The sequence below is a fragment of the Balaenoptera acutorostrata genome, chromosome 20, assembly GCF_949987535.1.
Source record: "Balaenoptera acutorostrata chromosome 20, mBalAcu1.1, whole genome shotgun sequence".
Classification (NCBI taxonomy): Eukaryota; Metazoa; Chordata; class Mammalia; order Artiodactyla; family Balaenopteridae; genus Balaenoptera; species Balaenoptera acutorostrata.
Window position 1 is genome coordinate 536,903 of NC_080083.1, and position 216,925 is coordinate 753,827.

The 216,925-nt window shown below is 54.9% G+C and overlaps 3 protein-coding genes and 1 non-coding gene across 21 annotated transcripts; 2 read left to right on the forward strand and 2 right to left on the reverse strand.

Annotated features, from left to right (window-relative positions):
* The first annotated feature begins 41,202 nt into the window (after positions 1-41,202).
* On the forward strand, positions 41,203-169,152 carry MPRIP (myosin phosphatase Rho interacting protein). Of its 10 annotated transcripts, none has more exons than XM_057535299.1 (25): positions 41,205-41,619; positions 74,786-74,863; positions 76,794-76,859; positions 120,201-120,352; positions 125,005-125,089; positions 130,184-130,397; positions 131,497-131,653; positions 135,517-135,658; positions 136,487-136,591; positions 138,101-138,157; positions 139,199-139,267; positions 141,432-141,521; positions 145,543-145,652; positions 147,980-148,538; positions 150,097-150,213; positions 152,809-156,558; positions 159,303-159,450; positions 160,119-160,236; positions 161,306-161,465; positions 162,330-162,449; positions 163,108-163,194; positions 163,702-163,864; positions 164,854-164,939; positions 165,404-165,468; positions 168,485-169,152. In XM_057535299.1, the coding sequence occupies exons 1-24, from the start codon at positions 41,497-41,499 to the stop codon at positions 165,434-165,436; spliced, it is 6,789 nt and encodes a 2,262-aa protein (XP_057391282.1). In that variant the 5' UTR covers positions 41,205-41,496; the 3' UTR covers positions 165,437-165,468; positions 168,485-169,152. The 10 variants fall into 10 exon arrangements, with proteins under 10 accessions (XP_057391279.1, XP_057391284.1, XP_057391285.1 ...); XM_057535298.1 differs by having other exon boundaries at positions 165,404-165,464; XM_057535296.1 differs by lacking the exon at positions 165,404-165,468 and having other exon boundaries at positions 41,203-41,619; positions 131,497-132,007.
* TRNAG-UCC (transfer RNA glycine (anticodon UCC)) lies at positions 50,414-50,486 on the forward strand. Its single transcript has one exon. It is a non-coding gene; the product is annotated as a tRNA-Gly (tRNA).
* FLCN (folliculin) lies at positions 157,005-216,570 on the reverse strand. Of its 9 annotated transcripts, none has more exons than XM_057535308.1 (13): positions 216,318-216,567; positions 212,310-212,517; positions 211,577-211,852; positions 210,174-210,320; positions 208,976-209,197; positions 207,968-208,128; positions 206,504-206,595; positions 204,834-205,024; positions 203,304-203,417; positions 202,389-202,512; positions 201,268-201,399; positions 201,048-201,153; positions 157,005-158,071 (listed from the first exon to the last, which is right to left on the reverse strand). In XM_057535308.1, the coding sequence occupies exons 3-13, from the start codon at positions 211,823-211,825 to the stop codon at positions 158,005-158,007; spliced, it is 1,605 nt and encodes a 534-aa protein (XP_057391291.1). In that variant the 5' UTR covers positions 211,826-211,852; positions 212,310-212,517; positions 216,318-216,567; the 3' UTR covers positions 157,005-158,004. The 9 variants fall into 9 exon arrangements, 8 of the variants coding, with proteins under 8 accessions (XP_057391291.1, XP_057391290.1, XP_057391289.1 ...); XM_057535307.1 differs by lacking the exon at positions 157,005-158,071 and adding an exon at positions 199,097-200,386 and having other exon boundaries at positions 211,577-211,849; positions 216,318-216,566; XM_057535306.1 differs by lacking the exon at positions 157,005-158,071 and adding an exon at positions 199,097-200,386 and having other exon boundaries at positions 216,318-216,566.
* Positions 179,628-184,119, reverse strand: PLD6 (phospholipase D family member 6). Its single transcript, XM_007174204.2, has 2 exons — positions 183,702-184,119; positions 179,628-180,988 (listed from the first exon to the last, which is right to left on the reverse strand). The coding sequence occupies exons 1-2, from the start codon at positions 184,117-184,119 to the stop codon at positions 180,741-180,743; spliced, it is 666 nt and encodes a 221-aa protein (XP_007174266.2). The 3' UTR covers positions 179,628-180,740.
* Positions 216,571-216,925: the final 355 nt, after the last annotated feature.

Here is a 216,925-nt window from a genome sequence, read left to right on the forward strand (position 1 = left end):
TTTGTGGGCACCTCACCCTGTCCGTGAGGACAGCCCTGGCCGCGTCTGGCTTGTGGCACAAGCTCAACAAGCGCGGGGGTGCGGGGCCAGCACACAGCCACTTTGAGTGCAGTGAAGTCGGGTCACGGGGAACGCCAGAGGGCAACGCAGGTGGCGCACAAGGAGAGACTGCTGAAGGCCACCGTGAATGGGTGTCCGAGGGACGGAGGTGGCTCTCCCCGTCTGCCCCGGCGCGGACTTTGGGACCCCAGACAGCACACGCTCTCATGGCTCTGCCTCCCCCCGAGGCTCAGCCCTGCCCACCCACCAGAAGGCCCAGGACCCTGGGAACAACGGGGTGGGCGGAGGAGAAGATGCCCAGGGTCCTCAAAGCTCCAAACAGGCAGGCCTGCCACCCCTTGGAGGGGTCCAGACGCTGGACTCTGGTCCTGTTGGCATCCCAAGCCCCGTGTGTGACCTCAGACCAGGCGCTGGACGTGCTGGGCCCCGGTTTCCCTTCTGTCAAAACCAGAGGAGCAGACGGCAGCCCCTCTGTGTTCTGAGCGTCTATAAATACCGCACACGGTGCTTATCTGCTAGGAAACCCGCCCGCAGAACCAGCCTGACCAGTGTGGGTTTCACTCTGAGGCAGTAACCGCTGCACCTGGGCCGGCTGCGCCCCAGACCAAGGGCAAGGTCACCTGGTGCCCCCCCTTCCTCTCTGGGGGGACCGGGGTTTCACACGGAGCAGCCGAGGCCCAAAAATAGCAGCTGGCCACTCACAGGCCAACCCGCCCAGGCCCCAGAAAGGAAGTGAGAGAAAGGCGGGCACTTTCGTTCTTTCTACAGAAAAGAACTGTTTCTAAGTATCTGCCAGGCACAGGCCTGGCCCCTCCCCCCCCCCCCCCCGGTTCTCTGGGGGGGTGGGGGTGGCCCCAGCTGTGATGTCCCCGAGTGGACGGGTGAAGAGACGGAAGTGCAGTCACACTCACAAGGGATGGGGCTGAGACTGGACCCAGGACTCTGTCCTGCATCGTTCTGTGGCTCGCAGGAGTTCAAGGGGGTCGTGCTGACAAAACTGTGTAAAGAAAGCCCCATGGGTAAAGAAAGCCCCATGGGGGTCCTCCTGGTGACCCTCCAGGAGCAGGTGACTCAGGGTAGATTCCTTTGTGAGGTACCTTCACTTGTAGGTCGAAATAGTCACCCTGCCTTTCTTAGGTTAAACTAGCTGGGGTAGTGCAGAGTCACCTGGCCAGCCAGGCCTCTCGTGGGGACTTTGGAGGAGCTTCTACACACGGGCCCCCGGACACAAGGACAACGACGGTCCTTGCAGAGCCAATCGGAGCAGAGACGACGGGGAGGGTGTGAGTGTGTGGCTCTCGCGGGCCCCGCCCACCTTCGTCCAGCCCCTCCTTGTTCTGGGCGCTCCCCCGTTCTCTTGCCCAGACTCCGCCCGGTGCAGCAGCAGGGTGCAGGATGAATAAGATGTCCTGCATGTCCTGACAACGGAACATTGCACAGCAGGAGAAAGAAGGGGAGCCTTGTGTGTCACCTGCGGGCTGAAGAAGAGTCGCTCCATTTGTGTGAACTTTAAACACAGGCCCCAAGTAGCACCTGCTGTAATCCATGCACACTTACATACAGGTGTAAAATGTAAAAAGTGGGCCAGAAGCGCACAAACCAAACTACAAGCATGGTTACCTCTGGGAGGCGAAATGGCACTGGTGGGCTTGGTCAGAGGGAGTGGGTCAGGAAAACACGGAGCAAACACAACCAGTTGTAAACAAGGCCCGTCTGGGAATTTGATAAATTATGTCTTGCAGTACAATGAATATTAAAAGTCTTCTGGGCTTTTGTTCAACTGTTGAATTCCAGCACAGAGTTTGCTGAGCCCGACTATATACTGGGGTGCAGGGCAGAGAGTGTGGGTAAAGCAGAGCAAGTCTCCCGCCCCCCTCCAAGTTCATGGTCCCCTTAGAGAGACACACGGTAAACGAGACGAACAAGGAACATGGGAAGCGTGTCGGGTGCTGAGAAGGGCAGGAGTGGGGCCCTGGGGGCTGCAGCAAGACGGGGAGAGCGTCCGTCCCTGTGGCTGCCGTGGGGAGGTCCACGAACTTGGCAACTCAGACGACGCGCACTTATCCCCTCGCCGTTCTGAAGTCCAGAAGCCCCGGCTCCGCACCACTGGGCCCGGGAGAAGGCGTGGGCAGGGCTGGCTCCTCCTGGAGCCCCGGGGCAGAGACCCTTCCCTGCCTTTTCAGCCTCCTGAGCTGCACTCCTTGCAGCCCTCGGCTCCCGGCCCGTCCTGCGTCTCCCAGCCAGCAGCCGGGCATCCTGCTTCGGCCACGGAACCTGCTGCTTCTGCCTGCCTCTCACGGGACACTTGAGATCACATTTGGGGCCCACCTGGGTAACCCGGGCCCGCCTCCCCATCTCGAGATCCTCAACGTAATCGCGTCTGCGAAGTGCCTTTGTCATCCGCGGGAACGCTCGCAGGCCCAGGGGTCCGGCCCTGCGGGTCTTTGGGGTCAGCATGTTTGTCTGGGAGACCTCGCGGCGATGTGGTGTTTGGATGAAGGCCTGAGGGGCAGGAAAGGGAGGTGCACGTTTCTCTTTGGAGGCATATCCCAGGCAGAGGGAGCGGCCTGGCAAGTCCGCGGCACCTCGGCTATTTCCAGGTTTGGGAGGTTACCAACAGAGCTGCGTATTTGCCTGGCGTTCGCGTTTGCATGGACGTGTTCTTTCGTTTCCCCTGGGTGCACGTCTAGGAGCGCAATCGCTGGATCACACGCTGTAGGCGCATGTTTACAGTTTCCAGAATCTGCCATATTATTTACCAAGATGGTCACACAGTCTGTGTTCTGAGTCCCGCTCCTCCACGTCCTCAGCGGCACTCAGTGTGGCAGCCATTGTAATAGGGGGGCAGACGTGTCTCCTTATGGGTCTAAGTCGCGTTTCCCTAACGACGGATGATGTTGAGCAGGTTCTCCCGTGCTTACTGGCCGTTGTAGATCTTCTTTGATCAAGTGTCTGTTCAAAGCTTTTGCCCACTTTAAAAAATTGGGTTGCTTATTTATTTTTTTTAATTAATTAATTAATTAATTTATGGCTGTGTTGGGTCTTCGTTTCTGTGCGAGGGCTTTCTCTAGTTGCGGCAAGCGGGGACGACTCTTCATCGCGGTGCGCGGGCCTCTCACTATCGCGGCCCCTCCCGCTGCAGGGCACAGGCTCCAGACGCGCAGGCTCAGTAATTGTGGCGCACGGGCCCAGCTGCTCCGCGGCGTGTGGGATCTTCCCAGACCAGGGTCCGAACCCGTGTCCCCTGCATTGGCAGGCAGATTCTCAACCACTGCGCCACCAGGGAAGCCCCTTATTTTCTTATTATTGGATATGAGTTCTTTATGTATTCTGCATAAAAGTCTTTCATCAGAGATTTGATTTGCAAGTATTTTCTCCTGCCTGTGGCTTGTCTTCTCATTCTCTTGAACAGCATCTACCAAAGAGCAGAAGTGTTTTGTTTGAATGAAATCGATTTACCATTTTTTTTCTTTTATGGTTCGTGCTTTTGGTGTCGTATCTGAGAAATCTTTGCCTAACCAAGGTTTTCTCATATATTTTTCTAGAAGTTTATACTTTTAGGCTTTACATCTAGGTCCATGACCCCTTTTGTGTTGATTTTTGTGTATTATGTTGATTTTTGTGTGATGGTGTATTAACAATATTTTGTGTTAATATTTATTTATTTACAGTAGGTCCTTGTTGGCTGTCTGTTTTAAATATAGCAGTGTGTACATGTCAATCCCAAACTCCCAATCTATCCCTCCCCCCTATTAACTTTTATATATGGATCCAAGTTTGTTTGGTTTTGGGTTTTTTTTGCATACAGACTTCAATTGTTCCAGCACCATTTGTTGAAAGGCTAGCGTTTCTTCGCTGAATTTCCTTTGCACCTTTGTTGAAATTCACTTGTCCATATCTGTGGGTCTATTTCTAGACTCTCTGTTCTGTTCCACTGACCTAGTTGTCTGCTCTACACCAATACCACACTCTCTTGATTACCGTAGCTTTAAGCAAGCTGGTGTCAGTTCTCCAACTTTGCTCTTTTTTCAGAGTTGTTTTGAATATTCTAGCTTCTTTGCATTTCCGTATGAGTAGGATACATGTGTGTGTACATATATATCAGTTCTATTGTTTCTGTTTCTCTGGAGAACTTTGACTAATACAACCAGTGTTTAGAACAGTGCCTGGCACATAGTAGGCAATAAATACTTGTTGAATGAAATAATAAGCTTATCTGTTTATTCACCCCCACACTGCCAGCACCTGACAGGCAGAACAATGCATGACAAATGTCGGCGTGAGTCTCTCCTGTTTAAGGCCAGGAACCCACACGCAACACTGTCTAGGGGTTCAGCTTGCTCACTAGGGTCCAGAGGCTTTGCACTTTTCCTCCCCAAGAGGGGTGACTGCGGAGTCTTACTCGGCCCGCTCCTCTTTCCCCAGGTTTTGTCTACAACCCACGCAGTTCTGCCCCCCCGCCAGGGGATGTGTGACAATGTCTGGAGACATTTTTGCTTGTCTCAAGGGTGGTGTGGGGGTTGGAGGCCAGGGACGCTAGCAGACATCCGACAGTGCATGGGACGGCCTCACAGCAAAGAATGATCCTGCCCAAATGTGAATCGTGCTGATGTTGAGACACCCTGGTCTATACTCGCTGCCGGTCTAAACTCTCCGCATTCGCGCCCCTTCACCCGCGGCTCTGTGCCAGCCTTCCGTCGGAACTGTGCCACTGCTACGTGGGATGATTATGAAACTGTAAAACCACAGGCAAGACGCATTTGTTTTACGAGGAACATCCTGGAGACCACAGCCATCTACGAACTTTGCATACGGGAGGGTTTTGTTTTTGAAAACTGAAATTGCGGAATAAGTGCCCAAAGAGGCGAGAGAGAGAACTTCACTATTTGCGTTCAAATTAGCAGCCTGAGTATTCTTGGCTCCTGATAGGAAAGGCGGGCGGGTGCCCATGTCAGAGGAGCACATCTGCAGAGGCTGCGGGTTTCGTTCTGACCGGCTTCCCATGCTCCGGCCACGAGAGCGGCAGATGTGTAGGAGGCCAGATGCCTAGCCGGCCGCAGAGAGCGAGACTCGGGGGCAAACAGTGATGATTTAGTAGGAAGGGAAGATCTGCTGGCTGCCCACTCAGGGCGGGGCGTGGTGGTGTGCTGACCCCGAGGATCTCGGACCGCAGGGCTGGGCGGGGCACCGGCCGGGCTGGCTCCCGCCGGGGCTGGGCCGAGGCCGGGGAAGGGGAGCCACCAGGTGGAACAGCACACGGAACCTACCGAGCTGGCGCTCTCCAGGACCGGGCTGCTGGAGTCTTGTGAGATTTACATTTAAATTCAAATTAAGTGGGGCTTCCCTGGTGGTGCAGTGGTTGAGAATCTGCCTGCCAATGCAGGGGACACGGGTTCGAGCCCTGGTCTGGGAAGATCCCACATGCCACGGAGCAGCTGGGCCCGTGAGCCACAATTGCTGAGCCTGCGCGTCTGGAGCCTGTGCCCCGCGACGGGAGGGGCCGCGATAGAGAAAGGCCCGCGCACCGCGATGAAGAGCGGTCCCCGCACCGCGATGAAGAGTGGCCCCCGCTTGCCGCAACTGGAGAAAGCCCTCGCACGAACCGAAGACCCAACACACCCAAAAATAAATAAATAAATAAATAAATAAATAAGAAAATCCTTTAAAAAAAAAAAAAAAAAAAAAAATTCAAATTAAGTGGGACTTCCCTGGCAGTCCACTGGTTGAGACTCCACACTCCCAATGCAGGGGGCCCAGGTTCGATCCCTGGTCAGGGAACTGGATCCCGCATGCCGCAACTAAGACCCGGTGCAACCAAATAAATAAATATTTGTTTAAAAAGTGTGCATTTCTCAATAATTGCACTTGACTTTAGGATCCAAAAAAAAAAAAAAATTTTAAATTAAGTAAAGTTAAAAATTCGGTGTCTCAGTCCCATGAGGCCCTGGACACCACGTGGCCAGTGGCCTTGCCCAGACCAGCACAGACAGACCATCTCCAACCACTGTAGTCCCTACGGACAGACGGTGCCCAGGGCCGCCCACGCCTCCTCCCAGCTCTTCTCACATCCTCGGCTCCCCTGCGGCCCCCCCAAAGGGCTGGGGGCTCCCCAGTTGGGTGAGAATGTCTCTCTCCCCTGTCCTCGGTGGTGATGGAAGGAAGGGCGGGGTCTCAAACTGCAGGGGGCCCAGAGGCCAGGTCGATAATGTAACAGAGCTAGCCATTGATACAAGGGCAGCTCTGATCTTTTAAAATTTTGTATTAAGGTAGAATCCACCATTTTAACCATTTTCAAGTGTGCGATGCAGTGGCGTTTAGCACACTCCCTGTGTTGTGCTACTGTCCCCTCAGTCTAGTTCCAGAACATTCCGTCAGCTCAGGAGGGGACCCTGTACCCACAGGCTGTCTTCCCTGTCCCCTCTTCCCTAAGCCCCCAGCAACCACGAATCTCTGTTAGCTATTCTGGATATTTCATATAAATGGAACCTACAACACATGATTATTGAATCTGGCTTCTTTCCTTAGCATAATGTTTTTAAGGTTCATTCATGTTGAAGCAGGAATCAGCACTTCATTCCTTTTTATGGCTGAGTAATATTCCAGTGTGTGGATGGACCACGTTTGTGCACCCATTCATCAGTCTGTGGGCACTGAGGATGTTTCCACCTTTGGGCCACTGTGAACAATGCTGCGATGAACGCTTGTGTACGAGTGTTTGTTTTCAGTCCTTTTGGGTGTTTACCTAGGAGTGGAAATGGGAGTCATATGGTAATTCTGTGTGTCACTTTTTGGAGAATTGTCAGACTGTTTTCCACAGTGGCTGCACCATTTTACATTCCTAGCGATGGAAGAGTTCTGATTTCTCCACATTCTTGCCAACACTTACTGTTTTCCTTTAAAAAAAACAAAACTATAGCCATCCTAGTGGATGTGAAGTGGTATTTCACTATGGTTTTTTAAATATTTATTTATTTTATTTATTTATGATTTTTGGCTGCGTTGGGTCTTTGTTGCGGCACGTGGGATCTTCGTTACGTGCAGGCTTCTTTCTAGTTGCGGCGTGTGGGCTCCAGAGTGCGTGGGCTCTGTAGTTTGCGGCACGTGTGCTCTCTAGTTGAGGCGCACAGGCTCAGTAGCTGCAGCCCGCAGGCTTAGTTGCCCCGTGGCATGTGGGACCTTAGTTCCCCGACCAGGGATTGAACCCGCGTCCCCTGCATTGGAAGGCGGATTCTTAACCTCTGGACCACCAGGGAAGTCCCTCACTATGGTTTTGATTTGCATTTCCTTAATGACATTACACTTTTTCATGTGCTTGCTGGCCATTTGTATATTTTTGGAGAAATAGCCATTCGGGTCCTTTGCCCATTTTTAAATTGGGTTATTTGCCTTTTTGTTGTTGAGTTGTAGGAGTTCTTTTTGTATTCTGATATTAGACCTTTGCAAGTATTTTTTCCCACCCTGGATTGTTTGGGCTGTTTAGGGTCCCTTGCAATTCCATACAAATTTTAGGATCAGCTTTTCCATTTCTAAAAAAAAGGCCATTGGGATTTTGATGGAGATTGCATTGAATCTGTTTATTGCTCTGGGCAGTATTGCATCTTAACAATATTAAATCTTCTAGTCTATAAACACAAGATGTCTTTCCATGTATTTAGGTCTTCTTTAATATCTTTCAGCAGTGTTTTGTAGGTTTCAGTGTACAAGTCTTTCACCTACTTGGTTAAATTTATTCCAAAGTATGTTATTCTTTTTGATGCCATTGTAAGTGGAATTATTTTCTTAATTTCCTTTTTGGATTGTTCACTGCTTTTTGGACTGTTCATAGTGTATAGAAATACAACTGATTTTTGTGTGTTGATCCTGTACCTGGCAACTTTGCTAAATTTGTTTACTAGCACTAATAGTTACTCAGTGGATTTTTTGAATTCTCTATATGTAAGATCATGTTATCTATGAACAGAGATAGTTTTACTTCTTCCTTTCCAGTTTGGATATCTTTTGTTTCTTTCTTTCTTTTCTTTTCTTTTCTTTTTTTTTCTTTTTTCTTTTTTTTGCCTAATTGTTCTGGCAAGGATTCCACCGCTATGTTGAATAGCAGTGGTAAAAGCAGGCATACTTGTCTTGTTTCTGTCTTAGGGGGAAAGCTTTCAGTCTTTCACCATTGAGTATGATGTCAGCTCTGGGCTCTTCAAAAACATCCTTTATCACACTTAGGAATTTTCCTCTATTCCCAATTTGGTGAATGTTTTATCATAAGGGGTGTTGGCTTTTGTGAAATGCATTTTCTGTGGCAGTTGAGATGATCGCGTGGCTTTTTTCCTTCATTCTATTAATGTGGTATATTACACTGATGGATTGGGTAGCACTGATTTTACAAGATAAGCTGGAAATCTGAATTCCAATGGGAAATCTTCTTTCTTTGAAACGTTGACATGCGTAAAAAAATTGCATGGGCCAAATCAAACTCAGCTGAGAGCCAAATTGGCTCTGGGGCCACCAGTTTGAAATCCCTGATCAAGAAACTTAAACGTTATTCTTCCCTTTGACTTAGGAATTCCACTTCCAGGGATCCATCCCGAAGAAGTAATCCAAAATACAGGCAAAGTTTTAAACCTACACTTGAGTGTCATTTTTAAAGCCTGAAGTTGGAAAGTTCCTGAACACCCAGCAGTGGAGGTCTAAGGGTGCCGTGTTTGCCAGGGAACCCGGGTTTTACCGCCATTTAGGGAGGTTTTTATGAAGATGGAGGGCCAGGAACAGACCCAGGCGAATGATATTAATGACTGTTGTTCCCTGGGACCACAGTTGCTGTCTGCTTTGAATAAATGCTTTTTTTCTTATGACAAGAGGCAGAAGGATTGCCCAAGGCCTCCCTGTTGGCTGGGTTGGTTGGTCAACAATTTCCCAAATGTGGCACAATGTGCTGATGTAACCTTTCTATTTGGCACTTTCTGCATTTGATTCACATTTGAAAACATTTTAATCTCAGGAGCACATTTCCATATACCAATTTCCATTTTGCTGCTTACGTGGTCCACGCCCGTCTGCCGGTTGGTCATTATACATTAACTGCTTTGGGCAGAAATTCGTCCCTCTGCCCCAAACATCCCTATCCTTTATAAGCACTTGAAGCAAAAACCATCTTGAATGTAGTTTCTGGCATGACTGGCTGCCAGGGACCCACACCTGTTTAAGAATTAAACACCAAGTACAACAGCGTCCCCTCTGTGCTGCTTTTGACCATTTAAACTGTAGCCTCACACTAAGCGACTTGGATAGAGGCTGGCCTTGAGATTTACTTTATGAAACGTGCCACACCACAGAGATCTGATAGTTCTTTCCGTGGGTTCATCCTGTGAATCCTGAATTCCATTTTGAGTGTTCCAGCTCTAGGCATCCCTGATGGTGCCTTAATAAGAAAAAAAAAAAAAATCCTGCTGCAGTTTTCTGGGGTTTTTAAAATTTATTTATTTGTTTTTGGCTGCGTTGGGTCTTCATAGTGGTGCACGGGCTTCTCACTGCGGTGGCTTCTCTTGTTGCGGAGCACGGGCTCTGGGTGTGCGGGCTTCAGTAGTTGTGGTTTGTGGGCTTCAGTAGTTGTGGCACTTGGGCTCAGTAGTTGTGGCACACAGGCTTAGTTGCTCTGGGGCATGTGGGATCTTCCCGGACCAGGGCTTGAACCCGTGTCTCCTGCAATGGCAGGCAGATTCTTAACCACTGTACCACCAGGGAAGTCCCCCTGCTGCAGTTTTAATACCAAAGTGGGGATGGCCCATTCCTGCTGCATAAGGATGAGGCAGGACGGGGCAGGGGCTCTGAGTACCCAGAGTCGTGCTGGGACATCCTTGTAGAGGTGAGTGTAGGCGGGAACATGCTTCCCAGCCAGCAGGTCCAGTGCAGTGCGGCGCAGACCCCACCCAGCGGCCCACGTGCCCTGCTGGGCGCAGAGGACAGGGGCTGGTCCCGGTGGTGGTCAGGGAAGGCTGTGTCAGGGGCCTCTGATGAGTTCAGTAGAATGCACCCAAATTCACGTCCTCCTGGCCTGCGATGTGATCTCATTTGGAAATGGTGTCTTCGTAGATGTGATCGAGTTAAGATGAGGCGTACTGGATCCGATGACTTGTGTCCTCACGGGAAGAGGGGAGCGTGGACGCAGATGCACGGGGAGGCGTCGTCCTGTGAGGAGTGAGCAGAGGTGGGGCAGGGGGCCGCCACCCCCGGGAACTGGGGAGCTTCCTGGCCCCGGCTTTCGGGGAGGGGGGGCCTCTGGGCTCGGAGAGGGGGCCTCCCTCGGGGAGAGGGGGGCTCTGGGCTTTATCCCTCCCCCTGGGAGGGATAAAGTTCTGTAGCTGTCACCCCCGTGTTGGGCTGCGGAACCGCACAGACCCCGCCCGCACCCGCAGGAAGCCCGGCCCCGAACGCACCCGCGCGCCCCCCGCCTCCGCCAGCAGGTGGCGCCCCGCCCGTTCGGCGGCCGCGCAGCCCGGGTGTGGCCGGTGTGGCCGGAGAGTGGCGTCCGCGGGGCCGGGGTGCGCGGTGCCGGCTCCGCCCGGGCCACCCTGATGCTGAGGCCCGTGTCAGGGCCCCCCCTCCCCCAGCTGATCCACCTGCGTGAGGAGAGGGGTCGCCCCTGCGGGGGGAACCAGTCCGCCGTCCTCCCTCCGGGCCGGCCGCCAAAGGACACCGGGGCTCGGGAAGGAGCGCGCGGAGTCTAAAGTCGGCCGAGCCAGGCCCAGCCCCACCCCCCAGCCTCAGTTTCCCTGGTGACACTGGCCCGGGCTGCGCTCCACGGAGCTTGTACACGTGTGCGGCTCTGCCCACAGACCCGGGCCGACAGCAGAGGAACCTCTCCAGGTGGTCTTGGTTTTTATTTTGAGGGTTTGTTGTTTTAGTATTCTTATTGTGGTAAAGTACACGTAACGTAACATTTACTATTTTAAAGTGTACAGTTCGGTGGCATTAATGTTCACGTTGTTGTACAAGCATCACCACCATCATCTCCAGAAATTATTCATCTTCCCAAACTGAAACTCTGTCCCCATTAAACCCTCACTCCCCACCCCTCCCCCAGCCCCTGAGAGCCACCCTTCCACTTCCTGCCTCTGTGGATTGGGACTCTAGGTGTCTTACATAAGTGGGATCATGCAGTGCTTGTCCTTTTGTGCCTGGCTTGTTTCACTCAGCAAAATGTCTTCAGCTTCATCCGTGTTGGAGCCCGTGTCTGAATCTCCTTTCTTTCCAAGCTGAATAATATTATTCCGTTGCATGTGTAGACCACACTTTGTTCATCTGTGGACAGACGTTTGCTTGCTTCCACCTTTTGGCTACTGTGAATTGTGCTGCTCTGAGCATCTGTGGGCAGGTACATGTGGGAGGCACCTGTCTTCCCAGGGCCTGTCTCTGAAGGGCCCCCAGAAGTGTGGGTGCCCCCGTCGTAGAACGAGCACACGCTCTGGCATCAGGTGTGGCCTGTGTCTGCAACGTGCGTTCCACACCCGAGCTGGGAGAGCATACCCGGATTTGCAGCTGATTCATCCTGCAGGCGCCCGGCTGAGCTGAGGTTTCTGAGACAGAGCCGCCTCCGCCTGCCACTCTTCTTCCTAAAAAGGCACCGCGTTCAAATAGCTTCTCCAGAAAAAAGACAAAGAATCTTCTCACCTTGAAACCTCATCGCGTATGATCCTTAAAATCGCGCACACGTAACATTTATGTAACGGTGTTCACGTGACACATAAAGGCTTCCAAGCTGCCTGGTGCGTTCAGGGGCAGAGAATGAGGGAGAAGACGTGAAGATCTGCTGTGCCTGGTCTGTCCACAGCCCAGCAGTCCGAGACCAGCTGGGGGACAGGCACTGACCACTTAGCGGTCGCACTGCCTGGGCCTCCGCTCTCGCACGCCAGCAGGATTTTCACTGCCTCCTGGAAAGCAAAGCCAGCCCAGTGGAGAGGCAGATGTTGGCTCAGGACAGAGACAAGCTTTCAAATGACTAGGGAAATGACCTTGAGAGGTGGTGAGCCCCGTGTCCCCAGAGGTATGCAAGTAGAGACTAAAAGACCATTGGTGAGGGATACTATGACAGGCAGAGGATGGGGGGTGGTTCTTGGAGGACCTTGGTGGCCCAGCAGTGTTGATGCTCCTGAAGGAATGGTGTTCGCCAGGCTGCCTTGACTCTACAGAGCCTTGCATCCACCCAGACAACAACAGAGCAAATAACAGCACTAGCTGCTGCATGAGGGCCCTGTAGGGAGGGCCGTCAAGGCATGTGCTCCTGGCAGGAGGGCTGTGTTAAGAACGTGGATTCTGGAGACCAGGAATCTGGGTTCAACCCCTTCGTGAGGCAGGACAGGACCCAGGTGGAGGACATTTTGATGGAGGCGACAGTGAGCCTTTCCCACAGCCAGGAAGGAAGGGCCTCCACTCCAGACAGTCCTGTCCTACTTGAACCATCACCACCACTGTCGTCATCCCTGTAGGAGTCTGCTGTGTGCCAAGTAGCATTTCAGTAACTCACTGAATCCTCCCCAGCCCTCCATTCTAAGGAAATGGAGGCCCAGAGAGGTTCATTAACTTGCCTAAGGTCACACAGCCGATCAGTGGTAAAGTCCAGTAAAGCTGGGATTTGTGGGGGCTCCAGCTCTGCGTGCCTATGCTCAAGCCGGCTGCCTGCAGCCCCCATCTCTGCTGTGATGGGACCCACAGCCCTTCGAGCCCTCTGCCAGCGACATCTTCTTGACCACAGGCTGCGTCAGTGATGAGTCACCTCCTTCATTCCAAGGAGGAGCTGGTTCCGGCCTGTTTACCGCCGGGGTCCACCCGCAGACCTCTCCAGCCCGTCTCCTCCCGGAGCCCCTCGGCAGCCCTCGTCACGCGCCTTTCCGCAAACCCTCTCTTCGGGAGGCCCCGAGTTTACACACACAGACGCTATGGTTACTTCTTAGATTGCCTGCTTCCTGGCGACATCGTGGGGGACAGTGACCAGGTGAGTCTGAGGCTCATCCTGGGAGGAGCACCTGGGGCAGACACCCCCATCTGGAGGGCCAGCTCGGGCTTTGCATACATCAGGCATAAGCAAGCGAGGGATGTACACTCTGGCAGTAGCCTGGGTCTTCGGTGACATTCAGGTCAGGGGCAGCCTCCCAGCTCTGACTCTTGAACAGGCCACGTTCCTTCCTTGGGCCTCAGTTTCCCCACCGGCCCTCTCAGGGGAGCCGTGGATGTTGTTAACGCTCGCCCACACCCGCCAGGTCCCTTTCGTCAGACCCATGCACCGCCCGAGCTGCCGTGTGTGCTCACCTGCAGGGCTCACTCCTGCACCCTGGCCTGGGCTCCTGGGGCGGAGCCGCTGAACTGTGGGTGACCCCTCATCCACCCCTGTTCCGGGGCCCTCAGCTAGTGACTGACGAGGGCTGGAGTTGAAAGCCCAGGTCCCACCTACTTCCCCGAGATGGAATTTGTGCCCTGAGCCACCTGCAGCATCCAGCTGGGGTGGGGCTTCTCCTGAATAAACCACTCACACCAATACCTGTCGGTGGGCTCCTTCCAGAATCAGCTGAAGATGAGGGCATAAATCTCCCCCCACAGAGCTTGAGCCCACCTGATGTGACCCTGTAATAGAACCTTCCTTATTGCTTATCTCGGAAAGCACCTGTGGTTAATAGGCTCTGATGTTTACCTACCGTTCTCGAGGAGAGGCCACGCCCCTTCCCGAGGGAGCACCGCGTGGCTCTAATGAAGGAGGAGAACCTTCATAGGCAAAGCCCGTTTAAAGCACTTTGTTTTAGGAATCAAACTCACTTGCTTCTAGCAATGGCTGGCATTGGAAAGTCCCTTGTCTCTCAATATCCCAAATAAGGCAGAAGGAAACTGGGCTTGGCTGTTGAGCAAGAACCTGCTCATTGCCTGCCCAATATCTAATCTCCCCTTCTCTCAAGGTGACCAGGTGAGCAGCTAAGACTGCCTTTCCCACTTCCCTAAAACACAGGTTGGCTAATGACATACAAGCAGAAGTTGTTGGGCAAGACTTCCAATAAAGCTCCTAAAGAGCTCGTGTGTGCTCCTCTTATTTTCTTCCTTTTTCTGCCTGCCTGGAACATATACATGATGGCTGGCACTCCAGAGGCCATTTTGTGACCTTGAGGATGGAGCCAAACTCTAAATATGGCAGAACAGAAAGAGGATTGGGGGTTCCCGATGATGCTCTAGAGTTATCATACCTGTCCTGGGAGTCCCTGACTTCTTTGACCTGTGAGAATAAACCTCTATTTTATCTAAGCCACTATTTCCCAGGTCTCTGCTGCTTCTAACTAGTATAGATGTTACCACACGTCTACAGTTTTGATCCAAAGTGAAACAGGGTTCTCTCTTCCCAGTCTCTCCTTCACCAGGGCCACCTGGTCCTGCTCACAGAGACTTGACCAGAAGGAGCAGGTGACCGTTTATATCACTGAGAAAACTACACCAACCCTGCAGCCCAGGCCTGCTTAAGACAATCAGAGAATTCCACCTTCTAACCTAGGGCCAGAGAGGGGACAGGTAACGCCCAGGGACTTCCTGATTCTGCACAGAAAAGGGGGAAACGAAAGTGGACACAATCCAGTCTTTCCCTCTGTGGGCTTTACCATCTCCATCTAATGAATGACAGTGACAGAGAATCAAAGTGCCAGAGCAGCACTGTTCATAATAGTGGGAAAAACCCTGGAAACAGCCAAATGTCCACGAGCAGTAAAATGGAGTTGTGTGTCTTCACCCGGCGGGCACGACGTCACTGAACGTCTGCTGCTCACGGAAACACACCTCTTGCAGGCATGATGTCCAAGAGAAGACACTGGATACGGACGACTGTCGGCTGTATGATTTCATTCTGAACATAAAGTTCAAAATCAGGCAAAACCGATCTGCGGGTGGGAAATCAGGACGGCCGTGACCCTTGGGAAAGGCAGTAGGTGGGGCGGAGGGGGCTCTGGGCTGTAGTCCCACAAGTGTGGTCACTTTTCAGATTCAGTGAGCTGTATAATTACGATTTGTGCAAATGTCTGCGTGTGGGTTGAACTTACAGAGAATTGGTTGAACTTACAGAGAACTTACAGAGAATTCCTCCAGAGGAGGGAGGTGACCTAGTTTGGCAGATGTAACACAAAGCAGGCTCAGCACGTGGTGGGGTCTCGATAAGTGGCATTACGACCCGTGTGGAACTTTCGGTGGAAAGGGCTGGGTGCTCCCTAGCGTGTGGGTCACCTTTTTTTTTTTTTTGCTGCACTGCATGGCATGCAGATCTTAGTTCCCTGACCAGGGATCGAACCCACGCCACCTGCAGTGGAAGCTCAGAGTCTTAACCACTGGACCGCCAGGGAAGTCCCAACGTGGGTCAGCTTTGAAAAGGAGCTTCGCTCAAGAGAGTGGACGTCGCTGTGGCACTTGGGGTGCCGTGGCCAGTGCAAGGTGGCGGGGGTGGATGGTGTGTGTCTGGGCAGGCAGCCTAGACCCCCCCCCCCCAAACAACACCTGCGGTCCTTCCCAGCCCCCGACCTGAGAGGCCTAGCTTGCCTCTGGGTCATGGGGCCGGGGCAGTGGCAGGAAACCCCGTGTAGTACGCAGCCTATGCACGGCTCTACTCTACACGTTAGGTCTCTTTATAATAATTGCCTAAGGTAGTTATTACCATTGCAATCTGAGTGGTAATCAGGGTTCTTTTGGTTGCAAGTGAAGAAAATCAACTCAAACTGGCTTGACAGGAGAGTAAGAGAGAGAAGGAAGCGGGGGAGGGGAAGGGGGAAGAGGAGGGGGAGGGGAGAAGGGGGGAAAGGAGGAGTCCACATAGATCCACCCCATAGTTCGTAGCTGCTATGCGGTTTCTCATATTGTGAACATACTATCATTTATTCTCCTTTTGTTAGAAGTCTGAATTGTTACCAACTTGACCGAAGGCCGCGTGTGTGGACCTTTGCACAGCAGGGCGGATACTCCTCCCGGGCTGTTTCTCACAGTGGGCATCTTGGACAAAGGGGAGCACGCGTGCGGATCCTGTAGCTTGGTGGGTGTGCCAGTGCCCACCGAGAGCTCTGCACCGTGATGCTTTCACCCCCCAGGGCTCTCTCCCCACGTCCCTGGTGATGTCCGAGTTTGCTTTTCCGTCTGTGCCAACCTGGTGGGCCCGTGGCATCTTGTCCTTTTGTTTCCTGCTTCTTTGCTCCCGGGTCATGTGTGCTCTCGTGTGTGTCTGACAGCTGGCGGCACTTGTGCACGTCACCTCTTGGTGTCCTTTTCCAAATTGCTATTTGTTTGCCTTTTTCTTGCTGATTTGTACAGCCTTTTTACATAGTTGATGTTAACCTTCTGTCCTGGTTGACTGGTTACTGACATTTTCTCAGTTGATCATCTCACTTCCAGCCCTGTTGACGGGGGTTTGTGCGTTTGTTTTGTCCTGTGTTTGGCCTTTGGAAGCGTTTCATGCTCGTGTAATCACATTGGTCATTCTTTCCCTCTGTCATTTCTGGTTTCTGTATTAGGAATCCCCACTCTTAGGCTGTGTTCTCGGCCTCCCTCCTCAGACTGGCCTGCCATTCTCTCTGGGTTGACTCCCCCACATCCCATTCTCTCTGGCCCTTCGTGGAAAGCCAGGTGGCCGTCCTCCTCCCCCTGCTCCGCAAGAGCAAACTCCACGCACCCCGCCCAGGACCCCCCACCCTCCCGTCCACTTCTCTGACCCACCTTGGGGTCCACCTCTCACTTTCCTCCTCTCTGGAGTCTCGGAGCCCCGCCTGGTCACCCCTCCCTGACCTGACAGCAACGCTCAACACACCTGCTCACCAGCACCGCCCAGCCCGGGCCAGGGGTCAGCATGCAAGGTCATTGTTTCTCCAGAAGGGAGTCATCTGGTCGTCCAGATGATTCGGGAGTGATCTAGAATCACCTGGGGCTTTGCCCCAGGTCTGCCCTGCTGGTGCCTCCTTCTCGCCTTCTCAGCCCGAACTCCCCCGTGTCTGTCCCGCTACCCGTGATGGAGCACCTCACCTACAGACCAGGCTTGTCACAAGCTTGCAGACAGGAGTCCAGAGAAGCACGCCGTGCGAGCTCCTGCAGCGGGCTCTGTGGTCCTCTCCTCGCCTGCTGGCCAGCGGCAGGGGGCGTAGGGAGCATGGTCGGCCTTGAAAATATCTCCACGGATGGAGCAGCTGTAGGAAAAAGGTCGCTGTCAATCAACCACATCCCGCCGGGACCTGGCAGCCTCCTCGATGCTCCTGGCTCCCGGGACCACGACTCCCGGTGCCCATGCCCGGAACTCCTGGTGCCCGTGCCAGGGTGGCCTGCGTGGCCAGGAGCAGCTGTTTCCCTCCATGCCCTCTGTGGGCTTCGGAAGATCCCGCCCTGCAGATGGCAGGAAGCCATAGCCAGTCTGGTCCTCACCTTCCCCTCCTGTGTTCATTGGCCAAGGGCCCCGGCCGATGTTGGGGGGAGCCCACTCTCAGGTGCGCCGGCGACGCCTGGTTCCCAGCTGCCTGGCTGTCTGCTGAGGTCAGCGCACATTTCTGCAGCATCCACTGTATCTTCTTGGTTCACTTGGGAGATTTTGCGGAGTGCCTGCTTTTATCTCTTCTATGACCCCTGAGCCTTGCTTCTGTTTTGCCGAGTGCCTGCTATATGCTAGGCTCTCTTCTGCGGGCTGGGGTTGCAGCCTTGAGCAAAGATGTCACTTTGTGTCCTCCCGGAAGCCGGCAACAAGACGAGCTAGAAATGCAAGGAACATTGGGGGACCGCCCTGCAGTAAGTGGGAAGGGGGCCTGAGCAAGCAGGGGGAGGCTCCAGCCCACAGAGGAGTCTGTGGGAGGGCCAGCAGGGGCCTCGGCCAGGCCAGCGGTGCAGCTGGAGGCCGTCGGCTGACGGCACTTCTTGTGGCAGCGTCTCTGGAAGGGACATTGAGCAGCACTGCCCCCCCCCCCCCAGGCTGCCACGGCGAGATGGCATGCGGCTGACATCCTCCCAGGATGCAGGGGGCAGACAGCGTACCAGCTGCATTCTCCTTCTGGTATAGAGGCCGGTGCCAGTGCCTGGAAGGAAGAAGGCACCCCTCCTCCCTCCTTTGCTCCCTGCTGCTAAGGACAGGGACGTGGTGGTGAACCATCTCGAGCCTCGTGGCAAGACAAACGCCCTAGGGGTGGCCGGAGAGGAGCCGGGGCCCAGTGACTGCCGAGCAGAGTCTCCACGCCAGCCCAGCACAGCCTCCCTCCAGACCACGTGCAGGAGAGGTGGATCCTGTCTGCTTAAGCCACTGGTGTTACAGGTGACAGACCCTATATCCTAAATACAGGGATCCCATTCTTTTTGTCCACAACAGGACTATGTCCAACAAACAGTGGCTGGAAAGGATCTCATCAGCTCCCAAGCCCCAGCCCTTAGCACGGAAGCTTAGTTGGGGGGAGGGAGGATGAGGGTGGAACTCCTTTGGGGCACACGATGACGTTTTCTATTGGTAAAATATACATAATGTAAAATTGGCCACTTTAACCGTTGTTAAGTGTTCAGTTCAGTGGCATTAAGTACATTCATGTTGTCGTGCAGCCATCACCACCATCATCTCCAGAACTTTCTCATCTTCCCAAGCTGAAACTCTGCCCCCGTTAAGCCCTCACTCCCACCCCTCCCCCAGCCCCTGTGACCCACCCTTCTACTTCCTGTCTCTGGATTGGGACTCTAGGGACCTCCTATGAGTGGAATCATACTGTGTTTGTCCTTCCATGTCTTGCTTATTTCACTAACATCCTCAAGGTTCATCCATGTCCTAGCAGGTGTCAGTTTCCTTCCTTGTTAAGGCTGAGTAACATTCCATTGTGTGGATGGACCACATTTTGTCGTCCATTCATTTGTCAGTGACACTTGGGTGGTCCCTATCTTCGGCTGACTGGTGCTGCTGTGAACACGGGTGTACAAGCATCTCTTTGAGTCCCTGCGCTCATTTCTTGTGGGTATATTTATACCTGTAAGTGGAATCACTATATAACAGGTTAGTTCTCCACATGACCTTTTAACTCGTTTTTCACTTACTTGGAGCCTGAGTCCTAACAGAGCCGGGTCCCTCCCAGACCAGCTGGGAGGTGGTCAGTCCTGTCCTCCGGGGCCGAGCCGGGCCAGAGCCCTGGGCGCCGTGGCCCAGGAGGCCTGAGGCGTGTGGCTTTCTCGGGCTGGGGTCCGAGGCTGATGGCATTCTTTCGGCCCCGTCTCCAGGGCTGGGGGGGCTTGGCATGGGGACCTCTAAGAAACGCTTTTCCCCATGACGGTGCAGCTGCCATCAGGAGGGCCACCCGGGAGGGTCGGTGACCCGGGGCCAAGATGCAGCTCCAGCCGCTAGCTCTCCAGGGGCCGGGCAGTCAGGGCCAGTGTGGCCGCCGCAAACCACCCCAAGCTGGACGCCCTTCAGGCGGACCGGGGGACTCCTCGGGAACGAGGGCGCCAGGCCTCCCCTCCTGAGTCACGGGAAGGGCGCAGGCTGAGCCCAGAGGCCCCGGTCTCCCTCCTGGGGCCTCACCTGGCTCCCAGGTGAGGCCCACCTGCCAGACCCTGGGCGGGGGCTCTCTTTGGGGGTAAAGCCCCTGCCGCGTCCCCCAGAGGAGGGGGAGACATGCGGGTGGGCAGGGAGGGGCTGGGAGCCCTCAGGCAGGACCCCCGACTGACTGCTGGGAGGCTGCTCTCAGAGGAAGTTGTGAAATCTTCCTTGGGACTAATTTGGGTTTTGGTTCCGGGCCAGCCAGGCCTCTCTCTATGGCTCTGAGAACGTTCCCGGCGGTAGACATTCCTTCCGTGACGTGACGTGGCTTCATGAGCGCTAGACTGCCGGGTTCCTCACCCCTCCCGGGGGCCGCCCGCTCAGCCTCTCCGAAAGCCTTCGCACTGGGGAGGGAGCGATTGCCAACACGCGGGACAAAGGGCTGATTCCCCTCCTGTACCCGTAAGGGTCTCGCCGCGGGGCGCTCGGTCAGGGGGCCCTGCTTCCAAGCCCTCTTCGCGGTGGCTCCCCGGGCACTCGTGGAGGAGGAGGCCTGGGGGGCCGAGTGGGCAGCAGAGCCAGAGCTGGACCCCGAGGGAAGCAGCGCCCCGGCCTCCCCGTGCTGGTCTGCTCCTCCCGGGCCTGCCCGCATGACCGACAGACGGTGATGAGAAAAACACCGTGACAGATGGCGGAAAACAGACCAAGGACACAGACGATGCACAGAAGGAAAGAACCCCAAGTGGGCACCCCTGCATTCAAGGGAAACGGCGAGGCCCACTTGGGACGTGCCGGACGGGCTCGTGTCTTAATGGTTTCCAGGGAGTCCTCGGCCAGGGAGCCTGGGGCAGGTGCCCCGGGTGGCGGGCGTGGCGGGCGTGGTGGGTGTGGCGATGGTATAACCTTTCTGGAATGCCGAGAGACGCCTGCCACCAGGCAGGACCTGCCAAATGCCTTTAAAGGCCAGCAGTGTCCCCCGCAGTCCTCCCAGCTTAGAATCTCCCGGAAGAGCCTGCTCAGAGGCGCGCGCGGCAGAGGCGGACGGATAGAGCGTTGCTTACGCAGGTGAAAAATACACAAATTCCAACAAAAGGAAATCGTGGGCAGGCTGCTGGGGAGCCCTTCAAAGTGATGTTCTGGAGGGAATTTTCGTTACACAGGAAAATGCTCGTGATATAATGTTGCACGAAAAGGCCAGGATACACAACTGTGTGTGTTGAGGGAAAGAGGGTACGTGATTGCTTGCGAGCCAGGCGTTGAGCGGGTGAACGGGGCGCCTCCCTGAGGACTAAGGGACCAGGTCCCAGGGCCGGGAGACCCGCTTCCCTGCCTTGTGAACGGCTGAGATCTCTGTCGTGTACATGTATTATTATTATTGTTGTTGTTATTTTGCGCGGCACGCGCGACCTTAGTTCCCCAGCCAGGGCTGGAACCCGTGCCCCTGCAGTGGAAGCGCGGAGTCTTAACCACTGGACCGCCAGGGAAGTCCCTACATGAATTATTTTAAAAGTTTCTGTTCTGAAATAATTCCAAACCTACAGAAAATTATGAAGAGCAAAAAAAGAACTTCCGTGACACCCTTCACCTTGGGTCACCGTGGTCAGCGTTTGATCACATTTGTTTTCTCACTCACACTGTGTGGTGATGTGGAGTTATACGACGCTGCACGTTGTGCTTTACGTTATATGCGTCACACGTGATGATGACACGCGGTGATGTATCACGTGTGCGTGTTTAGCGAGGTGTCTTTGTGAGCCACTCACTGGTAAACTGCAGACCGCACGTCCTTCACCCTGATGACTTCAGGGCGATCCCCTAGGGTCCTGAGATCAAGGGCGTTCTCTTCCCCACAGCGCAGTGATGGAATTCACAAAGTTAGCGCAAATAGGCCTGGTATACAGTCCATATTCAAACTTTGTCACCGGCCCAATAACGGCCTTTAAAGCCCTTCCCCCCACTCCCATCTCCCACCCAAACCAGGGTCACATCTATTACTTCCTTTAATCCTGCAAACGGTCCTCAGCCTTTCTTCGTTTTCCACGACTATAGACAGTTGCTTTGTATAAAGTCTGTCTTTGGGTCTGTCTCGTGTTTTCTGGTGATTAGATTCACACCGTGTGTCTTGGGGACATCGCCGCAGCGACCCCGCAGGGGAGTGAGCCTGAGCTAGGAGGCTGAGCGTCCTTGCCTGCAATAAAAATCCTTGTACTAGTGTCGTTTGTACACGTGCAAATGTCCCTGCAGGATAAATTCCTAGGAGGGAGTTTTTAGGTCAAAAGGCACGTGCATGAAAAAAATGGGACTTCCCTGGCGGTCCAGTGGTTAGGATTTGGTGCTTCCCCTGCAGGGGGCACGTGTTTGATCCCTGGTGGGGGAACTAAGATTCCACATGCACCTGGAGCGGCCAAAAAAAAAAAAGTGCGCTCCCACCAGCGATGTGTGAGGGCTTGTGCCTCGCACCAACACCAGCACAGTGTCAGCATTGCCAACCCGTAGGTGAGAAATGGAATTGCACTGTACTTTCAATTTGCACTTGTATTTTGAAAAAGACTGAACATCTTTTCAAAAGTTTAAGACTCAGTTGTATTTCCTGTTCTGTGGGCTGTCTGGTCATATTCGTGCTCCCTTTTCTGTTGCAATTTTGTTTGTCTTATTGGCTTGTGGAAACTCTTTACTATTACGGAAAGGTGAGTCTCGAACAGAAGGACACAAGGATGGCAGCAGAGGGGGAACGTTCTTCCCTGAGGCTGCCCATGAGTTGTTTCCTAAATCTCTGGCCAGACAGGTTCTTGCCACTTACTCTTTTGCTTCGGTGAGCCAAGCTACATGCTCCCAGTACATCCCCTGCTTGTTTTGTTTTGGCTTAATTCACCAGAGTGGAGTTCAGTGATTTAATGAACTGTGATATGTCTGCCTTCTCCCCCCCCAACAAGGTAGAGGTCCCAGGAAGGGTCTGAGGGGGTCTTCTTCCTCCTGGACTCCCTGCTTCCTCTGCTGCCCCCTGATTCCCAGGTCCCAGGTGCCTGGAGACCCTGCCAGGCGTCTGCAGCTTCCTGTGCCCCATCCCCTCGTCCTGGCCGGGGCTGCTGCTCTCTTTACTTAGGAGGTGGTGGCAGGGCCTGGGCTCAGAGCTTGTTTGTGCTTCCGGCTCTGGGAATGTGGGCGGCGGGTGCCCCTTGATGATGGTACCCCAGGGTCAGAGCCCAGGGGCCTCAGGGATCCTGGGGCTGGCTGCCTCTGTGGGTGGAGGAGATGCAGTGGCCAGAGGCTGCCTTTCGCGGGGAAGGACTGGCCGCCCCTTAAAGGCTTCGTGGGAGTGCTTGGTGCTGGCTGGGAGGAGGCGTGACTCTTCGTGGGAACCACCCCGCCTTACGTGGCCTCGGAAGGCCCTAAGGATTGCCACTGCGTAGCCCACCCAGGCCTCCCCTGAGCGCTTTCTCTGTGACACCCCTCCCCTGGGGAAGTGCGGAACTCACCCATCAGCCCCAGCGTGGGGCGGCCAGCAGCCAAGGCCTGGTGGGAGTTGGCGGGTCAGTATCCTGATGGCCGGTGAGCTGGTGACTGGGGGCTCCTGCAGGCGGGGGAGCCCAGGTGCCCATGGCCGTGGCCTGCCCACCAGCACAGCCCACCGGGGCTCCTTCCCTTCCCTTCCACTCATCTACAGTTTTCCGGATCCCCTCCACCCAAGCCACCTGCCCTCAGAACCTGTCTCAGGCTAGGGGACCCCAGAGCCAAAGGAGCTCGCGCAAGAGCCCTGGTGCTCCCCCTACCCGCCCAAGCCACGAGGTGTAATCCGATACTCCTGACCTGTAAATTCCACAGAATCGGAACCAGCCCCTTCTTGCTCATTGCTGGCCCCCAGCCCTGGTGGGAGGCGCCTGGTGGGTGGTGTTGGGCTGGGGCTCCTGCAGAGAAGGCGGCGGGGCGGGGGGTGGGGGGGGGCCCTGGGGGACTGAGGCCTTTCCCCAGGTGAGCTGGCCACAGGAGTCGGGGCGGCCGTTCTGCAGGGCTGAGTTCTGTCTGCAGCAATCCTGCCAAACCGGCTGGAACCTGTCTGGCTGGGTGCAAGGCCCCTGGAACCTCGGTCCTCCCACTCAGGGGCAGTGGCGTCAGACAAGGCCCACAGAGGCATTTCCACTGCTGGGCCCCCTCCCTGGACAGAGTCCCCTCCAGATCTGCCTGGGGGCCATACCCTGGGACGGTCTAGTTCTTCTACAAACCCAGAATGGACTCTAGAATTTGTTGGTCGTCACTGAACACATCCAGTGCGCTGGACACCAGGCTGGGGATGAGGACACAATGATGGGTAGCAGGATCTCATGGGATTTCTGGCCTCCTAGGGGAGCCCAGCCTGGATCGTGTGTCCCGTTCTCAAAGCCTCAAGTGCTGGGCAGGGAATGAGTGGGCAGCTCCGAGGGCCGAGGACAGAGGGGCAGGTGTGCAGGCAGATGGGAAGGTGGTTCAAAGAGGGCGGCCTGCAAAGACTAGTTGGGCCCGGCGGAGGCAAGTGCAAAGGCCCTGAGGCAGGAAAGAGCGGGCACTTTGAGACCCCAAGGGGAGGCCGGAGGGGAGAGAAGTGGGGCAGGAGGGAAGCGGGGAGCGGGGCTGGGGGGTGGAGCCTGGGGGCCCACCAGGAGTGCTTCCGGGTGTGCTGTGCGCGGACGGTGATGGGGAGCCGGGCTGTGACCGTTCTTGAGACGCAGGCCCTGGGAGGGGTGTGGCCACGAGCAGGCGTCACACAGCTGCCCTCTGCCCACTTCACACTCGAGGAAACTGACGCTCGGAGACGGGAGGGAATTTCCCCGGTTCCCCCAGCAGCCCCCTGCAGCCCCCTGATGCCAGGCTGTTCTCTGCCTCCCCCCAACGCCTTGATGTGGGCCTCATGTGGCCGGGGCAACTGTGTCCCCAAGGGGGGGACGAAGGAGGGGGGGTTTACCCACACGAGCCCCGGCCTGCGGCCCTGCCCCACGGTGTTCAGTGTTCTCATGGCTTGGTTCGTTCAGCGTGCTCCCCGTGCTGGCCAGGGAGCAAGAACACGCAAGGACGGGGGACCGGCCGGGCCGTGGAGCCAACCAGCAGATAAAGGACTGCACTCGGAGGCGCCCTCCTCTGCTGATCAAGGCCCAACCCCGCTCACCAGGCCAGGTGACGTGACCTTGGGTCTGACCTCACCTCCTCCTGCTGCTGTCTTGTATGGGACTTCCTGACCCCTCCGGCCTCCAGGCTCCCAACTGGAACGAAAGGATCCTTAGAGATCCTTCCAGCAAGCAGGGGCTGAAGCCCGGCCAGTGGCTCCTGGCCCCTCGCCCGTCAGCTCCACAGGGTGCCTCCCGCCGAGGCCCCATCTGCACTGGCCTCTGCCCCAGCAGCTGGGCTTCCATGGGGCTGGGACCCCTGTCGTGGCCCCTGGGGCTGGTACGCCGGGGTACCGGGGAGAAGGCCGAGAGCAAGGGTCTCTCTCACTAAGGAAGCTCCTGTCCCCTCCAGGCCTCAGTTTCCCCTGCAGTGTGGGGTGGATGAGGGGTCTGGGAGGCTGGGATGCATTCCCAGAATCCCTTGGAGTCCCGGGGCCGCCCACGCCCTTTGTCCCGCGATCCTGAGAAAGGCCAGGCTGATGAGGCTGTGGGTGGGAGGAGGGGCCTGGCCGCTCAGCTGCGCTGTCGGGGCCCGGAGGTGGGGGGCAGCGGCCTGGGCCCCGGGCTGCCAGGGCACCACCCTCCCGGCATTTCAGCGAGGCCACGACGTACCAGCCACAGAGGGCGGCCACAGTCTTATTTTGCAAGGTTTCCAGGAAAGAATGCCAAGTGGTGTAGGAGGGGAGGCGTGGCAGCCCTGGGCCCGCCCCCAGCCGGGTCCCTCTGAAGCTCCCTCCTGAGCAGCGCTAGTGGACCTTCTCCCTGGAGGATGGGACCCGCTGGCATCGCTTCTGGGCTCATCCCGTCTGGCGGGTGGGGGCCACGGTGCAGGACCACTCCCCCCCCCCCCCACCACCTCCAGCCCAGCCGCTCCCCTAGGCCTAGGGATGCAGTTCAGCCTCCGTGCCTAAAATTCCACCCTCGAGGCACAGTTCTTGCCAGGTAAGGCATCACCTTGGGTGAAAAATGTAGGTTTCCCTACTGTGAAATGCAAGCAGGATGGAATCCAAATGGGCTCAAGGAAACCGGCCGCTCTGCTCCGACCCCTGTCTGCGAACACCCAGAAAAAGCTGCTGCAGTCAAGCAAGCCTGACAGATGGAGCTGGTCCAGGCCCAGGGCTGCCTTGCCCACGGAGGGCCCTGAGGGGTGCTCCCGTGGCTTAGGGGAGCGGGGACCCCAGATCAGTTCGGGGGTGTCCCAGGGCCTTCCGTCGGCTGCTGGTGCCGTGAGGTACGGGTGTGGGGGAGACGGAAGCCCTGAGTGCCCCCGCCCGCTGTGGGACCTCAGCCATCTTCGCCCCACTGAGCACCGCCTGTCAAAGGGGGTCATTGTGGTCCTCCTCTCAGAGCTGCTGGGAGGAGGGAGGCGAAGCCGGAGCCAGGGCCGGGCACACGCTTGGTGCTCAGTAAACGCGGGTGATGCCATAAGTTGCACGTGGTCCCCAAACCCATTAGACCTCCGAGCCCTTTTCCACGGGGCACGCCCAGTGGTGCTTGGCAGTGGGATGACCCCCTTGCAGGAGGGTGAACTCCCCGTCGGTGGGTGAGGCAGGTCACCAGGGTCTGGCTGGAATGGCCTCCAGTGGCGGAGGGGGAGGCCGCAGTGGCCGGGGACCCAGGCGGGGCCACGGGAGCCTGGTGGGCCCCTTCCCACAGGGTCCAAGCCCACCACGCTCAGAAAATATCCACACTTCCTCTGAGGGCTGCCCCTGGTCTGGGCCTGTGGGAAGGCAGCCGAGGACCTGGCAGGCGGGGCTCACAGCGGGGCTGTTAAGTAGCGTCCCTGTTGCTGTGACACTGGGGTCAGGAGGAAAGCAGGACGTTGGGAGAGAGGTTCAGGAATCCTTTTTCTTTTTCCTTAGTGTTAGACCCATCTGTTCTTTAGTATGTCAGCAACCATTATCTCCCTTCAATGCCCAGAGACTCATTCTCTGCCTCTTCCTATATATGTATATATATTTTATTTATTTATTTAATTGGTCGCACTGGGTCTTAGTTGTGGCAGGCGAACTCTTAGTTGCGGCACGCCTGTGGGATCTAGTTCCCTGACCAGGGATCGAACCCGGGCCCCCTGCATTGGGAGCGCGGAGTCTTACCCACTGAGCCACCAGGGAAGTCCCCAGTATACATACATACATATATATATATGTGTATTTTTTAATAGTTTTTATTTTTTTTAATTTTAAAAAAAAATTAAAAATTTTTTATTTTATTTATTTATTTTTGGCTGTGTTGGGTCTTCGTTGCTGCGCGCGGGCTTTCTCTAGTTGCGGAGAGTGGGGGCTACTCTTCGTTGCGGTGTGCAGGCTTCTCATTGCAGTGGCTTCTCTTGTTGCGGAGCACGGGCTCTAGGCGCGCGGGCTTCAGTAGTTGTGGCTCGCGGGCTCTAGAGCGCAGGCTCAGTAGTTGTGGCTCACGGGCTTGGTTGCTCCGAGGCATGTGGGATCTTCCCGGACCAGGGGTCGACCCTGTGTCCCCTGAATTGGCAGGCAGATTCTTATCCACTGCAGCACCAGGGAAGTCCTATATATATATATATATATATATATATATATCTTTTCCCATTTTTTTTTATTGTGGTGAAATATACACAATATAAAATTTACCATCTTAGCCATTTTTAACTGTACAGTTCAGTGGCCTTAATAAACACGTCCGCATCATTGTGCAACCATCAGCCCCGTCCACCTCCAGAACTTTTTCATCCTCTGAAACTGGAACTCTGCACCCGTTAAACAACTCCCCCATCACCCCTCCTCCCCAGCCCCTGACACCCACCATTCTGCTTTCTGTCTCTCTGGGTTTGGCTCCTCTAGGAACTGCATGTGAGTGGGATCATACAGTATGTGTCTTTATGTGATGGGGGAAGCCCTATAGTTTTAAAATATATTGATTAGCACTAAAAAATTATGAAACCTTTCAGACATCCATAACAAATATCCATGTTCTCACCCCTTGGACTTAACAAATGTGAGCATTTTGCCTTGTTTCAGGTCTTCTTTCCAAAACCAAATTAGACTACACATCAGAGATGAGTTGATAAATAAAAGGTATTCCATCCATATAACAGAAAATCATTCAGCCTTAAAAAGCAAGGAAGCACTGACACATGCTACCACATGGATGAACGTTGAACACATTATACTAAGTGAAAGAAGCCAGTCACAGAAGGCCACACAGCACATGATTCCACATGTGCGAAGTGTCTGCAGTAGGCAAATCCATAGAGACAGAAAGCAGATGAGTAGTGTCCGGGCGTGGGGGGTGGTGTGGAGAGGATGAGGAATGACCGCTTAATGGGTCCAGGGTTTCCTTTTGGGGTGAAGAAAATGCTGTAAATTTCGATCAGGGTGAGAGGTGCACAAATCTGTGAACAGAGTGAAGAGCCCTGAATTGTACGTTTTAGATGAGTGAACTCTGTGACGTGTGACTTATACCTCAGTGAAGACACGTGTTAGTTTGCTGGGACTGCTGTAACAAAGTCCGACACGCTGCGCGGCTTCAACACCAGAACCTCCTGTCCCCCGTCTGGAGGCCGGAGCCCATCCAGGTGTCGCAGGGCTGGTCCTGCTGCAGCCGTGATGGGAGGAGCCGCCCCGGCCTCGCCCCCCGGAACTGCAGACGGCCATCTTCTCTGACGCGTGTCTGTCTCTGTGTCCAAATTTCCCCTTTTTAAAACGACACCTGTTATGTTGGATTAGGGCGCCACCTCAATGACCTCGTTTTAACCTCATGATCCCTGTAAAGACCCCATCTCCAAGTAAGGAGACGTTATCATCCTTCCTGGCACGTGGTTATTGACACAGAGTCCAGGAGGATTGAGGGCTGGGGCACCCGGAGGAGCCGGCCCAGGGTCCTGGTCGAGGCCCTCACGAGCTGTGCAACTTGGGGAGGTCACGTCCTGACAGAGGAAGGAGCTGGCCTGTCGGGCCCTGGCAAGAGGCCAAGTTGGCAACATCTGCTCCGGCCAGCCGGCCTGCCCAGCCCAGCCCAGCCCAGCCCAGCCCAGCGTCCGCCCGCGGATTGCCGAGTGAACACGTGTGGAATAAGCGTCTCATGGCTCGTGGTATAAATCTTCCCTCATTGATGACAGCCAGTCACTGGACCGTTCTCCAGGCCAGGCCCCCTGCTCAGTGCTTTTCTCCCGGCCCGCCCTGCGGGCCCCTATTGTCCAGGAGTGGGCTGCCCCCTCCTCCCAGAGGTGGGGGCCCAGCCTGGCAGGGATGGTGCCTCCCCCAGGCCGCTGCTCCAAGGAGCAGCAAGATTCAAGCCAGGCTCCAGAGCCTATGCTTCTTTTTTCAGAGTTACTCAGTTTTAAAACTCGTAACTTCCACACCGTAAAGCACATAGATCTGGCGTGTAGCTCACATGCGCGTGGCACCCAGATGGGGACCCAGCGTCTTCCAGCTCTGTCCTTGCTGTTGGTTCATCAGCATTTATCCTGACCCCTCCCTTTGCAGGTGAGGAAGTGAGACCTACGGGGACGTCACTTGCCTGAGGTCACAGCAAGAGCAGGACGGTGCTGGGACGCAAGCCCCATGTTCTCTGGGCCCACCATGCGCTCCGTCTGGGCGGGATCTGGGGTCACCGTGATGCCGAGAGCTGTCTGCTAGGGGCTGTGCGGGCTGTGAGTCCCGGCTCCCTGTACACTAGCTCTGCGAAAGGGCGCAGGTGTCTCAGGCCTCCACTTCCCCGTCTGCAGAAGGGGCATGATGATAGCACGTCCTCCTCAGGGGTGTCGGAAGGGCTAGAACACGCCTGCGTTGGGGAAGCGTTAACACACATGATTTTACAACACGGGTTTTTAAAATATATTTATTAATTTTTAAAAATAAATTTATTTATTTTATTTAGTATTTTATTTTTGGCTGCGTTGGGTCTTTGTTGCTGGGTCTTCGCTGCTGCGCGTGGGCTTTCTCTTGTTGCGGCGAGCGGGGGCTACTCTCCGTTGTGGTGCGCGGGCTTCTCATGGCGGTGGCCTCTCTTGTTGCAGAGCACGGGCTCTAGGCACGCGGGCTTCAGCTAGTTGTGGCTCGCGGGCTCAGTAGTTGTGGCTTGCGGGCTCTAGAGCACAGGCTCAGTAGCTGTGGCACATGGGCTTAGTTGCTCCGCGGCATGTGGGATCTTCCCGGACCAGGGCTCGAACCTGTGTCCCCTGCATTGGCAGGCGGATTCTCAACCACTGTGCCACCAGGGAAGCCCCGCGGATTGTTTTCTACTCTCATTATAAAGTCTCAGTGTGTGGCGGAAAGATCAGATAGTGCTGGTCGTCATTCCTGGAGCCGCTCAGGCCGTCTTGGTTGGTGGGGGGGGCCTTCCCCCAGCACCTCCCCGGCTGCCCTCTCGGCCTGGGTGGTCCGACGGCCTCCACCTTCACCTCCGGGTGGGGTCGGGAAGGAATCCTGGGAGATGGCTCACAATGAGCCGCATTCTCCGGAGAGGCTGCCCCGTCCACAGTCCAGCCCGCTGATGTAAGCCTGGGGTGCGGCCAAGCGCATGCAGGGGGCAGGTCTGCAGCCCCGTGACCCGACCATGACCCAGGGAGCCACACGCGTGCCCAGGGCTCGGGCTGCCAGGCGGCCCAGCTGAGGCCACCGCGGGTACGACTCTCAGCTGTGCCTCTTTCCTTGGCTGCGTAACTCTGAGCTGCAGGGTCCCATCCTGAACCGCAGGCCAGTCCCCTGGAGAGGCCACACCTCAGGTCAGCCCCGAGGTTGGGCAGGGCAGGAAGCGGAGGCCTGAGGCTGAGGGGAGAGCTGTCACGCGGGAGGTGTGCCCGCAGCCTCGCCAGCTGCTGGCTCTGGGACCAGCCGGGCCCCTCCAGGCCAGGCCCGCTGCACACCCTAGGCACCTGGGCCAGTGACCTCCCACCCCTCCCGCTCCCTGGGATCCAGGACCCCTCCCCCCAGGCCGTGGCGGGTGGTGGCAGCGGGCCCTGCTCCCCTGGGCCATCCGGTCACTCCAGGAGCCTCCGGAGCCTCTCCCACGGCCCAGGCAGTTTTAGAAGGAAACTTGGGGAGGGGGTGTTGCACAGAAGGAAGCAAGACGCACAACAGCTCCGTCTGCACAGAGCAGACCGTCCGGTACGGGAGGCATGAGATTTCAGAGTGAGGTGCCGACCCATGAGGGTGAGAAGGGCCCCGGGAGCACGTTCCAGGCAGAGAGGGGTGGGGCAGAGGTCCTGGGGGAGGGAGTGTCGGGCGTTTGGGGAGCAGACAGCAGGCCTCTGCTCACCGCTGAGGACGGGGCTTACCTGTCCCGATCTTAGGGCCTTGGGGGCCCCTCCACGAGTGATGCACGGCTATGCCGTCTGCTGTTTTTAGAGAGGACATTCTTCCTAAGATGGAACCAAAGCCTCTCCTCTCGACGTGAACCCTCAGCTTCTCTTCTAGGCCCCCTGGACCCAGAGCAAGCGGGTTCCTGCGGCTGCCTCCTCACCGGCTCCAAGGTTACCATCGTGGTGGGGAAGTGAACGAAACACCCGGTGACCTAAAGCATCTTCCCATGAACCCAAGACAACCAGATGGGCCTGTTTTATCAGCCTCGGACGCAGTGAGAAGAGCCGAACTCTGGAAGAGCAGCTGGACCCAGGGCAGCGAGGGAGGCTGGGGACGCGGTCTGAGTGCTCCGCACAGGGACTGCAGGGCTTTCAGTCAGCCTGTGGGGGAGGGGAAACAGTGGACGGTACTAGTGAGGGTGTTCAAGTGAGTGCCCAGTAACCGAGAGGAGAGAGGGGAGCTTGGGGATCAAGGGAACCTTCGCTATGTTTATGGTCTGTCTCTGTGACTAGAGTATAAGCTCCATGAGGGCAAGGGTTGTGTCTGTCTGGTCCATGCCTGTATCCCCAGGGCCTGGCTACAGTAGGTGCTCAGAACATGTTTGTTGAATGAATGAATGACTCCTGTGGGCTGTGAACCCTGGTGCTACCCAGCTCTCTGAAGGGAATGCCACTTCTGCTGGGGACTTGCTGTGTGACCTCAGGTCAGGATCTTGTCCTCTCTGGGCTCAGTGTCCTAATCTGTAAAACAGGGGACTGGACCAGAGGGTCTCCAAGGGTCCCTCTGGCCTAAGGCTCTGAGGCTTCCTGCATCTGTTAGTCACCCCAGCTCACCCCCCCATTCACCCATCGCCTCAATCCCCCACCCCTCCCCCAGCCCCCCCAGCCCACCTGTAAACAAATGGCCTTCAGGCAGTACCTTGGTGGGCTGTGGGGGCTGTGTCTTGGATCAAAGACTCTTCGAAGGCCAAAGGCAGGGGGCCCCCAGGAGCCATGCCAAGGCAGGCTGGTGGCTGCAGTGTGTGGAGTGGACGCAAAGGAGTGGACTCTGGGGCCTCCAGGCCTGGACTCTGCAGCTGGCCCACCCTTGGCCTTCTCACCCTATGCCTGGGGCTCGGGGGCTGGTGGGGGTGCTTGGACCTACGTGCTTCTTACAGTGACTTGCAGGAACCAGGGAATTGAGAAGCTGGTGCTGATTGTGACCCCTAACCCCCAAACCCTGACCCCTGACCTCCAGTATCCAGCACTCCCACGTACATGCACACATACGTACACTCAGTGGACACACACACAGTTACAGACACTAACATACACTCACACAGAGGCACGGACACACCCGAGACGCCCACACATACAAGAGACATACGAGCAAACACAACTGAACAGAGCAGACACACACGCACGCACGTGTGCACACGTGGTATAAACGCACAGGCAGTCCCACAGAAACACAGACATGTAGGCACTGGGGCCAGCCAGCCAGGGCACCTGCCCACAGACACGTAAACGCAGAGGATCATCTCACACACACACACAACAGAGAGACAGATGTGCGCATCTGCACGACGCACACTCACACTCACGGTTGTGGACCCACGGACGAACATGCCAATACTCATGTAGGTACATAGCATGGCCACGCCTGTGTACACTCTCAAAGACGGCCAGACCCACCCAGACGTGCACAGGCGCGGACACCTGAGGGGATGCCGGATCCATCACTCACACGCACACGCGCACACACAGGCACAGTGACCTGCCCAACAGAGGGGCCGCACTGGCCACGTGGGCCCCGAGCACACCTCCGTCCCAGCCTGGCCGCGTGCAGGGCCGAGGCCGGGAAAGTGGCAGCCCACCCCAGCCCCGACCCCGGGGAGCTGGCGGTCCTCCAGGCCCAGGAGCAGAGGGGCGCCAAGGCGGGGCGGCCCCGCTAGCGCCCGGGTTGCCTGCCTCTTGGCGCCCAAGCCCTCTTCTCGTTGGCTGTGTGACCCTGGAGGCCTTCTCCCCACGGCCGAGTGGGTCCTAGAGATTTGGGTAGCAGCCTGGATTTCGATTTCTTTTGGAGAATGAGAAGATCCGTCGAGACTGGTTCCAGGTCCTGTAGGACAACCGGCTGGAGCTGCGAGGCTGCTGCCCATTTCAGGACGGTGGGCACCAGCCCTCCTCTCCCCCTGGCCCCGGGGCTGCAGCCCTGGGAGTCTGTGCACCCAGACCTCGTTCTCCTGCGTGTGTGTGCGTGTACATCCGTTCATGTATATGCACACACCTTGTCAGTGATTTTTTTACAGAAAAGGGCTCATTCAGCAAAAACTGTATGAGACCAGACACAGATTTCCCCTTTAATATATCATGTATACATTCTTATGCTAAGAAATATCTACCTTCAGGAATTCCCCGGCTGTCCAATGGTTAGGACTCCGAGCTTTCACTGCCTGGGCCTGGGTTTGATCCCTGGTTGGGAAACTATCCTGGAAGCCGAGGGGTGGGGCCATAAAAAAAAAAAAAAGAAATATCTACCTTCTGGCTCTTTAAAATACTACTACATTTTGGAACAATTTAGATTTGCAGCAAAGAGAGCACAAAGGGCTCCCGTCCACGCTTTACCCAGCTTCCCTGAACGTGAATGTCTTACTTAACCATGGCACATTCGCCGAAACTAAAAAATTAACATCAGTGAATTATTATTATTAAAAAAAAATTTATTTACTTATTTATCTGGCTGTGTTGGGTCTTAGTTGCGGCACATGGGCTCTTCGTTGTGGCACGCGGGCTCTCTAGTTGTGGCATGCTGGCTCTAGAGCGCACGGGCTTAGTTGCCCTGCGGCATGTGGGATCTTAGTTCCCCAACCAGGGATCGAACCCGTGTCCCTGGCAGTGGAAGGTAGATTCTTAACCACTGGACCACCAGGGAAGTCTCAACATTAGTAAATTATTATTAACTAAACTAGGGGCTTTATTAGGATTTTGCAAGTTTTTCCACGACTGTCCTTTTCCTGTTCCAAGACCCTGTCCAGGACCCCATATGGCATTCAGGCCAAGCTGTTTCCTTTCCTCCTGTTTTGTGACCTTGACAACTTTGAAGGGCATCGCTCAGGCATCTTGTAGAATGTGGGTCCGTTGGGTTTGTCTGATGTTTTTCTCATGAAGAGACTGCGGTAACGGTTTTGTGGGGAGACCCTTCTCACTGCATCCCATCTGGGTACCTGATGTCCACATGATTTATCACTGCTGGTGTCCAGGGGCGGAGCATCTGCTGGGCTTCTCCACTGTAAACTACTGTTGTCTGCTTTCCTGCTCCATGCTCTGGATGCCAGTCATGAAGTCAAGCCACACGCGAGGGAAGGGGGAGTATTGTGCGTTACCACAACCTGGTTTCAAATGACAGGGACAGCATTCCATTTTACGGATCTGCTGTCGTTCATTGAGCTGGGACCCTAATGCCTTACACTTCTGTTGCTTTCGGTTTTTCCTTTTACAAACAAAGCAGCAAAGAACAACGCTGGAGCTCAACCTCACATTCAACAAATATTTTCCAAGCAGCCTCTCTGTGGCAGGCAAGGCACACCCGGCAACAGTGTCCGCCTCTCTCTTTCATCTTGTTTTCCTAGAACAAATTCATGGGTTGGGATTGCTGGGTCAAAGATAAGCATATTTTTAAGGCTTTTGATAAGTGTCACTAAACAAACCTGCAGGAGAGTTGTACCAGTCTGTCTGTCCTCTGGGTTGGCTTTCTTTTCTTTTTCAACCTTTATTATTATTATTATTATGAAAATAACTCACGTTTTTGTGAGATAACTGGAAATTACCGAACATAAGATATTAAAGAATTATTATTTTTTTAGGTGTGATCATGGTTTGTGGCTGCTCTAAAAAAATAGTCCTTGGGACTTGCCTGGTGGTGCAGTGGTTAAGGCTCCGTGCTCCCAATGCAGGGGGCCCAGGTTTGATCCCTGGCCGGGGAACTAGATCCCACATGGCATGCCGCAGCTGGGAGTTCGCATGCCTCAACTGAGGAGCCTGCGTGCTGCAACTAAGACCCAGCGCAACCAAATAAATAAATAAATGTTAAAAAAAAAATTCTTAAATAAAAATAGTCCTTATCTTTTAGAGACACACGTTCAAGTTTTTTTTTTTTTTTTTTGTGCAACTTGCTTTATTGCAATATTCATTTTATTGCAGTGGTCTGGAACCAAACCCACAATATCTCCAAGGTACGCCTGTGTATGATCTTTGCACACGTTGAAGTACTTACGGAAGAATGGTATGAGTTTGGGGTCTGCTCTAATATAATATGGGAGGGGAGGCGGGGAGGGGAGCAGGGTGCCTGAAACGAGGCTCTTCCTGAGCTGGATTGTCGAAGCTGGGGGTGGGGACACCAACCTTCATCACATGACTCTCTATAAAAACCAAAAGTTTGTTTTAAAAAATTTACACACATGATATAAATCAATAGCTTAGCTGAGAGTCCACGTTCTTGTTCCTCCCAGGGTTAATTTCAACAGTTTGGTGTCTGCGCCTCTAGACCTTCTCTGTGCAAATACTATGTATATCGGCTCTGTATCTACTTAAGAGAGGAAGGAACTACCAAGACACACACCATTTTCCTACCAGCTTTTAAACTTCACCTTACGTTGCGGACGGCTGGCCACTTCAACCCTCTCATTCCTTACTAGCTTCACGGTGCTCCCCTGTATCAAAGAACCATCATTTATTTATGGGATCCTCCGGTGGTGGCCAGCTGGCCTGTCTCCATGGTTCTGCTCTTGAGAACAGTCACGCCTTGAGCATCCTTGTGTGTAACATACCTTTGTGCACGTGAGCAACTCCACACCTATCTTTCTAGAGGGAATCACTAGGTCAAAGGGTGCGCATGCTTAAAATTTTAATAGAATGGCTAAATTGCCCTCCTGCTGGACTTTGTATGTCCAGTGCCTGTCATTCTCTCCAAGTGCATTTCTGAGGACTGTCGTCATTCGGTGTCTGCAGGAGTCAGAGCTGGAAGCGGCTTCCATGATCCTCTGATCTCCTTCCAGGGCAGCCGCACCTGAGCCCCGGGGAAGGGCGGGGCCCACCTGCCCACAGCGCCCTTGTCCGGGGTTGGGTAGAGCAGTGGTTATGGATATGCTGCCCATGTCTGAATTAGGCCTCACCATTTACTGGTTGTATGACCTTGAATGATGTCCTCGACCTTCCTGGGCCTCAAGTTTCCTCACCTGTAAGCTGGGAGTAATACTAACCCCAGGCGGCAATCAGGGAGGGGCTAGTAAGCTGCATTTGGATCATTTGGGTCCAAAATGGGTCCATTTGGGTCCATTTGGGGGACTGCTGGAGGATGGGAGGTTAATAAGGACCCCCATCAGGCACCACTTGGCACTGCCAGAACTGCCTTCGAATGATGGTAGTTGGGTTTAGTGAGATTATATGTGATGGAACCTAGTACCCAGCATAGAGCACACTGACAGTGCTCCATGACCACGGAACCCCGAGAGCCAACGTGATGGCGGACAGGGGCTAGACCAGGACCAGGGAGACCCACCTTCCTGAGAGACTGGCCAGGACAGTGAGGCCTGACCGACAGGAAAAGAGGGGAGCCAAGGAGGAGGGCTGACCTGGCCCCCCGCTTGTTATTGTAAATAAAGTTTTATTGGAACACAGCCTCACCCACGTACTTATGTATTGTCTATGAAGCCTCCACGGGACAACAACAGAGGGGGGTACTTGCGACGGAGACCACGTAGCCTGCAAAGCCTAAAATACAAGCTCACCAACCCCGACATAGAGGTTCTAGGCATAATAATAAAAGCTGAAAGTTTTGGAGCAGTTACTGTTTCAGATATCAAACTAGACACGTCACGTGTATTAATATATTTTGTCCTCACACAATAACCTATGAGTAGACACTTTTTGTGGCAGCCAGTCTCAAGGGGCCCTGGTGAAGCTCACGGAAACTCACGGGGACTCAGGCCCTGGGGCAGTGCCCGGGGCTGGGGCAGCCGTGCAGACTCACAGAAGGCGGAGGGACTTTGAGACGCCTGCTGGCTTCCGCCTCCCCCTCCTGGAGCACTTTGGGGATCCCTGAGCTGCAGGGAGAGCCTGGGCACCGTCCCACTGTGCTCACACTAGACCCCCAGGCCAGGCCAGCAGAACCGCTCCGGGGCCCAGTCAGCCCACACAACCGAGAGAGGCAATAAAGCAGCGGCCGGTCACGAGCTGGGTCGGTGGGTGGCTTTGTGCAGCCATGTGACCTCCTGGGCCCTCCCAGGCTGGAGACCTCGCGGCCTGTCCCTCCCACTCTCCCTGAACCAGTGGGCCGCGCCCCTGCCCCTACAGTAACCCCCTCGAGGAGTTTTTCCAGATGCCGATTAAATCCGAATATCTGGGAATCGGGGCCCAGAGTAGGTATTTTTTAAATCGCTCAAGACTGGAGAACCACAGCTCCGTCACTGTTTCCAAAACTCACTTAAAGATCAGGCAGGCCTGGCAACCCATGGCTTCTGGAGCGCCGACAGGCCCTGGTTCAGCATTTCCGGGGGAGGCCCAGGGAGCTGGAGAAGCAACACATCCCCCAGGTGAATCTTATTACCAAGTTAGGAAGCAAAGGGGGAGAGGAGGGCCAGCCCCCAGATTGGAGGACTGTCCGGGAGTTTCCTGTTCTGTGAAACACGCTCACCAAATGCCCAGCTGTGCCCTCTTGGGTGATCCCAACAGAAGCAAGTGCTTATGTGGGGCAGAGTCAGGCCAAAGGGTGCCCCTCCGAGCCTTACTCACCACAGCCCAGACATTTGTGGGGCCGCCCAGCCAGCGGACTCTGAGGCAGCGGTGAGAAAGCATGAGGCACTGACACACATGACGGCACGGGGTCCACAGACCCACAGTCGAGTGAGAAAGCCAGACACAGTGCACATTCCACTCACATGCGGTTCAAGGGCAGAGTAGACTGACCCACGGTGACCGAGGTCAGAGCAGTTACCTCTGTGAGTGTGTCCACATGGGGATTCCATAGCTGGGTCTAAGAGTGGATACGCACACGTGTGCACGCACGTGTCCCACTCCTTACAGGATGCTGTCAGGTGCGCAGAGCAGGACTTGCCTGCATTTGGAGCCCAGGTGAGAGAGCTTTGCTTGCTTGCCTGTTTACTGCCTATTTGAGCTTTACATTATCCACAGAGATGTCTGCAGTGAACAGATCATAAGTGTACAGCCCAATGAATGTTTCTGTGTTCATGTGCAGTATTTGACCTTGTCCCAAGTGCTGTTCTAGGATCCCGGAGACAGAAACCAAGGCTCTAAGACGCCCTGTTCGCGTGGGTTTTATACTCTGGTGGGGGAGAGACAACAATACGAGACAGAACGGTCAGTTTTCGTTGGTTCACACTTTGTGAGTGCCTACCACATGCCAGGCGGTGAAGCAGGCGTGGAAATGCAGCCGGAACCACGACCCAGCCCTGCTCGGACGGGGTCACAGTCTGGTCATGTCTGGAGAGCAGCACTGGAAGGGTTAAGTCCACCTGTCCCTCCTGAATATTTCCCGAAGTCTCCCACTGACTCTGTCCTAACTCAAGCCTCTACCTTCGCTGCTCCGCGGCCTGTCGGAGTAGTTTCCCAATCAGTCATGTTTCCAGTCTCCACCTCTGCTTCGTTCTCCAGGCCAACAGCCCTTCTTCAGTGTTCAATCTAAAGACTTCACTTGATGGTTCCCTACTGCCCAGGCAGCTCTGGGGTCTGTCTGTGGGGGCTTGAATCCTCACTTGGGGAGTGCATGTTGTGACCACAGGCAGCTTCTTTAAACGCCCTGAGCCTCGTGTGTTTTCTGTAAAATGGAGACAAAACAACAATAATAATGATAAACACCAACACCTCTCCCTGAAGAGGTTGACCTTTAATCTACCGTAATAGGTATTCATTCAGCGAGGGCTAAACCTGGGCGAGTACCATCTGTTTACTCTTCCCCATCACTCTCACCTCTCTGTGCTACTTCTGTCTGGAGTGCCTTCCCTCTGCCTTCTCCTGGCTGGTTCTTATTCAGCTCAGGTCTCAGCCCGGCACTGCCTCCACCAAGGAGCCCTCCCTGAAGCCGCAGACAGAGCTGGGTGCCCTTGCCTGGACCCTCACAACACCCCAGATTGAATTTGTCCGTCTGCCCTCTGTTCTTATTTATCTCCACTTGCTCAAGTGTGAGCTCCTCCCAGGCAGGCCCAATTCAAATGCCTCTTTATGCCCCCAGCTGCAGACCCTTGCCATTCAAGGCAGGCACTGGATGTGTCCGCTGACTTGAGCGGAATATGCCAAGCATTTTTTTTTTCTTTTTATTATTTATTTATTTGGCCGCCCCATGTGGCATGCGGGATCTTAGTTCCCCGACTAGGGATTGAACCCATGGCCCCTGCAGTGGAAGCGCGGAGTCTTAACCACTGGACCTGCAGGGAAGTCCCCCAAGGATTTTCTTAAGGGAAGGGGCCTTTGAGTTGGCCTTGAGGCATGGGTAGGACTTTAAAAAGTTATTTTAAAACAAGTTATACATGCACACAATATCAAATCCAAAGAAACAAAAGGGCTCACAGTGAAAATTAAAAGTAGGTCACCTCTCACCACCCAGCTCCCTCCCCAGAGGCCACCATTGGTGTCAGTTTCTGAGTATTCTGTGCAATTGTCTGTGTTCCCCACCACACACACACTTTTTTATTTTGTAAAAATTTAAACCAACAGAAAAGTTGCAAGGATAGGACAATAAACACCTTTTGCTTGGATTGACCAATTAACATTTTGGCACATTATGCTAAATATTTGATAGGCATTATATCATGTAATGCTAACAACAAGCACATAATCATGCCAATTTTGTAGATGAGGTAACTGAGGCAGCAGGCAGGTGAAGGCACTCGCCCCAGGTCAAGAGCTGGCCTTCCCCCTTAGGTGGCCACAGGATTTTGATCCACCTTTCTTCAGCTGTCTTGGGAGGAAAGTATTTTCTTACACTGACTTGAAATTCACCTCCCCGGGCCGTTCACCGGATGCTCAATGGAAAAGTACACAGCCCTGGAAGCAGTTGCTGCTTCTCCTAAAACCTTCCATTCCCTTAGCAACAGCTGCTGTCGCTGCCACTGACACATGCTTCAGTGTCACCTCCTCTGTGAGGGCTGAGTTGGCTCACCCCCCGTTTGGAAACTCCCATGGTAGACTCCTGGCTGCCAGCAGGTTGACCTTTACGCGCGCCCGAGCTTGGAACCCGAGGCGTGGGGTGCCCTGGCCCTCGGGAACCCCTCAGCCTCATCCGTCCTGCTCCTTCCTCTGCTACCTCCACCCCAGCCCCTCTCGACCTCTCACCTTCTGCTTGAATTTCCCCTCCTCCCTGAGGCCGCCCTTAATTTCCCCAAGGAGCCCCCTCTCTTGGCTGCTGAGCCTTCTGCCTGCGCCCCCTTTACAGTCTTCTCCAAGTGGTCTTCTGGCCAGGAGACTGGGCAGTGGACGATTGGAGTGACAGTTGGCCCTCCTAGTAGACCCCGCACACGCACACATCGGAGCCTTATTTTCCTCAAGCACGTAGTGGGGACCGGAATGCCTGGCTCAGTACCTGGCACTGCGTCAGCGCTTACTAATCTCCTGCAATAGAACTGACAGCTCTTCCGGGCTGACTTCTCCAAGTCACCCCCCACCCCCGCCGCCTCCCAAACCCTACGTCCCTCTCCTTAACTTCTCTGCGCCTCAGTGTCCGCCCTCATAAGATGGGGATGGGGATGGGGAGGCTGTGAGCTTTCACTGAGCTCATGCATATCAAGTACTTGGAACAGTATATAGCCTTGCTGACCGCCACGCGGGGCCGGCGCATAGTGGGTGTCAAACTAATCGTCTCCGCGTGGGCGCGGGACCGCGAGGTTGCAGGAGCTGTTTGCAGAGCCAGCCCGCCGTCCCCGTCCCCGCCCCCGCCCCCGCCCCCGCCCCCGCCTGCAGGGCCCGCCCCGCCTTCATGCCCCGCCCCTCTCGCAGGCCGCGCCCCCGCCCGCAGGCCCCGCCCACGCAGCTGTCAGGACAGCGGCCGCGCGCCCGTCCACCAAGCCTGAACGCCCCACCACGCCCCGCCTTACTTCGCCTACACAAGTTACCTTGCGCCTGGCCGCCTTTTGTCCCACCCCCGGCTCCCATTGGCCAGGGGGTTTCTTTGTTAGCCGGGACGCGTCGCTGCCATTGGCCCGCCGGGCCGCCGATCGCGCCGGGAAGCGGCCCCGCCCCGCTCCCCGCCACGCCCCGCGCGCTGGCCTGTCGCTCTCTCGCTCGCGCCTGTCGTCCTGGAGTGCGCCCGGCGTTCCGCTCCCCTTCGCTGCGGCTGAGGGCGGCGCGGGCACCGAGCGCGGGGATCGGCGGGGCGGCGGCGGGAGCGGGAGTGGGCGCACGAGGCCGCGTCCATGGGCCCGGGACCGGCGGGCGGCGGCGGCGGCGGCGGCGCGGGCGGGCGGCGGGGGCCGCGCGCTCTGTGAGGCGCCGGCCTGCGTGCGCGGCTGGAGGTGGCGGCCGGGGATGCGGCGGCGCCCGGCCTGAGCCCGTTCCCGGCCATGTCGGCGGCCAAGGAGAACCCGTGCAGGAAATTCCAGGCCAACATCTTCAACAAGAGCAAGTGTCAGAACTGCTTCAAGCCCCGCGAGTCGCATCTGCTCAACGACGAGGACCTGACGCAGGTGAGCGGGCGGCGCGGGCGGGGCGGACAAAGCGGCGCCCGCGGGACGGAGCGGCGCCCTCCGCTCGCCGCCCGGTGACTCATGCGTTTCGGCGGCTCGAGGCGCCCGGCCGAGCGCGGGAACAAAGCGCGGGGCCACACTCGGCCGCCCGGCTCCGCGCCCTCTCCCACCGGCGGCCACCGGGCGGGGGCGGCCTGGGTCCGGGTCTCGCTCTGGGCCGCGACCCGGGGCTGCCGGCGGGGGAGAGGCTAGCACGGCCTCCCCGCCCCCAGGGTCGCCGCTCCCGGCCGCGTCTCCGTCCCTCGTCCCTGGGGGGCTTCGCACGCTTTGGCGGCGGAAACCCGCCCACGGCGCGGCGCCGGACCGTCCCGCGTGCCCCCGGCGCGGGTCCTGGGCCCGGCCGGCCCTTCCGGAGCTGGGCTCTGCGGCTCCGCGCGGCCACTCCCGCTTTCCCGGCCGGGCCCCCCCCCCCCCACCGGCCTCTCCCCAGCCTCTCCCCAGCCTCCGTCTCCCCAACCGCCACGAGCTTTCCCTGGTCCCCCTGCGCGAGGCCGGGAGCCCTTTCCCGTTCCAGCCCAGCTGACTTCGTCGTGGGCGCTCCTTCCACCGACACGCTGCTTTGGAGCGGACCGGCCTGGCCGTTTCTCTTGCTGCGAAGTGTTTACACGGCCGGCCGAGTCGGTGGCGGGGCAGGGGTGACGGCCTGGGACCGGCTGCCTTCCCCAGGGGCCAGAAAGAAACTTCTGGTACCCGAGACCCAGAGCTTCACCCCGCACCCAGGGCTGCGGAGTCAGAGCGTTAGGACGGCAGGGCCCGTGTCCTGGTGGTGTGTCGGGCTGTGGTGGGCTTCTGAGGGAGATGCCCTCCTCTCCCCTGGACGCCTTGCCCTGGGAAGCAGTTCATGTGGCCGTGAGGGTCCTGGACCGGGAGTCAGGGGACCGAACTTCTAGGCTTGGCTGTCACTTGCAGCTGCGTGACCTTGAACGAGTCCCATTTCCTCGTTACAGTTAATTTTCCTTCTCTGTAAATTGGGAGCAGGGATCCCTGGCTCTCCTGCCTCACTAGGCTGTTGTGAAAAGCAAGGCATGACATCGTATGAAACTTTTTCTTCTTGCAGTTTAAAAAACAAATGAACAAGAAGCACCTACAGAATAGTAAACTTGGATTTAGGAAGTTTCTGGCTTGGCAAGGGTTATTCTGAGAGAGTTGTCTGGCTGTTCCAGGCAGCTGCCTAAATTGGGTGTTTACACCTCATAGGGCTTGTTTTCCGATTCTTAAACTTAGGTGAATTGGAATGGAATCTGCATATTTGAATTGAATCTTTTTAAAATGCTGATTATTAATTGGATTTGGTGGGGAGGGGGACGTCACAAATTTAAAAGTACCTTAATCTTGCACTGTATTCACAGTTGAATTGTGGGTTTTGAAATAGGCCTGGGCCCTCCAGGGCACAAGGGGAATTGGTCGTTTCTGAAATGAGTGGGGTTATTTGTGCTGGGAGAGATTAGGCCAGCCTTCTACCTCCTGGGATCTTTCAGGAAGAAACTGTTCTTGAAGAGAGAAGGAGACTCAGGGCTGTTGCCAGCAGCCTTAGCTGCTGCTGCCTGCATCCGGCCCTCCCCCAGCCTCTTACTCTCATCCTCACGGCTCCATTAGAAAACCTCAGCCAATCGGTTCCCATCAGTCTCCTTCAAGCCCCTGCTTCCTGTTGCCCCTCCCGCCCTGAGCTTATTTTAGACCATCAAGGCTGGAAGATAGATCAGTGATCATTGAGGCCACCTCCTCTTTAAGGCATTTATCCTTTAGTCTTTCTCCTATGCATTTCTCTGCATACATGCAGACTCAAGTACAGTTAAAAAACCTATTTAAACCTAAACTGTATGTGCGTTTTTGCTCTGAAGTATATTGTTTTTTCTGCTTAATGATGTTGTATAGCTGTTTTCATGGTAATACATATCAATATACCAAACTTGTTTTTTGCCTATTGTACCATCAGGGATGTTTTGCATATTGTACCATCAGGGATGTACCATAGTTTAACCATTCCCTTATTGGTGGGCAGCAAGGGTACTTCCAGCTTTTGTCATTATAGACAGTGAATGCCTCAACGAACAGCTTTCTAACTGCTTTTGGGTGTGTGTGTGTGTGTGTGTGTGTGTGAGAGTGTGTGTGTGTGTGAGAGAGAGAGCGAGAATGCATGTGCGTGCGCGCACGAATGCAAGTATTTCTCTGGGGGCAGATACCTAAAAATAGAATGGCTAGGTTGACATCAAGTGCATTAAATTTTTTTTTTTTCCTACAGATAATCACCAAATTGTCTTCCACAAAAGGCTGTATCATATCATTGCCAGGATTGGGTATTATAAAATGATTTAATTCTTCAATAATTTCCCTAGTTTCCAGTGAGGTTAAGCCTCTTTTAGTAATATTTATTGAATATATTTTGTTCTTTCGTGGATTTTCATATTATTTGCCCATTTTTCTATAGGGTTAGGGCCCCCCCCCCCCACTGATTTGTAGGAGCTTTCTGTATATACTCTAGATCAGCGGTCCACAAACTTCCTGTAAAAGGTCAGATAGTAAATATTTCAGCCTTGTGGGCCATAAGATCTTAGTGGCTACTATGTAGCTTTGCCATTGTAGCACAAAAGCCGATGTGTGAAGTTGCTGTATACAAAACATACACTAAGGGGTATGGCTCTTTCCAGTGAAACTTTATTTACAAAAATAGGTAGCTGGCAGGATTGGCCTGTGAGCCATGGTTTGCCGACTCCTGCTCTAGATGTTAATCTGGCACCTGTCATACATTGTCTTTAATTGTATGGTCATTTCTCTTTTTCATGTGGTAGTTTTAAATATGAAAGTTTAATTTCCACGTTTTCCTTTATAGTTTGTAGTTTTAATCTCATTCTTATGAAGGTTTTCTTTCCAACGTTATAAAATAGTCTCTGATGTTTTTCTTAGTTCTTTTATAGTTATTTTTATGCTTAGCTTTGCTTGTTCGTTTGTTTTTTGGCTGCACCGCATGGCTTGTGGGACCTTAGTTCCCCGACCAGGGATCGAACCCAGGCCCTTGGCAGTGAAAGCGTGGAGTCCTAACCACTGGACCTCCAGGGAATTTCCTGTGCTTAGCTTTTTAATCCATTGGATTTGTGTTTTAGGAAGATAATTCTGGCTAAAGGCAGAAGTTCTAATAGGTGCTCTTGAAGAAGTCCAGTTAAATGTCAGTAAAGGTCTTCTCCAGGTCAGTGCTGGCCAGGAGGGAAAGGAGTCGTCAGACACTAGGGACAGGATATTGGCAGTTGATCGGAGTGGGGATTGAGGAAACCTGGGTGGATAAAAGTACCTTTAACGGCAGTTGAGAATAGCAGATTTGGAGTAGATTTGAGGGAGCGTGGAGGAGTAAAAATAGTGTGGTAAATTTGACTTCGAGGAGGTGGAGGTCCAATTTGGTCCTAAGGCAGTAGGCGGTTAGAGCTGGAGGAGGGGTGGGGGCCAGGTGGGAATTCTGATGTCATGGGAGTGAATGGAGTCACTCAGGAGGCTGTGTGGAGTGAAATGAGAAGCGAGGGAGCAGAGCAGCAGGTCTGGAACTAGGGTTCTTGGCTTCCAGGTCCTCGTCCCAGCCTGGGTTCCTGGTGGGTATTGACCTGACATGATGTCTTATTCTCCTGCTGACTCGTGCACCATTAGGAACCACTTTTTGTGGAAGGAGTCGCCAAACTTCAGTTCTAGTCCCTGGTCTAGCACTGTTTTGTTGTGGGGCCTTGGCTGGGTTGTTTCTCCCTCCTGGAGAATGAGCAGGTTGCTCATGATCTTTCCCAGCTCTTCCAATCCTTCTTTGTCCCCCCTCAGCCCTCCTGGTCTAATTCTGCCCCTTGCTGTGTCCATACTCCACTGCTGGGACTGCGGGAGCCTTGGGGTAGGAATCCCAGACATAGAGGTGGGTGGGCCAGGAGTTGGTCTCTGTGAATCATTTCATCAGTCATTTCAGTCAATCATTTCATCATTTCCCTTTGTTCCTGTGGCTTTCTTAGAAGTTCCATGGTATGGAACTTCTTTATTTGACTTAACGTTTATCTCAGAAACAATGGGAAAATTCCATGCCCACCCTTTTTAGAAGATTTGTGATTATTCACAGATTTGTAGATAGTTTGGCAAGGGGTGTGTCAGAAGTTCCAGACCTTACAAATGGCCAACAAGCACATGAAAAGATGGTCAGCGTCATTAGTCATTAGGGAAATGCAAATTGAAACCATAATGAGGTACCACTTCACACCCACTAGGATGGCTTTAGTAGAAAAGGGGAAGTAGTAAGTGTGGTGAAGATGTGGAGAAATTGGAGCCCTTGTGCATTGCTCATGGGAATGTAAAATGGTACAGCCGCTGTGGAAGTCAGTTTGGCAGTTCATCAGAACAATTAGCGTATGACTCAGTGATTCCATTGCTAGCATATACCCAAAAGAATTGAAAACAGGTATTCAAACAAATAGTTTTATGCATACGTTTGTAACAGCGCTATTCACAATAGCTAAAAAGTAGCAGCAACCCAAATATTGATCAGTGGATGAATAGATAAACAAATTGTGGTCTATCCATACAATGGAATATCATTCAGTCATAAAAAGGAATGAAGTACTGAGACATGCTACAACATGATTGACCCTCAAAAACATGATATTAAGTGAAAAGAATCAGACTCAAAAGGTCACATACTGTATGATTCCATTTATATGAACTGTCTACAACAGGTAAATCTGTAAAAACAGAAAGCAAGTTAGTGGTTGCCAAGGTTCTGGTAAGGGGGGAATGGGGAGTGCCTGCTGATGGCGTTGGGGTTCTGTTTTGGGGTGATGAAATGTTTTAGAATTAGATAGAGATGCTGCTTGTATAACATGAGGAAATTACTAAATGCCACTGAATTATGCATTTTAAAGTGGTTAATTTTATGTGGTGTGAATTTTACCTCAGTTAAAAAAATAAACGTGCAAGAATCACACACACACACAAATCCCAAACCTGCCCCCTGCTCCTTGTGTCATTGGAGTGAATATCTGATTGTTTCTAGAGTCTAGACAAGGGATTGGCAAATTTTTTCTTAAAGGGCCAGATAGTAAATATTTTAGGCTTTGCAGGCCCACAGGAAAAATCGAGGAATTTAAGTAGGTACTTATATAACTCTTAGAAAATGTAAAAACCGTTCTTGGTTTTGAGACCTTAAAAAAATAGCCAATGGGCTAGATTTGGCCAATGGAGCAGCATACATAGCTTGCCAACCCCCCTGGGTTAGACCAGCCCTGTCCAATAGAAGTATAATGCGAGCCACATACGTAATTTAAAATTTTCTAGTTGCCACATTTAAAAAGTAAAAAGAAACAGGTGAAGTTAACTTTATGTTTTATTTAACGTATCCAAAATATTATCATTTCAACATGTAACGAAGCTGTTACATGCCCTTTTACCTTTACACACCTTTGGTCCAGACTAGCCACTTTCCCAGTGCTCAGTAGCCACGTGTGGCTGGCGCCTACAGTGGTGGATGGGGTGGCTCTGGCTGCAGTGGTCTGGCCTGAGACCCTTGGGGGAAGTCCAGGGTGGGAAGGCTGTGCTTGTGGGTTTTTCTCTTTGGCCTGCATTCGGATTCCTGGAATGCTGGCTCTCTCGTGCTGTTACTCCTGTTTGCAACCCCCTCATGATGTCTGTTTGCCAACTTCAGGGGGTTCTTTCTTTGAATGTCACTTCTTTTTTGGTGACTCCTTTTACTGTGTTTTAGAGCTCTGGGGCTCTGATCCCTGCTCCCTGCAGGGCAGAAGACAGGAGGGTGCTTGCTGGTCAGGGCTTAGTGGACCTATGCTGTGGGGAGTGAGTGAGAGCCCGGGGTGGGGGGGGTGGGGACAGGCTTACATGTCCCTCCAGGCACATGGCAGGACGTGGTGACTGCATTCTGCACAACTCTTTGTATTTGCTGAGTGTTTTGCAGCTGTATCCTAGCTGCTTTTTTCCCTGCGTTCTAGCCTGCTACTTGACCTTTCTTTCTTTGAGTTCCTGTGCCCTTGCCATGCAGAAGGACTACAGTCGACGACCTGTGTTCTGTTCTTGGCACACACGTGGCAGGGCGACCCAGAAAGGTTACTTACGTTCTCCCGGCCTCGGTTTCCCACCTGTAAAGCAGGTGCCCGCATTCTGTTCACAGGGAGTGGTCCACTAATGGAATGGATGGAGACTACTGAACCCCCTTTGTGGTAATTAATATTCCAAGAAGCATGCTGACGGTCTCTCCTGTGGGGAACAGACTTTGTTTGGGCTCTCGCCTGATCACTAGGACCCTGATGTGTAGCTGAAATAAATTTGACTTGGAATATTTATCTTTAAATTGTTCCCAAGCTGCCAGCTAGACTTGGAGGAGAGGAGAGAGCATTGCAATCAGGGAAAAGAGACAAGAGGGAAGTAATATCCTACTGCCCACATCCTTGTACTGTGGGGGAGCGAGGCACACGGGGAGGCGTGGTGAGCACTGCGTGCTAATTTCGAAGCATTTAATCTGAGAAAACAGGCTTTTCGTTTATCCTTGGAAACTCACTCTCCAAGCATCACCTTCTCATCTGAAACGACATGGTTGGACCAGGTCAGTGGTTTTCAAACTTTAAATTGCGGAGCCTTTTACTCAAAGGAACCTCGTACACAAATATTGTGTATGAAACAGAAAAAGTGACACTGTTCTGGGCGACAGGGGTCAGAGCTTGGCCTCTCAGCCATCTGTTTCCCACCCATGGGACCTCCAGTCATTTCTGAGGTCTGCGAGGGGCAGGTTTGAACACTCTGCCCTAGATTTCGTGGTCCCTCCAGTTTGAGCAGCTGAGGGCTCTTTGAAATTGTCTGCGGCTCTTTCACAGCTGCCCTGGGATGGCACCCCTGAATGCCCATCCCCACCACTCCCATTATACTGTCACTTCCTTTGGGGGCGAGAGAGCCAGGGGAGTGATTCGCTGGCATTTTGTTTCTGGAGCCTGGAACTAGAATCTTCCAAACCACTTGCTGGTTTTCTCAGTCAGGGTCATCCTAGTTCACATGAAACCACAGCCTGGTTCTTGCCTGGAGTCTGTAACCCTTCCAGCTCCTTCCGCCCCTCGCTCAGCTTGGTGTGTGTGCTGCACTGGACAGTGTCCTGCCCGGTCTTTGGGGCAGCTCGCGGTGAGAGTGAGTGGACAGGCCTGTGGAGTCCTCCTGAGCCTGCTTCGCACTGGATCAGGTGTTTTGTGTACCGTGGCTTCCTTCCACCGCCGGCAGCTGGGGAGGCGAGCAGGGCTGCTGGCAACATGGCCACCTGTGGAGTGTAGGGGACGTTGAGTTTCAGAGAGGTTGGGTGCCTGCCCTAGGTCACGGAGCTGCCTAGGGATGGGGCTGTGTGCCACATGGTTCACACACCAGCCTTCGCGCGGCCAGGAACCTGTCCTTCCTCCTCCTGGCAAGGCCGCTTTGACTTGTTAACATGGTACTGTTTCAGTAGGAGGCTGGGGTATTGCAAACTAAATTAAAGCTGTTTAATGGAGTTCTAATTCCTACCCCTGGGAGGAGGGGCCTGAGGGGCTGGGTGATCCCCCCACCCGTAAGCAGGTGAAGGATTGTCCCCCTTAGCAGGTGGAGCCACTGAGACCAGGGAAGTTCAGCCTAGGTCACAGGAAGACCAGTGTGGACTTTTTCAAAGTTCTTTGTGGCCCTCCCTGTGTCTGCTAACTCGCGTTAACCTTTGCTGTCAGAAACAGGGCCTTACCCTGACTTGGATTCCTTAGTTGCCGGGGGCGCATGGAGCAGGCAGAGCATTTTACAGGTCTTCCCGCAGGTCCTAACATCTCTGCCTTGGGGTGTCTCACGTCCCCTGGACAGGCTGCTGGCCTGTTGCAGTGACCGCACCTTTGGTGCAGCCCTGAACAGGAAGCACTGTTTTCCCCTGAGGGATTCAGAATCAGGAAGTAGTTGTGTCCTTGCTCCCTAGGTTCCAAAACACTGGTTGGAACAGGCAGACCGGGGTGGGGGAGACTCCATGTGCACCTGCAGTCCCATCTCTCCCCTCCTAGTATCCTGGCCCACAGCTAAAGGGGCTGGGCGGGGGAGCGGCTGCTGGGAGTCCCAGCTGAACCAGAGAAAGAGTCCAGGTCTCCCGGGTGCCATGCTCAGAGCCTGTCTACCTGGGGCTGGCGGGTCTTCCGCTTAGGGACCGCTCTGACCTAGAAATCTGACACAGTCCCACTTTTAGTTTACACGTGCTCAGGTAGGGGACTGGGAGGGTTGAGGGAGGGGGCCTTCAGCTCAGATTTGGGTCTTATGCTGCTTGAGCAACTTACTCAGAATTTAAGAGTCTGCATCCTTCCTCTGAAAACGGGGGCTGCAACAAGACCCATGTCTGTGGGCGCCTGTGAGGATGGTGGAAGTTGCAAGAAATAGCAAGAGTGCCAAATCTGTGAATGCTTGGGTGTGTAGTGGGCGCTCAGTATACGGGGTTCGTTTCGTCAGCACTGACCCAGAGAGGGGAGCCGCCTCTGTGGCGAGGTGCTGTGGGATGGCTGGCTCTCAGACTCTCCTTCTGTCTGCCCTGTGCCCACAGAGCAGGGGCCCAGGCCGCCTCCTCTCCTATGAGCTGCTTGGCATCACCCTAGCAGCTTCCCAGCATCAGCCCCAAGGGATTGGAAGGGCCTTGTGGGTTTGCTTATGTGGGTTTGATTTTCAGAACGTTTAAGTGTAAAGAGTGAACTGATTTTAAGAATTTTTAGAATATAAGAAGCGAAGAGGCGGGACTTCCCTGATGGTCCAGTGGTTAAGACTCTGCACTTCCATTGCAGGGGGCACGGGTTCGATCCCTGGTCAGGGAACTAAGATCCCATATGCCGTGCAGCGCAGCCAAAAAAAACCGAAGAGGCCAGGTACCATCAGGCTGAGACTTACCGTTAGAGGGTGTGGGCTGCTCCAGAGGCCAGCAGCCAGCATGACAGCCACCCTTGGGCACCTGCCAAGCCCAGGGAAATGCACAGTGCAAGTCCCGTGAATGGCAGTGGCACATGCCGATTTCAGAAGTCACTTTGCATGGAAGTGTCTGAGTGGCCATCAGCAAGGTGGGAGAGGGTTTAAGAGAAGCTGCTTATCCTGCTGGTGTCCCTGGGAGCAGTTGTCTGGGAGTCCAAGTGTTCTTGCCTGTGAGCCTGGGGGAAATGGGCAGAGGAGGGTAGAGAGCAGCCTGGGCCTAGTCCTGAATCGCTGGGCAGTGAGCAGGAGGTCTGGCCAGGCCCTTTGGTCGCCAGCATTGATTAACTCACATCAGCTGGCAGGTGGGTTCTCTGGCTTCCTCCCCTGCAGCCCCACATCCTTTACAGATCACACACTCTTCCAAGGGGTGGAGCGTTCCGTGGGGTCTAAACAAGCAGATGTGGCCCCTTGCGAGAGCCTGTGAGCAAGCTCTTCTAACAGGCAGATGCCAGCTTGGCAGACAGCCCGTTGACTCTCATCCCCACGTCTCCCTTCCCTCCTAGAAACCCTGTGAGCTTAGAGGATCTTCCTGGGAACTGGGCCAGCGAGCTGGCCATGCAGCCTGGTCTGGTGTGGCTTTCTATACTTAAATCGAAGGAGCAGTTGATGTGCTCCGAGATTATTTATTGTGGCAGTGGTCAGTGGTGGCGTTCATAGCTAACAATTACTGCTGTGTGCCAGGCCACTGTTAACTCATTTATATGCATAACAGCCTTATGAAGGAGAGAGATAAGAAAACTGAGATGGAAAGAGGTCCTAGAACTTGCCTGGGGGTGACACAGCAAGTGGCAGAGGTGGGACACAAACCCAGATAGTCTGACTCGGCCTCCTCCTCCCACTGTTCCCTGTGTGGACCTTGGTGGGCTCAGGTAGGCTTTCTGGACCTTAGGTCTCTAGCTGTGTGTGTCCCTTGGCCCCTCGTGTCCAGGAGCCAGGGGCTGCCCTGCCGGGGGTGTATGTGCTGGGAAGGGTGGGGCTGGAGGATGAGGCTTGGGCTGAACTTGTTAAATTTCTTGTCTCTCTTTTTTTTTCCTTCCATTGGACTCTCCTGTCCTACCTGTTACTTTATAGGAAGCACTGCTTTTTGAGGGACAGGGTGTGACTTTTTCCTGCAAAGCCGTTGACTCAGAAATTTGTCCCCACACACTCTCTAGCATTCCTTCCTTTGCCACGAATGGCGTCATGTTCCAAAAATCCCGCGGCCACCGGCTCCTTGTCAAGCCCAAACAGGGAAGGGGCTTTTTAAAGTGTCCCTTTCCCCTCTTCCTGCAGCTGCTGCTGTCCAGGGAGGAGCCCTGGGCATGGGCTGGGCTTGCAGGGCATGTGTGTGGGCAGAGGGGTGAGTGGGCAGCTGAGCTGGGGCGTGGGAGAGAGGATGGCCAGCAGGCCAGCGGCCTCCTGCCCTCCCGTCGCCGGGCCTGGGATCTAGTGAGGTCTGTGTGTGGGTTTTTGTTTTTGTTTTTGTTTTTTTGAGGTAAAATTCATGGAACGTAAAGTTAATCACTTTAAAGCATACGGTTCAGGACTTCCCTGGTGGCGCAGTGGTTAAGAATCCGCCTGCCTAATGCAGGGGACACAGGTTTGAGCCCTGGTTCGGGAAGATCCCACATGCCACGGAGCAACTAAGCCCGTGCGCCACAACTACTGAAGCCCGCGTGCCTAGAGCCTGTGCTCCACAACAAGAGAAGCCACCGCAGTGAGAAACCGCACACCACAAGAGCAGCCCCGCTTGTTGCAACTAGAGAAAGCCGGCGTGCAGCAACGAAGACCCAACGCAACCATAAATAAATAAATAAATAAATAAATAAAGTGTACTGTTCAGTTGCGTTTAGCACGTTCACAATATGCTAAATTCACCAGCACTCTGTAATTTAAAACATTTCATTACCCCAAAAGAACACGCCATTACTATTGAGGAGTTAGGCTCCACTCCCTAACCCCCATCCTCAGCAACCACCAATCTGCTTTTCATCCCTATGGATTTACCTCTTTTGGAAATTTCACCAAAATGGAATTGTAGAAATTGTGACCTTTTGTCTGGCTTTTTGCACCGAGCATGTTTTCAGAGTTCATGTGGTAGCATGAACCTGTGTTCACTGCTTGTTTCTGGCCAAGTATTGCATTATGTGGCATAGTGCATCTTGTTTATCTCTTTGTCTGTAGATGGATCCTTGGGCTGTCCTGCCTTCTGGCTGTTGTGATTAGTGCTGCTTTGAACACCCGCGTGCACACTTCTGTCTAACCCTCCTTTCAGCTCTTCTGGGTGGAAACCAGGGGAGGAATTGTTGGGTCCCGTGGAATTCTGTTGTGAGCCGCGTTGGGAAGCGGCACATCAAGCCAGACCTCAGCAGTGCAGACTGTGGGGTGGGCGGGCAGATACGGCGCTGGGCGGGTGGAGGAGCCTGGGATGGGGACCTGGGGTCTGTGGCAGAGGCGCTGAGCCCATGTACAGGGCTGGCCGAGCCACCTGGAGCTCCGCTCCCTTCTGAGGATCAGCCTAGCTGCCGAGAAGGAGCTAAGCTGGGGCTTCAGAGTTGTGGGGAAGGGGGCCGAGGGGGCGTGGGAGCTGAAGGCCAGGCCATGTAGGGAGACACGGTGTACCCCAGGGTGGTGAGGTGCGGGGGAGCTGCTGAGAGCCAGTCTCCGACCGGATCTGGCCTGTTTACTGCTCTTATTACCAGTTTTCAAACTTGATTTCTTTAGCCATGGAGCACGGAGCCCCTTGAAATGGAACGCGGAACTCGCCTATGTGAAGTCCCCGGAGCGGGGGAGGGATGGTTCCCCAGCCGCCTGCACCACCCCATGGTCTGCAGTGGCCCTGAAGCACTGTTTGAAAACCACTGATTGACTCTAACCCTTGCATTAAAATTTGTTAATAGAATGAAATATTTGACACATACGGAAGAACTTCAGTGGCGTGTGTGTACAGCATAGGTGCAGCCTTCCTGCTGAACGTTCGAGGTGCTGGTGTTTCTGCTGTGTCAGCCTCCCAGCTGCTGGGATCCACGGGAGGGGACCACAAGTAGGTGTTGACCCGTTGTTGAGCCCAGCCCCCTCTGCAGACTTCCTCTCCATGCAGAGGCTCACCTCTCGAGAGGAAGGTCTCCCTGCCCAGATGTGTGCAGGAGTCTTCCAGTTCCAGATGGACCTTAGGGCAGCTGCTGCGGGCAAGTCTGGTATGAGATGCGACCCGTTAAGGTAGTGCTGTTGAGGAGAAAGGACTCCGCGTGGAGACCTGGAGACAGACCTGAAGGCTCGTGTGTTTGGGCTGACAGAGCCAGCGTGTGAACAGGGCCCCGAGAACCAGGAGGGCTGATCTGAGGATGGGCTGGGCTGGGGATGGGGCGGCTGGCTAGGTCAGTGGTTCTCAGACTTTTTGTTTTTGGGCCCCTTTATAAAGCTTTTGATTACTGAGGTCTTCAAAGGGCTTTTGTTTATGTCGGTTACATCCAATGGTATTTACTGTATGAGAAATTAAAATGAGACATTTAAAAAATTTTATTAATTCATTTAAAAATAAAATAAACCTGTTACATGTTCACATAAATAACAGGTGTATTCTGAAAAATAACTTTTCCAAAACAAAAAAAGTTTTGCTTAGAAGAGTCGCATCATTTTACCTTTGCAGATCTCCGTACCATCTATCTTAATGGAAGACAGCTGGATTCTCATATCTTTTGCACATGATCTGTTGTGATATCCTGTCATGTAGCCTCTGGAAAAGCGTATATGCTAGTGAAAGAATGAGTGGAAAAAGGGCAAATGATGACTTAGTATTTTTGTAAAAATAAGTTTTGGCTCATTGACCCCTTAAAAGGGTCTCAGGGCCCCCTTAAAAGGGCCATCCCTTTGAGGACCACTGGTCTGGCTCAAGCTGGGCCATTTGCTTGAAGGCCCCGAATGCCTCATGGGAGCGGCAGTGAGGACGTCTGTCAGGATGGGCAGAGCCCCAGGCGGTGCTCAGAGTGCTGGGGTGGCAGAGGATGGAGCGGGGGGCATAAGAGGCCGCCCTTGCCTCCTGCTGCCAAGGGCTCTCCGTGGAATAAGTAAAGTGTGGGTAAGGCACCCGGCATGTGGTGGGGACTCGACGTGACACACAGGGAATGTTTATTCTGAGGCTTGGAGAAGTTGTTTCGCTGTCACATCTCCCCACTAGGCTCTGCAGCTCTCAGGAGGGAGGGGTGGAGATGACCGGAGGTTTTAGGCTGGAGCCTGCAGTGCTGGGGCTGGTGCCACCGTGATGTGCGGTGTGAGAGGTGGCTGAGGACTGTGGAGCGGGGCAGGCAGTCCTCCTCGGGCTCTGCCGCTGGTTTGCTCGGCGGCCAGAAGGCACGATGACCTCACTCTTTTCCCCTAGTGCTGCTTGACACATTCCAAGACCCTGGAGACACAGGGCTGGGGCTTGGGTGGGAAGTCAGGGTGGAGAGGGAGATTCGGATTCCTCGCTCTCGGAGTGACGGTCAGTCGAGTCCTGCGCCCTTGAAGCATGTTGGTGGGAAGGGGATTCAAGAGAGTCTCGGAGGCCCCCAGAGGTCTCAGGTGACACAGTAGGGATTTTTTAATTCTATTTTTGGGGAAGAAGCTTGGATCAACCCTCAGAATTTTCCTTGGAGGAGGAAAATTACCTCTTCTCTTTGGGATTAAAGTGCTCCTTAGCCAGGTCCTGCCCCTTGGATTTGGTAGCTGGCAGGAATTTAGATGTCTTTCTTTAAAAAAAATTTTTGGCCGCACCTCGTGACATGTGGGATCTTAGTTCCCCAACCAGGGATCGAACCCGCACCCCCTGCAGTGGAAGCACTGGAAGCGTGGAGTCGTAACCACTGGACACTCAGGGAAGTCCCGGAATTTCAGTGTCTTTAATGTTAGATGAGAAGATATCCCCATAGACTTAGACCGTTTAGTTATACCACAGTTTCTGCTGTAACTATATTGTGTGACCTCTGTTCCAGAAAATATTTCTTTGCCCCTTCTTGTCCACTGGTTGCCCCTCCCTGTCCAGCCCGTGTGTGGCCTGCATGTGGAGGTTTCCTTTGTGAGGTTTACAGCTTGAGCTTGATCTGAGCAGTTGGGGCTGCTGCCCCCCAGTCTGCTTTCAGGGAGCCTCTCAGGACCCCCTTCCAGCACCCCGTTCAACCCTTTTCCCTTTGCAGCTTCTGAGGAGCTAATTGTTCAGACTTCACATGACATGTGGTGTTTACCTCTTTGGTCTCCTAAAGGAGTTTTAACAACAGTCACCAAACTTGGACATGAATGTTCACAGCCACCAAAGGGGGGAAACAACTCCAGTGTCATCAATAAACAGATGTGGTCCTTCCACACAATGGAATATTATTTGGCCATGAAAAGGAGTGCGGTACAACCGACCACTACAGCATGGATGGCCCTCGAAAACATCTGCTCAGTGGGAGAAGCCAGACGCAAAAGACCATGTGTTATCTGATTCCATTCATGTGAAGCGTCCAGACTAGGCAAATCTGTAGAGACATAAAGCAGATTAGTGGTTGCTGGGGACTGGAGGGGGGAGTGTGTGGGGAATGATAGCTAAAGTATACAGGGCTTCTTTTTGGGATAAATTTGATTATGGTGGTGGATGCACTACACACCATTGACTTGTACACTTTTAAATGGGTGAGTTGTATGGTATGTGAATTATATCTCAAAAAAAGTAAGTTATTACAAAAACCCACCAAAACAGTTATTACCCGCACCCTCCCCCCCCCCCGTTTTTGGTTTGTGCTTGTAATTCACATTTTTTAAAAAAATTAATTTATTTATTTTTGGTTGCGTTGGGTTTTCGTTGCTGCCTGTGGGCTTTCTCTAGCTGTGGTGAGCAGGGGCTACTCTTTGTTGCAGTGCGCAGGCTTCTAATTGCAGCGGCTTCTCTTGCTGTGGAGCACGGGCTCTAGGTGCGCGGGCTTCAGTAGTTGAGGCACGCGGGCTCAGTAGGTGTGGCTCACAGGCTGTAGAGTGCAGGCTCAGTAGTTGTGGTGCACGGGCTTCGTTGCTCTGTGGCATGTGGGATCTTCCCGGACCAGGGCTCGAACCCGTGTCCCCTGCATTGGCAGGTAGATTCTTTTTTTTTTTTTTTTTTTTAATATTTTATTTATTTATTTGGTTGCTCCGGGTCTTAGTTGCAGCAGGCAGGCTCCTTAGTTGTGGCATGCAAACTCTTAGTTGCAGCATGCATGTGGGATCTAGTTCCCTGACCAGGGATCAAACCCTGGGCCCCCTGCACTGGGAGTGTGGAGTCTTACACACTGCGCCACCAGGGAAGTCCCGGCAGGTGGATTCTTAACCACTGCACCACCAGGGAAGTCCCTATAATTCACATTTTGCCAAACCTTTATTTGACATCTTTGTTTCCTGTCTTTTTGTCATTTTTGGTCTGACATCTGCTACCCATGAGTAGCTAACACCTCAGATTCTACCTCCGTCCTGCGCTCTGTCCCGGTTACCCCAGGCCCCCAGGAGCATGCTGGACGGGCATGGTGTTGGCCTCGCCCTCTCACACCCACGTGTGCGTGTCTGTGCACGCACAGCTTGGGACTCAGCCGTGGTCAAGTGCGTGGCAGCAGCATGGACGTGTTCTGTGCTGAGAGCAACTGGCGGTCAGATAATCTGGAGCTCGGTTCATTGTTCACCAAGTATTTATTGTCTTTGTCTCCACCCATTGCTGCTTCTGATTTGGCTGAAGGGTGGGACTTTATCTCGACGTTTAGAGCTCTGGAGGAGGGGGCCCCGAAGACACCGGGCCTTGTGGTATTTTGGGGGTGTGCCCTCTCCCCTTGGAACCCCGCGCCATAACATGCTGCCCGGTGGGCGGCGTGAGGCTCTGTGTGAGGCTTGGCGGCCTCTGGAGGGAAGTGTGGGCCTCCGCACATGCCAGCCGGCCTCCCTGTCTCATGTCCCCCGACCTCCATCTCTGAGGTTGCCTTTGCTCGCTCCTCACGGAGGTCTCTCCCAGATCCCTCCTCTGTGCTCCCTGGTGCTGAGTTCCTTACCCTTAGCTCCACCTTTTGTGTCTTTGTCTCGTTGTGGGTATTCTCAGTGGCTCTCTTGTCTTTGCATCCTGACATTTGGCAGCAAAGATGGGTAAACTGCATTTCTTGTAAGTTTCTTTCTTCTGGGCCACGTGTCCTTGTGTAATTAGTAGGCTCCCTGCTCATTCCCCAAAGTGTCCCAGTTTGGATGATAAATGTACAGGGTTACTCTACATTTGAGGCTCTACTTTCACAGCCCGTAGTGCCTGGCCAAGCTGGGTAGGCGGCTCCAGGAAGGGTGGTTTGTGGAGGTTCATCCTCTAGTGAGCTCCTTACGGGGACCGTGCATCGGCGCTACACGCAGGCCCCAGGCCTCAGCTGCAGGGATGTCTGGGGGAGGCCCGGAGTGATGTGCTGGTCAGGACTAGACCCCCACGGAGAGCAGCCCACTGGGGACGTGCATCCGGCTGGGATGGCACCCGCCTTTACTTTTGGGGGTGGCTCACTGATGGGCGGCGGCGAGTGGTTAAAGGCAAGATACGGGGCCAGGTGGCCTTGACTCACACCTGCTTAGACACTGTGGTTTCCTTGTACGTGAAATGGAAGAGTGGCACAGGGTACGTGACGTGAAGTGCCTGGAGCAGTGACCCGCCTCGTAAGCCATGAGTGTTGGGTGTGGTGACAGTGGGGACAGCTGTGACTAACAGAGCAAACTGATGGGCGTTTCACGCAGACTTCCCACGTGCCCACTCAGAGGGAGTGTGTGTCTTCAGGGCCACATACCTGATGCTTTCCTTTCTCGGAAGCTGGGCTTTCGCCCTAGGTCCTGATCGCATTGGGTTGCATACAGTGGCTGCCCCACGATTGTGCATATCTTCACAGTGGCTGATGGTCCTCTCCTGACTTTCAGAGGCAGATGACAGGCCCTGGACGCTCGTGCTGGCAGGTGGTGCCCATATGCAGGAATGTAGTTTGGGTCTAGAACTGAATGTCTGTAAAGCAATAGGACAGTATTCTCCAGGGCTTGATTGAGACACCTTGGACGAGGCTTAGAGACGAGTTCCCACACAGTTTGATCCACGTGGCCTTGGAAGGAGAAGCCTGGTGTGGCCTCTTGAGGGAGCTGCAGTGATGGCTGACGCTGGTTGGCCCTGACAGGTTTGTTCTAAAAGAGAAGCCCCACGTTCCTGGGGTCTTGGCCCTACTGGCATGTAGAGGTGTGTGCTAACCCAGGTGTGGGTCAGGCAGGTGGGCACAAGCTCCACTGACAGGCCTCCCTCTGCGGTGTGCTTGGATGAAGTGCTCTTTGGATGGCCAGGACACAGCGAGGTTTTGGCGGGGGCGAGGCCTCAGACTGACTTGGACATTTGCTCACATTTCCTTTTACTGACTTAACATCTACACATCCCAGAAGAGACAGGCAACCTTGGAATCTCCCATGATTTACAAGCTTGTAAAGATGGCCAGACGGCTGCTACCCAGGCATCGTTTCTCCTTTTGGAATCGAAATGCAGAAAATATTATACATCCTGTTTGCTATGAGTGTGGAAGCGTTTCCACAGAAACTCTTTTGTGGAAAAGAAGGGCAAGGAACCAACCTCAAAACCACAGAAGATATATTAGCTGCAATTTACACACCTTCTGCCCATAGATCTTTCAGTGGATCCTCTACCAAAGGGCCATTTGCCCTCACCTCATGCTTGAGTGCAGCTCCTCAACCCCCCACATCAGGCCCAGAGAAATCTTTGCCCCAGGAATCTCCCCGAAGCTGGGATACTGGCCCCCATAGGTATGGATCCTTCTTCAAGGCTGCTTGGGGATTGTTCTTCTTGAAGAACTTTCATGGGGATGGTCATTGTGCTTGGAGGTTATATGTTCAGCCTTGTGTGCGGGAGCCTGTGTGGGGTTTGCATACTTTGCCCCTCCCCTCAGAGTCAGGAGTCCTGGGATCCATCGGGACTGGCCTTGACTACTCTGCAGTCCTTCCCTTCACACTTGGGGTTCATTCTCCTGAGCACTGCTGGCCTCTACACACCAGCTGTGTGCATGGGCCTGAGTAGATGCTGGGATTTATGTCCCTGACTCTCAGGCATTGATTGTTCAGTGACTCAGTGTGTGTTTGTGTCTGATGTCATTTAAAAATTTTTTAATGGCAAGGATATATGCATTTTCCTTTTATTGTAGATGATGAAACTGAGATTCACAGCCATAGCGTCTTGTTCTGGGCTACACAATGATGAAATCAAGGAACCAGGACTTGAACTTGGGCCTCCTGGCTCCCAGACCAGGGTCTTTACACTGACTACCCAGAACTGTTAGGTCATGTTGGTGGAGAGTGCAGTACAGGGGTTCCCTAACCTCATCTTCTGCCGGGAATGATCAAGGCTGTATCAGAAGACGTGCATGCATGGGCAGTCAAACATCTTCCCTTCCTTTTAAAAAATAATATCTAGGGGCTTCCCTGGTGGCGCAGTGGTTAAGAATCTGCCTACCAATGCAGGAGACACGGGTTTGAGCCCTGGTCCAGGAAGATCCCACATGCCGCAGAGCAACTAAGCCTGTGCACCACAACTACTGAGCCTGTGCTCTAGAGCCCGCGAGCCCTAGAACCGGTGCTCCGCAACAAGAGATGCTACCACTGTGAGAAGCCCGCACACCACAACAAAGAGTAGCCCCCGCTCACTGCAACTAGAGAAAGCCCGCGCGCAGCAACGAAGACCCAACGCAACCAAAAATAACTAAAATAAATAAATTAGTTAATTAAAACAAAAAATCTGGTAAGTGCTATATAGTAGCATTACTTTACAAAAAATGATGTTAAGTAAACAAACAAAAACCCCCAAGAGTTGTTCATGATCCCAGCAGTGAACACAATAGCTGTTTTCATGTTGACTCCCAATCTTACTCAGTCCTGCTGCATTTTTAAATCATAGGCCACATTTTCACATCCTGCCTTGGTTGCCTGAAGGAGACATCCCTGGTCCCCTTCACTTGACTGAGTGCCCCTTGGGGACTATATGTGTTTCATGTTTGTATCTCTGATACCTTGAGTGATTGCAGCTTCAGAGCAGCTTGTGGGGAAATTCTGCTGAATACTTCCAGAGGGCTCTGGTCACCCAGGAGGCAGAGTGAAGCCCCCGGCTCTGGGCGGGGAGCACTGACTTGATGGCGTCCTGTGGGTTCATACTCTAGAGGGTTTCTTGACTTCCTCATAGTTATCTATAATTAATTAATTATAACTGATTGCTGTGTAATATTTTAGAGAGTTGATAGATCAGCATTCATTTAGCCATTGACTTGTTGGACAGCAAGTTGCTCCCAAGTGGTGAGTGGAGCTTTTTGTTGCTCTGTGTTATTTCTTTAGGCTCCGTTTCTGGCTGGTGGGATTCCTGGGGCTGGAGCATGGAAATACCATGGTTCTTGCCACGTGTGGCCATGTGGCTGCTCCCCGAGAGTGCTGGCTTCCCCGCGGTGTTTCTGCCTTTTGTCGAGGCCAGTGTGGCGCACACTGTGTTGCTTGGGGATTGGATTCAGGAGAGGGAGAAAGATGGTTGGAGGTCAGCCTGTCTGTGTGCTCCTCGGCGTGCTGGTTGTCCCTCAGTATCGGAGGCGGACCGGTTCCTCCTGGTGACCGGGCTCTGAGTGTGGAAGGCAGAGGTGTGGCCCGGGCTCACCCAGCCTTGGCCGGGAGGCCTCACAGCAGCACCCGGAGAACAAGTAGGGAGCAGCTGGGTGACGCCTCAGTGTGTCCACTGACTCATCCCAATCACTCGGCCCTGCTTTGCACTGGGCGCCTCGCTGGGCGAAGGTGTGGAAACGGGAGGGACGGAGATGGCACGGGGCTGGGAGATGGGTCTTGGGGGCGAGCAGACCGTTGCCAGCAGGATGTGGTGAAGAGCCCTCCACGCAGAGAACTGCTGTGCAAAGCCCAGAGGCCTGAGGTGGTTTTCTTTCCACGGGGAGGTGTAAGTGTAAGAGCAGCTCAGAGCAGGAGGAGCCCCAGGAAGTTCTCAGTAAGCATCTGGCTTTGGGTTGGTTACTGTACTTGAAGGGGGCGTGGGTTTTAAAAATATATGTATTTATTTATTTATTAATTATTTGGCTGCATCGAGTCTTAGTTGTGGCAGGCAGGATCTTCATTGCAGCATGCGAGGATTCTCTTTAGTTGTGCTGTGTGGGCTCAGTAGTTGCATTGTGCAAGCCCAGTAGTTGCAGCGCTGAGGCTCTCTAGTTGTGGCATGTGGGCTCTAGAGCGCACGGGCTTAGCTGTCTCGCGGCATGTGGGATCTTAGTTCCCTGACCAGGGGTCGGACCCGTGTCCCCTGCATTGGAAGGCGGATTCTTAACCACTGGACCACCAGGGAAGATCCAGGCGTGGGATTTTTTTTTTTTTAATTATTTAGGTTGCACTGGGTCTTAGTTGCGGCAGGCGGGCTCCTTAGTTGCGGTTCGCTGGCTCCTTAGTTGCGGCAGGCGGGCTCCTTAGTTGCGGCTCGCTGGCTCCTTAGTTGCGGCACATGGGCTCCTTAGTTGCGGCTCAGCAGCTCCTTAGTTGTGGCATGCGAACTCTTAGTTGTGGCATGCATGTGAGATCTAGTTCCCTGACCAGGGACTGAACCCATGCCCCCTGCATTGGAAGCATGGAGTCTTATCCACTGGACTACCAGGAAAATCCCCTGGGCATGGGATTTTGAGGGGACCTGCACAGGGGACAGGGGATTACCCTAGTCCGTGGAGTAGAGGTGTTTGTGCCGGGGGGTCAACTTTGGAAGTGAGGGCCCCCAGACCGTAGAGCGCCTTTAGGATGATGGGGCGTTAGCAGGGGGCCGGAAGGTGGTGCCCGCATGTCTGCAGGGGTAGCTTTGGGCGCTCCCTCTATGGTGCCGTGCTGTGTGATGTGTCTGACTGCCTTCCTCAATGCCCTCTGCGCTCTGAGGGCGGGTGCATCTGAGGGGACAGAAAAGTGAGCTTCACCACCTGGCAGAAATCTGTCACTGACGTCTGCTCTCTTCGAGCCTCAGATGGGCACGGTGAAACTGAGAGCCGAGCATGTAACGTTCTGGACGCCTTGGAGCTGGTTCTGATTGGGCAGCTGTGTCCAGAGGCCTGGATGTGTCTGGGAGGCATCCGTGTGGCAGCTTGACCACGCTGTGTAAAGCCAGCCAGGGTGTTTGCTCCTTCCCCTGCCTGCAGCCCGCCCACTTGGCCTGAGTCGAGACATCAGGCTGTCCTTGATGCAACGCAGATCTGCCTGAGGAGGGTGGCGAGGGGGAAAGGGGCTGAAGAACCTCGCCATGGTCAAGTCCACAGGCCTCAGAGAAGGTGTATGCATGTGTGCCTGTGGCCTCAGGAGAAGCTGGTGGAAAGGCCAGTGGAGCTCATGCAGCACAGCTGAGGGCCATGCAGGGCCGCCTTGCCTGGGCATGACCCCTCTGGACTGCAGAGGCTTTTGTGGCTGGAGCCTCTGTGCTCTGGGGCTGCGATGGGTCCCCTTCCAGGGGTAAACGCTCGTATGTGGGTGCAGGGAGTATTCTGAAGTAACAGGTTTTTTTTTTTTGTTTGAATTTTATTGTATTTTTTATACAGTAGGTTCTTATTAGTTATCTGTTTTATACATATTAGCATACATATGTCAATCCCAGTCTCCCAATTCATCCCCCCAACACTTTCCTTCCTTGGTGTCCATACGTTTGTTCTCTACATCTGTGTCACAATTTCTGCCTTGCAGACTGGTTCATCTGTACCATTTTTCTAGATTCCCCATATATGTGTTAATATACGATATTTGTTTCTCTCTTTCAGACTTACTTCACTCTGTATGACAGTCTCTAGGTCCATCCACGTCTTTATGAATGACCCAATTTCGTTCCTTTTTATGGCTGAGTAATATTCCATTGTATATATGTACCACATCTTCTTTATCCATTCGTCTGTCAGTGGGCATTTAGGTTGCTTCCATGACCTGGCTACTGTAAATAGTGCTGCAGTGAACATTGGGGTGCATGTGTCTTTTTGAATTACAATTTTCTCTGGATATATGCCCAGTAGTGGGATTGCTGGGTCATGTGGTAATTCTATTTTTAGTTTTTTAAGGAACCTCCATACTCTTCTCCGTAGTGGCTGTATCAATTTACATTCCCACCAACAATGCAAGAGGGTTCCCTTTTCTCCACACCCTCTCCAGCATTTGTTGTTTGTAGATTTTTAAAAAAAATATATATATATTTTTTTGTTTTATTTATTTATTTTTGGCTGCATTGGATCTTCATTGCGGTACATGGGCTTCTCAGTGCAGTGGCTTCTCTTGTTGCAGAGCACGGGCTGTAGGCACACGGGCTTCAGTAGTTGTGGCGCATGGACTTCAGTAGTTGTGGCTCGCGGGCTCTAGAGCACAGGCTCAGTAGTTGTGGCGCATGGGCTTAGTTGCTCCGCAGCATGTGGGATCTTCCCGGACCAGGGCTCGAACCCGTGTCCCCTGCATTGGCAGGAGGATTCTTAACCACTGCGCCACCAGGGAAGCCCTGTAGATTTTTTTTTAATTAAACTTTTTATTTTGAGATAATTGTAGTTTTGTGTGCAGTTTTAAGATAAAATCCAGAGAGATCCTGTGTACTCTTTCCCCAGTTTTCCCCCAGTGGTAACATCTTGTAAAATTATAGCACAATGTCACGGTCAGCAGGATCTCGACATCCCTGCAGTCAAGATGCAGGGCGCTTGCATCCCCGCAGGGTCCCTCACAACCACACGTCCTGCACCTCCCACCCCTGTTGCCTCCTTAACTCCTGGCAGCCGCAGATCTGTTCTCCATTTCTAGAAATTCCACATTTCAAGAATGTCATGTCCGTGGAATCATACATCATGTAACCTTTCAGGATTGACTTTTTTCACTCATCCTAATTCTCTGGAGATTCATCCAGGTTGTATCACCAGTTGTTTCCTTTTTATTGCTTACTAGTATTCTATGGTGTACCCGGCTTAACCACTCATTCGCTGAAGGACATCTGCATTGCTTCCAGGGTTTTTTTTGGCCTTTACAGATAAAGCTGCAGTAGCCACTCATGTACAGTTTTTGTGTGAGTGTAAGCTTTTATTTCTCTGGAATAAATGCCCAGGAATGAGGTTCCTGGATTATGTTGTAGTTGCATGTTTAGTTTTTAAAGAACCTGCTAAACTGTTTTTCAGAGTGGCTGTACCATTTTATATTCCCTCCAACAACATATGAGTTTCTCCACATCCTTGTCAGCATTTGGTGTTGTCACCATTTTTAATTTTAGTCATTCTGATAGGTGTGTAGTAGTATCTCATGTGTGTTTTTTTAAAAATAAATTTATTTATTTATTTTTGACTGCGTTGGGTCTTTGTTGCTGCGCGCAGGCCTTCTCTAGTTGTGGCGAGCGGGGGCTACTCTTCGTTGAGGTACGCAGGCAGAGCACGGGCTCTAGGCGTGCGGGCTTCAGTAGTTGTGGCATGCGGGCTCAGTAGTTGTAGCTCGTGAGCTCTAGAGTGCAGGCTCAGTAGTTGAGGTGCACGGGCTTAGTTGCTCCTCGGCATGTGGGATCTTTCCAGACCAGGGCTCGAACCCGTGTCCCCTGCATTGGCAGGCGGATTCTTAACCACTGCACCACCAGGGAAGTCCCTCTCATGTGGTTTTAATTTGCATTTCCCTAATAGCTAATGATGTTGAACATCTTTTCATGTATTTATTTGCCATATGTGTATCTTCTGTGAAATATCTTTTCATGTCTTTTGCCCATGTTCTAATTGGGTTGTTTGGTTTTTTTTATTATTGAGTTTTGAGAGGTCTTTATATATTCTAGATACTAATCCTTTGTTAGATATGTGGTTTGCAAATATTTTATCCCACTCTTATTTTTTCACCCTCCTAGTAGGGCCTTTTGTAAAACAAATATTTTAAATTTTAATGTGGTCCAATTTGCCAATTTAAGTGTGTGTTCCATTTTGAGTTAATTTTTGTGTAAGATTGAGCTTTATTTCTTTTTTGCCTATGGATGTCCAGTTGCTACAGTACCGTTTGTTGAAAGACTGTCACTCCTCCCCTGAATTTTTTAGCACCTTCGTTTTTGTTTTTGGTGGGGGTGCCTCGCTGTGCAGCACGTGGGATCTCAGTTCCTCAACCAGGGATCAAACCTGTGCCCCTGCAGTGGACGCATGGAGTCTCTTTTTTTAAAAAAAATATTTATTTTTTTATTTGGTTGCACCAGGTCTTAGTTGTGGCATGCGGGATCTAGTTCTCTGACCAGGGATCGAACCTGGGCCCCCTGCATTGGGAGTGCGGAGTCTTAACCACTGGACCACCAGGGAAGTCCCTTTTAGCACCTTTGCTCAAAGTTAAATTGGACACATTTGTGTGGGTCTATTTCTGGGTTTTCCACTCTGTTCCATTAATCTGTGTGTCTAACTTTCCATTAATACCACAGCCTTGATTGCTGTGGATATATAATAAATCTTATAATCAGGTAGATGGATTCCTCCCTCTTTCTTCTTCTTTTTAATTAAAAATAGTTCCTTTGCCTTTCCATATAAATTTTAGAATAATCTTGTCTATATCTGCAAAAAAGTCTTCGTGAGCTTTTGTTAGTAATTGAATTAAGCTTATGTATCAATTTGGGGAGAATTGACAGTTTAGAATCTTCCAGTCTGTGAACACAGTATGTCTCTCCCATTTATTTAGGTCTTCTTTGATTTTTCATCAGCATTGTGTAGTTTTCAGCATGCAAGTCCCGTACATGCTTTGTTAGATTTACACCTAAGTATTTCATTTTTTTTAACAATTGCAAGTGGTATTTAATTTTTAATTTTGGCGTCCACATATTCATTGCTAATACATAGAAATACAGTTGATTTTCATATACCGATCTTATATACTATAACCTGTTGAACTCACTAGTTCTAAGAGTTCTTTTTTTAAAATAGATTCCTTGTGATTTTCTACATAGACAGTTGTGTCATCTGTAAATACTTTATTACTTCTTCCCAATCTGTGTATCTTTTATTTCCTTTCCTTGCCTCATTGCACTGGCTAGATATTCTAGCACTGTGTGGAATAAGAGTTCTGAGAATGGACAACATTGCCTAGTTTCTGATCTTAGAGGGGAAGCATTTAGTCTTTCACCATTAGGTATAATGTCAGCCCTAGGTTTTTTGTAGATGCTCTCTGTCAGTTGAGGAAGTTCCCTTCTATTTCTACTTTTCTGAGAGGTTTTGTTGTTCTTGTTTTTTAAATGAATGGGTGTTGAATTTTGTCAAATGCTTTTTCTTTTTTTTTTTTTTTCTTCAAATGCTTTTTCTGCATTAATTGATGTGACCACAGAGTTTTTCTTCTTCAGCCTGTTATTATGGTGGATAACACTGATTGATTTTTGAATAGTAAACCAGCCTTGCATCCCTGGAATAAACCCCACTTGGTCATGGTATATAATTCTTTAAATATATTGCGGACTTCTGTTTGCTAATTCTTTGTTGATTTTTGCATCTATACTCATGAGGGATATTGGTCCATAGTTGTTCTTTTTTGTCCTCTTTTTTGGTACCGTGTCTGATTGTGATATCTAGTTAATACTGTCTTCATAAAATGAATTGGGAAGTGTTTCTTACTTTTTCTTTTTCTGGAAAAGACTGTGTAGAATTGGTGTTAATTCTTTAGACATTTGGTAGAATTCTCCAATAAAACCCTCTGAGCCTGGAGATTTCTTTTTTGGGGAATTTTAAAATTACATACTTAGTTTCTTTAATAGTTATAGGGTCATTCAAATTGTCTATGTTTTTTGAGAAGTTGGTCCGTTTCATCTAAGTTATCAAGTTAAAGTTTGTGGAATTGTTTGTAATAATCCTTCGTTATCTTTTTTTTTTAAATAAATTTACTTATTTATTTTTGGCTGCATTGGGTCTTCATTGCTACACGAGGGCTTTCTCTAGTTGGGGCAAGTGGGTGCTACTCTTCGTTGCAGTGCGCAGGCTTCTTACTGTGGTGGCTTCTCTCGTTGCAGAGCACGGGCTCTAGGCACGTGGACTTCAGTAGTTGTGGCACATGGGCTCAGTAGTTGTGGCTCACGGGTTCTCGAGCGCAGGCTCAGTAGTTGTGGCGCACAGGCTTAGTTGCTCTGTGGTATGTGGGATCTTCCCGGACCAGGGCTCGAACCCGTGTCCCCTGCATTGGCAGGCGGGTTCTTAACCACTGTGCCACCAGGGAAACCCCTCTTTGATTTTTATTTCTCTTCCTGCTTGATCTTTTTGGGTTTTTTTAGAATTTCATTTTTTTTTTACGATAAATTTCAAGATTTATCTACGGTGATTTTTTCAGTATAGATTTTTTTTTTAGTGGCTGTTCTAGGAGTTTCATTATATATACATAACTTACCACCGTCTGTTGGTGGTATCATTTTACCAGTGCAAGTAAAGGGAGTACCTCCCTTTATCTCCTTTTACCATTCCCTATGTGAGTGTCTTAAATATTTCCTCTACATGATTCAGAACTATATTAGATAGTGTTATAATTTTTGCTTTGTTCATCAAGCATAATCTAGAAAACTCAAGGAAAGCCTGGTTACAGGTAGTTTTGCTTACTGTGTTTCCTGCTTCCTTTATGATGATCCAGGTTTCCTTCTTTTATCATTTCCTTTCTGTTTAAAGAACTTCCTGTAACCGTTTTTTAAGTGTAGGTCTGCTAACTATTTCTCTTAGTTTTCCTTCATCTGAGAATGTCTTGATTTCCCTTTTGTTCCTGAAAAGATATTTTTATTGGTTACAGGATTCTGGGTTGACAGTTGTTTTCTTTTTAGCACCTCGAAGGTATTGTGCTACTTCCCTCTGGCCTTCATGGTTTAGTCCAGATCATTATATTTGGTTTCTCCTATCCAAACCCTGTTGTTTTTCTCTGGCTACTTTCAAGATTTTTTCTTGGGCTTTAGTTTTCAGAAATTTAATTTTAATGTGTCTTGGTGTGGATTTTTTTGGATTTACCCTTTGGAGTTCACTCAGCTTCTTGAATTTATAGGTTACCATTCTTGCCAAGTTTGGGAAGTTTTCAGTATTCTGTCTCTCAGTGTATTTCTACCCTACCCTTCTCTCCTTCCAGGACTCTGATGACACAAATGTTAGATCTTTTGTTATAGTCCCACAGGTCCCTGAGACTCTGTTCTTCTCTTATTTATTTTTTTCAGTCTGTTTTCTCTCTGTTATTTGATTGGATAATTTCTGTGCTTTTGTCTTCCAGCTCACTGATTCATTCCATGGTTCCCGTCATTCTGCTGTTGAGCCCATCCATTGAACTTTTAATTTCAGTTATTGTATTTTTCAGTTTCAGAATTTCCATCTGGCTCTTATAGCTTCTGTTTCTTTGCTCAGGCTATCTGTGTTTTTTGTTTATTCCAAGCATGTTCATAATTTCTTGTTGAACCATTTAGCATGGCTGTTTTAAATCTTCATCGGATAATTGTGACATTACTGTCACCTCGGTGTTGGCATCTGTCTTCGTTCATTCAGTTTGCAACCTTCCTGGTTCTTGGTATCGTGGTGATTTTTCAGTTGAAACCTGGACATTTTTGTGTCACGTTAGCTGACTCTGGGTTGTGTTTGACCCTTCCTTCTCTTTCGGTCGGCTTTTCCTAACACTGCTGCAGCAGGGGAAGCGGGGCTGCTGCCTTTTACTTGTAGGTGGAGGTAGAAGTCTGGCTCCTCACTTGGGCTCCATCGATACTTGAGGCCGGAGACCCCTTGTTACTGCCGCAGGGTGTGGGGTTCAGCTCCCCAGGTGTCCTCCTCTGACATTGCCCCAGGAGGGAGAGGGAGGAGACCTGTTACTGCTGGGTGGGGCTGAAAGTCCCAGCTCCCTGCCTGACTGCCTGACACCTCCCTGCTAGGGGTGCTGGGGCGCCTCTTAGCCAGCAAGGGGAAGTCTGGCTTCTGCTGGTGGGGGTGAGGGTGTGGCTCTGTCTGTTCTTTGGTGTCCGGCTGGAGTAGGACGGTTATTGTCTAAGAGTTCTCTGTTTTGCCAAGTTGTTCTTCCCCGGTTCTTTGGCCAGATAGGGACTTTACTTGGGCTTCTGATTTTTGGTCTGCGCCCTTTGGCACTTCCAGGTTGCCCCTCCTCCAGACTCCAGTCTGGGACAGTGAGGCAAAAAGAAACCCGGGGCGCACACCTCTGTGTGGTTCCCCGGGTCCAGAGGTTCCCGGCCCCTCTGCCTTCTACTCTCCACCTTTTCGAGTCTTCTTAGGTTTGTCTTATATACAGCGTCCAGGGTTTTATTTGTACTTAGTGGGAGGCATAGGGAACATTACATCTACCCCATCTTGAAGCAGAAATTTCCAGTGACCATTTTCAGAAGGGCTTTGGGCTGAGGAGAATGCCCAGGCCACCAGCAGTCTCTTCCCAGAGATCAGCCGGAAGCGTAGCCTCTGGTTTATTGGGTTTGCGGGGCACGGCTGAGTTTAATCGGAAGGGAAGAGGCTCAGCGGGTGCTCTCAGCTGGTGACTTCTGCACAGGTCTGGTGCTTCTTCCCAGGTGGCCTGCCTGAAACAGGACTCAGTCCCATCTTCTGGGTCCTCAGTGTTGACAAGAGTTACCTGCTTCTCCTTTCCCCGCCGCCCCCTTAAAGTAAAACCCCAGCTACCCAGCCAGAAAGCAGCAGCAGAACTGCGTACCATTAAGAGTTCCTAGAGCCCACTTCCTGTGCCAGCCGCCTTTGGGGTTGCCACAGTTCGTACGTCAGGTTATTGGGGGGCTCCCAGGAAGAGGGTGCCTTCGGGCCTGTCGGAGGCCCCGCCCCGCCCCAGAAGAGATGAGGCAAGAGAGGGAGGAATGCTGCCCTCCAAAACCTCTGTCTGCTTGTGAGCCTGTCCCATGGGGACAGAGGCTGTGGTGGGTGTTTCTGGACTCACTGGCATGGCTGGGTCTGCTCTTGCCATTTTTAGACAGTCTGAGAAATAGTGGGAGCAGCAGCACCTCTGGGGCGCCCTTCCATGCCTGTGGGGTTACCTGAGAGAGCGGGGTGTCCTGGTGTGTGGCTCTCCAGGCCTGTGGACGGGGTTCCAGGCGCTGATGAGTTGAAGGAGGGCGGCAGCCGAGCCGCTCTGCACTGGTGGACGGGCTCCTGCCTCTGTCTTCACTTTAGCTGTGCCCGTGCCAGCGAGTCCTCTCCGCCCCAGGCCGCCCTCCTTCTCACAGGCTGTTTGTTCCCCGTTTGTTTGCTTGCTTGGATGGCAGTGCAGGGTGGCAGGTACCTTCCTGTCCCCTGACGACCCTAGCGTTGCGCACGGGACATCTGGAGGTTCTCGTTGTCACCCAGCTGTGGACGCCAAGTCTGCCCTGTTAGCCCTTTGCCCCACTCCCGGCCCCAGCAGACCTGAGCTGCTGCCTTGTGCTTCCCTCTGGACGCTGTCTAGCTTGTTCTAGCTCGCTTCCTACAAACCAGGGGACCACCTCATTGTCCTTGGAAACTTTTGTCCCTGTCTCTTTGACTGAAGTTTCCCCAGTCTGGCTGGGCGGCGGGGGGGTGGGGGTGGGCGCAGAGCACAGAGTCACTTGAAAACTTACGTAGTGAATCCCTGCCCCCCGCCCCAACCCTCCCCCTCCCCCCGCCCCCCTTCCCTAGACTTGGCTTTCTTAGCTTAGACTTGACTTTTCTTGGCTTTGGGAGAAGGACTCATTAGTTTACATTTCCTGTGGACTGTGAACCCATGAAGGTAGGAGCAGTTTCTTATTTATCTCTGCTTCCCCACTGCCTTACATAGGCCTTTGTAAGTGTTTTTTTTTAAACAGCTTTATTGAGATAATTCTTCACATACCATATACAATTGACCTATTTAAAGTGTACAATTTGATGGTTTTAGTATACTCCCAGAGATGTGCAACTATCATCACAATCAATTTTAGAATGCTTTCATCATCCCCAAAAGAAACCCTGTAGCTGTCACTCCCCACAATCCTTCCATCCCCTCTGCCCTGGGCACCCCCCGTCTGCCTTCTGTCACTATGGATTTGCCTTGGTAAATGCTCTTGTGGAACGTTACCCACTTCCCAGGCTGCTAGAGCACTTGTTTCTTGCCCTGTGCCCTCTACTGGCCCAGCCTTCCCACCTTTTAGGACGACCTGCCCACCTGAGATGGGTCCCCTTTGGGGTGATCCGTATATGGAAGTCATGGCCAAGTGAGGTGGATGCTGGCAGGCTCCCCGAGTAGATGTTGGTTGAGTGAATAACGGTGCTGATTTCGGGCCAGGTTCTGAGGGACTTGTGCCAGTCGCAGGTCTCCCACTGCCCCTTTTGAGGAAAGGACAGGTAGGTGTAGCTGATAACGTGAAGTCGCCCCAAAGCCCTGCAGCCAGAAACGAGGAGGGTGATGTGCGATCAAAGCCAGACAGAAACGGAGGAGACACGGCCTTGGGGTCTAGCCTCTTGATTTTACAGGTCAGGGAACTGCAGGCCCAGCGGCCATGTGGGGGAGTCACCTGGCCGGGGTACACACGGGGTCGTCCCCCAGCACTGACCTCTCCATCCTGTGTGCAGAGAGAGGCCAGGTGTGCTCACATGCCTGGGGAATGGCTGGGTGCCGCTGGTGTTTGCTGAGAAAACAGACCTCTGTTCTCTTTGCTTCTGCTTTCCCAGGCAGCATGTCATTCCACACACCCCATGGTCCTCCTGAGCCGTGTCCCTCTAACTCTTGGTCCCCTGCCAGCACCCACTCCCCGGTTGCTTTCTTCCTTTTTTTTTTTAATGTTTTTTCCTGCCTATAGACATTAATATATCTTTTAAAAAAAATAAATTTGTTTATTTATTTATTTATTTATGGCTGTGTTGGGTCTTCATTGCTGCGTGTGGGCTTTCTCTAGTCGCAGCGTGCGGGGGCTACTCTTTGCAGTGCGCAGGCTTCTCACTGCTGTGGCTTTTCTTTGTTGTGGAGCACGGGCTCTAGGCGTGTGGGCTTCAGTAGCTGTGGCATGTGGGCTCAGTAGTTGTGGCGCACGGGCTTAGCTGCTCCGCGGCATGTGGGATCTTCCCGGACCAGGGCTCGAACCCGTGTCCCCTGTGCTGGCAGGCGGATTCTTAACCGCTGCGCCACCAGGGAAGTCCCCCCATGTTTCATCAATGCCAGTCTCGCTTCTTTCCTTCAGCCCACTCCATACCCCTTGCCCGAAGCCCTTCTTTCTGTTCACAGGGAAAAGCCAGTGCTTCCCCTGGGGGCCTGAGGACCCTGCAGAAGCCAAGAAAAGAGGCTCACCCCCCCCCCCCCACCGCCATGCTCTGTGACCTCTGGCAAGTGACCTTCCCTCTGTGAGTCACAGACTACACAGCTTTTCAAAATGAGGTGGTGTGACAGGGCCTCCCAATTTGGAAATGTTGAATAAAAAGCATGCTAAGAGGACCCCTAGGGCTTACCCGGAAATAGTGTGTGTGTGTAAATAGCAGGCAGAGGGTTTGGGCTTTAATTTGTGTTGCTGCCCTCCAAAGGACAGTGGACACACTGGTCTGGTTGTGCCTTTCCCAGCCCTTTCTCAGGAGCTGGGTATGGCTAAAAAAAGGGAGGTGGAGTCTGAGTGTCTGTCTTTATCTTTTAGCTCCTGTTGAACTCCTACTGCCAGTGTCGGGGGGGGGGGCGGGGGGACGCTTTGGATATAAAAAATATAAAAATAGCCAGCATTTCTTAAGTACTTTTAGGCCACACGCTGTGTTCAGGTTTTTTTTTTTTTTTTCTCATGCAATTTTTGAGATAATTCATATACCATAAAATTCACTCTTTTAAAAAATATATTTCTTTATTTCTTTACTTACTTGCTTATTTTGGCTGCTCCGGGTCTTAGTTGCAGCACGTGGACTCCTAGTTGTGGCATGCATGCGAGATCTAGTTCCCTGACCAGGGATGGAACCTGGCCCCCCTGCATTGGGAGTGCGGAGTCTTACCCACTGGACCACCAGGGAAGTCCCAAAATTCACTCGTTTAAAGCATACGATTTAGTAATTTTTAGCATACTCACAAGTTCATGCAACTGACTCCACTGTCTAATTCCAGAACATTTTCATCACCCCCAAAGAAACCCCATACCTGTTAGCAGCCACTCCCCATTTCCTGCTCCCTCCATACCCTGGCTACCACTCATCTGCTTTCTGCTTCTATGGATTTCCTTATTTTGGACCTTTCATATAACTGGAATCATGCAGTTTGTGGTCTTTTGTGTCTGTCTTCTTTCACTTAAAGCATAACGTCTTTAAGTGAAAGGTTCAACAATGTTGTAGCGTGTCAGTACTTCATGCCTTTTTATTTCTGAATGACATTACATTGTTTGGATGGACCACATTTTCTTTTTCCATTCATCTGCTATGGACATTGGGGTTGTTTCTACCTTCCGGCTATTGTGTATAGTGCTGCTGTGAACGGCACATGTCCAAGTTTTTGCTTGAGCACCTGCTTCCAGTTTTCTCGGGGTTGTATATACCTAGGAGTGGAATTCTGGGTCATAGGGATATCTAAGTTTAACCTTTTGAGGAACTGCCAGACTCTTTTCCCCAGTGGCCGTACTGTTTTGCATTCCTGTGCTGGGCTGTGTTTTACTTGGATTGTCTCTTCAGTCCTCACATAAGATTCATGAGGTGTAGATATAATTATCATCACTCTCACCTTTCAAACGGGAAGATAGAAACTCGAAGGGTTTTCAGCCCAAGGTCATACAACCAGCGAGTTGATGATTCTTTGGCCAGTGCTAATGATGATCGCTAAAGCAGTGTCTCTGCTCCCAGGCCCTGTTCTGTACCATCAGGATGAGGGGCTTTGACTGTGCTGGTCACATGATATCCCTAGTGCCTGCACATATTGGCACTCGCATGGTTATGAAGAAAATGCCATTTTCCCCTGATCCTGGTGGCTTGATCAGAAACTTGAGGGGAGGTATCTGTTTCTTAGGAGTTCCTGTATTCTCTGGTGTTTCAGACTCCTGCTGGGTTTGCATTCTCCTCCCCACACCAGATGCTGCAGACCTGCCAGGAGGCTCTCCAACATCTCTCTTGGCAGCTTGGCCTGGGGCTGGGGAATGGGATGCACGGAGTGTGTGGAGCAGAGGTGGATTCTTTTTCCAGCGAGCGCTTGTCAGCTTGTCATTCACTTGACCGTTGAAACTGTCCAAGGCCACTGATGACCTGCTCTCCTTTTTCTCCTCCAGGCAAAACCCATTTATGGTGGCTGGCTGCTCCTGGCTCCAGATGGGACTGACTTTGATAACCCAGTGCACCGGTCTCGGGTAAGGGCATCAGAGTGAATTCTTGGGGTGGAGAATTCACCAAGAGAGGGGCCCACCTAAGGCAGACTGACCGAGTGGAGGACGGAGGTGGGGGGTTGAATGGTGGATCCTGGGATGGCGGATCAGCAGGGAACCCCTACCTATTTGGTGAACTTTGCAGGTCCCAGTAGTTATGCCTGGCCCTCCATTCAAAAGCGATGCACTCGCATGGTGCTACCTGTTTTGTGGGTCAGCTTGACTCTAGAAACAGTTAAATGGAGAAGACCGAAGGGCAGTTCAGCACACATTTGCATTATGCTAATTAGGCTCCGAGTTCTTTCAGGGCCAAAGTTCTGCTTCCTGTAGCCCCCTCTTTCCCCTTCCTTCCTCCCCAGCTGGGAGCTCAGCAGATGAGCAGGAGTTGGCCTTAAGGGCCAACTTTGCTTGCGTCCCATCTCTCCTGGGCACCCAGCCCCAGGTGGGTCCTGCTGGACACAGGCTACTGCTCGGCCAGGTCTGAGCTGGAGCAGCGAGATGGTCAGACCAGCATCGTCCCGGGTCAGTGGCTTGTTCCTCTGTCAGGGAGCCCCTTTGGATTTGACTCCAATTAAAACATGCTTTGTTTTTCCACACACTTTCCTCCAGGTACTGCCGCCTGCCCCCTTCCCATCCCCTGCTCCCTTCCCATCCCCTGCTCCCCTGAGGGCCTCTGCCCTGCCTCTGGGTCTCTGCTGCCCCCAGCCTGAATGTTACACTCTGGGGTGGGGCCTTGGTACCCCACAGAACTTGCTTTGTATCTGGGGTCTTTGGGCTTCCTTCCAGAATGGGTTTTAATTTTAAAAACAACAAATAGGAGCCTTGGAAATATTTCTCGGGAAGAGTCCAGGTGGCCCAGCCTCTACAGGTCCTCTTTGCAAGGCCATGTGAGTGCCCTGTTCCTGCCACCCAGGCGTGAGGACAGCCAGGGCGACTGTGTTCCAGTGGCCGCAGTAACCAGGGAGCAGCCCTCTTTCCTCTTTTGTATTTAGGTCATACAGAATTGCCATTTCCAGCTTCTGATGGGAAAATCATTATTATAAATGATATAATTCTGGCCCAAAGCAAAGAGACATGATATTTTAGTTAGTTCTTGTGGCCTTATTGCCAGTAAAAGTATGAATTTTGTTGGGCTTTTGGAAATGTTGAAAATAGGTCATGGATCTTCATGATTATTTTTGGGATTTGGGGACCAGCAGTCTCACGTTCTAGACATTTTCCCCCCCACAAAAAGGAAGGGCCTTTCTATTCCACTGTCAGTGCCATTGGACCTCCATCAGCCCCTGGTAGCCTGGCCTTTGGGTGAAGGGCAGCGAGGGGGCAGGGGCACCCTTTGCCAGTCACTCCCTCCCTGGACGTCAGAGTTGTTCCCACTGGCCTCCCTCCTCAGTTTTGATTTTTGTTACTTCTTTCCTCCTCTGTGAATACTGGCGCCCGGCTGGCTTTTTCCCTTTTTCAACCTCCCTGTGGGTCATTGGAACAACGCTTTTATACCATTTTTCCAGATTTTTTCAGAAGTGGGGAATCAGTGCTTGGCATTCTCAGGTTATCCCATATCATGTCAGGTAATTCATCAAATTAATATTGACACTTTATTAGTAATAAGCTCTGTGCTGGGTACATAAAGAATACAAAAAGGTGACCCAGACGTTGCCTCTGCTCCTTTTTCTGAGGAGCTTGCAGAGTAAAATAGATCAGGCATCTTTTAAAATCTCAGTGATTGGGAACACACTGGGTGGTTTGGGCCTCTCCACTGGCCCAGTCCTGGCTGACGAGGCCCTGTTCTTCTACCCCTGGGCCCCAGAAATGGAAGCTGTGCAGCCAGCGTGCCTCAGAGGCAGGCTTGTCAGGCGCAGGGGCTCGGCAAGTGGAGACGGGCCAGAACCCTCCCGACACCCTCTGTGTTCCGTTGCAGAAATGGCAGCGCCGGTTCTTCATCCTCTACGAGCACGGCCTCTTGCGCTACGCCCTGGATGAGATGGTGAGTGTCCTCCTCCGCCCTGCCCCTCTCCGGCCCCGGCCTTCGCCAGGCCCCTTCGTCGCGGTGGCGTCGGCCTTGTCGTGGCGGCTGTGTGCTCTTGCTTCGGCTTCTGCTCAGGAGGCTGGAGGTGTTGAAGCCCGTGTGGCAGCTGGTTGCAGCGGCCCTCACAGCCCCAACCTTTGCCTCGAGGCACCTTCAGTGGCCACGGGTGAGAGTCACGGTGAGGGAGGAAGTCACTTCTGTTCAGGGTGGTAGGAGCGCCTGGTTAGAGAGAAGCGGAGGAGGTTGCGGGCCCGCGGGAGCAGGTGCGGCCGCCCTGGGTGGGCGGGTGCCGGCTGAGCCCCGCGGATCCGTGCGTAGTGCAGGGCTCCTCTCAGGTCCATTGCTGGAATTGGTGTTGCTCATTGTATTTGATGTTCAGAGGTCTCCTGGCCACAGGGTTAGTGTTCTGGTCACTAAGCCAGGGTGCACGGGCTCCGTCCTGCCCTGTCACCCACCTGGTTTGTTTCCTGGGCTGGATGAGTATTTACCAACCAGGTAGAATATTCTGGCTTTTCTTTTTCCACCCATTTTGTCTCCTGACTTTTTTCTAAAGGAGATCCGTCTCTCCTAGCTAATCTAAAGTATGACTGAATTCCAAGCTTTATAAAGGATTGAAGGTGGAAGCTTTGAGTGCCTTTTCCTGTTCCATTGGCGTGTGTGTGTGCGTGCGTGCCTTTGTGTGGCCAGCATTGTTAAACTGGGACTGTCCAAGAACATCTGTTCACACCGTGTAAGACAGGTTGACCCCACCCCTTTCAGAGTTCATTTCCTTGCTTCAGGGGTGAGAGCAGGGTTCTGGAAGTGTGAGCAGAGCACCTTGTAGTCTGTTGGGACACTTGGAGGTTCGGTGGTTATCACAGCTGATACGTGACCAGGCCATCGGTGTTTCCGTTTCCATGTGGGGTCTTAATCTTTGTGATGTGATGCGTTTTCCATTTTGTTTGTGGGACAAGTTAATGGGTATGATATCTAGGAATGGAATTAATAGGTATGATACCTAGTTCTGTGTTGACTATTCCCTCATTGGTTCCTTCAAAAAAAGAATTTTCTTCTTTTTCATTCTTTCTGTTGAGCATATTTGTACAACGCGGATGGTCCACAGAGGGTTTTTGCCATGGAAACATCTGTGGTCCAGAGTAGTTTGAGGCGACTGGGTTGGTACCACCGGTGGTGGTAGAATTTGCTAGAGTCAGGAGCAGGGGGGCAGATTCACCTGGACACTCATTTCCTTTGGTGACTCAGCACTGCCCTCTGTGTTCTCCTGACTTGGCCGTCATGCCGGCAGGCGCCCTGAGGCGGGAGCTGGGCTCCGACCCGCCTGGAGGTTTACTTTGTCCTCCCTGTGCCTGTCTGACTGCTGTTAAGTCCCGCAAAGACTAACCATGGAGAACGGGCCTTGGAGGTCACTGGATGACATCCAGGCTGGGCCGGGCCATGAACCAGCCCGAAAAACAGAATTCCCTGGACTCGGCTTGGAGACTGATTCTTCTGGTCAGGAAATCTTTCTGTAGGTCCAGCTGGGGTCCGGTATAGTCCATGGTTCTCTTCAGCTGCACGAGCATGAGGGCGGCTGCTGGGCACCAACACACAGCACACGCTAGTCCGAGAGCTGCTCCTGCATGGCTGGGACCGTGAACTGTGGGCGACACCCGGCCGTGCCTTCCAGTCTCCCCACGACCTGCCCGTCCTGTGCTGCTCGGGCAGAGGTGGGACGTGCCAGCCATGGAGAAGAAGGAAGCCAGGGAAAACCGGGGCTGCGGAGAGGGTGTTCGGGGTGCCCAGAGTGGAGGGGTGGGCCCAGGTCACGCTGGCAGATCCCCGTGGGGATGAAGAGACTGACCGGTGCTGCTCTGTGGCCCGGACTGCAGTGCAGGAGCACGGCCCTCCCGGGGTGAAGGGGCATCATCTCTGTGCGTGACGGGAAACAGTAGCAGTTGTGTTGAAATACCTTTAGAGCGACGTGTTTTTCCCTGTTGCGTTAGGAAGGCCCTGTGTGGGCAGCTCTGAGGAAGCCTCCGGGCCGTTTGTGCCAGGAGGCTGCTGAGGGGGCGGTCAGGTGCCGGCCGCCCAGTGGTCGGCGTTGGCGGCCGTTGCCGTGGGCGCTTGCGGGCGGGCTCCTTCTTGTGGGGCTGGAGCGGCCTCTCCCACCCCGTGGTCTGCGTCAGGCCTTGTTCTTCGTGGCCGCTCCCCAACCCAGAGGCCAGTTTTCCTGAAGCCTAGACTCCCTCCTCCACCTGGAGCAGAACACTGTGCGTGCAGACTTGTGTGCGAACGAAGTTCCAGCCGTGCCAGAATTTTCCTCTTTGAGTACCTAGAAGTGGAGCCGTGGTCCTCAGCTGGGCACCTTGTGCCTCCCAGGGCTGCCCGGCAATGTCTGGAGTCATCTTTGAGTCTCACAGATGCACGAGGGTGCAGAGGTGCTGTTGGCACCTAGTGGGTGGAGGCCAGGGTGCTGCGAAACAGAGTGTGATGCCCAGGATGGCCCCACAGCAGAAGGTGATCCGGCCCCAAGTCCACAGTGCTGGGCTGAGAGACCCTGTGTGACCTGGTCCGTGGCTTACTGTTTTTTTTTGTTTTTTTTTTTAAATTAAAATGTTCGACTTGCTATCATCCCTGTTCTTAAAAGGTTCAGAAGGCCCTACCCCTCAGATTTCCTGGGAGTGAGGGAGGTGATGGGCAGGGTTAGCCTGCTGGCTGGGACGGTGCATGCTGGGCCTGGAGTAGGAATGGGCCCGTTCCTGGTGGGGAGGGGTTTCTGTGGGGTGTTCTTGCACATCCAGCGACCACAGGGCCAGCAGAACTGCTCGTGTGGCTCTCTGCCGGGGAGTGGGTAGGCACCGCTTCCTGTGGCAGCTCAGGGCAGTTCAGACCTCTGTGCCTGTAGAATAGGCCCATCTCGGTGTTGGTCTCCAAGAGCAGCAGCTCTGAGCAGCCCGTAGCCACTGCTGATCATGCCACTGCTGCCAAGTTCAGCTTCAGCTCTCCCCCTTCCCCCGCCCACCCCATCCCTTCCCAGTGAATCTATTGCATGTAATAAATTAGCGTTTTATGGCTGGGACCTTAACACTTAGTCACAATCTGTTTCAAATTGTTATTTGGACTTTTATACAGTATTACTATTTGTTTTCATTTGCTTAAATGTTATCTTACCTACTGGATGGTACCTTTTTCCTTCAGTGCTGGGCCCCCTATAGTTTTTGGTACCTTCCTGTTGTCTGACCTGGGGTTTGGATAGCACAGACCTCGTAAATATTTGTTGAGTTGAAATAATCAACTTTGTAAATGCGTTGCTGCAGGATTTCTGTTTCAGCGTGGGGAGGAGGTGGGACCTGCGCGCTCCTGGGAGAGCGATTAGGTGCGTTTTGCATCCAAGCTCTTAGCGGTTCCTCAGCAGAAAGGAGAATGCGCTCCAGAGCATAGGGTGGGGACCCAGAGGGGCATGGTGGTGGCCAGGAAGCCCGGAGGAGGAGGGCTGCAGTCCCTGGGTCAGCGCCTGCCTGGAGGGCTGCTTCGAGAGGCCCTCCTGGTGGGCTCTTCTGCTGGATCTGGGGCCTCAGGCTAGTCTGGCTCCAGGGGTGACTGTTGCCTTTCTCTTCCGGGCGGCTCTGAGATGGGACTAACCTTCGGGAGTCACTTTTCCTTTTTTGGGAAATTTCTTTCTCGATACACCCACATACCCTGTAACTGTTGGGTGTGGAGGAGAGGCAAATTGCCCAAAAAAGGAAAAAAAAATTCCCAAACGCAAGCCGAGGTGAGGTGGGCTCAGGGCAGCCTCACAGACAAGTGGGAGCCTGAGCAGTTTGGCTGCGCCTCTGTTTCTTCAGGAGTGGACAGAGGGAAGAATCTAGAAACCCAGGCTGCTGCCTCTCTCTCTCCTCTGCTTTTGTTTCTCCCCCTGTGCTCTGCCTGTTCGTGTACCAAATTCTGCCACTTTCCTTGAGCTTTTGGGGACTGATGTAAAGCTAAGGTGCTGGGGTCACTAGGAAGCTTTCCTAAAGAAGCTCCCCATCCAGAGGGGGATCCAGGGCCCCGAGTTTCAGGTGGAGCCGCTGGGCTGTGAGGCTCTGGGGCTCCGGCGGGGACCGTGCCCGATGAGCTCTGGCAGCCTTGTCTCTTGATTTCGTCTTCTCTTCCTTTTTCCTCCTGGAAGCCAGGCAAAAACATGTTCTGTTGTTGTTGCTGTTTGCTTTTAAACTGTGGTAAAGTATGTGCAACAAAATTTACCATTTTAGCCATTTTTAAGATTATATAGTTCAGTGGCATTAAGCACGTTCACGTTGTTGTGCAGCCATCACCACCATCCCTCTCTAGAGCCCCTTCCATCTTCTAGGCTGAAACTCTGTCCCCATTAAACCCTCACTCCCCACCCCTCCCCCAGCCCCCACCACACACCCTTCTGCTTCCTGCTTCTACGGGTTTGAGGACTATAGGGACCTCCTGCAAGTGGGGTCATATGGTATTTGTCCTTCTGTGTCTGGCTTATTTCACTTAGCATAATGTCCTCAAGATTCATTCATGTCAGAGCATATGTCAGAATCTCTTTACTTTATTTTATTTTAAAAAAATTATCTGGGCTTCCCTGGTGGCGCAGTGGTTGAGAATCTGCCTGCTAATGCAGGGGACGCGGGTTCGAGCCCTGGTCTGGGAAGATCCCACATGCCGCGGAGCAGCTGGGCCCGTGAGCCACAATTGCTGAGCCTGCGCGTCTGGAGCCTGTGCCCCGCGACGGGAGGGGCCGCGATAGAGAAAGGCCCGCGCACCGCGATGAAGAGCGGTCCCCGCACCGCGATGAAGAGTGGCCCCCGCTTGCCGCAACTGGAGAAAGCCCTCGCACGAACCGAAGACCCAACACAGCCAAAAAAATAAATAAATAAATAAATAAATAAATAAGGAAAAAAAAAAAATTATCTATCTATCTATTTATTTAATTTGGCTGTGCTGGGTCTTAGCTGCGGCATGTAGGATCTAGTTCCCTGACCAGGGATTGAACCCGGGCCCCCTGCATTGGGAGCGCGAAGTCTTAACCACTGGACCACCAGGGAAGTCCCAGAATCTCCTTATTTAAAAAAAAAACAAAATTCTGGAAGGTCTAATGCTGTTGAACTCTTTCTGCTCTGAAACAAACTGACCCTGGGTCTCTCCTTTGTGGGAACCGTGCAGAGGTTGTACCCATGCTTCCCCGGCAGGTGTGTGGGGTGTCTTCCCCCCTCCTCTGCCCTGAGATTCCTAGAAAGTCTGGACAGACCAGAGCTTTGCGCCTTCACAGGGGCCATGCTGCAAGGGCTTCAGTGTGCTTCACATCCCTACACATAGTAGGGAGAACACTTTTAGCCCTTGGGTAGTGCCTTGTTCGAGGGCAGCTGTGGGTTTGTCAGCCCCCTAGGAGGAGACGCTCCAGCCTGAGAAGTCGCTCTTGGGGTCTGTGCTTTCATGTGAAGTGGTGGGCTTGGTCTGAACGCTCTTCAGAGGATGCTGAGTGCTAACAGGTTAGGGTTCTGGCTCCTTTACATTTTTCTTCCTGTAGGACCAAGTCCTGGAGGTTGCTTTGATCCCAGGACCTTTGCCCACTTCATTCTCCATGCATTTGGGCCCCAGGGGAGCATGGGGAGGGACTCACCTTGGCCCTGCTGCCAGTGGGGACTGTCTTTGAGGTTCTCTCGCTCCTCTGCAGCTGAGTCCCCATCGCATCTCCTGCTTAGAACCTCCTGAGGGCAAGGCCCAGGTAGCCACAGTTTAAATAACCACTCCCTGCGATTTTAAGAAGCATAGACATTGGAGAACCCCTGCTTTAAGCGCTGGCTCTCCTCCCCCTTGCTTGGAGCTTTCCTAGGCAGGCCGACACATCTGAGTCATTGGTAACCACGGTGGCTGTTGTGTCCGTAGCAAAGGGCCGTGGGGGAGGACACACGGCCAAAAGAAGGTTCCTCTCACGGTGACGCTCACAGCCTGTTGGGACCCACGTGGACACGTGAGAGTTAAATACCAAGTGGACCGCAGTGCGCACGCTCTTCAGGGCAGTGGATGGACTGGGGAGTCAGAGGAGTCTTCTGGGAGGAGAGAGGGGGCATTGGCCACCATCCTGCTGGTCACAGGGTTGGGGAGGGGCCGCACGCTCAGCCCGGTGCTCTGTGTTTGCTCTTCAGGCACGACCTCTAACGTGATGGTCACAGCAGTATTGGTTGACAGATACTGTTACTCTGTTTCACGGAAGAAACTGAGGCCCCGAGAGATGGTGGCATCACTCAACTTACGAGTGACAGAACTGGGATTTGTGAACTGGTGAGACGCCTCCTGGGAGAATGACGGGGTCCTTCCCCCGCTGTGTCTAGTGATGGGCGGCTCTGCGTGCGGTGTGGGAGGTGGCGCTGGCCGAGGGCCAGGCTGGCTCTTGGCCTCCTGCCCACCCCTCGGGTCTGTCTGTAGCCACAGACTGGCAGCTCTAGGAGGTTCTCATGTGCCTTCCAGCTCGCTGAACTAAACTAACTTCAGGCCTGCAGTCCGGGTGTGTGGACGTACATTCAGAGATGTGTAGAAATCAGAACAGTACTCAGCCCCGTGCCTGTCCGAGCTGCGGAGAAGCTTCCCCACGTCTGATGTTTTACGGATTAGTCTCATGTCTTTAGATTTATTTTTAAACCCGTCATGTGTTTGGCCTGGCTTCGGCCTTCGTACTTTTCCACGCAGTTTCAGCCTCCAGGGCACAGAGGCAGGCCTGCTGTGTCAGGGCGCCGGGAACCTGAAGGGTGTAGGGAGAGAGCTTTGGTTTGGGGTCCAGTAACTAAGGGTTTTGCTCTGGTTCCGCTCTTTCTGACTGAGCGTCCTTGAGCAGGGCCTCCTGCCTGCCTGATTTCCCTCCACAGAAGCCTCGTGGTGGTGTTGGGCCCACCGTGAGCCTGGGCGTCCTTCCTTCCTTCCCCTCCTCTGCTCAGCTGCTCCTCTGCAGTCCTGTGCTTGCCGTGGTAAAACTGGTAGTTTTGAAAAATAGCTTTGAACTGGGAAGTTTTCTCATCCTTACGCTAGCCTGTGAGCAAGATGCGGGCTGTTACAGAGTGGAAGCCATTCCCGGGCCCTGCAGATGCACCACGTTCCACTGGGCCCTCCCGGTGCTGTCACAGACAGGTTGGGAGACCTCTGTCTTTCAGTGGAATTCTGCACAGAAACTTAATACAAGTTTTAAAACTGATACAGTCTGGCGCTACCTTAGTTGAAATTGTGGGATAATCCCACCCCTCCTTCACCCCCGCCCCCACCCCACCCCCCAGCTGCAGAGAAGAATATGTCCTGACTGGACAGACCTGCTTCTGAGGTAGAATCATCTGGGTGTCTGAAGGCCCAGTCCACTAGCCTGCACGAGCAAGGCACCTCTTCTGTGTCGACCATTTAATTAACTTAGTTTTCCAAAATAATGAACTTTAAAAAAAACATTTGCAGAAGTGGTAAGTGCTTTGCCAGTGTTGCCTGATGTGTGAACAACACCCATCTTTCAAGGTAAACTCTGAGGCTTCTGCAGGGGCTATTGTTCATGAGGAAAAGTGGAGAGTGGCTCTCCGCTCACAGTGGCTCAGCCTGGGAGAGCTCAGGAGTCATGCACCCGCCGGGCTGTCTAGAAGGTGATTCCAGGGTGTTGAGGTGTTTTACCCCCTGCATGCTTTAATTTTCTAGACTTGGGGGCTGTAGATGAATTCCTTACCCTATCTTTACTTAATCATGACAAACTACACATCATTTTCACCTCTTTGGGAGGGATGTTGTAGCATTTAATTCCTTAATGACTCTTATGTATGTTGCGGATAAAATAGAGTCTGTGAATGTGTATTATGTATGCAAGGGCTTCCTTGGCTGGAGGTGTATGTAGTCTCTTGGGGCGGATGTGGATGACAGCATGAGGGGTGGGTGCAGAGAGGACCCTGAGCTCTGCCTCTGGGCTTCCTGCAGGCCGCTTTGCCCTAGAGCATCTTTGGGTCAACTTCAAGTTACTTGGAAATGTTACAGTGAGTGAGCAAGGAAGGGCAAGATGAACCCAGTTGGGACTGGGAACTCCTCCCAACTGACAGCAGAGCCTTGTTGTCAAAAGGTCAGGGGTCAGCGGTGAAACTCACAAGTGTCACATGCCTTCTTTCCCCAAGTTTGACTCACTGGGACGCAGGAGACTTCACCCGTTAGAATGAGGCATCCCTGTGTACAGATGTTGTTCCCTGGAAACTGGTGGCCGAACTTTTAAGTCCTTCCCTGCGCTCCCCTCCTTTTAACTGAGTTGAGGAGGAGCTTGGAGACATAGGCTTGTTAAGATGTCTGAGCCTGGTGTCTATTGGAAGGTGCAGCATTCTGCCTCTGGTAGCTTTTTTTTTTTTTTTTTTTTTTTTTTAAGATTTCTTTAGTGATTGATTGATTGATTGATTGCTATGTTGGGTCTTCGTTTCTGTGCTAGGGCTTTCTCCAGTTGTGGCAAGTGGGGGCCACTCTTCATCGCGGTGCACGGGCCTCTCACTATTGTGGCCTCTCTTGTTGCGGAGCACAGGCTCCAGACGCGCAGGCTCAGTAGTTGTGGCTCACGGGACTAGTTGCTCCACGGCATGTGGGATCTTCCCAGACCAGGGCTCGAACCCGTGTTTCCTACATTAGCAGGCAGATTCTCAACCACTGCGCCACCAGGGAAGCCCCGCCTCTGGTAGCTTTTTGTTGTCGTTTACCACTCTGCATGCTGGCTTGGGTGACGTTTCTCAGTATGGAACAGCTGGGGGATGGGGCCACCAGCAGTTAATGATGGGGCTGTTTGGGATGAAGAACAGAGGTTTCTAGAGATGACCTGGTCCAGATGTCCATTTGTGGCTGGGGAAACCCAGTGCAGGAGGGGCTCAATCAGTAGGTGTGGGGCAAGCCGTCAGGTTCTTGGTTGCCTAGTCCCAAAGGGAAGGGCTAACTGTTAACATGGGGGGCCTGAGTCTGGGGCAGGGCAGATGTTCTGTGCTTTCAGTGTTAGGATCTGTCACCTGGTGGCCTGAGCCTCATAGAGGAAAGAAGTTAGAGAAGAACACATGGGAATGAGTGGCTACAGAGGGTCAGGTAGAAGGGAGCAAATACATACCTGCCAGGTGGGCTAGGAAGGCTCTACAGGTAACCTGAATCATTCACAAGAACCAAGAGAAGACACAGGCACCACTCCCAGGTGGGTCCAGGTCAGACCGATCTCCTTCCTCTGTCCCTTGTCCCCAGGACGCATATTTCCACGTGGGTCTCCCTGTACAGGGCAGTGAGCACCTCGAGGCAGAGCCTGCTATTTGCCTGCATAGATGGGACCTTAAATAATACACGCGGGTGTGGGAGAAGCTCGGCACCTGTTGGCTGACCAAGTGGGGAATCGGTCTGCTGTCCTCCTTGACTCTGGCGCTTGAGTCTCTGTCATAAACGTTTAAGAAGGCCGCCCCCCCGGGAATCCTCCTCCTTTGACTTTCAGACCAGAGTGAGAGGACTTGGTGACCGGGTTGCCCCATGAGTGCCTTTCTGTGTTACTGGGACCGTCCTGTGTACTTTCCTTCCTTCCCAGTTACCTGAGTGCTGAGTCAAGGACAGCAGAATAGGGATCAGCTACCTGCCTGTGTCTGGTGCCCGTGAGCCTAGTGAGAACCCACGGTCTTCCCTCTGCTTCTCCCAGGGTGCCCGCAGCTGCTGAGGGGCACACACGACTCGTGCACAGAGGAGGCTGCAGGAGCTTCTCCGTCCTCTCGTCCACTTGTTCCCCTGTCCAGCCCACTGCACGCACACAGCTCCTTCAGTGATGGGAGGAGGTGATGGGGGTGGTCGGAGCAGCAGTTCTCTTGAGCTGGGGGAGGGAGTTCTGTGGCCCTCACTCTGTGCTGGCATAGCAGCTGAGGCCGGGCAGTGGTGGGTGTCCTTGTTGGAGGTCTTCAGAGCTGTGGGGGGACTTCTCTGGCAGCTGCGACTGTGGCCTGGAGGGTGAGCGTCTGTGGTAATGGGCTGGGCAGCTCTGGCTCTCATGCAGAGACGGGAGTGACTTTGGGTTTTAGGAAAGTGAGCAGCTGGGAATAATTGGTTAGGAAGCTAATTAAGTGGCAGCAAGGAGAGAACTGTCAAAAAATGGGTCATTTTATGCGAGTCAGCAACAGAAAACATTTGGGGTCCAAGAAACAAAGCCAAGTGAGTGGTACTGGTGTGTCCACGTGTGTGCCCACAGTGCCCACACGCGCCTCTGCAGGGCTGGACGGCATGAAGCCAGGCTGCAGAGGCCTCCAGGGCATAGCCCCTGCACCCCGACTTTGCGGGCTCCTCACTCTGCCCCCACTCAGGACCCTGTCATGCACCCAGCCCTCCCCACGTGACCATCTCCTTCCTTTGGACTTTCCTGGGAAATGGGCAACACACACAGTCTGATAAGCCAGTCCACTTAAGGCATTAATTGTGAGTAGGCAGCTTAATATGTTAGTGTCTTAATCTCTCCTGCCCTCCTTCCCTCCACAACACTCTTTCGGAAGAATCTTTTCTGGGACAGGGAAGGGAAGGGGATGTTCTTTTTGGCGGAAAAGCCCTCTGAACCCAGGGCATGATTCCACTGGTAGAATCTCACAGATGGCAGGCGGGGTTTCTTAAGGAAGGTACCTCACTTGGTACCATGTGATGACTTATTCTGAAGGGCTGATCCAGCCCACGTGCACGTGCACGTTGATGAACTGATCATTCACGGATGTCTCTCGAGTGTCAGAAGTGAGCTCAAGGTGGCTTCATTCTGGGCAGAGAATTCTGATGATGATACACAATGTGTAAGTGTATTAGTCTCCCGTGGCTGCCGTGACCACTGCCGCTGACCTACCGTCTTAAGACAGCACTGACTTGCTCCCACAGTCCTGGAGGTCAGGCGTGCAGCTCGGCATCCCTGCGGCTCCAGGCGACAGTGGTGTCTCGCCCTTTTCAGATTCCAGGGACCGCCTGCGCCCCTCGGCTCGTGGCCCCGTCCTTGCCTCTCTGCTTGCATCGTCACCTCTCCTCGCCTGTGTCGGTTCTCCCCCGCTTCTCTCCTGAAAGGACACTTGTGATGACATGTAAAGCCCACCCGCATAAGGCGGGGTCATCCCTGCATCTCAGGATCTTTAATCACACCTGCAGAGTCCCTTCTGCCACCTGAGGTCATACTCACAGGTTCTGGGGACTGGGGTGTGGGTATCTCTGGGGCCATTATTCAGCGGCCACAAAGGGTGTGATTGGAGGGAGCTCATGCAGAGTGCTCTGGACACAGAGCAGGGCAAGCTGGCTCTGCCTGGAAGCTTTCACAGCGGAGAGGAGCTGGGCCAGGTCTTAGGGCTGGAGGGCTTTGCCTGGGATGGGGCCAGGAGACAGTGGGCATGGCTGGCTCTTCACTTCGTCTTCCTCCCTCCTCCTGTCCTCAACTCCGGTTCTGGGCAGGGTTAGGTGGTGCTTATGGATGCCCCTGGCGGGCTTGAGACGGGCACCGGAGATGGGAACAGAGAAAGGCAGTACATGGAAGACGGGAAGGAGAACGATGGGCCCACCCACGGTTGTCCCCAACGGCACAGATCCGCTGTGTTTCCAGAGTGAGCCGGGCACAGGTGCAGCGTGGGGAAGGACCGGCCCTGTACCCATTAGGGGACGGAGAGGTGATGTTGCCCAGGTTATGGGGTCAGCTCCTCCTCACAGCCCTCCCAGCCGAAGGTTCCGCAGACAGCACGGCTGGCATCCCTCCCATCAAGCTGGCCCGCAGGGCGAGGTGAGGGAAGCGGGAATCCCACGTCGTCCTGTTGGCGAGGCTGGTTCTGTGTGACTTCTAACGAGGGTGGAATTGCTGACCCAGCCAGTGGGACCGTGGGGTGTGGGAATGGGGCAGCGCAGGTGGAGGGGAAAGAAACTCCCCAAACCGCGGAGGGAGGCGCTGAAGGACTTTGTACCGCGGCAGTTGTGGCCCACCTCCAGCCGCCCGGGAGCACGCTCGTCCTCGAGCAGCGGAGAAGGGTCCTTGCGGCCTCATCGCAAGGCCGGGATTCCAGCCAGCTTCTGCTGCACCTGCTCTCTGACCCTCCTCAGGTCACCTTCCTTTTGGGCTTCTGTCTGTACCTCTGCCTGGTGGATGCGCTGGGCTGTTCTTCCCAGTCCACTGTCAGTGATTCACTTTTCCCTCTGAACCCACTGGTGGGGCTTGTACCTGTCTCCCCGCTGACCAGTGAGGGTCTGGGGGCCCGACAGTGCTTTGCGGTGCCCAGGCCCCAGCTGAAAGGCCGTGTGCACGGATGCTTGTCAGTGGCATCAGACTGTGTGTCTAAGGGCGTGGTGGCTGTCACCGGGGCAGAAGCCCGAGGCTCACTTCCTCCAGGTAGCCATGGACATTTTTTGGAACCAGCTAGCCTCTGATAAATGCAGAGCTAAAAAAAAAAAACCACGCCCAATCACTGTGCTAGCTGCTGCTCTCACTGGGTTCCCATTTAATCCTGAAAATGGTTCTGTGGGGAGAGCCCAAGGTGAACCTTGCCCAAGGCAGAGCTGGGCTTCTGGCCTTGAGCCGTGGGTGGGAGGCCTGGCGGGCGGAGCTGCTCTGGCTCCTGTGCTGTGAGCGGATCCCCCTCCCAGCACCCGGTGCCGGAGCTCTGCCTGGTTAACGTGGTGTGATGGGTGCTGACGCCTGCTGAGCGCACAGGGCTGTGACGGGCAGAAAAGGGCCAGGCAGCCTCTTTTCCTCCGTCCCTCCCGTAAGGCAGCCAGTGTCTGAAGAATCCCCTGCTGGGTGGAGGCCAGACTTGTGCCTGGTGTGGAGGACACGCCTGGCCCTACCTTCCAGCGCTTTCTCAGGAGGAGACCTACCAGCACCGCCACATATTCGGGTGCCGGTGGTTGAGGGGCCAGGCAGTGGTGGATGTGGGTCCTCGAAGGCGTCCTCTCCTTCAGCCCTCACCTTTGACAGATGAGGAAAGGGAGGTACGGGGGGAGGAGGGGTCTCCGCTGTCACCCTCCAGCAGGTTCAGAGGCACGGCTGCGCCTCCACGCGGGGCTCTCACTGCCTGGAGTCAGGGTTGTGTGTGAACAGGAGCCGTGAGCTCCCCATTCCCGCACCAGCAGACCCTCGCGTCTGTAATTGGCGCTCAGTCAGTCCTCCCTGCCCATCCGCTGGAGGAAGGTGGGGAGCAGGCCCGAGACAGGCTGGGGTACCGACCCCAGCTTGAGGTAGGAGGTGCGGCGTGAGTGTCGAGAGGACGCTTCAGGCTTCTGATCTTTTGGGGGCTTCCTTCCGAGACAGAGAAGAGCACACGATTCCTGCTCTGTGAGAAGAGGTTAGGAAAACAGCCTGACCCCACATTGTTGGTGGGAATTCTTGAATGTTCCCTGATGCTCCTTCCTTTCTCTTCATGGGCTTCCCTTGGCCACTGGACCAGGTCATCGTGCCCAGCTTCTTATCTGCCCTTCTATTGCTGAAATAAACACAAGCCCTGCCTTTCCAAACCAGGAAAAGCAGGGTGAAAGTGTCCTCTTAGGGTGCCAAGCCATTTTATCTTCTTTGTCTAAGTAGGCCCACGTAGGGGACATTGACAGACATTGGGATGTCTTCTTAGATGGGACCCCTTGTCCTGCTGGTGTGGGCCAGGCGAGGGCGGCCACCACTGCCCGGAGGGCAGGGCAGGGCCAGTTCTCTGCAGACGGAGTGGGTGTGGAAGCACTCCTGTTCTGTTTGTTCACTTATCCACTCACTAACGATTTGCCAGGTCACGGGCCTTGGTTCCTAAAGGATGCTTGAGAGGATGGAGAGGGGAGAGTCGCCGTATGGAGCGTCAGCCTGTTGGTTTAACAGTGTGAACATCCGCTAGCTTGGTAGCACTTTCATCCATACTGGCTTCTCCCACGGATTGTTAGCCTCTTCCCATCAGGGAGAAAAGCATTTGCCGAATTTTAGAACACACCTGGTTATTTAGTTTAAACTTTACATTAAACCCCCAAATCCAGTGTTCAAAACCGTCCCAACCTTAGAAATGATCTTTCCGTAATTACTTTGGGAAACACATGAACTCTCCTCCAGTGAAGGCCGTGTTTGAGGTTTTTGACTTAGGGAAAACAGTCCTTTATTTCTAACAGCCTTGCCCAGGGAGGAAATAATATACGCACACACCCTAAAGAGAAGTTGCATCCAGAGCTAACTGACTTGTCTGAAGACCCTGGAGGTCAGCCTCCTGGACCTGTGGGGGCGATGGCGAGCAGTCTTTTGAAAGGCGTGTGTCCGTTTCCGGCCAGTAGCTCAGTATTTACCCTGGGATCTCTGTGCTCCCTGACGTACGTGAAGCCTGAAAATGGGCCAGATGGGAATTTTAAACCATCGTGGGGGCTTTAATTTTTTTTTTTTAATAATATACATACATAGATTAAAAAGCCAAGTCTGTAGCCACAAGGCTTGTTATACAGAAGCGTGCACCAGCCTGCGCCACTCCTTCCTCCTGTGCCTGTTCCCGCAGGAGGCCGCTGCCAGTTCTTGTAGCTGGAGGGTTTCAGTACCTACCTCTGTGTTTGTAAATAACACATGTATCCTGTCATTTCTTGAGTTTCGGAAGGCGCTGTCTGTGGATTTCACTCCCCACACGTAGGGTTCGGTTCTTGCGCCTGCTGGCTTTGCCACCCTCACCTCCCCACACGTCCGTGTGTGCGGGCACGGGCCTGCCTCACACCCTCTCTCGTCCTCCCCCATCCTGCTAACACAGGCGCAGGGCAGTAAACAGTAGGGTTAAGTCAGTAGTGTTTACGTTATTATGACACTGTAAGAAATGTGCATGTCCAAGCCATGTAGTACCCCATGACTATGTTTCCTTTCACGTTTGATTTCTCTTGCAGTTGATAATTGCCCTCCCCCCTTCGTTTGTTTGATTTATATTTAACTAAGCTTGATTGAACTTTAAACTTTCTGACAGAACTACAAAACTCCTCTTAGTGTGGGCAAGTCCCTAGGACAGTGGCTCTTCTTTTTCCATGGTCGGATCCTTCATGGAGCCTTGTCTCCTCTTGTTGCCGTTTGGCTCTTCTCCAGGCCCGCTGCTTAGCTCTTGACTTGGGAGTTCCCTTCCTCCTCCTCCTGAGTTTCTTAGATGGATCTCTTCTTTTTTGGTTTGCTTCTCCATTTGATAAAGCCTCTTGAGAAGGGCACAGGGAAGAAAAGTTTTGAGACCTTGCATGTCTAAAAATGCCTTTCCTACCCACACTCTCGATTTGGTAGCTGGACTGGTTATAGGATGTCAGGCTGGAAATAATTTTCCCTTGGAATTTTGAAGGCTTTGTTCTTTGTTTTTAATTTCTGCCATTGCTATTGAGAAGTTCATGTACAAAGGATCTGATTCCTGATCCTTTGTAAATGAATGGAATTTTCTCTCTGAAAACTTTTAGGAGCTTCTCGTTATCCCTTGAGTTCTAAAATTTCATGAAGGTATGCTTCGGTGTGGATCTGTTTTCTTTCATTGAGTCAGAAGCCTGTGTACCTTTCAATGAGGAAAGTTCTGTCCTTCTGGTCCAGAAAGTTTTCTTGTATTTTTTTTTTTCCTCTGGTAATTTCTTTTGCCTTGTTTTCCCTGGTCTTTACTCTCGGAGCTCCTGTTATTTGGCTGTTGGTCCTTTTGGACAGGCTCTGATTTTATTGTCTTTTTGCATGGCTTTGTCGTGTCGGAGATTTCATTAACCTTGCCGTAAACCCTTCTATTTCTGATCCCAGCTATCCTGTTTTCTTATTTTTATTCTGGTTCTTAGGTCAGCTATCGTATTTTTAGTTTCTTAGGGCTCATTTTTTGTTCTCTGTGTGTCCCTTTTTATAGCATCTTATTCATGTTTCATGGATGCAATACTTTCTCTTATAATTTCAGTTATTTTGAAATTCTGTTCTGTCTGTGGTCTGACTTGCTTTCTTCTTAGGTCCCTTTCTGCCTGTTTTGGTCTTGGGCTTCCTCATCCAAGTTGTGACCCTTGGCTGTACGTTTGTATTTAAGAACGAGACTGTGTGTGTGCGGGGTATACGTGGGTGACTGGTTGGCCTCGTCTTAGAAGGACAGTCAGGCAGGGAACTGGCAAGTCCCCAGATCCAAATCCTCTGCTCTCCAGTCTGGGAGACCTGTGGGCAGCAGAAGAACGTGGTGTTAGGGAGACCTCAACTTTCAGGATGCAGACTTTCATGGAATCTTCAAACCCCCCCACCCCCCAGCCCGTGGTGCCTGCTGCCCAACGCCCAGAGCCTTTTCAGAGAGTACCTTCCGGGCGCTGCTGGCGAGAGCTGGGCCAGGGTCTGACTGCTCCTTGAACAGGGGCTGACCAGGCCTCCTGCTCTCGGCCTTGCCTCCTCAGTCAGAGGTGCCTGGGGCCTCTAGGCCCTGAGCTTGCTGCTGTTCTGGGACAGCGTCAGCCTCCTCCTCCTGGTTTCCCTCCAGAAGCTTCCTCTGCTTCACCTGGCCACTCTCCGTGTATGCACACCCACTTCCGAGGTTTCAAAATTTATTTAATATCCCACATCTGCTGCTATCACCTCTCCAGTTTTTTGTCTTCGAGAGTTTATACCTTTTAAAGATTCCCTGTGGTCATTTTTATTAGGGTTTTATCAGCAACTCAAACATGTCACTGTGTGATTTTGGCAGTGTTTGACTGGAGACCCCCCTCACGCATTTCAGGAATCGGTTTGCACAGAGGGCATGTGCGTGGGCACCCTCTCCTGCCTGCCCTACTCCTCTGTTTCTAGGCTGCTGTTCCCTTCTGTTCTCTCCTTGATTTGTCCTGTGTGGGTCAGTTCTTGCCCTGGGTCAACATAGCTCTTCATGTGTGCCTAGTGGGGTGTGTGTGGCGTGCTTGAGAATGAATGTATACCTGCCTGCTACGGGTGTATGTGTGTTCGCCTCCTGAATTGTGTTCAATCTATAATTTGCTTCAGCACCTTTTATGAGGAAGAGGTACTTTCATAGATAGTTGAAATTCTTGATTCTCTGGTTGGAAACCCAGGGGTTAATGATGACTGCTGTTCCAGAAAAGTTAGAGGGAGATAGTCTGTCTAATCTCCCTCTGGTGAATAAGGCCCTTGACTGACTGGGCCCAGTCACCTACTTGTACCAACAATAAGACCCTTGTTGTCATGGGCTGGGCAGGTTCTGTAACTGATACTCTGGCTGCCTTGAGAAAGACCGTCAGGGGATCTGGGGCTTGGGCCTGTCCTTATTCCAGGGCCGCATACACTATCGTGTTTTCCTTCTCCCCACATCGCATGTTTTCCTGATGACTCTTCCTGGAATCTTAGGAAACCAGGAGAGAGGTTGAATTCATTCATTCACTCATTGCTTGCTTGTTGTACGCCATGGATGGGCTGGGAGTTGGAAGAATAAAGATGAGAAAGGGTCCTGCCCTCCAGGATCTCAGAGTCCGTAGTCAGGAAGGAGTGGTTAGCCAGCACGGGGGCATAGTGCTGAGAGAGACAGACGCACACACCCTGCACGGCCCCAGGAGTGCTCCTGCCAAGCTCTGGGTCTCTCCGGGAAAGAACAAATTAGGAGTAATCTGGAGGTGGAGGTGCAGGATTGGTCAAAGCACAGAGATGGTGGTAGAAGATGGGGCTAAAGAAATAGTGATTTTTGCTCCCCAATGCCAGAAATAAAATATGTTCATGATGAAAATTTTGGGAAACACACAAAAAGCATGCAAAAAACAAAGTTGCCCTATACCAAGAGATAAAAATCTGTCAATTTCATGGTTTATGTGTCCTCTTATGATGTGTAGTTGTATACTTATATGAGGCCTAAAAGTAAGATTGTTATATTTAATAAAACTCTTCTAACAGTTCCTTATGTCACCCTTTGAAGTGCAGTCTTTAATGGCTATGTACTATGCCATCAGGTAGCCGTGTTTACTCAGTTCCATACTGTGGGCCTTCAAGTTGCTCTTAAGTGCTTTCTTTTTCTTTCTTTCTTCTTTTTTTTCTTAATATAATGCTTCAGCAGACGTTCCCAGAAGCAGAATTGCTGGGTCCCGGGTGTGAATGTTTTTGAGGTAGTCGATAGTTAGTTATTGCTGGATTGCACTCCGGAAACGCCGCACCGCATCAGTGGGAGGAGGGCGTCCAAGGTCGCCCACTTTGTTCTCCATTTTCCTCTCTCCACGTCCTGTACCCAGATTTGTGTGGCTATTCCGGAGGCTGTAGAGAGATGCTTGCTGAGTGAGGCACCCCACAGACGGTTCAGACCATATTTGTGGTCTCAACTGAGATAGCCTGACTCATCGGAAGCCTGGAGATAATTGAAAAGCCTTATTTTAGCTTCCATTTCATTTCTCCACAGTCAAACCAGAACCAGCAGCAAAGGAAGTTGGGGTGATTGGCATCTCACCCTGGCCCCTCGCACCTCCCCGCACCTCTGCGAGCTGGGGGCTGAGAGCAGGCAGCCGAGGGGTGGCCCTGCGGGGGGCCGGGTGCCAGCACTCTGTGCCGCCCCTCGCTGCTGTGTAGTCGTGACATTTGCTCAACTTGTGTAAGTGCAGAAACAGCCTGGATGGTAGCAGCAAAGTGGCCCTCAGAGACCTCGGCTCCCCGCTTGTTTCTCCTTCCCTTGGAGTCTGATGCTCCCTCCCTGCCACGCTCTGCCTCCTGGGCCCTCACTCTCATTCACCCACTGGCCTTTCAGAGTTGGGATGGAAACAGAAACGTTTCCGGCCCCAGAAGGTCCCTGCTTGCTTAATTCCCATGTCTCTAAAAATATCTGTGAACTTCTTCCTGCCCAGTCTCCTCCCTACAGAATCCGCCTCTCTCCCTGCACCCCACCACTCAGGGGAAGAAACAAGATCTCCGTTTCATTGCTCTTTCCAGGCTCAGAATGGAATAAATAAGAAACGCTGAGTTTCCACAGTTAAAAGGGGAAAACTGCCTTTGTTCGGCCTGGAGGGCTGCCAGCGCGCCTGGGTCTGGGTCCGCACTCTTAGGTTCCTGCCTCTCCTGCACTGGGAAGGGCACCAGGGAGGAAGAAGGAGGGGGCAGGAGTCCTCCCTTCCCTCTGTGCGTGGGGTGGCGGAGGGGGGCCAGCCCTCCTGCAGCCGGCAGGCCTCCTGAAGTGAGTTGCTGTGGGAATGAAGCCGGGCTCCCGGGCCTCTGGCCGCCTGATCAGTGCGGACCGAAAAGGAGTCTGTGGGAAGCCTCCACTCTCGGAGGCTGCTGGAGGCTCCTGGAGCTTTCTCAGGCATTCCTGGGTTGGGACGGAGCCTCGGTCCCCTCCCCCGCCCCATCCCCAAACCTTGGATGCCTGCCTAATTGAGGCTTCATTTATTTCCACATTTCCCCAGCGCTGTATAAAGAGACAAGCAAGTGGGTGACGCCTCCCAATACTCCTAAGAGCACGAGGGGTGGTTGGTGGCTGGGGGGAGAGCAATACTCCAGGGTGGGCTTCCTTCATCCCTGAGGGGCTGTGGAGCGGGGAGGGGCAGGGAGGGGGAGCCTGGGCAAAGGGGCTGCCAAGCTAGGCGGCGGTGGGAAGAATTTCTTTTTTTCTCCCCACTCAGAAACCCAAAAATAGCCATGTCAAAGACACAAGCCTTGTGAGCTTGGAGCCAGCTGAAAGTCATTTGCTTCTCAGCCCCTCCCTCTTCCTCTCCTCTTCCTCGCAGGCCCCTTCTTTCCAAGCTCCTGCCCAGTCACAGCAGGACTGAGCCACCCAGTACTGTGTCCTTGCTGGTGCCCGCAGGGAAGTCTAAATGTACTGCTGTGCAGCCGTGTCCTAGTGTAAAAAGTCGCCCCTGCATTTACTGTCCTTCTAACTTTGAATTTGCCTATTAAGATTTCTTACAGTGAAGCTAATCTGTAGCTAAAATGTAGACACTAAAAAATATGTAAAGACTGGATTGGATCTTGAAACCAAGGGGAGTGGTCACATGCAAGAGAGCAAATGCCATGAAAACCGTTTGCTATTACAAATGTTTTTCCCAGTTATAAATTTATTTATTTATTTTTAACTGCATTGGGTCTTCGTTGCTGCGCGCAGGCTTTCTCTGGTTGCGGCGAGCGGGGGCTACTCTTCGTTGCGGTGCGCGGGCTTCTCATCGCGGTGGCTTCTCTTGTTGCGGAGCACGGGCTCTAGGCCCGCGGGCTTCAGTAGTTGTGGCTCTTGGGCTTAGTTGCTCCACGGCATGTGGGATCTTCCTGGACCAGGGCTTGAACCCGTGTCCCCTGTATTGGCAGGTAGATTGTTAACCACTGCACCACCAGGGAAGTCCCTTTTTCCCAATTATAAAAGTAACATACTCATTGTACAAATCTTGTGAAAACAGGAAAGCACAAAGATGAAAATACACTGACCATTCAGAAAAATTCTCTGATGTGAACTTTTGGGGTTTAAATGATGAGAGGCCCTTTTTGGTTTCCTTGCTCAGAGTTATTCCCACAGGAGAAATCCTTCCAGGCATCACATCTCTGTTGCCAGCCTGTCACTCGGGCAGTCAGCAAAGGGTGAAGTGGATGTCCTGCAGGGGTGTCCCTCCTCGGGGGTGCTGGAAGGTGGGCTGACCTGCAGAGGCTGTCGTACTCCGTTTGGGCTGCTGTGACAAGTACCATCGACTGAGTGGCTTTTAAACAATGTAGTTTGTTTCTCAAAGTTCTGGAGGCTGGAGGGGTGCAGCATGGTCAGGTCCTGGTGAGGGCCGTCTTCTGTGTTCCAGATTGCTCCCTGTGTCCTCACGTGGCAGAGAGGAGCACGCAGGCCACTAATGCCGTTCATACGTGCTCTGCCCTCATGACCTCATCCAATGCTACCACCTCCCAGAGGCCCCACCTCCCAATACCATCTCACTGGGGGGTAGGGTTTCAATGTAGAAATTTTGAGGGGGTCACTAACATTCGGTTCATAAAGAGGCCCTTCGGTGACTGGCCAGGCTCCACCTCTGTGCTGCAGCTGTCCTGGGTGTGGGGTGGTGGCAAGTTAGCCTGGAAACCTGTGTCCCTGCATACCAAAGGGCTTCTACCTCGAGGTCCGGCTTGTCCGGGGCGCCTTGCCCCCGACCCCCGCAAATGCCCCAGTCAGTCTTGCCCCGGGGAGCAAGGCTGGGCTTGTTTCGGGCTGGGCTTTTCCCCCTTGTGGAACCTGTCAAAATGAAACGAAACTGAATTGGTCGGTCCTCAAGGAGTTTGTCAGAAAATACCGGGACGGATGTGTGTGGGTTGGATTCCAGCTCCGTCTGCTAGCTGACTGTGGTCACTTGCGGTAGCCTCGTACGTCTCAGTGTTCTCGTCTGTGGTGTGGGGAGAGGAGCAGTGCTTTTCAGGATGAGTGTGGCCACTGGACAAGAGCTCCGTGGAGCTGAGTGTCCTGTCTCACTGGGGGTTCATCTCAGGCGCTGGGGGGAGCGGAGGGGGGTCCAGCTCCACTGTTAGAGCAAAGGCATGTTTCCCCTGAAGGAGCCCCTCCCTCTCAGATCTAGGGACACCTGTCACCTGGTTAAGAAGAGAGTTGAACGTTTTGAAATAGTACATCCAGATTTTTAAAAATATGTATTTTCTATGTTTTTTAAAAGAAAAAATTTTCAGAAACATTTTGACAGTCGCGTTGACAACAGCAAGGACTCCAATCGTGTATACGTTTTCCTCGTTTTTGAGATTACTTTCTGCAGTGGTGACAGTCTCCGCCTCAGGGTCCTGAGGGGTTCAGGAGACGGGGCCGCGTGCCCGGCGTGAGGTGTGCGCACGTCTGTGGCACGACGGCATCTGCCGGTGGCACGTCTCCCTCCCCGTCTTCTGCGTCCCCAAGCCAGCTAACGGGCGCCCGTCCTGGAGAATGCTGGTGCGCCCAGGCCTCAAGAAGCTTCCCTGAGGCCGTTTGGACCCGCCGGGCAGCGTAGTGGCCCGTGCCCTCTGCTCTGGGCTCACCTCTGGAAAAAGAGTCAGACGTGATTCTTTTTCCTGCCCTTACCCAACTGACCGAACCCAGTGCCCTTCCGTGGCTTGACCTCCTTTATTTATCCCTCGTGTGACCACTCTGTCTAGCATGTGCCCCTGGAGTTGGCACTGGCGTCCGCAGCTTGGAAGGCCCGCGTGTGCCCGAGTCCAGGTGCAGCTGTGCCGGGGTCCTCCCGCGAGCCAGTCCCTCTCCCCTTACCCACAGGTGTTTCATCGTCCCTGCCCCCCGTCCCCGGGGGGTCTTATCTCCCTTGAGGCAGGGCGGTGCGGTAGAGCGAACACCAGACTGAGAGTCCGAAGGCCTGGTCACTCTGGGCAGCCGTGGACAAAGTCACTTCCACGCCCCGGCCTGGGTCAGATGCGCTTTGGTGAAAGTCAAGAGTAAAAGTACTGGCCAAGCGTAGAGCTAAGGAGGCCTCATTCGCTTCCTTCTGCGGTCCAGCCAGCTTCCTGTGCAGAGGAACCTGTCACCGTGGCCCTGACCTGTCCTCGGCCCCGCTGGCTCTGGGGCCCTGTGCTCGCCAGCCACCCTGCTGGAGGGAAGCACAGACCACATCTTCTGATCCCAGGGCAGCCTCAGCACCGTTGGTATCCAGCTGCTCTGGTTGTTTTGGAGGCGGTGGCCTTTATTTTTAGTAAAAGCTGCCTGATTGGAGGCCCAGGTGGAGCTTCTCCAGCTCACCTGTGCTGTGATCCTTGTGTCTGGCCTCCTCTGTTTACGTGAAGAGGGTTGAAGTTCGTGCCCCAACCGAAGCAAAGCTGCGTTCGCTGAAGACAAAGGCTGTCACTGCTGAAGCCTGGCCTCCCACGGCCCCTGCTCTGTCTCCTACAGGGTCCCCAGTGGGCTGTCGGCACTGACGCTGCTGCCTTCCTGATAGGCTCCCTCTCTTATCTGCTGCGTCAGGACGTCACAGGAATGAAAAGACTATTGAAAAAGATGGAAGCATAACTCTCTGCAGGAAAACAGATTGGTTTCAGATATGCTCTCCTTACATCCTGCCTCAGACAATGGTGCTTTGCACACGATTTCCCTGACTTCTGATGCCCTCGTTTTATTTTAAGCTGGAATAATCAAATCCTTGAGTAAAGCTGCTTTGTTTCTTGTTAACAACAGGACATCTCATAGGACGTGAGGCAGGGTGTTTTCTTGGGAACAATCATCATTTAACTTTTCCTTAAAGGGGAGGAACATTTTATGGCTCCAGCAGCTGTGGGGTTAGTGTGGAGAATACGCTCACAACCTGAGTGAGGGCTCTTACCCTGTGACCCCCCACACCAAGTGGAGTTGGGGGCCGATGCTCCGGAGACAGTCCAGGTCATCCAGGAAGTTCCCCTGGCCTCTTGGCTCATCCCAAGTACAGAAATCCTGGAACTAAAATTAACTCAAGGCATTTCAGTAGCTTCCGAGGGGAGGTGGGTAGAACGTGAGTGTTGGACTGGGAGGGATCCTGACGTGTAGGGTTGGGAGGGTCGTTAGAAGGCAAGAGGGACCTCCGTGGCAGCAGCAGGGAGAGGACTCCCCCGGACGCTTCTGGGGGTGCAGCCTATTCCAGCGGCTTGTCGGGCAGCCGGCGCTCTCTGGGCCTGGGGCTTTCGAGGAGACTGGGGCCCTGAGCCCAGTTCCACTGCTTCCTGGCTTGCACGGCCCTCCCAGCTTCCCAGCAGGCCTGAGCCTTACCTGTTCACGCTGATGAGGGGTAAATCTGAAAAGTGTTCCACGGCCCAGGTGACGCCTCCTGGCCGGGGCAGGCTGGGGACATGCTCTGTCACGAGGCGAGGACCTGTCCTCTCTTGTGCCAGGGCGCGCGAGGGCGAGGATACAGAGGTCACGCCAGCTGATGCCTCCTGGTGGGCCTCAGGTCCAGGGGCATTTGTGGCAGGTGATGCTCTCCGGCCCTTCCAGGTGGAGCCTCGTTGTTCCGTGACTGCCCTGACCAGGACTCCGCGGTAGTCACAGGAGCTGAGCACTAAGGCCTTACCTTCTCTGTTGGAAAGGAAGTGCCGTGCTGTTTGCTCGCTTGTATGTTTGGCGATCTCTGAGCGTCAACTGCGTTTCTGCTGTTGAGCTAGGAAATGGGGTGGGGCGCTTCCTCCCGAGTCAGGGAGCTTGAGGCTTCGCTGGGAGGCAGACACACACTCCCAGGTGCCAGGTGTGGGTGGGAGGAGAGCCAGCGGCAGCGACGGGGCTCCTGGGGTGGGGGTGGCAGTGGGGGGGCGCTGCTGAATTGGACCTGGAGGAGGTGAGGCAGGAGTTTGCAGATCCCCGAGCAGAGGGGACGGAGGGGATAGACCAGCCTGCCTGGAGGAGCCTTGGGGGCCTGCGGTCCGTGCCGAAGGCAAGGGGGAGACTCCTTCCCGTGCACATGGTTCAGCCAGGTGGGCAGTGCGTGAGAGCCTGTGTGCGTGCGCATGAGTCTTACTTACCTCTTCCCTCCTCCAACTGCCGTGTCCTGGCTGAGAACCTGGTTTCACTTGTACAGAGAGGACATGGTCCAGGGCTGCTCATGGGAGCGATCTACTGAAGCCTCCAGGGACAGAACCGAGGTTGGACGGATGAGTTGAGGGCAGGGTGGCAGGTTTGCTTGTTAATGTAAAGTCTCCCCATGGCAAACGTAACATTTTCTAACTTTCTCTTTGGTGTGGGCTGCATGTGTTCTCCTAAATTCTGATACATGGAGGTATTGGAGAGGTGGCCATCATGCCCAAAAAACCCCGGAACGAGGCCTGTGAGGGGCCACAGAGGGTGGCCCAGGCCCTGGCCTGCCAACTTGCTAATTGTGTAACCTCAAGTAAAAAAAATATTTTTTGTTAACAGTTTTATTGAGATATATAGTTCATACACCATCCAATTCATGCCTTAATGTAAACAATTCAGTGGTTCTTAGTATATTGACAGAGTTATACAAGCATTAACACAGTCAACTTTAGAACATTTTCATCCCCCCAAAGAGAAAACCCTGTGCCCTTCAGCAGTCGTTGCCCATGTCCTTCGAGCTCCCCCCGGCCGCTCTGTGGATCTGCCTGTTCTGGACAGTTTATGTAAGTGGAATCCTACAACAGGTGGCCTTCGTGTCTGCTTCGCTCACTCAGCATCACGTCTTCAAGGTTACCCTGTGTTGTCAGGGTTTCGTTCCTTTTTAAAGCTGTAAAATCTTCCGTTGTTTGGCTGAACCACATTTTGTGTATCTGTTCATCTGCTGGTGGACATCGTGCTGTTTCTGCTTTGGCTGTTGTGCTGTTGTGGATGCCCATGGACAGGTTTGCACCTGTGTTGCAGTTTCTTGGATGTCTGTCAGGGAGTGGAATCGCTGGATCACGTGGTAACCCTATCCGACCTTTTGAGGGCTCTCCACACTGTTCTCGCAGCGACTGCCCCATCTTATATCCTGACCAGCGAGGGAAGCTTCCAGGTTCTCCACACCCTCCCCAGCACGCCCCTGTCCATCTTCCACACTGTGCTCATGATGCTCGTCCTCGTGGGTGTGAAGTGGTCTCGACTCACGGGTCTGAATGTGTGTTCTCATGAGCAAAACTGGGATGGTAATGAAGAATGTGTGTTTTATTTATTTATCAAATATTCGTATGGCATTTCCTGTGTGCGGGACGCCGCTCTGAAGTGCTCCGTGCCCTGTGGCTCATTTATGAAGCCATTTTGTAGATGGAAAAACTGAGGCTTGGAGAGCTTAGGTCTCTTGCCCAAGGCCACGCTGCTCTGCAGCTGTGTGACTAACTAACACGGTGCCTGGCACTTCCTGGGTGCACTTGGTGAAATGCGCCAGGCGTGCCTGCTCGGGCCATACATTCACGGGTTTGCGGCCCTTGCGTCTTTGGCCTTGTGAATTACCAGAATTTGTTTTTCTTTTTCCGATAGAGAATGACTTCTGTGTCCTGGTGGAGGGGACGTACCATGAAGGACACACAAGTTGTCCCTGTCGCTGGGTGGCCCTTTCATCCTGCCTGCCTGCTAAGCACTTCCAGCAATCAGGTCTGGGTGGGAGATCACTAAGGCAGAACTATTCATCCTTTCTTTGTCCCTGTCACCTTCCTCCCCTGCCTACTGGCAGAGTACCTGTCCTGCGTCACAGGGACAGAGACCCGATTGTTTTCCTTCAGCCGCGTCTTCCTGGAGCCTCTCTCCTCAGGCCTCCCGTAGTGGTCTGGTGGGCAAGCCGGTGCGGGGCCAGCCAGCTGCTCCAGAGAGCGCCGGCCCTCCAGTCTTAGCCGCCCCCGACTTGCCCACCCTCCTCCACTCTGCTTCCCCTGAGATGCCCGGGGGCCCCGCTGAGGGCCACTTGGCAAGGCTTTCCGTCTCAAGAGAAGCTTACTGTGTTGAGGTTCTTCCTGTTCGGGGAGTGGCTGACATCGGTGGGGCTGCAAGGCGCCTTGTTGCTTTCAAGTACATCTGTGGAACAGTCCCAGACTTCTACCACGTGTGTTCTGGTGCTTTCTCCTGTATGTCCTCTCGTATCATGCTTTCCCTGCGTCAGGGTTCCAGAAGCCTCACACAAAGCCTAGACACAGACTTGCTGTTCATCCTCGAGCGGACACTCCTCTCGCTCAGCGTTACCTGAGACGGGCATGGTTTCCGGTCCGCGTGCAGGTTTCACCGCCCTGCAGCGCTGCTGCCGGCGGGAGCTCCCTGGGGCTGTGCCGCCGCCTCCTGTGGCCCCGCCTGTGGCAGAGGTAGGTGGGCGGGTGCTCTTGAAACGGAGTGGGGACCCCTTCCTCCCTGTGCTGCCCTTCCTGGGGCAGGACTGCTCTGGCCTCTGAGAATGGGGTGCGGGAGGGCCCCATCCGAGACAGGCTTAGGCAGGGGGCTGGTCAGTTACTTGGAGGTGGTGGTTCTTTGGAGACCCTGGCACAGGAGAGGCCGTTTCTGACCATCTGAAATGCTGTCAGGAGGAGGTGCTTTCAAGCCGGGGCTGTTCCTCTGGGAACCGAGTCTCCTTGAAGAAGGGGGTGGTCTGTGACCCAGCAGGCCTCTCTACACTTCAGTGCTTGGGTTTTTAAAATGATAATTCCAGCCCTGTATGGGGCATCTCCTACCCAAAGGGAGGTTTCTAAGTATTGGAGTACAGTGTACGTATAGAAAAGCGTGCCCATTACAAGGTCCGGCTGGGTGAACTTTCGCATGCCTGGGATACCCGTGCCGCCAGCACCTAGCTCGTTGAGGTAAACATCTGTGGGGTGCCGTCCCGGGTGCCCTGCCCTCTTGTTCTCCAGCCCTGCTGGTGCTCAGTACTGTACATCCAGTGGCCAGAGGACTGAAAGCAGCCTTGGTCCCCCTGCTGAGAGTCTTTGCCAGCGAGCCTGAGCTTGTTCGGGGCCAGGGACACTCTGGAGACCACTCTCCCCACACCCTCCCTTGCCAACCCCGTGCCAAGCTGGGCGCCGGGGCCCGGATAAGGCCTGCCACAGGACTCAGGAGGCCCGCTCCTCCTGAACGCCTCTGTGCTCTGAGCAGCTGCGGAGATTCAGGGTGGAGCGCTGTGCACGGGGCCCAGGCAGCCTCTGTTTCCCTCGGAGGCTGGGGCTTCCCTGGGGTTAAGGAGCATCATGAAGGACCTCGTGCGGGCACACAAATGGCTGCTAGGTCTCCATAACCGATCTGTAAGTTTTCTCAGTCTCGAAAGGATATGTTGGGAACGGGAAATTATAAAGATGGACCTTAAAACATTGCCAGGTCAATGCAGAGCCCCAGGAAGTGCAAATTTCTGAGAAACTGATTGGGAATTTCCAGTAGGAAAGAGACAAGTGAGAGAGCATCCTTTCTCAGATGCAGGCGCTGCCATACACGCAGGGGCCTCAGCTCTTCGCAAGCCCTTTTATTGGGGTGGGGAAGTCTTTGGAAGCAGAGACTGAGGCGAAGAGAACCTTGCGGTCGAGCCCCCTCCTCTCTGGAGGTTTTCCTCCTCCTCACTCCTGCTCCCACTGTACGGAAGTTTAACCAGGAGGGTGTCCGGCTTTGATGAGCTCCAGGCTCCCTACCCTGAGAGGGAGGGAGTTGGTGCTTGTGGGTTCTCTCTGTGGATCGTGGAGAAGCACTTCAGTCTGGGAAAAACAGGGTGCTTGTTCCAGGGCCCTGGTCTCGCACCAGGAGGCTCCAGCTCCTCCTGCTGACAAGCCCCAAGGATCCTTGGGAAGGAGCCTAGGAGCCTGCACGGGGCGGGGGGGCTTCGGTCCCGTGGCCAGGTTTGGACAGAGTGGGGAGGAACCAAGGTGGTCTGGGCCCCCGTTCACATTGCTCCAGCCCCGTGGCATTCGGGCATAGGGCCTGTCCTGAGAGGGGTTGGGGCTCTCAGCCCCAGGCCGGTTTCCCTTCTCCAGGCCTGCAGCAGGTGCGCCCTGGACCTGGCTCCATTGCTGCAGGTGGATGCCTGCGTCTGACCTCAGAGCAGGCTTCCTCTGCCCTCGATCCTGGATGCCCGAGTTTCCCTGGAGTCTGGGGCCCCTGGGGGCCAGGGGAAGGGCTGGAGGGCTGTGGCTGTGCCTGGCCTGTATCCAGGCCGAGGGTCCCTTGCCGGAAGCTCTCGTTACCCGCTCTGCTCCCTTGCGTTCCAAAACCTGGACGGCAGGGGAGGCTCAGTGATTCCTGATGTGGTGTGAGCTCAGATCAGAGCCTCTCTCTCTCTAGGTTGTGTGGATTCTTGGAATAAATCAGAGAATTTCTCCCTGAAGTGCTATTTGAAGTCCTTTGGGCTTCCAGCTCGTGTGGGTCCTGCTCAGCCAAGCCCTGTGGTAGGGCCAGGCCTGCTTGGTTTCAAGGTGTGTGTGTGTGTGTGTGTGTGTGTGTGTGTGTGTGTGTGTGTGTGTGTGTGTGTGTGTGTGTGTGTGTGTGTGTGTGTTTGCACGCGCGTGCACCGCCTGCATGCTCTGTGGCTCAGCGCATCCCCTGTGCTGCCTGCGAGCTCCCCCCGTGGTCTGTTCCAGCCAGAGGAGCCAGACCCAGTGCTCATGGCAGGGGCGGTGGAGGCAGGAGCCTGTGCCCGTGTTGCTGGTCACCTGGGCCCCTCCCCCTCTCGTTACACGGAGCGTGGTAGCCCTGGCCACGGGCCTCACCTCCCACCTGGCTCCTGTGGGTGGTGGGGTTGCCTGGCATGGTCTCTACTTTCTCAGTCTGCCAAGGGCCTCACAGTGTCACCAGGGAGGAGAGGACCGCCATCCCTCCCCCCGTCCCCTCCGGCTGCTCGAGGTTTCGTTTTCTTCCTAGTCATGGCTGGCGGGGCCTTTTGGGGGTGCTAACACGAGCCCTGGGTGCTGGGGCCCCTTACGATACCGCATCTCCAGTAGCGCCCACTCTCCTGTGCACCCCATCGGCCCCCACACCCAGCAGGCTTGTGACAGCTGTGTTTTGTCTGTCCTCTCCTCTCTGTCACTGCTTTCATTAGGTCCTCTTTGGCCCGGCCAAAAGCTGCCAGTGACCTAGTACAGCTGGCCGGGGCCTGGGCCAGCCAGCCAGCCGGCAGGGCCAGGCCTGCTGTGGCAGCAAACAAATAGGTCTCCCCTCTAGGCAGTTGTTCCCAACCTCAGCTGGACATTAGAAGCATGAGGGGACTTTTTAGTAATTCTGATGTCCAAGCCCCACCCCAGAAAATTTAAATCTGAGTCTCTGGGTATGGAACCTCCATTTAAGGATCTTGCCAGGTGATTCCTTTATTCAGCAAAAGTTGAAAACCATTGCTTTAAGCTCTAATTGCTTTTAAGCTCTAAGACCTTAAAGTTTAAGACCGCTCGCCTTCTTTCCAGCTTCTCCGGTGGGGTCTGGTCCCCGAGAGCCTCTTCTAGCTGCTTCAGACCCCAGTAGTGGGGGTGAGCAGAAGGCAGCTGCAGGTGGGGCTTGGTGAATGTTATGGCCCCAACAGCTGCGTGGCTTTTAGTCCATCTGTAGCAGCCAGCAGCTTGTTTTCTCTGGATCTACCTGGCAGGCCTTTGGGCAGGAGAGCAGTCAAACCCCGCAGCACCGCAGCCCTCCCTGCTTCCCTGGCTGAGGCAGCCTTGCAGGGGCGGCAGCAGCTGAGGACAGAGCTGGGATGTGGGAATCTCCATATAAGGCACCGTTGCTCCAGCCGCCCTGCTGCCTGCGTGCCAGCCCTTGCCTCCTCTCCGGAGCAGCTCCCTCCCACCTGCCCTGGTCTCTGGCGAGGCTGGAAGGGCAGCTTCTGCCAGGAGGTGCCTTTCGCCCTCTGTGCCCCCCTCCTTAGCGTGCCCTGGCAGAGGGGCTCAGGTGCCACGCTGGAGGCAGAAAGTGTGCGATAACGTCTGCTCCCTCACCGGGCTCTTAGGTTCTTCTCCCTGCAGAGGGTCCAGGCGGTGCGTGAAAGGAAGTGCGTGCCCTCGGACACCAGTGGAGTCTGCACAGCCGAAGGCAAAAGGGACGTGCCCGTGGTGCCTGGTGCGTGGGCGCCACGCGCTGGCTGGTGACGTGGCCCCGTGGAGCACTGATGTACAGTTCCGAGCCTCCGGGCGTGTGCTGGGGCTGGACAGCGAAGTAAAGGGATGGGGGTGAGGGGTACGGGCAAGCGAGGGGAGAGGCTAGAGTGGTCCGTGTGGTCTTGGGTTGAAGTTGGGGACACCAGTATGTTTAGCTTAAGAGAGACATGTGAGGAGGGAGAGAGAGATAGATGGAGAGGGACAGATAGATAGATAGGTGGGGGGGTGGATGTAGATATGTGACTGTACACAGGTTATATGCGCCTGTATTTCTTTGTTCTGTCAGCTGAGAAGGCCTAGAGGAAGCAACACCCCAATAGCCATGAGCATACCTAGCACCTAGGTATTGATTTCTAATTCTTTTCTCCGATGAAAGGAACCAGGGGTCCTTGGAGAAACAGCCGACTCTAGGACCAGGGCAGGTACATACAAGCTGAGGCTGGGGCACCTTGTTGTGCCAGACAGTGGGGCGTGCACACTCTGGTGGGGCACGTCCAGGAGACATGGGGCCACGTGATCAAGGCCGGAACAGCTTGAGCAACAAAATAATAGTGTGGTATTGGATTATAATTTACACTATAAAATAGGGACCATGAGTCAGGAACGAGTGAACGAAGAAATAAACAAGTGGGGGGACAAGACACAAAATCTCCTGGGCAGAAGGATTCCAGGCAATCTGTGTGGCGACTCCGCCCTCGAAGAGGTGGCGCTCACCCCCCACTCCTCACGTGTGGGCCGCTCACAGCGACGTCCCTCCTGGGAGGACGGTGTGCACAGGGGGCAACAGTGACGAACACAGCCTCAGCCGGGCGCTCAGGGTCAGCGTCGACAGTGGAAGGTCCTGCACCCTGGACGTGACGTGAGGAGAACGGCGCTGCCCCTCTGCGGTCTCCTCCGCAGACCCACAACCCCGGTGTGACCACGAGGCAACACCAGACACACCCCAACTGAGGGACTCTCCACCACACACCTGGCGGTCAGTGTTACCACGAATAAGGCAAGGCTGAGAAAGTGTCGCAGCGGAGAGGAGCTAAGGTAACACGACGACTGCACGTCCTGTGGGGTCTGGGACAGAAAAGGACGTGAGGAGAAACTAGGGAAATGTGAGCGAAGGATGGACTCCAGTTAACCGTCCCGCATCAGTACTGGTTTCATGACTGTGATGGACATACCACACTGACGTGAGACGTTACCAGGAGGGGGAACGGAGAGCTCCCTGCTATCTTCACAGCTTTCTGTAAGCCTAAATGTATCCTAAAATTAGAAGTTCATTTTAAAAATAAAAAGGAAGAAGCAGTACCAAAGAAACTGGGAGAAAGGGGAGGTTTCTCCAGGCCAGGCAGCTGGGAAGGGCCGGGAAATGCAGTGCCACTGGAGCTGCCCTTGAAGGGCAGCTGGAGGAAGGGAGGACCCTGACCGCTGGCAGGGAAGCCCGGGCTGGTGTCCAGCGCAGGACGGGGGGCTCAGGTCATGGGAGCGAAGCCAGAAGGTGGGTGGGCTCAGGTCACAGTCGGAAAGTACCATGGGCTTCGCTCATCCCCTGCAGCCCTGGGCACCTGCTGCTGTGACTTGGCGTCGGGAGGCCGGTGACGGTGTAAGTCCGAGGCTGCACTGGGAACGGCTGTTGAGGCGTAAACTAGCGCCTTCTCAGGACTCCTTGTACTTAAGTTACTAGACTCTCCTTCAGACTCTTTGCCTGATTAAACCAGGGCAGCGGGACCGGAACGGGGCGTGAGGCGTACTCATCCATTGGCACCAGGAGGACTGGCGCCTTCCCACCTTCCCGCGCGTGGGCATGGCGGGTCCCCCTCGTCCTCTGTCCTCATTCCCGCCTCACTCCCCACCGTGGCCCTTCACTGCCACCTCACACATTATTGACTCTGTCCATCTGACTTGTTTGACTTCGAGACCGCACGGTCAGCTCGGTGAGGACGGAGATGGTGGTCAGTTCTGTTAGTCGCTGCATCCCCAGTGCCCGCGGTGGAGCCAGGCGCATAGTAGGTGCTCGGCGAGTTCCTCCTGAGGGGCAAATACTGTTGGGAGCGGCCCTTTGTCTTTATCTACAGTGGAGGTGGTGCCGGCCCCAGGTTTATGGGGACAAAATGTCCATTTATCGAGGGACCCTTAGCGCCTGCATGTCCTCAGCTCCAGCTGAGCTCCACACCTGCGGCTCTGCCCCCCGAGCCTGGCTCTTCCCTGGGCCTCGCCAGACCAGCCTGGTCCTGGGCCGCAAGAGGCCTTTTAGACATGGCTCCTGCGTTCCCGGCCTCCTTCCCTCCTCCCCGCAGGCTCCGCCCATACCTTTACTGCAGTGCTGAGCTCACCGTGGCAGTGCTGTGTCCCCGGGGCCTGGCGTCCAGTGTGGATGCTTGTTGAGTGGATGCTTTTAGAGACGAGGCCCTGTCCTGTGTCCCCAGCCCCTTCGCCTCAGCCCTCCTCCTCTAGGCTCAGCAGCCTGGGCGCCTTCAGTCTGCTCCTGTGGGACGCATCTCAGGAGCCTGTCTGCACCGCTTGCCACTCCTGTGAACCAAGTTCTGTTTATTTCTGGCCTTTGTCGAGTCCTGACTTAAGCGTGTCCCATCCCTGAAACACCCTCTGCTGGAGCAAGGTGGCCTCCTCGGGCTGCGGCTGCGGAGCCTGGAGTGGCATTTCAGAGCAGCACATGGGGGCTGAGGGGTGAAGGGGGGACAGAGAGCTGCTGGCTGTGTGAGCTGCAGCGTCCTGCCCCGGCCCCATCCCGGGCATTTCTGTCAGGGGCGCCAACACTAGCCTTTCTACTCCCCCCTTGCCACGTCCTTCCCCTGGCTCCAGGAAGCCACCTGATGGCCCTGGGCTTCATGGTGCTGCCCGGCTGCTGTGCTCCCTTGGGCCGTGTGACCCCTCGTGGGTCTGCTTCCTTGCCCACCGGATACCTGATGTCTCAGGCCTCCTGCTCTGATGGACGTGAGTCTTTGCCAGAAGGAAAGTGTCTCTGTTGAGAAGTGATAGGGCTGGGGACAGGGACACTGGCTCCATCTCCTTTTCATCTCAGAAGAAAGTTGAGTTCAAGTCCCTTTCTTGATGTCTGTCCTCCTCAGCCCCCCAGCCCTGCCCCTCGGGACTGCTCCTGCTCTGTCTTTCGCCCCTTTCCTGCCGCACCCCTGCCCCAGCAAGGCTCTGCTCTCAGCCCTGAGCTGCCTCTGAGAGGCCTTTCCAGCTCCAACAGTCAGATGGCCCTTGGGTTCTCTGTCCCTCCAGCTCCCATGATCTTTAGGTACCATCGTTTGGGGGACCTCTCCCAGAGTTGCTGCCAGAACTGTCTTGTGCCCCAGGGGTGGCCGTAGCAAAGGCTGTGGGTGGCAGCTTGCTTGCTTCACGAAGCCAGCTGGTGGCCTTGCCTTCCGGCCAGCGGCTGACCTCCGTCCTCTGCTGTCTCTGCCTTTCCTGCTCCTGCCTGTCTGAGTCCCGTCGCTTGTGTCATTAGCCTAGAAGGGTCCATTTTCTAGGAAGGCAGGGGGATAGCATTGCCCGTGAAAAGTAGCTGGGATATAAGCCAAGTGCAGAAAAGAAAAGAAATTCAGTTCTTGAGTTCAGCATCTTGTCCGGGGTCAGAGCCACAGTCAAGCGGTCTCCCTCTCCTGGGCCCCTTCCGCAGCAGACCACGTCCTCGGGCCCTGCACGCTGTGGCCACCTCGGGCCCCTTTGTTCCAGGCCTGCCCTCCGGCTTCCGTGGGCCAGACCCTGCTCATCCCTGTCGGGTGACCTGAGCGCTCGCTTTCTCCTCCACACGGCCTCTGCTGGGACTCTGTGAGCGCGTCACCTCCCCGGGCGCTCCCAGCCCCATACCTGCTGTCCTTGTATTCCTGTCACTTACCGCTACTTGAAATGGGATCGTTCTTTGTTCTTCTTATTTCCCTTCATCACCACGAGAGTAAAGTGAACTTTTGTAAAGGTGACATTCTGTCTGTCCTGGTCTTACCTCTGTCCCTGGCACAAAGCAGGGGCTCAGTAAACACCTGTTGTCTGAATCCAGACTTTTGCCTGTGCATTCTAAGGTGACCCTGGGGTCTCTCAGGCAGGCCTCGAGGGCGCCTCCTCTCTCTCCCTCTGTAGACATGATTGTAACTGTCAAGTGGGTCTGGTCAGAGCCCAGAACTTAGGCAGGTGTGAGTACAGCACCAGGTGTGAGTCAGGCAGGTACGGACGTATTTCCTCCAGGAGTGTCCTAGGTCGGCTCCCAAAGACTGCGCAGGTCTCCAGGAGCAGAGGTCGATCCGAGGGACATCGTGCAGGCCCGCAGAAGAACAGGGGAAGGGGCGTGGGTGCCGGGCGGGAACCGGGCAAGGCAAAACTGTAAAGGTCGGTTTTAGTGGTTCTGCTGATGGGGAAGGAGGTTGATTTACTTCAAGGGCTGGAGCTACGGAAGTGAGCCTCCTGGCCCTGGGGTGGACCCAGCCGTTGTGCTCAGCTGCCCCAGTGCTGTTGAAGTCAGAAGGCTCGCCTGTCCTGGGTGCTCTTTCGTACGTAATTTGTACCTGAGGTCACCACACCTTCCAGGAAAACAGTTCTTACGTCGGCCAGGTCTGGCTGAGGTGTGGGGCACTGACCCCTGCACTAGAGGGGAGCAGCAGGGTCCCGGGCCCTGTGCTGCCTGTGCGGGGTGCTTCTCCTGCCCCGGGCTGAGGATTGGGAATGGGGAAAGGTGGGGAGCTGGGGATGAGAGGGTTGCGGTCCGTGCCCGTTGTTCTGTTCTGTGCATGTTGGGGAGGGCCTCACAGGAGGCCGCTGTGCGTTGGGCCAGTTGGCCGGGCTCCGTCCATAGAACGACCACTTCCACTCAGGGAGCCTGTTGGCCTAAATACGGTGTTTCCTTTTGCCTTTTTCCTTACGTCGGTTACTGCCATGCGTGTTGTCACTCCCAAGGTGGGAATCCAAGTTGGCCTGGGCACTTGGTTCTTGGGGTATGTATGTGCGTGCATGCATGTGTGTTCAGATACAGATAACATAAAACTTACCATTTTGACCATTTTCAAGTGTGCAGCTCAGTGACATTAAATACATCACATTGTTGTGTAACTATCACCATCATCCATCTTTGGAATTTTTCATCTTCCCAAATTGAAACTCCATACCAATTAAACACTAATATTTGTCCTCTTGTGTCTCGTGTATTTCACTTAACATAATGTTTTCAAGGTTCATCCATTTTCTAGCATGTGTCAGAATTTCAGTCCTTTTTTTAAAAATAATATATTTATTTTTGGCTGCATTGGGTCTTCGTTGCTGCGCGCGGGCTTTCTCTAGTTACGGCGAGCGGGGGCTACTCTTCGCTGTGGTGTGCGGGCTTCTCATTGCGGTGGCTTCTCTTGGTTGGGGAGCACAGGCTCTAGGCTCACGGGCTTCAGTAGTTGCGGCACGCAGGCTCAGTAGGTGTGGCTCTCGGGCTTAGTTGCTCCACAGCATGTGGGATCTTCCCAGACCAGGGTTCAAACCCGTGTCCCCTGTATTGGTAGGCAGATTCTTAACCACTGCACTGCCAGGGAAGTCCCTTTAGCTCATTTATTAATTGTCTGTATTTTTGCTGTTGAGTTGTAAGGGTTCTTTATATATTCTGGATATCAGTCCTTTATCAGATATGTGATTTGCAAATGTTTTCTTCCATTCTGTGGGTTGGCTTTTTACTCTCTTCATTGTGTCCTTAGATGCACAGAAGTTTCTAATTTTGATGGAGTCCAGCTTATTTTTTTTGTTGCCTGTGCTTTTGGTGTCACGTCCAAGAAGTCATTGTCAAATCCACTGTTATAAAGCTGTTACCCTTGGTCTTCTTCTAAGAGGTTTATAGTTTTTGCTTTTACATTTGGGTATTTGATCCAGTGTGAGTCAGCTGTCATGTGTGGTATAGCAGGCACCTGGCTCTTGTGCCGTCCTGTTGCCGTGCTGGCTGCGTGGGGAGAGCTGTCCTTCCCTGCGCTCCCAGCCCCATCTGAGGAGTAGGTGGGCCTCGGCCAGGAGCTGAGGGCTGCCCAGCCAGCAGGCCAGTCCTGCCCCGCAGGTGTGAGAAGGAACTTCCTGGCCTTGGCAGCAAGTGGAAAGGGTCCTTGTGTTTTTTTCTTCCTTAAGAAATAAGTTTCGCTGACCCTACCAATGCCCCATGAAGGCAAGGGGTTTGCTGGTCGACAAAGTCCAGAACGGGTCATTACAGCCGTCTCCCCCAGACCACGGCACTTGTGCGACGTTGGGCTCCTCGGCCCGCTCCTCTTCCAACAGCTGCCAGGCTGCCGCCCCAGCGGGCCTGTCCTGCGTCCTGTGGGCCCCTATGTGCTGAATCCACGGAGGCCCACGCTGCCCCTGGATGGGCCCAGGGCTGGATCCTGGAAGGGGGAGCAGCTGCTCACGTGTCGTCTCCGGCAGACGCGCGTCGTCAGAGCCGGGAGACTGAAGTTGGCCCTCGGGCTGCTCCACTGAGCTGCCCCGCTCTGCCTGCGGTTGAGGCTGTGCAGAGGCAGCTGAGGAGCCGGGCACCTGGGCTTCAGTCCACCTGCCGCTCTGGGCCTCTGTCACCTTCCAGGCCTGGGCTGGAGGCCGTGGGCGAGGAGTGCTCCTCCCGCAGAACCCTGACTGGGGCCGGGACTAGCCGGCCGCAAGCCCTCCTTGTCATTTTCCACATTTGTGCAGTGTTTTGTTTTGTTTTTAGGTATACAGGTCGTTGTCTTTTAGTGTATTCGCAGGGTTGTGTGTAACCATCACCACAGCCTACTCTGAGAGCTGTTTTCACCGCCCCCGCCAAAGAAGCTCTGCACTCCGCAGCTGCCACCTTCAGTCCTCCCCAGCCTTGTCCTTCTGTCTCTCTGCGTACTCTGGACATGTGTTGTAGATGAGATCATTGCAGTGTCACCACCCCATCTCTTGCCTTTCAACTCTGTCGTCTGCAACTTGCTACAGTTCTGGACCCAGGGGTGGTGGCCACAGAGCAGGGCCCTGGGCTCCTGGAGGCGGGGTTCCCTTTCTGGGCCCTGCATCTCCCTCCACCTAACTCCTCTCCCTCAGGCTCCTCAGCTGTGGAGGACTTGTCACTGTGGCCTTTGCACATGTGTCCCCTGCTGTCTGCTTAACAAACATGAGATTTGGTAAGATTGGGTATTCCTATTTCATAAATAAAGCGTAACTTCTTTACAAATACGGCATAAATATTTATGCAGTATAAACTTAGACGGTGGGTTTGTCTCGTCTGTCATGAGAAAATGTGCACTGAAGCTCATTTTGGGCGGTGCTAGCATAGGTACGTGGAGAAGAATCCAGTTAGTTTTACCCAGGCCCGTGCGTGGACCAGGGACTACACACAGCGGTGACCGTCCTGGCGGTGAGGGAGGTAAGGCAGGCGCTTCCGGCAGGGAATGGCCGTGCAAGAGGGGACCTGTTCAGCGAGTGGCCGCAGTTTCCTAGACCTGTGGGCGGGGACAGGAGGGGAGGCTGGAGCGGTCAAGGACCTCAGACTCTGGGCGGAGGGCTTGGGCCCGAGGCTGTAGGAGCAGCTGAGGTGAGGAGGTCTGGCGAGGCCTGGGCTCTTCCCGTGGAGCTGGCCAAGGAGCCGAATCCACAGAGCTCGCCACTGAGCCGCCACTGAACAAATCCCAGGCTCGGGGCTCCCACCTTCCTGACTTGATTCGAGGGGGATGCAGCCCTCACAGCTGGACCCCCTGCTCCGGGGAGCCCATGGGGAGGAGGGCGGGGATGCTGCACCGGGGAGGGGGTCGATGCTGGGCAGAGGGCAGAGCCCTGCCTACCCCCACCTTCCCTCAGCTCCCCCTGCAGAGTGTGGCCGGGGAACCAGACCTGGATCTTCCCCAGGGCCTTAAGATGGGGGCTGGCGAGGCACGGAGGACAGACGTGAGCTGCTCGCCGCCCTCGGGTAAACCCCTTGGTGTGGCCCGTCATTTTTAAGAGCCACTTGCTGGGCATCTTAGGGCCAGCAGGCAGGAGGCCAGGCTCTCCCTCCCGTCTCAGGGACAGGGTGGTCCGTGACGCCTGGAGGTCCCTCCCGCCCAGCAGGTCAGCTCTCTCCCTTCACCCCGTGGCCCCCTCTGTGCCCCAGGGTAGGAGGCACACGTGGCCAACACTTGCATCCCTTCTTCCCATGGCAGCACTCGGGGAAAATGCAGTGACTTAATGTCTCCTCTCCGGCTCATAAGGTAACTCCACGTTTAACTTTTTGAGGAACTTCCACACTATTTTCCACAGCAGCTACTCCATTTTACATTTGGAGTGGGGACCCACTTTATAGCTGTGGAAACTGAGGCTCACAGTGTACAACTTGCCCAAGGTCACAGAGGTGGTGGTGGCACAGCTAGGATTCTGGTCCAAGGCTGGGGCTCCTCTTGGCCAGTGGGTTCTGGAAACCTAAGGCCCAGAGTTTAGCTTAGCCCCTCCTGTCCTGGGGTGATGGGCGGCCAGGTGCCAGGTCCCCCGTGCCATAGCCCCTAGCCTGGCTGGCCAAGCATCCTCCAGGGCAGTGAGTTGGAGCAGGCAGGTTCACATTGGAGCTCTACGGGGCAGGGAGGGTGCAGGGTCAGGGCTCCCTGGGAGGAGGTCAGGTGACAGCAAGGACACAGACCCGACACCTGGGGACTGGCAGGGAGACTGTGGGCACGGCTTGGCCGGGGCTGCTCTGCAGGCTGGCTGCGAGCCCCCCTGTGGAGCACGACGTGGAGCACGGGGGAAGCTCACAGCGCGAGTGGGCGCAGCTGGCTGCTGGCAACGAGAGGAGCGGGAGGAAGGGGGTTCTGCTGGGCGGGCACCTCTTGTAGCCTCCTGTCCACCCCCACTGCTCCGGGGCCCCTGGCCGAGATTGGCAGAGGCCTCTCTGAGCTGTTGGGTCCAGGCAGGGGCGTGGCTCACTCCGGGTCCTGGTGGGATCATGATCTCGTGCGTATGCCTCAAGACCCCTTTTCCAAGGGTCTTTACAGTTTTCTTGGAGAACCTGGGCTTTGGGGATATCCATCTGGAGAGTGCTGGTTGCTGGGCTGGACTGTGGCCTGGGTGGCATTTGGGGTGGTCACCAGTGCTGCCTCTGGAGAGAAGAACTCATGATGCGTTAGACTTGGGGCTCTGTGAGCAGCTTGGCAGGAGCAGGAAGAGCCAGGAGACGGTCTCTGTGAGCCTGACCAGCACCTGTTCCTCCCAGGACGTGGGGTTCTGGGGGTGCCTGCAATTGGGTGAGATGCTCCCAAGGGCCACCTTCCTTCTGTAGAGGACTCAGGTCCCACCTCCTCAATCCCAAAGAAAGGATGTGGTCTCTCCTTGGACCGGGCTTGAGTGGCCTGAGCAAGCTAGGACCTCAGACAGTGGATGGGGTTGGGCTCCCTTGAAAGGTACCTTCCGACCTTGAGAGTGCTTCTTTGCCCTTTGTTTCTGTGGGTCTCCGTATTCCCATCCCATCTGAGTCTCGCCTTTGAGCTACCTCCCCTCTGGGTCTGTAAGCACAGCTGCCTGGTGGGACAGTCCTGCTGAAAGGTCTCAAGGGCTCTTCTCTGTGTTTCTGTCCAACTTCCCTCTTCTTTCTCTCAGGCTCTTAGAAGTTCGCTCCTTCCCAAACTTCCAGGATCCAGCAAGAAACGGACAAGGCCTGTTTTCCCTGAATGGCTCCTGCTTGGGTCAGGGGTGGGGGTGGAGGGTCCCGGTCCCCAGGGGGTGAGGCTGCTGTTCAGGAGTTTCCTGAGTGGGCCTCTTGTGGGCCAGTGAGCAGATGACAGGCAGGAAAGCTGGGTTCTCAGCAGCGTGTGGTCACGTCCCCAGACAGAGGCCCTTGTCTTGTGCTCTCCTGCTTGGCCACCTCGTTCTTAGAGGATCTTCAGCCCTGTCGCAGCTCTGCCATCTTAGCTGGTGCAGTGTGGAAGCCAGAGGAGGACCAGTGGCCCCCAGATGGCTGGAGGGCCATCCAGTGACATTGCTGGGTGAGGACTGAACCCATAACTTGGCAACACAGCCGCATCGGTTGGCCTTCCGACAGCCATCCCTTTTTTGGAAACTAGCAAAACTAGGTGACGCCCAGCCTTGGAGAAGGCCTGGATTCCTCACCTCTCGAACTGTCGGATGAGGGCCGGGAGCTCGTTGGACTGGGCTGGTTTCTCTTCTGGCAGTGCCAGGGGTGAGGGCTGCATTACAGCCTAGAAACTCGCCTTGGCTCTCCCAGCACCAGGGCCGTCTAGCCAGGAAACAGGTTGTTACATGGCGTGTGCTCTCTTCTCTCCCCAGTGCTGAGAACGCAGGTGGGCGTGCTCTGCTCCTGGACAGAGGTGGGGAGGGTCAGACCTCCGCCTGGGGCTCCCTGGAAACCCTTGGTTGAGTCTGCCCGAGCTGTGAGTGCAGGAGATGCAGTGGAAGGCAGAGCAGTGAAGGGGCAGGTGCGGGTGGTGGGAGTGGTCAGTGAGCGTGCAGCGGTGTGCGGGTGCTGCTTCTTCCCCTGGGTGGCGCTGTTGAGACCCCGAAGGAGCTGTCACGGGCAGGTCCCTGTGAACCTGGACCAGTTTGCCAGTTCTCCTTTCTGTTTATGACCGCTGTTTACTCTCTGCTCCCTCTTCTGCATGTGTAACAGGATTAGATAATGCCCGCCTTGTGGTAAGTCACATTTAAGGAAGCATGAAAGAGGTTGTAACTGGAAGATCCTGACACAGAGGTGGTAAAGAAACTTTCATGTCCTTCAGCCCTAGCTTGTTATGTCTTTGCCTTTCATTGGCCCTTCTGAAAGCTTTTCTGGAAGGAGGTAGAGCCTTCGTGTCAGGGGGAGGTTGCCAGAAGTCTCGTGGTGCAGTTGGTGAGTGAGTCCCGTGACCACACGGAGCTGCAGGGCCGGCAGGGAAACTCACCTGGGAACCCACTCACTGTGCGGAATGGGCCGGTGAGCAGCTTGGTACCCCGAGCCCTGGAGCAGTGGTCTCTAAAGAGGAACGTGTGCCTCCAGGGGGCCCGCTAGGTGGTCCAGTGAGAAGAAGACGCTAGAACTTTTGATGATGTCTTTTATGGTTCCCATTGAACTTACCTGCGTGTACTGTGTGTGTAACAGACGGGTAACTCTTAAGGGCCATGCGCCTGTGCCGGCAACATGGTGGATGAAGGAGGAAGAGCCCTTCTGCTCCTGTCCGGCTCGCTCAGGGAAGGAGTGCGCAGGCGTGCCTGTGCTTCGAGCTCGTGCCTTACTCCTCATGGCATCAGGGTCCCCCCTGAGGACCCGCCTCATAGAGGCCGTGTGCCTTGTCAGGGCCAGCGGGGATTGAGTGTTCCTGCCTGAGGGAGTCTGACTCCGGAGGAGGGCAGAGGTCGCCACCCAGAGACGGTTCCGAAGGGCACTGGCACGATGCCGGGGAAGGCCCAGTGTTAGACCCTCTGAAGGGAGCAGGGGCTGGGGCCGGGGCAGGAAGGGGGGAAGAGACACTCATCCGGGGCAGGGGACCCAGGCCACCTCCCTTGTCTGCTGCTCCCGAGGGACCCCCTCTGCTTGGTTGAGGACAACCCACCAAGCTCCCTTTCCCAGCTCAAGGGCCGTCCAGGAGCCCCCAGGAGAGATGCTACCAGGTCACTTCACTCAGCAAGGGCGCTAGGCTTGGCATGGGTGTGGCCCCTTCTCACGTCCCCACCTGGGGGGCAGTTCGGAGACGGGACACACTTTGAACACACAGCAAGAGTACGTGCTCTTTCCCCGTTGTGGGCTCACGGCCGGCCCTCCTGCCCTGCCACCTCCATTCTGAGCTGGGCCCAAGGAGGACAGGCTGATCCCAGAGGCCCCCCACAGAAAGGCTTCTGGGAGCCAGGAAGCTTAGTCCTTCCCCTGCGGTGGCCCAGCGAGCCCGCAGCCGCGACGGGGCCAGAACTCAGGGAACCCAGTGCCCCTTGGGTCTGGCTTCTGGGGTCGGGCCCCAGGGGATAAGAAGGGAGGTGGCGGTGGGTCAGAAGAGCTTGGGGCCCCCTCCTCTGCTGGCAGGTGGGAGGGAGGGAGCACGGACAAGGCAGCCCCCAGCCCAGCAGCCCCATTGCCTCTTCTCCCTGCTGCTCCTCCGGGACCTGGGAAGTGCCGGGCGCTTGGGGAGGGCTCCGTGGGGCAGCTGGGGGAGCTGGCAGCTGCCCTGGAGGTGGAGGTGGGAGTCGGAGCTGGGGCTCGCCTCCCTGTGAGAGCCCTCAGCGGGGTCTTTGCACCTGGTGTGGTGGCAGCCATGGTCACCTGCCTCCTCCCCATAAGCCTCCTCATGTTTGGGGGAGGTCCTCACCCTTCCCCTCAGTAAGAACTTCTTAAAACCATCTTTTCTTATTTTTGGGTTTCTCTCCCTAATACCAGTGTCTAATAGCTTAGCTGATAGAAAAGAGGGGGGAAGTTATTATTTGTTCCGGCCCTGGCCAGGCAGCCTGGCAGCGCTCCTCACGCGCAGCCCTGGAGGGTTGCCTGCCTGTGGAGCTTTCCTGACGTGTGTGGCTCTGGCCTGCCTGCCCCACAGCCCGCCTCCAAGATGTGCTGCTCTCTGGTCCCCTCCCTCCTTGCCTCTAAAAATAACCTTGCTATTTTGAAACCACCTCCTCCGGAGCTTTTCTCCCTGCTTTCCTGGATCAGTCACCCCTGAGACCAGGCTCCTGGCTGCCTCTGTCGTCCCAGCTGTCTAAAGGAGCGTCTCCCGCCTGTCCCCACCCCCCGGGCCCCCGCCCTCCTCCAGGACTAGCTGGGATGTTGTTCTCCAGTGGGAAGGAACGTCCAGCTGGATATCCTCTGAGAAGAGCAGGCCTGTCACCGCTTCTCCCTGGAGATGGGTCAGTAGGAAGGCGGGCTGTGAGGGCCGGGCCGAGGCAGCGCACACCCTGTCCTCTGCTGTAATCAGCTGTCTGCACAGCTGTGAGAGGTCCAGGTGACTGAGGAGAAGCAAGGAGGGTCAGAAAGGACCGTGGGATGCAGGGACACTCCCTACTGCCTTCCTCTGCCCCCAGAGTGACTGACTCCCTGCCCCATCTTCTTCCTCTCGCAGCCCACAACCCTCCCTCAGGGCACCATCAACATGAACCAGTGCACAGACGTGGTGGATGGGGAGGGCCGAACGGGCCAGAAGTTCTCCCTGTGCATTCTGACCCCCGAGAAGGAGCACTTCATCCGGGCAGAGACCAAGGAGATCATCAGCGGGTGAGTTTGCTTTGCACATCTTGGGAAGAGGTGCCCCCACCTGCCAGCAGCTCCTTGGACTTGGACCAGGCCTCTTAGGCATGACGGCTGGCGTTGCCCTCACTTTCTGCCCCGTGTGTCTCCTCTTCTGAGTCCCTCTCTCCACCCAACTGGCCTCACCCTCCACCCACCTTTGCTTCACCCCCATGTCCACACTCTCGCCAGGCTGCCCCTGCACGTCCCGCTCCCCCAGCGGCCTCCCTCTGCTGGCGCTGGCTCATCTTCCCATCCTCTCTCTGGGCTCCCTGCTCCATTCTCACTGCACTCCAACCATCTGTCACTCGGCCACGAGGGGCTCAGTTTCCAGAGCTCATCCGACCTCGCCTCCCTCCTGCCTGATGCCTGAAAGCCCCTGGGGCCCTTCTCAGCCCCGCAGCCTTGCCGCCACCGCCCTGTCCCTCCGTGCTGAGCTGCTTGTCGCCGCACGCCCCCTGCTGCCTCTCCCCAGCTCCTCGCCTTCGTTCCCGCCCTCCCCTCGGTCTGCAGTGGCCCTCCGTCCTCCAAGCTGTGCGGTCTCTGGGAAGCCCTCCCCTGCGAGGCGTGCGGCTCCGTCGGCTGGCGCCCACAAAGGGTGCGGCTTGTCCCAGTGCGCGGCGTCCCCCGCCAGCGGCAGGCCCTCAAGTGGAGGCCTGTGTCTCCCTCGTGTGCCCCGTGCCTGCCTATGGGAGTCACCGCAGGGCGACCGCACGCACTGCCTTCCTCAGCTGAGTGGAAGGGACAGAGTTCTGGGTCACCCACTCCCCCAGCATGCCTTGGGAAGAGGCTTGGGGAAGCCCTAGGAAGTAGAGGGACCCAGATTTTCAGGCAGCCAATAGGCCAGCGGGCTGAGCTCCATGCTCTGAACCCCTGCCACATCTGCCTTCTGGGAGCCCTGCTCCTGGGGCACCTGCCACCAGTCCTGTGCGCCCAGCCACACACGGTACGTGACACGGTTCATGACACGGTACGTGACACGGTGCATGGCAGGGAGCAGGTGCCCCGGCCCCGCTGGGAGCTTGGGTGCTGGGTCATGCAGAATCTCGTCGTCCTTTAAGGTGAGAAGGAAAAAGCGAACCCAGAGGGGTTGGGGGACTGGGCTGATTATTACAGCACAGAAGACAGGGAATTAGAATGTCAGACACTTTGCTTTCAACAGACGGAAGGCTGCTGAGAGCCCTGACCTGGGGTTCAGGGCCGCAGCTGCAGCCTGCCCAAGGCTGCTGAGTGAGAAAGTGAGAGTGTGGCCGGGAGACCCTGTTTTTGCTGAGGTGGGCGTGGAGCAGAGGCCAGACTCGTGCTGCCAAGGGGCTCAGAGGCCCCCTCGTGGGTGCCAGCTCACCCCAAGTCCTCTTCCCCTGGGCAGAGGCAGGTTTGTGTTTCTGACTCCAGGGCCTAACAGAAGGACCACTTTCACTGCTTCTCCTTAATCCTCATCTTAGAACCTTGTGGATTAAGAGTGTAAAGGCTTTTACAAGCCCTCGTTCTGCGGTTGGGAGACTGAGGCCTCGGAAATGCAGGGAGCCTAATCACTCCAGGCGTGAGTGACAGCGCGGAGCCATTTGCACGTCCTGGTTCACACTTGCTGCCATGGCCTTGTCTGGCAGGCACGCCTGGCCGAGGTTCCATTGCCCATCTGGATTCCTTGAGGAGATCTCTTCCCCGCCACTCGGGAGCTGCGTCCTAGGGAGGGGTCTGGGTGACGTTGGATGGGAAAGGGGTGTCTGAGGTCCCCAGGACAACAGGGAGCATGTGAGCTGGGGCCCAGGTCAGTGATGTAGTGGCATGCCATGTGGTCTCGGGCCTCTCTGATGGGACCTCCGTCAGGCACTTGGCAGGGTCCTCGGCTCAGTCCCTGAGCCGCTTTCCCTCGGTCACTTCTGTATGCATGTACAGGGCCTGCCATTCCTGTGCAGCGTGGGTAGACAAGGTCGTTAGCAGGCGAGATACCAGGTGTGTGCCCTGGGGGTCCTGAGGCTGGAGCCTGGTGTCGTGGCTTGGTGGCGAACCCAGAGCCGGAGCCAGTTACCTGGCACTCTTCCTCTCCCCTCATCCTGGGCTGGGCCTCGCTGCTTCCTGCCCAGCACGAGGGCTCCTTCAGCCCTGGGCAGCAGCTTCCTCATCTTCCCCATCTGCTGGGACGTGGCCTCCTCAGGGAGTCGCCTGGGGCAGCGTGCCCTGGGGACAGACTGTGTCTGCATCCTCTGTCCCTCCTCTGTCCTGCCCTTGGGCTCCTGGGGGGGGTGGTCTGAGTGCCTGGCAAGGCTCCTTGCTGGGTAACCTCATCTGTGGGCTCTGGGGCCCCCACATGGGTCCCTAAAGTGGTGCTGACTTCAAGGGAGAGGAGTAGAGAACGGTCCCTTCAGCCTTCTTTCCGGGGTCTTCTCTGAATGGAGACCCCCGAACGGCTGGAGGCAGCCGCATCTGTCCCAGAGCTGACGGCGAGAGTCTCTTTCCCTGTCCCCTCACAGCAGGAGGTGCTGCTCCACCTGGCTCTTCAGAGGAGGTGGGATTTGGCAGGAGTTGGCAAGGGGGCTCTTCAGTGCCTCTGGCGGGGCTGGGTCCCAGCTGCCCCTCTTCTCCATACCGCTGCCTTTGAGCTCTGCCCTCAGAGTTGAGGAGGCCCTCCACCGTGTCCCTGGCGCCCACATTCACCACCAGCCGCGTGTCTTCGTTCCCCGCACTCATCTCTTTGCTGGGTGTATTTTAACGTCTGTAGCCCATCTGGGTAACATCAGACACATCCTGCTGGGCTGCTGTGAGGAACCCTAGTACGGGGGACACGGCCCATTATCTGTGCCTGGACTGGGCGTCCCCCAGCCTCTGGCCACGGCACCGCTGGGTGGGGCAGGCCGGGCCCACCCTCGCCCGATGTTCCATCCCTGCGTCTCCGGGAGCTCCACTCAGTCAGCAGCGTAGCTGCGGTGCAGATCTTCTCTCCTTTCCCATGAGGCCCTGTCCTGCGAGGTGCACAGGTCTGCCCAGCTCGTCAGTGTTGCCATTCAAGAGCGACTGGGCCAGCATGCAGGGGCTCCGGGCACCCCGAAGGCTCTGCCCCTCCCTGCCACGGCCCCCCGCTGCTGGGGCCCTGCGGGATGAGGTGACTTTGCCGAGCAGTCTCTCCTCCCCTCCCCTCCCCGGTGAAGCTTGAAGAGGGGCCCTCTGCAGGCGTGGTTCCTTGGTGTGAACTTCCCAAAGGAAATTCAGCCCCCATGGCAGGCTAGAAAGCAGGTCTCTTAACCCCACAAGCACGCGAACTCCTTAGGTTACCTGAAGGAGGGCCTTGGAGAGTCTGCTCGTCTGCTGCTGTGCAGATTTCATTCGTGGCCTCCTTTCTTGCTTTGAGGACCCCAGGCGCAGGACCTGTGCCTCAGGTCTGCACAGTGCAGGGATTGTTCATTCTCTCAGCAAACTGAGAATCCCCTGCTCTCGCTGGGCTAGGCCTCACCTCGGACGCTGGGATGCTCCACACCCCGTCCTGCTCGCCCAGCTGCCAGCTGCACAGCCCCCGAGGCTATCCCAGAAGGCGTCTGTGACCAGCCCCCACCCCGCCCCCCCTCCCCCGCGAATTAAAGAAGCCCCTCTGAGAACTAGAGACCAGAGCCCTTCTCCCTGCCCCAGGCTTGGGGTGCTGGTCATCGTTGCAGCCAGGGCCCTGACCGTGCAGACCCTGCCTTGTACAGCAGCTCAGCCAGCGCCACCAGCTCGTCGGCCTAGGCTGGCAGCAGGCCCAACACGGATCCTGGGGTTCTGGGAAGAAGTGGCCCAGCGACTCCTGCAGTACCTTCCCCTGTGGAGAAAGCACTGGGGCTGCCCTTCGCCACCACACCTCCTTCTTTCCCCTTCCTCCAACCTTCCCAGCAATTATGAAGCTCCGGTGAGGCAAGCAGTGGTCATGTCATGGCCTAATCCAGCCCCTGGCGTCAGAGACCAGGAGACCGAAGCCCAGAGGCCTGGGAGCCACCTGGGGTCATGGTTTGAGGGTAGCAGAGCCAGATCTGAATCCAAGCCTCCTGCCTCAGTCCCTGTGCTTCCCACGCTCCCCCGTGGCCTTCCCTGCTGCTGGTCCAGAGCGGACCTTCCAGCATGTGGGCCCTGGTATGGGTCCCTGGACAGGGTCCCTGGGCAGCTCTGCTGGGCCTTCCCCAAAACCGAGGTGCCAGCGCCCTCACTGTGCAAGTCGGGCCCAGAGGTGAGTGAATGAGTCTGGGAGGTCAGCTGCGCAGCCCCCTGAAGTGACCCGCTGTGGGGAAGTTCAGTAGCAGACTCCTGGGTTCCTTCCTCGAGTGGGGTCCAGGCCCCAGAGAAAGGTCAGTAATAGAAACTGTGCCGAGTCCTTGCCGGGGGTCTGCGGTCAGGCCTCCCGCTGCACCAGGGTGGAGCCCGCCCCATCTCCAGGCCAGCAGGGCGCTCCCCGCCTGCGCTGTGGTCATCGTGGGGTCAGCACCTGGGTGTGGCCTCGGCTCAGTCTGTGCTCGTCCTGGCTGCGTTGCTGGGCTTCCTGCCCCGGCAGTGACAGCTTCTGATCTGAGTGGTGCTCTGCCTTGCTCTGGTGCCTGGAAGCTGGGTGGGCACCGGCGGAGTCCTGGTCCCTGAGAGCAGGATCTGACTGGCGCTCTCCCCTCCTCTTTCTCCAGGTGGCTAGAGATGCTCACGGTCTATCCCAGGACCAACAAGCAGAACCAGAAGAAGAAGCGGAAGGTGGAGCCCCCCACACCACAGGTGAGGGCGGGGCTGCCAGCTGGCGTCCCTTTGGCGGAGCTGGGGCAAAGAGAGTGCGCCCTAGGAGGTTGGGGGGGCTTCAGGACCCAGCCTAGAATAGGGCTCAAGGGAAAGGGGTCACGTCAGGGGTGAGGTGGCCATCAGCCCTGGGGTCCTTTCCTTCCTTCTGTTGGTCTGTGAGCTGCACACTCCTCTCCGAGCCACAGGGCAGGACCCCTACTGGGAGGGGATGGCCTGCTGTGGAGCTGGCCCCAGAGGCATCCGCCCCGCAGGCAGGGGGTTCGCAGCAGTAGCGCAGTGCGTGTCCCTCCCCCTGACCGTCCTGCCCGCTGCTGGGGAGCCAGGAGCATGCCGGGAGGAAGGGTTTCAGCTCAGCTCCACTTCCCACACAGAGGTGATTCTGCAGACAGCAGGCTGAACAGGGGGGCTGGGCAGGGGGGTCCTAGAGTGTCCCGGCCAAGTGAGGGGCTCTTGGGGGACCCCGCTTCTGCTCTGGGCTGACCATAAATGGAAAACACTGGCACTGGCCTTGATTTTGTGCCTCTGCCTCAGATCCTGTGAGACCAGAGTGGGAGGTGGCTGGGGTGGTCCCACCAGGTCCAGCCCTTCCCTCCCCTGGCTGGTCTGTAGGGGCTCAGGGCACTGGAAGGGATTCAGGGACTCAGTGAGGTGATTTGCAAAATGGGCCTGTTGAAGTCTAGTTCTCGGCTTCCCGTGTGCGTGGAAGGAAGTACTGGGCCCATCCTGGGTGCTCAGTGCAGTTGACCCTGGAACAACACGGGTTTGAGCTCTGTGGGCCCACTTTATATGGGTGGTTTTCAATAGTAGATCCTGCAGGACTACACGGTCCATGGTTGGTTGAAGCCGTGGACGTGGAGCCGCGGCTACGGAGAGCCGACTGTAAGTCGCGCTGGATATTTGACCGCTCAGAGGGTCAGCGCTCCAACCCCTGCTTGTTCAAAGGGCCAACTGTACATGTGATTCCTTTCCTCTCTGCCCCAAACTTTCCTGTTTCTCAGTGCTCTTGCCTTGCCTGATTGAGCCTCACAGCACCCCTGAGAGTGAACAGGATGGTGATCGGGGGTCCCGTGGGCATCTCGCAAGCCCCAGAGCCTGACAGCCCTCCCGTGGAGACCATTGCTACCCTCTGGGGCTCATCAGTCCCTGCTGGCTCCTCTGGGCTTCCCTGAGTGACAGAGGTCTGGGCAGGAGAGGGAGGTGTGTACTGGCCCGGGTCCCCTTTCTCCTGCACGCCGCCTCAGACTGCCCTGGCTACGCCTGCCCTGGGCTGCTGCACAGGCCCTCCTGCTGATGGAGTGTGGCCCCGGCCTGCTCAACCGACGGTCCTTGTCTGCCCTCTGCCCACCCTCCCCGAAGGCTCCCAGGCCAGCATCCCCTTGGAAGGTAGTGTCCCTGGCAGGAAGTCGGCAAAATGGAATTGCACTTGTTCCTAGAGACGGAAAGTGGAGCTTCCTGCTGGGGAACAGCAGACACACAGGCAAATCCCCCAAAGCTTCCTGATTTGAGAGAAAACCCCAGGCGGAATAAGGGTGTTTAGAGTTCCATTGCGTTTCCATAGCGATGCCTTGGAAACAGTGTTGGAGCAGAGCTCCTGCCTCCAAATAAGGCAAATACACATACAGAAGGCCCTTTCAACCAGGCCGGGGAATTTGGTTGTGTCCCTGCTTCCCAGTTTTCCCTTCCCCTGTGACATCTTCTCCCCCCAAATGCTGCTTCACATTTTGGGTTGGTAGTAGGAGCCATGTGATTGCAGGGTGGGGAGATCACCCACTTCCCCGAGGGTCTCTTAGAGCCCAGGGTACTGAGGTCCCAGCCTCCTCTGCTCGGCCTTTGGCAGGGTCTCTCTTCCTTCTGCCCTGGCTCCCCTGAGCATCCCGTTCAAGGCTGCTGATTTCTGGAAGCTGTGAGCCTTCATCAGGGACAGTCCCCTGTCAGTCAGTCTCGTGGAGGGCTGTGGGGCCTGTCCAGAGGAGACTTGGGTCCGGGGGGCGGGGGAGGGTCTCTGAGCAGGCCTCCCCTCGGCAGCTCAAGATGGAGCTGTGGGGAAAGCCTAATGCCTTAGGGGCCCCCGTAGAGACAAGAACCCAAGACCCCATACCCAGCCTTTTTCTCATGGCCCCGGAGTTTGGGATCAAACCAGCTGGGGGCTGGAGGTGTCCCTTTGCTCCACCCCACGCTCTAGGAACTCAGGCGGGCAGGGGAGCCCAGCGTGCTGTTTCGGGGAGGGCGTTCAGGCATTTGGGAGTTGGGGCCTTGGAGCGCACAGGCACCCCTCAGACGTGAGGGGGGGTGAGGACTGGGCTGTGGGGGAGAGCAGACATCCTCTCTGCCGGGGGTGGGGGCCCAGCAGAGCCCAGGGCGGCGGGGGAGACAGGCTGGCCCTGACCAGAGTCTCCGAAGCTGGAGCCTGAGAGGCACAGGCTCCCAGGAGCTGCTGCTTGCTCAGCCTGTTTGAGGGAAGACTTCCTGGTAACGAGGTGCCTAGAGAGGAGGAGTGATCATCCACTCAGGGTGTGACCAGTGGCCCTTACCTCCCTCTCCCCAAAGCCCAGAGCTGGGACTTGGGTGAGGCCAGGGGCCATGTGTCTCCCAGCCCCGTGTGCAGGCCAGGGGCTCGGATCGTTGGGCAGAGCCGTGGGAGGCTGGATCCTCTGTCTCCCTACCTGCTCAGGCTCTTGGCCCTTGCTTCTTGGCCTTTCTTCAAAGACCCATAAAACAGCAGACCTTTCTCCGTGAGTGAGGCCCCACATCAGGTCCAGGGCCCGGCCCACCTCAGGCCCACACGTGTGTTGTCAGCTGCCACCTCTTCTCAGGTATCTTATTTCCCACTTGGGTGCTTGCTGCCGTACCCACTCCGGGTCAGGACCCTCCTTCTCACTGGATCCGTGCTCAGTTTCCAAGCCCCGGAGGTAGCAAGCAAGGCTTTCTGTGAAACCCCCTCCAGAGGGGCCTGCTTAGCATGTGGAGGCTTCAGAGGCCTCTTGACTGGGGCCTGCCTTCCTGCCCTGCTTCCTCTTTCGTCTCTGCTTTGAAAACCCTTTCTGAGCAGCCAAACAGCACAGACTTTATTATGGCACTGACAGCCCTGGGCGTGCAGCTGTCCCGGCCACACAGAGACACTACCTGGGAGCCTGGGCTTCCCCTCCTTCCCCTCGCACAGGCACCAGGGGTCTGAGTTGGCGTGCGCCCCGGCACCCTCCCTCCCACGATGGTGACAGCAGAGGGAGTGGGGCTGGCGCCGTGTGGCCCTGGCCCGGCCCCTGCGACGCGTGCTGTCCACCCAGCTGCTCTGGAGAGAAGCGACTTCACTTAGAAACCAGCCCCTCTCCTGCAAGCCACGGTGGCTTTGTTCCTGCTGCCAGACTGCCCTCCTGTCCCTGCTGACTCGGTGAGGCTTGGCATAGAGGCAGGAGAAAGCAGGGCTACCAAAAGGAGAAAAAGAGCTCCCTGTGGACCTTGGCCGCCGTCCAGAGAACCCCAGGGCCCTTGTTCTCTGGGATGAGTCCCCAGAAGTGGGAGCCTGGGAGGGATCTGTGGGTGCAACCAGCCCTGCGCAGGTTGGGGGCCCAGGCCCAGGAGGCAGGTCTGGGAGCGCTTGGTGCTGGGAAACGTGTTCCCTAAGCTCCCAGTCACTGCCCCTTGCGTGTCAGGCCTGGAATTTCCTCTGCCCCTTGGGGATCCTTGCAAGCCCACCTCCTACCCAGTGCTGGGCTCACCCCGGGCATCAGAGAGGGGTATGCATGTGCCAGGGTGCTACACTCATGGCGTGGGGCTGAGAGCACCGGCAGGAAGGCCCTTTCATCATGGGCACAGCGCCGCCCCTCCCCCTGGACCCTTTTTGGCGGCCTGTCTCCCTTGGTCCAGCCTCCCCTCCACAGAGGGGACAGATTCACCAAGCAAGGTCTTCAGGTCACCCCCGCCCAGCTCTGCAGGAGGAATCTCGGCAGAGCCACGCCCGGCCTCTGAGCACAGGCCTCAGGTTGTTGGGAGGGGTCAGGGCAGCGGCACCCAGAGGGGCTTCTGCTTAGGAAAGCGTGGCTGCTGGGGTGTGGAGCAGGGGCCCCAGGGCCAGGCTTCCTTGGGTCATTGGAACTGGTTCTGTTTTAGTCTCAGGAAACTGTCAGAAACCACGCCATGTTCTTCCAGGAAGTCCACTTCTTCCGTGGTGGGTCAGAGCTCTCGGGAGTCTCCAGCTGGGGAGTCAGGTCTGCCTGAAGGGGTGGTCAGGTGTGTCCTGGGTCTGCGGGAAGAGTCATCCTGGCTTTATCCCATCCCAGGAGGCCTGAGATCCTTGCAGAGCTAAGGAAACTTCGGACCTGGTGAAATGCCTGTCTCTCACTTTGGGACACAGGGTGCCTGGGCTCCTTGGTGGCTCCTCAGGGGTGCCCGTCCAACGTGAAGCCCCCTCTTGGGCCTTTCTCCTGCTCCTGGGGTGCCTGGTGGTGGAAAGTGCTCACAGCCCCACTCCGCCTCTTACTGGCCGGGCGAGCGTGGGCTGTCGCCTCCTCTCAGCCCAGGCAGCCTCCCCTGCGGGGTGGTTGGTGAGGGCTGGAGGGTGCGGCGCCCCGAGAGCCCAGCAGGCGGTCTCTGTGTTTTGGGGAAAGACAGCTGAGATGTGCCTCATTTCTGGGGGCGCCCAGAGCCATCCTGCTGGCAGCCCCTCAGCAGCAGGCACCCCAGTGCCCTGGGTGGGCAGGGACTTGGGCCCAGGGCCTGAGCAGGTGCCGCAGGGTGGCGGGGGTCCCAGCCCTGCCCTGTCTGGGCTCTAGGCTTGCAGTGTGGAGTTACGGTCCTTTGTGTGCTCTGGCCTTGGATTCTGTGTCTGGCTAAGTACCTCTCGCACAAATACTTCTCCCTCGGGGCAGCACCAGCTCTGGCCTGGGTTCCCACCTGGGGTGCTGGCTGGGGCTGCAGAAGAGAAAAAGCTTCCAGCCCAACCAGGACATGTGTTCTGAGCCTTCCGTTTTGGCATTCTGGGCCTCTGACACGGTGTAGTTGACCTTGGTAGCCAGGCACCCGGGCAGCTCAGACCGTGTGCTCCCAGGCCCGCACGGACACCGCTCTCCCCTGCAGGAGCCAGGGCCGGCCAAGGTGGCTGTCACCAGCAGCAGCAGCAGCATCCCCAGTGCCGAGAAGGTGCCCACCACCAAGTCCACCCTCTGGCAGGAAGAAATGAGGGCCAAGGACCAGCCCGACGGGAGCAGCCTGAGTCCGGCTCAGAGTCCCAGCCAGAGCCAGCCTCCTGTGGCCGGCACCCTGAGGGAGCCAGGGCTGGAGAGCAGAGATGGTAAGTGGTGGCCGGGCCGGCCCTCGTGCCCACCTGTCCTGGTGCCCCAGCTTGAAGCACTAGAACGGGCCTCCCGACAGAGCTGGTTCTGGGACTCGGGGCCTCTGAGCCGATCGTGAGCCCCGGGCCTCAGGCTCCCTCACCTTGTGTCCGTCAGCCCCGGGCCGGGCCGGGCCTGGTGTGGGACCCGGGTCGCTGGCCTCCGGCCATTGCCCTGCCCCTCCCCTGTAGCTCTTTTAGTCCTACCTGTGAGCCCTAGGCAGGTGTCGTGAGAATCAGGATGCTCTGTAACGAGGTCTGTGTACAAGGGGGCCTCTGGTTCCTGTGTCTTGTGGCTGCTTCGTCTCTGGAAGCCCACTGTGTCCTGAGAGCAGCAGCAGTGAGGGCTGTCTCGTCCTGCCTGGGCGCCTGGGTGAAGCAGGGGAAGAGGATGCCGGGGAGGAAATGGTTGGCATGACTGCCCTTCTCCACCTAGCACTTGGAGTTGCCTGAGCAGAAGCGGGGCGGCAGCCTCAGCCTCGCTTGTCCAGGCCCGAGAGGGCTCTGCGCGAGACAGGCTGGCTTTGCCCTTTACACCTGTCCAGGCCACTAGAGGCGCATGGACAGTTGGGACCCAGCTCGTTCAGGTGAAATGCATCTTGTACAGGCTCTGGGCAGAAGGTCCCTCAGTCCTCCGCAGGCAACACACACCCATCCACATCCAGAACCGTTCACTCCTCTCACTCCTACCAAGGTGCTTCTCTGCCCGTCCCTCCAAAAATGTACTAAAAGGTTACATGGCTAGTTGGCCCTTGGATTCCTCCTTGACGTTCGGTAGGGAGTAGTTGTTGGTGGGACGTCTCTCCTGGGAGAACCGTGCTCCCCCAGCGGAGCCCCCAGACTAGAAGCTCAGGGACCCGCTGACAGTCTGTCGGGGCAGCCCGGTAGGGAGAGGCAGATAAGGGTAAGTTCCCCTCCTGGGGCTCTGCCCTGGGGTGGCCACGCCAGCCTCTGGAGGTGGGAGGTAGAGAGGTGGCCTGTTGGGATCCGCGTGCCTTCTTGAAAAGTCCCCGACCAGAGGGGGTAGCCGGCCCAGCGTGTCTCCTGTCCCCTCTTGCAGAGGAGGGCACCACAGGCAGCGAGCGTGCGGACTGTGGCCGCAAAGTCCGGGTGGAGAGCGGCTACTTCTCGCTGGAGAAGACCAAGCAGGACGTGAAGGCCGAGGAGCAGCTGCCGCCGCCGCTCTCCCCACCCAGCCCCGGCACTCCCCCTAACAGGTACAGTGGCTCCGGCCCGCCCTCCCGGGAGCTTGGCCGCCCCCTTCCTCCCCCAGGTCCTCAGCCCTCTGGCCGAACCGTCTGCAGTGGCTCCTTCAGCTCCCTGGACACAGCCCGCCGGCCCCCTGCCCACGTGGACTCCGGCAGCGCTGGGGGGCGGGGTGCAGAGAGACCGGGGCGCGCCTCTGCCTTTAAAGCCAGCAGGCAGTATGCCACCCTGGCCGACGTCCCTAAGGCCATCAGGATCAGCCACCGAGAAGCTTTCCAGGTGGAGAGAAGGCGGCTGGAGCGTAGGACCCGGGCCCGAAGCCCTGGGAGGGAAGAGGTGGCCCGTCTGTTTGGCAACGAGCGGAGGTAAGGGCGGTTGGGGGGGCGACTGGAGGGCCGTGTGCTCGCAAACGTGGGTGCACACACTCTCCCACCCTTGCAGCCCCTGCCGTGCACACTCACATTGTCTTAGACACACACCCACCTGTGCACCCTCACGTACTCGTGCATTCTGTCACATTCTCTCACACCCTCTCGCACACTTTGTTACACGTTTCCTCTCCGGACACACACACACACACACACACACGTGTGCCTGGGGAGAGACAGGGTTTGCAGATGAGCCTGGGCCAGGGCTGAAGGAGGTGTGGGACTTGACTGTGGTCTGAGGGTAAGAGGGCCCTTCCCTCGTTCCCCCGGAGAGGGGGGGGCAAGATCTTGCATGGTTCCGTCTCGGAGGCCTCCAGGCCCAGGCCCGGACCAGAGCGCCCCATTGCCCCTTCCGGTAGGAGCTTCCACCCCTGAGTCTGTAAATGGAGCGTCTGCCCAGCCATAGGGCTCTCACCCAGCTGCGTGGGCTGCTGGCGGGATGTGAACCTCCCGAAACGATTCACGTTCTGGGAAAAGAAAATCCATAGTTTTCATTACGTTTCCAAAGAAGTTGCTTTCTAAGAAAGAGGTTCAGACCCAAGTTCCACAAGTGTCTGTGGAGTGTCCTGCTGCCGCCCTCCCCCTGTCCAAGCCCAGCTCAGAGTTGGGGCGAGCTATGTGGACAGACAAGGTGGCCCTGGGCTCCCCCTCGAGGGGTTGGCTGGGAGCCGGTTGCTTTGCTCTCCTGCTCCCTTGCTTCTTACCACCCACCTGCTCTCCCAAATGTCCCCTCCAGCACTAGGAAGAGAGTGAAGGAAACAGGAAGTGCCTCCGCGCTGGGGAGGGGGAAGCTGACCTGTCCTGGGGGGCGCCCTCCAGTGTCTGTCCGCCTGGTTCATTAGTACCCTGGAGAGGTGTGTGACCACCCTGGTATGCAGGGGCAGAGACGGGGGCGCAGAAGCAGGGCGACTCCTCACGGGAACTGCCTGGGACAGCAGAGCCGCGACAGAAACCCCAGGCCGGACCTGGGAACGGGAGGGCCCTGCTCCCAGGGTGGACCCGGGACAGGGCCGAGGCTGTCCTTAGCGCTCTTAAGTATAAGTGAATGGACTTGCCAGAAGTATAAGCGAACGGACTTGCCAGATGTAGGCGGCCAGTGGGCCGGGCAGGGGGGGGGCTTCTTGCTGCATCCTGGAGGCCCCTGAGCGGGCAGCCACACCCTGGTTTGGCGGGGACCAAAGAATTAACATTCAGCGCACCTGCTTGGCTTGGAGTTCCCTCTCAGCTGGCGGCCCAGGCTACACGGCATCTCTGGGGCTTTGCTTCCGCCTGCTCTTTGCTACCGTGGAGGATGTGCTTTCACCTGGTGCAGGCTGCCCTGGGGCCCCTCTGCACTGCATCCTAACACTGTCACGTCACTTTCTTACTGACCCTCATGACATCTGACTGGCTGCTGTCACTCTCCGAGGCCTGCTCTCTGGTCCTGAGTAGCCGCCCCTCCCAGTGCTGGATTGGATTCCTGTCTCTGGTGGTGTAGAACAGAGCCCCATGTTGGCAGGACGCCGGCCACAGCTACCCAGAGTGGCAGCTGCCCGGGAGCCCGACTGGGGGACCTCAGGGGTGGGTTTCCTGACAAGCCCTGGCCCGGAAGTAATCCTTCTCGGATGGCGAGCTGCTGCCGACTGAGCGTGGGGGGCCATGGTCCTGGTTGAACTGCTGGTGACTGACCCCAGAACCAGCTGCCCGCGGTCCTGCCTGCGCCTTGGCTGGGAGCCTGGAGAGGTCAGGTTCTGTCCCGTCAACGGCCCACCTGGGAGGCCTTTGCTGTCACACCTGCAGGGCTTCAGTGGACCCAAGTTTCAAAGGCCCCACTTGGTAGAGCCAACCATGGCTGACTCCCTGGCAGGTGCCGCCGCCCTCTCCGCTCCTCTGACCCCCTCGCAGCCATGGCCGGCTCGCAGCATGCGATTCGCCTGTGACTCGCCGGGCGCTGCTCCTCAAGGCCTTCCTGGGGCTTTCTGGTCCCGGGGTCAGTTGGAAGAGCTCTCGTTCTGCATGTGGCGGCACCGAGGCCTGTGAGCGGGCCTGGAGTGTCCTCTAAACCCAGCAGGTCGGTTGGGGACAGGCCACCTCAGCCGCCCGGCCAGCCCGAGCACCCGCGAGAGCTCCCCGTGGTTCCCAGGCCCTCCCGCCGCCCCGGCTTCCCGCGCTCGCTCGCTCCCTTGCTGCCCCCTCGGCCGCACCGCTGCTGGCCCCGCAGGCTGCCTGGGGACAGCTCTGTCCCTGGAGGAGACTTCGCGGGAGCTGAGAGCGCCGCAGGCCCTGGCTTCACAGGGAGCTGGGTCCCCGGGAGTTCTGCCCTCCTGAGGAAGAGGCCCTGAGAGCCACCTGTACTGTGCGCCTCCCGAGGGCAAGCTGGCCTCCGGGGCCTCAGGATGGGGGCCGGTTCCCCCTCTTCTTCATGGAGTTAGACTTTAGGCTTCTGGGCCCAGCGGCCCTTCACTAGCTGCCCTCGACTCTGCTGCTCGTCCCGATGCAAGGACAGCCCTCCGTGTGAGGCGATCTCGGGGCGCCTGCCTGGGCATCTCTGGGAGGACAGGCCTCTGGCCGGAGACACGCGGGCAGCCCCCGAGGGCGTGTCCCCCACGCAGCCGCTCGTGACTCCTCACTGGTCGCGCTCCTCAGCGATCACCTCGGGTTTTTGCTTCTTTAATTCTTTGGATAATTTTGATTTACCATGATTTGATTTTTACAAGCAGTCCTTTTCTGTTTATTCATTCTCCAGCCTTATTTTCTTTCAGGTCTTGCCCCTCTCCACCTCCTCCTGCTGTGTCGCTGTGTGACGTTACTCGCCCCTCCTCCGCCTGCTTCGCTCCCATCTCAGCTCCGTCTCCAGCCGTAGATGGCCTGACGATGCCGCCCACCCTTTCACACGAAATCAACTTGCTTTGTTTTTAATTTGGGTTTTGATTCTTTTTACTGTTGGCGGAAACAATGTTAATTCGTGGGTCTTTTTCTTGCTAAATTTTGGATGCCCTGGGGTGGGGGTGCATCAGATCTGCTGAGGAGTGTGATGAGGACGGGCGTGCCCTCCGAGGTGCTGGCCGCCTGCTGGTCCGCCTGGCTCCGGAGGGGGTGCCGAGCGCTGAGCGTGTGCCTGCCGAGTTTGTTAGCACGACAGAGCGTGCGGGGACTCCAGTGTGGGGGCTGGGAGGCAGAGGGCAAGGAAGCGTCTGGCCGAAGGGAAGGGCCTTGCCCGTGAGCTGCTGCCAGCCCCCGCACAGCCCCCCTCAGCGGAGGTGGGAGAGGGAGCAGGGGTGTCCGAGGCGAGCTGGCTGAGCGAGCGGTGTGCACTGCCGGGGCCCTGCGCGAGGGCAGCCCGGAAGCTGGGGTGAGCCAGGCGTGGGGTGTTGGCTGCGGGAGCTCCTCTGAGACTCCGGACCACATCCCCTCGGGCTCTGGGGGACCCTGTCTCCCACTCAGCCGCCTCATGCTCTCTCTTGCAGGAGGTCCCAGGTAATAGAGAAATTTGAGGCCTTGGACATTGAGAAGGCAGAGCACATGGAGACCAACGCATCAGCCGGGCCCTCGCTGTCAAGCGACACTCGCCAGGGCCGGAGCGAGAAGAGGGCCTTCCCCCGGAAGCGGGTGAGCGTTCGGGCTCCGGGGCGGCAGCGAGGCCGAGCGGGGCGGCGGGGGCAAGGTCAGCACACGGCCCCCACACCCCCCGAGGCCCCACTCACACCTGGACGCTCTTCTGCCCGGCCTCCCGCTCGCATCTCCTGGTTGTCTCTCGGGTCTCTCATCTCCTTCCCCACTGAGTGGACGTCTTGAGGGTGAGGCCTGTCTTCTGCGTCTTCCTCTCGGAGCTCCGTCCGTCTCTGCTGAAAGCTGCTCTCGTGAGCTTTTTTTTGGTCCCAGGTCGTAACCAGAGCCAGTCTCTTCCTCTCTGAGGCAGTCGGGCCGCGAGGCTGAATACTTTCCTTCCTCTCTCTTTCGGGCGGTGGCCACAGCCCCAGTTTCTCTCTGCTCAGTCCCCAAGGTGGATTCCGCTTCTGAAACCCACCTCTCCCGGGCCACCCGCCTCTCGTGGCCCCCCTGAGTCTGTCCTCTGTCTTCCTCCTGTTCTCTCTGGGCTCAGAGGGGCCCTAGTGCTCACTGTGCGGAGCCCAGCGTCTTCCCTCTGTGACCCCACGAGGCCGGGGGAGGACGGGGGCCAGGAGAGCCAGGTGGCTGGTGCGTCTGAAAGAAAAGGCTGCTCTCCCACCAGGGCGGCTCGGCCCCAGCCGCGGGCAGCTGGAGGCGTGGGACTAGGAGTCTGGGCGCAGGTCCTGTCCGCACGGGCAGAGGTGCTGAGGGGGCCCAGACGGCAGAGCGCCCGCTCCTCGTCCGGAACGTGGCCCCGCAGCCCGGCCCTCCCGCGGCTCCGGCTGCCCAGGGGCTGGCTGCTGCTGACGGGGCTGCTCTCTGCCACAGGACCTCCCCAGCGAAGCTCCTCTCCCGGACGCCTCGGCCTCCCCCCTGTCTCCACAGCGAAGAGCCAAGTCACTGGACAGGAGGTCCACGGAGCCCTCCCTGACGGTGAGCCCGGGCGCCCGCGCTCCGAGGCCTGCGGATGCCCTTCCTGCTGCTTCTGCCCCCTGGGCTCTTCGCTGCTGCTGCCTGTGCCTCCGCGCTGGCGTCCCTTCTGTGCACGGGCCCTCACGGCTGTGCGTGGGAAGCAGGTGCCGTGTTTCTGCCCCTTCTCTGGCCTGCGTGGGCATACTGAGCTCTGAGGTCCCCAGCGGAGGAGGCCATCCGGCCGGAGCAGTGGAATTCTGGCTCCGGGGAATCAGGGCCACAGGACGAACCTCCGTTCTTCTTGTTTTGGGTGTTTGTTTCTGTGACATTTTGGAGTCGGAACCCCCCCCCCCCTTGCTGGGCACTTGTCTTGTTCGTGGGGTCACCACGGAGGGAGCCCAGCCTTTGCTCCAGGGCATGGGAGCCGTGGCCATCGGGTGCAGGTAGGGAGTGGTCAGGCGGGTCGAGCGGGACCATCGCTCCCTCGGAGAGCCCCGAGTGGCAAGCCAGCGTCCCAGGAGTGAGGACAGCTGCTCGTGTGGGCCCCTTCTCTGCTTTGTCCTCAGCCTTCCGAGGAGCCTGGGGCTAATGCCGCCCCTCCCAGGCCTGGGGCCTCCAGCGGCAACCTGACTTGGAGCCGTGGGGCCAGGGCGGAGGCTTTCTTGCCTGGAGTCTGGGTTTTGCTTGCTGGTTTGGAGCAGAGGCTCCAGGACACGTGTGGCTCATGGGTGTCCCGCTCCGTGGCATGTGTTCTCTTGAACCCTTCTCGGGTCCTTGGAATATAACAAGACGTCACAGCCCCGTTCTGGTCGTGATGGCTGTAGAAGAGCACATGGGCTGAGGGGAGCAGTGGGCCACGTCTCTTTTCACACTGGCCTGCCTGCGCCCCGATGTGTGACACAAGCCAGGCCCAGGGGGCTGCCTGCCTGCGGCCCTCAAGGTGCCCTCAGGCTGCTCCTCAGGCTCTGGCGTACAGGGGCCAGAGGGAACCGCAGGGACAGCGCCCTGTTCAGTGCCTGCGGTCCTGGTTCTGCTGCGTGTAGGGAAACGGAGACTCAGACTCATCTTGGCAGGTCAGTGGCCTGAGGGTCTTGGCAGGCTTGCTGCTGCGTCTTGCTTCACACCGGGCGTGGCCTCTGCGCTCAGTCTTTCTGTGGCCTCTGCGAGAACTTCTCCGCTCTCCTTTCAGCCGTCGCTGCACATCTTCCCTCCACGCGAAATGCCGGGTGCCTCTGTCTGGGCCGTTCTTCTCTGCCTTCCGGGCGGCCCCACTGTGCTGCTCACGGGGTGAGGGGGCCACGCCTGCTCCCCGTGCCCGGCCTCGCTCTCCTCGAAGACGCACGTCCGGGGAGCAGCTCTGGCAGCCCCTGCCAGGGCGAGGGGCCACAGGGGCTCCTCTGGCAGGTGGATAAGCCCCTTTCCGGGGCCCCCTCATCTGGGGAAGAGACACCTGCCTTCTCGGTCACCCTTTACCCAGAACCGGGACACTGCTGCTTTCCTCTCAGCTGTTCTTTTTTCTTCCTTCCTTAGCCCGACCTGCTGAACTTCAAGAAAGGCTGGCTGACCAGGCAGTATGAGGATGGCCAGGTGAGTGGCCAGAGCTGCTGTGGTCCCTGAGGCGCCGGGGAGCAGGCGTGAGGTTCAGCTGGCCTTGTCCCTGCGGGTGTGTGAGCGCCAGCCCTGTCCCCCGCCTCCAGCACACCCCCTCGTCTTGGGGACCAGGGTCGTGGCCGAGACCCCGTCTCCTCAGAACTGGGGGTGCAGTGGGGTGCGGAGGCCGCCGGCCTGCCCGCTGCCAGCGCAGGGACTGTTCTCCTGCTCCCGACGGGGTCTCAGCATCAGGCCTGGGGACATGCTACAGCACTGGCTCCCCACCTGGTGACCTTTCCCAGCAGTTTCCTGAGAGCCCAGGCTTCCCCAGGACAGAAGGGCCTTCCGGTTGTGGGGTGGCAGCCAGTGGCCAGGGTGCAGCCGCAGCCCTGCGGGGAGCAGTGGACTTGAGCAGGAAGATCGAGCCATTCGTGGCTGCTGGGGTGGAGGCCAGGCCTCCCAGGAGGCAGGAGGAGGAGCCTGCGGGTCCCACCGAGAGGCCCGTAGATTCCCCTCCCTGCTTCCTGAGCGACCGTGCCCGAACGCCCTCTTCTTCTCTCTCTTCCACATCAATCCCCTCGGCCCTGCCTGGAGACTCGAGCCCCTCCTTGCTCCTCACGGTGAAGATTTGGGAGTCCGGCCGGTTGGGTTGCTCCTGCCGGCGGCAGGTGGGCGCCCCTCTGGTTAGCCAGGGGGTGGCCGTGGCTTGCAGGTGGCCTCCTTTTGGCTCTGGGGGCCCAGCCGCCATCTGCAGCCTCTGGAGCTGCAGCCCCGCTCAGCAGCCACGCCTCTGCGGGTGGAGCACAGGCAGCCCGGGGCCCACGGCAGCTGTCCGCACCGCCTTGTCGCCGGGGAGAGGTTGTGCGCACGTGGCTGCCCATGGCCCGAGCGGAGTCCTGTGTGCGTCTGCCCCCAGCGGGAGGGGCCGCCTGCCCTCTGCGTTACCTGTGCCCATTGAGGTGCCCCAGGACCCTGGCTGTGGAGTGCCTCAGAGCGGGAAGTGTGCAAGTTGAGTCTTGGTTTTCCCTTCTCTTTCAGTGGAAGAAACACTGGTTTGTCCTTGCTGATCAAAGCCTGAGGTTCTACAGGGACTCGGTGGCTGAGGAGGTGAGTGTCTCAGCTCCGTTCCTCTGTAGGGACAGGGGAGGTCCAGGTGGCACTGCTGTTCCTGGGCCCAAGTCCCCTTCGGGTGGACGGGTGGCCCAGTCCAGATCTGCAGAGGAGTCTGACGTTCCCGGGGCTGGTTCCTGCTGGAGAGTGGGCTCTCCAGGCCCTGCTTTCGGCACCCGGGTACGGGGGTTTCAGTGGCTTCTCTTGTCTCTGTTCTTTGAAGAACACTGAAAGACGTCTTGTTTGAAAACTCAGGATGAGCAGTTTTGTGCTTTCTAGATGGAGATTTTGTGGTGAATTGAGTCTTTAAAGAACTGAACTAAATCTTGTCCCTTGTTTTCTGGACAAGGATGGGATGTGGCAGGTGAACTTGGCCAGCCTGGTTGAGAGTCCTGATTCCACGGTCGAACACCAAACAGAAGGGGCTCTGTTTTTCTTCACCTACAAAAAAATCATCTATTTTGAGCAATTTGGCAGTCTGTTTCTGCACCTTTTCCCTTGCATTCCACTCCAGAAATCCTTCAGATGTACTCCCACATGTGAAGAAAGAGATGTGTTCCGTGTTAGTGGTTCCTGCACTTCTATAACAGCAGGAGATCTGAAAGAACCTAAATGTCTAACACTAGGGGCTGGTTATATACCCTGACACTAAGTTCTGTCTGGACTGCAGTGGAAAGACGTTAGTGACACAAGGGCTGATGCAGAGCAGTGTGGGTGGTGGGTCTCTGGGGGAGCCTGGAGTCAGGGACCACAGGAGCATGGGTGTTTGGCTGTTCTCAGAGTGTGGTGTGTGGACCCCTGGAGACCCATTCAGGGATTCTTCTATAACAAAAATAGTGTCATAAAACTATGATGCCATTTACTTTTTCCGTTGTGTTGGCCTTTGCGCTGACGGGTGCCTCAGCCTGCTCAGGCTGCAGGCGCAGGTGGCTGGCCACCATGCATCCTTCACTGCCACACGCTGCGACGTTGCAGAAAGGGCCTTAACAGAACGGGAAAGGTACTGATTTTATCAAGTCCCAAACCTTGAGTACCCACTTCGGTGGTGTTCTGTGACGTGAAACGGGAGGTTGGCAGAGGTTGCTTCTGCTGCTTGCCCAGGTGTGACGGCCGTCCCGTGGGGAGCCCTCGCCTGCTGTCTGCACTGCCTGCCCCGCCGGCCGCCTCTCCTCGTGGCCCACCGTCTCTGCGTGAATGTACGACGCACAAATGCTCACTCGGTTTGGGTGTTCGGCAGACGTTTTCTTAAAAATGAACCAAGTGAGCCTCTTCCTTCAAGGAAAACGACTGACAGAATTGTTACCAGTGATTCAGTTTGAGCTTCCAAGCAAAACTGGAACTTTGGAAAACTTGCGTTCACCATCACTAACTTGACAGTCTCCCCCAAGCTTACAGACTCTCCTGACTGAACAGGTGGTGCTAATAACCAATGCAGTGTTTGCTCCTGTACAAGGAAACTCAGTATCTGGGGGCTCTTCCCGAGGACGAGACAGTGTCACCAGATCATGTGTGGGTGAAAGACCCCCTCAAGGAGCAGGGTGTAGAACCATGGGTTCTAATGCAGCAGAGGACAGAAAGCATCCCCTTTGCAGTTCACCTTCAAGAAACTACCACTTGTCAAAGGAGAACAGCCACAACTGTCTATTTGAAAAGACTGTTACAATTCACTTCCCTTTTCCAACCCCGTATCTGTGTGAGGCCAGACCGTCTTCATATGCTTCAACCAAAGACATGTCAACAAACAGACTTGAGTGCAGAGACGGGTGTGAGAACCCAGCTGTCCTCGGAAGTTAAGCATTAAAGAGAGTTGCAAAAACCTCTTGCTGTTTTTTTAAAATGATACTTTTTATTAAAAAATGAAATGGGTTTGTGTACTTCAATGCATAAATTTTTTTTTCAATTTTTTTTCTAATTTCTAATATGGCAAATATCATCAGTAGATACAACCCACATAAACAAAAGCTCTTTGGCACCCTCGATTTTTAAGAGTGTAAAGGAGGTTTGAGAACCACGGGCATGGGATGTCTTTGGCAGGATGTGTGGAAAATGGTGGTGTGGGTGCTTCTAGGTGGTGTGGGGTAGGCAGCGCCCTGCCTGTGAGCGTATGTACAGCTCACGGGGCACTGGCCTTTACTTTCTAAATCTCTCATTTTCTCCACAGGCGGCCGACTTGGATGGGGAGATCGAGTTGTCTACATGTTACGATGTCACAGAGTACCCAGTGCAGAGAAACTATGGCTTCCAGATCCATGTGAGCCGGGTGGGGTTTGCAGGCAGGCTGAGTGCGAGGGTGGGGCCGTGGGCCTGACCGGCTGGCGCCTCATCCTGTCCCTTCCTCTGTCCTGGAGCTCCTCACCCCACCCCCAATCTGTGGTCTCAGCAAAAATGAAGACATTAGCATCTTTCTCTCAAGGCTGCCTAAAAAGCCTTTCTTTACCGAAGATTCTTTCTTTTTCTCCCATTTTTTAAACGCTGGAGTTCAGGCCAGTTGGAAGGATGTGGGATGTGGGAAGTTAGAGTGAAAGTGTTCAGTTCTTAACTCTCAGGGTGCTGGGTTTTTATGCACTTGCTCTGTCCTTCATTCATCCACTTACCCACTCACTGGACTCCTTTCTCCCCACAATCTTGTGAAGGACTCCAACGAGCAAGGCATTCCCCGTCCTCAAAAAAATAATCTGATTGGACAGATGAAACAGTCCTCACTGGCCATTTCATCAAAGCTCGGGGTTCAAGGGCTGCTCAGAGGTAGCCGGGCTCGTGGTGAGGGCACCGGCCCCTGGCTACCGTGTCTGCCCTCACTCTGATGCCACCTGTAAGGTGCCCCAGACCACCCTCACATTTGATAATTTGCCAGAAGGACTCACAGAACACAGGAAAACACCGTACTTAGGATTGTAGATTTATTTTAGCAGAGGGATACAGATTGGTACCAGCCCAAGGAAGCAACGTGTGGCGAATTGGACTGAACAGGAGGGCCCTAAATGAAGCTCTCGTGTCCTTGGGGACGTGTTTCCCTCTTGGCGCTGACGTGTGATGACACACAGAGCTTCCAACATGGGAAGCTCGCCCAAGCTTCAGGCCTGGTGCCAGGCCCAAGCCTCTGTGTCCAGAGTTTTTACAGAGGCTTCATAACTGATCAACTGAACTGTTGTCCACATGGTCAAATGCAAGTGCCAGCCCCCTCTCCCCCAGAGCCTGGCTGATGTCACATGGCCAGAGCCCCAGCCCTTCACTGGTCTTTCTGGTCTGGCCACTGTGCATCACAAGGGCACAGGGCAAAGGCCAGACCTCTCTTTGGGGAAAGCTAATTCTTCCCCCATGAGAGCCTTAGGCGTGCGGTAGGAACCAAGTGGCCTGATAGCTGTCACACTGGGGCTCCCCGGCTGGGACTCCTGCAGTGTCGCCTTCGGGCGTTTGGGCCCAGAGACTCAGCTGTATCTCTGGATTCAGCCTAGGTGCAGCATGTGGCAATGACTAACATTAACCAAACTCAGAGGCGTGAGTTCAGATCTGAAGGCCAATGAATTGATTAAAAGGAAAACTCCAGCCCCCAGTCCACCAGGCTGCAGGGCATCTGTGGGGGCACCAAGTCATAGCTGAAGGTGGCGCCGATCTGATGGCCCGTGCTGCCCCACTGTGATGCCCTTCTGCCCCTCGTCCCTTTAGGAGGAAAAGACATGCTCAGTGAGCTAGACCTCTAGCCTCCTCTCTGCGGACAGATTTGGGGATGGTGCCAAGTTCTGGCATTGTGGGCCGCGCGCTGATCTCCCCCCCCCACCTCCCCATCTTTTTTTTTTTTTTTTAATTTATTTTTGGTTGCGTTGCTGTGCGTGGACTTTCTCTAGTTGCGGTAAGCGGGCTTCTCATGGCAGTGGCTTCTCTTGTTGCGGAGCACGGGCTCTAGGCGCGCGGGCTTCAGTAGTTGTGGCTCGCGGGCTCTAGAGCGCAGGCTCAGTAGTTGTGGCGCACGGGCTTAGTTGCTCCGCGGCATGTGGGATCTTGCCGGACCAGGGCTTGAACCCGTGTTCCCTGCATTTGGCAGGCGGGTTTCTAACCACTGTGCCACCAGGGAAGCCCCTCACCTCCCCATCTTGAAGGGCAGGCCTCTCTGTGCAGGGCATCCTGGGGGCATGAGTCCACTCCCATCACTGAGCAGGTTACATCATCATGTTCTAGGGTCACTTTCTGTGCAGTGAGGCCGTGACCTGGGACTCTCCTGGTCACAGATGGGGCGTTTCTGAGTCACCTGTGCTCCCTGGCTGATGTCGTCCACCAGCCTGACCCCTCGTCACTTTACCCTGGGTGGGGGGCAGTGAGCTTATGAGTTCTGGGGCTTTCTCATGAGCCCCGTGGACTGGGAGTTCTAAGCTGGGAGAGATGGAGCCCAGCACGGGAGGCCGGCTTCCTGGAGGGACTCGGCCTGGGTCACTAGGGAGCTTTAGGATCTCGAGGGACAAAGCTGTCACTGGCCTGGCCACCAGACCTGGTGGCACCTACCAGGGGGCTGAGTGTAGAAGCCGGTGGGGTGGTATGGGGGAGCCCTGAGTGCTGAGTTGAGAGTCAGCCTTGCCCTGAGTTGTGGAAAGCGCCGGAACGTGGAAGCAGCTGAGCGTCTGTGAGACGCATTTGGTGGGGCAGCAGGGGCAGGAGGCCAGATGTCTGGCAAGTGCGGGGCGCCCGGGAGAGGGAGGGGCAGGGTCGAGGGCTGGAGACGCAGAGCGCGGCGAGCCGTGTGCGGGAGTTGGTGGAGCCTGCAGGGTCCTGGCCCGCGGTGCATTTGAGGCCGAGATGGGCCCTCTGAGACCGGTAGACCAGCAGCCAGCGTGTGGGCCTGGGGCCGGGAGAGAGCTCGTGGCAGGTGAGAGCTGAGGTTGTGGGAGAAGGTGGCCGAGGTCACACTCCATAAACGGCACACCGGGAGCAGGAGGCAGCCGCGGGGCCAGCACCTCAGGGAGCCCGGAGGCCACGCCCCCACCATCGGCCTGCGCTGGGGGGAACCGGAGGGGGAGAGGAGTAGAGTCGTGGGTGGTGGGCTGTCGTCTAGATGGGGCGTCAGGCGGGGTCTGGGGTGGGCCGAGGTCACCCCGGGCTGTGCTGTGCTTTGCAGCGCCCTGATGCCCTCTTGGTTTTGGCCCCTGGCCGTGCCAGCTCCCGTCCCAAACTCGTCTTGCTAATGGTGTCTTCCCATCAGCTGTTTTGCTGACGTCTCGCGGGTCCGTCTGTGAGTAGCCTGAGCGGTTTGAGGAGTTCTGACCCCCTCACTTCTGTAAGGCAGGAGCCCCTGGGCCCAGAGGCAGGGGAGAGGACTCTGTGCAGCCACCGCCCGCATCCCCACCCCTCCTCAGCTCTGCTGGAGCCGGTGGGCTGCTCAGGGCCGCTCGTTACCCGCTGCCCGTGCCGCCCCCTCCTGTGATGTCCTTCGTCTTGACTGGCATCCCACCAACGCACCCAAGTTGGGGGGGTGGTCCAGGGATTGTCCTTGAGGTGCCCCCCGCAAGCCTGTCCGTGCTGCACTGTGCACGCCACCTCCTCCTCCTCTCCGAAGACCCCTCTCATCACCTGAACGACCAGCCTGGCCACCCAGCAGGTCTCCCTGCCCCTCCTCAGCCCAACAGACACGGCCCCCATCGGGCCCCAGCCACTGCTGAGCCTCGTGCCTGCCACTGCTGCCCCCGGTCACCCTGTGAGCCTGTTGTGCGTGGTTGCACGCCCCAGGCCCACTCCCTCCACCTGGGCCACGCACCCCTTCCCCGTCCACCTGCCCACCCTCCCTAGCGCCCCCATGCCCTGGCCCCTTCCCGCTGCTCCCCGCACACACGTTCTTCCTTCCTCTGCGAGCTCCTTAAAGAACAGGGAGTGTCAGTAAAGGCCTGCTGGGTGCCCTTTTTTTTTTTTTTTTTTTTTTTTTTTTTTTTTTTTTACATTTTCAATCTTTGAAAACCTTTAATAATGTACATGTTCTCTAGGGCTGGCCCTCTTGCTCCCTCAGCTCTTTCTGGCTTGAAGGCCTCACCCTGGTGCCCACATTATGTTAGAGAAGGCATTAGTTGGGAGCACGCCTCAGCTGCAGTTGGGGAAAAACTGGCCCGGGTTAGCCACTGCCATGACAGTGTTCGCGACTTTGCTCTCTCCTTTGCCCTCCAGCTCTGTTCATCCTGAATGGGGCACATACCACACTCCTGGGACAGCCACCTGGCCGCCGGCCTCCCTGCGGGGCCTTTTTCAGGGGTGGGGAGGTGCCGGTCACTGCTAACTCCTCGTCTTCTGTTTAGACAAAGGAGGGCGCCTTCACCCTCTCCGCTATGACGTCTGGAATCCGGCGGAATTGGATCCAGACCATCATGAAGCACGTCCACCCGGTCTCTGCCCCAGACGTGACAAGGTGAGCCGGTAGGGTGCCCGAGGGGCCCAGCACAGCCTTCCCGCTGTCCTTCAGCCCACTGCCCACTCACTCTCCACTTGGCCTCCTGGGTTTTCTGCCTCAGGTTACCCTTCCCCCTCAGGCCTGGCCAGCGGGAGAAGCTCCCCCGGGCCCGGGCACTGAGCCACGGCTGGGTGAGGGCGGCTCCGGATGCCGCATTCACAGGCCACCTTAGCATTTCCTTTTTTTGATCCTTCTTCCTCACTCCTGAATCTGTTGGATTTTTGTGCAGCTGTGACAGAGCTCTCTTTGCAACTCTTGGTGCTGGAGGCCAAGTTGGGAAACTGTTCCCCGTGTCAACATCCATGCTTCATAAACCTCATGATTCGCCCCACGCCTTCCTGCTCCTGCCCTGATGGTTAGAAACCCGAAGTTTCCATTTTACAAAAAGCAGAGGCTGCCTGTGCGTGGCTGGGGCTGTGACGTCGAGAACTCTGCCCCCCTGACCCTCACGGCTTCGGCACCGTCGCCGGTTCTGAGAGCCTCTTGCTTGGGGTTTTCGGTCCGGTCGTTTAAATGTTTCTTGAGTGACTCTCTTGTGTTGGAGGCTGCGCCCAGGGGGCGACCCTGGTGCCCACGGAGCGCTCCTTGGCCTAGGGCGGCCTCACACCTTGGTCAAGTCCTGGCCTCCTTGCTAGTGACCTGCACCTCTTTGAACAAGAAGGCAGGAAGGGACCCTAAATGGAGGACTCTTCTCTCTAGTCCTTCCGTCCTGTGTTGTCTGTTCGATTGTTTGTTCATTCCTTCATTTATTGCACGAACAGAATACTTGGTTATTCCTGAGTCTCTACGACCAGGAGCAGAGACCAAAGCTCTTTCCGGGCACTTCGAGGAGGCCGCGTGCGGTGGGTCGGGGCCCGGCTGGGGTTCGTCAGCCTTGGGGTGTCGCAGGTGTGTGGCTCTGGCCTCAGAAAGGGCAGGAAGGACGCGCTCAGGCAACACATGGCTTGGGAGAGGCGCCTGCCCTCCTTGTTGGGGCCGCAGCCCACGGGGACAGCGTCCTCCTGACGAGCAGTGTACTCCAGGGTCAGCCGCCTCACAGCCGGGGTGCTTGCCTCACCCAGTTTGTTCTGTGTGGGCTTTTATACTTGGAGGAAAAGATGGATTTTTTTAGTGCAACAAGGCCACGTCCCAGGAAAGTTATTGGAAGCAGGTACAGACGTCAGAAGTGTGGGTTCGAGCTGCACGCCGCGGCCCCCCCAAGTCTGGTGGGGAGTCGCAGGGGCTTCCTCTCCTGGGGATAGTGGTGGGCCCAGCTTGTTATGTCATCCTAATGGCTTATGCAGTCGGAGGCCTGGGCCAGCTCTCAGTTCAGTTCAGTGGCGTTGTTGAAAAGGTCCGTTCTGGAGAAGCTGTGTGCAAGCGTGTGGTCTTGACCTGGACGCTCCCGGGGCCGCCTCCCGGGGCGGGGAGGAGGCCTCTTCTGCAGGCTCCCTTCTCTTCGGCCGCCATTGAAGCCCAGGTGCTCCCGGAGCCCCCGGGGCCCAGCCCTCGCCGCGCTGGGGGGCTTCCCACCCCGTGCTGAGGGCTTGGGCCAGGGCCGCAGGCTCTGCCCTTGGAGCCCGGAGACCTCTGCCTCGGACAGCCACGACCAGTGCCCTGCAGCGCCCTGCCCGGGGACCCCCACTGTGGGGCAGGCGGGGGGAGGCGCATCCGGCTGCCGGGGTGGCGGAGGTGCCCTCGAGTGTCCTGCTTCCTGCTCACCTCCGCCCCGGGGGGGCCGCCAAGTCCTCTCAAGTCCTGTCCAGTGAGCCCCTGCCTGGTGCCGGCTCCTGGGCGCCACCTGGGCCATCGAGCTCACGGGCCCACAGGTGGTCCCAGGGCCATCACTCTGATCCGTCTGTCACGCCAGCCACCCAGAGTGGTTTTTTAAAACACAGACTTGACCGTGTTACTTACCTGCTTATTAAAAACCCATGAGCCTTTCGAGGGAAGCGGTTGTTGGTCTCGCTTGTTCCGTCACCGCCGGCCCAGTGCCTGGGTGCCGTGGGGTCTACCTCCCACGTGGCCTCGTGTGCGTGTGGCCGTGCCCGGCGCAGCCTGACGGGGCTCTCGGCCCCCCACTGTCATCCTGCGGGAAGCCTCTGGGCCGTTGTCTGCGGCTCCTCTTCTGCCGTCACCACTCGGTGCCGCTTGGGGTCCCCTCCACAGACGTGTCCGTGGTGAAGGCAGAGTCTCCCCCTTCCCTGCGGGAGCCACAGCCGCGTAGAAAAAGGCGTGCGGTGACAGCGGGGGGCTGGGCCCTGCCGCCGGGAGCCCCGCCTGACCAGCTGTCTCCCCCGCCCCAGCTCGCTGCCGCAGGGCAAAGACCGGAGCAGCTCCCCCTCGGAGACGAGGCTGCGGGAGAAGCAGGACGGGGAGCCCGGGGAGCCAGACCCCGAGCAGAAGCGGAGCCGGGCCCGTGAGCGCAGGCGGGAGGGCCGCTCCAAGACCTTCGACTGGGCCGAGTTCCGCCCCATCCAGCAGGCCCTGGCCCAGGAGAGAGCCGGCGCCCCGGGGCCTGCCACCCCCCGGCCCGAGGCGGAGCCCGGCGAGCTGGAGAGGGAGCGTGCGCGGCGGCGGGAGGAACGGCGCAAGCGCTTTGGGGCGGTGGACGCGGCCGACGGGCCCAGCATCGACGACACGGCCCTGCGCATGGAGGTCGACCGGGGCCCGGGGCCGCCCGCGACCGCCGACCTCAGGACCCAGAACGTGCACGTGGAGATCGAGCAGCGGTGGCATCAGGTGGAGACCACCCCCCTCCGGGAGGAGAAGCAAGTGCCCATCGCCCCCCTGCATTTGTCCTCCTCCGAGGATGGAAGCGACCGACTGTCCACTCCCGAGCTGACCTCTGTGCTGGAGAAGGAGGTAATGGCCGGGCGACGCAGGCGGGGCAGCTCCGTGCAGCCACCTTTCCCGGCACCCAGGGGCTTGCAGGCCCTCAGGCAGACAGACACGCGACAGCCCCCCTCCCCCCTCCCCGCCGAGTGCAGTGCAGGCCTGAGGCATGCTGGGGTGGGGGGTGGCAGGGAGGGCACCGGGCCCTTCCGGAGACCAGAGGAGTGGCGCTGACACTGAGAGCCAGAGGTGCCAGAGATGAGGCGGGTGGGCTGCAGGCCAGGTGGGGCCTCGTCTGCCCTGCTTCAGCCACGCACTAGAGGCTTTGGGCGGAAGAGGCACGTGAGCAGAGTTAGCTTTCCGTCTGCACTAGGCAGCCCTGCGACCCTCAGGGAGACCTGACGGGTGCCGGGCAGGCAGCAGGAGGCGGAGCTCGTTCTAGGTACTGGGGGGGCAGGACGGGCCTGGCTGGTGAGCCTGGCATGAGCCTCCTCCAGATACAGAGGTGGGTGAGCCGGTCCCTGCATTTGTAACGTGACATTTTCCTTCATGAGGAAAGCACCCAGAAATCAAGTCTGCAAAAGCTGGGCCGTGGATTTGTAAGTCTGAACAGAGGTTCCACGGCCAAGGAGGTGGAGTTACACCTGCCTTTCAGGAGTTCTCAAGGATGCGATTCACGTGTGCGCTTGACTTCAGTGGCTAACTAAATCACAGATTGACCACTTTGGCCTGCCTTCACTTCTCATCCTCTTCTTATTTGGTTAGATTCACGAGGCTGACGTTTATCACTAACATCAACACTTGGATTTTTTTCCATTATCTACGCCTATTAATACAGTAATAGAGGCAAGATGGAGGAAAGTAACAGTTCAAACTCACATTGCTCTAAACAGCCAAAACGGACCTGCAAGTCAGCAGGCCACACACTGGACCCTAAGTTTGTTTCAGACAGCAAGGTCTGAAAACCAAGGTCCCCATTGCCGGTCAGCACAGTCTGCTGCACACCCAGCTCTCCCTGCTTACCACGGCCCAGCAGCTGGGGGCACGTAGGTAACGTTCCGCAAAGGGGCAGATGGGTGACGGCTGGATTCACAGCCATTGACAGCAAGAGTGTGAAGCAGCTTAATTCTTGAGGAGCCCTTCTCACAAACAGAATTTTATATGAAATCCATCGTATCCAACTGGTCGAACAGGGTTTCCCCAGAAGCCAAGGTAGAGCCTGGCACGAGGACTGCCCTGGGGCAGCACGGGTGTGTTTGGCCACGCTGAGGACACCCAAAGGACCCAGTGGGCAGTCTTCCCTCTGACAGGGGCACAAAGTCCTCATTTCCTGGTGGGGTCTACACCTGGTGGATCCTCAAGCAGGTGTGGAGCTTATGTGGGTGCCCAGGTCGATTCACAGCTTGAGCTGGAACCTTGGGTGAAGACCCAACGAGCACATCCACCCAGGTGTGGCCGCCGGCAAGGCCCTCGGAGGCGCCCCTGAGCGCCAGCCTGGCTGGGATCGGGCACGGCACCGGGCGCCTGTGCTGCGCTGCCACTCCTGTACCGCCATCTTGCTTAAAAACGTGTGTCTTTTTGCCAACAGTTGGAGCAGAGCCAGAAGGAGGCCTCAGACCTTCTAGAGCAGAACCGGCTGCTGCAGGACCAGCTGAGGGTGGCTCTGGGCCGGGAGCAGAGCGCCCGGGAGGGCTATGTGCTGCAGGTAGGGCTGAGGGGCCGCCACGGCCCTCCAGGCGCCCTCGGGCTTCAGTGTGCAGGACCCAGGCAGGCTAGGAACGTGCAAAACCGAGCGCCAGGCCTCTGGACTCCTGTGCCACTGGAGCGGGCTCCCTGGGCCGTGGGCTGCCTGGGTCTCCTCCTTGTGCAACAAGTTGGAGGATCTGCCTGAGCCCTCTACGTCGAAGGGTGTTTTAGATGTTTTCAATAGTAGTCTTCCTCTTTGGCTCCCAACGAGTCCAATATATGTTTATTATCAATATCACATGTTTGCATGTTGTTTCTTTTTTACAATGGCAGCATTAGTCCCATTTTACAAATTTAAGAACTTGAGTAACAGCCACATGCCTCCTTATGACCAAGCGCATGGCAGAGCTAGAACTGGTTCCCTGCCCCTGACCGTGTCTGTACCACACCTACAGGGCAGCCTGGGACTGTCACCACTAGCCTAGTGGCCCCACTTCTTACTTCCTGCCTAGGCTGAAGTTTGAGGGGGAAACATGGCCGCCCAGCCCTGAGCCAACCTGCCCAGTGGCGTGGAGGGAAGGGAGGGCAGCAGTCTTGAGTACTGAGCTGAGAGGCCAAACCTAGCGTCTCCCTGCAGAGGCCTCTGTGCCAGAGTGCCGCCCCCCAGGCAGCAGCGGGCATGCCACAGGCATCTTGCCAGGCAGGAGGTCACCTGGATGGAGCAGGCCGGTGTGAGCCAACTCTTCTGCAGCGTTTCAGGCCCTGCTCTAGTTCTGGGGTATAAGACAACACTCTCCTGCCCTCTCAGCCAGTGTGCAGTGGGGAGAGGTGATTGACAGATGAGTGCCAGGGGAAAGCAAGACAGGGCGCTGGGACGGAGAACTCGAGCTCTTGGCCAAGGCTGAAGGCACAGCATTCAAGTCAAAGTCCTGCACTGACCAGAACCCAGCGCCCGTTCCCCTGCAGCAGCATCAGCCTCCTTGCCTGTGTAGACCTAGACGTCGTCCCTGAGGGCTCTTGCGACTCTAAAGGACCCAGAATCTCTGTGATAAGTTTTTGCATCAGCATTTCCAGACTGCAGCACACTGGCTTCCTTGGTCCAAGTGGATCTTCTGGGCAGAGTCTGCCCTCCTGCCTCTCTCCATGCCCTTTTTGTGGCACGTTTCTTCTGCCTTCCTTCCCCCCACCCCCAGCTTTGGCCATGACCCTGGGCACCCCGTGTCCCCTGGACCCTCCTCCTTAGCCCTTCAACCATAGTTGTCGCCATGCCCAGTTCAGACTCTGAGGTACCGGAACCTGGTGATGGGGGGCACCCCTCTTTCCTGCGTGTCTCACGCCGGGGCTTTCTGAGTCATTTGTGCAGACCCCGCAGGTTTGGGAAGCATCTTTTTAAACCCTGGTTGGGCCACCATCCTACACGCACTCATTTCACACCAGGTGGTAAAGATCCTTGGCAGCAGAGTTTGAACATTGCTACCCTGTCCCGTGTCTGACCCGGACGATTGCATGAGCCCGCACTGAAGCCCGTTTGTCAGCTGACACGTTAACACCTCCCCGCCAGGTCAAAGGACAGTTTACTTTTAACCTCCCTATGTGCTTTGGAAATTCTTAGAATCGAAAGTCTGAATGAGCAAGGGGCTTTGGGGTTAAGGGTGAGAAGGGTCAGCAGCTGGGGGTGGGCTCCGCGCTGACGGCCGGGAGGAGGAGCTGGCAGGGCGTGGACGCGGAGTGTCTGACTTGCGTAACTGAGTGTCACATCTGTGGCTTCCCCACCAGCACCCCTGGAGGGAGCCACAGGCAGGCCAGTGCTTAGGCTGAGCTAGTCTCACTCCTTTCACGCTCTTGTTTTTTCCTGCGTTAATTAGTTCTGTCTACTCTGCATGCCTTCTAGTTTGGGGAGTTTTCTTTCAATTGTGTTTTATTTTCTGCATGCTTCACTTTCTTATTTTGAATGCCACAAAGGTTTGTTTGTTTTGTTAACTCTCATATTTTACTCCATGGTTTGCGTTTTCCCCTTCGTTTTGTCTTCTTGCAGGTAGAGATTAGTTCTTCCTGTTACTGTAGAGGACGGGCTCCACCTCCCACAGGAAAATGTTTCGGATGTCACCTCGCTGACATCCGCCAGCGGTGCCTCCCTTCCTTCTCCCCTGTCCCAGAAGGAAGTGGCATCCGTCACCGGTCCTGCGCTTTGGCGGGGTTTGTGGTCTGGAGCTGTGTGCCTTTTGTTTTGCAAAACAAACAAACGGACGCTTTGCTCTGCTCCTGCCCGTCCCTCTTGCTGGAGTCTCTTGTCCCTCAGTCTTCATTTTGCTTATCAGTGTGCTCCATTATTCAGTTTTGTTTGGTTTATTTCTCCTAGAAGCTATTCGGTTAGAGCTGTTTTGATGTTAATGTCCATGTTTTCTGTTTACCTGGAAGCAGCTACTTACCAAAAAAAAAAAAATAAGACGATTTGTTAGTTGTTTTTCTTTTTTTTTAAATGAAAAAAAATTGTGCAGAGGATAAAAGGCAGAGCCACCAAGGAGCCTTTCTGTGGTTGACCCTGGCCAGAGGTGTGACACTCAGAACTGGGAGGCCGAGTGTTACTAACCCGTATTTCATCGGTTTTTTTAAGACTGAAGTGGCCACCTCCCCGTCCGGCGCCTGGCAGAGGCTCCACAGAGTCAACCAGGATCTGCACGGCGAGCTGGAGGCCCAGTGCCAGCGCCAGGAGCTCATCACGCGGCAGATCCAGGCCCTGAAGCGCAGCTACGGGGAGGCCAAGGACGCGATCCGGCACCACGAGGCCGAGATCCGGAGCCTCCAGGCGCGGCTTGGCAATGCCGCCGCCGAGCTCACCATCAAGGAGCAGGCGCTGGCCAAGCTCCAGGGCGAGCTGAAGCTGGAGAAGGACAAGGTCCGCGAGCAGCTGGAGGAGCGGCAGCACAGCGAAGCCGCGCTCAGCGCCCAGCTGCGCGCCAGCGAGCGGAAGCTCCAGAGCGCGGAGGCCCTGCTGCTGGGGAGGACGCAGGAGCTGCGGGACCTGCAGAGGCAGCAGGCGCTGCAGCGGGACCGCCAGAAGGAAGTGCAGCGGCTGCAGGAGCGCATCGCCGACCTCAGCCAGCAGCTCAGCGCCAGTGAGCGGGCCCAGAGGCTGATGGAGGAGAAGCTGCAGCGGAACTACGAGCTGCTGCTGGGGAGCTGTGAGCGGGAGAAGCGGGAGCTTCTGCAGAGCCTGAAGGAGGCGGAGGACAGGGCCAGCGCCTTCGAGGACCGGCTGCAGGACCACGAGCAGCAGATGGAGGTCCTGCAGAAGGAGAAGCTGAGCGCCAAGTCCGAGGGCAGCGAGGCAGTGCGCCGGCTGGAGGAGCAGCTGGAGAGGAAGGAGGCCAGCATCCAGAAGCTGGCCGAGCACGTCCAGAGCCTCCGAGACGAGCGGGACCTGACCCGGCAGCGCTTCCAAGAGCTGATGGGCCGCGTCACCTCGTCCGACGGGGACGTGGCTGCGCTGCAGGAGAAGCTGAAGGGGAGGGAGGCCGACTACCAAAGCCTGGAGCACTCCTACAGGAGGGTGGCCAGCCAGCTCCAGGGCGCGCACACGCGGCTCCAGGAGAAGGAGGAGGAGCTGAGGCGCATCCAGGACGCTCACGCGCAGGCGCTCGAGAGGAAAGAGCGGGATCTCCAGGATGTGCTGGTTAAGACGGCTGCCTTGGGGAGCAGCTTAGAGGAAACAGGAGTGAAGCCCCAGGCAAAGGAAGAGATCGTAAGGCAGTTTGCCAGGGAGTCCTCAGAGGACGCCGAGGAGCCACGGAGCTCCTTGGAAGAAGCCGAGGAGGAGGACGGTGCCGCACGTTCGGGCCCGCAGCTCCAGGCTGCCGGCGCACCTCCGGGGGCTGCCCTGGGGGAGGGGCACAGGGACAGCAGCCCCAGGAGAGAAGAGAGCCCAGTGCCCCCAAGGTCGGAAGCGTCCGACAGGGAGGGACACCTGCAGAGCACCTCAAAACCCGACCAGGGAGCACCCGGCCTTAAGAGGCAAAGAATCCGGTTCTCCACAATCCAGTGCCAAAAGTACACCCACCCTGACGGGTCTGAGAGGACCTGGGCCAGCAGCACATCCTCTGACACCAGTCAGGACCGCTCGCCCTCGGAGGAAAGCATGTCGTCGGAGGCCACCCCCGGCTCGCTCCCAGCGACCAGCGACTCGGACACCTACCTTTCCATCATCCACTCCCTGGAGACCAAGCTCTACGTCACCGAGGAGAAGCTCAAAGACGTGACGGTGAAGCTGGAGAGCCATCAGGGCCAGAGCCAGGAGGCCCTGCTGGCTCTGCACCAGCAGTGGGCTGGCACCGAGGCGCAGCTGCGCGAGCGGCTCCGTGCCAGCCTGCTCCAGGTCGCCGCGCTGGCCTCCCAGCTGGAGCAGGAGAGACAGGCGAGGGCGGAGGTGGTTGAGAACCACGTCGAGGAGCTCGGTGACTTCCAGGTGAAAAACAGCCAGGCCCTGGCTTGCCTGGAAAGCTGCCGAGAACAGCTGCGGTCTCTGCCGGGTGACGCAGGGGCGGGGCTCCTGGCCGGCCTGGAGAGCTTGCTGGTCGGCGCCATCCAGGCCCTGTGTCACCAGCCGGCTCCCCCAGGGGAGGCGGGCTTCTTGGAGGAAGAGAAAGCGGCCTCACGGCAGCCAGCACACCTGCCGGAGCCAAGCGAGCAGGAACAGCTCCAGCTCCTTTCTGATCAGATAGCCCTGGAGGCCACGCTGATAGGCCAGATAGCAGACTCGCTGAGGAACACAAGCTCGGATGTCTCGCACGTGCTCCTCGAGGTCTCTCAGTCCGGAAAGTGGCCGCTGGAGTCCGAAAGTGCCGTGGCCTGTCCTGGGGCCCCAGTGGATGCCTGGGCCAAGAAGGTGCTGGTGGATGGAGAGTTCTGGAGCCAGGTCGAGTCCCTGAGCCGGCACCTGGAGACGCTGGGCGCAGAGGCAGCCAGTGCCTCGGGAGGTGGGCAGCCGAGCGCCCCGCCAGCCCCGGTCCCCGCCCTGGCCGACGCCACGTGGGTCAGGGCGGAGCTCAGCGTCGCCGTGCATTCGGTGAGGGGGTCCCTCCACCGCAGGCTGCAGAGCATCCAGGAGACCCTCCAGGGCACACAGGCAGCCCTGCAGCAGCACAAGCGCATGCTGGGGGAGATCCTAGGGGCCTACCAGACACCCGACTTCGAGAGAGTGATGCTGCAGGTCTCGGAAACCCTCCAGCTTCCAGCAGGTGCTGGAGATGGTGTCCAGGTGTCCTGGACTGGGAGCCCGCCGGAAGAAGTACCGAGTCATCAGGACCCAGCTGGCTCGCCGGCTCTCTGTCCCTTGTCCAGCCAGAGCTCTGGGGCCTTGGTTGCTATTCAGGAAGAGCTCGCCCTGCAGCTTAAAGATAAGGCCAGTCTGTTGGGAGAGATTTCTGCCACTTTAACCTCACTTCTCTCTGTGGAGGCAGTGCGAGACTGTCAGAAGCTTCTCCAGGCATCCCGGCATCTCTCCCGTAGCGCTTGCCTGGGAGGCCTCGGCCAGTATTCTTCCTTATTAGTTCAAGATGCGATTATTCAGGCTCAGGTGTGTTATACAGCCTGCAGGATCCGGCTGGAGTATGAAAAGGAGCTCCGGGGCTACAGGGAGTCCTGGTCGGGCAGTGGGGCCTCCTGTCAGGGGCAGGAGCAAGCGGTGGGGGCCCTGAGGGAGGAGTACGAGGAGCTTCTCCGCAAGCAGAAGAGCGAATACCTGGAGGTGATCGCCGCCATTGAACGGGAGAACGCGGAGCTCAAGACCAAGGTCGCCCAGCTCGACCAGCAGCAGAGGCGTCCGGAAGAGGGGCAGCGTGAGCGCGGCGAGAGCCTGGCTGCCCCACGAGGGTGGTCTGAGGAGTGGGAGGCCAGCTGCACAGGGGAGCGGCTGAGCCAGGCGGAGGGTGCGCCGCAGGCTGTGCGCGGCAGTGTCCTGAGCCGGCTCGAGGCCGTGGCTGGGGACAGGCAGGACCTGGAGAGGCAGCCTGTGGGCCAGGTGCAGACCCTGGAGGACAAGTTCCAGCTCAAGATCAGGGAGCTGCAGGCCATCCACGAGGAGGAGCTGCGGGCCCTGCAGCAGCACTACTCTCAGACGCTGCGGTGCCTGCAGGAGACCCTGCACCACTACCGGGGGCGGCCCCCTGCCGCGCCACCAGCCCACGGACCCCCGTCCCCCAGCCGGCCAGCTGAGGCGGGGGCCGACTCCGTGATGGGGTTGAAGGAGCGCGTCCAGGAGTTGGAGGCCCAGGTGGACGTCCTGCGGGAAGCGCTGGAGCACAAGGACCTGGCGGGTGGCGCGGCCTCACTGCGGGAAGAGCGCCAGAGGGACTTTGAGAGCCTCAAGGTTTCGAAGCAGAGCGGTCGGGGGGCGTCCAGTGCAGGCGGAGCTGGGACGCGGTTCTTGGCTCCAAGTCAGCGAACAGCAGCAGGAGCTGATGGGCTGCTCCCCGCTGACCTCCCACTGGCGGCGGTGGGGTCCCAGCAGGGCCTGGCGAGGCAGGGTGGTGGGGAAGCTCCCCCTGCCCCCACCTCCAGCTGTGCAGACCTGGACCTGGGGAGGGTCCTCGCCTTCCAGCTGTCCCCGGAGAGCAGAGTGGGGCTTCCCAAAGGCTAGAATGTCTGCAGTGGGGTGTTGAGGGCCACTCCCGCCCCAGTTCTGTGGGGACAGACGTCTGGTGGGAACCCTGCGTGGGACGGCTGCTCTTACAGGGAGCACAGCCTTATTTGCTCCAGGGGTTTTGAGAAGTGACCTTCCCACCACACCCCTACCCCGTCTCACACCCACCTTGGCAGACAGGATTCCCAGGCCCTGGGGCGTTGGGCTGTGTGGAGCCATCAAGGCAGCCTGGGCTCTGGGCCTCGTCCTCTCGGGCTTCTCGCCACCCCTTGAGCTGCATCCAGTAGACGCCAGGCTCCTCCCGTGCCCTCAGTCCCCAGCCCCGTCCTCCAGCTGTGAGCCGGCACTGCGTCCAGTACTGAGGGCGGCCTGGCGCTGCTGCGACAAGCAGGCGGGCCATCAGTACCTGCCAGGCCGTTTCCACTGCTCTTTTCCCAAGTCAGTCCAAACCTTTTGAAGGCTATTCTGGATCCCAAGGAAGCTTCAAGGGCTGTTGGAAAGTGCCGCACGGTCCCCCGTGCGGCCAGCGCATGCCAGTGCCACGTTGAAAGTAACTTCCCGGCCGCTTCCCACGACACCCAGCGCGTCTGCGCAGCAGGCAACTTAGACAAGGCCCAGACTGGCTCTCACGCCCATCGGCATGAACCTGGGAGGGAGGAAAGCCCTGTGCCGACGCTGGGGGCAGGCTCTGCCCCGGCGGTGAGGCAGGCTGGGGCTTGGATGCTGCCTGCTGTGGGCGGCATCCTCTGTCCTGTGCCTATTCTTGTTGGGCCCTGTGAGGCACGCAGAAATTACAACCAAACCGCTCTCTCGGGGCCCGGCTGACAGCTGTTCCTTGTGCAGATTTTTGCCCAGGTCAGGGAGACTGGGGTCTGGGCCTGAGGGCCCCTCTTCTGACAGCTGAAGGCTGGTGCTTTTTCTCATGACTCTGCACAGTGGTTGCCGAGGAACTTTGATTGATCCCAGGGATTACTGGCTTAAAAATTAGATTAATCGTTTTTTAAACACATATACTCTCCAAGGAAGCAGCCAGTCTTTAAAGACACCTTAGTGTTTCTGTAGGAAGAATTTTGACCCTTATCTTTATTCTAAAGCCCTCAAATCAAACTAAGACCTTGCAGCTATGTGTTAACCAAGAGTCCACGTTGAACCACAGTGTGCGAGAGGGCAGCGCTAGGACCCTCCAGTGTCCCGGGGTGTGAGGGCAGTGAGAGGAGACAGCAGCTTCCAGGTGCAGCCCCTGCAAGAAGAAACGCCCAGTGAGTGGCGGATAGCACTTAAGACCACTTCCCCAGTGAAGCAAATCTGTCGCAGGGAAGTCCAGACTCTGACCGTGAGTTTGAAAAATACTGACTGGAGAGTCTCAGAAGGGCCTCTCAGTCACCGTGGGGGCTGAGACAGACGTGCCCGCACACGGAGGCTGGATTTCTTGGTACCCTTTCTTGATCCATGTGCAAGTACAGGATTGGGAGGGGGATCCCACCCACACTTGGATTTGGAATTAACATGGCCACATTCTTCGAGTTTTTAAGGATCAGTGAAAGGCGCGATCCCTGCTTTGAAACAGATGTTGCAAGGGATTTAGACAAGAAATGTGCCTCCACGCACAAAACAGCCCCTCATACCCACCCCATCGACGAGACCAACTCTGATAAGCCAGGCCTGGGTTACTACACAGTGAGGGTGTGTGGGGTGGTCTGAGCCCTTCTTGGGTCATGCCTGTGTCCTTCCCCGCACCCATGTCTAGGCCAAACACCACGCCAGGCTGCAGCAAGGCACAGACAGGTTTGGAGAGCGGCTCTTCCGTCGTGGGTCTTGGTACAGTTAGCAGAGGCACTCGTTAATTAGTGCCCCCTCTTTGTACTCCTTCCGAAGGAAAAGGGAAAGTCGTACACCCTAACCTAATTTCCTCAGTGGACGCCTGAGAGATTCAGTGACCCGGTGAGGGCGGCCAGCTGGGCAGTGGCAGGGCTGGGCCCCCTGGCTCCGTGCACTGGGCTACCCACTACCCGTCACTCACAGGATGGCCTTGGCTCCCTGCAGCTGACAAAGACATTACTGTTCATGACTGTGCTTGATGCCCAGTGTGTGACGGTGCTGAGCGCGTCTGGCTGTGAAACTCAGACCGGACGCGGCCAGCCTCAGCCTGTTCACTCTGTCCTCCCCCCTCCTGTCGGTCCATAAAGGTCCAGGATTGGCTATTTTAAATTCCACTGCGGCCTTTTCCTGCCCACGATACCAACTCTTTCTACAGAGAAATGGGATTCACAACCACCACAGAAATCAGGCACCCTTATCTAAGTGCTCTGGGAGCATAAGACACGCCGGAGCAGAGTGAGTCTCCAGACAGCTGGCGCGGGGCTCAGCTCGAGGGAGCACCTTCTCTGTGCCAGGAGCCTGGAGGGCAGGGCTGAGGTCTGTTCAGTAAATAGCAGAAGCAAAGTCAGTAAAGCCTCTTGTGCACCTTGCAGGCCACGTGCGAGCGAGGGTTTGCAGCCATGGAAGAAACACACCAGAAGAAGATCGAAGACCTGCAGAGGCAGCACCAGCGGGAACTGGAGAAACTGCGGGAGGAGAAAGACCGCCTCCTGGCTGAGGAGACCGCGGCCACCATCTCAGGTGGGAGCTGCTAACCCCGGGGACGGGCAGCGGGGTGTTCCTGAGCTGAACGCACAGCTCTGAGCAGTGACTGGCCTTCTCACTGCCTTTCGGCTGAGATTGAAGCCTCGTTACCCACGAGAGTTCTTTGACAATTCCCTTGGGGGAAAGGCTGGTTTGAGGAGCCCTTTGAGAGCTCGAGAGCCCCGCGCCAGCACTCCTGCTTTCCATGGCCGCCGGCACACCTGGTGCTCGTGAGGGGCTGCCCTGGTCTCATCAGCCTGTCTGCTGGCACTTCTCTGGCAGCGGACGCCTCTGCCTGCGGCCCTTGGTCCGTCAGAGCCCAGAGCGTCCAGACTGAGCCCTGGGCCGTTGGCCTGTGTCCCCTCCGTTCATGTAACTATCCTGCAGTGCCTTTGATTTTGGCACTAAGGAAACAGGCCAGCCTGAAAGCCTGCTTGTCTTACAAACTCATACTTGGATTTAACACTGACATTTATTGAATCAGTTTGGTTTTCTGTTAACGTCGAGGAAAAAACACACCTGCATCCCTTTCGTGGGGCAGTTCCCCGGGAATACTCCCGGCCCAGCTGCCCGTGGGCTGGCATTAGCAGTGGGGGGACGTCCCGCCTTCCTGTCGGTCTCACCTCCCAAGCCCGTGGGTGCTGACGGCCACGTCCTGTCCACAGCCATCGAAGCCATGAAGAATGCCCACCGTGAGGAGATGGAACGGGAGCTGGAGAAGAGCCAGCGGTCCCAGATCAGCAGTGTCAACGCGGACATCGAGGCCCTGCGGCGGCAGTACCTGTGAGTCAGCGGAGGTGGCCCTTGGGGGCCGGGCCGGAGGGAGGTCCTTCGGGGGCGGGGCGGCACCTTCCCTGTAAGAGCCACAGAGACTCGGGTCCCCAGGGTGGCGCGGGTGGAGGCCCGTGGGCGCTGAGGCTGCTCAGAGCCGCTGCTCTCATGGCCCAAGTGGGCTCCTGTTACGGAGTCAGACGGAAACCAGTTACTAAAACGTAAAGAATAAGACGCGGCAGAGGAGATTTTATAAATACTGTCGGATCTTCAGGGCCGACCTCAGAGGCTACCCCAGATTCCTTCTGTCCCTCAGCCGCTGCTGCTTCAGGAGTTCGTGGGGAGGGCACGTGGTGTAGCGTGTGACACAGATGCTCTGTGGCAGAAGTGGCCACGACCCCTACATTTTTAAGAAGTGCGTGCGCCAGTTCTCTTTGCAGAGGCAAGGGAATGGGGAGCGTTCACCAGCACGGCCACTCTTCAGTTTTGCCCTCAGTGGAACTCGTGCCACTGGGAGCCCCTCGACTGGCTGCTGCGGGGGCCGTGCAGAGCCAGCCTTCACGGGGCTCTGCAGCGCACAGAATCAGGGTCTCCCCTCTCCCAGGCTCCCGTGCAGTGCAGTCAGGGCGCAGGTGGGTGGGCAGGCGGCCGGGAGCAGCTCACCTCGGCTGGAGGGGGTGTCGGTTCCACATCAGCCCTTCTCAAGTCCAGCGTGGCCGAGAACGATGACACGAGGCTTTGGTTTTCTGAACGTGGATCGAGTTGGCACAGTTAGTGCTAGAAACGGTCGCAGGTCTGACCTCTGTCTGACACAGCGTGTTTTGGGGTGCGTGGGTGAGGCCTCTCCTGACCCGGGGAGAGGAGTTCCGCCAGTGGGGGCTGTTCGACTGCTGGTAAGAGGACAGGGACAGAGCCGCCGAGCTGCACGGCCACTCGAGACCACAAGGTGCAGGGCTCTGCTCGCGGTCGCTCCGCTGTGTGGGTCTCGGCGTCCTTCAGGCTTCACGAAGGTGACCCTGAGCTTCTTAGAGGCCTGGGCCCCGGGGCGAGGGCAGAGGAGTGAGCAGTGCCCTCTCCCCAGGGAGGAGCTGCAGTCTGTGCAGCGCGAGCTGGAGGTCCTCTCTGAGCAGTACTCGCAGAAGTGCCTGGAGAACGCCCACCTGGCCCAGGCGCTGGAGGCCGAGCGGCAGGCCCTGCGGCAGTGCCAGCGCGAGAACCAGGAGCTCAACGCCCACAACCAGGTGCGCCGCCCTGGGGCCCCAATCTGCAGGCGTCTCCCGACGTCTGGCGTCACCGGGGTGTGGGCAGGAGCCCCCTGCAGCTGCTGGCGCTGAGCCCTCCCGCTCCGCAGCCGGCTGCCGGCCTCGCGGTCTGGAGGCTCCGAGATGTCTGTGCCTCCTCCCCTGTTGCTGGGCGGCACGGGTCCAGGTCTCCCGCCCCCACGGCCGGGACCGTGTTTAAACACCTCCCAGTCGAGACCATACGCTGCTCACATTTGATTCTGTCAGATTATTCTCTTAAAATGTGCCTGCTCCTTAGAAAACTGGGGTACATTTAAAATCCTGGCTAATGGAACAGCTCAAGGTAGGTCTAGTTTGAAAAAAGCTTCTCTGTGGGTACAAGACCACTCGTCCTTCCCCGGCACTGAGGAGACAGCCACGTTGGCCTGGCCCAGGCTCGAGGCCTCTGTGGGCCCACAGCTGCCCGTATGGGGGGGACACTCCGGCAGGACTGGTTCTGCTTGGTCACTGCGGTGGCCTAAGACGACCACCTGCTAGCTGGAAAGAAGGTACAGAAAGTGAGTGGTGAGGGTGGCAGGAGGTCCTGATCCTGCCGAAACTCAGGGGCACAAACCCTGGAACTGATTAACACTAGTCACGGTGACAGAACGGGGCTGAGGAGCATGAATTCTGCAGCTGCAGTTCCACAGAAGCATTAGGCCGTGTAAATGGCTTTGGCCAGGGTGTCCACACTGACTCTGAGATGCCACCGTGCACCGGCACCGCTGCAGGCCTCCCGTGCTGCACGCTCCCCTGGCCGCGCCCTGGGTTCGCGGCCAAACAGCTCTGTAGAGCACCCTGTTTGGTTGTGTTGCTGTCCCCCAGGAGCTGAACAACCGCCTGGCTGCCGAAATCTCACGGCTACGGACGCTGCTGACCGGGGATGCCGGTGGCGAGGCCGCTGGGTCACCTCTCACGCAGGGCAAGGACGCCTATGAGTTAGAGGTACGGCTCAGAGCCAGGTCCCTCTTTACCAGCTCACATCATACAAGCCCCACCTGGGGACTGGGGGGGTGGGCCTCTAGCTTGTGGACAGCAAGAGGGGGAGAACCTGGAAAGACCTGAGTCATGCCAGGACGCAAAAGAGAAGAGTTAGCTGCCAGGCAGCGTGGGACCCCTCACGAGGCCACAGGGACCTTTAACCCATCCTCACTCACCTGCCCTCCGCCCTTCTGTTCTACCGCGTCACAAACACTGACCAACTAAAATGAAACATTGAATAACTATGTGAACACTGCAGCTGCTTGAGATTCTTAAGGCTGTATTACTCAAGATCAGGAAGGTTCATTTTAAGTCAGAATGATTGTTTTTTATGTATAAGGTGTTCTTTTATGAAAGCATCTCTTCCTAAATGATGGGAGAGGCTGACCTGAGGTCTCTGCAGGACCCCTTCCTGGGCTCTGTGCCAGGAGCTCCCAGGCTGAGGACGAGGCTCTCGGGTCAGGAGGGGTCACGGCCATTTCTTCCTGACAAGGACAGGGAGAAAGCTGCCTGCCCACTGGCGTGTGGAGGGGAGTCCTCCGTGTGGCTCAGTCTTTGCTTTCGAGGCCCTGGCAGTCGCTCTGCTCCTAAACGTGAGTCTCTAATTTCTCTCTCTTTCTAGGTCTTATTGCGGGTCAAGGAATCAGAAATTCAGTACCTGAAACAGGAGATCAGCTCCCTCAAGGATGAGCTACAGACGGCGCTGCGGGTAACGCATGTCCCCACCAGTGGACCTGGGGGATGGGCTCTGGGTGGGGCGGGGCCACGCGTGTCCAGAGTCACATGTAGCAGCTCTGGAGTAGATTTCACTTCCACGGGAAGAATGGCAGCCTGCAGGCGGGCGCGGCAGGAACAAGGGGCCGTCCCCGTGCCCGCCATGTGCTGGAGCAGGGACCCAAGACCCAAGCACACTATTGTCTCCTGCGGGCGCTCCTGGAGGCCAAGTCACTTAGGGGATCCAAGACACAGGGGTTTTCCAGCCTGAAGTCACACGGAGGTCCTCGGGGCTCAAGGCGGCACCAGCCTGGCTATAGCCCGGGGCCCTGCCATGCCTGTTTCACTCTGTGTCCAGTTTCTGCCTCTGGAAGGTGGGGGTCAACCTGCCTTCTCTGCTGCCGGGCCCGTCCCCAGTCACCCCCGAAGCGCTCTGGCCCCAGGAGGACGGGCCACCCAGCCTGGCTGTAACTGCTCTTTGCTCTGCCCTTCTGTCCCCAAGGACAAGAAGTACGCTAGTGACAAGTACAAGGACATCTACACAGAGCTCAGCATCGTGAGGGCGAAGGCCGACTGTGACATCAGCAGGCTGAAGGAGCAGCTGAAAGCCGCGACCGAAGCACTGGGTGAAAAGTCACCGGAAAACACCCCCGTGTCCGGATACGGTGAGTCCTCCCGGTCTGGATTCTGACTCAGTAACTCGCGGTGATTTAGTCATGGAGCTGCTGGCGCTTGGTTCAAGCAGAGGAGTCCTTTTCTGTGTCAGTCTCACTTCCTGGTAGGGAACAGCTGGGGGGTGGCAGGCGCCCGGCTCTCGGGCCCTCCTGGTTGGGAAGCCCTTCTCCTCCGACGCTGCACTGGTTGCCCTGAGGGACAGTCATACCTCGGTGTGTGTGTTCACAGTGACAGCCGGCTGTGATTCCCATTTTCCTGAATAATTCATTCATTCTGTAAGCAGCTCTCGCTGGTTCTTGATCCTGGGGTTTTACCATAAAACCTGCAAAAGGCCATGGGGGAGGGGATGGGGGGGACGCTGCCTGCTGAAGAGATGCCCTAGCTCACCACCCGCTTCCTCTCGGCCGGCAAGGATCCCTCCTCGCCAGTCTGCATCGCTGCTGGGCGGGCACGTTACAGGTCTTCCCGAAGGCAGGCAGGCCACGTGCAGCGAAGCCCACATCAGACCGGGGACGGGATGGTGACACTGGCTGCTTCCGAGGAGGAGTCTGGGGGCCAGCGGATTTAGGGTTAGGAGTGAGCACGTGCAGCCTGTGACCCTTCTGAACACAGAGGGGCACAGAGCTGGCCCTGCCTCCACGGTGGGGGGCTGAACCGTGCGGCCACCGCACAGCTCTCAGCAAGTGAGGGAGAGCGCCGTAAGTGTGGGAAGCTAAACCCAGAGCAGCCCGGGGCTCTGAGGAGGAGGGCGGCAGGTGTGCCCAGCAGCCCGGGGCCTCGCGTGCCTCCTCCAGGTCTCCCAGCGCCCAGAGCTGTTCCAAGAATCTCGTGTTGTACAGTTCTTTGTTTGGGATTCTCTTGGGTTGCTGAAGGAAACGTCTCACGTGTGGGTGATGATGATAAGCCTTGGAAGCCTTCAAACCCAAGTCTGTTCCCAGGGGGTTTACAAAACAGGCACTGGGTCTGCTTGTCTTCTCAGATATAATGAAGTCGAAAAGCAACCCTGACTTCTTGAAGAAAGACAGATCCTGTGTCAGCCGACAGCTCAGAAGCATCAGGTCCAAGGTGAGTCTGGGGTCCAGCCCCTGGGTATGTAGAGCCCACCTAGGGCCGCAGCAGAGGGTCCCCAGGGTCCCAGAACTCACCGGCCCCACGCGCTTACCCTGCTGGGCCAGTTCCAGGGGCTTCGCACTGAGTGTGTCCCTCGCCCAGCAGTGGGACCATCTCCTGCCAGCGACAGCAGAGGGCCAGGCCCACAGCAAGCAGGGCACGGGTGAATCCCCTCAGACCGGCACCCTGCTGGGTCGGTCCTGCCCCATCTGGACTGCTCCTTGCATGTCCCTAGTTCATGCCGACGCCGGCTGCCTTCGAGAAACAAAGCTGCCCGCGCCCCTTCCCCCTCAGCGTGTGCCCTCCGCCCCCGCGTGCTCCTCTGTGGGAAGGTGGGTTGGAGGGTGGGGGTGACCAGCATGTTGCATTTAGGATTTATTGTGTGTGTGTCTTTTGTTTTCTGCTCTTTCCCCCGACAGTCCGTAATTGAGCAGGTCTCATGGGATAACTGAAACGACCCGCTTCCCGGTCCCTTGTCGTGTAGGTAAACCACTCTCACCACCACCCGCCCGCCCGCCCGCCGCCCTCGAGAGGGTGCTACCTGCATGCACTGCTCACACCTCCATAGCGAGCTCCTTGTTTTCTGGTTACTTTCATTCCTCCTGCTCCAGCCGGCACGTACACGACCACGACGACGTTCCTTAACCTGTTGTGGGGTGTTAACTGCACTGTAACCTCCTAACCGAGGGGAGTCCCCCAGCTTGGTGCGCTGCCCATGGGGCCAGCATCTCGGCCCCGTCACATGCACGTCGAATGGTTTGTGCGCTCTCGTTCTTTGGGGGTACCGCTGCCCTCCGTCGGGAAGCAGAGTTCACAGAGCCGCCCACTGCTGAAGTACCCCCGCCCTCCACCCTGTTAACAGGCCCAGGAGGCCCAAGCCCAGCAAGCCAGGGAGCTGATACCTTGCACATGCAGCTCCAGAAACCACTCAGTAGAGCAAGATAACTGCGAGCGCTTGGGGCTGAGCGTTTCCCAGCCCCGAGGACCTCCGGTGCCTCCAAAGACAGGAAGCAGGGGCTGAGCGCTGGCTCAGAAACATCAGGCTGTCTGACCCCGACCCTGCCTGGACGCTCCCGACTCCCACGAGGCCCAGGCATCCGGGGCACACACAGTCACTCGTTCCCTAGTGGGTTCATCAGCTCTGCTGACCTGATCTCGCTGATTCTCTGATAAGGAAGTTGAGGGCAGCAGGAAGGGCTCAGAACAGGGGACGCTGGCAGGTGCACCCGGCTCACTTGCAGGCTGAGGGGTTTGGTTTAGGGAGAGTTTACGGAAGGAAATCCAAGTAGTTTGCACTTAATATGTTAATTTCCCTACAGTCCTGGCTCACTTATCACCAGAAATGGTTTAAGGCCTGTTCAAAAACTTAGTTTGGGCTTTTTTCTTTAAACATGAAAAACGTTCTGTTTAGCAGAAGGGAAACGTGTTCTTGGTTTACAGTTTTCTTGTTGATGATTTTTACTTCTATTTGAGGCTGAACTGTAGCTGCTGCAAGTTCACCGTGAGTGCTTTTTGGGCCTTTTGCCTGTAAATGACATATGACAAACACTTCTGCTTAGGGCCCTTCCAGGGAAGCCTTGCTCCAGCAAGCCCGCCCCGTCAGGCGGACCATGTGTCGGGGGAGGGAAATAAAGAAAAGTGCTTTGCAGGAATCCCCTGGTGGTCCAGTGGTTAGGACTTAACTTGGCGCTCTCACTGCTGGGGCCTGGGTTCGATCCTTGGTCGGGGAACTAAGATCCCAAAAGCCACACAGTACTTTGGGCTCTGGACGAAGGGCCAGAAGATAAGTGTGGAAAGACCTCTGTCAATAAGGGCCTTTGGCCATGAGATGTGCTGGCACACGTGTGCTGCCGTGTAGATGGCAGCTTCTACGCTGGCCAGGAGCTCGCTAAAGCAGAGGCCAGGAATGAGGGAGGAAACTGTCAGGCACACCCACGAGGGTCTGCAAGGCCGGGACCCAGATGAGTGTTGGGAGAAGCCCAGGCGCGGGGTTTCCCAGAGTTGTGTTTGTTTGCGACATAAGAGCAGTGCTCTCGGTGTGTGGGGACAGCCCTGCTGGCCCAAGGAGGAAGCTGGGGCCCTTACGGTTCACCCTCAGGGACACCAGCCATGATGCTGTGTCTGTAACGTGCCGTCAACAGACACTTGCACGGCTCTGTGTTGCCCTTTTTCCTGATTGTATTTGGACACCGTTGCACCTCCCACGGGAAGATGGGAACTAAGTTGCCCAAAAACCACCGGTCACTGGTGCTTTCTGATACAAGGTCTGATGTGTACAGATGTCTACCTTTCACGTGTGTTGTCTCCGTACCTGCCTCCCTCAGAAGGATAGAAAAGGCTCAGCCCCCATCACGTCAGAAAGCTCGTTGCCTGAGAGCAGCTGGGCTTTTCTGGGATGGAGGCCCCCGCCTGGTTGTCTTGAGCGTGGAGTCACGGAGATGCTGGGGGTGCGGGGCAGCGCGGGGTCTGCTCAGGCTCTACCCTCCCAGCCGTGGTGAGCGGCTGCAGAGCAGGGGTGATCACCAAGCGTGTGTGACAGTGCACGGAGGGAAAAGCTCTGTCCCTCAGGACTCAGCAGTGGTGGTGTGCTGCCACCCAAGGGAAAAAGTCCCCAGCTAGAGCAGTGCGGTGTGGCAGGTGACGGGGCCCAGCCCTTGGATGAGACTGGCTGCTGTGTAGACGGCGGCCGTGTAGATGGCAGCCCTGACCTGAAGCAGGCGCACTTGGGACGAGAGTCCCGAGAGCACGTGAGGCAGTCGTGGGCGTTAATAGATGTCAGCATGGGACGTGGATTTGTCCTCTTCCTCTGACCAGTGGCATCTAAATTAAAAAATACAGGCAAGCAGAGCTGTCCTGGGTGAAGCTGGGGCCCCAGGGGAAGCGGGTCTGCTCTGAGGTGGAGGCTGGGCTCCGCTTCACCTGCTGATTGTGGGCCGGCCCCGGTTCCGCCGCCTCGGTGAAGCCTGGACTTGCCACGCAGATCCGATGGCAGTGAGGCACCTTCGTTCCCAGTCGTGCTCTGAGGTGATGCTCCTTTTCTCATCCAGAAATTTAAGTCTCTGTGAAGAGCCTCCCAGAGTAATGGGCTTCCGTTCTCAGAGTCTCAGTAAACAAACCGACATGTTCCCACCGCCACGTTCCCAAATCCCCGGGGCAGTGAGAGAGTCCAACAGGGTTTGTGATCGGTGCAGCAGGTGCTGCCAGCGTGCGGCCGCGAGAGACCAGACGTGGATGCGGACGTAGCGGGCATCTTCATGTTCCTGGCAGGGTCTCCTCTCCTGGCTCCACTGGTCTGATCCCTGCTTGTCGAGAGAGAGCCCTAAGCTCAGCATTGGTCTTGTTTCTTTTTCCTTCTCATCTAGTAACACCACCACCTTGGGGGTCGTGGCCCTTCTAGCACGCCCACTAACCCTCCGGGAGCCCCGAGCCGCGCCTCTCGCCGGATTGCCGCCCGTGCCAAGCGGGGCCGCCGGCTAATGGCCTGTCTGTTTCTCCACCAGAGTCTGAAGGAGGGCCTGACGGTGCAAGATTGCCTGAAGCTCTTTGAGTCCAGGAACCTGGAGCGCGACTAGCTGCTCCCCTGCAGCTGAGACGCAGCCTCCCTGGCCTGCGGCCGTCGCCCTCACCTGCACCTTCGATTTCTGTTACCGTTATCGTTGTTATCGTCCTCAGTAACTGCGGTATGGATGCGTGACAGACTGGTCTGTGGGTTGCTCACATCACTCCCTGTTGTGTTTATCGAAGCTTTTCCCCATGGTTGTCTATGACCAGCCCAGCCGAGGGGCCGAGCGCACGCGGCTCTCCCCCGTCGCCCCCGCGCTCACGTCAGTATTAAGGCCCAGCAGCCTGTGATAAGCTAGCTCTGTCTCGCCCAGTGCGCGGTGGGGTCAGGGCCCGGGCGGGTCCCTGGGAGAGAACCGGCCACGAGGCGTGGAGGCGTGTGCTGCGGTCCCAGCGCTGACAGCTGGTAGCCTGCGGGGGGGAGCGTGGCCTAGAACCTTGGATGTACCACCTTTGGGCTTCAGAGAACAGCATTTTGTATTTGTTCCACTAATGCCGCTTAGAACCATACCCCAGATACTCGTGGTAAACCTTTCACAACCTGGAAAATGTTGAAAGCAGCCATTCCTATTTTTGTTTGTTTTTTATTAAATCTTGCACAAAACCAGGCCCCTCTCATTCCTTCCTACGCTCGCTTCTTTCTTGGTCACCAGGAAGCCTGGTCCTTTCATACTCGGTAGATGCTGGCCTGCAGCCCGTGGCTTCAGACTGTGAGCACAAATAACGAAGAGTTTCCCTCAGAGAGTACGGTTGACAGGAGACCCTGTGTTAAGTCGAGAAGGTTAGAGCAGACGTTGGAACCAGATGAGAACTGGCCATCGTGACGTGCTCCTAAGTCTCATTCAGTTCACCTGAGATCTGAGGCCGTGCGGCACTGGGGGCGCCTGCACCGGGCCCGGACCGACAGCTCTGCTTCCTTAGTGGTCTGAGTAACAACTTTTTAACCGCCACCAGCCACTCCACAGCACTTCTTCAAAACCTCTGAAATTGGGGTTTCTATGATGGCCCCATGAAAACTCCTCATCCTGTTAGGACGGGGAGCATGAGAAAGCCCACCAGGCGGGAGCCAGCGCAGACGCCCGGGCGCTGGGGGGCAAGGCCTCCTGGCCTCATGGCAGCTGTCGGCACCCTGCCGCCTGCTAGCGCACTTCCGCTCTGCTCACTGCTTGGGTGAGCGCCACAGTCTCGGGTACGTGGGTGCTTCGGGCGTGAAAACGTAGAAATCATCTTGCTCAGTTTTTAGATTAAGTGAACGCACGAGGTCATTTGGAGAAAAGTCCTGGAAGGGCAGGACAGAGGCCTTCATTTGGGACCTGCGAGAAGTGCAGCTCCCGTGCCGTCTTCGCACTGGATGGTCTCAGAGCTCCTGGCTGCAGTGGGCCTTCCGTGCTCACGAGCTGTTCAGAGTCTCACACCACACCAGTCACTCGTTTGCCGCTATCCTTCCATGTTTTTAAAAGCAGAGTATATCAGCTCCTTTCATTCTGCTCATCAGACACCCCCGCCGTGTAGACTGGCGCTGTCTCCAGAGTGGTCTGTGAGCGTGTCATCGAGGGCAGCGTGACAGGTGCCCTGGGGATCTGCTGGGCGGGCCTCTCCCAGGCTCGCGCGGCTGTTCGGGTGCCGTGACTGGGGCTTCGTGTCCCTCCTCCGAGCATGCACCTCGTCAGGCCGGGTTTGCCCTGTGCTGCCCCTGCTGCCCCTGGGGGATCTCCGGCCCTCCCAGAAGGGCAGGGTCCGTGCACAGAGTTGGGTTTCGTCTGCCCGTAGACGTGAGCGTTTGGATTGTGCAGTGCTCCTGATTAGGTCAAAAGAGCATTTTATTCACGTGTCTTCATCAGTTATCTTTTGAGGTCTGACCTCAGGAATCCTGGGGAACAGGTGTCGGCAGCAGCACCCGGGGCTTGCAGGCAGAGGTGGCCAGGAAACGCGCTGCAAAAGCTCAACCAGCCGAGCAACGACCCCCGGCCGTGCTGGGCATCAGCACGTGGTGACAGCCGCCGTCTGGTTCGGAACCAGGTCTGAGCTTCGGGCTGGTGGGAGCAGGCGGGACAGGACGGCGAGGGTCTCTGCTCTGCATCTCGCTGTCCCACCTCAGCCCCCGCCACGCAGCGTCCTCCGGACTCTGCCTGCGAGCCCCCAAGCTCCCAGGCAGCAGCTGAGCTGCCGGACTCCAGAAGGAAGGAAGAACCCGTGGGCGGAGATTGAGCTGGTGTCTGCGCTGGCCGAGAACAGGCCCCCGGGGGGCTGCGGACAGGGAGGCGCGGGTGACCGCGAGCCCAGGCTGCTCCTGGCACGCCCCCAGCACGGGGGGCGTCCCCACGGAGGGAAAGGTTCCCCTGGGTCGGCTCTTCACAGCGGTGACATTTTCCTGTGAACGTTTCTCCTTCATCTGGGACCTGCGAGCACCTGCAGCGAAGCCGAGCCCCACAGACCAGCGGGACGGCTGGACAGGCTCACGCCACCTGACGGTTCTGTGAACACCTGCATCCCTGCAGTGCAAGTGCGCCGGGCTCGCGGTCTCCTCCGCTCCGACGTGCTGCCGTGGCCTGAGCAGCTCTGAAGGCCAGTGTTCCAGGTGCCCGTGCTGGCTGCAGCGTGCCTCGCGGGCTTGTGCCACGGCGTGTGAGAGCCAGCGTGGCTTTCTAGGACGAAGCGATGGCTGTGCTGGGGTGACCGGCGGAGACCGAGGACGAGGGAAGGCCCAGCCTCTTGCCAGTCACGGGCAGCCTGTCATTCACGGTGTCCAGACGCAGGCAGCGGCTCACTGACCCGACAGCTGGGCACCGAGGCCTCGTGGAGGCCAGGCTCGGGAAGAGAGGGAACTGCCTGAGAGCAGTTCTGACAGATGAGGCCACGAGACAAGACCTACGGTGTCAGCACTCACAGCGACGTCTATTTAATGCCGCTTCTCTGCGAAGGAAACACCATCTTCTCATCACTGCGCCTGGCGGCCCCCTCCACATCCTCTGGGTGGGGCGGCACAGCGCCTGCCCCCTCCGAGGGGCCTGGAGGGTGAGGGCTCCCCCTGGAACCTCCTCTGCAGCCGGTGCCAGGTGCCGGGGTCCCCCAGCTCTAGCCGGTGAGACCTGCGCGGGCACCCCCGGGGTGTCCCCCGCTGGGAGGGGCAGGCAGACGGGTGTGCGCGTTCTCCTCGCGAAGGCACTGGCTCCCGCTCCCCCCCGAGGCCGCGGCGTCCCCCCGGAGCACCATGAGCCAGGCTTCCCCCGCCGCTCGCCCGTGACACGGTCTTCTCCAGGGCCTCAAAGCTGTTCCCCATTAGAGAGTAAAATGAACACAGCACGCCAGCAGTTCTCTTTCCTGACAAGAAGTTTGCTCATCACTGTTCTCAAGAAGCTTACTTTCAAGACGCGATTTCATAAACAAGATACTAGACACTAGCCCTTTATCACCTAGAAAGGGGAGGAGACTGAAGTGTTGCCAGAGTTTTACAAAGGACTGGGAAGTGTGTAGTATGATACTCAAAAAGAAGGAAATACTAGAAGGAAAAAAGATCTGGCCCCTTAACTGGAAGCTTCTCTCCTCCGGAAACTGCAGTCATTCGGAATGTCTCACACCCCAAAGTCCTGGACAGTTGAGCTCTTGGTGTTTCATGTTGACTAGGAACTTGCTTTATGAACAGATTTTACCTGTTGCCCTAGCATTTCCTCCACTCAGCCGAAACTAACGAGGTCCCGGCGCCCTGGTGCTGCAGCCCCACCCGTAGGAGAGGACTTGGGAGGTGCTGCTGAGAACCGACTTCTTCCGGAGGTTTCACTGCAGGCATCTGCACACCCATCTTGTCCACCTGTGATCGTGGGTGCTCCTTCATCCCGCCATTCTGAGACAGGATCCTGGACGGCTCCAGAGACGCGGAGGAGCCGCCAGGGCGCCGAAAGGCATGAGCGCAGGTGTCGGACTCCCAAGTCTAGGAAAGGTCTCCCTCGCCAGAGGTCAGGTGAAACGTAGCGCCCGCCCCTGCTCTCGGCACCAAGCGCAAGACGCTGGGGACACTCCCGCCGCAGCAGGCCCAGCCCGGCTCTCCTCAGCCTGCTCTCGGGAGGCGGGGTTGCACTTTAGTTTTGTGTATTTTCACGTGTGTACACTTTCGCAAGGCCGTACTTTCCACAGCTGAAAACTTAAATAAGCAGCAGCCTTAAGTGAGGTCTCAGAAACCACGTGTTTTGGGTTCTTTGATAGGAAGACAGGACAGAAACCCAGTATGGAGATGAACTCTTGTCAGTCTCTCAAGTTTTGTCTGCTGGAAAAGACCGGTCTCATTCTTCTGCCCTTTTGAGAACAGTGAGTTTCTTCCTGTTTCTCTGTAAAGGGAAGCGGTCTCCCCTCCCTGAGGTCTGTCAACAGAAGACCCTCAGCAGAGCAGGCCCAACCTGTGTCCCCGACAGCAGCTCAGACACACTGTGTCCATTCCTTCCAGGGCCCACGGGACCCCGCACACCCCGTGCAGCTCCCAGTTCCTCTGTATTTAGAAAAACCGGGGTATTATGCAGAGCAAGCAGTGTAAATATTACTCAGAAGTTACTGCATGGATTTCTGTGACAAAGTCTGTGTGGGGTTTTTTTCTTTTTTCCTCATACAAGCATCGCTTTCTAAGATAGGAAGAACAGCTTTGGGTACAACATTGAATCCCACTCAACATTACAGGGAAGTGTTTTTAATGACTTGTGTTACCTTTCGTAAAGCTCTGGCCATTTAACAGGTGGTTTTGTTTTTCCCTGAAAGATCTCGGTTGTACTTGTTCCTCATTCTTGGCAGAGCCATTCAAAGTGTTGAGAAAAATCAGGAGGAGGAGGAACACAGGAGTTGCTCTTGCCCAGATCCTGCACACAGTGACTTAGGACCTGCAGGAGACCCAACGCCTTGGGGTCTAAGTCAGTGACCCGTGGCCACCTGCTGGGGGCTGCGTGGGAGTCCAGCCAAGCGCTGGGTTGTTGTGTGTGACGGCATGGACGCTGCAAAACTCGTAACGCTGTTCTTCTACGATGTGTGCCCGTCAGGTTGGTAAGCATACTTGAGAACTGGGCCGTCCAGGCCTGTGGGACGAGCCGGGAGGGCAGTCTGAGCTCACGCAGAGCAGCCTTCAGACCCACGGGCGCCTGCTGCCCATCACGTTTCCAGCCATCCGCCCTCTCCCCTTTACAGCTAGCTATGTCACCTGTTTCAGTTTTATTTTATAGAAAGCTAGGAATAGGTTACAAAGAACACTAAATTCATTCTTGTGTTATGCTTGTATCACAAAACCAATTAAAATGGATTTTAGGATTTACCTTTAGTATTAACAACGTATCTACTGACTTACTGTTAGGATTCAAAACCAGTTAAGTGATTAAGACTTTTCCTAAGTAATATTTATAAAATGTAAAGTTTCTAAGTGGCTCCTCAACAATCAGAACCCTCAGTGATCTTTCTCACAAATATGATCTTCTATCAGGTGAATGTCTCAATCCAGCTACTTGAGACAAAAGCATACTATGCCTAGCTGCTGGCGGGGTGGGGGCAGCATACGAACAAAGTGGGAAAGCGTAGGTAGTTTCTTCTACTGTGACAAGTTCGGGAATAATTCACAGCAACAATCACTTCTGCCACAGCTAATTTTTCACAGGTGGTACATGTTCAAAGAATAAGCTTGTATAATTTTTACTGGTGTTTAATTTCTGTACTAACGCTGAACAATAATGTTCGCCAGGCTGAAGTGGCGTGGAGACCCACCGCGTGCCCCCCCCCACCCCTGGCGGCCCCCGGGAGGGGCCCATCTCCCGTGGGACTGCAGGGCCTCTTGAAGAGAAGAGCCTGGTCAGCTCGCTGCTCTCTGACAATTCAAGACTTTTACGGTTTAGTTTGAGGCTCTTTTTTAAAAACAGAATTTCCGATCAGCTGCTCACTACAACTGAAGTGTTACTTTGTCAAAATATTTATTCCTTTGTGTGACATGCTAGATTCTCATGGATGTAGCTGATCATTTCTACTGTAAATATTACCTAACTTTACATAAACAATATCATAATAAACTATTTTTGCATCACCCTTGGCATGCTGTGAACGAGATTTTGTTTAACGGAAGAACATGACGCAAAATAGGCATTTAGATCAAAAGTCAGAAGGCTGGTCAGGAACCTAGAGATTTATAATGGATCTTTGGTTTGTTTTTACTTTTATAAAATCTGCTTTTTAAGTTTTTGGATTAGTTGTCAACATTTTAAAATGAGGAGATTTCACATGTTCACACACAACGAAGAGTTAGAAATATTTTACATCCATAATCTAATTAAGGTACATTGGCTGCTACAGAAACTTTCAGGGGGCCAAAAAGACACTAAGAAATACAAGAAAAAGAAATATAACTCCCCCATACCTGCCCCTTCATTCGGAGATTTACAGTATTTTTACTTTTTGTTTAAAAAAGAAAATGCATTTTTCCTCATGACCCAGTACGCACATACATACACCCCAGCCACAATCCAAAATTTCACAAAATAATGCACCCTTCCTAGGACACACACTGACGTCTCTATCGCATTTCATTTTTTAAAATTCTGGTTGTGACCCACTAAATAAATTTAAAATAAGAAACTGGTTTTTTTTCCCCAATATTGTCACAACCTTTGGAGTAAAACATGTGAAAATGACTGCAGAATCCAAACTTTTACTCAGATAAACACAAACAAATTCAAGTCTGACTCTACCTATTAGAAATCAACTTGTGGAATCTGTAAAACTTAACAAAAATAAACGAGTACAGACACATAAAAGAAACATTTTCAGTACTATTCCAATTGTTCAAAGATGTTTCAGTTGTTTTTCACCCATTAAAAAAAATTATTCTTGGGCTTCCCTGGTGGCACAGTGGTTGAGAATCCGCCTGCCAACACAGGGGGCACGGGTTCGAGCCCTGGTCCGGGAAGATCCCACATGCCGCGGAGGAACTAAGCCCGCACGCCACAACTACTGAGCCTGCACTCTACAGCCCGTGAGCCACAGCTACTGAGCCCGTGAGCCACAACTACTGAAGCCCACACGCCTAGAGGCCGTGTGCAGCAACAAAGACCCAACGCGGCCAAAAATAAATAAATAAATAAATTTATAAAATTAAAAAAAAATTATTCTTGTCAAGCATAGTTTCAGGACACTGGTCTAATATGATGGTGTTTTAACAGCTTTAACACTATTAAAGCTGTGTACGTGCAATTTTAAAAACCAGTAGGCATTTGGGAAAGTGATAAAAGACACTCAACAAGCTAGGCACAGAAGTGAGCTTCCTCAATATTAAAGGAGAGGGACTTCCCTGGTGGCGCAGCAGTTAAGAATCCACCTGCCAATGCAGGGGACACGGGTTCGATCCCTGGTCTGGGAGGATCCCACATGCTGCGGAGCACCTAAGCCCGTGAGCCACAACTACTGAGCTCGTGTCCTGCAACTACTGAAGCCCATGTGCCTAGAGCCTGTGCTCCACAACGAGAAGCCACCACAATGAGAAGCCCGTGCACCGCAACAAAGAGTAGCCCCTGCTCGCCGCAACTAAAGAAAGCCCACACGCAACAAAGACCCAACGCAGCCCCCCAAAATAAATAAACTTAAATAAATAAACAAATGAAACCTAATTAAGCTTAAAAACTGCACAGCAAAGGAAACCGTCAACAAAACAAAAAGACAAGCTACTGAATGGGAGAAAATACTAGCAAATGATACGACTGATAAGGGGTTAGTATGCAAACTATAATCAATATAAACAGTTTATACAACTCAACATCAAAAAAGCAAACAACCCAATTAAAAAATGGGGAGAAGACCTGAACAGAAGTTTTTTACAAATAACACAGATGGTTAACCGGCACATAAGCAGATGCTCAACACTGTCAATCATCAGGGAAATGAAAACTGAAACCACAATGAGATGGGACTTCCCTGGTGGCTCAGTGGTTAAGAATCCACCTGCCAACGCAGGGAACATGGGTTTGAGCCCGGGTCTGGGAAGATCCCACGTGCCGCAGAGCAACTAAGCCCATGTGCCACAACTACTGAGCCTGCGCTCTAGAGCCCCCAAGCCACAACTATCGAGCCTGGGTGCTGCAACTACTGAAGCCCGTGCGCATAAAGCCTGTACTCCGCAACAAGCGAAGCCACCGCAATGAAAAACCCGCACACCGCAACGAAGAGCAGTCCCCACTCTCCACAGAGAAAGCCCGTGTGCAGCAACAAAGACCCAATGCAGCCAAAAATACATACATACATAAACTAAAAAAAAAAAAAAACCCACAGTGAGATACCACTTCACACCAGTCAGAATGGCCATCATCAAAAACATCACAAATAACACACTTTGGTGAGGATGTGAAATAAAGAGAACCCTCGTACACTGTTGGTGGGAATGCAAATTGGTGCAGCCACTATGGAAAACAGTATGGCAGTTTCTAAAAAAAGTAAAAATAGAGCTACCATGTGACCCAGCAGTTCCACTCCTGGGTATATATCCAAAGGAGATGAACACACTAATTGGAAAAGATACATGCACCCCAACGTTCATAGCAGCACTATTTAAAACAGCCAAAATATGGAAGCAACCTAAGTGTCCATCAATAGATAAATGACTAAAGAAGATGTGGTACATATATGCAATGGAATACTACTCAGCCATAAAAAAGAATGAAATAATGCCATCTGCGACAACATGCATGGACTTGGAAAATATGCTCAGTGAAATAAGTCACACAGAGAAAGACAAATACTGTATGATATCACTTATATGTGGAATCTAAAAAATAAAATACACTAGTTAACATAACAAAAAAGAGAGATCTAGAGAACTAGTGGTTACCAGTGGGAAGATGGGAGGGGGAGGGGCAAGATAAGAGCAGAGGATTAAGAGGTACAAACTTCAATGTATAAAATAAGTTACAAGTATATTTAGTACAACACAGGAAATATAGCCAATATTTTATAATAACTGCAAATGGAATATAACCCTTAAATACTGTGAGTCACTGTCACACACCTGAAACTTACATAATACTGTACCTCAATTACACCTCCATTTTTAAAACTAATTTTTAAAAAAGTCAAATAATAGCTTTCTGTTCGTGAGGATGTGGAGAAAAAGGAACCCTGATACACTGTTGGTGGGAATGTAAAATGATTCGATCACTTTGGAAAACAGTCTGGCAGTTTCTGAAATGGTTAAACACAGTGATACGACCCAACAATTCCACTGCTAGGTATGTACTCAAGAGAGATGAAAACATGTCCACACGAACACTTGTATGTGAATGTTCACAGCATCATATTTGTAACAGACAAAAGGTGGAAACAACCCCAATGTCCATCAATTGACGAACAGGTAAACAATATGTGTTCTGTCCATACGATGCATTATTATTCAGCTATAAAAAGTAAAATACTGACACCTGCTACAACATGGATAGCCCTCAAAAGCACTACACTCAGGGAAAGGAGGCAGATACCAGAGACCGCATGTTGTGGATTCCATTTACGTAACACATCCACACCAGGTAAATCCACAGAAACAGGGTTTCTTTCTGGAGTGAAGAAAACACTCTGAAATCAGACAGTAGTGATGGCTACACAACTGTTATTATAGTAAATAACAACTCTGTTAATATACTAATAACTAATATTCTGTTAATATACTGTTACTACACTGAATTGCATATTTTAAAAGGGTGAGTTTTATGGTATGTGAATCCGAGTGAAGTGTTTTTTTAAACTAGTCAGTTGCTTTAAAAACCAATTCAGTACAACCAATACAGTGCTTTAAATACAATGGAACTGCACTGTTTGAACCCAACATGCTCGTGTATTTGACAGCTACGGGACAAACTACTACCAGGACATTTTTTTTTACCACAAGGGTTACATGAGTTTAAAATATTTTACACATTAACTGTGCCAGTGTTTAATTAACTTTGCCTGTCAGGTTTGTTAAGCTGCATCACTGCCCTGTAGTTAAAATACTGACTTGGAACCCGAATCACGAGGCTGGCCAGGAGCCTGTGGGGCGGGGGCGGGGGGCGGGGAGCAGTAAGAGGGGAGCCAACCTCGATGCCTCTTAGGGAGCAACCGCCAAGCCTCCTGGGGATGGATTCCCTCCTGTAATGGTTCCGTTCGTGACAGAATCTTGTGGACAAAGCGTGCAGCTTCGGACGACACGCCACACAAGCCCCCTCCCAGTCTCTTCCCCTCCGTGCTCAGGTCACTGCCCGGTGTCCCCTGCCCGCGGGATGCCAGCCACACTTCTGGGGGTCTCCTCAGTGTGCCTGCCCATCACTGGATGAGCCCCCAGACAACTGCCGCTCAGCACAAGCCACTGACTCGGCCTGAACTACCTTCCGAATCAAGAAAATACCGATGGTTCAGCTCACCTGCTTTCACGACCCGGAGACCTGGGAACCACGCAGCCTCGGCCGCGAACCCCTCTGGCTCTCCTGAAGACCCGGACACGCCGGGGTCGGCCTATGCCCTGCCCCCAGCCCAGCTGCCCCTCCTCACGCCTCTCCTGTCAGAGCGGGGCTCTGGTCACCTCGTATGGTCACCCTCCCTCAAGGGGACAGAACAGCCTCCAAAGTGGAGGCTGATCTTAGTGCTGTAGCCTCGTCAGCACCCAGGCCCTCAGAGAAAGTGTTGTTTTCCTTTCAGAAAGGCTGTTAATCTGGAACTTGATTGGATCAAATTCCCACCGCTAAGATGACAGTAACTAAAACAATATAAATAAAATTACACTAAGTAAAAAACTATGTGAGATGAGCTCACTTCACAACTTCTGCAACATCAACCTCAATGGTGGTCCGGTGCGCGCAGTGCTGGGACTGCGGACACCGCCCGCTTCTGGAATGAAGGTGCAGGCCCCGCGCGCGCCGGGCGGACACTCGGAGGACACTGGGGGTCCCCCAAGCAACACCCCCAAGTCTTCACTCCTCGAGAGGCTCCTGCCTTGGCCAACGGTTTCTAAATAGCTGGATGTTCCCCCCCACCCCGCCACCAAAAGTAGTTGTTTAATAAGTAGCCACTATTTGAAGGAACAAAAGGCAGAAACACACAACGCTACTCGGCTAGGGGAGAGCACGTTTATTCGAGGCGGCGGGCCCAGCTCAGGGGAGAAACACGGTCACTGTGAAGCCATGTCTGTGACTTCCAATCTGAGAGTACACCTTGGTTGAGTAAGAAAAGCTAAGCTTCGGGTTTACCTATCTGACACTCTAAGTCAGAGATAACTTTAAATCGAGAGGAACACGCCATGTGGGGGAAAAGTCCCCAGGGGCTGGGAGATGAGGGAGGAGACCCAGGGGTGCCCACCGGGTCTGAGCGACAGGAGAGAGCAACTGCTGTCCAGGTGTCTTCGGAGCTGCCTCCGGGACAGTTCAAACATGTCACATCCCTGCCCCGGGAACCAGGACAGCCCAGTGAGGCCACCCCTGGGTCCTGCCTCGGTGATACTGAGCAAAGCCACGAGTGTCGCGGTGAAGGTCAATTCTAAATGCACAACCGAATTTCTCTGAATGTGAGAATGCTAAAAGTTAAAATCCTAACACGTGGAAACAGGAGCAGCTTCTGGACACTCCTGTTTCCACGTGTTACGATTGCTCACTTCACCTCACATACACCAGGGGCTGCCAAGCACCAAGCTCTCAGTGCTCGTCCCTTCTACTGAGTGATTCCCAAGGATGGTGGCCACTCCTCCTCGCCGTGCCATCCCCCGCCCCGCCCCCCAGGAGCTGGAGACAGCACGGAGGGAGGGACCGTCACCCTCTGGCCATCCAGGTTCCGCCAGCCGGATGGGGGCTGAGGGAGCACTGAGGGGCCCGAGGGCTGGACCGACGGGTCAGGGGAAGCCAGGGAGGCCCCAGAACCAGGAAAGGGGCTCGGATCGGCCTCCGTGATGAGGCGGTGGCCCTCCCTGCACGCGCAACCCTGACGGAGGCACCCCGCGTTTGGTCCAAAACCCGGCCCTTCCGCTGCAGCATGGCCTCTTCCGCGTAAACCCCAACACTCTGCAGTGAACTGTGCCATTTAGCACAGGAGGGTTTAACGGGACTGGTTTTCCTCGCACAGAACGTGGACTCCGGCCCCGGAAGCGCGCGGCTCCTAGCGGGAATGTCGCCGTGGCCCCCGGGGGGGCGCTCCAGCTCGAGGGACGCCGGCCCCACCTCCCCACGTGCAGGCGTCTCAGCGACGTCTCCTGTTCTGAGGGAAAAAGGTGTACTTGGCGGGGTCAAACTCCTCCCAGATGCGCTCAAACTCCTCCCGGAAGAGCCGCACGTACTCCTCGTCCTCCGTGATGAGCACGTTCTCCCGGTTGTTCTGAATGGCCTGGGTGGTCCAGTTCAGCGAGCCAGTGATCAGCACCTTCCCGTCCACGATCGCGAACTTGTGGTGCATGTAGCCTAGGTCCTGGTCGTGCCGGACCTGGATCCCTGCAAGGAGTGAGACGCCACTGCTGCCTGTCGCCCCGGCTGAGCCCCCGGCTGGGTGCTCCACCTCATCACCCCCACGCTGGAGCCCTTCGCTCCCTCCCCCCAGCCCCCACCACCCATCGCTAGGGTTCAGGCTCCTTCTGCAGCACGCATGTGTTCACGTGACTGATCGTGCTTGTGTCCGGGTTCGCGGGCACCACCGCGTCCGGATGGTGACAGCGGTTGAGTCAGGCAGGGGCCCGCCCCACCAGCCCCAGGAGGAGGCATGGAGGACACAGAGGCATCGAGACGGGGAGGACGACAGAGCCGAGGGCCGGGTGGCAGCAGGGACGCGTGACTCAGTTCCTCTGGAAACATGCCCTACTCCCAGCCCCTGATCCGGGGCAGGCTCCCCACCCCCTCCAGGGCATACGACCCGCATCATCCTTCAGTTACTGGTTCCAGGACGACCCAGTGGCGACTGGTGCAAAACCCATCTGCTCGGGTTCACTTGCCCCTAAAGGGTCTCACTCAGGCCCAGAAGCAGATCCCCCTGCAGTCAGCACCTTGTAAGGGGTACAAGCCTGGCGGGGGGAACAGCGCAGGAGACACCAGGCCCTGGACCTGAAGCCGCGGCTTTGGCCCTGTGACCACCCCGCTCACACAGCCTCTCTGCCTGTTGTAGCTCACGGAGCCCTAGGTGCGCCCGGCAGCCCCTCCTCGTGACTCCCACCTTCGACCCCAGGATCGCCTGCCACTCCTCACACTACAGCACGGGCCCTCATGCATGTCACGCCGCGGGGCAGATGTCCCGCCCTCTGCACAGCCGTACCTGTCCTACGACATCTCCTGACCCTTCCGGGCACCTCCAGGACTCCTGCTCCAGTCAGCCTCCCACTGGGACTGTGCTGTTCAGCACTGTGTCCCCAGAGGCCAGAACCAGTCCAGGCAAACACAGACTCGCAGAGAGACCGGTTCAACAGTGAGTGACAAATGACGGCCCGGATGCCCTCAGAGGGCTATCAAGGTTTAGACGGAGTCTGGTCGCGGGGCCCTTTAAGGTTCTTCCCAAACCCGAGGTTCTACGGTTCTCTAAAAACCTAAACAAAATAAAACCGCTATGCCGAAACATTGCCAAGTTTCCCCATCAAAAGAACCAACAAGGGGCTTCCCTGGTGGCGCAGTGGTTGAGAATCTGCCTGCCGATGCAGGGGACACGGGTTCGAGCCCTGGTCTGGGAAGATCCCACATGCCGCGGAGCAACTAGGCCCGTGAGCCACAATTACTGAGCCTGCGCGTCTGGAGCCTGTGCTCCGCAACAAGAGAGGCCGCGATAATGAGAGGCCTGCGCACCGCGATGACGAGTGGCCCCCACTTGCCGCAACTAGAGAAAGCCCTCGCACAGAGACGAAGACCCAACACAGCCATAAATAAATAAATAAATAAACCCAAAGTTAAAAAAAAAAAAAAAAAGAACCAATAGATCAGGACAACACATAGCTACCAGGAAGAGCAGAAGTCAACGGTCCTCAACATTTACACTAGGTTTCCAACCCTGCCCACACGGAAGCAGACGGAAAAGCAGCAAAAGACTGAAGCGTGTTCCCATCAGGAGAGCGGGCAAGAGGCCCGTGCAAGCTGGGCTGAGAGCAGCCAAGACAGTTCTTAAAGGCCCCACGCGTCTTTCGGCCACAGCGGCCACCAGAATTGACAGGTCAAACAGATGCTGATGCAGGAATGTCCTTCCTGGGTGCCTCAGTGATTGAGAGAAGGGCACGAGGTTCAGACTCCGAACAGCTCACACAGGACACAACGTCACACTGAGGCAGGAGGAGGAAACAGAATTCACAGGTAAGGCAGGCTGTGAATTTAGAACATCTTCAAAATTATTCATACATTCGGGTTCACCTGTCCCCACCCCAGTGAGAGAGGCAGGCCGGCCAAAGACCTGACTTCCCTGACATTTTGCAGCTGGAGAAACAAATTAACTGCCACCAACTAAACATTTCAGCTCCACGTTGTAGTGTATTTTTAAAATTCATTTCAGGGCTTCCCTGGTGGCACAGTGGATAAGAATCTGCCTGCCAATGCAGGGGACGCGGGTTCGAGCTGGTCCGGGAAGATCCCACATGCCGCGGAGCAACTAAGCCCGTGCACCACAACTACTGAGCCTGCGCTCTAGAGCCCGAGAGCCACAACTACTGAAACCTGCGCGCCTAGAGCCCGTGCTCCGCAACGAGAAGCCACCCCAATGAGGAGCCCGCACACCGCAACAGAAGAGTAGCCCCCGCTCGCCGCAACCAGAGAAAAGCCCACTCGCAGCAACGAAGACCCAACGCACCCAAAAAATAAAATAAAATAAAATAATAAAATAAATAAATTTTAAAAAAATCATTTCAGAAGCTCCAAAATGAAATTCACTAACAAACTGAAGGGGAAAGGCCTTTTCCTCCCTTTGGTCCTTAAGCGGACGCAGCCTCTCTGCGCACCTGCGCCCTGACCAGCTTCTGCTGGCCGGCCTGCTTCCAGTCTCGGTCCCTCCCGGGGCTGTCGCCCAGGTTTCGGGCTCAGACGCTCTGCACAGAAGCTCCTCGGGAGGCCCTGGAGTTTCCCCAGACCTTGCAAGGCCGCCAGGGGACGCGAACGGGTCTCCCCGGTCCTCAGGCCCCCTCCCCAAACACCCCCACCATCCGGGTTCTGCCTCCCGCCTCCCCCGGCCCCGCGCCCGGCCTACCTGCCTTGCGGAGCAACCCGATCTGTGAGCCATTGAGGGCCATGTAGTCGCAGTCGGTGACCACGCGGACGCGCACCCCGCGCTGGTGCAGCAGCTGCACTGCGCGGCCCAGCTGCGGGCTGGAGAAGGCGAACAGGCAGAGCTCGAGGCTGGCGCGGGCTGCCAGCAGGGCGCGCAACAGGCGGCTCAGCGAGCTCTCACCGTGGGGCAGGCTGCACGGGCAGCCGGAGGGCGCGGCGCCCGGGACCCGCAGCAGGGCCTCGGTGCACGTCACCTGAGACGGGAAGAACAGCACCTCGCGCCGCGGCCGCTGCTGCCGCCCGGCCCACAGCCAGCGTAGCACGGCGGGCAGCGCCTCCAGGGCCAGCGCGAGGCCCGCGGCGATAGCAGCCACCACCTGCCAGCGTAACGGCTGCATCTCGCCCGCGGCGGCTGAGGCCCCGCCTGCCACGTGCGCCCGCCGCCCACTGCGCCTGCGCGCCCGCCTGCAGCCCACCTGCGCCTGCGCACTCAGCGCCCATCGCCCACTGCGCCTGTGCGGCCGCCGTCCACGGGCCACGTGCGCCCTCCGCCCCGGGGCACTTGCTCCGGCGCACTCGGCGCCCATTGCCCACTGCGCCTGCGCACCCGCCTGCCGCTTACGTGCGCCCTCCCACACTGTGCCTGCGCGCCCGACGCCCAGAGAACCCAGGAGACAAGCAGAGAAGACCCATAGTGACCAAAACTGGAACACCTTGAACGGCATGAATAATGCAGAATTGGATTATAACCCAAGTATAAATTATACACTATTTCTATAGTGAAGTAAATGAGTAAAGAAATGAGAGATGGGGGGTTGGGGGGTGGTGTGATGAATTGGGCGATTGGGATTGACATGTTTACACTGATGTGTATAAAATTGATGACTAACAAGAACCTGCTGTATAAAAATAAAATTCAAAAAAAAGAGAAAACCAAGTCCCAAGATAAAATTGATATAGCCAGATCATAACAATCAACTCACTTTCTAGAGTTTCATCTTTACCATGTTTTTAATGTTACATTTTATTGTTTTCTTTTAATTTTCCCTTTAAAAATGAACTTTTATTGGTATTAATAAATGTATTTAGATTTTTTTCAAGTTTCAAAAAAAAAATGAAAGAAATGAGAGAGAAGATACAATCTGCTGTACAGAAGAATTCCAAGTAATATTTAAATGCAGACGCTCCCTCCCAAAGGAGCTGCAACGAAATCTGCCCCTTTGAGGGGGAGCCCAGCTGAGCGACTGCCACCGGGAAAGAGGAAAGAAAACTCTGCCCGCAGAGAGCTGGCCAACACCGCCCTGAGCAGGTGAGGCTGACATCACCCGCGCTGAGAGGGTGTGATGAGAGGCCCCTCGCTTTGTGATCTCCCTGCCCGAAGCCCGTAGCCCCAGTTCAGTCCTGAGGTAAAACCCATCAGAAGCCGAGGTTGGAGGACATGCTGTCACTTTCCACAGGACTCCTGGCCAGTACTGTTCACGTCTGCCAAGGTCATGAAAGAAAGGACCAGCTGGGACATTGTCACAGATCACAGCAGACTGGGGAGACCTGACAACTACATGCATTGTGTCCTGGGACAGAAAGCTGACATTACTGACAAAACTGGTGAAATCCAAATAAAGTCTGGAGTTTAATTAATAGTAATGTACCAATGTCAGTTTCTTCACGTTGGCAAATGAATTACAGTAACGGAAGATACTAACGGATGAGGGAAACCGGGTGAGGGGTATATGGAACTCTCTGTGCTATCTTTGAAACTTTTTGGTAAATCTAAAATTATTCTGAATTAAAAGTTTATTTAAAACGTTAAACACACACCTTCCATATGGTCCAGCTGTCCCACTCCTAGGTATGACCAAAGAGAAATGAAAGCATATCCCACACAAAGACTTGTACACAAATGTTCAGAGCAGGTTTATTTGTAATAACTCAAATCTAGAAACAACATAAATGTCTGTCAACAGATAAACTTTTGCATATTAATGCAACAGAATAATGTTTAGCAATAAAAGGAAATAAATTATTGATATATACTACAACATAGATGGATTTCAATTATGCTGAGTGAAAAAAGCCAGAAAAAAAGAGTACAGACTTACGATTCTATTTATATAAAATTCTAGGAAATGCAAACTACAGTGACAGAAAGCAGATCTCTGGTTGCCTAGAGGTGAGGGAAGGGCAGGAGGAATTAGAGACATGTGGTAGATAATGTTTATTATCTTGGTGGTGGTGATGGTTTCACGGGCATATTCATATGTAAAACTTGTCAAATTACGTGGCTTAAATAAGTATAATTCCTTATATGTCAATTATACTTCAGTAAAACTTTGTTAATAGAGTTCCTGAGTTTAATTCTGGCTCCCCTACTTCCTAACTGCAGTACCTCAGGCAAGTGGCTTCATCTCTTTGAGCCTCACTTTCTTCATTTGAAATGATAATAAAGAATGAGAAGAGGGTCTTCCTGTGATGGCAGTATAAAGAGGTGCTCAATTCCTCCTTGCAAAGAACAAACATAAATTGGGAATTCCCTGGCAGTCCAGTGGTTAGGACTCCGAGCTCTCAGTGCTGAGGGCCCGGGTTCGATCCCTGGTCAGGGAACTAAAATCCCACAAGCCTCGCAGTGCAGCAAAGAACAAAAAACAAAAGAAACCCATAAAACTGGGGAGAATGCTCAAGAACAACAACTTCAGGGCACTGGAAGTACCGCAAAGGCAGACAACAAAATGAGAAGTGTTAGCTTTTAAAACCTGGTGGCGCTTAGGACAGGAGCCGGAGGAGTCTGTGGCCTTGTGGACTGAGGCGCCCATCCCTTCAAAACCCACCCCTCAGCCTTGGCTGGAAGAAGTAGTAGTCTTACCAATGTGGGATTGGCTGCAAGAACCTACAATTTTGCTGGCCAAAAATGGTGGATTCAGTTGTGAATGAATGATCAAAACATGCAGCCTTACCAGCCCAAGCTTGCAGGCCAAGTTAGGGCAAGCAGCAGGTCAGTCAAAAATGTGACAGACATCCTGGAAGTGAGAAAACCATAAAAGGGCTGAGTTATGTTCTCCACACATCCTTGGCTAACTGGGGAGCAATGTATGAGTGGGAGAGACCCAGGAGAGCATGGGGAAAAGTGAAAGCCAAGGGAGGCTTGAATGCATTCCCCAACCCAGATTGATCAGCAGAGGGTATGAGGCCTACAGGCTCAAAGTATTTGGGTTAAACCAAAATCACTGCTGACTACCACATTAGAAAGACTCAGGGGTGACCCCTACGAATAAATAAAAATAATTTTTAAAAAACGAGCAGACACACCAGTGGCTGCACAGTGCAGGGGAAGAGATGCTGAAGTTTAAGTCCAGGTAAGTTTCCAAAGGACAACGACCTCAGAAAAATGAAGTCCAGAGTTGCTACACTCTATTATCAAAAATGTCCAGTTGTGGGGCTTCCCTGGTGGCGCAGTGGTTGAGAGTCTGCCTGCCAGTGCAGGCGACACGGGTTCGGGCCCTGGTCTGGGAGGATCCCACATGCCGCGGAGCAACTACGCCCGTGAGCCACAACTACTGAGCCTGCGTGCCTGGAGCCTGTGCTCCGCAACAAGAGAGGCCGCGATAGTGAGAGGCCCGCGCACCGCGATGAAGAGTGGCCCCCGCTTGCCGCAACTAGAGAAAGCCCTCGCACAGAAACGAAGACCCAACACAGCCAAAAATAAATAAATAAAATAAAATTATTAAAAAAACCAAAATGTCCAGTTGTCAACCAAAGCTTACTAGACATGCAAAGAAACAGGAGGTTTTTTTCAACAAAAAATACTAACCTTTCCAATCTATTCTAATCTTTATCATTTCCTTCCTTCTGCTAGCTTTGGGTTTAGTTTGTTGTTTTCTAGTTCCTTAAGTTGTAAAGTTAGGTTATTGATCTCAGATCTTTCTTTTTGTTTAATATAAGCATTTGTAGCTGCAAATTTCCCCCTCAGCACTGCTTTCACTGCATCCCATAAATTTTGTTATGTTGTGTTTTCATTTTCATTTGTTCTAATTTCCCTTGTAATTTCTTCTTGATCCATTGGTTGTTTAAAAGTGTATTGTTGGACTTCCCTGGTGGTGCAGTGGTTAAGAACACGCCTGCCAATGCAGGGGACACGGGTTCGAGCCCTGGTCCGGGAAGATCCCACATGCCACGGAGCAACTAAGCCCGTGAGCCATGGCTACTGAGCCTGCGCTCTAGAGCCCGCGAGCCACAACTACTGAGCCCACGTGCTGCAACTACTGAAGCCTGCATGCCCAGAACCCGTGCTCCACAACAAGAGAAGCCACCACAATGAGAAGCCCCCGCCTGCCGCAACTAGAGAAAGCCTGCGCACAGCAACGAAGACTCAACGCAGCCAAAAATAATAAATAAAATAAATTTTTTAAAAAAGTGTATTGTTTACAAAGCAACCAACAAGAGATTAATTTCCAAAATATACAAACAGCTTATGTAGCTCTATGTCAAAAAAACAAACAACCCAATCAAAAAATGGGCAGAAGATCTAAACAGACATTTCTCCAAAGAAGACAGACAGATGGCCAAAAACCACATGAAAAGATGCTCAACATCAGTAATTATCAGAAAAATGCAAAACAAAACTACAATGAGGTACCACCACACCGGTCAGAATGGCCATCATCAAAAGGTCTACAAACAATAAATGCTGGAGAGGGTGTGGAGAAAAGGGAATCCTCCTACACTCCTGGTGGGAATGCAAAATTGGTACAGCCACTATGGAGAACAGTATGGAGGTTCCTTAAAAAACTAAAATGGAATCACCATATAATCCTGCAATCCCACTCCTGGGCATATATCCTGAGAAAACCATAATCTGAAAAGATACATGCACCCCAATGTTCATTGCAGCACTATTTACAATAGCCAGGACATGGAAACAACCTAAACGTCCATCGACAGAGGAATGGATAAAGAAAATGTGGTATATCTACACAATGGAATATTTCTCAGCCATAAAAAATAACGAAATAATGCCATGTGCAACAACATGGATGGACCTAGAGATTATCATACTACTAAAAGTAAGTCAGAAAGTGAAAGACAAATACCATATGATATCACTTATATGTGGAATCTAAAATATGACACAAATGAACGTATCTACAAAACAGAAACAAACTTATGGTTACCAAAGGGGAAACGTGAGGGGAGGGATAAATCAGGAGCTTGGGATGAACACACACACACTACCGTATATAAGATAGGTAACCAACAAGAACCTACTGCATAGCACAGGGAGCTCTACTCAATATTCTGTGATAACCTATATGGGAAAATCTGAAAAAGAATGAATATATTATCCATGTACAAGAATCACTGGGCTGTACACCTGACACTGACACAACATTGTATATCAACTATACTCAAAAAAAAATGTGTTTAATTTACAGTTTTGTAACTTTTCCAGTTTTATGTTATTGATTCCGAACATCATCTTGTGGTCAGAGAAGATACTTTGTATGATATCTATATGTTAAGATCTATTGAGATTTAATTTGTGGTCTATCCTGGAAAATGTCCCAAGTGCACTTGAGAAGACTGTGTATGCTGCTGCTGTTGTGTGGAACGCTCTGTAAATGTCTGTTAGATATAGTTGGTTTATTGTGGTGTTCAGGTGTTTCCTTATTTATCTTCTGTTTTTTTAATCCATTATTGTGAGTGGGGTAGAACTATTATTGTAGAACTATTTCTCCCTTCAATTCTCTCAGTTTCTGTTTCATATACTTTGATGGTTGGTCATTAGTTACATAAGTGTTTATAATTGTTATATCTTCTTGCTGTACTTTATTATACAGAAGCCTTTTGTTAATATATAATGTCCTTTGTCTCTTGTAAACGTTTTTGACTTAAAGCCTATGTTTCTGTATGCCCTATAGCTTTTTGGTTCCTCATTTCTTGCATTCCTGTCTCCTTTTCTTTTTTTTTTTTTTTTTTTTTTTTTTTTGCAGTGAGTTGTTTAGACTCCTTCTTAATTTCCTCTTCTGTATATTCTGTAGCTATTTTCCTTTTGGTTACCATAGGGATTCCATTTAACATCCTAAAGTTATAACATTCTAATTTGAATTTATAGCAGCTTAACTTCAATAACAAAAAGCCTCCTCCTTTACAGCTCTGTCCCATCCTTTTGGTTGTTACATCTTTATACGTCATGTGCCACAAAACATAAACTAATAATTCTTCTAAATGTATTCCTAAACTGTGTAGAAAACACAATTTGGAGTTACAAACCAAAGTTACAGTAACACAAGCTTTCACATTAATATTTTTTTCTTTAAAGGAATGTTTCTTGGTTATAGAAAACAAAAAGTATGGTTACAAACCATTGTTATAGTAATTCTAGTTTTTATAATTGCCCATGTATTTATCTTTATTGAGATCTCTATTTCTCCATAGGGCTTTGAGGTACTATCCAGTGTCCCTTCTTGTCATCCTATAGGACTCCCCTGAGCATTTCTTGCAGGACAGGTCTAATGATAACAAACCTCTCAGCTTTTATCTGGTAATGTCTTGATTTTTCCCTCACTTTTGAAGGACAGATTTGCTGGATAGAGGATTCTCGGTTGACTTTTCTGTTTTAGACTTTTAATATATCAACCCCGTTGTCTTCTGGCCTCCAAAATGCCTGATGAGAATTCTGCAGATATTCTTACTGAGGATTCACTTCTCTCTTGCTGTTTTCAAGATTTGCTCTTTGTCTTTTGGAAGTTTTTTTTTAATTGTCTTTTGAATTTTATTTAATTTTTTTATACAGTAGGTTCTTATTAGTTATCTATTTTTTACATATTAGTGTAGATATGTCAATCTCAATCTCCCAGTTCATCCCACCACCACCAACCCCCCCCACCACCACTTTCCCCCGTTGGTGTCCGTACATTTGTCCTCTACATCTGTGTCTCTATTTCTGCCCTGCAAACCGGTTCATCTGTATCATTTTTCTAGGTTCCACGAATATGCATTAATATACGATATTTGTTCTTCTCTGACTTACTTCACTCTGAATGACCGTCTCTAGATCCATCCACTTCACTCTGAATGACCGTCTCTAGATCCATCCACATCTCTACAAATGAACCAATTTCGTTCCTTTTTACAGCTGAGTAATATTCCATTGTATATATGCACCACATCTTCTTTATCCATTTGTCTGTCGATGGGCATTTAGCTTGCTTCCATGACCTGGCTATTGTAAATAGTGCTGCAGTGAATACTGGGGTGCATGTGTCTTTTTGAATTCTGGTTTTCTCTGGGCATATGCCCAGTAGTGGGATTGCTGGGTCATATGGTAATTCTATTTTTAGTTTTTTAAGGCACCTCCATACTGTTCTCCACAGTGGCTGTATCAATTTACATTCCCACCAACAGTGCAAGAGGGTTCCCTTTTCTCCACACCCTCGCCAGCATTTGTTGTTTGTAGATTTTCTGATGATGCCCATTCTAACTGGTGTGAGGTGATACCTCATTGTAGTTTTGATTTGCATTTCTCTAATAACTAGTGATGTTGAGCAGCTTTTCATGTCCTTCTTGGCCATCTGTATGTCTTCTTTGGAGAAATGTCTATTTAGGTATTCTGCCCATTTTTTGACTGGGTTTTTTTTTAATATTGAGCTGCATGAGCTGTTTATATATTTTGGAGATTAATCTTTTGTCCGTTGATTCGTTTGCAAATATTTTCTCCCATTCTGAGGGTTGCCTTTTCGTCTTGATTGTAGTTTCCTTTGCTTTGCAAAAGCTTTTAAGTTTCATTAGGTCCCATTTGTTTATTTTTGCTTTTATTTCCATTACTCTAGGAGGTGGATCAAAAAAGATCTTGCTGTGTTTTATGTCAAAGAGTGTTCTTCCTATGTTTTCCTCTAAGAGTTTTATAGTGTCCAATCTTAAATTTAGGTCTCTAATCCATTTTGAGTTTATTTTTGTGTATGGTGTTAGGGAGTGTTCTAATTTCATTCTTTTACATGTAGCTCTCCAGTTTTCCCAGCACCACTGATTGAAGAGGCTGTCTTTTCTCCACTGTATATCCTTGCCTCCTTTGTCATAGATTAGTTGACCATAGGTGCGTGGGTTTATCTATAGGCTTTCTATCCTGTTCCATTGATCTATATTTGTTTCTGTGCCAGCACCATACTGTCTTTATTACTGTAGCTTTGTAGTATAGTCTGAAGTCAGGGAGTCTGATTCCTCCAGCTCCATTTTTTCCCCTCAAGACTGCTTTGGCTATTCGGGGTCTTTTGTGTCTCCATACAAATTTTAAGACTTTTTGTTCTAGTTCTGTAAAAAAGTGCCACTGGTAATTTGATAGGGATTGCACTGAATCTGTAGATTGCTTTGGGTAGTATACTCATTTTCACAATATTGATTCAATCCAAGAATATGGTATATCTCTCCATCTGTTTGTGTCATCTTTGATTTCTTTCATCAGTGTCTTATAGTTTTCTGCATACAGGTCTTTTGTCTCCTTAGGTAGGTTTATTCCTAGGTATTTTATTCTGTTTGTTGCAATGGTGAATGGGATTGTTTCCTTAATTTCTCTTTCTGATCTTTCGTTGTTAGTATATAGTAATGCAAGATATTTCTGTGCATTAATTTTGTAGACTGTAACTTCACCAGATTCATTGATTGGCTCTAGTAGTTTTCTGGTGGCATTTTTAGGATTCTCTATGTATAGTATCATGTCATCTGCAAACAGTGACAGTTTTACTTCTTTTCCAATTTGTATTTCTTTTTCTTCTCTGATTGCTGTGGCTAGGACTTCCAAAACTATGTTGAATAATAGTGGCGAGAGTGGACATCCTTGTCTTGTTCCTGATCTTAGAGGAAATGCTTTCAGTTTTTCACCACTGAGAATGATGTTTGCTGTGGGTTTGTCGTATATGGCCTTTATTATGTTGAGGTACGTCCCCTCTATGCCCACTTTCTGGAGAGTTTTTATCATAAATGGGTGTTGAATTTTGTCAAAAGCTTTCTCTGCATCTATTGAGATGATCATATGGTTTTTATTCTTCAATTTGTTAATATGGTGTATCACACTGATTGATTTGCGTACACTGAAGAATCCTTGCATCCCTGGGATAAACCCCACTTGATCATAGTGTATGTTCCTTTTAATGTGTTGTTGGATTCTGTTTGCCAGTATTTTGTTGAGGATTTCTGCATCTATATTCATCTGTGATATTGGTCTGTAATTTTCTTTTTTTGTAGTATCTTTGCCTGGTTTTGGTATCAGGGTGATGGTGGCCTCATAGAATGAGTTTGGGAGTGTTCCTTCCTCTGCAATTTTTTGGAAGAGTTTGAGAAGGATGGGTGTTAGCTCTTCTCTAAATGTTTGATAGAATTCACCTGTGAAGCCTTCTGGTCCTGGACTTTTGTTTGTTGGAAGATTTTTTTTTTTTTTAATTTATTGGCTGTGTTGGGTCTTCGTTTCTGTGCGAGGGCTTTCTCTAGTTGCGGCAAGCAGGGGCCACTCTTCATCGCGGTGCGCGGGCCTCTCACTATCGCGGTCTCTCTTGTTGCGGAGCACAGGCTCCAAACACGCAGGCTCAGTAGTTGTGGCTCACGGGCTTAGTTGCTCCGCGGCATGTGGGATCTTCCCAGACCACAGCTCGAACCCATGTCCCCTGCATCGGCAGGCAGATTCTCAAACCACTGTGCCACCAGGGAAGACCCTGTTGGAAGATTTTTAATCACAGATTCAATTTCATTCTCAAAGAACCAGCTTTTAGTTTTACTGATCTTTGCTATTGTTTTCCTTGTTTCTATTTCATTTATTTCTGCTCTGATCTTTATGATTTCTTTCCGTCTACTAACTTTGGGTTTTGTTTGTTCTTCTTTCTCTAGTTTCTTTAGGTGTACGGTTAGATTGTTTGAGATTTTTCTTGTTTCTTGAGGTAGGCTTGTATTGCTATAAACTTCCCTCTTAGAACAGCTTTTGCTGCATCCCATAGGTTTTCGATCATCGTGTTTTCATTGTAATTTGTCTCTAGGTATTTTCTGATTTCTTCTTTGATTTCTTCAGTGATCTCTTGGTTATTTAGTAATGTATTGTTTAGCCTCCATGTGTTTTGTGTTTTTTATGGTTTTTTTCCCCTGTAATTTTTTTAAATTAATTAATTTATTTATTTTTGGCTGCATTGGGTCTTTGTTGCTGCACGTGGGCTTTCTCTAGTTGTGGGGAGCGGGGGCTACTCTTTGCTGTGGTGCGCAGGCTTCTCATTGCAGTGGCTTCCCTTGTTGTGGAGCACAGGCTCTAGGCATACGGGCTTCAGTAGTTGTGGCACGCGGGCTCAGCAGGTGTGGCTTGCGGGCTCTAGAGTAAAAGCTCAGCAGTTGTGGTGCACAGGCTTAGTTGCTCTGCGGCATGTGGGATCTTCCCAGACCACGGCTCAAACCGGTGTCCCCTGCATTGGCAGGCGGATTCTTAACCACTGCACCACCAGGGAAGCCCCCTGTAATTGATTTCTAATCTCATAGTGTTGTGGTCGGAAAAGATGCTTGATATGATTTCAATTTTCTTAAATTTACTGAGGCTTGATTTGTGACCCAAGATGTGATCTGTCCTGGAGAATGTTCCATGTACACATGAGAAGAAAGTGTAAACTGCTCTTTTTGGATGGAATGTCCTATAAATATCAAGTAAATCTATCTGGTCTATTGGTCATTTAAAGCTTGTGTTTCCTTATTAATTTTCTGTCTGGATGATCTGTCCATTGGTGTAAGTGAGGTGTTAAAGTCCCCCACTATTATTGTGTTACTGTCGATTTCCTCTTTTATAGCTGTTAGCAGTTGCCTTATGTATTGAGGTGCTCCTATGTTGGGTGCATTCATATTTATAATTGTTATATCTTCTTCTTGGATTGATCCCTTGATCATTATGTAGTGTCTTTCCTTGTCTCTTGTAACATTCTTTCTTTATTTTTTTTTTAATTTTTTATTTTTTTAATGCTATTTTTGTCTGCTTACATTCTTTTTATTTATGTATGTATGTATGTATGGCTGTGTTGGGTCCTCGTTTCTGCGCGAGGGCTTTCTCTAGTTGTGGCAAGCGGGGGCCACTCTCCATCACGGTGCGTAGGCCTCTATCGCGGCCTCTCGTTGCCTAGCACAGGCTCCAGACGCGCAGGCTCAGTAATTGTGGCTCACGGGCCGAGTTGCTCCGCGGCATGTGGGATCCTCCCAGACCAGGGCTCGAACCCGCGTCCCCTGCATTGGCAGGCAGACTCTCAACCACTGCGCCACCAGGGAAGCCCCATTCTTTATTTTAAAGTGTATTTTTTCTGATGTGAGTGCTGCTACACAGCTTTCTTTTGATTTCCATTTGCATGGAATATCTTTTTCCATCCCCTCACTTTCAGTCTGTATGTGTCCCTAGGTCTGAAGTGGGTCTCTTGTAGACAGCATATATATGGGTCTTGTTTTTGTATCCATTCAGTGAGCCTCTGTCTTTTGATTGGAGCATTTAATCCATTCACGTTTAAGGTAATTACTGATATGTATGTTCCTATTACCATTTTCTTAATTGTTATGGGTTTGTTTTTGTAGGTCCTTTTCTTCTCTTGCGTTTCCCACTTAGAGAAGTTCCTTTAGCATTTGTTGTAGAGGTGGTTTGGTGGTGCTGAATTCTCTTAGCTTTTGCTTGTCTGTAAAGCTTTTGATTTCTCCATCGAATCTGAATGAGAGCCCTGCCGGGTAGAGTAATCTTGGTTGTAGGTTCTTCCCTTTCATCACTTTAAATATATCATGCCACTCCCCTCTGGCTTGTAGAGTTTCTGCTGAGAAATCAGCTGTTAACCTTATGGGAGTTCCCTTATATGTTATTTGTCATTTTGTCCCTTGTTGCTTTCAATAATTTTTCTTTGTCTTTAATTTTTGTCAGTTTGATTACTATGTGTCTCAGCGTGTTTCTCCTTGGGTTTATCCTGCCTGGGACTCTGCGCTTCCTGGACTTGGGTAGCTGTTTCCTTTCCCATGTTAGGGAAGTTTTCGACTATAATCTCCTCAAATATTTTCTCAGGTCCTTTCTCTCTCTCTTCTCCTTCTGGGACCCCTATAATGCGAATGTTGTTGCGTTTAATATTGTCCCAGAGGTCTCTTAGGCTGTCTTCATTTCTTTCCATTCTTTTTCTTTATTCTGTTCCATGGCAGTGAATTCCATCATTGTGTCTTCCAGGTCACTTATCTGCTCCTCTGCCTTAGTTATTCTGCTATTGATTCCTTCTAGTGTATTTTTCATTTCAGTTATTGTATTGTTCATCTGTTTGTTTTTTAATTCTTCTAGGTCTTTGTTAAAGATTTCTTGCATCTTCTCGATCTTTGCCTCCATTCTTTTTCCAAGGTCCTGGATCATCTTCACTATTATTATTCTGAATTCTTTTTCTGGAAGGTTGCCTATCTCTTCACTTAGTTGTTTTTCTAGTGTTTTATCTTGTTCCTTCATCTCGTACCAAGTCCTCTGCCTTTTCATTTTGTCTTTCTGTGAATGTGGTTTTCCTTCCACAGGCTGCAGAATTGTAGTTCTTGCTTCTGCTGTCTGCCCTCTGTCTTTTCAAAGTTTGACTGCATGTCTTGTGATCTTTTGGAGTTCATCTTTTTTTTTTTTTAATTAATTTATTATTATTTTTTGGGGGCTGTGTTGGGTCTTCGTTTCTGTGCGAGGGCTTTCTCTAGTTGTGGCAAGCGGGGGCCACTCTTCATTGCGGTGCGCGGGCCTCTCACTGTCGCGGCCTCTCTTGTTGCGGAGCACAGGCTCCAGACGCGCAGGCTCAGTAGTTGTGGCTCACGGGTCTAGTTGCTCAGCAGCATGTGGGATCCTCCCGGACCAGGGCGCGAACCTGTGTCCCCTGCATTGGCAGGCAGATTCTCAACCACTGCGCCACCAGGGAAGCCCTGGAGTTCATCTTACTTGGAATTTGTTTAGCTTCTTGTACAGGCCATTCTTCATTTTATTGTGCTTTGCAGATACTGTGTTGCTTTTTTTTTTACAGACTGAAGGTGTGTGGCAACCCTGCATCAAGCAAGTCTACTGGCGCCATCATTCCAACAGCATTTGCTCACTTCATGTCTCTGTCACATTTTGGTGTTTCTTGCAATATTTCAAACTTTTTCATTATTGTCATATTTGAATTGGTGATCTGTGATCAGTGATATTTGATGTTACCACTACAGCTCAGTGAAGGCTCGATGACGGTTAGGATTTTTTTGACAGTATTTTTAAATTAAAGTATGTACTGTTTTTTTAGCCAATGCTATTGCACACTTAATAGACCACAGTATAGGGACTTCCCTGGTGGCGCAGTGGTTGAGAATCCGCCTGCCACTGCAGGGGACACGGGTTCGAGCCCTGGTCCGGGACAATCCCACATGCTGTGGAGCAACTAAGTCCGTGCGCCACAACTACTGAGCCTGTGCTCTAGAGCCCGCGAGCCACAGCTGCTGAGCCCACGTGCCACAAATGCTGAGGCCTGCGCGCCTGGAGCCCATGCTCCACAAGTGAAGCCACCGCAAGGAGAGGCCCGCGCACCACAATGAAGAGTAGCCCCCAGCTCCCTGCAACTAGAGAAAGCCCGCGCACAGCAACAAAGACTCAACGCAGCCAAAAAAGAAATAACAAAATTAATTTATTTTTTTAAAAAAACCACAGTATAGTGTGAACGTAACTTCCACATGCAACGGGAAACCAAAAATTTGTGTGGGCTCACTTAATTGCAATATTTGCTTTATTGCAGTGGTCTGGAACCAAACTCATAATCTCTAAGGTATGCCTATATGTTTATATTCATGTGTCTCACGAAATTTGGAAAAATTTCAGCCATTATTATTATTATTTTTTTTTGTATTGGTTTTTTTTTTTTTTTAAATATTTATTTATTTATTTATTTATCTTTGGCTGTGTTGGGTCTTCGGTTCGTGCGAGGGCTTTCTCCAGTTGCGGCAAGCGGGGGCCACTCTTCATCGCGGTGCGGGGACCGCTCTTCATCGCGGTGCGCGGGCCTTTCTCTATCGCGGCCCCTCCCGTTGCGGGGCACAGGCTCCAGACGCGCAGGCTCAGCAATTGTGGCTCACGGGCCCAGCCGCTCCGCGGCATGTGGGATCTTCCCAGACCAGGGCTCGAACCCGTGTCCCCTGCATTAGCAGGCAGACTCTCAACCACTGCGCCACCAGGGAAGCCCTCAGCCATTATTTATTCACATATTCTGCCTTTCTTCTTCTCAGGCTCCCACGATGCATATGTTGGTCCTTTCAGTGGTGTCCCGTGGATCTCTTAGGCTCTGTTCCTTAGCCTCAATAATTTCCACTGTCCTATCTTTAAGTTCACTGATTCATTCTTCTGCCTGCTCAAATTGTCTTTAAAGCCTTCTAGTCAATTTTTCACTTCAGTTACTGCAGTTTTCGGCTCCAGAATATTTTTTGATTCTTTTTTTGGTTTTGTCTTTGAAATTTCTATTTTGTTCACACATCATTTTCTTGACTTTCTCCACATCTTCCTTTAGTTCTCTGAGCATCTTTAACAGTTGTTTTAAAGTCTTTGGCTAATATGTCTGCCACTAAGTCTTTTTCATGGACAGATTCTGAATTCTTTTTTTCCTTTCAACAGACCTTCCTGTTTCTTTGTATGCCTTGTGATTTTGTTGTTGTTGTTTTTGCTGAACATTGGGCATTTAAATCTAATAATGGCATAACTCTGGAAATCAGATTCTCTCCCTTCCCCAGGGTTTACTGGTTTTTTTTTTTTTTAACATCTTTATTGAGGTTTGTTATTTTTTACTGTTGTAGGCTCTTTGCCAGGGATCAGCTGGAGGTGTAAACTTCAGTTTTTCTCAGGTCTTTCCTGAGCCCTTCCCTGGATGTGCACAGTCACTGTTAAATTTTCTCATACATGCAATTGTTTTTGAGTGCCCTACTCTTTAATGTCTGGCTCCTGAGAGGTGGAAGGCAAAAATGAAGCAGGGAGAGGCTGCCACCCAGAGGGGAAGGCGCAGCGACAGTGGCTGCCCCCTCTTCGTGTGCACTCTAATCAGAAGCAGCCAGCAGCAATCAGGCACACAGCCCTGATGTTCAGAGGACAGGATCCTTTTTACCCACCCTCGTTCCTGCAAGCTGCTCCAAGAACACGGTGTACGGCCCTGCCATGTGGCTGGGGGTGGGAGATAGGAAGCTGCAACTGTACTACGAGCTAAAACTGACTGAAAATTAACCACAGTTTACTAAGTCTTCCCCTGGAAATTGTAAGCCTTCAGTAAAGTACAGAGTTCCAAAATAGTTATATCACTGGTGTTACTTTAACCATATTATTTTCTATGACTGATCCCAAGAAAATCTGAGGTATCAAACCAATAAAACCATGTAGTCAACAGTTTATAAAAATATATCTTTATTATTTCAATGTTCTTGCATGATACAGATACCTAGTCATATAAACATGGTCTTCCTGTTAAATATAAATTAAACACAAAAAACTATAAACAAATCAGCAAAATTACTGGAAAATCCTTCCAAACCATGAATCCTTATTAAAAATGTACACAGGGACGATGAACCTGTCTTAAACTACCATACTCTGAAACTTAACTGCAGCCAAATGTAAACGTTTAAAGAAGCAACAGAGGGCAAAGTGATACGGAATAAAACTATGATGGGTTTCTCAACTCCACATACAGTGAGCCAGGCCAGTCAAACGACTCCATCTGACATTTCAGCAAAGTATCCTCTTTGTGTAAAAAAGATCAGGGTTTGTCCTCAAGCTACAGGGTAATTTCAAAGCAACCACAGAAGAACATGGCCAGAAGACTTGGTCGTCAGATAACTTCAGAATGCGAATTCCAGATGATTCAAAGATGAGGAAAACATCCACTCCACCCCAAAAGGCATTCCCAGAGCCCTAACTCAAAACCAGATTACTAACAATAACTACGGATCAGAACACAACCTGAAAATTCACAAAACTCACATATGCATGCACTACCTGGAAAACCCTTGCTGAACTTCAGAATAGAAAGGTTCAACCTCAAGAGAGGGTATGACATTGCGGCTAAGATACCCAAGGTGGAGCTGGCCTGACATGTTTCCCTGTAAATTTTGAGAACAGCATCCATGAGATGCACAAGATACACACCTTCCTCACGTTCTTCTCTCCCAAGGGTGCGCGAATGCACGGGACTAACTGTCACAAGTCTCCCACTGCCCTCTTCAGGGCTGGAGCAATTCAAATAGCTTGTGGGATGGTGCCAAGAACAACACCAGGCCCACATCCCACACAGAGGGCAAAGTTCAGCCCCAACATTTTCCATTCCTTACTAGGAAACAGCTTCATGCCAGCAGTTTGGAAACGGGAGGACAGCCTGAGAATGCCATCAGAGACCTGTGTCTGAGCTCCACGGCAAGGAGGGACGTCACCACATCCCAGGAGGCCTACCCAGACACAGAGCCCCAGGACGGGGTCAACTGCGAGGTTCTGAGGCCATGGGGCTGCGGACCGTGGACATGAGGTGTGACTTGTAGGTCTTGCTCAGGCCTGTCATCCAAAACTTGAGCAGCTTGACATTGTCCTCCTCAGACGCTCCGAGGATACTCAGGAGCTTCTGTGTGTCCTCTTTGGGCCGACTATCCACCTTGGTGAATTTAAAGAGGACCTTCACTTTGCTGTAGAAAACCAAAACCAAACACTCAGCGACCGCAGAACCGTCAGCAGAGTTCTGGTCCTGGGGCCTAAACGGCTTCAAGACCAGCAACGGCTCGACAGGCAGAGCGGGAATTGAAACAGGAGAGACAGCACAGCAGAGTGGCAGCTCGCGCCTGCAGCCAGGGTCTCCCACTTCCCCACCGGTGCTAACGCCGGTGCAGCCAAACAGGGAGATCAAAAAGACAAATGTTCCTCCCATTCATAAAAGGGACAGGTGGCTCCTAAGCTCCACTGTACTCTCTGAAATCAGAACAATGTTTGACTAACTAAATTTGACAGAAAATTACTAAGAAGGCGGGAGGAAATACAGTAACTTGCTTAATAAGGAGGGAACATCTGCTACCCGACCTTCCAATTCTTAAGTTAACTAAGCATCAAAAATAACTGCTTCCCTTGGAGAGCACAGAGCAGCTTGGGGCTCAGGGGTGCGGGCTCACCTGCTCAAGGTCACCCAGCCAGTTCAGCAAGTGGTGGAGCCCTGTACCTCTCCTCCGCACCCCCTCCCGCAGTGGCCACGGCCTCACCTCTGTCTCTGGAAACGGCTCCTGCTTCTCCTGCTGCCGGCAGCCCAGCCCTCCCCTGAAAGCACAGACTCTAGGGGCCGAGGCGGCGCCTGCTTACTTCATCCACTCCTCCTTGAGGCAGACGAGGCACTGGTCGACCACGTCCACCGACAGATTCTGGTTGGTCAAAGCCGCTTCCACTTTACTCAGGATGGTGGGGCCAGCTGGGGACAGGTGGGGCACAGCTGGGGGGTCAGCACGGGGAGGGCAGGGGCGGCCTCAGCCCTCCCCCCAGCCCGCTCGCCGGGGAGAGAGCAGCCCCGCTCAGCGGCACCCACCTCGGTCTGCAGCTACAGCACTCCCACTGGTCACCACGAACTCGTGCTTGCTGAGGGACTGCTCGTCCTCGCACCCGGCCGGGTGCAGGCTGGAGCGAGCGGCCGTGTGCACTTCCACCACCACGGCGAACTCTGCGGCGACACAACACACGCTGCCCGTCAAGCGCTCTCCACCCCGGGACAAAGCCCCTCATTTTGCGTCTCCCAATCATCTCAGATCATCTGGGGAAAACTCCAGCCTCCTGAGCTGAACACTCTGGCACTTAAAATCTTTCGTAGCTTGTGAATAGAGTTAAGGGTTCACTTTTGACTCAGTTAAGCTAATAATGCACTGTATTATATTACTACAAATTACTGCGTATACCTCCATTGGTCTAATACTAAACAGCCCCAGGAGAGTGGTCCCGCTACAACATAACCCATTTTGCAGACGGGGAAACAGACTCAGAGAAGCTAAGTGACTTGCACAAGGTCACACGGCTAGTGGTGGTAACAATATCAAGCCCATCTCTGAGACTAGAGCCTGTGTTCTGAACGCTGCCTCTTGGACTCACGGCCCAGCCTGGCTGCTGAGAGAGTGACAGCTCTGTGACCAGCGTTCCCACCGCGCTCACGGATGTGCCTGGAGGGGGCCTAGGCGTGCCGGGCGCAGGGACGCGCACCCACGGCGGGATGTGCTGACTCCCGACCCCCCGAAACCAAGCATGAGGCATGCCGGTCAGCTCCCTGGCTCTCTGTCTAGAGCAGTAAGCTCGCCAGTCCTCAGGGCGGAGGGGAGCAGAGCAAGGGCCACCGAGCTGAAGAGCACCAGGGACGGACTTAAGGCAGATAAAAACAGGAGCACAGGAAGAGGAAGGAAGACCACGAGGCGGGGGGCTCAGTCCAGCGGGCCTCCTGAACCCCCCTCAGGGCCCCAGGACTGGGACCCGTGAGCTGCCCAGCCCCACCCTCACCCGTCTTCAAGACAGACACTAGAAGCCAATGTCATGGGGAAAGCTGGTCCTGCAACGCGGGTCTTCCCGCCTGAGGCCAGCAGGCATCGCCCTCAAACCCGCAGCTGAGGTCCAGTCACGTGGCTTCACTTCTGAGCCCGGCTCAGCCCAGACCGACGCGGCACGCACCTGAGGCCAGCACGTGGGGAGGGATCTGCACGTGGGGGCCGAGCCCCAGGAAGTTGCAGCGGTAGGCCTCCTCGTACTGGCTGCTGTAAGGGATGATGCGCACACAGCCCACGGGCAGCATGGTCTGAAGGACAGAACCACCCAGAACTGAGTGCTGCCCCGCCCGAGTCCCTCACCCACACCCCACGAGCCCCCTGCAGCTCGGTCCAGAGCCCTCTCCTCCCAGAAGGCGTCGCCCACCCGGCCCCTCTCATCCCGGCCCGCTCTGCAGGGTTAACTCCTCCATCATTCTCCGACTTCTCAGATGTCTGTCTCTTCCCTCACCCGCCAAAGGGATTCTAAGCTGTCTGAGAGAGTGTTTCGTCTTGTGCCTTCACGGGCCCAGGCAGAGGGCTGGCACGCACACACGCTCAGAGCCGGACCTGGGCCTTGGCACCCCCTACACCTGTGGGACGGAGACAGCACGCCACACGCGCACTCCGGCCGGCCCATCCATCAGGCTCTGTGCAGAGGACCACGTGGGGACCCAGGCCCGCCTCTGTGGCACAGGTGGCTTCTCAAAGGGACGCGGGGCTTGGGGAAGGGTGGATGGGAGAGCGGTCAGTCTACCAGGACAGCACAGACTCCTTGCTCGAAATCAAAGCCAAAAATGACTACCTTTTTTTTTCTTTCATTTTTTTTTGGCCACGCTGCGCAGCCTGTGGGATCTTAGTTCCCTGACCAGGGACAGAACTTGGGCCCTCAACAGTGAAAGCACAGATGAATACCATTTTTAACACTGGAGAAAAACACAGATCTTAGATTCAGGCATGAACGTCTGCAACGAGTCTCTGACACATCTTAACAGATTTTTTAAAAACCCACTAGGCCAATACCGTCCTGCCACAAAACACAAAGGAAAGAAGATCCTCTCACCCGAAGAACTTCAAAGGCTGAATGGACAAGGTCTGCGTCTCTGCTTTTCCAGATCACCTGGTTCCCCATGAGGACATGCCAGGCCAGAGTCCGGAAAGACGGGGCACCCAGGACCTGAAAAACACGGGGCACTGCTTTCTGTCCAGAGGAAGTTATTCGCGTGTTCGCCTAGAAACGTCCTCTGTAGAGTGAAGGAGGACGGGCAGGAGAAAGGAAGTCACCTATCTTCTCGGGGAGGCTGGGTGACTTGCCCGAAACCAGGAGGAGGGATGGCCCTCTACTCACACCTGAAGGTCCGACCCCAGAGCTCTTGTACACTTCAAGATCTTTTCCCCAATTCTATTTTTAAAGGCTTGAAGCAAAGTATTAGCTCTTTGCAACATGTACCTTCTCTCTCTACACCCTTAACTTTGGCCTAACCACTCGAAAGAGAGCCAGGGTTGTGAGTCTTCAGCACCGAGGAAGAGCTCGGTCTCGATGCCGGCAGCCCAGGGCTGCCCTGCTGAGCGGATCCACGTCCGGAGCCCCAGCCTCTAACCATGTCCTCTGGGGCTGTGAGTCTCTCAATCTAGGGGTTGTGACTTCCTCATCTGTCCTGTTTTTATCCTGCTTTAATCAACTCTAATTAACTCCACGGCACTGACATTCTAGAAGAGCTCAGCCTGTTGTCTTAGGGCTTGTGAACATGGCCAGAAAAAGAGAGGAGGCTGTAACACTGCCTTTCAGCAAAGCCCACCAGCCCCCAGGGACTCCCCCTCCGGTGGAACTCAAGATCCCCTCCCACTGCAATCCATTAGCTGTAACCCACTGTAATCAACAGGACTGCAGCCAAATCAAGGACGATCTGAATGAATGGTTTTCACCCCAAAGCCCCACAGAACACCTGCTGGTAAATCAGGCTTTACTTCATTTTCCAAAATAGAAATAACTGTTTTCTGATAGAATTCATGCTCAATGTAAAAGTAAACAGAGAGAGAGTCTAAGGAAGGACAGCCTGCTTTGTGATCTAGCGGTCACTCCCCCCTGCCCTCCCGTGTGGTGAGACCCATGGCGTCGGCGAGCACCCCCGACGGTCACACCCGCCCCCCCCGCAACTGCAGGGCAGGCTCCTGCCCCCACCGAACGACGGGCCATTGTTCGGATGCAATTCCTAGGGTCATACGTTCAGGTTGTTTCCAATTCTTTGTAAGAAAGGCCACTGTTTTCAATGTGCAAAGCATCTATGCTGTGCGCAAACCAACAATGCTGTTCAATTCCTTTAGAAGGTTCCAGAATGACAAGATTAGAGAACTATGAGAAGCCAACCATTGGGCCTTTCTTTAGAGAAACCCCCTCCATCCTCACCGAGCCTGGGGCTAAGACACCCCAGATGCCCCCTGTCATCTTCAGCCACCCACCAAGAAGGTTCTTGGTCACCCCTGAACACAACAGACCCAAAGGACAAGGTGTGCTGGATGGAGATGAGCCGGAAGTAGAGGACGGGGCTTTGTCCTGAGTTTCTGATCCGGGCTCTACCCCTCTACCACCTACCTGCCTCATGTGCCGAAGGGATTTAAAGACAGAGAGCTTTCGGGGCTGCCAGTTTCCACAGTCTGAGAGCAAGGACGAATCCGCTGGGCACTTGGTCAGCTCCCGCCCCTCGGCCCCCTCGGGCAAGACAGGGGTTTTCTCCTCCTCTTCAGCCTCAGAGTTGCCCCAGCTTTCTGATTCCTCTTCCAAGTCTGCAAGACAGACAACACGTTCAGTTACGAAATGTGCGGCCCTAGATTCCTTCGTTCTCTGGATGCAAGTCTTTGCACACGACCACTTCAGCCCAAGGCATCCCGTGGTTAAACCGGCCAGAAGGCTACTGATTTCTGGTTCGGACCAGCTGTCTACACTACCTGCCGCCACTGGAGCCCTGGGGTGGGCCGGGGCGTTCAGTCTGCTATGTTGTGTCCACTGCCGGCGGGAAAAGTCAAGTCAACGGTAAGGACGGTACAGTGTGTGGGCGCTACCCTGAAGACGTCCACACATTCTGTCCTTTAATCCTCTTGCCTGCCCTGGGTCAGTACCGTTCTCCCCGTCTTACAGAAAGGAATACCTGCTACCTCAATTCATCGTCACGACAACCCCAGGCCTGCAGCACCCTCACTGCACGGCTCGAGGGAAGGGGCCTTGCCGTGCACACAGCACACACACACGTCCTGGAGCCCAGAGCGGAAGGCACGTCTGTACAGCTGCAGCGTGTGCTCTGAAGCCCTATGCTCACCGTGCGACCAAAATGCAGTCCAAGCCGTGACAGTGAGCACTGCATGCCTGCACTCCTCTCTCCCGACACACGCGGCTCTCCGTGCAAATAAATCTCACCAGCAGACTGCCCTCGCCACCTTCACTAACCTAGAAACGTGTGATCGCTACGATAAATGGTTCCGGGCCGACCGTACCGTGAGGGCGCGAAAGTGGACCGCGCTTCTGTCTCCTCTGAGTGAGCCCTGCCCTGAATGAACCAGCCCGCCCTCCCCTTCGCAGGGAAGCCTGCTCAGATGCAAGTCACCGGACGACAGGAACAAGCCTGAAACAGCTCCAGCTTGTCAATCATTTGCAAAAAGCACGTTGTAACAGAGGACACACAAGAGGCATCATGAGTCTCGCTCACCCCGCCCCACATTTGAGATCCTGGACCTATGTCACTGAAAATCCAATCATCTCCAAAAGAAAAGCAGACTCCCAGACTCCCCTGGGCAGTTACTTAGAACACCCAGATGTGGAGATCTGATGGCAAACCTGGGGAGGGAGGCCCAGTTACCAAGAGGCTTGGGAACCACCACCCTGATGAAAACCTCGGGTCCAACTGAACGAAGCACAACATTTTACTGTTGAAGAGCAGAGAGCAGGTCCCCATCCAGACAGGCCGAGTAAGTGCTTCTTGTACAATAGCGACACAAAAGCCTCACTCAACCCACCTCTCCAGAGCGACAGCCCCGGGGGTGGTCTTTCCCAACCTGCCCGGACAGACGCTTACACGTGACTGTCAAGGAAGATGAGGCCGGAAATCACAATAAAACCACGAAGAGCAAAGGGCCAGCTTTTGTGGACGCTGCTTCTGGGGTCCCCTCTGTCAGCTCTCTCTGCTGGGATGGAGGAGAGGGGAGCTAAGCACGGAACGACCCCAGGCCACCGCCGGCAGAGGCTCCCAGCACGAGCACCTCCCAGCTCACCCGCAAGCTGCTCCATCTGGACCAAGGTGTCCTCAGTGGGCGCGCCTTCCAGGAGCTTCTCGGTCAGCCGGCTGCCGCACGCCTTCAGGAGCCTGGGAACAAAGTGCCACCTATGCAGTGTTCTCGCCAAAAGGAAAACCAGACCCGAAGCCAATCAACCCTCTTGAGCTAACAACTGGTTAAAACATGGGCATAAAAGAACGAGCTGAGTACCACCACGAGGATTCAACCAGCCAGAGGGGCTCCTACAGGACGCACAGCCCAGGCCTCCAACAGAAGGCAGGGAGGCTGGGGCAGAGGCGCACGAGGCGCTGCTCTAGACTCAGAGGCCTGGCACGATCCGCGCCCTGTGTGGTGGTGCACGGGTCCCAATGCCAGGGTCAACTCTGAGGCAAAGCAGGAAAAGTGAACGTGGATTGGGCTGCATGATACTAAGCGATGAGTCCATTTTGTTGGATGTGATAATGGGTTTATGGTTGAAGTGATACAACTAAGATTTGCTTTAAAAAACATTCCAGAAAAAAAAAAAGTGAAGGACAGATGAAAAAGCAGTAAAATGTCGCTAACTGCTAAAGTAGGAGGGTGTGAAGTTCGCTGTAGTATTATACTTTGGGTCTGTCTGAAAATTCCCCAAATTAAAATAATTTCTAAAAGACAAGAGGAACTGTATGTCGGGTGGGGGAGACAAATATTTTTCTCTTTAGTTTGCAGGTTCTCAGGAGCTGCACTCAAGGATTTACATGTGAGGACGTCACCCACACCAGGACCTGATTTAGGGGGTGCTGCACAGGAATGAGAATCTGGGGCGTCTTTGGAAGGAACGTATCCTGCAGTGGGAGGAACAGAAACAATCTGTGGCCGGAGGACAGACTGTGGTGGTTCCTAAGTGTGTCCACAAATCTGTCGATACTCCTCCCTTCCAAAGGCGGAGACCGGTCCTCCCCTCCCACCTAGGCTGAGCTACTTCTAACAAGAGCAGGTGCAGGCAGGGCCTGTGTGCGCTGAGGCTGGGTCGCGAGAGCCAGCAGAGCCCACCTCACTCTCCCCGCATCACCCGCACGACCACGGCGAGGAGAAGAGGCCTCCCGCCCACGGCCAGACCAACCTGCCGGCCCCGAGGGAGCCCAGCCTTCAGACGACAGCAGCTCCGCCTGAGAACCAGGGCCAGAATGGCCCAGCTCAGCCCAGCTCCAAGTCCTAACTCACAAGCGCTGTGCGAGACAAGCATTCACTGCTGCTCACAAAAAGGGAGACCACTAGTCTTGGTCTAGGAACTTCACCTTAAATGTATCGCTGGGAAGTGAGCTCCGCCTAAACGCGACTTCCATGCACTCAGGGGCGAGGAGGAGCGAACCCAGTTCAGGACTCACGCGTCACAGCACAGGCCTGTCAGCAACTGTCCCCCCAACCTAGGCACAGTCCGGCCAACACCCCAGCAGCCACGAGAAGACCGAGTCTGGTTACCAGGCGAAGGAGGTGTGCAGGCACGCCCACAAGCTGTCATCGTTCGTCAAGGACGTCAGCGAGCGGGCAGCGTTGCCGTTCCTTTGGTGCAGGAACGGTGTGAAAGCAGTGTTCATCCTCTGGGCACGCTGCGGGCACCCAAACTGCTCCGCCTCAAACACCTGACACACAAGGGGAAGGGGGAAGACCCTTAACAACAAGACCAGCCGGCAGCCCAGGCCCCAGTCGGCTCTCTGGACCAAGAGCAAAGCAGGGCCCCCGGTCTCATCCCAGAGAGAACAGCTCTGTCCCCCAGCTGGATCGGGAGCCGCCCGAGAAGAGGCTCAGTTAGGAGTCTCTCCTGCAGCCTCCCCGACGCCGATGAGTCGGCACCTGACGGGGCTCAGGGGGCGTCCGCGCTTTCCAGGCACCCCAGTTCCCAGGCATGGGGGGCATCCACTGCTCAGACCCTGTGTGGGCGGGACACGTGACCACTTCCCGCGAGGAGGGGAGAGGAGCCAGGCCTCCGGCTCCACCTGCGCACCCCAGCAGGCAGCTGAGCAGCAACGCCACTCCAGCCTGACCACAGCGAGCAGACCCCTGCTTGCCTGCGATGGACACAGAACAGAAACAAGCCGCTGGGGTTGAAGCACTGCTTGTTACCAGAGCACCACCGGCCTATCCTGGGCGGCCCCGGAGGTGCAGGGCCGTCGCTGGAGATGCACGGTAGGTGCGGGTCTGCCACACCGTTAGCGGACAGGCTGCTGAAATGATGGTCAGAGGAAGCAGAGACAGCGGGGATCAAACTAGGCATCTGACTGCAGCAAAGCCAGAGCCAAACGAGAGGCAGGACAGTGACAGACTTGAGAGAGACCACTGAAGCCAGCAGGACCGGCTGACCCCAGGCTTATCGCCGCGACTCCGACTCCGCAGCGGCCAGGGGACCCCCAGGCAGGAACGCCGCCCTGCTCCTGGCCCCTCGCACAGAGCCCTCCCTCCCCGCCACCCACTGCCCTGCCTCGTGGCCACCTTGAGCGCCTTGCCCTGGAGCTCGTCGATGATCCCACGGATCTTGCCCAGCAGGAAGGGCCAGGAGTTGATGAGGTAGATGCGGTCCATCATGATGGCGATGACGCTGTACCAGCGCTGGAAGCCCCGGGCCAGGCTGTCCTTGATGAAGAACGTGTGGCTGAACACAAAGCCGTGCTGCTCGTCCCCAAAAAAGATGGGGCCCTCGCGGCCGGGGCACACCTGGGACACAAGGACAGCCGCTCCAGGACACCGCCCTCTGCACGCTGCAGCAGTCAAACCCTCCCGCTCAGACTTTTCTTTCTGCCATAATTAATCCGCATCAGTTACAGGGAGAGTGGAAAGGGCAGGGATGAGAAAGGAAAACTCTGCTTTCATCTCTCCTGTGATGGAACTTCCTAAAGAGAATGTTTGTTACCATGAAACCCAAGGGCCAGTAGGTTCGTTAATTTTTCTTACCTTGAGTCATAAATAACTCATATACAAGTATTATATCTAAGCCAGACTCAGATTTGCCAACATCACTCATCTGGAATATACCAAAGAACTGGCAAGTCCGAACAGCCACTGCAGAGTCCACGTAATAAAAAATCTGCATGTGTTATGTGTAGGAAAGAACCTGGGTCTCCCTCATACCACACCCACTCTTACACACAACCGCACCAGACACCATCAGCTGCCCACCAGCAGGGACACAGCCAGGCGGGCACATGGCAGCAGTGAGTCAGGACAATCAAGTGGGGCAGTGACAGGAAGTGTGAGCGACTAGACTGTGAACTCTCTGTGACAAAGACACAGAAGCTAAGACAACTTGGCAACGGCAGCCACGTGTCTTAGAAACAGACTCACGCCTCGGTCGGCTCAGAGAGCACGTGATGAACACTGAGGCTGTGACGTGACAGAGACAATAAGCAGGTGACATGTGATGGGAGCCACACGCCTACAAACACTTCACACCTTAGCAACACGTCCACGAAGAACGAATAATGAAAGCCTGGTGCTTAAAACGGTAAGTTAGCAACGAACCGGGGTGCAACGTGACTCACTCCGGAGACCAGCCCTGCCGTCTCCAGGACCTGCCCGGCCATCTCCGGGCTGCCGTCTGCCTTCCTTCCCATAGCCGACACCGAGCTTGCTCAGGGCGTGCTGGCGTGCACGTGAGCGACTCTCGCAGAGGCGCCGGGTCACGGGTACTCACCTCACAGCTCAGGCTCCGCACACAGGCCTGGCGGACGATGCTGAAGAGCTGGGGGTGGTTGGGGTGCTGGTGACTGACGTACTTGATCGAGGTCTCCTTGTCATGGCTGATGTACCCGGGATGCCCTGCAGCGAGTGACCGGCAGCCCTGCCCACGAGAAAGAAAAGAAAACCAGTTAGCCGGCAACACGCTCGCTGACTCTTATGCAAATCTCAAGCAGAAAATTCAATCTGTTTTCACATAAAAACAACCGGCTCCTAGAATTATACTTGACTGAGGATTTCCGTGTTTCCCGAGCAGGAAAGTCAGGATGCACACATCACAAAGGTCGTCAGAGGGCATCGAATCTACTGAGCACGGAGGTCACCGGACCTAATCTACTGGCACTTACGCAGCAGGGATCCCGAAGAGCTCTGTACCCATCACCTCACCTAATCCAAGGAGCAAACCTGTGAGAGTTACCGGGAGAATCCCCACCTCACAGGCGGCAAAACTGAGGCCCGGAGCCTCCGTCCTCGATCTGGGCACGACCACTTGGCAGGGACCTCGTGCCAAGGGAGGCTGCCACACTCTGGCACTGGCGTGGCCGCCTGAGAACACACGCTCAGACCCCCTGCCATGGGGAAGGAACCGGACCGGCAGCCCTGGCTGCTGCCCCTCTGAAGCCACCGTCACGCTGGCGCCAAGGCTGTGCGCCCCGGCGGCAGCCCCCAACCTGGGACTGCGCACAGAGGCCCCGGAGCCAGCCCCTCCCTGGGCGATGCAGGACGCCTCCCAAGGCCGTTCCAGCTCAAGGACACGCCCCCAAGGCCCCCCGCCGCCCAGGCCTCCTTCCTGCCTGCCTCTCCATCACAGGCAGCGGCCGATCACAGCGGAGGGCCCTCCCCGCCTCTTCTCCCCGCCCTCGATCCCTCACAACCCATCAGTCAAGCTCGAGCTCACCGACTGCTTCTCAGTGGAACCAAGCTAACACGGCTGGATTTCTGTCCACCCTGCAGTGACAGGGCCAACGCCACCCTGACTTCCAGTCCCGACCCAGGGCTCCACGTGAAGAAGCGGCCTGGTGCGGGGACCTAACCTTCATCCCCCAGAGCTCACGAAGCGGGCAGGGTGCCCGCGAGGAGGACGCCAGACTGAGGGGACAGGAGGCGAGGAGGCAGCACATGGACACGAGTGAGCGAGGGGAGGCTGGAAAGGCAGACCCAACGGTGGTGGCCAGTGTCTGCTGGCCCAGAGTGGTTTGAAAAAGCTAAAGCTGGGACGAAGGGAAAGGACCAGAGGGAAGGAAAGCAGCAAGCGCACACCACATGGCCCACGCCCGTGAGGCCACGGCCACGCCGTGCGGCCTCCTGCCCACCCCCAGGAGGTCAAGCCCGAGCCCCAACGCCCCAGGAGACACTGGCCTCGCACATGTCCGACTTCTTGGGCCCCGGGCTGCTGGACTCTGCGCTGGCCCCTTCAGCCGGGCTGTGGGCGCGGACGCGGCTGCTCATCTGGATGCCGCCCTCCTCCTCCTCAGCCTGCTCGCCCCGGCCAGGGCCGTCCCCACTCCCCGCCCCTTGCGGGAGTGGGGCGTGCAGGACCTCTGTGCAAAAGAGCGTGCGGGGGCCGTGGAGCTCGCAGAAGTGACAGAGCGCGACGATGGCATTCATGGTGCCCTGGAGACTGGGCCAGGCCTGCTGGGGAGAGGAGGGAAATGCCATGAGCTGGCCCCAGAGCCTGCCAGCTCCGGAGCCCAGCGACCTCTGCTGTCCTCAACGGGCTTCTGTCCAGCAGAGGCCGGTCACCCAGCCAGGCAGCACTGCCCAGCACCCACTCTGGGCCAGCACTGCATCGGCTGCAGGGGACACAAAGCAGACACCGTCCCTGCCCACAAGGAGTTAGGACAAAGAGGAGGGGAAACATAACGCGGGATCACACAGAAACCCTTCAGTCAGGACCGTGCCGGCAGGGCCACGAGGTGGGCAGATGGGGAGACGGAGACACGCGCGCGCGCGCGCACACACACACACACACACACACACACACACACACACACGTGACGACGCCCTGGGGGCATCTGTTCCATGGACAGCAGCGGAGCGGCTCGTGCCGGGCGACGTTTCAGGTGATGTGATGCTGCCTCACGGAGCTCACCTTCCAGGCGGGCAGGGACGCGCGGCACACCGCCTCCTCTCGTGCGGTGACCGCGTTAGGGACGCAAGGACAGGGGTCCAGGGCAGAGAAACACCGGAGGAGGTGGGATGTAGTTTCGGACGAAAGGGCTCCCAGGTGACAGCCGAAGGAACAGAGGGCGCCACGGGGGCTGAGGAGGGGCCGTGACGGGGTCTGAATGTCTGCAGAGCTGGGGGGCGAGGGCAGAAGACAAGCAGAAGGTGGATTTTAGGGACCCTTCTAGGCCATGGTAAGACCCTGAACTTTTCTTCAGAGATTACAGAACCTTCGGTGGGTTCTGATAAGAAACACAATAAATTAGAATGTTATTTTAAAAGATCGTTCTGGCCACTGTGCAGGAGCCAGGGTGGACGCAGCCAGCTGGCCCGGGCCAGGGCGGGCGGGGGAAGGCGCTGAGGACCGTCAGAGCGTGACTGTGTCCCGAAGAGATAAGCAGACGCTGCTCACGGGCGGACTGTGGAGCACAGAGAGGGAAGCAGGGTACGTGGGAGACGGGAGAAGGCGGCCGAGAGCAGCGCCTACTAAGCCTCCAGTGGAGATGATGAGGACAGGCCACAGGAGATGGGAGTGGGGCAGTCAGGGCTGGGGGACCTGGGCCCCAGAGCTCAGACGTGCAAGGGAGGAAGAGCTGGTCAAGGTGACAAAGGAGGACAGGCAGTGAGGCAAAGTCCGGTATCACTCCGGAGACCACAGGAGCAAAATCGCCCTGGAGGAGGGCAGCAGAGGGCGTGGAGGGCGTGGCGGGGAAACCTTAAGGTGGGGCGCCTGTCCACTGGGCTCCAGCAGGCAGTGGAGAAACAGAGGCGGGACAGTGACAGCCCAGACGACATGACACGTGTGACACAGCAGGGCCTGGGAGTCAGGCTAAAGTGGGAACACGACTTCACCAGACCACAGCATCCTAGACAGTAGCTGGGAGCCACGTGTGGCAGCTCAGATCTGAATTAATGACGATGAAGAGCCCCCTTCCTGTCTCACCAGCCACATGTGGCTCACGGCCACCATTTTAAAAGGACAGCACAGACCGTGGGAGGGACATTTCTATCACCACAGGAAGTTCTCTTGGACAGCCGGGCTCAAAACACTGAAGGACAATTTCGGTTACCAATGTCTGACTGAGTAGTGGACACCGGCAGGATCCAAACCCTCTTCTCTCTGGAGAACGCCACCCCCCATAACAGAATCAAAGGTCAGACATGCTCTGTGCTCAGCCCCTGGTCGGCAGGCGCAGGCCTGAGCGTGGCCTGGCCAGTCAGAGGCACCTGCTTGGGACGCTGAACCCGGAGGACGGAGGCAGGGCAGCAGACAGTGTGAACACGCACGGCGGGGGCGGGGAGTCCGCGGAGCGGTCCCGGGGAGCGGCATCCTCGACCACCGGGCCCGGCGGGTCCCGCCACGGGCCCTCGAGAGGCCTCCCGCTGGCGGCCGCACTCGGAGCCACTTCTCTACCCGCCTGCTCGCTCTGCCACCACCCAATGTCTGCGGTCAACCACTCAGGTGACGCGGGCCGCCGCACCTGCCCGGCACAGGCTAGAGCGCGAGGGTCAGTAGGAGCCAACCCAAAAGAGACATCTGGGGATCAGACAGGGGACAGGAGGGGCAGCTGGCAGGCGTGGAGAGCCAGGGCACGGGGGGCTCCCGGAGGGAGGTGAGCAGCGGGACAGAAGACAGTGTAAGACAGGAGGACGTTCAGCTGGAAGACCCTGAGTTCCATGGAGATTCTGAACAGCAGAGGACCAAGAGGGCAGGGCTGGTGAGAAAGGCCCAGAACGCCGCCCCAGACCTCCAGTGGCTCACTCCCCCTCACCGCGCGGCCTCTCCCGCCATGCCCCCTGCTCGGGGAGGGCCCTCGGCAGCGCTCACACCCAGCCATCACCCTCTCAGTTCCCGACACACAGCGGGCACCACGCTGACGGCTGGCAGACAAGTAAGTGAATTTAGGAGCTGCCTGGAGAGAGAACGGTTGTTGCCACAGAAAGGGGAACGCTCGTGGATGACGTCAACACGAACGTCTATACGCAACAGGGCCACACAGCCGCCACCCCGCCCAGGGGACAGCCAGCAAGGCCATTTCCAACGAGTCAGGCAGTGCAACGGCGGTCAACACCTCAGCTCTAAGGCCTGACGCTTGCTAGGTAAGGAAAAAAAATCAGAGCCAATTCTAAGAGCAGGGGGCATGGGGAAAAAAAAAAAATTCAAACAGCTTATGGCCAACCTCAAATGAGAACATCACACGGAGGAAGTGGTTCTGAATGATTCAGCAGGCCACCTGCGTGGTAAGCAGCAGGTGACAGAAAGCTGATGTTGTGGCCAAAGTCTACAGCAATGTTTCATAAAGAAGCCCTTGTGACACAAGTACTTATACTTAAACGTCTATATAAAACATAAGATATTTAAAAATATAAAGTCCGGGCTTCCCTGGTGGCGCAGTGGTTAAGAATCTGCCTGCCAATGCAGGGGACACGGGTTCAAGCCCTGGTCTGGGAAGATCCCACATGCCGCGGAGCAACTAGGCCCGTGAGCCACAACTACTGAGCCTGCGCGTCTGGAGCCTGTGCTCTGCAACGGGAGAGGCCGCGACGGTAAGAGGCCCGCGCACCGCGATGAAGAGTGGGCCCCACTCTCCGCAAATGGAGAAAGCCCTGGCACAGAAACGAAGACCCAACACAGCCAAAAATAAATATAAATAAATAAATAAATTTATTTAAAAAAAAAAAAAATATATATATATATATAAAGTCCTCACCCTTCCTGCTCTTGGTTATTAGGGGGCAGCACCCACCTCATGCCCCTTTAACCCTTCCGACCACAGGCCCACCCTCACATGGGAAGGAGAGAGCAGAGGTGATGTTGCTAAGCTACTTCCCAGCATCCACGATCAAAGTGGGACGGGCTACTCTTACTTTGTTTTAAATGAGAAGCACTCCTGTCTGACAAGAGTTCTCACTATTGGGATCAGGGGTGCCAAAGCCTAGATAAAACTTAGCTCTCCAGACCTACGCACGCGGAAAAACGTCCGTCTCCAGCCCAGAGCAGCCAGGTGACCTCCAACAGGTCCAAATACCTCTCTCGGCACCAGCCTAAAGCTGAGCCCCACAGGCCTGGGAGAGAACTACGGCCCGTGGCACCCGAACTCGGGCAGCATGAGGCCGGGTCTCCACTCACTCTCCGATTCCAATCTCTATCGGATGCCCAGCAGTCCTTCCTTTCCAACCAGCCTTCCAGAAACCAAGAGGCAGAAACGCTCCCCCGCCCGACAAGCTCAACATTATACCTTGAAGGGTAGGGTCCTGTCCACGCCCCCTCCCACCGCGACACTGACGTGAGCACGACCCTCTCCCGCGGTGCACCCTGGCCCGGGTCCCTCTACCCCACTGCGGTCCGCCCGAGGACCACGGAGGGTTAAGAAGGCGCTGAGCACGGCAGCTCTCGACCCGCATCAGACACGCTGCAGCTCCCCGACGGCGGCCCGGCCTCCTGCACGGGGGACAGGCGTGTGACACCCGAAGGCACCGCGGCGTCGCGCCACTGTCACTCAACCACTGGTAACCTGGCGCCTCAGCATGTCCTCTCGGAGACCCGGGTCCCCCGGCCACTCCGAGGGCCCCCGCAGGGCTGCCAAGTATCCCCGCGCTGGGGACCCAGTGCCTCCGGCCGCCGCGACCCACCCCTTCCGCAACCAGGCCGCGCCCGACCGCGCCCGCCATACTGGTCGCCCCCTCAGCTCCAGGGTCGCCGGACCCCGCCCCCCGCCCCTCAGCCCGGCCTCCCCGGCCGGCGGGCTCGGCCCCCCTCGCCCTGGACCGCGCGGCCCGACTGACCGGACAGGCCGGGGAGCCGCCCTGGCTCCAAGCTCCGGGTCGGGTCGCGTCGCGTCGCGTCGCGCCGCGCCCCCCTGCTGGGTCTCCGGCCCTCCCCCCTCCCCACACCCTCGGCCTCCCTCCGGCTCTGCGGAGTGGCTCTCCTCACCGTGTACCCTCACAGATCCGCCGCGCCCGCCTCGGGGCGCGTGACTCGGCCGGGCGGTACCACCGCCCGGGCCGTGGTGGGGGAGCGGGCCGTCCGACGCCCCCACCCCGCGAGGCACGCGGATCCCCGCCAGACTCGCAGCCCGGGAAGACAGCACGAGCCCAGCAGCTCCAAAGCCAGGCGGGACGCTGGAGTGGCTGCCCGACCCCCTGCGCCGCACCAGCCCGTGCCCCCACCGAGAAGCCCGGAGTGGTTCCGCCCGCGCGGGCGGGAGCGGCGGAGGAAACCATTCCAGGAGGGGGGAGGATGCTTTAATTAAAAAAACATTTTTCAAAGAGATTTGAGGAAAAATATATCTATCCTAGGACTCCCAGTCCACAACGAAGGAAGCAAGAAAGAGAACGTCGCGACGTTATAAAGGACGCTGTAATTCCTTTTGGTTTCACCGTTAGTTTTCATTAAATTTCCGATGGAACCAGTCTTCGGTGGAGCGTGCGGGCAGGGGGAGGGGCGGGAGGCGGTCGTCCGGTGACGCACGAACTGCGCGACGCCGGGGAAGGCGGGGCGGGGTGCGCATGCGCAATTGGCTCCCTCTCGTCCCTACCCAG

Coding starts and splice junctions, on each gene's coding strand:
- MPRIP (XM_057535296.1), top strand. CDS start 41,497: ATGTCGGCGGCCAAGGAGAACCCGTGCAGGAAATTCCAGGCCAACATC. Junction 138,158..139,198: donor GGCAGTATGAGGATGGCCAG/GTGAGTGGCCAG, acceptor CTTCTCTTTCAG/TGGAAGAAACACTGGTTTGT. Junction 161,466..162,329: donor AGCTCAACGCCCACAACCAG/GTGCGCCGCCCT, acceptor GCTGTCCCCCAG/GAGCTGAACAACCGCCTGGC.
- PLD6 (XM_007174204.2), bottom strand. CDS start 184,119: ATGCAGCCGTTACGCTGGCAGGTGGTGGCTGCTATCGCCGCGGGCCTC. Junction 180,989..183,701: donor CGGGTTGCTCCGCAAGGCAG/GTAGGCCGGGCG, acceptor CACTCCTTGCAG/GGATCCAGGTCCGGCACGAC.
- FLCN (XM_057535307.1), bottom strand. CDS start 211,825: ATGAATGCCATCGTCGCGCTCTGTCACTTCTGCGAGCTCCACGGCCCC. Junction 201,400..202,388: donor TCCCCACGTGCTGGCCTCAG/GTGCGTGCCGCG, acceptor GTGTCGCCGCAG/AGTTCGCCGTGGTGGTGGAA. Junction 201,154..201,267: donor TGCTGTAGCTGCAGACCGAG/GTGGGTGCCGCT, acceptor ACCTGTCCCCAG/CTGGCCCCACCATCCTGAGT.